Below are 239598 nucleotides of genomic sequence, written 5' to 3'. Positions count from 1 at the left end.
AGTGCACAAATATTTACTCCCAGCGAAAACAATTACAGAAATATTTGTACTCGATATTGAATAACCACACAACCTCGATGTTAAAATCCTTATGGTTAATTAGAATTCTTAAGAGCATTTAACAATTTTTTGTTTAAGCCGAGCCTTATAGTGGTTGGTATTTTGGATTCAAATAGTCATTTCTTACTTGGTTTATTGTAGGTTATAAATTGGTTATACATTTACTTGGTTTATTGTAGTAGTAAGCTATCTACTTCTTATTAAAAATTCTCTGTGTTTAGTATTATGTTTACTCTATTTTGTCTAGTTTTATTTTGTGTAGTATTATTTTATCTGGTTTTTTAGCTTTATTTTTACTATATTTTAGAATACCAATTTCTGTAAATGGAAGACCTGAATTTCCGGGAAAGTACAAGTATTTTATTACACGAGTTACTATGATAAACTTATTTGGCTCTACTTTTGCTCTTGAAGTATTTTGACTTTTAATTGGTTTTTATATTGATTTGATTGGTTCTACTTTTGTTTTTATTTTGTTCTACTTTTGCTCTTGAAGTATTTTGACTTTTAATTGGTTTTTATATTGATTGCCACTCCTCAGTGGCACCAGTTCATGAAAGTGTTAGGGGGGATATTGTTTATGTATTTTTCAGAATCGAGGGGTGGGGGACTTTTTTTTCTAATGAAAATACCAAACGAGTTTTTTACTTATAGGGGCGGGGGTAAGGAAGAAAATTGTGTGGGCAACTGAGATTAAAAAAAAAAAAAAATCTCAGTCTCTATACTGAGGGATTAAAATTTTGCTATAAAAGATTAGATATGAAAAAAAAAAGTTGCTTTAAGCAATGACGATTTTTATTATTATATTTCCTTTTTTCAGGAGTTGAACCAGTTGATAGTACAACTGATACAAGTTCTTCCGAATCAAACACTTCATCAAGACCTAGTTCGAGAGAACCGAAAATATCTCCTGAACCGGGTAATTTTCAAAGTTTACGTTATATCTTTTTTTTACAAGTAATAATCATCTCAAGTGGAGACCCATATTACTCTGTAGAGAATCCCAAAGTTACTGAATCGAATACCTTCATAAACTTTGCCATATAATGTCAGTACGCCATTCCTTCGATTTTTCAATGAACAATCTCAAAAGAAATATCAAATAAGCAGAAGATAAACCCGGTCGGGTAGTTTTTAGAAAACTGAATGCCACCCGGCCAGGGTTGGGTTATTTATTCATTAATCGATAAATGACGATTCTTGACTGAAAGGTCTTTGTGTTTTTCCTTTGTGTTTTTCCAAAAGAAATATCAAATCAGCAGAAGATAAACCCGGTCGGGTAGTTCTTAGAAAACTGAATACCACCCGACCAGGGTTGGGTTATTTATTCATTAATCGATAAATGACGCTTCTTGACTGAAAAGTCTTTGTGTTTCTCCTTTCGTAGCTGGAATCGAACCCTGCATCAAATGTACAATTTCATTTTTTATAAATACTTTTTTCATGCAATGAAAAATATATAATACATCTGAAATCAAAAAATTTTAACCAGATTTATTAATACTGTATTTTAAATTTAGATTATGAAAAGGATAGTTTTAAAGAAAGAACAAGAACTTTAAAAGGAGAAAAGAAACAATAAGCTCCAATCGAGTTTTGAGCCAAAATTTCATTTTATTATAAAACATTTGAAACATTTGTTTTGCTTACTGCACTCCTCTTATCGTTCTCCCATTATTCTCCTATACTTGCATTATCCTAATATGTCTATTTATACTATTTGATTTATTCTATCATTGTTTTCATCCCTCTATCATTCTCTACTTTGTCTTAGTCTTCAAGGATCACAAACCAAAACGACATGTTTTTCAGATATATTTAGTAGCCTAATTTGTAGATGTATGGTAATTTTACTGGTGGTTTAAACCCAAAGAAGTGTTAATTCAGAATTTTGAATTTACTTTTAATTTTTAGTTTAATCAAAACCCAAAGAAAATTTTACTCTAGAAAATGATTAATCTTTTAAAATTTAAATCTATTGTAAAATTGAATTTTACTCTTTGAAAATCAGATTAGATACAACCAAAGCAGATTTGGAAAATTTAAGACGGTTTTCCGCGGTATTCCTTTTTTCAGTCTCCTGGATGATTGGTTGATCAAGAAGAGTACGGAAAAACATAATTTGTTTTTCTTGAGACTACTGGAGACTCGAAAGACAACCGCTGTAAACGGTTTTCTTCAGCCGTTTGACCGTGAAATTCATAAATCAACCTCCTACTTGAGATGTACAACAGATTATGATCCTGTATTCCAAATTTAACAAATGTAGAATCCTGACAATCAATCAGATATACAATATTAGCCTAGTCTGTGAGGTAGCCTCATAGAGTACACTTTGAATATAATTCATGGAGAATACTAGTGGAAGAACACAACTGAATTCTCACCATTTGTAAAAACACAAGAAGCATCGGCTTCAGATGTACCAAAGAAACTACAACATTCAACAATCCCTGTTGTGGACATTTCAATTCACGTCACGTTTTCTATTAAGTTTGAATTTTCTGCCATTTTTGGTTGCCTGGATTCGGTTCCCCATGTCTGATGAAAAAGGACCAATTCCGTCGTCCTTGGAGATTCAAATGGTAATATCTAAAACGGAAAACGGTATTTTGATCCACCAGAAGACGGCGGAAAAGGCGATTTGAGTTTCCTGGAGAATCAATCGGTCAACTGGATGACTACGAAAAACCGCCGTTAATAAAAGAAGAATATTCCAAATTTAATGAGGTCAAAATCCTTGAATACTTAGAAAAAGGTGTATGATACACGCTTCCCTCAAGAGTGTATCAGTGGCAGCTTGAAGAAGACGAGGACGAGGCCGACCAAAGCACAAACTGCTTAGGCAGTATGATCGGGACCTGAAAGAGGCCAACATTTTCCTCGCTCCACTATGGGGAGATATCAGTGTAGCCGCACAGCTTCGTGATGAATGGAGAGACTTGTCGACGTCCTATGCGCCACTGATGGCTCAGGAGGATCTAAGGTCTAAGGTAATGATGATATGTTTAAGCATGTCATTGTTGTCTTGCGATGGGACACCTGCTTAATATGCAGGAGGTTTTGCGTTCGTTGTTAAAAAGGATACAGAAAACTGTAGGATTTTATACTTTTACTTTTTTTTATTCCAGACTTTTGACAAGTCTGGAATAAGCCCTAAATGCCAAAATGACCTCTATGATAGTAAATTATGTCGAAGAGTTTCTAAAATTTAAAAGAAAACCAGCAGTTTTCAGTTTTCCCAAAATCAGTTTTCAAACAGTTTGTGGTTACGAACTGTAAGTAAGGAGCGACTCGGCTCAACAGAAACCGAAACTCTAAAAATCAGAAATTTGATACCATATATCAAAAGAACTGGCTTATTGTACTAATTTCAAATATATAAAGTTTAATAAAGTTTATTTTTACCCATTAAGGGCTACGAGCCTGAGAAAATTTGCCTGATTTTCGATAAACGGGGGAAACACGCCCTAAAATCATAGAATCATAACGAAAATTACACCATCAGATTCAGCATATCAGAAAACCCTACTGTAGGGGTTTGAAGCTCCTGTATGCATAAATGTGGAATTTGGTATTTTTTGTCAGAAGAAAACGTAACGGATGCGTGTTTATTTGTTTTTGTTTTCTTCAGGGATCATCCTATCGACCCAGTGGTACTAGAATATCGTAAGACGGCTCATTTTAACGGAAATTAAAAGTGCTAGCTCCCTCTTTAAGTGACCAAAAAGACTGGGCGGTAATTAGGCCTCCTCCCTCGCTCATTTTCCAAAAATTGTCCGATCAAAATTTTGAGAAAGTTATTTTGTTTATCGTAGTTGAAAGGCCCAATAAATATGCCTTTGGGTATGACATGCCCTCCCCCACAGCCCCAGAGGAAAGGTCTTCGACTTATAGAATTTTGTCCATTGTTTACGCATATTATTTGTTATTGGAAAGTATGTGTACATTTACGGTGGGGGGGGGGGGAATTTTCTGCTGTGGATTTTTCAAGGGGTGAATTTTCCATGGGGAGGGAAGTTTACAGGTGGTGAATTTGTCTGGCGAAATTATACACTGGGGAAATTTTCCAGAATTCCCATACGAAATTCTCATTATATGTCTCTTGCTTTCTCTTTTCCGTCTCAATTTTACTCGTGGAATTGTTAAAGGGTAATTGTCCGGGGTAAATTTTCGCCGGAATTGAATTGTCTAGAGGATATTTCTGTGGGGACGGGAATTTCTCCGTGGAGGTGGGTCCAGATTTCCTGGCATTATTTAAAAAAAAAATCAGAAAAAAATAAAATAAAACAAATGCTTTTCACCAAAAGTAAAGAGCAACATTAAAACTTAAAACGAACAGAAATTATTACGTATATGAAGGGGAATGCCCCCTCCTCAAGACATCGCTCTTTACATTAAATTTTGAACTGTGTCCCAATTCTTTAAGAACGACTCCTGAAGTACCAAGGTCGCATAATTAGATTAATAAGAAGCTTTTTAAAAGTACCCAAAACTTTAGCGTAAAGAGCGATTTGTTGAGGAGGGCCAACCCCCTTCATATACATAATAATGTCTGTTCGTTTTTAAGTTTTAATTGTGCAACTTACTTTCAGTTGAAAAAACTTGCTTTTTTTTATTTATTTAAAATAAAGGTTACCATATCTAGTGATTTGTATTAACGTTGATATGTTTGCTGGTTATTTCAGGGAGTTTGAAATCAATTGGAAAACCTTAAAACCTGATCCGGTCAACTTAAAGCCTGACCTAGATCCAGGAATTTTGTTTTTTTGTGGGGGGGGGGGGTACAACAGAATAAATTTTTAAAAGCATCAAAAAATTGTTTATATGTATTTAGTTACGGTTTTACGAGTCGGACAAAATTTTGGAGGGAGTGGTTGAAACTCCCTAACCCTCCTGGATACGCCCCTGCCCGGCTCTGGCAAGAATAAGGCCTCGACTTTCTTTTTTTTAAATCATTTTAGCAACCTACGCAGATAGGTTAGGTTCTTCGGCGGCCATGGGAGTGGTTAAGATAGTGGCTTTATTTGTTATGTATGTTGTAAATATTGTGTTTACTGTGTTTAAGATAATATGGATAAAATATACTAAAAACAAAAACTAATATTCTTAAAACAATATTTTTTTTATTATTATTATTTACCCTACTTACCGTTCTTACGCAATTCATAGAGACACAACAAGCATTCTACTTATATAAATACACACATTATTGCTATTCTCTTGCAAGGGAAAAATTCCTTTGCTGTAACCTTGGAATTATATCCCATACATAGGAGGCGAGATTTGTGACAAAGAAAACTTTTTTTCAAAGATTTTTTCCATCCTCCTCTAAAACAGGGGTATAGGTTTTGAAAAATAACTCTTCCTGGTATTTTCATAAAAGAAAAATCGGGAAAAAAACAAAATGCCCCCCACCCCTCATATATTTTCAAACACAATTTTTTGTATCCCTGAAGTCGTATTTTTAAATGGATGCACCATATATGACGCTCCTCGTCTATCATGACTATGGATATAAGTATAGATGGGAAAAAAAAGAGCGATTCACATTATTGAGGTATTTGAAAATAGTAACTTGATAATCTCTAGTTTTTGAAATATCCAGAAGTTGGCTCTTATTTGAAATAAATTAATATTATGAGTAATCAAAATTTCAGGTGACAAAAGCTCAACGGCTTTATTTTTGGAATTTGTTTTAAATAATTAATCAACGAAGAGAAAATATTAGAAGCTTTGACAAGCTAAGTAATAGCCTCTCTCGATCTTCGAATGAAAGGCGGTCGGTGTTGTCAAACCTAGTAGTATTAATCAGTTGTTTTTTTATAGTGCGTAAGCCTCTCTCATCAGATACGTTAGATCGTGTGATGCTGCCTTCTACCTTGACTGGAAATCCCTCCGGTCGTGTGAGACGTGTGAGAACTTTATATGCCTGTAGGGGTGATAATCAATCGGAACTGTCATTTGAGCCAAATCAGATTATTACAAATGGTCAGAAACTTTCTTTCATATTTACTTTATATGTAATTCTTTTTTATTTTTATCCTCTTTTTTCTTCTATTTCTTCCTTTTTTTCTTCCGTTTTCTTCCTGTTTTTTCTTCTGCTTTCTTTACTTTGTTTTAAATGTCAAAATGTTGCTAAATTTTGATGTCTCATTTTTGGATTGCTGTTTTCGTAGAAACACTCCTAAATTGATGGTTTCATTATGTGTCATCCTGGAAACTACAAAATGGCACTAAATAATGGAGCTACCCACCTCTCTAGTCTAATAAAACTTCTCCAAGCAGAGTATGTAAACATGATCCTTTTTTAGTACATATTTTTAAATTTATGAGAGCGAGAGGGTATATGCCTGCTGGCATTATAACCATCAAAAACCGCCATTTAAGCGAAATCGGATAATTAGGAATGGTCTGATGGATAATTAGGAATTTTCTTTCATATTCCTTTTATGTCCGAAAAGATTCTAAATGAGGGGCTTTTTGCTCTTTTGGAAATTAGTTGTATGAGGGAGAATGAATTTTCGTTGTAATGAGGTCCTAAATTATGCCTGGAAAGGTGTTTTCATGTGTACATGCCTGATCATATCCCTATTCGTAACTTTTGGTAAAATATATTTTCTCTGATTTTGGTTTGGGTCTGCTCTTCTTTGACTTTAGAATTGAGAAACGCAATTCCAACAGTATGAGTTTGATATTATTCCTTCTCATAATTTTTTTTTTCAAATGTACGACACATTTTCCCAAATTCTTTGCAGCTTTACAGATCATATGTAGCAGGCAGGGCAATAGCAAATTGCCCTGCAATTTGCTATTTGACCTGAAAATGCTCATGATTTTTTGTGAGGTAAGGGCAACAGTAAAAAAAAAAAGTCTTGCGGCATGTACCTTCCCCTTAAATATTCTGTAGGCTTTAGAGTATGTAGTTGTACTGTCCTAGCGGAATGCAACATACATTGACAAATCTTACATCGCACAGTTAACATACATATAAATTAGGTCTTATAGAATTAGTGGTGGGTTCAGTTGACCTTTTAGTTGCTACGTCTATATTACAGGAACAGGCAGTAAGCCTGTCACCCAACCTTATGGCAGCTGAAGCTTAACCCTGGGCTCTATATTGCCAAACATACCGTCGATCTACTGTAATACCATACGTTTAGATGCATTCTTTGGTGGCCCGGGGCCCTATATTGGCAAACAGACCGTCGATTCACTGTGCTACCATAGGTTTAGATTTTGTCTTTAGTGGCCCGGGGCCAGTTATTGCCAAACAGACCGTCGATTCACTGTGCTACCATAGGTTTAGATTTTGTCTTTAGTGGCCCGGGGTCTGTTATTGCCAAACATACCGTCGATCCTCTGTGCTACCATAGGTTTAGATGCTGTCTTTGGTGGCCCAGAGCACTATGTTGCCAAACATACCGTCGATTTACTGTGCTACCATAGGTTTAGATGCTGTCTTTGGTGGCCCAGAGCACTATGTTGCCAATCATACCGTCGATTTACTGTGCTACCATAGGTTTAGATGCTGTCTTTGGTCGCCCGGAACCCGATGTTGCCAAACAGGCCGTCGATTTACTGTGCTACCATAGGTTTAGATTTTGTCTTTAGTGGCCCGGGGCCAGTTATTGCAAACATACCGTCGATCCTCTGTGCTACCATAGGTTTAGATGCTGTCTTTGGTGGCCCAGAGCACTATGTTGCCAAACATGCCGTCGATTTACTGTGCTGCCATAGGTTTAGATGCTGTCTTTGGTCGCCCGGAACCCGATGTTGCCAAACAGGCCGTCGATTTACTCTGCTACCATAGGTTTAGATGCTGTCTTTGGTAGCCCATAGTTTTGAATATCTGATAAATCAGGAAACCTTTTTGAAATAGACAAATTTTTATGTTCTGCCAAGGTTTCTAGCGATAAATAACCCCAGAGAAGCTGTCTTTAGTGTCGTATCTTGGCGAGTTTGCTTTATTGTTTCGTTTATTGTTTTTTTGTTTATATATATATATATATATATATATATATATATATATATATATATATATATATATATATATATATATATATATATATATATCATGTTTTCTGAATTTCATCATATGTCAAATCCAATAAAATATGCGAAATTGGAGAATAAAATATGTGAAAGTGGAGAGAAATATGCGAAAATGGATAAGCACATAAGTAATCTATCTATAATCCTTCTTGTTTTTCTGGAAACAGCTATGTACGCAAGAATTTATGTTAGGGGGGAGGGGGACAGGAGGATTCTAGGAGGGTGGACCCAAAATCCCCTCCTCTCTTCATACTTCAATCTTAATACTTACCTTTTGGGATCTTTATATTACTTTCAGTAGTGCTTTGTTGTTACAGTTGAACACGCAATAGCAGGTATCTGTGCTAGCCATGTCAAGCTTAATGTGCTAAAACATGGTTACTGTAAGCCTGTGCTCGCTAAATTGTATTTTTCCCTTCTATGCCCCACGCTCGATATATTTTGTCACTTTGGGGTTCTCTCTGTAAAACTTAGCAGCTGAAAGTTACATCGTTGTTTCTCATTATTTGAGGTTTTTGTTAAGGTTTCCGTTGATTTGCATGAAAAGGTTTTATTTGCAAAAATACCAAGTTCCTATAAACGTAAAACGAACGAAACTGCGGCCAGTAGACAGAAAAGAGATGAAAGACTAAAATAGCGCGGATATTTCGACTGTATCTAAACAATAATGTATGTGTCTAATAAATAATGTATATAATACATTATTTAAATAATGTATCTAAACTATGAGACAGCTCATAGTAACCAGTCATGTAATGCTAATTTGAAAAAAAATAAGTTTTCAGTTTTTTCTCATTTTCAATATTTATTTTTCAGTTTTTTTTAGTTTATTTTCATTCTCAACTTTTATTTTACATTTTTCCTGATTTTTTGTTTTATTGAAGCATAACTTTGTAGAATAAAACCATTTTATCCTCTTCAAATTAAGATTAAGTGCTATAGTTTGTCTCCAAAAGACTAAAATAAAAATAAAATAAAAGAAAGGAGAGGCGGGGAGCTTCTTTTCTAACTGTTCTCGTAAATTTTTTTGTAGCTTTGTAGCTTCATTTTTTTGTAGCTGAAGAAGCCTGGGTTTGGACGGCAGATTAAAATTAAGAAAAAGAAGCGAGCGGAAAGTTCAGATAAAACAGTTCATAGTAACCAAAAGTGTAAAAATATATTTCTATAAAAAAAAAACAAAAAAACTTTCTCGTGAGAAAAAATGTCATTTGCAGTTGATTCTGGAATAGTAATTATATATATTTCTTTGTCTTAATAGTAAAAAGTTAGCCAAACAAAAAATTACAGAGATTTATTTATGATTAATGAGCCGAAAACCCCTCAAAAATCACGTCAGCGCGTAACTAACGACAAGGCGTTTCTCATTATTTGAAGTTTTTGTTAAGGTTTCCGTTGATTTGCATGAAAAAGTTTTATTTGCAAAAACATTCTTTTTTAAAAAAATCGTATTTATAAATGATCAGGACTTTTCAAAAATATTTTTCGAAATGTCACAAATTATATACAATGAGTTTGACAAAAATATAACTCGCTTGTTTGGTTTTCTCTCATTTAGCTTTATTTACTAATTTTCTTATTATGTATTGATCAAGATTTTTTTTTTCTTTGTGTTTTTTCAGTTTGTTTCTTTTCTGTTTCCTCATCTTGCTTCCTTTTTGAATGTTTCTAAGCAGGCAAGAATAATCTTATCTTCATACCCTCGTCTTGTTCAATGTTGGACGAACTTGATTCTTTTCTTATAATATTACCTACTGTTTTCCTAATTTTTCCGTTATTTTACATGAATAATTTTTCTTTGCGAAAAATATTTTGTTCTCGAGCCTTTACATGTCATGAATTCTGTAGGCTACTGTGTGTTTGATGTGAATAGATATCGTTTGTTTAATTTTCAGCCTTTTAGCATTACTTGCGAATTTTGTTTGAATTAAAATTTGATTTAGATAACTTCGAAGACCATACTGCTTTTCAATGACGAAAATATAACAATTCAAAATAGGGATGCAACCTTATAATCGACAGTGAACGTATATGAAATTTTTAACTGGATATTTCGAACACATATACAGTGTTCATCGTCAGCAGTAAAATTCATTTAAAGTGATCATCATCAGCGATAAAACTTATTGTGAGTTTTACTGCCGATGATGAACATTGTATATGTGTTCGAAATATCCAGTTACAAATTTTATATCTGTTCACTGTCGATTAAAAGGTTTCATCCCTATTTTGAATTGTTGTATTTTCGTAAATTTTGATTCTTTATTATTTAAGGGTAAATTTTCCTTTTTTATTTCTATTTTCATTCATTTCTTTTTCTTTCTTTTTTCTTTTTTTTCCTTTTTCTTTTTTGTTCATTAATTTTTTATTTTTACATTTCCTTTTTCTTTTCGTTTTTCATCGCATTTCTGTTCTCTTTCCTTACTCTGCTTCTATTTGTATGTTTTTAAGTGGGCAAAAGTAGTCTTAATCTTATTATACCCACCTTGTTCAATGTCTGATGAACTTTATTCTTTTGTTCCAGTGTTACCTTCAAAAGAGCCTGGCTGGTTAGAAGGAATGCTGAATGGGAAAGTTGGTCTGATACCTGAAAACTATGTTGAGTATCTTCCATGAAAAAATATTGGTGCTTAAAGTGTCTTATTAGTTGACCAAATAATCAGTGTTGTTATTTAACTGTATAGAATTTTTTTGTATATTTTACTATAACTGTTACACTGTTTTCCCATTGGCAATATTTATAGTAGAAATGGCGTTCATACCCCCCTGTAATACGCGAGTTTCTCCTTCCCCCATGTCTAGCACTAGTTTCGGCAAAAAAAAACCGAACGCAATATAATCTTTGGCGACACTTGGCATCTTGTCAAGCTTTGTAATCTTTTTTTAGGAGCTAAGATAAAGCATTTATTACTATACTAGTTTTCCCAGCTACACAAATTAAATCAATTACTTTACTACAACACTAAAAAAAATACCAAGTGTCGCCAAATGCTAGATACCTTTGAGCGTTTTTTGCAGTAATTAGTGTCAGTTCCCATTCTTATAAGTTACCCTTACTCTTGCCTCTCCTCCCCTTGTGATTTATTTACAACCTTGCTTTTTCTCCCAAAAAAAATTCTGGAGGTGCCTATTTTAGCAACTGTTAAAAGTTGTTGACAATTTTGGTTAGAATTGTTTAAAATAGAGGCAGTTTGAGCATTTATACCCACACACACATCTTTGCTCTCTACATCTATGCTCTACACATCTAAGTTATGGATCTCAGGTCTTGATTTTCTTCAAACGATAATTTTGATTGGACCTGTGACTGTCATCATTATGTTCAAATTTGTTTGAAGAAAATCAAGACCTGACATCCATAGCTTATGTAAGCTTATTACCATCTACCATAATCATGTATAAGAGTCAAGTTGGCTTCAGTGAATACAACAGTAGCTCTAATGGATATGGGCACCTTCAAATGGAAACATGGGTGTGCATTTTCGCTCCCCCTCCCCTCCCTCTGGATCTCTGACTAGTACGTACAAAATGCAATTGTCGTGTTAGGCAAAAATGTGACATTTCTCTGGCAGAAACAAAATTTATTACCTTTGTGCCTCTCGCCTCTTAGAAAAATTATGCGGGGTGCCTTTTTAGTGGATGTCAAAGATTGTTATTAATTTAGGTTTAAATGTCTATTAGGGTTTTAAAGAAATGGAAGTTTGATAGTGTAGTCAACCTGTTGGTTTTGGGCCACAAATACCAGTTTGAAAATGTTCATAGCCATTCTAGGCTATGGAATAAGCACAAGGGTATATAAACCGGTCATAGAAGAATAAAAGATGAAGTTTTAATTTTTGTTTTCCAGTTCAGAAGTTTTCCAGTGCATCTTTTTCTACCTATACATTTTGTTTTTCTTTTAATCTCAATTTTAAGGGTGAGGGGTCTTTGAATCAATCTTGTAGGACCTCTCTTCTCCTAACAGGTTTTAGTTTCTCTGCTTCCTTTTTTGGAAGGTCTGTATATGCACAATAGTTCTTAATGGCCGTGTTCCAAAGTGAAATTTGTTTAAACAATTTTTTTGACTTCAAAATTTTATTTATTATTCATTGATCTAGTTATTCATTATATATCTCCAAATAAAGGAATTAAAGTTGTAGCTGTCATAGGTAGCATATAAGTATCAATGCTTGTCATGTGTCTCGTACAGTTTAAATTTAAATGACTATTATTTGAATGTTCCAGTTATTGGTATTATTAGTATTGGAATGTTACCCGTACCTAAAAAATATAATTTTCCTTTTAAGTGAAGATAGTTTAATTTATTCTATTAAATTACAAAATCATATACTATTGTAAAGTACACCGAAATTTTGAAATTTTTATTTCCATTTAACAATATTTCCATGTAATTTGTACACCAAAGTTGTCGTTTTCATTGAACCACAAGAGTTACACTTGGAAATTTTCTGGCTGGGGGGGACTCTCAAGTAATGCCATGAGTTTTTTGTACCGGGAAGGGGCGTCCATTGGAGGGCAGGGGGTAATCCCTCCCCGCTGAATTTTGAACGATACCTTTTTTGCGTCTTTCATTGAAAAAATGCTGAGTATGAAAAAATATATTCCCCCCTCCCCCCCCCCATACATTTTCGTGAATTGACACCCTTGGTCCGAGAATTTAAATGGAACTATTTGTAATTTTTCTCTTTTGGTGCCTTTTTTAATGCCTTTTTGTTTCCTAGGGGTTCTGGGGACGTAAAGCCCCCTCCCCCTTGTCGCTACCCGGGGTGAACCACCTATCGGTAAAAATTAAGAAAAAAAGAACATGAGTAAAATAAGCTATAACTATAAGTTATAAGTTATAAAAATAAGTTATTGTTCTAACAGGTAGACAAGGCCTTCTTAAATTCAAAGGTATGAGGTCAAAAGTAGCCATTACAATATATATAGAAATATTCCTAAAAATCTTGCCATTTCCTACTTTAAGGTCCTTGAAGAATGAGACTTACCAAAATTTTGGTTTTTCGACAGTGTTGTCTGCTTAAAAATAACAGCTTTTTTAGATAAAGTTGCAGCTGTAAGTCTAGGCCCGCAATCCGCCAGCTGTTAACTACAGATCGCATACGAAATTTTTAAGGAATTTGAAAAGTGCATGAAATTTTTAACGAATCATTAGATTTTTAATTTTTTTAAATCATAAATCAGTGAGACAGCGAATTTAAACCCCTCGATAACTGGATTACTACGCTAATTGATGAGTACTGAAATATTGCAAATGGTAACACTGTTATTTTCCTATATATTACTGATCTGTATATTTAGTCCAAGTTTAATATTGTAAAAGATAAATAAAATTTCTAAATTTCAGTGTACTTTACAATAGTGTATAATAATTTTCAAAAATGAAAATTACATTAAATCTTTAACGAACCATCAGGTTTTTAATCTAGAAAAATCATAAATCAGTGAGACAGCGAATTTAAACCCCTCCGATAATTGGATTACTAGGCTAAATGACGAGTACTGAAGTATTGCAAATGGGAACACTATTATTTTCCTATATATTACTGATCTGTATATTTAGTCCAAGTTGACCATATACTTTTTAAATGTTTCGTTAATAAGAATGCATATGCATATTCAAAGTGTCGAAGTTGACCTTTTGGAATTCATTTTCTCTTAATAAAGTGTTTATGTTAGAAATAAGTATTACTGTTTTCAATATTACGAAAGAATTCAAAATTGCAGCATCATTCCCACTTTCTACTAAAATAAATAGAAAGCTTGCATTGAAAGTTTTGCTTAGCCTATTTTCATGGGTTTTTAGTGGATTTGAAAGAAAGAAATAACGACATGTAGGTCATTTTAGGTATGTTTGCTATGATTGTCTATTTAATTTCTGTTCGTTTTGGGTTTCATTTATTCTTTAATAATAATTTCCGGTCATTTTGAGTTTGAACTATTACAGAAATTCATTTCTGCTGGTCTTAAAGTTTAATATGACATTACTTTCCTTTGAAAAACTTCTTTTTCGAAATTTTTTTTTTTAATTAGTCTCTATTAAAAGCTTGCTAAAATAACGCTTGACACGACTTTTCACTCCATTTTGCAAATTGTCTGCGTTTAGAGGACAAGCGACAATGAGAATCCATATATCAATGCTTGCCGCGTACGAAGTGCCGGGTCCCGGCGGCTGGTAATTGCGAAAAAAATTTTAAATATTTTAACAAGGGATTAAAACAATTCATAAACCTTAAAAAAAAAGATTGAAGGTTAGTAGATATCGTTGTTAGAAATCGGACTTGCTTTAATAATCAAATATCTTTGAAAAGACAAAAAAATTGTCTGCGGTTAGAAGACATGTGACAATGAGAATCCGTATATTCAAAAACCTTAAAAAAGAAAACCAAAAGTTTAAAGCTTAGTAGATATCGTTGTTAGAAATCGGACTTGCTTTAATAATCAAATATCTTTGAAAAGACAAAAAAATTGTCTGCGGTTAGAAGACATGTGACAGTGAAAATCCGTATATTCAAAAACCTTAAAAAAGAAAACCAAAAGTTTAAAGCTTAGTAGATATCGTTGTTAGAAATCGGACTTGCTTTAATAATCAAATATCTTTGAAAAGACAAAAAAATTGTCTGCGGTTAGAAGACATGTGACAGTGAGAATCCGTATATTCAAAAACCTTAAAAAAGAAAACCAAAAGCTTAAAGCTTAGTAGATATCGTTGTTAGAAATCGGACTTGCTTTAATAATCAAATATCTTTGAAAAGACAAAAAAATTGTCTGCGGTTAGAAGACATGTGACAGTGAGAATCCGTATATTCAAAAACCTTAAAAAAGAAAACCAAAAGTTTAAAGCTTAGTAGATATCGTTGTTAGAAATCGGACTTGCTTTAATAATCAAATATCTTTGAAAAGACAAAAAAATTGTCTGCGGTTAGAAGACATGTGACAGTGAGAATCCGTATTTTCAAAAACCTTAAAAAAGAAAACCAAAAGTTTAAAGCTTAGTAGATATCGTTGTTAGAAATCGGACTTGCTTTAATAATCAAATATCTTTGAAAAGACAAAAAAATTGTCTGCGGTTAGAAGACATGTGACAGTGAGAATCCGTATATTCAAAAACCTTAAAAAAGAAAACCAAAAGTTTAAAGCTTAATAGATATCGTTGTTAGAAATCGGACTTGCTTTAATAATCAAATATCTTTGAAAAGACAAAAAAATTGTCTGCGGTTAGAAGACATGTGACAGTGAGAATCCGTATATTCAAAAACCTTAAAAAAGAAAACCAAAAGTTTAAAGCTTAGTAGATATCGTTGTTAGAAATCGGACTTGCTTTAATAATCAAATATCTTTGAAAAGACAAAAAAAATTGTCTGCGATTAGAAGACATGTGACAGTGAGAATCCGTATATTCAAAAACCTTAAAAAAGAAAACCAAAAGTTTAAAGCTTAGTAGATATCGTTGTTAGAAATCGGACTTGCTTTAATAATCAAATATCTTTGAAAAGACAAAAAAATTGTCTGCGGTTAGAAGACATGTGACAGTGAGAATCCGTATTTTCAAAAACCTTAAAAAAGAAAACCAAAATTTTAAAGCTTAGTAGATATCGTTGTTAGAAATCGGACTTGCTTTAATAATCAAATATCTTTGAAAAGACAAAAAAATTGTCTGCGGTTAGAAGACATGTGACAGTGAGAATCCGTATATTCAAAAACCTTAAAAAAGAAAACCAAAAGTTTAAAGCTTAATAGATATCGTTGTTAGAAATCGGACTTGCTTTAATAATCAAATATCTTTGAAAAGACAAAAAAATTGTCTGCGGTTAGAAGACATGTGACAGTGAGAATCCGTATATTCAAAAACCTTAAAAAAGAAAACCAAAAGTTTAAAGCTTAGTAGATATCGTTGTTAGAAATCGGACTTGCTTTAATAATCAAATATCTTTGAAAAGACAAAAAAATTGTCTGCGATTAGAAGACATGTGACAGTGAGAATCCGTATATTCAAAAACCTTAAAAAAGAAAACCAAAAGTTTAAAGCTTAGTAGATATCGTTGTTAGAAATCGGACTTGCTTTAATAATCAAATATCTTTGAAAAGACAAAAAAATTGTCTGCGGTTAGAAGACATGTGACAGTGAGAATCCGTATATTCAAAAACCTTAAAAAAGAAAACCAAAATTTTAAAGCTTAGTAGATATCGTTGTTAGAAATCGGACTTGCTTTAATAATCAAATATCTTTGAAAAGACAAAAAAATTGTCTGCGGTTAGAAGACATGTGACAGTGAGAATCCGTATATTCAAAAACCTTAAAAAGAAAACCAAAATTTTAAAGCTTAGTAGATATCGTTGTTAGAAATCGGACTTGCTTTAATAATCAAATATCTTTGAAAAGACATTATGTACCCCAAGCAAAAAAGCAAAAAATCGATAATTGCAAAAACGTTTGTATATATTTTAACAATGGATTACAACAATTCAAAAGCCTTAAAAAAGAAATCCTTTTTGAACGTAACCAGTTATATAATGTCTGTAGGAACGCGAAAAAAAACAAAATTTACAATTACTACAAATGATGATTCTCTATTTTGACGAGGGATTATAACAATTCGAACCTTAAAAAGAAAACCAAAAGTTTAAAGCTTAGTAGATATTGTTGTTAGAAATCGGACTTGCTTTAATAATCAAATATCTTTGAAAAGATACAGTATGAAAAGACACTAAATTGCATAAAGAGCAAAAAACTGGTAGTTTCAAAAATATTTGTATATATTTTAACAGGGGATTACAACAATTCAAAAACCTTAAAAAAGAAAACCAAAATTTTGAAGCTTAGTAGACACAATTGTTAGAAATCAGACTCACTTTAATAATCAAATATCGTTGAAAAAACCATAATATAAAAAGACAGAAATTTGTCTGCGGTTAGAAGACTATATATTTTAACAGGGGATTACAACAATTCAAAAACCTTAAAAAAGAAAACCAAAATTTTGAAGCTTAGTTGATATAATTGTTAGAAATCAGACTCACTTTAATAATCAAATATCGTTGAAAAAACCATAATATAAAAAGACAGAAATTTGTTTGCGGTTAGAAGACAAGCGACAATGAGAATCTATATATAGAAGATATATAGAGAATGAGAATCTATATATCTATATATAGAAACCTGCTTCTATGAGAATCTATATGTCTATATATAGAAGCCTGCTTCTATGAGAATCTATATATCTATATATAGAAGCCTGCTTCTATGAGAATCTATATATCTATATATAGAAGCCTGCTTGTATTTCGCGAAAATATTTGTAAATATTTTAACAAGGGATTACCACAATCCAAAAACCTTTAAAAAAAATTAAAAGTTTGAAGCTTAGTAGATATCGTTGTTAAAAATCGGGATTGCTTTAATAATCCAATATTTTTGAAAAGGCTTTAGTGTGAAAAGACAGCAAATTGTCTGTGGTAAGCCGCTAGGATCCAGGTGTAGATAATTAAACGTAATAGATACCAACAAATGCAGTTTTTTAAAATCTCATCTTGCTCCAATTCAATCAAAGGGCAATAGAAATTTCATTTCCACTCGAATGAGCCCTCTGTTGATCCTCAAGTACCATTGGCTTGATGCTATCAGCCCCCTAAGAAAACAAATAAACACGCACCCGTGACCTTTCTTCTGCCAAAAAATACAAAATTTCACTTTTTATAGTTAAGAGCTTAAAATCTCTGCAGTAGGGTTCTCTGATATGCTGAAACTGATGATGTGATTTTTATTGAGATTGCTAGACTTTTTGGGGATGAACCCCCTCCCCCCTCTTTTTCGAGAATCAGGCAATTTTTCTCAGGCTCGTAGGTTTGATGGGTAGCACTTAATAAAATAAATTTTACATCTTAGGAATCAGCTTAAAAATCCTTTTGAATTTTGATTGTTATCAAAATTCAGTTTTTTAGAGTTTTGAATACTTTTGGGTCGAGTTACTCCTTATTTAAAATTCGTTACCACGAATCGTTTGATAGATTTTTAGGTGTGAAGTAATTTTTACCATTACTTCGAACAATGTACTTGACACGGCAAAGACTTGTATCATATCAAGCAGTAAGTAACATACCAAGACTGTATCATAAAGACACGGTGAAGACTTGTACCATACCGAGCAGTAAGTGGACCCAGTAGAAAAGCTACCCGTCTGATATGTTTTTGTTTTTTGTTTTGTTTTTTTTTCAGAATTACTTAGCACTTAGCCCATTTAGCCAAAATTGAACTGGAATATTAAATCTGAAATTTTTCAACCTTATTCCTTCTAGTATCTTCTAACTAAACACTTTTCTATCTAACTAGGCTGTTTCGATGAGGAGGGGGTATTTATTTCCTGTCAAAGAGGGAAAATTAGATGAAGGTCGGGATATCCCCTGAACTAGGAAACTTTGAGGCCTGCAAATGCCTGAATAACAAACACACATGGTGCAATTTTCTTTGCCAGAGACTCTTTGAATGTATCTACCTTCCCACATTATTTCAAGCGGACCCCGTACATCAGCGTGGGAGTTAGATGTGTGTCCAAAGTGATATACCCCACCTTTATACCCTTTGTCCAAGGTGCATACCCCAGAGGTTTATAACAGATCTGGTTACTTTTGTGAGAAGCTTCCAAATGTTAAACCTTTCTGCTAAATAAATTCAATCTGATGGACCAGGGAGTTGGGGGTGGGGCATTGGCTGCCTGGACCAAGGGAACACTTTGTAAGTCCAAAATACAGATTGAAAACACGTGCGTCAGTTCCTTACAGATTAATTACAAAACGCAATGGAGAGGGAGGGGTGTTATGGTCCATCTTTGGTTGACCAATAATGGTTACACTTGAAAATTTTCGGATGATTGTGGTTATAAAAAATCTACAGCACATCTAGTTTAGTTTTCAACTAAAAGTAAGACCGTGGCAGGGTTAAGGAGCCGCAAGCAACCTTTGTGCTTCCAGTAATACAGATTGACAATATTTTCATGATCCTGCTTCAAAGAACGTGCTGCATGTCCACATTTCTGCTAGAAAGTTGACAGCCTGCTACAACACGTTGGCGTATTCGTGTCTAAACATACACATATATAGTCCATTCAAAAAAAAGAGTGTTATATAGAAAGTATATAAGGTGTAAAAAAATTTCCCGTCTAGTTAAGGCCTATTACGTGGGAACGAGGGCATTTGTACGAGCAGATTGAGAAGTCTCTAAAGAACTACCAACTGACGAAGGAGTGCGACATGGTTGTGGCCTATCGCCCATTTTATTTATCTTTGTCATCAGCCAGATCATATCTGATCAGCTGATCAGATCAGCTCTGATTTCTTGCTGTTAAGTTATATGTAATAGCCTTAAATTGATTAGTAGGGTCCCACTTTTCAGTTTTTCTGATCATGAATAAAAATACCGGATTGCATTTAAAATTTTAGAAAAAATTTTAATATTTGGTAAAAACGATATTGTTGGGACTCTTGACAGATACTAAGGTGTGGCAATCCGGCCAATACTATCAATAACAGACCCGGATTATGCCGATGATGTAGATATCTTGTCTGAGTCTGTAACAGACGCACAGCCCATGAAAGATGACATTGCTGCTAGATTCCTTGCTACTGGACTAAAGATCGGCTAATTGGATACAAAATCAATGCGCACCTCTGGGCTAGATGAAACCCCTATCACATTAAATGACAACCCAGTCGAGGAGGACTAGAATTTCAAATATCTAGACTCCCGAATAAATCTTAAGGGCGAAGCTCTAAGTGAATTACAAAGCCATATTTCCACAGCCTGGGCAGCGTTCATTCAGCTTCGGAAGTGTCTCTGGCTACGAAATGAAATTTCCCTTCGAACAAAGCTCCGGATATATAAAGCGTTGATCCTCTATGTACTTCTTTATGGTTGCGAAACGTGGCCCCTCAGAGCTGGTGAAGCTAATGACGTGAACGTCTTCCACCACAAGTTTCTGCGCTGTATTATTGGCCTGTGTCTGTCTAAGAGCGTCTCTAATGATGTTATCAGAAGAAGATGTGGTGATATACCACTTGTCTCTGATGTTGTCAAAGCGAGACGTCTACGGTGGATGGAGCATACACTGCGCCGACCAGATTACCCTTTCATCAAACAGTTCTTGAAATACCAACCCCTTACACACTGGAAGAAGAAGTCCGGAGGACAGAAAAAGATATGGTTATCAACAATTAGAGCCGACCTCGAGCCTTTGGGAGATTTCAAAAAGCACGGGCGTTGCTGGAATAGACAATGGATTCAATTCATTGAGCCAGTCGCATTTGAAACAGAACAAAAGAGGGACGCTTGTTGGCAAATTCTGGATGCCACGATGGGCCTGGACAAAGCTCGAAGGTGATCCAAGTACAAGTAAGTATATAAGGTGTATGTAACAGTAAGACCTTTAGTCGTGATTCTGCTTCAAAATAGGTGCTGTGTGCCCAAATATCGGCTAGAAAGCTAACGGGCTGCTATAGATTGGCATATTTATGCCTAAACACATATGTATAAAGTATATGCAAAAAAAAAGTTAGACAGAAAGTATATAAGGTGTTTCTAACAGTTACGCAGCATCGCATAGTTCCAACCAGCTATTAAGGGAGGGGGAGGTCGTTATTTTTTGTGGGGAAGATTGCCTAGGGTTTTAAAAAGTATTCTTTTAGTTTGAAATTTCCCAATATTGTGAAAGGTCCTTCAGATCAAAATAGAATGGATGTTTACATTTCTTTCATTTTTGGAACAATATATTTGAATGAAGCGTACAGCATAGAGATTTAAGGGGAATAGTACCCCTTTCTCAACGAAAGAGCAGTATATCCACTTCGACAGTATATTCCCCCTCTCCGATAGTATCTCCAAGAAAGAGCAGAATTAAAGAAGCATAAAATTATTTGGGATTTTGTGAGTTGTCTTAGAAGGCGCTGACTTTTTTTGTTGGCTCAGAAAGGAAACATCTGTTGGTCTTTTTCCTTGTCATTTAGAACATTTAGACGATTTTTGACGAATCATTATAATCTAAATTATCATTTAGGAAGTGAAAGGATGCATTGGTGTTAAAAGGAATAGTACATTGACTTTTCCTTCCTTTTGTGCTGCAAGGATCAAATCGGATCAAACTTAAAGATAATCATCTATTAAACATTTTACTGACGTAAAATTCAGAAATAAATTTCTATACATTTCTAAATTTAGAACTATAGAAGAAATAAAGTCTATCAGGCCAGATGCACGATTAAAGAGGGAGTATCCCTATATGTGCAGGTTAGATAATACCTGCTGTTCTCAAATGTACTTGGTGTCAAATAGGCCATCTGTACATAAGGAGGCCATTTCTCAGAGGTTTCGCACTAACTTAGGACTTCTACTTTTTTCAGTGGCGTATACCGTCTCTCTGACCTTTCCAAGAAATTTTTAAGGTAGACTTTAAGCCTGTAGAAGAAGTATCGTGGACCAGAGGGGACAAATTGTTTCAGAGGTATAAACCGCTTTAGATCCTTGGTTACCTTTTGAGTAAAGGCATTCGAATTCATGTAAAATTTGGTTGACAAGTGCCTACAGGTAAATGCATGCTCCCGAGATATTTTGAACCACCGACCATGTGGTTCAAGTACTAGCAAGCCCCGAAGTTACATATTTTGGGAATCACAAATTTTAAAACATTGATTTCAACTAGAACAAAGATTGCAATTGCCAAGTGTATAAGTTCCCTTAATCATAACAATGTCTCACCAGTAGTAGTTGTTATGTGTAGGGCTCTAAAGCTCAAGCCCTTCTACTCTCGGCAAAAAGTACTTACTTCTTACACTTTTGGTAAATAAAATCACTGCCGTACAAAGGCTAGAGAAGGAGCTTAAACATCAGTCCTATGTCGTTTCCCTCCGTGAAAAGACACCCCAATGTGTCTTCTGCTCTTTTAGAGTTCAATTCAAAAAGATAGTTTTCCTTTTTTTCAGAACTGAACATGGCTTGGGGAGGTCCTTGTCAAAATTTCTGCTTTTGTCTTTTTTTCTTCTCTTTTGTACACTTGCTGATAGTAACCTCGTTTTCTACTACTACTACTACTACTAATAACTCACTGCAGCACCAAGCCGCCTGAGGCCAACACAGCTACGCACGCTCCTCCTCCAACCTAATCTATTTAAAGCCTCCCTCTTTACACCCTCCCAGGAAGTTCCCATTTCCTTTAAATCCTTATTTATGACATCCTCCCAACCCAGACAAGGACGACCTGCTTTCCGTGTAGCCCCAGACGGTTATGCTTTTTCTTCTTCTTTTGTCCATTATTGCTTTTTTTTTATGTCCAACTTTTCTATAAAATGCGCCTTAGAAGAATGGGCTATTTACATAATTTTTATCCCCTAAAGCTGAACAGGTCATTTCCCCCCTCCGAGTCATATTCTATGGACCATTCACCCATTTTTAGTCAAATACTGTAATTTTTGACCCGATGCCCTGGCGAGCTACAGGAGTCCGTATCTCTATAAAGAGAGACAGGGTCGGGGGGGGGGGGCTTAGTTGCCAGCCGATTGCTTTTATCCTTAAAAATAGCATTATGATTTTCAATCTTATCTAGCGAGTACCCTTTTAATTTTCGGCACTTCTAATCTCCGTACTTATTGTCTAAAGATTCTCTTTAATATTTACTTTTTTTTAAATTAATAATTACGAAAACAAAATATGGATAAGCAAAAAGATGTATTCTCTGTTTACCGTAAGCCTGACAAACCTTTAATACATCTGTGTTTCTCAGGATGATGAGCTTCACTTTATTATATTATTATTATTATAGATTTATTAATGTTATTTTTTAACATTAATATTGATTTATTATATTAAGAATTAATAGCTTTACTGAATACAGTAATTTTAGCAAGAAAACATAAACTGTTCTAAAGGAAAACACCCCTCATGAAATCTTAATTTTGTCAAAGTGACTAATTTTTAATTTCCTCGAATATCATTTAATTGCTATTTAGATGTCGCGATTTACTAGCTAGTATAGCATCTAGCGTGAGCATGTCTTCGTTTTTTAAATATTCTGCCATTAAAGAGAAATCAGCTAGCTACATTGCGGATGCAAGGTTTGTGACGTAGATCTCAAATAGTTCTAAGTTTTGTAATATTATCTATTAGATATTAAATGTTTAAGAATGAAATTTGGCTAGCAATAGCCTAAAAATAATATTTTGTTATAAGTGTTTTAAAGATTGGTATATCTATAGTCATAAATATGTTTTATATTTTAAAACAGGTCAAAGAGTTACTGTTGAATTTCTGTGGAAGTTTGAAATCTTGCAAAAATTAAGTCTTAACAGAAGTTATTTGACGGAAAATTGGTATTTCTTTGTGAGAAAATAAAAAACTAAGTGATAGAGGATAAAAACATTTGTTTTGTGGTAAATTAAAGACTTGTTTGGTTATTGACTTGCCAGGACAAGTCAATCAAAGGTAAAACTAAATTTCTTTGTCCTATGGTAGCTTTTTCTGAATTAAGGCATGTATCATAAATTTAACAACCTGATTGTATTTTAGGTAGGTGATTTTTAGTCCTGCTTCTGGATAGCCCATGAATGTGCCAAGATGATAGGCTAGGCACTAGGACAAAATGTTTTTTGTAGGCTAGTATTGCCTAGGCTTCCTAGTTGGGCCTCATTCTTTGACATTCAGTAGATGCTACTATGATGGCAGAACCCCGCCCCTCATCTTTGTTGCCTAGATAGGTCTATATACCAAGTCTAGCCTATTAACTTTTGCTGATTAAGTTTGCTTTGATGCTAGCCTACTTTAGTGGTTAAACTTTTTAAGGGAACATACTTACCTTAAATTATGTCTACCTTAAATCACATCTTTTAGGACTAAGGTTGAAAAGCCTGTAGATGTTCCAGGCAATGTTGACTTGATAATCATGTCATAGTTCATGACTGGATGATCACTATTTACATAAATAGGAAACAGGACAGTTTGGTCTTATTTTTGGGTATCACTAGATATATTGCTGGCTGGACATGTTTAAGGACTTGCCACTAAAATCATAGTGAAAAGCAAATCTTCAAGCTGTCAAATAAACTGGCAGAAACTGCTGAGTGAATTCCACAGTGGAAGAGCAGGAATGGTGAAGAAGTTGAACTTCTCATGCTTTCTGCTAAATTGTTGATGCAGTTCTATGGGATTTCCTTGTGTTCTGGTGTATTCACTGTGACCAAAACAGGGTTAATGACTAGGTCACTGGTCATCATCTTAAATGCAAGGATGACATCTCCTCTCTTTGTACAGTATAATGAAAAGAGAAATCACCAGTGCAACAGCACAAACACATAAAAAAAATGAAACTTTCAGGGATGGGTCTACAGGCTAAAGTATGTCCCGGGAAGGTATTTTAAAGTACCCACCTCCACTTCTTCTCCCTCTAGAGGTTCCTGAGATTTGCCTGCATGACAGGTCTATACCTATTGATCTTTTGACAAAACAACATTTTACCTTCATTTTCAGTTACTAGTTGCTTTTTCTCTGCCTTTAGTTCTGAAAAATGTAATTCCTGTTATTTGAGTAGAATTTTGAGCCATATCAATGTTTTTTTTTTCAATTTTGTTATACGTTAATTTTTATAACACACATATTTTCAAAGGTCAGGGTGCTCTAGAGGGAGAAGGAGTGGAGGTAGTTGCTTCAAAATACCTTCCCAGGACATACTTTAGTCTTTAGATTCATCCCTGAAAGTTTCATTTTCCTAACCTAACCCTTTCTGAGACAGCAAGAAGTCAATTAACTAGAATTTTACTGGAGATTTGTTGTTTGGCAAAAGAAAGCTTTGTTGCTAACTTAGTATAGGCTACTTGGTAAATATATAGTAGCTGCTCATTTCTGAAGGAAAAATGATAAGCAAATAGAAGTAGCCTATACCATTAGTCTAGCTTTCTTATTTTATCCTTGGCTATAACCTTGAAAAATGTCATGGTTCCTTTTCTGATAGACCCCCCCCACCCTGATACATCTAGATATAAGGTAATACGCCCTGTACTTTGACAGTGCCCTGTCTTGGACAAAAATCTTCATTAGGCTTAAATATTTATTTCATAAATATAGACAAAAAGCTTGTTTTGACATGATGTGCATTGGTTTTGTTACTTGGAATTGGCTGGTAGTAAAAATGGCTAAGGTTTATATTACAGTCTATTCAGGTAGCTAATAAATAAACTTTCCCCCCTCCCTATATATAGGCTACCAATTCAAGGTATATTTTTGCACATTTCTTAATTGAGAGTTAACAAAGAACATATAAATTAATATCCTGACCAATGTGTTGACTGTGATACACTATGTTTGATGATGGTTTATTACAAAAGACTAATGATACAGTATAATAATGTATTACAAAGTGTAGATTTTTAAAAAGTATTACTTTAGAGGAGGACCATATCCATATGGATTAAAAACAATAAACTTAGTTTTGGTCTCATTAGGAGGCCAATATTCTTATGAGCTTAAATTGCTTTAAAATGCTCTTAAAACAGCAAAAAGGACAAATTAAGTTTAAAATACAGCAACACCAATTTACAAAGATATAAGGGGGAGGGGAATGTATTTGAAAATGCAGGAGTAAGGCAATTTTATTATTTTTCCAATTTTTGTCAGTTGGAGTTCCCAAAAATGGTATTTTCCAAAGAAAATAGTCAAAAAACCATATTTTTTTGTAACCAACTCCAGACACTTTCAATTTACCAACTCCAACTCCATTCAGCAAAATTTACTAAAACTACAACTCCAAAACCCTTTTGAAACTTCATTCAAGTGTAAAAAGTTCAGTTTAAAGATAGAACAAAGTTAAAAGCTTTAAAACTTCATTTAACTATATTTTATAAGTTATAGTTGTCTCTAAACATTTTCAATTTACCTACTCCATTCAGCAAAATTTACTAAACTCCAGGTAACAAAAAGCTATAAGCCTCCTATATATTTTCTTTGCCCCTGGATAGAATCTAAGTTTGAACCAAAGATGAATGTATATAAATAAAAAAAGAACACTCTTCTCATTGATAAAACAACCTTAAGTCTTAGATCATAATTTGAAATTCATATTGTTTTCTGATCAGCAGTGCATTACTTTACATCAACCATTTGTATAGATATGTTCAATTTTTAGCAAATGGATTCAAGAGTTTTTTCAAGCTGTAGAGGGTCTGTTGCCTCAAAAACCACATTTACATGTTCTTAGACCTATCTCGATGTGATCCCCTGTACGCATTTATGTGTTTAGCATTCACAATAGCATAATTTGTTAAAATAATGTTTAAGCTGGGAATACTCATGTCCAAATATGATTAGGTTGCCAAAGCCACTCTGAAATTGAGCTTTTTTTCAACTCAATTTTATTAGTATTAAATAATTAATATACATGTATCTCTCCTAACACCTTTACCAAAGGCTCCATCATATCTTGTACTTATACTAGCAAGATCAATTCTATGAGCATAGGGAAAAACATTACACTCATAATTATCAAGATCTGTAATAGAAGAAAAGGGAAATAAACACAGAGGAAAAAAAATAACAAAAAGAAAAACAGAAAAATGCAAATAGTTATATCAAACCTTTTTTTTAATTATTTACACTCAATTGAACTGGCCAACTAATATAAATTAATATTGTTATATATATATATATATATATATATATATATATATATATATATATATATATATATATATATATATATATATATATATATATATATATATATATATATATATATATATATATATATATATATATATATATATATATATATATATAATATATATATATATATATATATATATATATATATATATATATATATATATATATATATATATATATGGATATAAAAGGGAAAATTTAACCCAAATGACTTTTCATTAATTTTTCAAAAACCCCAATGGAGTGACAATCTCTGTTATTCTTTGGCAGGGAGTTCCAAACCCTACTACATGTGTATATAGGGCTAAAATCTGACCTCATGGTTGGAGTTCTAACAACCAATAAAACTTCAGAGGTACGAGTTCTACAAAGATTTACACTAAATCAGGGCTGTAACAAATTCGAAAAACAAGAGAGAAGTTTACCATGAACATATTTATGAATAAAAATAGCACAAGATAGGAAATACTGTGGACAGAACCTAAGGAGAGAATTTGTTGACATACTATTTATATCCAAAACTAACTGATGGGCCTTTTCATGAAGAAGAGAAAGGGTTTTTAATGGGGATGGGAAAGTACTCATCCAAACAATAGAATAGTAATTTGTGTAAAGCTGTATGAGAGAATTATAAAGAAGCTTTAAAATACATTCAGGAAAAAATAACTTAGCTTATGTATCATACCTAAGATTTTTGACATTTTTAATCAAAGAAGGTTAATATGGTTCTTAAATGAAGGATTCTCATTGACAAGGACTCCTAGAAACATAACAAACTTATTTTGTGATCTAGAAATAATACCTCTAGAACTTGGAATAATATTCAAACCAGGAAATTGCAAGCCAATTCTGGAAAAAAACAAAAATTGAGACTTGAGAACATTTAGAGTGAGACAATTCGCTTCAAACCACTCATAAGCCCCTCTGTCCATCAGTATTTGAAGCTTTTATTGCCCGTAATTTTTCCCTGCTGTCTAATCAGCCTGGAGATCCATTACCTCTTCTTGTCCAGGGGCGTAATTTCATCAAAATCCTTGGGTGGGGGCAAAGTTTGAACCAATTTTCCATAATCAAGTGAAAATGACAGTAGAATCTAAGAGAATAAGCCGTTTAGTACCATGAAGGTAATATTTAGTACTTTGAAAGTACTATTAAGGTACTTTATAGTACTATATACAGGTGTCTTAATGTACTATAAAGGTAAATATGTACTAAATAACTGTTCTATTTCTGTCAATGCTTGAATTATGCACGTTTTAGAAGAAACTAAATTTCAGAATGGGGGGGGGGTAAACTGGAGTATGAGGGGTAATCTGTTCGAAGACTTCCTCTTTACACCCTCCCACGAAGTTCCAATTTCCTTCAAACACCTTTATTTATGACATCGTCCCACCCCAGCCATGGACGTCCTGCTTTCCGTTTAGCCCTGGCTGGTTTTTGTAGCTTTTAGGTGAAGCCTGATTTTGGCTACAACCAGACGGTGGTCTTGTTGTGGCTACAAGACGGTGGGTGCATGATGATGTAATCGAGCATCTTCTTCGTTGATCCATCATTGCCATACCTGGTGTACTTGGCTATGTTGGGTCTCTGAAACCATGTGTTAGCAATGGTAAGATTGTGGGCGAGACAGCAGTCTAGCATTCTCTCTCCATTGTCGTTTAGGCTATCTACTGTTATGGGTAACAGCGAAATCCTACAGGCCAGACTCATTTGAAAATGCTAGCATTAATATCTCTTAGAAGGACGAGGTAGTCATGGGGAGGTACTGACGAGAGCTCAGAACTTAAAACGTATAAAAGTCATCCTTATTTTCTTCCTTGGCTTCATTTGTGGTGGCGTAACAGGTGATAATCGTTATTTTTCCATGTTTACTATTGAGCCTTGCTCTTAGGAGCCTGGGTGTTACTGGTGCAAATGACAGGAGGGCCTTGCGTGTGGCATTGTTCAGCACTAGACCAATACCTCCTCGTTTCTGGTGACCACCAGACCAGAGCAGTGTGCGCCCTTCACCAATGTACTCCTCACCATCACCAGATAGATGTGTTTCGGTGATTCTAGCAATTCGAACTTTATATTCTTTGGCTAATAGAAGCTTTGAACCGGGTTGGTTCAGTGTCGGAACATTTCAGGTGGCCACATTGATGCCACCTTGGTCAGCGATATTCAGCGGTAATCGTCCCTGGGCCGTCCGGGGTCGAGAGGTGGTTTGGGATGACATATCCTTTTTCTGCTTCCATTCGTAGCAATAGAAGTTTCCGGAGAAGGGCTGTCAACCCAACCGTCCATAGGTGCATTTAGTTTTCCGATGGCTTGCCAGATATCCAGAGGCACGTGGAGGTCGTTCTTCATGCGCCAATTTGCATGGGAACTAACTCTGGACGAGCATCATTACCTCCATTAGTTTTATTGATATTTGTTATATAGGCTGTGAAGTAATAGTTTTTGTTCGTTTTAAGTTTCAGCTTCGCTCTTTACTTCCCTCGGAAAACTTTTTTTTGATTAAACTATGCTCGTTTTTAATTAAAACTTAATTTAGAAACAACATTGTGTGACCTTTTTTTATTTATACGGAATAATATCTGTTGTTTTTAAGTTTTAATGTTGGTCCTTAGTTTCAGTTGGGAACTTATTTTTTATAATTTATAATCGCCCCCTAATCTATCTAGTGAAAATATGACACCTCAACCCTTATTAAGGAGCTAAGAAGCCGTACAAGAATTGAAGAAAAAACTAAGTTTAGAGTGAAAAAAGAAATCAAAACACAGTGGCGTTTCTTTTTGTAAAGAAAGAAAAGAAATGGATCTTTAATTCTTTGTTTTAAAAACTTAAATTCAGTAAAACTTAAGAAAGTAGCTCCAGGTGAGTAGCTTCGACACAAAAGGTTCACTAAGCGGACAGGTTTGTATATCGACATACTTGCTGAAAATTTTGCTAGCTCAACAGATATGTGTCGTTAGGCTTACGGATTTATTTGACCTGTCCCAAAATATAAAGCCGCTCATTAGTCTGAAATGAATGGAAATTTCAATAAAAGATCATTTCTTGTGTAGGTATGATAAATGGTATTATGAACTAAGTTAGCTTTCATTTCAAAATTTTGGGAAGAATTACCTGAATTCTCCTACAGAACTGTTTCATTTGTCTTTGTTCCTCTTTGGATGCACAATCTTACGTATGGAGAGAATATTTCGGCGGAATTGCCAAGAAAATAATTTGAATAAGTAAGTATAACAATAAGTAATCTGTCTTTTAATATACAACTTACAGTGGTTCCAGAACCACATGCCCACACTTCTCCAACCACTAAGTGGCAAGGGGCTGAGGTCAGGGGCGTACTTTGCCATGGGTCAGAGGGGGTAACTTCTCCTCCCAGACCTCAGTTTTCCTACAGACCCCAGTTTGCCCCCTCCCCCTCCCAGATGAAATGTAGTTTCTCCTAAAATGTTGTCAAAACTAAGATAAGTCTGCATAATTCAAGCATCCAGTGAAATAGGTCAGTGTTTTAGTACATCTTTGTATTTTTTATTACTATGTGACTAGCTTTTCAGTTTACTCTGTCATTTTCACTGGATTTGGGAAAATTGGCTTCAAATTTGACCCCCCCTCCACAGGATTTTGACAAAGTTCCGCCATTCCTTGTGGTATGAATTTAGTGATCTACTCAGAATGTCGTTGTAAACCATGAACTGGATGACCTGTATTCCCCTTTGAATCAAAATGCTTGATCAAATACCTTTCTGGGACGTGCTTTAAAAAATGAGTGCATCAGATTTAGAAAAACGATGAAATTATCTGGAAATGATCGTATAGAAGGGAGAAACCTTGATTGAAAAAAAAATATACCCAAGCAGGAATCGAACGCAAGACAGTGTAATTCGAAGTCGAACGCTATACTAACAGCCGAAGTCGAACGCCCCTAATAATCTAATTTGATATATCAGTGTTTGTACCTTAATTGCGTAGCTTATTAAGGAGGCTTGAAGGAGGAACATTCGAGAGGTATTCTTTCAAACCTCCAGTTAAGGCTTTTGATCATAATTATTACGATGATGGTATCGTTTTATACTTCCAAGCTTTTCTACTCAAGAAGTGACATCAAAAGTGTTGTTTTTAGTGCTATATCACACTTACGGATGGTAGAATTGATAAACATCAAGTAGACATGAGCAATAGCTATCAAATGAGCCATTTAAAGTCGCTAAAAAGTTCTGTTAGCCCTAGTTTTTCCACTTTAGACATGGCACCAAAAGTGCCGTTTTTAGTGCCATTTGGAGCTTGCTGATGGTTGAATGTATTGGAAGGACGTAGATATGACCAATTTATTTTATATGAGATTGCTGTGGGGGATGGGGCCTTTAAGGAGGGGCAGTTGCCCTCCAATTTTTTTGGTCACTTAAAAGGGGTACTAGTAAACTTAATTTCCGTTCGAATGGGCTATTAAACATTTTTCTATGATGTTCTTGTCACCCCCTAGCCTTGCTAGAAAAAAAAAACAAAAAAGCGGGAGACAGATCAGTGCAACCCATGCAAAAAAGTTATTTTCCTGTTCAAGGAGGGGGGTTGTAATTTCCCACAATTAGGTTTTCGACCGTGCTGATTCCAATGGTATTTTTCATTTTGACCCGACGCCTTTTTGAGGGTTTTCAGACTTTTCTTGAAATCACCATAAATTTCTTTCCGCAATAAACTTTTACTTTTAAGACAAATCGAAATAATAATTACCATTCCTTAATCAGTGTCAGATGGCAATTTTTTCACTAGGTAGTTTTTTTCTAAACGCGATTTTTAACTTTTTGTTTCTGTGGGCTGCGGTTCGCTCTTGACTAGGTTGCAGCTGTCGCAGCAACCAGAATTCCAGTAATTCGACGTTTCGTCCCAACGTTTTACAATTATTCATTTGCTGCAATCACCCCTGGTCGAAAGAAAGGACGCCCTTTTGTGGGCGCTCCCCCTTTTTTTCGACACAAGTATTTATATGCTAGTTAAAGGATAACTTAACGCATGATACGAATCTAGAATTAGCCTAAATAGCATTTTTTCTGTGTACTTTTGTTTTGTAATATATTCTTTTAAATTTTTACAAATTATTTTGTATTTATTTTGCTCAAACTTCCATTTGTTAGAGCTTTGGTTACTATTGACAAGTACCATTCTTAATTCACCTTTCATTGCCATGGACAGTTGGACTTGTTTTAAATAGGTCAAGTTTGACGCTACAATTGCAGTAATCTTGTAACGAACTAGTTAGTAACAAGAGTTTTCTGATATATTCAGCGGGTTTGTATTTGTGTTGGATTCCAGGAAGTTGACAAATTTATAGAATCGTGGAAAAAATACTATCTTGCAAGCCTATCTCATTCGCGGTGATATAAACAATCGCATTTTTAATGAGCTTTTGTATTTCCTTAGAAGTTATATACCGTGTAAAGAGTTTTCGTCGGCTAATTTAGAGATCTCCCCTCAGGTGATTTTCATAAAATGTGATGCTTATTGTAAAAGCCTAAATTTCAATAAGACATAGACCTACGCAGAATAGGTACTTTGGGGGAGGGGGCTACATAAAAATTTGAAGGGGGTCGAAGAACAGGAAAAGCGCAACTTTTAGACCAAATCTTTGTAGGGCTTGCCCTTTCTTCATTTTAGGTGCTTCTTTTAAATCTTTAGATGTGTATCATACAAATAGCGGGGGGGGGGGTTTAGGTAAATTGAAAAGAAAGACGAAAATGATCGTTAGCAGGCACATTTGGGAAGAGTTTACATGAATAAATTGAATTTTCGAGTATTCAGCATTTTAAACAAGTTATATGTCGTATCTGTTAACAAGTTCTTGTTAATTTGAGGGGAGGACGGACTCTTCTACTGCGAAAAACTCGAATAATTTTTGCACCATAGGTCTTAAAAACTTATTTTAACTTTTAAGCACAGCAATGTTGTGTTTTCTCAGTTTACTTTACTAATTTTAATAAATTATATATTTTTGCAGAAATCCGATGTGCAGAATGTGGTACCCCTGTCAGCACTGCTAACTTCAAGTAAGTTTTTTCTTTGAGCTTATTTTGCTACGTTCAATTATTATTCTATTAATTGAAAATTGTATTTGTTTAATTAATTTTTAAAGCAAATAATTACAAGCTGCATTTGTTTTTATTCTTGATTGTGTTTTTCCCAGACAACTCTTTACTTGTTGTTGACCTTTTTAAGAAGAGAAAACTTGCAACTAAGTAGGCACTTTGTTTCCATGTTTATACTTTGGCTTGTAAAATCACTAGAAAATATAACTTTCTGAACTTATAAGAATAGCTCAACTTTTAATTACTAGGGTGTGAAATAAAAATTTGTAAAACTTTACAAGTGTCAATATTTAAAACCGTTTTTTTAAGCCAGATGGCGTGGAAGGGGAAGATGGGGGTTTATCCCAAATTCAATTCAGTTTATCCCTGTTAGATTTGTTTTAAAAATCTATCTTTTTTTTATCTAGTATAAGTATCGATATTTGATATAAAAGGGGGTTTATATCCCGATTCAATGTGATAGATTGTTTAATGCATACAGACAATGATATTTGTGTATTATCCTGGACACAATATAGAAGTGAAGTTTGATTAATCACAATGAAATATACCAAAATATGATGCAAATATAAGACTTTAGTAACAAAATTACGAAAACTACAGCTTTTTTTTTATGGAAATCAGGCCGCCCAGGACGTATTATATTAAATACCTAATCTAATCTAACTACATCTATTAAATATTTAATTAAACTGTACCTGCATGGGCGGGTTCCGGAGACATACTCGTAGATGGGACCCTTCATGGCTCGAAATTGTCGCTCAGTTAACCCAATACCATAACCATTGGAATTTAGCGGTCTGCCTGATCCTGTCGCCACGGAGAGCGACATAGCTTGTATCCTAATCCAAGTACAAGTAAGTAAGTACCATCATCGTAGTTTTCAGACAGTTCGTGTTAACAAATTGTAATAAGGATTGACCCGACTCAATAGTAACCGAAACTACAAAACGGAATTTCGATAACAGTAATTACATCAAAAGAATTGTATTTTTATGCTGATTTTAAATATATAAGTTTCATCAAGTTTATTCTTCCCCATCAAAAGTTACGAGCCTGAGAAAATTTATGCCTTAAACTTGAGAAAATCTTGACGAAAATTATCATATTCACATTATCAGATTCAGCGCATCAGAGAATCCTACTGTAGAAGTTTCAAGCTCCTATCTACAAAAATTTGAAATTTTGTAGTTTTTTCCCAGAAGACAGGTTACGGATGCATGTTTATTTGTTTTTTTTTGTTTTTTTGTTTTTTTTTCCGGAGGTGATCGTATCGACCCAGTGGTCCTAGAATGTCGCGAGAGAGCTCATTCTAATGGAAATTAAAATCTCTAATGTTCTTTTGAAGCGACGAAAAAATTAGAGGGCACATAGGCCCCCTCCCTTGTTCATTTTTTCCCAAAGTCATTGGATCAAATTGATGAGATAGCCATTTTGTTCAGCATAGTCGAAAAACCTAATACCTAATGTCTTTGGGGACGAATTAATCCCCCACAGTACCGGGGGAACGGGCTGCAAGTTACAAACTTTGACCACTGTTTACATATAGTAATGGTTATTGGGAAGTTTACAGACGTTTTCAGGGGGACTTTTTTAGCGTTGGGTGGGGGTGTAGGGGGTTACGTAGGAGGTTCTTTCCATGGAGGAATTTATCATGAGGGAAGAGAATTTCCATGAAGGGGTGCAGGATTTTCTAGTATTATTTAAAAAAAAAAAAACATTGAGAACGTAAATAAAAGAAAGTTTTTTTCAACTGGAAGTAAGGAGCAGCATTAAAACTTAAAACGAACAGAAATTATTACGTATATAAGGGGGTTTGTCTCCTCCTCAATACCTCGCTCTTTTTGCGCTAGAGTATTTTTAAGTAATTTCAACTGTTTATTCTACGGCCTTTGTGATTCAGGGGTCGTTCTTAAAGAATTGGGACAAAATTCAAGCTTTAGTGTAAATAGCAAGGTATTGAGGAGGGGGCGAACCCCCTTATGCACTTAATAAAAATATACAAATATAGAAGTTCGTTACGTAAGTTAATTCGTAAGTTACGTATATCTATTACTAATAAAAACGTCCGTAAGAAAATAAAAAGTTCTAGTTGCCTTTTTAAGTAGCCAAAAATTAGAGGGCAACTAAACCTCCTCCCCCACCTCCTTTTTTTATCACAATCTTCCGATAAAAACTATGAGAGCCATTTAGCAAAAAAAAATAATTTGCAAATTTTGTTCTGATTATTCATGTGAGGTGAGCCAAAATTAAACATGTGTTACTTCAAAAAAGTTTTTTATTGCATAAAAAAAGAGCTTCTTAATGTTCTAATTAAACTAACATAATGTTTCAGGAGTTATTCTTGAAGGATTGGGAAAAATTTCACACTTTAAGAGTAAAGAGTGAGGTGTTGTGGAGGAGTAACCCCCTCACAAACCTAGTAATTTAAATTTGTCTTAAACTTTAATATTATTCCTTACTTTCAGTTGAAAAACTTGCTTTTTCATATTTAATTTCTGATCACTTTTTTTTTAAATAATGCCAGGAAATCTGGCTTCTCCTCCACGGAAAAATCCCTCCTGCCCAAGGATTTATCCTCTAGACAATTCAATGCTGGTGAGAATTTACCTCTTGCAATTACCCCTAGCATCTCGACGTGTAAAATTGAGACAGAAAAGAGAAAGCAAGACAGAAGAAGAATTTCGTATATGAATTCTGATAAATTCCCCTAGTATAAAATTTACCCCTTGGAAACTTCCCTCTCCATGGACAATTATCCCCGAGGAAAATTCCACTAGGAGAAAATTTCCTCTGAAAAATGTAGCATATGCATACTTCCCAATAACAAATACTATACGTTAACAATAGGCAAATTTGTAACTCAAAGACCTACCCCCGGGGGCTTTGGGAGGATCATAATATCCCCAAAAGAATAGTTATTCGGTTTTTCAACTATTCTGAACAAAATGGCAATCCCAAACCTTTGATCGGACGATTTTGAGAAAAAAGGCCGTGGAGGGGTCTAGTAGCCCTTTAATTTTTTAGTCACTTAAAAAGGGCACTAGAACTTTTAAGTTCCGTTCGAATGAGCTCTTTTATGATGTTCTAGGACCACTGTGTTGATCCGATCACCCTAAAAAAAAAAACTACACATAACACGCATCCATGATCTTTCCTCTCGCAGAAAACACAAACTTTCACATTTTTTTCTGATAGGAGCTTGAAGCCTCTACAGCAGTGAAACTTCTACGTTAGGGTTATTTGATAGGTTGAATTTGATGGTGTAATTCTGATGAAGATTCTATGACTTTTAGGGGGTGTATCCCCCTACTTTAAAATGTCAGGCAAATTTTCTGAGGGTCGTAACCTTTGATGGGTAAAATTAAACGTATTGACTTATATATTTGAAACCATCATAAATCCTCGATTCTTTTGATTTATCTATTGGTACCAAAATTCCTTTTTTTAGAGTTTTGGTTACTATTGAGCCAGGTCACTCCTTACTTACTGTTTCATAATGACAATATCGAATATATATATATATATATATATATATATATATATATATATATATATATATATATATATATATATATATATATATATATATATATGAATGTTTTACAAGATGAGGTTCCCAAAGATTTTAATGTCCGTTCATTCAAAATATAGTTCTATTATGTCCTTTAGTTGAAAACTAGACAATATGGATTGGAATGCAGTGTTGCCACAAGCTCCTGTCCAGAAGGTGCTATTTTTCTCGAAAACAAGTGTGGTATATGCATGTTACGGAAAATTTCTCCAAATGCTGCTTGGCATTGCTGAATCAGCAATTATGATAAATGCAGCAGTACCACTATAATGTACCAAATGGCACTATAGCTGGCTGGAGGTCACCCCCCCCCCCGGCGTTTTAATGATTTCAATGTTAATAGCATCGTATAAAAATAGTACACCCCTGAGTTAGGGCTCTCGTCTAAGAATCCAGAGGTTGCTCTCTCTACCACCCGATTTGCCATTTTCTCCCACAAGTTGCTACATCATGCATGGTAACCTTCATTCTGTGGTAGTTTCCACCACGTTTGTCGTGTGCTACCTTGTGTACATGACTTTTGAAGTGGGTGTTTCCTTGGGAAGAATTCGTTCCATAAAGAGGATAAATGCGAGTCTGTGTTATCTTTGTTTTTCTCTAACGATTTAAAAGCTAGAAACTGAGATAGTGGCCTAAATAAAATTGCATAAGTTTGAGGTTTGCTTTTCAAGCATATTAAATGGGTGCCTAGACAAGTTATGCGTATCATTACCTAAGAATTAAGATAAACAAATACTATCATTTAGTTCAATGTTTGTTCGATAGTTTTTTTTCTTGTTTTTTTTTCTCAGAAACCGGAACATTATCAGTTCTTCAAAAGTACCTAACAAGCATAAATTTATCAATAATAGATTGAGGAAAAGGCTAACGTGGACCGTTTCAACCCAATTTGACCTTGTCGCAAAAAGTGGAGAAAATTGAAGTGTATATGATGTTAATGTATTAGCTATCTGGTGGAGAAATCATTCTAGAAGTTCTTCATTATACGGGCATACAGTAGGCTATCCAACGACGGATTTCTTTTGTCCCGTCTTGGTATTAATCCTTATTTTTAGCAAATTTCAACGTTAAAAGTGGTGTCAGTTGGAGGGGACATTCGCCCCCCTCCCTTCTTTGTTTTAAAGCATATTTTAGGCATTTTCACTGAAAAGTGCATTATATAGTATTGTTCATTAAAAGAAAAAACAAAATCCCCTAGCTTATGAAAATACCCCCCCCCCTTCATTTTGGTGAATTGAAAGCGCATGTAAATACAAAAATTTAGTTTTCAGTCAAGGGTTAAAAGCGTAAAAACGGTAAAACAATGGGCTTTGTCGTTTCCGGAAGGTTTGTAGAATATTCTTTTTGGTCTCCTCCGCCCCCAATTACGATAAAAGGTTTCGTTTTTATGAAATTTAGTTTAAATTCTTCGAGTGTTGTATTCCAAAAATGAACCTTCTTGCTGTTGTTAGATGAAAAAGGGACTATAAATTGAGTTTCATCAGCTTTTTATCTCGCATGGGTGATCCTCCTGGAAACGTAGCTCACTTCTAATTTAATTGATCTAGTTGTATCATTTGCTTTCTTTTCCCTACTAATAAAGATTATGATACCATCTTTCTTATTATTTATTTTAAAGAGTGAAGAATTTCCATACCTTGTTTATCTTTATCACTTCATTATCTAATTATTATGATTTAGTGAAGCTTTGACAGACATGTAATGCTGAAATTATACGAGGGTGAAGTGATACGAAGCAAATTAAGGTAAAGCTGTGTGATTAACTGCCTAGTTTGTATTTTATGTCTAATTAAAATAAGACAAGAACCGTTTTCCTTCCAGTTTTCTTAACTGAAGATTTTCAACAGCTAGCAATTACTTTGATTTTTACTGTTATTAAGTAGGTTGCAGGTTCTGTTTCTAAATTGTCACTAAAAGAGAATCGCTAAAAATTAGAATTATGATAATACACTTTTCGGTGCTTCCGTTTCAGCCAGTACACACTCGAGAAGTGAAGTTAGGTTAATCCTAATGAAATATACCCAAATGTGATGAAAATATATTACTTTAGCTTATATAATAATATAATTTGAGCTATATATTTGCTCATAGGGGGGAGGGGGTAAATTAACCTAACCTTACCCGCTCCCCCAATGTAGAAGCATATAGCCCAAATTATTTAAGTCCAATGCATTTTGTGATCCGTCATTTGTCTTTGTGGCAATGAAACCGGTTTTCTTAAATCTTGCATTCAGCAAACTTATGGGGTGTGTACCGGCTAATACGGAAGTACCGTCTTTTTGATTATCATTAGATTTTGTAAATAAGGATAAAGTAACTGATACCTTTTCATGGTGGATTTTATTGTCTTTCAAAACCATTTTCTTGCCATAGGCTATCTGCTTCAGTAATGATACCAGCAGGCATCCATGAAGGACTTTTGTTTGGGGGGGGGTGTAATAAACAAAATGGGACATTGATTATGTCAATATATAATAGAAGAAGACTTCATATTAAAGGGAATGATGCTAAATATAATATCATTTACTTGAGGGGTTTCTAACTTTCAGAAATCATGTAGGCTAGGCGGAGTGTGCCAAGCGTGACAAAAGTGTGACACGCATGTTGAAACTCTGCCAAATATTGCGATGACTATGTCACCTGCTGCGGAACCCTGCGGGACATGTGTTGCTCCGAGATCTGCATCAGATGGTGGAAAGTGGACGATCCTAGAATTTACTTAATATTAGTGTATTTATAATTTTTTCGTTTCTGTGTATGACTTTTATAAATTTTTTCAACACAGATTACTATTATCCCATGTTCCAAGGTTTGGACTAATAGCCCGGCACATGTTTAGATTCGCCTGCCATAATTACATACATCAATGGGTGTGAAGAGAATCCCTTCATTCTAATGAAAAATTTTTGTCGTTAGAAGACTGCCCCAGATATGTAGAAATATAGGATGAAACAAACCTTTCGATATTTCACCTGAAATGCTGAAACATCATTCCCCTCCCCCAAGGAAAAACTACTAGATCTCTAGGCGTTTTAGGTCGGAAGTAGCCTATCAACCGATTTTTTCTGAACAGGAATAATTTCGGTTTTGCTACGATCTCAATTATTCCTGGAAACGGAACTTTTGGATCTATTTTTTTTTGGGGGGGAGGGGCTCTTTGTGTGAGTATACCATCGAAGTCGTGGCTGTTTGCCCATACATATATGATATACTTGAGTTAAAAGAGGTATAATCGGTTATAATCAAAATTGAGTCATCCACATAGATCCGGTAAATCTCTTTGTAAATCAGAATTTTAAGTTAACTGTTGTTAAAATGGAACGTCATTAATCTTCTCAATAAAAGTGGTTTAACAGGTAGTTCATCTTGACAAGCTTCTTACTACCTATCAAAGTTATTTATTGTGGTTTACTAAATTGGTGTAGATGAGTTTCATTTCAATAAGAGAAACTATAATTTGCGGACTAGAAGATCCATACCCCTTTCATTCTAGATAAGTTCAATATGAGTTGGAATACATTTGTTTAGAGGGGAATCCAACGCAATATCCCCCTTCTCCCCCTAGATATGACCCTGACAACATGTTACGTCCCATGGAGAATGATGAGAAGTAAATACTTTTTTCCATAGAATTGCTTATTTTTGTTTTCAGCGTTAAATTTACCTTTGTTCGCTAAAATTAATCATAAACGGTGTCCATCGTTATGGATTAATCCACTGACGCTGAACAGGAATAGGATTAATTGGAGTATTGACTCCAGATTGCGCAAAATTTAACTCTAGCCGATTCTAAAGCTCTGAGAAGAAAGAGATTTGAGTTGTCCGTAATGAGAATTGTATTTTATTGATTATTTTCTGAATTATCTTCAGCAAAGTTTAGAATACTAAAAGCCCTGGTTATGACAGTGGCCAAGTATGGCTCTGAAACATGGGCGTGTCGGTTCGAAAGGTAGAGGAAGTTATGCTTATAATAGGAATTGCCTTGGGATACATTTAGACACCATTTGACTGACCATGTGTCAAATAAAAAGCTATCTGAAAAATTCCAAAATATACACACGTTCATCCCTAATGTCAAAGGTACTCTAATGTATTCTTGGCCATATATTCAAATATATGAAAAGCCTCTTTAAATATTTGTAATTTTCCGGCTATTTCGGAAACTTTTTTTCTACATTTTAAGACCATGTGTCAAATAAAAAGCTATCTGAAAAATATGGTACAATCAAAAATTCTATCTTTAAAGACTCGGTTTAAACAGAAAACTGGCACGAATATTGTCACCCTGAATTTTTCTTTACCTTCTCATCGTTTTGATTAAGGGGATTCAATACCTTGAAATATCATTTAGAGATATTCAGCATCGGTCGACCGTCTTAAAGACAAAGAACCCATCAGCAAATTTTCCGAGCGCCACAGATAACTACCAAAATATTTTGTTAGAAATTGATTGTAGAAAGCATAATATAGAAAAGATAGGGTGATCCTTTAACGTATCGAATCCCCTTAGAATGGCTTCTTGAAACTTTGGTACGATGCCATGGGGGCTCTGTAGGTTCCTGGCCGTAATAGGTGGCTGTCCCCTTCCAATTAGACTCGTACCATAAGAAGGCACTAATCTTATATTTTGTAATTGCACGAGCCTTCTAGCATTTTATTACTTTTCTTGCTGACGGGGCCAGCAAGAAACATGCACCAGCGTATGTTATTTAGACTTTTCGTCCTACTAGTAAGGTTTGCATGGGATCAAAAGAGGGCATAAACCTCAGCGTTAAACATTAGTGAATGAATTTTTTAGAGAGAGAGAGAGAGAGAGAGAGAAAACACACTGAGTCAGACACACAAAGACAGGCACAGGAACAGGCAAACAGTTATTTTATGACTAATATATTGAAATATTACCAGAACTAATTGTGTTTTATTACCAGAACACAGTTTGCGCTTTACTGAAAAGAAAATACGATTGAAATGTTTTCATCGTTTTTACTTTCATTAATAAAAATTATAAAAACTTTAAGGAATAGACTCCTCCCTGTCTCCCACAAAATTTTCAGGCCAAATTCTAACAAAATTTTCATTAAAAAAAATTGATCATTTTAAACTTATTATTTAAGTTATTTAATCTTTATTAATTAATAATTTTATTATTTTGATTATTATATTTAATTGTTTTTATTTAATTTTGTTTTCATTTAATGAATTAATCAATAATTTATTAATTATTTTCATTTATTAACTGCGCCTCTATTTTATTTTAATGAAAATACAATTTGAAAAGTTACAAAATGGTTATTATCATTAGATTCCTTATTTCAAATTTTGTGCCACAACAGTTTCTGTGCCCGAGGCGAGTGTCCCCTCTGTCACCCACTCCCCAAAAACCGTATCTGATAGCGATGCTTAAGGTGCCTATTTCCCACAATAAGGGGTAAATATACTAAAAAACTTTCAGTATCTAAAATAATTAGCCTCATTTCTTTTAACATCATGCTTATTATAAGGAAGATACAGCCTAGAAGGGGAGAAAAGCGCATGGTCGCAAAAACTATTATGCCGTTTAGCGAAACCACGCCTGTTAAAATAGGCAGTATAAGTAAAATTTTAGGCACTAGTTTTTTTTTTTAGTGTTTCTTAGGTTTATTGTATTTTGAAAATATTCTCTTATTTTGAAAACTCAAAAACCTGCTTAAATATAATGTACATTGTAAAAGCCGTTAGCAGGTTTTCTGGTAATAAACTTTTAAAGAGCCCATAAATTCTTTTTTTATAACAGGTGTTTAGCATTGCATTAAATTGACAAACCAGAAAGTCTCATTAATTGACACGTTAGATAATTAACCACTGCATGCATATTTAGCCAATTGTACTTCCTATTTTTGCCAATGACACTTTATTATTTTGTTATAGTAAGTGCTTCGATTGAGCTCAAACTAATTTAGGATTACCGTTATTTCAGCATTTGTTAACTTTTATATTGTTTTCTTAGTTCCACCTTCTTATTGTTTCTTTGGACTATGTTGAAATAGTTGAAAATTAACCTTTATTATTAATATTTTCTTAATATAAAAACAAACAACAACACACAGTTGATTTTAAGGTTTTGGACTTTGGGTAGAAATCTAACTGTCAGAAAGCAAATTCTATATAGGCATCTAACCGAAAGAGGGTTTATAAAATGGCTCTTGGACTTGCAATTTTGTCAATAGTATTGAAAAGCGCTGTTTCCTAATGATTATCAGCTATTGTCGCAGCACCTGTGCCGTACTCTTAAAAAAATTGTTTTTAAAAACGAGAAATCATTTTTTTAAATTTTCGTAAAATGAAAAATGAGAAATCATTTTTTTAAAATTTTCATAAAATGAAAAATGAGAAATCAAATGAAAAAAATGATAAAAATTGAAAATGAGAAATCATTTTCATATCGAACAAGATTAAAGTGCTTAAAATTATATAACTTGATTATAGATTTGTCATTAAGCAGATGTACATTTCAATTTATTTAAAAACGGTAGGCCTACTATCATTTTCTAATGCTTTTGTTTCAACGGGTCAATTGTCCTAATGTAGAAAGAAGTAACCCCCGTTAATACAATGGTTGTCTTTGTTTGTGTTTGGTTTCCATGTAACAATGCCTGTATACAAGGAAATGGCAGAATTCCCCCCCCCCCCCCCCCGAGATTAGCTGAGAAGACCGCCCTTCGAATAAAATTATGCTCCAAAATCTATGTTTTGGACCATCCCTCCCCAGGCAAAACCTCTCTCTTCTACTTCCCCTTTTCATTGGTTGATATCTTAAATATTCAGTCATTATAGATAGATAGATGTTTAAAATATTTAGAATATTAAAATACTTATGTAAAATATTGTTCTTAATTAATTCTTGTATATTTCTTACTTTCACTTTACATCGGTTGAAGATATATAGACTTTTAAACATTTTTTAAAGTGGTCCATGTTCTGCATCCTAGCCTAGTCCCAACAATCAGAAAAAAATAGTCTAAAAATTAAAGTCCTTGATTTTCAGGAAATTACAGATTGGATCCAAATAAACTAAGGCCATTTATTGAAGTTCAAATTTTGGTAGATTGAAAGTAAACCTGCTTTTATTTTTTTTTCTGGTGATTAGCGCCGTATTAGTAGTCAAGACCGTATCTAGGGGAATGTTTGAGCCCCCCCCCTGAAATTTTCGTCTACGTATAAACGTTGCAAAAATTCACATAAAACTAATTTTTGATGAGTTTTTAAAGTTTTTTTTGTAACCTCACCCCCCGCCCCTATCAAAAATCCTGGATATACCCATGCTTGTAGTTGTTAATTCCTATTAAACTCACGTTAAAGCTCAAAATTTTCTTTCTTGGCAGTTTCCCATGTACATTGTTTGGGTCAGCCAGTTTTAATAAATGGATTGCAGATATCTGTAATTTTTTACAATTGAACTCGACTCTTTGATATCTGTGGGAGACGTCCGCTGGAGGGTTAGCCCTTGGGTTCCTGTAAACCCCTGAAATGTCAAAATTAAAAAGAGAATGCTAAAAAGAGAATTTGCAAAATACAAATCTGTGTCCGTTAGCATTTTGAAACTTAAGACTCGTTGACATCCTCACCGGATTTCGTTAATTTTTAAAAGTTCAACCTGAGTTTTCCCTTGGAGGAGGGAATATTCCTATATAAAAGCATGCCTGTTCATGCCTACACACAGGGGAAGACTGATGGGATCCTTTTAAACAAGGCTGCCCCAATGATTCGCGCCTCCCGAGACATTCCAAAAATTGTGACCAAAATGAACATTTTCTGATTTTTTTGAAAATGTTCAAAATACGATCTCCTCAATCTCCTCATCTCCTCATACGATTTGGATCCGTAATTTTAACTGGACAAAGTGACAATCTTATTTTTCCTTTGTATTTCAGATAATGTTAAGTATCGCAGATAGACAACGGGAGCGCCAGTTGGCACGGCAAGAGCGCCAGCGTGCTGTTCAAGGAGATGCCGTCAACGAGGAACCTGTTCCATCTTTTCCACCGATAAATAAGGTAGTCTATTTTTCAGCGCTATTTTATGGGCTAGCACAAACAAGCAAATAAGCAGATTTTTTTGTGAAGGAGGGAACAAAAATAATCGGCTTTTATAATTTGAATAACAAGTGCCAACAAATTCAGTAAAAATTGGAATTCTTCAGGGCGTGGTCTGGAGGCTCCTCCACCTGTGTACTTATTGGATGTTCTTAGTCCTGATTCCTTTCGATGAGATGTCAGATCCCAAGCTTGTGGTTTGAGCTCTACTTAAGAAAGTGCTTGGTCTTCATAGTTGCTAGTTTGTTTGATGGTACTAGTCGGGCTATTACACCTGAATTGGGTTGGCTGGAACAAATTTTTTTCTTATTGAGCGCTATTTTTTTGAATATTTTAACCAATTATTAGCAACAATTTTTTTTTATGAATTGATAGCTAAATTTACTTTTTACCATCTTCATGGCGAAATGTAGACCTATCTGGTGGATAAACTTATGTAAAAGACTTATGCAAAGTCTTCTCTTTGCTGGTGTTCCAACTAGCCACATCACTCCTCTTCAACCTGTCAAAAGTTGGGCACGCTTGCGCAGCAACTTGCTGCTACTTTGATGCTAAACCCCTAATAATCGATCCTGGAACATTTGGACGATTCTGATATCAGACTGTCTGTTCGATGTTATATAAACTCGTGGCTGCCCTCTGTAGGAGAAACTACCGAAGGTCAGTTTCGGTAGGGTGAACCTCTTGAGATTAGCTTGGCAAAGTACAGCTCATAAGGACTACCTTGTACAGGGTAGACGGTGATAGGGATACTTGGAAACGTGTTTCACCCGAAGATCTGTCGTCACTTGGAATATCCTCCCAACAGAGGCAATTCCTAAAAATCCTTCTCTTGAGACATTCGGGAGAAATATTTCTAAAAAGTGGGACAATAACCAGATCTTGTGGTATACCGTCACTTCTGATGGAGCAAAAAATAAATGATAAAAAAGCTTAAAATGAAAACAAAAGAATCATTTTGTTTGATGCCTCCGTGATGCGGCGGGTCAAACGGTGTACGTATTAAATTTACAAATAAGAAAATCTCATTAATTGACATGTTAGATAATCAACCACTGCATACATATTTAGCCAATTGTACTTCCTATTTTTGCCAGGCACAATTTGTTATTTTATTATAGTAAGTGCTTCGATTGAGCTCAAACTAATTTAGGGTTATCGTAATTTCAGCATTAGTTAACTTTAAGATAGTTCTCCTAGTTCCAGCTTCTCATTATATCTTGGGATTATGTTGAAATATTTAAGCTTAAAAAGAAAACAGAAGAATCGTTTTGTTTGATGTCTCCGTGACGCGGCGGGTCAAACGGTGTACGGTCGCCATAAAACACCAGGCGCATGACAAAAGTCTCAGATGTCCTCTGTTCCAAGGCGACCTTCTTTTGAAGACTTGTTATAATTTTGACAGAACCTCTGTATTCCATTATAGAATGACTCTTCTTTAGCCTCTTGAAAATATACCCGTTTTTACAGGAAAAAGTGTATATCTGTCATCTGTACACCATCTCCTATTTTGTCTTCCCCTTTCCAATTTTTTTTGCCTACCCTAGTAATGACAGAGATTGTCAGCACATCATTTCATAAGGAATAATTCTGATGTTTACCATAGCCATCAATTTTCACCCTTTGTTAATTAGCAGTTTGTCTGCTATTTACGATCGGGGATTTTTAGCTTTCAATTTTCTTTTGACCAAATGTACTTGTCGACTTTCGACAAAAAACAATATAATTCTCTAATTTGTCAGTAAGTTTAAGCATCTATAAGTCCATAATTGTGGTTTGTCACGGATCTAGTGTCATTACCTATTTTGTTTGGTGAAGGATGAGAACCTTTGTCTCTTTATTTATGTGTGTTTTCCATGTTTTAGAACTAAAAGTGAATAAGACATAGAAAGATAAAATGTAAAAATAAAGTGATTCTTGAGAATAAGATAAAAAAATGATAGAAAAATAGAGATTACTAATCTATGCTTCCGTGTTAAAAAGTGTCTTTTGAATTCATTGATTTACTTTGTGACCTATTTTTGCCGGTCAATCCCAAAGTTTTTCATTTCTGGAGATAAAAATAACCCGACCTCTTCTTAAATCCGGATTAAATAATGTTGAGCGAAAAAAAAAATCTTGATTGAAAAGAAAATGAAACATTTGGAGAGATAAATAACTTCGCCTTTTTAAAACCTGATTGACTCTTCTGTGTGATACAATAAAAAAAACAAAACAAGTTTTTTCAACTGACAGTAGTGAGCAACATTAAAACTTAAAACGAACAGAAATTATTACGTTTATGAAGGGAAATACCCGTCCTGAACACCTCCCTCTTTGCAATAAAGTTTTTCAGTACTTAAAAAAGCAAAAACATCTTATTGTTCAAATTAAACGACCTTTGTGTTTCAGGAGTCGTTCTTAAAGAATTGGGACAAAATTCAAACTTTAGCCTAAAGAGCGAGGTGTTGAAGATGGGCATTCCCCTTCATATATGTAATAATATCTGTTCGTTTTAAGTTTTAATGTTCCTCCTTACTTCTAGTTGAAAAAATTGTTCTTTTTTTATTTGATTTCTGATCGTTTTTCAAATAATGCGAGGAAATATGGCCCTTGGTCAAATTTTGATCAGGTGATTTTGGAAAAAATGGGTGGGGGAGGTGGCCTAGTTGCTCTCCAATCTCCAAACAAATGAACACACATCCGTGATCTTTCTTCTGGCGAAACTAACAAAATTCCACATTTTTGCAGATATGAGCTTGAAACCTCTACAGTAGGGCTTTCTGATACGCTGAATTTGATGGTGTTTGTATGCATTCAGCTTGAATGCAGCCTACAAAGCAAAGGCAGTAGGGAATGTATTTAAGTTAGGTATATTATTGCTGAACTGAACATGATGATATGGCTAGTGTGAGCGGGTCCTAGTCAGAATGGTCTGACTTAAGTCTCCAGCCAAACATGTTTCTTAGTCTTTGGTTGAATCAACATATATGCTTTTAATATTCATACATTAGTGAAACTAACTTAGGAGCTTAAAAAAAGATAATTAAGAAAAGGAAATAAAAACAAAAATGAAAGAAATTTGTAAATTGAGTCCTCTGATTAAATTGATGCGGAACAATATTAGATTCTAAGATGGAATCAGTTTAGATAAGAATCTTTGTTTGGACGTGACAAATTATAGGAATCATTTTTTTGTTTTGAGGACTCGTTTAATATTTTTGTGATTCGATAATTCAGACGTCAGCACTGTCTTTTCTTTATGAAAGTCTAAACAAATGTTGGAAGGATATCAAAATAATGTCGAAATGGACAAGATTTTCTCATAATTTCTTGTATATTCCAGTTAGATAACAAAGTGCAATTCCTTAAATTTGTGTCATGCAATTTTTGTTTTGTATAAAAGACGGGCTTGGGTCTCCGGCCCTCGTAAATATTGCCCAACATCACCTCCCTCCACAAGCCCCCTTAGTAATAGGCAATTGTATTTCAAAACCAATTAAACCATAGGCCAGAATAATATCGACAAAATGATGTCGAAATGTACAAGATTTTCTCCTAATTTCTTGTATATTCCAGTTAGATAACAAAGTGCAATTCCTTAAATTTATTTCATGCTATTTTTTTTGTATAAAAACGGGCTTGGGTCTCCGGCCATCGTAAATATAGCCCATCTTCACCTCCCTCCTCAAGCCCCCTTAGTAATTGACAATTGTATTTCAAAGCCAATAAAGCAATAGGCCACAATATATCCAATAGAACTTAATTTAAGGTTCTATGTTTCAGTTCATCGTTACCATTAGTAAATAAATTTCCTCTCAAATTTGTGAATTCATCATACATTTAAATAAAGTTTTCCACCTCATCCCCCAAAATACCGCATAGGTGGTAAGTTTGCAGTCTGTTTAGAAAATTAAGATAACTCCAATTTTCCTTCAGTAATATATAGTTAACACGCTCCTTAAACAAAATTCTAATATGCTTATAGAAACCGTACTTGCTAATTAAATCTAGAAAATGTAGTTTTGGGTTGTTCCTGCAACCACCCTTTAGTTAGGGATGCGTTTTTAGGGATATCCTTGTGTAAATGACAAAACAGGATATTTTCAATGTATGCCCCCTCCCCCTCCCCTCATAATCTAAAAAGACTCTTGTTGTTTATTTAGATGAAAGGTTGGATTTTGGTTAGAAAATTAAATAAAAAAAACAAGTTTTTTCAACTGAAAGTAAGGAGTGACATCAAAACTTAAAACGCACAGAAATTACTTCGTATATGAAAGAGGCTGCTTCCTCATCAACGCCCCGCTCTTTACGCTAAAGTTTGACTCTTTCTCTCAATTCTTCTTTCTAAAACAGTAAAAAACTTTAGCGTAAAGAGCGGGGCGTTGATGAGGAAGCAGCCTCTTTCATATACGAAGTAATTTCTGTGCGTTTTAAGTTTTGATGTCACTCCTTACTTTCAGTTGAAAAAACTTGTTTTTTTTATTTAATTTCTGAACGTTTTTGAATCAATGCATGTTTTGATTTTGGCTCTCCGCAGAGGAATGATCAAAACGAAATTTGCATATTTTTTTTTTGGCTCAATGGCTTTCTCATAATTTTGATCGAATGATTTTGAGAAAAAAAGAGCGGGGGACGAAGCCTAGTTGCCCCCCGATTTTTTGGTTAATTAAAAAGGCAACTAGAACTTTTAATTTTTTACGAATCTTTTTATTGGTAAAAGATTTACGTAACTTATAAATTAGCTTACGTAAAGAACTTTTGTATTCTCATGTTTTTATTACATATATGAGGGGATTCGCCCCATCGTCAGTACCTCGCTCTTTAGACTAAAGCTTAAATTTTATCCCAATTCATTAAGAATGACCCCCTGAATCACAAAAGCCGTAGAATAAGTAGTTGAAATTACCGAAAATACTTTAGCGTAAAGAGCGAGGTATTAGAAGCAGGTGAGCCCCTCATATGGGTAAAAATTTCTGTTTGTTTTGAGTTTTATTGCTGTTCCTTACTTCCAGCTGAAAAAGCTTTTTCACTTTTATTTTTTAATTGTTTTTTTTTTAATAATGCTAGTAAATCCTGCTCCCCCTTCATGGAAATTTTCTTCTCCCATTACAAATTCTCGAAGGAAAGTTCCCCCAGCATATCCCCCTCTTCTCAACCCCTCCCCCAAACCAAAAAAATCCTCCTGAAAACGCCTGTATACTTCCCAATAACCATTACTATATGTAAGCACAGGTCAAAGTTTGTAACTTGTTGCCCCTCCCACGGGGACTGTGGGGGAGTAAGTCGTCCCCAAAGACATAGTTATAAGGTTTTTCGACTACGCTGAATAAAATGGCTATCTCAGAATTTTGATCCGTTGACTTTGGGAAAATAATTAGCGTGGGAGGGGGCCTAGGTGCTCTCCAATTTTTTTGGTCACTTAAAAAGGGCACTAGAACTTTTCATTTCCGTTAGAATGAGCCCTCTTGCAACATTCTAGGACAACTGGGTCGATACGATCACCCCTGGGGGAAAAAAAAACAAAAAAACAAAAAAACAAATAAACACGCATCCGTGATCTGCCTTCTGGCAAAAAATGCAAAATTCCACATTTTTGTAGATAGGAGCTCGAAACTTCTACAGTAGGGTTCTCTGATACGCTGAATCTGATGGTGTGATTTTCGTTAAGATTCTATGACTTTTAGGGGGCGTTTCCCCCTATTTTCTAAAATAACGCAAATTTTCTCAGGCTCGTAACTTTTGGTGGGTAAGACTAAACTTGATGAAACTTATATATTTAAAACCAGCATTAAAATGCGATTCTTTTGATGTAGCTATTGGTATCAAAATTCCATTTTTTAGAGTTTGCGTTACTATTGAGCCGGGTCGCTCCTTACTACAGTTCGTTACCACGAACTGTTTGATTAAAATAAATCAAATTTTAGCTCAGTAATATATAGCTGACAAGTCCCTGAAAATAAAAGTATGATATCCTAAGTTAATTTTAACTTAACATAAACATTCCTCGCTAAAACATTAAACTCATTAGAAAAAGTTATAGAAACCGTACTTGCTAAATAAACCTAGAAAATAGATTTGAGTTGTTCATGCAACAAGCCTTGAGTTGGAGATGCAACCTTAGGGATATCCTTGTGTAAATGTCAAATCCAGCTATTTTCAATGTCATTTCCCCCTCCCCTCTCAGTGTCCAAAAAGATTCTTGCAGTCCATTTAGATGAAAACCTTAGATTTTGTTTAGAAAACTAAAATAAATCTAATTTTCACGCAGTAATATATAGTTTACCCACAGCTAAAGGTAAATTATAATATAAGTTATAATATATAAAATTAAACTGTCACACCCAGGCTAATTTTTCAAAAGTACTATTTCAAGATGATAAAAATATATGAAAATATGAATGGCACATAGTTATCTAAATTAAACGATTGAATCAAATTTTATTTATGCCTTCTGATTTCTTAAAAACCTTAGTTTTTAGTTCCTTTTTATTTTAAACGGCCCCTCTTGACGCGACAAAATATATTTTGGTCATGATATGGTTTATAAAGCCAGTAATGCTCAAGGGGAATTTCATAGTTTTATATGTATAAAAAAGATATTGCCTTTTTTATTATATAACAAAATATTCTGTGAAATGTTTTTTTCTGTTATATGCTATATAAAACTAGAAAATGTTGAGCTGTTCCTGCAACAAACCTCGAGTTAGACATGAACTTTTAGGGTCATCCTTGTGCAAATAATAAAACGAGTTATTTTTGTCACAACAGCCTCTAAGTGTTTTATTTCATCAATTAAATTTTGGCTTTCTGTACCTGTATTCACAAACAGAAATAGTAGCCTAATCATTGCTTAATTAGAAACAACTCATCTGGCTTGTTAACCTTATCTCTTAGAAATAAAGTCAAGCAGTTTGTTCCGATTGGTGTTTCTAATACAGGATCGTTGGAAAGTTGCGAAACTTATGTCTCTCTCCCTCAGATATTCAAGGAGTATTTCGATCAATGTTTTGCTTAGGAAATAGACTTTCTTTGGAGGATTTGTAAAATGTTTAAACTAGAATTTCCGTCATTGTTGTATGCAAGTTATATCTGGGGGCGGGGATGGTGGATTCTCTAGGGGTTTTAGAGAGTCACTACACGAAAAATTACATTGCTCAAAGCTTTTTAAACGGACATTCAAAAGTTCGATTGCAGACAGGGGGAGACATGACAATTCTGCAAACGTCATGTGCTTATTCTGCAAAAGTAATTGCAACATATGAGGGCGTCTTCTGATTCAGTTAGAAGAAGAGGGCGTCTTCTGATTCAGTTCATCTTCCCCCCTCAAATTTCTTGAAAATTTTGCCTTAATACCCATATGCATAGTTGTAACAGCAGTCAGAGTAGTAGTATTGATATTGCTTGTAATAATATTGAATAGCGGTAGTACTAGTAGCAGCACTAGTATTAACCTATTACCTTTTGGTAAGTTGAACATCCCTCTCATCAAGTCATGGAAGTTTCAACTTAATACTCCCGATCGTTCTCGATATATAGCTGAGGTGTCTTGTGATTTATTTGAGAGCAACATTTAGTTTTAAAGCATAATAGGCCAGTTGCATAACTTTGGGGGGCTACCATGCCCAATATCCCTAGAGACATAGTTGCTAGATCGTTCTACTATGCTGAACAAAATAGTTGTCTTAAAATTTTGACTGAATTTGTTTGAAAAAAAAAAAAAACGACATAGAAATAAATATAAAGACGACAAACGGGCCTATGGTCAGTAAATGAAAACGAAGAGAAACAAAACATAATCACACGTATTTCGCCCGTATACAACAAAGCGTCTTCAGTATTGAGAGAAAAAACCAACTAGAAACTAAAACTAAAAAATATTACTAAAGAATACGCATAAGACCAAAATCGTACGTGCAGAATAAGCACGTCATGTGCTTATTTTGCAAAAGTAATTGCAACATATGGTGGAGTTCCTAAATTGAAAATTTTCAGTTGGAAATATGTTTTGATTATAGGCGTTTGATATGTTAGAATATTGTAAATATCGGTATTAATAAAAATTCGAATAGGGATAAATCCTTTTATTAGACTGTCACAATAACAATAAAAAAATATACTGGATATTTCAGTCACATGTACAGTGACCATCATAAGCAAAAATACAGAAATGCAGATAATGTCCAAAATATGTTTTTTTATTTTTTTTTTATTTAGTAGCCTATGTTTTTATTTTTATTTTCACTGACAAATAAAAGGATTTATCCCTATTCGAACTTTTATTTGTCGTCATGGAAAGGCAGTGTGGTCTTCGAAATCACCTACATCATCGGTATTAATATTACCAATATCTCAAAAATGATAGTTTGGCGATTTTGTTGATGATTTTTTAATTTGACATCGCCCAAAAATTCTTCGGAAATAATTCTTTGTCTAGGTTATAAAACGCGTCCAGGTTAAAGGGCAAAAGTGAACTTCTTATTTTGAAACTAAGAATCGCAATAACATTTTAGTCTTAAATGCTCACACATTCAAATATATATATATTAAATATATATATAAATATATATATATTTATACTTTATATATATATATTTATAATATATTTATATATTATATATACATATTTAAAATATATATATATATTCAAATATATATATATATATATATATATATATATATATATATATATATATATATATATATATATATATATATATATATATATATATATATATATATATATATATATATATATATATATATATATATATATATATATATATATAAATATATATATATATATATATATATATATATATATATATATTCAAATATATATATATATATATATATATATATATATATATATATATATATATATATATATATATATATATCTGTCAATTCCTTTTTAGATTACTCTCTTTGTAGAAGTTTCGTTTAATATGAATATTCTGTTCAGCATAGTTGTTCCTCTTTCTTGTGTAAAACTTTCCGATGATTTCCAATAATTGTTCTGCTTCTTCTTGAAGGTCACCGTAAATTTAATTATCTGTTGGAATTTGTGGAAAGGTTTATGCCCGAGCCACAGTGTATTCACACCTGTTGCTACAAAGTCAAAATTTATGAATGACCCATGCTGCTCGTTGATTTTATACATTTGCTATAGAAGCGGAAAATTGTAGTGACGGGAACTTGGTTTAAAAAGACTATCTTAACACTAATTTGTTCTCAATGACTATCGTGTTGTTCGGGCATTATTCTCAAAGGCTAATTAAATTCTTAAATTATCAGTTAGCTCGAATCGTCCTTGTTAAGTAGTTGGCGCGCTGGTTTGAGAATTCTTTGTCCAAGTGGCAGGGGTTCGATCCCTGGCATAGCCAATTATTATGTTTGAGACGAGGGTCAGTGACGTGACAGTAAGCTCAGCCAGAGTCGACCCAGCTTTAAATGTGTGCCTGCCGAAATCTGGGGAAGGTAAGCAGGAAGGGTGTATAAAAGCACAGGATGGTCGGCCCCCATACCCCTGTTGCACTTCCTGGCTGAAGGGCCACAAAATAGAGATCAGCATCGTCGGTCTGGACCTCAAGGGTATAGTCGGGTCATGCGTAATTACTACTTACATAGCTCGAGTTTCATTGTTTTATGCTGCCTTGTTGGCTTCGTAATACTATGTTTATGCACTCTCCTGCATCCAATTAGCTTCGTAAATATGTCTTAAGGTGTCTTAAGGACAAGAGTTCTTATTAATTGTATTAATAAGTTATATTAAGTTCTTATTAAGTTCTTATGTCTTAAGGACAAGAGTCGAATATCGCTTTGGTCGCCAGATTTCGAATTGCCTGGGGAAAAGGTGTAACATTGTTCGAAATAGATGGCATTTTCAGTTTCTACGCTGGTTAAAATGTACGATTGGTATTCCATTTTAGAAGGGTATTCAAACGAGTTTCTTTCTAATTTTGTAGTAAGATCTCTAAGAATTTTTCTTTCAGTATATTAAATAAACCTACACACCTGCATACGACAAACCTGATTATCATGGTTGCAGTAGTAGCTTCAACCTAGTAAAGAACAAACCACTGCCAATAGTAGCCAAAAATTAAAATACAAGTTTTAATACAAACTGGATAGCAAGAAAAAAAATGTCATTTATAGTTGATTTAACAGAATAAAATTGTGTTTAAATAGGTTTTGTAAACACTGTCGCTTTCTACAAGTTGTATTAAATGCTTGCAAAAATCAAGGAGCATAAAATAGGAGAATTAGAACATGGTAAAGAAGGTGGTCGTCTTCCTAAGGAGTTTTGTGGGTCAAAGTGAGCAAATATTTCGTTTTCGGTCCTGAGATGTTGGCCTTCTAGAAGGACTAGCAACTCCTGCGATATCATCGATGTGTTCTGGAAGAGAGCGGCTCCAATTTTTACCTAAGAGCCTCTACTGTACGTGAGGCTGCACTACCTATCGTTCGAGTTCTTTCATAGTGTATTTCCTTGTAGAAGTCTTTCTTCCAAACTTTCCGCTGTTGAAGCTGTATACCAAAGAAGCTGTTGAAGCTATATACCAAAGAAGCTGTTGAAGCTATATACCAAAGAAGCTGTTGAAGCTGTATACCAAAGAAGCTGTTGAAGCTGTATACCAAAGAAGCTGTTGAAGCTGTATACCAAAGAAGCTGTTGAAGCTGTATACCAAAGAAGCTGCTGAAGCTGTATACCAAAGAAGCTGTTGAAGCTGTATAACAAAGAAGCTGTTGAAGCTGTATACCAAAGAAGCTGTTGAAGCTGTATACCAAAGAAGCTGTTGAAGCTGTATACCAAAGAAGCTATTGAAGCTGTATACCAAAGAAGCTGTTGAAGCTGTATACCAAAGAAGCTGTTGAAGCTATATACCAAAGAAGCTGTTGAAGCTGTATACCAAAGAAGCTGTTGAAGCTGTTGTAGCACAGTGGATTGATGCTCTGCTTGGCAATACGGGGCACCAGGGTTCGATCCCTGCTGCAGCGAGGTTGGGTGACAAGGTTGCTACTTGTCCAAGTAAAAAACACACCAACTGAATATTTATTCAAGCTGTATACCACATAAAAGTTAGGAAGAGATGTTTAGGAGCCCATAAAATACACATAAGGACCACATTTTAGTTTTCCTCGAAAAGGACATATCACTACATTTTTGTTGAAGGCAACAACTCAACCTTTAGTCGAGTTGTAGTGCTCAGTGAATTCCGGTTTTCGACTTGAGTTGATTAAAGAAGGTCTCTTATGTATTGTTGACAACACAACGATTATTTGTTTCGTTTTTGGACTCATGAAATCAGGGTAAGCTCCTGATCAAAGTAAAGCATTGAACTACATTAAGAACGCCTTTCTTACATAATATTAATCGGAGTCTACTGTTTTCCAAATCTTCCAGGTTTTCCCGATTAGATCATCTTCACAGTCACTAAGAGTTGAGATGTTATCCTCTTCGTCACTTGCATGAAGTAGTTCTTTGGTCTATTTTCCTGTAATCTTTCTAGAAGCTATCTAAAAGGAAAAACAAAGCGAAAAGGAAAAGAGACGAAAAGTGTAGTGTCTGTACCGTTCAGGCTCCTGAGGACACATGTCCGTTCCTACTTAAGCAGATGATGAAATTATAATTTCAATAACGTTTACGATAAGAAAGCTGACACAAATGCAAAAAAAGAACTAAACATACAAACTCTGAATTTTGCAAAAAGAGTTACACTATTACTGTCGCATCGTAAAATTTACTACTTACTCTCGTTATCTCGGAAACGACCAGGAGTTCGTTCAAGTCTGAATTTGCCCGATAAATTCCATATCGAAAAGGAATTTACGTGAGGTCGCGTCTTGCTATGTGACATTGTTAACACGGGAATCTCAAAAAATGGTTTGGCGGTCGTAAAATTTAAGAAGCAGCATTGTTCCAGGGTTAAGAACGCTTTAGCTATGTTTAGACTATACGATCCGTGGCGTCAATTTTTGGGAGCAAGGGGTTTCTTACTTCCCCTACATTTCGTTTGCATTCCCTAGATTTTGAAAAATGCCTTATTTTGGGGGATTTACATTAAAAAATGTATTTTCTTGGTGTTGTCAAAGAAAATAATTGAAAAACGACATATTTGTCCTTCATGGATATTGAAAAATACATTTTGCCCTCCCCCGAAACTTTCGTGAATTGACGCCACAGTATATGATATGGATTACAAGCGATAGTTTTGACGGTAACTGTTCCACGTCCATCCTCAGGCATGTTGCATTTGATAAAAATAAAATAAAAAGAAAGTTTTTTTTTTTAAGTAAGGAGCAAATTAAAACTCAAAACCAGATAGAAGCCAGAAAGGCTAACATTAGAAATTGATGAGTTCGATTTTGCATTTGAACAAAACAAATTTCCAAAAAAACATCTATCATCAGCGTTAGTGTTCAATTACGGTTTTATAAAATATAGGAAAAAGAATTGCATTTAATTTCTTGATCAATCTGGGATTTATTTGGTAGTTTTCATAATAGGGTTGGGTTTAGTAATTATTGGTCTTTAGTTTGGCGGAACAGATCGGTTAAAAACGGCAGGGACTGGAAAATAGCAAAGCCAATACGAAAATCTACAAGATAGTTGTTCTATTGCAAATTTGTTTCGTTGTCGTTTTCTAATTACATTAGTATTTATGCACACTTCTAGCGTAATTACATATTATTATAAAAGCATAATCTTACATAAAACAATAGTCTAAATATGGTTCTAACAAATAAGAAAAAATCTTTAATTTTCCCAATGAATTCATGGTAAACGCGTGTTTTTTTTTTCAGAGTTTCTAACCGGTAGTCGTGATTACTTAACAAATGCTCACTCGAATGATCAAACAGTTCGTGGTAACGAACTGTAGTAAGAAGTGACTTGGCTCAATAGTAACCAAAACTCTAAACAACGGAATTTTGTAACAATAGTTACATCAAAAGAATCGCATTTTAATGCTGATTTTAAATATATAAGTTTCATCAAGTTTTAGACTTACCCATCAAAAGTTACGAGCCTGCGAAAATTTGCCTTATTTTAGAAAATACGCTAAAGTTTTTTTACTGTTTTAAAAAGCAGAGTTAATAGAAAGAGTCAAGCTTTAACGTAAAGAGCGGGGCGTTGATGAGGAAGCAGCCCCTTTCACATACGAAGTAATTTCTGTTCGTTCTAAGTTTTGATGTCGCTCCTTACTTTCCGTTAAAAAAACTTGTTTTTTTTTATTTGTCACTTAAAGATCTAGGGTCTTTTTATAAGTAACAAAAGAAATCACATTAGCCCATAGATAAAGTGGTTTATTTTAGTCCAAATGCAGCGTCGTTAAAAAATAGAGTATCGCTTAGTTGAACACTATCTATTAAGCTGGTGGAATCTATTATAGGAGGGGGAGGGGTACCTAAGCTGTACTTTACATAAGGTAGACAATCGCTTTCCGTAAAAACTGTCATCTGTATTTTACAAATAATTAGCTTTGCTAGGTAAGTGAAACTCAGAAATTTTCAGGCTTTAACACTTTTGCTGCTATCTGAAAATTTTGTTGGAACTTACGTGTTATACCGACCACACTCAAGAAGTTTGATCTGTTTGTTTTGTTTAAAATCAGTTTCTATGCCTGCATTCAGAGATAAATAGCTTAGCCTAAGTGAAATAAACTACTATGTATGTATATTTGAATTAAATATTTAATATATCGATTTGATTAGGTTAATTTAGCTATTTAATATAAATCGTTCTGGGTGGCCTCCTTTTCATAATTCTCTTTTGTAGTTCTCATAATTTAGTTGCTATAGTATTACATTTTTTTTTATATTTCATGATGATTAGCCTAACTTCACTTCTTGAGTGTGGTCGGGAAAACACGTAAGCACCATTCCGTTCACTTAAATCTGCTACTTTCGTTAAAATATTAAAGAAACTTCGCCCAGAAAGCAATTGTTTACTCTAGTGATTCAATGTATTGCTTGTAATGAAAATTTTGGTGGGTGTTGGAAAAGTGTTTTTGTGTGAAAAGGCAACTTGGCAACCCTTGGGTTTGGTAACTTGGACCACACTTACTCTGTTTTGAAATATGTCTGATGGAAGCAGGTTAATCCTGAAGTATCAAGGACAGTGAAAATGGAACTTGATCTTTAGACTTGGTTAAGTGGAAACCTAAGCAACTATATGTATTAAAAAAAAAAAAAAATCTGGGAAAAAATCTGGAATTCCATTTATAGTGAGAAAGACATCTATGTAGTTACGTCATTATGGTAGCAGTTGGTGCCAAATTTAAATTTAAGGAGCTTTATTTTTAAATTTAAGATATTATTAATGTTTTATTATTTTAATTTAAATTAAACTAAAAAAGGAAAAAAAAAAACTAAAAACAGAATGGTATTAAACAGCTTTTGAAGGTTTAGCTTTCTTTGAAGGTTTAGCTTTCTTTGAAGGTGTTGTCCTTGGGAATAAGCAAATTGTTAATATTTGTCTTTTTGATGCATTGTCAATTTCAACTAATTAGTTTCGCTTATTATATCAATGTGATAACACTGTCACAGATTGTACTGCCCTAAAAACTTCAAAATTTTGAAACAATCGATTCTGAGAAACTGCTATTTTCAAGTATGAATATACCAAAGTTATGTTCAGGGGGATTTTTTTTTCATTTTGATGCCCTTGGTATTTGAACCAGAGACTGTTCCTGTCTCTCTTGTGCCCGGGGCAAAATCTTGATTAGTCCCCCTCCTGTCTCTAAAAATTTTCATGCTAAAATTTAACAAAATTTTCATTTATTAACAAGATTTTCTTTTAGTAACAAGATGTGAATTCAAAATATTACAAAAAATTAAAATTAATTAAATTCAGTATTATTACTTTAATTTTCAAGGAATAGTGATAAAGATGTGGAAAAATGAAAATTTCGGATTCAATTTCCTTATAATTAATGCTAACTCTGCCCTCTATTTTATATTAATAGAAATACAATTTCCGTAGTTGTAAAATGATTATAACCGTTGGATTATTTACTTGGAATTTTTCGCCCCTAAAACTCATGCGCCTGGGAGAAGTGCCCCTCCCCACTAAAACTGCGATAGACTTAAACAAAATTGAAGCTATCGAGGATTGAACATATATCTGACCTTCCGGGTCCTACTCAAAAAGCCTTGAAATAGTTTTATCCCTGTTGGTGCGAATCATGTGTTGGTTACATTCAATGATTCGGATACAAGGTCGTTGTAAAGTTGCGACACTCCTCTCTGTCTCCGAAATCTACACTGGATAATGCGGTCGATATTTTTTGCTGAATTTACATTCTCCTGTGAATTTATTTTGGAGATTTTCAAAATTATGTTGCTATTGGAAGATATCACGAATCAGTTTATTTAAGTTACTTTTGTTGATACATCTTACGTGATCTGCGAAGCATTAATAGTTCTTCGTTTGAAGTTTCAACTTCGCTGTTTGCTTCCGTATTTGCTCAATCATGTAATCTTAGCCAATTGCTCTGCTTTGGAAGGCTCTAAGATATCTGAAAAACAAAAAATTTTTGACATCTGGGTTGAGCTCTCTCCCTCCCCCTGAAGAAATAAAAATTAAATCTCAACAGGGAATCTAAGTTTTTTGAGAAAAGAAATAATAAATATTTTAATTGGAAAGTAAGCATGTTTATGACCATTTGTTTAGGAGAGGAGTTAGTATGTCTAAAAATGCAAAAAAAAATGATTTTTTTTCTGGAAATTGCCCTTGATAACCCCCTCCCCCCACCTTTGAATGTATGCATATCTACATGAAATATTAAATTCAAGTTTCAGATATCAATACTTTAGTTTTTCTTTGTTCATTATTTCTATTTGATCACGTGGTAGTAACTGAAAGGTACACCTTTCAATTTTCTATATTTTCCTCTTTCAATGTGACAAATGAGTTCGGAAAGAAAAAAGCTCTTTTTTCGTCTAGAAACAAAGTTGCAAAGAAAGGCACGGGCCTAAGGCTTGTTAGTATTAATTGGCAAAAAGTAGTGAAGAAAAAATTTCAAATTTCACCTTGTTAAAAGAAATTATGAATCTAAATTCATCGGGACTGCCGAGTTTTAAACACTGCTTTTAAATTGGATAGTGACTTGCCTGATAAAATAGAAAATAAGGCTATATTTTTCATTAAGCTTCAAAAAAAACTTTAATTTAATTTAGTAAAAATGATACGTATTCTCAATGAGCTCGTATTATAATTAGCCACTTTATCTATAGCTTTGATAATGAACGCGCTCTTAGAGATAAGAAAAACGCTTCCTCTTGAGCACCGTCTAAAGACCTATTCGTCATTAAAAAAAAAATATTAAAATTATGATAAACTGTGGGAATGAGGACCCCCCCTAAAAACACAAATTTTGTGATCATCAGACAAAGTACCCACAAATTGCAGCAATTCTTCCCCTAACCTGTTCTCTTTCCTTGATAACGACTTGCAGCTAAAAGAATGACATAAAACCAGCGTTCCCTTACAGTGATGGACCTGTAATGTAATGTTGGGGATGGGCTGGCTAGAATTCTGATCACCTTTTTTGTTTGATGGATTCGTAGGCTAGAATTTCGATAACCCTTTCCAGGTTCATATAAACTTGAATAAACACTGCACTCACACTGAAAGGTGGGAGGGGGGGTCATTAAGCAATAGTGTAGGCGACAGTTTCCAACTGATGTTTTCCATCTTTCTTGACATAAATCTGCAGCTAAAAAATAACCTGAAACCAGGTCTTCCCGCTCGTGATTGCGACGAAGTCGACGCATCAGTGTCAGGGTTGCCAACTTTTTAGTCCATGAATAATTCCGCTGAATTTCGGAAATGTGTAATTTTTGGTTAAAATTTGTCCATCGCGAAATCTCAAAAACAAGCGTTTCTTTTACCAGTTGTATTATTGACCAAAAGAGTATTGAAAACCTCTTTCAAAACAAATAGCTAACATCAAATATAATGAAAACGAAAAAAAATTCAAATAAGTAGTCACTCAAAATGGCTTAGCTCGACAGCACGAAACTCATATAAACATATAAATCCCTTATTTTAGAGAAACCCCTTTGCTTACAGCATCTCTGGTAAAACCTGGATGCTAAAATAAAATGAGAAAAAGTACTAATTTGGTGAAAAGTGACATTTTTGTTTTACCAAAATATATATCCAGTCGGGGAATGTTTCGTTTTATGTAATTAATTTATAAAATGTGACCTTTTGATATACAATTTGTCCAGTTCAAACACTGATCAGTGTATCAGCGTTCTGCGGGAGTTTAACTATTGATTTAGAAACGCTTATTTAAAGTTTTACCTGAAGTTCTATGAAGGTGTCTCTTAAAATGTAGCTCTTTAAAACCCCAGAAACATTGCTGACTGATTTCATGATGTAGACGTATTTTGAATTCGATTATTTGCAGATTTGTATTTAGTTAGGTCCGTAACCAAAATGTTCTCAATTTTTGAAGACAGATATCCGGCATTTCTCCAAATGAATGTCTTTCCTATGACTATTCCATGAAAAGAATCGTAAAAGAAACGCTTGGCATATCTCTTGTATTTTTTTTCTGCTAATTTAATTGATTTGGTCTCTTGTTGTCTGAGGCTATTTTTGAAGGCCAGATAAGTTACCATTTTTTGCACTCTGGTTTGATTACCTTTTGAATGATTTTGTGAGACAACACTTTTTAAGCTTGTGTCGTCATCAATTGTTTCGCCAAAAAACGGGTCGTCTATATCTTAAACGAAATAGTAGCGCTGTATTTGAAATTCTAGCGAAGGGAAGTTTAGACAATTCCTTTTTTTATATCTTGATTGTTATTAACACCAGAGTCCAAGTTTCAAATGGGGGATCAACATATTTCTCCCACTTAGGAATATATTTATCCCAGGATATATTAGGGATATATTTATTAGGCATATATACCCTAGTACAAATGAGTTCATGTACTAGCTCCCTTTTAAATATTGACCTGCCTTCAAACTAGGGCGATAAAAAAAATACATGAACGGTAGAGGAAACTGCACTATCTAAAGGACGGGACGGGAAGGGGGGGGGGTCAAATCAGCCTAGCTATTTTATAGCTGACAAATACGAGAAAAGGGTTAGCATGTCTTGGAAGTTGATATTTAGTCTGTCTAAGGCTAGGTCTGTCAAAATAGCTTGTAATACAGGATGAATAAAAAGGGTATTGCGCAGACTTTATAATGTCTCGTATATTCGGTCACATTTTAGCTTTGTTTAACAGGATGTGGGAGTTTTAATGTCCGTGAACGTATCTAGACTTTCTTTGGATCTCTAAAAAATACACTGTGACAAAAAAAAGTAATGGTGCAAGGCATGGTCCTCGAAGCAAATAGAGAACGATCAATCTTCCAAGAGCAGAATGTACAAATGGATAAGGACTTGAGGGGTGTGAGGCTGAAGGGAATCTTAATGCAACTGTGGATGCAGTTCAATCCATTTTGAACACTCCAACAGGCGTACAACCGAGCTCTTTGAGCGGGTCAGAGATTCAATACAGCCTTGTCCAAGTTGTTTTATACTCATGCGAAGTTTGTCCTCGAAGCAAATCGAGAACGATCAAATGCATCAGTTTGAATGTGAGAACTTCCAAGAGCAGAATGTACAAATGGATAAAGACTTAGAGGAGTTTGAGGCTGAAGGGAATCTTAATGCAACTGTGGATGCAGTTCAATCCATTTTGAACACTCCAACAGGCGTACAACCGAGCTCTTTGAGTGGGTCAGAGATTCAATACAGCCTTGTCCAAGTTGTTTTATACTCATGCGAAGTTTGTCCTTCGACAAGCTCTTTGAAAATGGCCGCTTATACTGAGGTTCCAGCCTTATCAAGACGGGATGAGCTCTTTAGCAGCTGAAAGCTGCTCTGAGATTGGCTAACTGGAAATTCTAGAGAAGATGCACTGACTCGCAGACCTTAGACCTACGAAATGGGTCATTTGTACACATTTTGAGACCTGTCCCTTATAACGAGTTTCCTATCCATCAAAACATACTTAGCAAGCTCTTTCAGTTCCCATATATTGGGCTTCTAGATTTTTTTTCCCTTGGGGATATGAGTATCATCAGACAATATAAGGCCTATAGTCTTACTATAGGAAGCCATTGTGAATTGAAATCAGGGTTATTTCTCAGTCGTTGTGTAAGAATGTCATGAACAACTTTGTACTATGCCTCAAGAAATGTGCAGATCTAAATTGGGGTCATTTGGAACATCTGCTGTAAAATAAAATAAGAAAAGATCTAAGAGTCTCGAGTTTGACTATGATGATCAAAACACAATGAACTACTTATAACTGAACTGTATTTACCTATCATTCGAAACTAAAAAACGAATCTAGTCGAAAGTTGTTTTCCTGTTTTTTATTGGTGGGGGGGGGAGGTTAATCCTGTATTATCGGTTAGAATATTTTTGACATTAAATTACCAGGGGCACCGATTGGCGGACAGGAGGAATTTTCATCCCCCCCCCCCGGATGGGGATAGTAGCCCCTTGTAATTCTTCTAACGACTTTCCCGAGAAGTGTTAGGTGACATATATGCCCACATGGAATAGATGGAGGGATTGATTCCTCCATTTCGAATAGTGGGCCTAAAAGGTACCCCTGTCTAAATATTCTAATAAATGGAAAAAAGCTAAAATTTGGATTCTTAGACTAAAATCTTGCATCTAAAAATCACAGACACGCTACTTTCCCCGCCAGGTTAACCTCCAGACCCTGAATACTCGGGATTATGTCACTCTTTCAATGTGTTTTTTATTCTTTTTTATCTTGAAATTGAAATATCTTTGACTGTGGTCCTCAGATAAATCTTTTCCCCGGTGAATATTGTGTCTTAGAGATCACTAAGTTCTTTTTGTAGCCATGGAAACATCTAAAACACGGTATTTTCTAAAGACTGGAAATCCTTTCTGATAATTGTTTCAGGAAAGGGTTCTCCTATTTGCCTAATGATATTAAGGTGGATTGATAAATTATCTGCTGAACATTCCCAGGGAATAGAATCTCAATAATGCTAATGCAAAATTTTATTGTTGTTTCCAGTTTTCAACACTAAGTCGTGAAAGAAAATAAAAGGTACCAGTGTTTGGTCACGTTCGCAGTGATGCAATGACAGAAGTGATAATAAATTCGCTCTGTCGGAATTACGAAGTAGAAGCACAAAATAAAAGCTTTGGTGGAGGCTATAGGAAACTTTCAATTACACATTGGGGGGCGGGGGTAAAATATAGCGGGTCTTCATGTTAAATATGTTAGGTACAATGATTCTGCACATTGTGAAGAAAGAATTGTTTTCTAACTTCAAACCCTCCAAATAATTTACCACCAGTCCCATCCCCCCAATGTGCAAATATATAGCTTGAATTATATATTTCCCCTTCTATTCTGTCACTTCTCTTTATTTTGTCTCACGCTAAGCTGGAAGAAAAACGAAGAAACTGGTTTGTTCTTGAGTTTTGCATTGCGTAAACTTGAGTGAGTGGCGTATAATACACAAGTACTGATCTGACTAGTCAAATTGAATGGTCCTCCACTTTTTGTCACAGTTGACACCCCCCGAGTCATATAAACCATGTTTTAGCCTCAATAATCTAGATGTTTGTATGCTTTGTATGAATTTCACTATCATATTCTGGGAGATTTTTGAGGTAGTAGTAATTTTCCCAACAATTTTAAGGGGCGAACATGCAGAAGCAGCTCCTCCTTAGGTCCACTATGAAAAAAAGTTTTTCCATATGAGCACTGTTTCAGCATTTTTTAATTAAGAAAATACAACAAGAGCTAAGAGCTCATATGGCACTTGTGACGAGGCGAGAAGAGCTAAGAGCCAAGAGATCATATGGTATGAGCTCTAACAAAATTCTATGAATCAATAGATTGATTTAAAAAGGAAAATAAGAGGCTTGATGCCGGTCAAGATTTAAAATAAGAGCTCTGAGTCACAACGTCCTTCTAAATATCAAAATTCATTAAGATCTGATCACCCACTCGTAAATTATAAATACCTAATTTTTTCTAATTTTTCCTCTCCCTTTTGCCCCCCCCCCCAGATGGTCGAATCTGGGAAAACGACTTTATCAAGTCAAATTGTGCTTCTCCCTGACACGCCTACCAATTTTCATAGCCCTAGCACGTCCAGAAGCACCGAAATCACCAAATCACTGAACCCCTCCCCCCAACTCCCCCAAATAGAGCGAATCCAGTACGATTCTTTCAATCACGTATCAAGGACATATGTTTATTCTATCCACCAAGCTTCATCCCGACTCCTCCACTCCAAGTGTTTTTCCAAGATTTCCCCCTCCAACTCCCCCGAATGTCAAAAGGTCTGGTCGGGATTTGAAATAAGAGCTCTGAGACATGAATTCCTTCTAAAAATCAAATTTCATTACGGTCCGATCATCTATTCGTAAGATAAAAATACCCCAATTTTCATGTTTTCCAAGAATTCCGGTTTCCCCCTCCAACTCCCCCGAATGTCACAGGATCTGGTCGGAATTTGAAATTACAACGTTAAAGCACAAGCTCCTTCTAAATATCAAATTTCATTAAGATCTGGTCACCCTTTCGTAAGTTGCAAATACCTCAATTTTCAAAATTACCCCCTCCCCCCCAATTCCACCAAAGAGAGCAGATCCGGTCCAGTTATGTCAGTCACGTATCTTAGACAGGTTTCTATTCTTCCCATCCAGTTTCATCCTGATCTCACAGCTTTAAGTATTTTCTAAGATTTCCGGTCCCCCCAACTGCCCCCCCCCCAATTACGCTTGATCCGGTTGAGATTTAAAATAAGATATCTGAGTTACGAGGTCCTTCTAAATATGAAGTTTCATGAAGATCCGATCACTCCTTCGTAAGTTAAAAATACGTCATTTTATTCTTATTTTTCAGAATTACCCCCCCCCCAATTGAGCGGATCCGTTCCAATTATGTATATCACGTATGCAAGACTTCTGCTTATTTTTCCATCTAAGTTTCATCCCAATCCCTCCAATCTAAGCGTTTTTCATCATTTTAGGTTTCCCCACCCCAAACTTCCCCCAATGTCACCAGATCCGGTCAGGATTTAAAATAAGAGCTTTGAGACACGATATCCTTCTAAATATCAAATTTCATGGAGATCCAATCACCCGTTCGTAAGTTAAAAATACCTCATTTTTTCTAATTTTTCAGAATTAACCCCCCCCCCCCCCAACTACCCAAAGAGAGTGGATCCGTTCTGGTTATGTCAATCATGTATCTAGGACTCGTGTTTTTTTCCCACCAAGTTTCATCCCGATCCCTCCACTCTAAGTGTTTTCCAAGTTTTAGGTTTCCCCCTCCCAACTCCTCCCCAATGTCACCAGATCCGGTTGGGTTTAAAATAAGAGCTCTAAGACACGATATCCTTCTAAACATCAAATTTAATTGAGATCCGATCACCCGTTCGTAAGTTGAAAATACCTCATTTTTTCTAATTTTTAAGAATTACCCCCCCCCCCCCAATTACCCCAAAGAGAGTGAATCAGTTCCGATTATGTCAATCATGTATCTGGGACTTGAGCTTATTTTTCCCATCAAGTTTCATCCCGATCCCTCCACTCTAAGTGTTTTCCAAGATTTTAGGTTTCCCCCCCTCCAACCTTCCCCAATGTCATCAGATCTGGTCGGGATTTAAAATAAGAGCTCTGAGACACAATATCATTCCGAACATCAAATTTCATTAAGATCCAATCACCCGCTCATAAGTTAAAAATACTTCATTTTTTCTATCTTTTCCGAATTAACCGGCCCCCCCACTCCTTGCCTTCAGATGGTCAAATCGGGAAAACGGCTATTCCTAATTTAATCTGGTCCGGTCCCTGATACGCTTGCCAAATTTCATCGTCCTAGCTTACCTGGAAGTGCCTAAAGTAGCAAAACCGGGACTTTAGGTTCCCCCCCTCCAACTCCCCCCAATGTCATCAGATCCGGTCGGGATTTAAAATAAGAGCTCTGAGACACACTATCATTCCAAACATCAAATTTCATTAAGATCCAATCACCCGCTCATAAGTTAAAAATACTTCATTTTTTCTATTTTTTGCGAATTAACCGGCCCCCTCCCCCCAGATGGTCAAATTGGGAAAACGACTATTTATAATTTAATCTGGTCTGGTCCCTGATACGCTTGCCAAATTTCATCGTCCTAGCTTACCTGGAAGTGCCTAAAGTAGCAAAACCGGGACCGACAGACAGACAGACCGACAGAATTGGCGATTGCTATATGTCACTTGGTTAATACCAAGTGCCATAAAAACGGAAAGTTTGCAAATACAAACAATGTATTGCTTTGAATAGACTGTTAACCTTTTTGCCAGAGAACAATGAACCTTACAAACAGCTCTAACAAGAGACTCCGTCTTTATATTCGAGTCTCAGACTAACAATTTATAAAAAAAAGTTATAAAAAAAGTTATAAATAATTATATAATTATTTAAATAAATAATATTATTTATAAATAAACATATAATTATATTATAATTATGATATAATTATAATTATACTATAAATTATAATTTATAATTATGATTATTTATATTTATAATAATTTTATTTATATTTAGTGCTTCTAGCTTCCTAACTCCACCTCCCATAAAACCTTTGTAGCACCCACAGAGGAGAGTCCCTTCAAGAGCGGAACTCCCCCTTCATACATTATATTGAACCTGTTTTCAAACAATTTGGAGTAAAGAGCTTTTTCCAAAAGAAATTACGAGTCCTAGTGCCTTTTTCAACAGCTAACACCTTCATTGCCCGTCATGGCCAAAGAGTGTCGAGCAACTATTTAAGTGTTATTTTTTTAAATTTTGATTAAATTGAATAATTTTTGATTAAATTGAATAAGAAGCTGATGAAGAGTGATAATTTCAAGTGTTATTTTTTTATTTTGATTAAATTGAATAAATTTTGATTAAATTGAATAATTTTTGATTAAATTGAATAAGAAGCCGATGAAGAGTGATAATTTCAAGTGTTATTTTTTATTTTGATTAAATTGAATAATTTTTGATTAAATTGAATAAGAAGCCGATGAAGGGTGATAATTTTGAGGTAGAAGTGACGCCAAAGATGTGAACCGCAAGCGGTTTGAGTGCATCGGAACTTGGACTTAGTTGTCTATCGTTGGTATACTCCCAACTTCAGGTGTTAACCCTCCAAAATCACAGCTACTCCTCTTAAGTCGCCCAACGATTCAACTGTAGTCTGCCACCGTAGTTCAGGTTTCGAATGTACTTGTATTTTCAGAATGGTCTGTATGAGGCAAAATTTTCAACTATGGGGTGGGGGTTTATGGCCAAATATTTATCCCCAATCTTCCATATGACAAATGTGCTTGCTTTCAATTTTAAGGACGTAGCCTACTTGTCCACCTTTTCTACTAAAATATATCTGGGAAGAAAGGGTCCCTTTTCCTTGAGGCTGCATTGGCTATGGACATTTTTGACGTCCAAGTTTAAATTTTGACGATTTTCCGCAGTTTACTTGAGTCCTTTCTTCTATTGCAATGTCAAAAGATCACATTTAAGGCTTCATCATCTATTGCGTAATATCTCCGGAACACTCGAAGAATGAACTGTGTTCTCATGTTAATCGATAAGAAAATTAATAGTAGGAATTACTACTGACAGGAGAAACTTTCTTTTCTCAACATCTGCTCAATAATGCTGTTCAATTTTGAAAAATTAATGGAAAAAATACTATCTAGTAACTTTTGTTCGTGAAAGTTGCTGTTATGGGATTAAAAGTTTAGCTATATAAAAATTCTCGAATCCTAATGGGTTTAAAACTTCAAAGAAATAGTTAACCCATAATTTATCCACTCGCCATCTCTTAGGTGACAAGATTGACGGGGATTAATCCTGGATCATCTGCCATGGAATTAAAAATGGAGGTATATGATTGTTCCATGTGCGCAAAAACGAACGAATGTAGCCTATTTTAGTACAGTTTCGTGTGATCCAGATGTGAAAGGACTTGTTATCCAATGAGTTATCCACCCGCAATCTCTGGCAAGTTGTCCACTCTGGCAAGATAGATCTGGATGGATTTTCACAAATGCCCAATTTCTATCAAGTTAGAGATTTATTCTTTTACCTTTTCCCCGCTAGCATTGGCGTACTTAGAACAAAATTTTGCGGTATATAGACATGAGGACCGGGGTTCGGCTTAAAACGGTCAGCTAACAATGATTAAGTAGTTAATCAGAGTTATGCAACAGTACGTCTGATCGAAAATGTATTTTCCCTGTAAGTCATATTTACTTTTGCAATTTCTCAGCCAACATAATCGATCCAGTTAATCTTCGTAATTAAAGGACTAATTCACTGCCATTCTTTGTAAACAGAGAATTAAAAACAAAGAAAGAAAATGATATATTTTTTTCCCAAGGCGTTGGGAGACCATAAGGGGGAGGGAACATGGTGTCAGTCCCCCATGGGTATAAAATTAATTAGGGTTGCAAAGTTTAGGGTACCGACTTTTAAGCTTTTTTACGGCACTTTGTGTTTACCAAGTGACATATAGCGATCGCAATTTATGTAATAGCGGTCTGTCTGTCGGTCCTGGTTTTGTTAGTTCGGGCACTTCCAGATACGCTAGGACGATGAAATTTGGCAGACGTATCAGAGACCAGACAGATTAAATTAGGAGTAGTCGTTTCCCCAATTCAACCATCTTGGGGGGAGTGGAGAGACGGTTAATTCGGAAAATAAAAAAATGAGGTATTTTTAACTTACGATTGGGTGATCAGATCTTAATGAAATTTTGATGTTTAGAAGGATCTCGTGTCTCAGAGCTCTTATTCTAAACTCTGACTGGATCCGGTGAGATTGGGGGAGTTGGAGGGGGAAACAGGAAATCTTGGAAACGCTTAGAGTGGAGACATCGGGATGAAACTTGGTGAGAAGAATAAGCACAAGTCATAGATATGTGATTGACACCGCTCTCTTTGGGGGAGTTGGGGGGGATTAATTTGGAAAAATTAGAAAAAATGAGGTATTTTTAACTTATGAACGGTGATCGGATCTTAATGGAACTTAATATTTAGAGGGATCTCGTGTCTCAGAGCTCTTATTTTAAATCATGACTGAATCTTGTGACATTGGGGGAAGTTGGAGGGGGAGACTGGAAATCTTGGAAAACATTTAAAGTCGAGATATCGAGATGAACCTTGGTGGAAAGAATAAGCACAAGTCCTAGATACGTAATTGATATAACCAGACTAGATCCGCTCTCTTTGGGGGAGTTGGAGGTGGGGGGTAATTCGGTTAATTCGGAAAAAATAGAAAAAAGAGGTATTTTTAACATACGAACGAGTGATCGGATCTTAATGAAATTTTATATTTTGAACAATCTCGTGTCTCAGGGCTCTTATTTTAAATCCCGACTGTATCCGGTGATTCTAGGGGTAGTTGGAGGGGGAAACCGGAAATCTGGGAAAACGCTTAGAGTGGAGAAATCGGGCTGACACTTGGTGGGAAGAATAAGCACAAGTCCTAGATACGTCATTGACATACCCGGACCGGATTCGATATCTTTGGGGGAGTTGGGGGGATTTCTAGTGCTTTGACGAGTTTGAGAATAACAACAAGTTATAGATACGTGATTGACATAAGTGGAATGGACCCGATCCCTTTGGGGGAGTTGGAAAGATTTCTAGTGCTTTGGCGAGACGGTGCTTCTTGACGTGCTAGGACGATGAAATCGATGATTCTAGTACCGAATCTGATTTTAGGTTCCAACATCGTCAGAAGTGCCACATGAGCTTTTGGCTCCTGTTTCTTTATGTATATGTTGTTTGTTTGTTTGAAATTCGGTCTTTCTCTTTTGTTTCTTTAAATATAGTTTATATGTTGCATATTATATGTTTCAATAAGTTTCTATGTTTAGTGTCATTGCTGTTTAATGTATTGGTCGCGTGCACTCTTGTATGCCAGGAAATTAGCCTTGAGAGGCGCTATTTGTTATATGTTTTAGTTTTACCAATAATTTCTTTTTGCGACTATTTTGTTAACATGTTTTTTTCTTAGTTTAAGCTGTTTGGATCAACTAGATGAAAATCAAATTTATAATGCTGAAAAATTATAAATATGCATCAATATGTGGGTCAGGTAGATGAACGCTGTAGATATTCGTTTCTGTTATTGTTGTTTGTTTACTGGTCAAGCCTGGCAGTGTAACGATCCAGATAACTCTGAATGATCTTAAAATGAACTTAAAATTAATTATAAGCTCTTTAAACTTTTGATGGGCTACTGCCGTGCGTGTATAAGGCACATCTAGAAAAAAGAAAACACAATCTTTGCAAAGATTCTGGTCTTCTGATGTGTTTTTTTTTTTTTTTAATCTGGTTTTTATTTACGACTGCTCTTCTAAGCCGGAAACGTGTATCTCAAGAAACTAACTTGTCCAAGAAGATTTTGAAGCCATGTATTGCTTTAGATAGTGTATTATTCTTTAATATTTTAGGATGATTTCTATAAATGGTCTATAAATTTCTTGTTAAGAGATAAAATTGAACTGACACCTTGGTATTTCATGGGTGCAAAAAGGTTATTACAGCTATGAAGAAGAGAAGCGACTTTGTTTTTCTCGTTTAGTGTAATATGTTTAGTGCTTAAATATACCACCAGAGATGTATCTAGGAATCCATTAGAGGGACGGGGAGAGATAGTTGATAAAGTAAAGGAGAAGAAAACAATGCCAAATAGATAACAAGATTAGGAAATTATAATGGAAAAATCTCTAGCAATCTCGTTACGGTTATCTGTCAGTACTTTTTTGCCCGAGCTGTAAAGATAGTCGCCAATTTCTTCGACTTTCCATTTATAAAAAAAGTATGTCAAAATTGATTAAACGAGTGTTAGAGAGAGAAAAAAAGAGAAGAAAATCTAGGAATTTTAGGAGAAAAGAAAATCTTCATCTCTTGCTTTTTGCGGATAATTAATCGCTCGTAGTGAGGAACGAATCCCAAGCTTAAGCTTCCTTCCAGTAAATAGTAAGAAAAAAAAGAATATACTCTTTAAACGATTGAACAATTCCAGGTGAGACTTGAGAATGATCCGACGAGTCGCATGATTGCCAATGCTCTTGGTGAATTTGATGTTGTCAAGTCGTCTATACTTAAGGGAGAGGCAGGCCTTATCGGAGTTGATAAAATGCCTGGTACTCCTGCTCCATCCAGATTCCAAGATGAGGATATTGACACAGCGTTGCCAAGATTCGTACAAACTCCCGAAAAAGCGGTAAGAATACGTATGCTAGTGTCTTTAGTATATCTTTTTATTCGCGAACATTATTGCAAGCCTCTTATACTGATATTTAGCTTCTTCATTAAAAAAAGATTAATGTTTAACGATCATTTCCTCAATTTTTCGTACTACTACTGCTACTACTAACATCTCACCGCAGCACCAAGTCACCTGATACCAAGACAGATACACACGCTCCTCCTCCAGCCCCATCTATTCAAAGCCTCACTCTTTATACCCTCCCAGGATGTTCCCATTTCCTTTAAATCTTTCTTTATGACATCCTCCCACCCCAACGGTGGACGACCTGCTTTCCGTTTAACCATAGACAGCTGGCCGAAAAGGACACTCTTGGGCCATCCGTCATCCGCAGAACTTGCCCTATCCATCTCAACCTTTCTCTGGTTATAGCCCTAGAAAGTAGGATTGAACCACACTTTTCGTACAGCCTGCTGTTTGAAATAAGGTCAGTCAGCCGGGTATCCAGAACAATCCGTACGTAATTTCTCCGGGAAACATCTAACAAAGCTTCCTCTGTTTTTTTTTTTTTTTTTTTTTTTTGGACGCCCACGCTTCAGAACGGTACTTGGTCACTGTCATCACTGTTTCTTCCAATATTCTTATCTTGGTTCACAGACTTGTCTTCCTATTCTTTCAACCTTTTTTAACTGTGAAAAAAAGGTGGCCGGCGTTTACCCTCCCCCCACGCGGAAAATACCCCAAAGCAAACCCCCGGAAAAAAAACTCCCCATGAACCCCCGGAAAATACCCCTCCGGAGAATCCCCCCGCCAGAAAATACCCCTAGAAAATATTCTCCGATGGAAAATCCCCCCTCACAGAAAACAGCCCTCTGGTAAATACCCCAGCCCCCATGGAAAATAAAACTTTCCAAATATGAAAATTTTTTTCCGTAGGGGAAGGAATTTTGGCACTCGTGTATTATATGTCACTCATTCAAGTTCACGCTGTGTAAAACTCGAGAGAGAACTGGTTTCTTCGATAGTTTCTTTCAGCTTAGCGTGATACAAGACAAAGACAAATGACAGAATAGATGGGAAATATATAATTTGGGCTATATGTTTGCACATAGGGGAGGGGGGTGAAGTATTTGGACGGTTTGAAGTCAGAGAATAATTCTTACTTATTAATATGCAGAATAATTGTACTTAACACATTTTGCATGCATACCCTCTATACTTTACCCCACCCCCAATGTGTAAATATATAGCCTAGATTTATTTCTAAAATAAAAATGGAGCTAAGAAAGAAACCAGTTTGTTCTCGAGTTTTACACATCGTAAACTGGAGTGAGCGGCGTATAATACACAAGTACCGGAAATGTCGATGGAGAGAGTCGGATATCTCAGTATTGCTTAAAAACGATCAGAAATTAAATAAAAAAAACAAGTTTTTTTCAACTTAAAGTAAGGAGCAAAATAAAAACTTGAAACAAACAGAAATTATTACGTATATGAAAGGAGTTGCCCATTCCACAAGACATTGCTCTTTACTCTAGAATTTTAACTTCTTGTCCTAATTCTTTAAGAACGATTCTTGAAACACAATGACCGTTTAGTTAGAATAACAAGCTTTGTTTTAAATTCAAAACCTAAAATTACGTCCCCTCTAATTCTTTAAGAACGATTTTTGAAACACAATGGCCGTTTAATTAGAACAAAATGTTGAAACTTAAGAGTAAAGATCAAGGTCTTGTGGAAGGGGCAACTCCTTTCATATATGTAATTATTTCTGTTCATTTCAAGTTTTGTTGTTGCTTTTTACTTCCAAAACAGAGTTTCTTGTCTATGGACTGGAGATCGTCTCCAATGATACAATCCAAATTGGGCCCGCCACAATCTCAACTTTCAGGTCTCTGAGATATCTGGGCCTTCCTGTTGGCACTTCAATTAGATCAACTAGGCAGCTTATAATTGAGTCTTTGAAAAAAAAACTACAAAAATCTTTCGGTCTTCTCGCCAGGGTAAAGGGCCAATTGGATAAGAGAATCCTTGGTCAGCTATATAATGCATTTTTTGCACCACATGTGTTGTTGTTGACACCTATCTGGAAATTTTTCTCTGTAAAAGCCAATCCGTTAAAGCCAATCCGGCTTGTTAAAAAGCCAATCCGGTCGCTATTCTTTTGGTTATTCAAGTATTTTCTTAGTATCCCCATTTGGATTCGTAATAGTTACATTTCACGAGGTATGATGTTTTCGAGATTTGTCAAAAAATGGACGCAACAGAATTGTCGACTTTTCCAGTGGCTTGCCTTTTATCAAGTGCCTAGCATCGCCAGTTGTGAAATCTTATAATGTTTGACCCATGTACTAGAGCAAGAAGAAGACAATGGAAAAAGTGTTGATTCAATAGTATTTATAAGATGTGAAGAAAAGAGCGGTAGTGAGTGGGAAGAGCCGTGTAGGTACCGGCCGTCCTATAGGCCTTAAACTGCTGGAGACAGTCAGCTCAAGTACCCGCACTTCCCACAACACATGATTAAAGTTAAGACATTTCATAAGGAGAACCCGTTGTTAGCTGATTGGAGGATGTTTTTATTTTTATATGGAGATACTTTTGTGGAGTAAAAGGAGTGAATGGACTAATCAGGCAGCTCATATGCCCTTGTCCAAATTTTAGAAACGGAACTAGAAGCTGAATGATTGGTTTAAAATTTGAAAGTTGAGAAACTGCGTTATTTTTGTCTGAGCCCTTTTTCTTTTTCTTTTCATTTTCTTATACTCATCTTTAATGCATTTTGTTGCGCACAGAGGGTAAAAATAAATTATTAAATTTTAAATTTTCGACTGTCCATTCGTTATTTGTGAGCGTCCTTGTAATTGGTTCGTGTCATAGACGTAGCTAGAGGAGGGGTGGGTCAGGGCGGCCAGTGCCCTCAAAGATTTTATGACTATTTCCTTGTGTTTTCTTTCCAATGAATAATGTTTAATGTGGGGTTATTGACCTTTGAACATTTGTTTTTTTTTCAATGAGACAAAAACGGTTTAAACTCTGACAGCTAGTGCTGGCGTGAAAATCAACATGTTGAGCGAGGTACAAAACCCTCTTAAAATCTTTTTTTGCATGACCTGCAATATGAGGCGAAAAATTGTAAATCTTTACAGTACATGATTACCTTTATTTGCAAGTCATTCAATTATTTCTCTGTGTGTTCACTGGTTGTCTCAGCTCATTTTTGTATAATCCTTTTAGTGGTCTGTATTTTTTCAGTGCCATTGTTAATTATTTATGGTTTCTGTCTACCCATTTGACTGACCATACCCATTGATACCCGTCTGACTGACTGTATCCTATGTTACCCGTCTGACTGACCGTAGTTCAAACAGTCAGCTCTAAAAAATGTGGTTTTACCCCGCTTTCTAGAGCCATATTGTAGGGAAGTTGTGATCGTTGGGACACATTCTGCAGATAAGGCTGACAGATTACCAAAGTTCACATTTTTAGGCCAACCATCTAGGGACAAAGGAAGAGCAGGTTGTCCCCGAATTGGATGAATGGAGGTCGTAAGGAAGAATTTAAGGGGAATAGGAAGGAAGGAAATAAGGGAATGGCTTGGTGCTGCAGTAAGTTGTTAGCAGTAGTAGCTGTAGTATTGTTGATTGTTCAAATTTCTCTTAACTATATTCGCTGTTGGATTTTTTTCGGAACATCTTTCATGACGCCAGGTCACTAGATATTTATGGCCGTATGCGCTACTAACCACGTTTTACCTAGGCTTTCCCTCTAGAGAAGTGTTTAAAGAAATTCATTATAAGAGAACTCACATGGAGGTCATTCCATACTGAACAACTGGACACATACAACTGCAGTTGGTGAAATGTTTAAGCTATCTTTAAAGTTTATTCGAAAGTTTTAACCCGGTGTAATTTTGAATATATTCACCTATGTTATCATCGCTTTTGATGAGTTGAGCGCTTTTAGCGCATTAACTCTCACCCTGCCATTTTACCACTGTTGTCAGGAATTTCCGAATATTTGTAGTATCTTTTTTTCTTTAAAAGAAGAAATTAAATTACATATCGGCAAGTTTAAATATTGGAAAAAAAACCGACAAAACGGGGTATTTTTTAATTTGACATTGAAGAAGCAATAGTGAAGCTTGTTTTGGGTAGTCGTTTGCAAAGTTGTCTCAAAACAAAGAAATGAATCTGAAAATGACAAACGTGTCTAAGGCCGGTAAAGGAAACGAAGAGAACAATAAACGAACGAATAGAGATAACGAACGATAAACGAACGAACAATAGAGATAAAGACAAAAAAATAGAGAAATAAAGAAAGAAATAAATAGAAATAATAGAGATAGAGATAAAGAGATAAACGAAGAACAATAAGAGAACGAAGAGAGAAATAAACGAATATTTTGCCCGTATAGGATAAGGAGAAAATATAAAAAAGAAGAAAAGTATAAAAAAACAACTGCATTCTAAAACTAAAATAATATAATTAAAAATAACTACAAAACTAAAAAAGACTTGTCTCAGACGGAGGGAGAATATGACAAAGTAGACAAGGAGTCTCAAAGCGTTATTTAACATATACTGCCCTGCTATTTCTCCCTTTGAGGACAGCTTAGTAAACGGTTTGTGCTAATCATCTCAAGTGTGAAGATGTCAGGTATGACTTTTAAGCTTAATGGTAACTTTATGAAAATCCCGGTGGCACATATACGGTGCTTTATCCTATAAAATAAGCCTCTTTGAATTTCATAGCTTAAGGAACAAGGCCCTTGTGAATATGACGGTGAGATGTCTGGACCATCAACCCCTCTCTTGTTTTTATAAAAGTCCCTGATAAAGAATAGTATACTAGACGAATCGCTAAAATCTAGTCTGTCTGTTATTTCGAAATTCTCGTATTATTTTTGTAATTATTTTACATTTATGGTTACTGGTAACCTTGACATGCAAAGTGAGAACATTCTATCTTTCGTGGTTTTGAATGACTACCCGCTCCTTGTTTTCAGTGGTCAAATCAGCAGTAAAATTGAAACTCATTCTTATTTTCTCAGTATATCTTACCTTAGTTGGTAACTACAATTGATTTTTACTTTAGATTTCTTTAATTTTTTTTTTAGATTTTTCGAATTGTTTTCATTTTGTCCAAAATTAAAACCCATTCATCATTTTTTTCAGAATTTCAACTTAGAATTATTAGTCCATTTAGAACCTTGTAGTACTGTCTTAGAACCGATTCAAGACTGATAGATTAGGGTTTCTTTTAAAAGAAGAGTATCATATATATATAAATATATGTATATATATATATATATATATATATATATATATATATATATATATATATATATATATATATATATATATATATATATATATATATTATGAAATAGCATTCGAAAAATAAATGAGATGCATTTTCATTTCAATGTCATTGGATTGTTAGAAATTGTCTCTTAATAGAAAAATGCGAGGGCTAATGGGCTGAGCTTTTACATTGTACCGTGACATTGATACCCTACCATATTGCCTATATTCAATGCATTCTGTAATGTCAATGGAAAAGAAAGCACAATGGTAATAATAAACTTGTACCTATATTAAAAAATTAATATGAAAAAATACTACTTGAAAAATATTCATTAAGCTTTCTAACTTAGGATCCCCGTGGTGAAACCCCGGGGGTTTGAGTTGTTCTTTTACTTATTTTTTTATTTTTATTTTTCAGCCTTCTGAATTGTTTGCAACTCCCCAGAAAAGACCACCGCCTCGTTATCCTGTTGCATCAAGTCAAAAGATTAGCATTCAACAGCAACCCCCGGTGAGACCAACTCCTGCGAAACCACCACTTCCAACGTCTCGTCAGTTTCAGCCACCTCCGAATGCTCACCCGGTTCGGGGACTGCCGGCAGAAACACCCAGTCGGGATTTAGACGAAATTTTTAGGGTATAGCCTTTCTTGACGGATTTAGACTTTTTCTTTCCTAGTTTTTACTAATGAAAAACTAGAGTGTTAAATCAAAATTTGAGGCTGTTGCAATCTGTAAAAGTGTATTTTCGAAATTTTTGCGCATGTGCTCCGAAATCTTGCGTAGAATGAGTATCTCTCCATCCAGCTGTGATTAGAGTTGAAAATTTTCAGCTTAAATCGAAAAATTTTAATGAAAACTTTGCATTACTTTTGCATTTAATGAAAATTTTTGTTCACGCGGTTCGGGGACTGCCGGCAGAAACACCCAGTTGGGATTTAGACAAAATTTTTGGGGTATAGCCTTTCTTGACGGATTTAGACTTTTTCTGTCCTAGTTTTTGCTAATGAAAAACTAGTGTGTTAAATCAAAATTTGACGCCGTTGCAATCCGTAAAAGTGAATTTTCAAAATTTGCGGGCATGGGCTACGAATTCTTGCGTAGAATAGGTATCTCTACATCCAGCTGTGATTAGAGTTGAAAATTTTCAACTTTAATCGTATGCGATAGTTTGCAACGCTTGCGATGGAATTTTACATAGATAGCGTTGTTTGAGTAACTGGTCCGAAAGTTGCATTGTCACTGCGAATTTGCATTTAGTGTGAACTAAGCATAACCATTTTTGAGCAAGCACACTATCCACAAGATGTCATGCTGAATTTAGTGCAAAATTTGCAGCTTCGATTAAAGTCGAAAATTTAGAAATTTTTAAAAGTAGAATAAAAAATAATAAAAAAGAGAAAAGAAAAAAAGGATAGAAAAAATTTGCAGCTTCGATTAAAGTCGAAGATTTAGAAAAATAGAAAAAAAGCAGAATAAAAAAAGAACAGAATTTTTTTTAGCTTCGATTAAAGTCAAAATTTAGAAAAAATAGAAAAAAAAAGTAGAATAAAAAAAAGAATAGAAAAAAATTGCAACTTGAATTAAAGTCGATAAAATTCAGAAAAAAATTGAAAAAAAGTAGAATAAAAAAAAGAAAAGAAAAAAATAGAATAGAAAAATTTGCTGCTTCGATTAAAGCCGAAAATTTAGAAAAATAGAAAAAAAGTAGAATAAAAAAAGGATAAAAGTCGTGCTGTATTGATTGCTAAAATTGACGGTAAAGGCTTGCTGGAACCTTATGCAAATTGTATAACATTCTTTCGAAAATAAGCTTAAGTCTGTAAATCTAAGGAAGAAATTTTATACCCTCGTAACTAGTTAAAAGCTCAAATGAAAATGTTCCTTTTGAGATACTTATTGACATAATTTCTCGAGACTTTATTCTTAAATCTGCGTTTCTGTGATAGTACAGATGATAAAACCTCAACTAGCAAATACGACTCATGCCTCCCTTCATGACGGGAAGCCTTTGTCAACAGAGAAAAAAACAAGAAACAGATTAAACTGAAATTTAAAAAAAAGGTAAACAAATTTGAAATCAAATTAAAAAATATTCGGGATTTTTGTTATTTATAGTTTTTTTTTCCACTTGTTTTAAAATAGTGCCAAGGCCGTTTCCAGGGGAGGGGGGATTATTGATTTGACCCACCCACCCACCAAAATGTTTGCCCGACTAGTAAAAACGTAACAAAATTGAATATAAAACAAATTTTTGATGTGTTTTTAAGTTTTTTGACACCCCCCCCATTCCAAAAAGAAAGCCTGGATGCAGCCCTGAATAGACTAAAAGCCCGATTTTTAACCATTTATCTCCCTGCAATAAAATAGTTTCGGGCAGCAACCCTTTCAAGCTACGGAGATGCATGGGAAATGATATTAGATACTTGTGTCTGGGAGTTCCGCTGACTTAATTCACCAATTCAGTTGGGAGGCTAACTCTGGATTAACAGGTTAGCAAAAAGTTTGTATCCATTATAATCTTGTCCGCCGGCCAGCTCATTGAGATATATAGTTTTGAGTTTCTTCTGTAAAATTATTTTCTTATTTATTCTTCATTATTCTTCATTTTCTTTCTTTATTTTTTATTCTTCATAATTCTTTATTTTATTCATTATTTTCTTCTGCAAAACTCTGCCGTAACTGAGACTTGGCAAAACATTCCCTTTTTTTTAAACGGTTTGGTCATGCGTAGTAACACAAACATTGACAAAAGAGTTACTTTCGAACTTAGCGAATACATATTATCTAGCGTAAGATAAAAAAAATACATTATGGCATAATTTGAGGAAAATAACGTAAAAAGAATTAAAGACATGCATCAGCAAAATGAATCTGATTGTAAAATACTTAAGTTGTCTGAATTCAGGCGCGTACACATCTATTCGTTTCTTCAAGGAGAGGCTATAAGGTGTAAGAGGGGGGAAGTAATAACTTTAAAAATGAAAACGTCAAGATAAGTTAATTATATAGAAAAATAAAATATTTACAATCTTGTACATGTATTCCATATAATATAATATAATATAATATATATATATATATATATATATATATATATATATATATAACAAAAAAGATATTTACGAATCTTAAGATTTTGAGGAAACGGGCTTTGGTCCAAAGCTGTGCTTGTGTTCATGCTTCCTAAGGTTCATAAGTAAAAAATTGGAGTTTATGTATTTTGTAAATTTGAGCAACAAAACTAACCGAAAGGGCTCAATTATGAGGACAATTTTCTGTTGGAGTTTCGGAGCTTTATCTCCTTTATATAAATATTATAAAACAATATCACACTTATTTGATACTTCATGTCATAGCCTACAAATAGAATGTCTATAAATCACAATAGGCTTATGAATTATAAACTTACAATAGTATAGCCTATTAATTATAACTGGGCCAACCAAATGTTATTAAAGTTTACAAGGAAAAATTTGACCATATGGCGAAAATAAAATGATAACAGAAGGATTATGGTAATAACTATGCCTCCAAACATGGGGATTCTTCTCAGAGACTGGTCTGAGGACCTCTTTGAAAAAGTTCAAAAGTAGTTGCCTAGAAATATACTTTTTTCCGTTTTAGGTTCTCCCTCTCTCCTCTATTGAGAGTAATTACTTCTGACTCCTTTCCCAAGGATTGGACATATATGTACCTATTGTAATATCTGTGCAATTTTGGGGATTTAAAAAACGAACCTAGTAAAGGCTGCTAGATCATTTCTTGATGCTTATATCTAAATATATAAGAGGAAAAGTAAAAGATTGGAGAAGGTGAATGTATAATTAGAGGAGATAAAAAGGAGACGAAAACAAAAGAAAATAGGGCGAGGGAAAAAGAATAAGAAATTTGGAAAAAGATGTAATGTATCACCGGCTAGTAGCATATGCATATTGACAGGAAACTTTGAAATGTCTGCATTATGGCCGTGAACTATGTTCAGTTGTCGACTTATTAGGGGAAAATTGTTTTGTTTATATATAGACTAACTTTATTTTAATATTGAGGGTATTTTTAATCTGGGGATAATAGCCAGCTTTGATATTTTAGGACATGTCGGCTCCCATTCCGATTGCTTCACTGGCCCCTACTCCTGCTCGGTCTGAGCCAACTCCATATTTACAGGAGGCACCTAGGTAAGCATCAAACTGTATCAGTTGTTTCTTTTGTTATTGTAAATATAGACATTGCAGAGATATACACAAATTATGGGTATAAAGAAGAAGAGGGAGTATCGGTGATCATTCTGGGGGGGGGGGGGGTTATCGTTTGGACCAATCTCAAGGATCGTTCAGTTTCTGTCTGCTAGTATGGTAATTTTTTCTACTTCTATTTGTTTTTCCAGTGCCCGTGGGCAGCGGCAGTTTTTACGACCCCTCCCCAACATCACCACAACATAAATCGATCGTATTATTGACAAAAACGCTCAGTTTGGTGCCCTCTCAGAGGCTGCACACGGGGAGAGTAATCCCCCTTGCCCGTATATACGCCACTACACACTGCCCATCCCACCCAAAAATTCAGTTAGGGTGAGGAGGAACCAATGTTAAGTTTCCCATTCTTGCCTCATATTGTGCCAGCTGTCAGACATTGCCTTCCCTGACTATGTCCCCAGGCTTAACATCTAACTTATGAAATACCCTCAACTGGTATATCATCCCAATTTAACATTCTTATATTAGATCCCTTCTTGTTAGCATGTCCATCTCACGTTTTTGGCAGAATGGGGAATTAGCTCGTCTAGTCACCTGATTCTGATTCCGAAAATTCCCAATACTACCCGTTGTAGCTTCCCTCACCATTCATATTTTAGACCTATGAAGACCTCATAATGACACGAAGACTGATATAACAAATAACGCCAACGACCGCAATGCCTTTCTACTAAACGAATAGCAAAAGGTATTACAACGGGAAATTATTTTAAGATAGTGAAATTTAGACGAAACTAAATGAATATTTCTTCTCCATATCTAAGAGCCATCTTCAGTAAAGTAAATAAACCCCATTGAGTACATATGATTCAGCCCTATGAAATCTTAAATGATGTATTGTCAGCAACTTTGGAATCATCTCTTTTGTTTTCTTTCCATCCCACCTTTCTGTTCAATTTAGCTCCGCCCTCTCACGGCTTCATTCCTTATTACCGCTTTCCAGAAGCTTTCAGAGATTCCATAGGATGTAAATAATTTCGTAGCCGGTGCTATGGCCTAGACCTAACTGCTTCAACTGCCAATTTATGGCCTTTGACCCCAGAGTCTTGTGAAGCCCGTATTAGGGTAATTCTATTTCCCTTGGAGGGTAGTCTAACGATTCAATGAATTCTACCTCAGTTTTTTCTTGCTTTTAATATTCTCAAGAGCCGCAAGGGATTCTTGCTGGTCAAGAGTATAGCTTTCCCCTTATATGATTTCCATTCTGAGCTTCTATTCTATTTTAAACATCGTGGACTGGATAACTAGCAAATTCTTCTAGGTGATAACTTGTTATCTTATCATTCAAACTGGGTGCATTCTGGTAAATATAATAGATATTCTTATATTTCAGTCCCTGATTTTTCATGAGTTCGTAAACCATTTGTTAAATGGATTATTTCAATATTTTGGTGAAGCAGGGCTATCTCCTGCTCCTCTTCATTTCTATCCTTTATGACAGTTTGAAATTGCCTTAGAGGCTTTATCAATGGGACTATGTTTTTTTGAACATCTGCACCTCACCACTCATATGCAGTAATAAGTTACTGGTGTCCGCATGGCTTTTGATCTTCCATTTCATGGGTGCTGTCGTAGCTGAGTCTTTTGATCAGGAATCTGCAGCCTGAAATAACTTTTTGTTCCTTCTTCCACTGTTATTTATAGACTGAATCTGAAGCCTTTTATAGGCTAATTTTTTTTTAGCCTATTTGTTCGTTCCCGAATAGTCTGGGAAGAGGTCCTAAAAATTGAAACTTGGGAGGGAATAAAGAAATAAGCTTTGGATCGATTGGGATGGAGGAGTGGACGCAGCTGTGTTGGTATCAGGTGCCTTGATGCTGCTGTGAGTTTTTGGTTGTTGAAGTAGTAGAGGTATATATATATATATATACTTATATACATTATAACGCAATACAAATGCTCAGTAATTTAATACAAAGAAATTTACCTGTAATTCAATGAGTAGGGGGGGGGGGGGGCAGGGATCAAGAGGGTGCATTGATGCTCAGCGGCTATTTTCTTCTTTTAATGATATGTACCTGATTCCTTGTGTAATATCTAATCAAAGCTTATGTTGCAGGAATGCGGTGGAGCATGAACCAGTTGTATCAGATGCGGATGTAGAAATTGATCTCAATCCGAGAAGGGCACTTGGGCTACCGATTCGTCCCTTATCACCGGTCAGGAGTATACGTATACCAAGTCCTGTTAGACCCAGACCGGAATCACCAGACCCAAGGAGATCCTTAGGGCTGAATATCCTACCGCCTCGACCTCTTTCGCCAATTAGAAGCGTGAGGCAGCCAAGTCCTGTTAGGGAGCACGTACGCCATGGGATTGTTCCTTATCAAGAATCTTTACCTAGGGGATCCACAAATACATCAGCTCAGGTAACTTCTTATTTAAATAACTTGGTATTATTTCTATTGTATATTCTTACCAGGGTCGTTACTAGCCAAAATGTTTAGAGGGGGGGGGGGTGGGAGACAAAGATTTTACTGACTGACTGGTCATTTTTATCGAATGTTTTTGTCAAAAATTAGCATAATGTCCGTTTCGAATACAACACGTAAAATTACTGCACGAGTCGGTAAAACCGCTGCATCTACCAACCGAGATTCAGATTTTGGTACACATCATGTCACTATTTTAATGCTGCTTATTTTATCAAATTAAAAATTGTGGCACCGTCTGTGAAATCACGGCAGGAGTCGGTAAAACTGCTGCGTTTACCGACCAAGTTCAAAATTTCAGTAGATGATAATGTCAGTATTTTCGTGGTCTTTATTGAACCGAACAAAGAATTTTAGTGGCGGTAAGCGCCACGATTTTATCTACTTCTTTTTTTAAAGAGGGACCAAAGACATTGCCCCCCCCCCTTCCCCCATACGTGACGGCCCTGTTTCTTACTCCCTTATTTTCTACTTATTATTCTAAATAAGGTAAGTTCTTAAATAGGTAACTTATTATGCTTATATAGTTAACTTATTAATTTAACTCACATAGATAACCATATTAGGTAACGGTATATAGGCTAAATATATAAGGTAAACGGTATAAGATGAATGCATAGTTAACTACATTTAATAAATTCTATATGTAAAGTAACTTCTTATTCTACATTAGATAATATGTTTCCTAAACAGATCTTTGATTTAAAGCTTTGTATACAGTATACCGCTAACAACTCGCTGCAGCACTAAGCCGCCTAAGGAAACACAGCTACGCACGCTCCTCATCCATCCCAAGCTTTTCAGTACCTCAGTCTTTACACAATGCCAAGAAGTTGTCATTTACTCTCCTTGCGATATCCTCGCACACCACTTTACGTGAAATAAACTAAGTTATTTACTTCGTTCAAAAGAATAAGGTTTCGACTCAAATTCTTTCTTTTTACGACTCATTGTGAATAATTTAACTGTCTGTATTAACTATTGATTAACTGCTATACCACTTATAGCTTATGTAATATAAATATTATATTAATATAAATTAATGATTGAAAATAACACTTCCTTATTAAGAGTCTTTATTGAAAGGATTGACTAATAAATCAGCCGAGGTACCTTTTATTAATTCAATCTAGCTAAGCCCTTTTTATAAAATTCTATTTACAAGTACAAATCACATATCATTAAAAAATAATTAGAGTATTGTCTCTAAATTTCTGCCAAGGAAAAAAAGCACTCGTGCCATCTATGACTTTTTGGCAGAATTACTGATTTAACACAGGGCTTCTTAAACTATGAGTCGCGACCCCATTTGGGGTCGCGTAGCAAAATTATGGGGTCGCGAGTGATAAAAATACAATATAACAAAAAAATGTTTTTAACTTGTAAAATTAATGTTATAAAGAAAAATAACAATCATCGTAGATAAAAATATAATAAAATCTTCTGGTTCGGAAAGACTGTTTATACCAGCATTTCTATTCCGATCATTATAATATCTTGTATAAGTTTACAATGAATCAGAAGATGTTATAGAAATTTATAAAAAATGTAGATTTATTTTTGTCAATCTCTTAAAACCGAAATAATCCTTATAAATATTATCAACAAAATTTCTAAGTGTTATTTCGAAGAAACTATATAAAAATTACGTGTTATTTTCATTTAGCCACTGTATGATTGTGAACGAAGTGCATGTTATTCCGAATTAGCCAGTTTAACCCTTGCGCGACCAACAGGACCTTACAGTCCCAGCATGTAAAAATCCTTTGGGCGTTTCTTAGTTGATTGATAGAACCAGAATTGAACGATATGCTTCAGGATGTTGTTAAGGTTATAATTTTTATTAAGAGCCATGCCCTTAACAGTCGCTTATTTTCAAATCTCCGTAAGGATACGGATTCCAACTACACAACTTTGTAATTATACGCAGAAGTAAGATGGTTGTCAAGGGGTCAAAGTTTAAAAAGATTATTGTTATTAAAGGACGAGATCGAAATATTTCTAACTAAACGAAAATGTGAGTTTGCTGCTTTTTTCCAAAATTACTTGTGGCTATCCAAGCTATGTTATTTGTCAGATATTTTTGCGAAGTTAAACGATCTTAACTTGTCTCTCGAAGGAAAAAATTGCGATATATTTTCTTCAAACGGTAAACTTGGAAGTTTTATTAAAAAGATCAGCATTTGGAAAATTAGGGTTGAAAAAAATTCGTTCAAAATGTTTTCCAGTGTCGACAATTTTGTAATTGAGAAAATTCATCGTAAAACTTTTATTGCAAAAACTATTGTAGATCACTTAAAAGCGCTAGAAATACAGTTCCAGACATATTTTATATTAGATATTGATTTACAAAAAAATAGTTTGACTCAAAAGCCGTTTTGGATTGGCTTAAGGGAGATTGATCATCTGCCACTTAAAGCTCAAGAGGAATTTGCTGAGCTTTCGTGTGACTCAAACTTAAAACTACAATTCCAAAAAAAACCCTTGACCAAATTCTGGATCGGAACTAGAACTGAATTTCCCACAATCGCCGATATGGCGTTAAATGTACTTCTGCCATTCAACACCACATATTTATGTGAAGTTACTTTCTCAGCTTTAACATACATTAAATCCCAATATCGTTCGGCGATAAAAAATGTTGAAGAGGTCTTGTGTCCATCAGTTTCTAACATTACACCACGATTTGATCTGTTATGCAATAAAAAACAGGCACATCCATCTCATTAAATTTTTAACGTAAACTTTAATCTAATGTTTAGTACTGAATAGCTAATATTTAGCTATTTCAGTACTGAAATAGCTTTCATGGTGTCAACATCTAAACTAATCGGATTATTTTTCATTTTCACAGACCTGATAGTCTGAGGTATGAATTTTAATCCCACTTGCTAGATCTCGCAGTATTTGGCAAAATACCAGTTTTAATTAAAACTTGTGTGACGGTTTATCAAGGTGTCAACATCTATTGATTTTACATATTTGATATTCTGTGGACTTAAATTGAATGTAAGGAGAGAGGGAGAGGAAAGAAAAAGAAACGAGAGGAAGGAGGAGTGAGTTAAGTTAGCCAGTTCTGAAGTTTGAAATGAGCAAGTTCAAGAAAGGGGACTTGGCGTTGGCAAAATTTAGAAATTACCCGCTTTGGCCAGTAAGAATTGTAGACGTTAACACCCAATCAGAAAAAGCATCAAAGTTTCTAGTTTTCTGTTATGGATCCCATGATCTTCAGACAGTCTTAGAAGTAAATTTAGTTCTCTATGCGGAAAAGTCTAAAGAAGCATCACATAAAACTGAACGGAGCGTGAATAAGGCATTTCAGGAGCTGGAGATTTTCCCGGATATCTACTTACAGTATTTAAAAAAAGCTCCCTCCGCTCAAACTGGCTCAAATTCTGAAAAATCATCGGTAGCTGTTCTTGTTGAAAAGTTAGTTTCTACGGAACAAGAGTTAGCACAAACAAAGCAAAATATGCTCAAGGATATCGGGAAATTGGTCACAGAAAAGGTAGCACAAAAAAATAGTATCAACCCAGTTACTGCTGAACAGATAATATCCCAAGTTTATGATGGATTATCAGTCGAATATAATGGTAAATTTGATAAAATTGGCAAAGTACTTAAGGGGTTAAGAGCTCAAATAGAGTTGCTGGAAAATCGTATTGCAAAAATGGAAGATAGACTTGACGAGTATCAACAAGAAGCTCAGCTTGATTCCCTTGTATTCGTAGGGGTCAAACAGGCCCCTGGTGTTGACCTAAAAGTAACAATGCACAATATAATAAAGGACAAAATGGGCTTGAGTGCTCTTATGAGTGATCAAATTCTTTCTATGCAACGTTTTCGCTTACCCAACCCTACAGCTCAGATTAGTGATGAAAGTCGAGTTGCCCCTGTGATTGTCAAATTTTCTAATAAAGATGTTGCGCATACTGTCTTTAAAGCGAAGTCTAAGCTAGCGAAATCTGGTGTTTTTGTGAATGAATATCTCACGAAGCAGCGCAAGATTATCCTGGACAGTGCTAGAGATAAGTTCGGAGCAAAGAACGTTTGGTCGGACCAAGGCCGTATTTTTGCTCGCCTACCAGGTGAAGCTTCTTCTAGGAGGCTTAGGAAGGTTGAAGACACCTTCTAGATTAATATCTTATTTTATTTCTCGTTTGTAGTATTTATTTGTTTATTGTTTTGTCTTCGTTTGTTTGATCTTTTCTTTTTTGTGCGTTATCTTGCTTATCTTCTTTTACCATTGTTTTGCTTATGATTCGTCTTGTTGGCCACTCTCCCCCCCCCCCCCCTATGGAGAACCCATTTTTTTTTTTTTTTTTTTTTTTTTTTTTTTTTTTTTTTTTTTTTTTCATTATTATTCCACCTGTCCCCGTATTGCAAAAAAAAAAATTATTCATATAGGTTAACTATGCGTTTATAATGATTCGCAAACTGATTATTTACGTACTATATGTCTGATCAGTTGAATGGCATGAATCGGTTGCGAAAATTTGAATCTGACCCTTTTCGACTGAATGATATACTTCGCGATGGAATAGCAAATGATAATTTTGCAATTGATTTTGATTGCCAAAGATTGAGTAAATATATTCCAGTTACGTCGTCGTCATGGGAAAAAAGTGAGAATTTTCTTAGTGTATGCCATTGGAATTGTCATCTAACTACAAGTTATAATGATATCTTGCATTTGCTAGATCTGTCTAATAGCTATTTTGATGTTATTGGTTTTTGCGAGACTTTTTTGACTTCTGAGCATTTTCTGCCTTCATTTCAATTTCCAGGTTACCAATTATTTGTGAAAAACCGTGAGCTGATGGCAAGGGGAGGTCTAGCATTCCTTGTAAAAAATGGGATATTTTGCCGTCAAAGGGGGGATGTCGATGTTTGGATAGAGGGTAAGGTTGAATCGTTTACTCTTGAACTGGCTATTGATTCAAAAAAACTTATTGTAAGTGAGGTTTATAAACCACCAAGTGCTCGTTTGGAGGATTTCACGGAAGGATTTGAGATATTAATGAGAGCTGCGGTATCTAGCAAGTTAGATTTTATTTGTATGGGAGATTTTAATTTTGATTTGTATGATTTACATGCTATTAATCTTGATTTTTTAAATTTGATGGTTTCAAATGATTTATTTCCCCTTGTTGGGGTCCCGACACGTATAACTAGTCATTCAGCAACTATAATAGATAACATTTTTGTTAGTTCGAAGTACCTGAAATCTAGTGCTGCTGATGTTCTGGTATTCCCATGTTCGGATCATCTCCCAGTTGTAGCTTCTGTGCCACTAGTAATTGCCAAAGAGAAAAAGGCAGAAAAAAAGCAAATGCGGCAATTAAGGAAGCAGAATATGGAAAACCTTGCTGAGGAACTTAGTAAGGTTTCATGGAAACCAGTTTTTGATGAGACAGAAGATGCATCCCATGCATTTGATATTTTTATGAATATTCTCCAGCCGATATATGATAAAACATGTCCACTAAAAGTGTTGAGAAATACAAGGGAATCACCGAGAAAGCCGTGGGTTACATCAGAACTTATTCAGATGATTAAGAAGAGGAATCTACTGTATCAGTCATTTTTAGATTGCCAAAGTGCTGATATGTTTGAAGAGTTCAAAAAAATAAGAAATCAAGTGAATACATTACGAAGATCTTGTGTCAAGAGTTATTATGAATTGAAACTTGGGGAAACAAAGGGGGACTCAAGGGGAACATGGAAGGTTTTGAGAGAAGTGTTGGGTAGTGACAAGAAGAAAAATACACCAACTTCACTAATTGTGGATGGAAAAGTCTATGAAGGCAAGCAGAGCATTGTGAATCACTTTGGTGCCTACTTCTCGACGATTGGTGAAGTGGTTCAAAAGCAAGACCAGCCACTGAGTCAAGGAACAAGTGAGGAAGCTTTCATTGATGATAGAGGCCTGGGACTAATAATGGAGGCTGAAGAAACGAATATGCAGGAGTTGAAAGAAATTGTAAATAGTATTAAGTCCAACTCTTCAGGTAGTGACGGTATAAGCCTTAAGACATTCAAGCTTATTATGGTTTATCTCCTACCATGCCTTGTTTACATGATTAATTTATCACTGAAATCGGGAGAATTCCCGCAAAAGCTTAAAGAGGCGCGAGTGATTCCTCTTCACAAAAGTGGCTCAAAGACTGATCTGACTAACTGGAGACCGATTTCTCTACTGTCGGTGTTCTCGAAAATGTATGAAAAAGTTATGCATAAAAAGCTTTATGCACATTTAACAAAACATGGTTTTTTAAGTGATAGTCAGTTCGGATTCAGGAAAGGACATTCTACTGTTCATGCTATGCAGCATTTTCTTGATTTTCTGAATACATCAATGGAGAATGGTGAAATGACTTTATCGGTTTTTATAGATTTTAAAAAAGCGTTTGACACGGTTGATTTTAAAATTTTAATTGATAGGCTAAGGTCACTTGGAGTCACAGGTAGTATTTTAAAGTGGTTTGAATCTTATTTGATAGGGAGGTCGATACGTGTATGTTTTGATGATGTTATATCTAATAAATTTTTTATAAGTTGTGGTGTTCCGCAAGGTTCTGTTTTGGGTCCCTTACTATATCTTGTATATGTAGATACTATGCGGTTTTATGTTCCGGGTGTTGTTAATACTTCTTTCGCTGATGACACGGTATTTTCAGCTGCTGCAAGAAATGCTGATGATCTTGTGGAGAAAATTAATCAAGCTTTAAGTCATCTTTTAATTTTTACAAAGATTAGCCGTTTATCAGTGAATGTTTTAAAAACTCATTTTATATTATTTAGTAGGAAAGGAAGTCCAGTTGATTTAAATGGAAAAATATTTCTTTGTAATAGGCCATTGAAACAAGTAGCTGTGGTGAGATACCTTGGTTTCCAGCTTGATCAAAATCTGAATTGGAAAGCACATGGTGATCAGGTGGCAGCTAGGGTATCTAGAGGGCTTGGATTGATTCGGCGTCTGAGAAATCAGTTACCTCATTCTGCCCTTTTAACTCTTTATCATTCTATTGTCATGCCTTATATTTCTTATGGTTGTGTGATATGGGCTGGTGGATTTTATACAAATTTTAAACGTGTTCAGGTTTTACAAAATAAAGTTATTAGACTACTAGGAAATTATGTCCATGGTGAAAATGATACAGTTAATTGCTATAGGAAACTTATGATCTTTAATGTTAGCCAACTTCATGATTATCAACTTGCTATATTTGTATTTCAGAGTATTTATGGTTTGTCCCCTGAAATTTTTCGTCAAATGTTTATAAGGAATTCTTCATACCACAGTTATGAGACTAGAAATATGGATGATTTGGTATATGAGTGTCGCAGCTCTCAGAGGGGAAGTTTTGGTCCCAAGTTTGCTGGACCAGTAGTGTGGAATTCTTTACCAATGAGTATAAGGTTATCTGAAAATATTAGCCAGTTTAAGAGTAGACTGAAGAATCACCTTCTGAGTAGAAAATAAATAAATAATTTAAATTGGATGGCTTATTGATTTTTTTTTTTTTTTTTTTTTTTTTTTTTTTTTTTTTTTTTTTTTTTTTTTTTTTTTTTTTTTTTTTTTTTTTCTTATTCTTTGTTTTCCTGTTGTTTTCTTGTTCCCAATTTTTTTGTTTCATTTTGTTTATTTTTTTTTTTTTTTTTTTTTTGTTAATGTTGTTGGTATTGGTGCTCATTAATGTTTATCAGCCACTACTAACAAGTCTCTGACTTTCTAAAGTGGCTGATGTGGTTTGTTTTGTATATTGATGATATGTATAATAAAAGTGTCTCTCTCTCTCTCTCTCACGAAACGACTTGGATATATTCGAGAGAATTAAGACGGTCAGAATCCACTTTTGTTTTTGAAACTATAATAAAAACATTTCTATAACATTTTGTGCAAATTTCAATTTTAGATTTTTATATGTTTCAAAACGAATTCTAAATTTATGTATTTTCATATGCATATATATATTATTACCTAATAAATATATCATCAAAAAATATTAATTTATTTTTCTTTTATATTTGTTGGGATCGTTAAGAATCTCGCAATCATAAATGGGGTCGGGAATTACAAAAGTTTAAGAAGCCCTGATTTAACATGAAGAAGGAGCTTATTTTAAATGTCTGAAATAAGGAGAACTCATTTCTTATTGTTTGACATGACTGATCAGCTATACTGCATTAGATGGCGCTGTGTGCACTGTGGTATAGCTATAAGTAACATATTCTTTACTACAACAGCTTGTATCCGTAAAACGATTCAGATTTTGGTATAAACTATTAGACAAAGAATCGAAATATTTAAGCATATGCTGTTGTGGAAGAATGTCTAGACAAGAGCGCTTTTTTTTTTTTTTTTTTTTATTATTAGGGGTAAATTGAAGTTGTTACTGCTATATTTTAAACAGCAGATCTAACATCAGCCTTTGGAAGTTCCCTGGAATTAGTAAAAAAATGTATTGAGGTATGATTTCATATATAAATGCATAGCCCCGACCCTTGAATAGAGGAATCAGATGATGCAGGGGGGGGGGGGGCTGTATAATGTGTTTTGAGCTATATTTTTTTTTTCTGGCCCTGGGTATTCAGACATGGAGGTTTCATGATTCGGATTCTTATGGGGGGGGGGGGCTAAAATGTCCTGGTTTTCCTGTGGGGTCCTAAAGACCAATCCTAAGGGGGTGGGCTTTCCTCTCCCTATTTTGCCTGTGCAGGTATAGATACAGCCAACACAAGATTAATAAAAAATAAGGGGAGATGGAGTGTGATGGCTTTGGAGAAGGAGAGGGTGAGACAGAAGCAGTGTATTAATTACTTAATTGTGAAATATTTTTGTTAATCAGGTTGTGCCATTAATCCAAAATTACTAATTATGTTTATGGTGGATAAGAAGGAGCAATTCAAGTAGCTTTTTATAGACCATTCCATCCATGACCATCAGAAACCAAATTATTGAATTCCGATAAGTGAGGGATTTATGTATATGCCTCAAATTTTAACTGAATTGAAAAAAAAAACATGAAATAAAAGGAAACTTATTTATTTTAGCCAATGGAAATAAGCAGTGAAGATGATGAAAGTGGTGATTCGAGTAGTGAATCTGAAGAGGATGTCCCTGCCAAGAGGGGACATGAGTCTCCCAAAAATATATCGACGATGTCACCTGCTCATACGCCTAGTTGGAACCTAGGAAGCTTTATAAAAACTACTCCTCTAAATCATAGTATCAACGGGGATATGAGCGACAATGGACCACCCAGTGAACCGGGGGTAGGTCCTTACGCGCTTATTTTCTTTGTTTGTAGAGCTAAGTGAAAATTGACTTTCGAATTTCGAAACATTTTTCGAATTTGAAAAGTATGCGTTTTTTTAAATGTTCAAATATGATCTTCAATGTGAATCTTAAAATAAACTCTATAATGAGCGGGGTCTTATCCGTAAAATGATTAAGATTTTGGTATAAAGTATTAGACAAAGAATCGAAATATTTAAGCATATGGTTTTGTGGAAGAATCTCTAAACCTGAGTTTTTTTTTTTTTTTTTTTTTTTTTTTTTTTTTTTTTTTTTTTTTTTTTTTTTTTTTTTTTTTTTACCGGGGGTAGGTCCTTACGCGCTTATTTTCTTTGTTTTTGGAGCTAAGTGAAAATTGACTTTCGAATTTCGAAACCATTTTTCGAATTTGAAAGGTATGTGTTTTTTAAATGTTCAAATATGATCTTCAATGTGACTTAAAATAAACTCTATAATATGAGTAATATTTTATGAAAACTATTTCTGAAAAATGAAGAAAATATAGATTTAGTCTGTCATTATTCAGTTTCAAAGAATCAGACATTCCTTTGTATATTGATGTTTTTTTTTTTTCAAAAGGCGTTTGCTTCTATTCCAATTGGATCTTAGGACGGCGTAATTAAAATCACTCAAAAGGGGCACTAGAACTTTGAATCTGCATTTGAATAAATGTTTTCTGATTTTTAGGTCCAATGGTTCGATACGATAGAACAAATGGACACAAAAGCTTATTTTAGACTTTTTCCTAGCAAGAACTAGTAAAGAAAGAACCATGCTATCATCACCTTTACCGAAGCTTAGTAGCGATTTTAGGTCTTGTAATAAGGGGGGGGGGTAAACCACAAGACTGTGAAAATATAAAATAAGGAATTTAATGTCAGAAAAACCAGGCCTAGAATCGTCACTGCTCGTGCTGCTGTCTAAAGCCTAACCATACAGTTTTTTGAAGTACAATCAAATAAAAGTAATAAACGACATCAAACCTATAATAAAAAACATTTGAGAGGCTGCTATTATATTTGGGATTGGTATTAATATCATACACAGGAAGGTCTTCGGCTTTCTCTTAGTTGTTGGTCTAGTAAAGAACGAACCCCGGTAAATTAGACAGCAGAGTTTTTCAAACATCATCCTCCAGAGAAGCAACTTTTCAAAAGATACGTGTATTATATCATGTACAGTCCAAAGATGCACGCGTTAGATTAAATTTTGTATGAAAATGCAATTTTGTCGAAAATTGTATTCTATTTTAAAAATTGTGTTCTGTTTTTACAAAAACCACTAGATATAACACTTCTCTTATAAATGAGCCCTTGAACATCCCTCAGTGATGTTTCAGCGCCCCATTATCGATGATGAAAAAGAAGAAAAAATAAGGAAGTAGATAGAGCAAAACTTATAAATAAATTATATTAATAACCATCAATGCCTGTAATATTATTAGGCTTAACCCCGTCTACCCTAAATCATATATTGCCTTGAATAACTGGACGCTTCATATTAAAATTATCTATAAATATAAGGAAGTAGAAAAAAGTAAGAAGTAGAAAAAATAAGGAAGAAGATAGACCAAAATTTATAGATAAATTATTTTAATAATCATTAATGCCTTTAATATTTTTAGGCTTAATCCCGTCTAACCTAAATCATATATTCCCTTGAATAACTGGACGCTTCATATTAAAATTATCTATAATTATAAGGACAAGGAAGTAGAAAAAAGTAAGAAGTAGAAAAAATAAGGAAGTAGATGGACCAAAATTTATAGATAAATTATCTTAATAATCATTAATGCATTTAATATTTTTAGGCTTAACCTCGTCTACCCTAAATCATATATTCCCTTGAATAACTGGACGCTTCGTATTAAAATTATTTATAAATATAAGGATAAGGAAGTAGAAAAAAGTAAGAAGTAGAAAAAATAAGGAAGTAGATAGACCAAAATTTATAGATAAATTATCTTAATAATCATCAATGCCTTGAATATTATTGGGCTTAACCCTGTCTACCCTAAATCATATATTCCCTTGAAGGACTGGACGCTTCATATTAAAATTATCTATAAATAGAAGGATAAAGAAGTAGAAAAAAGTAAGAAGTAGAAAAAATAAGGAAGTAGATAGACCAAAATTTATAGATAAATTATCTTAATAACCATCAATGCCTTTAATATTATTAGGCTTAACCCCGTCTGCCTTAAATCATATATTCTCTTGAATGACTGGACGCTTCGTATTACAATTATCTATAAATATAAGGATAAGGAAGTAGAAAGAATAAGGAAGTAGATAGACCAAAGGAAGGAGACACATCAGTAAATTCAATCTGGGCTACCACAAACCCCTGCCCAGAAGCTGGTATTTTTAGGATAAGGTATTTTATGTATATTTAGGATAAGGAAGTAGAAAAAAGTAAGAAGTAGAAAAAATAAGGAAGTAGATAGACCAAAGGAAGGAGACACATCAGTAAATTCAATCTGGGCTACCACAAGCCCCTGCCCAGAAGCTGGTATTTTTCTTGATAACAAAGTGCCACATGAGTGCTACACAAAATTATCGCTCAATATACAAGTTTCACCCAATGCTGCTTGGAATTGCTCAATTAGCTATTATGCTAAGTGCAGTTCCAGCGCTATACTGTGCCACATGTAACACTATAGTAAGTGTGGCTACCCTAGTCCCATGTGAACTCATCAGCTCTGGGTGTTTTACATCTAGTCTAGAAGAAATAACTTTCCATGGGAAAATTCAAGGGAAATTACTGGTTTATATCTAGTCCAGAAGAAATACATATAAATCGCAAAAAAATAAAATAAAAAAGGGATCCAACAGAACGAATAAATTATTCTTATATTAATTATGAAAAGACAGACTTGAAAATCCACTTATATGATTACTGCAGAGTGACTCGAATAACAATCTTCCTTCTCAGGAAATACCATTTTTGTTTGGTTTAAGAATTTTCCCTCTGCTTTTGGCTATCAAACAGTTCGTGGTAACGAACTGTAGTAAGGAGCGACCCGGCTCAATAGTAACCAAAAGTCTAAAAAATGGAATTTTGGTACCAATAGCTACATCAAAAGAATCGCATTTTAATGCTGATTTTAAAGATATAAGTTTCATCAAGTTTAGTCTTACCCATCAAAAGTTACGAGCCTGAGAAAATTTGCGTTATTTTAGAAAATAGGGGGAAACACCCCCTAAAAGTCATAGAATCTTAACGAAAATCACACCATCAAATTCAGGTTTCCTTCTCAACGCCCCGCTCTTTACGCTAAAGTTTTTTTACTGTTTTAAAATTAGAGTTAAGAGAAAGAGTCAAACTTTAGCGTAAAGAGCGGGGCGTTGAGAAGGAAAAGCCCCTTTCATATACGGAGTAATTTCTGTTCGTTTTAAGTTTTAATGTCGCTCCTTACTTTCATTTCAAAAACTTGTTTTTTTTTTCATTTAATAAAAATAAGAGTCCAAATCCCAGCGATGATAATGACATCATCAAAGTTGATTTGGTAGCGCTGTCGGATTTGCTGTTGCATTCACAGACAGGTATTGTAATTTATATATTGCAATGTCTCGTAATGAATGCTATAGAAAAGCATATAGTTTTAACTACCCTTTTGCAAAATTTTGTTGTTCCAGGGTTTTATGGCTATATTATATCTATATAAACATTTCCGGGGGCAGGGTAGGGGCAAATCTCCCTAAAAGCAGCCCTGTAACGTGAATTTTACAAAAGTGTGAGAATCAGCGCTCTTGAATGTATGAAAATTTATTCGATTTGACTAGAAAACATCACTACATAAATATAGATCCTGGTGAGCCCTTGTGTTGAGTGGTTGCCTTTGAACTATTTGTTTTAATTATAGTTTTAAATATTCGGTATATGACGACTTATACTTACTTACGACACGATTGAATGTCCAAGGATTATTCTTTGCGTATTTCTTCATTGTATTTTGTATGTTCATTGTTCATTGTATTTTGCGTATTATTCATTGTAATTTGTCTTTGCTGTTTTTATTGTTTGGTAAATGACGACTTATACTTATTGACGACACGACTGCCTGTCCATGGATTATTCTTTATGGTTGATTGTGTATGGCTATGCTGTTTGACCTATGTGATTGTATGGAGGAGTAGGGTTAAGGCCTCGTTCAAGTACTGATCTATTTTAATTACTAAAGTGGGAAAACAGTCTTTCTTTCTCCTTCTGTCTTTCTTTTTTGTGACCTGTATTTTCTTTTTTATGACCTATGTAACAGGATGGATGAGTAGAGTTAAGGCCTCGTTCAAGTACTTATCTATTTTAATTACTAAAGTAGGAAAACAGTCTTTCTTTCTCCTTCTGTCTTTCTTTTTTATTTTTATATTGTTTTATATATTATTCATTATTTATTATATTTTATATATTAATTATTATATATTATTTTATTATTTATTATTTTTTATAGTTTATATTTGCCTTGGAAGCTCACTCCAAAGGTTTACACCTTGCTGTGGTAGATTTGTAGCAAGTGCCCTCGTAAGTTCGACAAAAATATTTAAATATCACATTTTCTCCCTCGTTCACCTCTCTCTCTATCTGTGTCTATCATTGTCTCTCCTCCCTCACACGAATTTCTCAGAAAATCAGTAAGGCTTAACTTTTTGTTGCAGCCATTGGATCAGCGCGAAGGGCCCAGATCAGCGGCTTCAATTGCACTCTCTCACAGTGATGAGGGACAACCATTGACTCCTGCGGCACTACCCCTTGGTGATCATCTCGAACCTTCGTCTCAAATAATGGCTCAGCTTACTGACGGTGAAATGATTGATATCTCTCAGGTTGTCAATCAATTTAAGTCGCGCAAAGCTGTTTCTCCCCTCGAGTAAGTCTGACTTGATTTTTCCATGGAAATCGTGAAAATAACGTGGGAAATTCTGTGTAAAACTCCGTAATTAGCACTTAGTACTTTATTGGTACATAGTACGTAATTGGTACTAGTTATTGGTACTAGTACTTATTACGTAATTAGTACTTTATTGGCTGAAGTTGAAATCATTTTTTTTTCTTCATTCGTAGTTTGTGTTTAATCTTTATTAAAACCTTCTTTGGGGGAAATTTGGGAATTTCACTAGAAAAAGAAATTCTTTTAGGGAATTTTTTCATGCTGAATTCAAAAATGCTAGCTTCTTTCTAGTGCTTCGGCGCAGTGGCCTTAAACTGCTGGGGACAGGTAGCTTAGGTACCCCCACTTCCCACAATCAATAAGAGTTTATTATTGTTCATAATTGCATATATTTATTGTTTGCTGACTGGAGGAGAATAGTGCATCCAATGGCTAATTTTTCTGAAGAAGAAGTCAAAGAAGTGAAAGGACTTGTTGTTAGTCCATATACGTCCTTACAATTGATATCTATTTATGATATCTATTTATATATAGAGAGAGATATTTATTAAGCAAAAAAAAAAAAAAACAAAAAAAACAAAAAACAAAAAAAACAAAAAACAAAAAAAAACAGAACATCAGTGTTAACAGCCAGCCCAAGAATGAGAAAAATTTGTCCGAGGGGGATGGCAAAGATACACTAAAAATAATAGACTATAATACAAACTGCACATCCTAATCGGCACTACAAACCTTACAACAAAACAAATTCAACTTAACTGTGAAAGTCATACCCCAAGAGGCCATAATTTTATTATATCGTTATTTATTATTATTGTTATAATATTATTATTTAAACTATTATTATTAATGATAATAAAATCAATAATATACTTGTATATTATTAAGAATATATTTGATTAATTAATAATATAAAAACATTGTTATTACATATTATTATGATTAATATTATTGTTGTTATTATTATTATTATATGATTTTTATGATATTAATAATATTAATATTACTGCTACTACTATTACTGACAACTCATTGCAGCACAAAGCTGAATGGGGCCCACATAGCTGCGCACACTTCTTCTTCATCCCAATCTATTTCAAAGCATCCCTCTTAACACCGTCCGAAGAAGTTCCAATTTCTCTGAAATCTTCCCTTACGACATCCCCCCCCCCCTTTTGGGACGATCTACTTTTCGTTTGGCCCTAGGCGGTTGGCTGGTACCCTCCCTACACCCTTACGACATCCTCCCACACCCATTCGGGGATGATCCAGTTTTCGTTTTGCTCATTATGGTTATTATAATAACATTATTAATTATTAATATTTAATAATATATAAACAATATGAAGTACTGACAGTTGTGTTTTGTAAGCTTATTGCGGTTTTCTTCTATGCCACCAATGATGCTTTTCATTAACTAAAGTCTTTTGTGAAGAATTTCTAATTTCATTGTTTAATGGTGGACTACTTGTGGCGCTAGTTTTATAGGATTTTATTTCTATTCTACTTCTTGTTGGGGTGGCTGGCTGGTCGGTTCCTTCTCTTTTTAGAAGAGCCTTCATTGGTAGCGTAAAGGTATCCACCCTTGTTTTCCTCGATCCTTAGAGCCCCGCCACCAGCTTGGGCAGGCACCACTCTTTACTTAAAAGAGAGGAGAGAGTCACCCGCCACTTGCCAGTCGTTAATGGCATGTGGCATTTGATTCTCAAAACCGGTACTTGCAATACACCTTTTTTCTCTCACCTATAATACTCCTTAAGAGATCTTTTTTCACCATGGTAGGTACTTCATATGTACAGGGAGATAACGCCCCCCCCCCCCCTCGGTATGATTTTGCAAGCCATTATTGGTCAAACACTGGGGAGGACGGCCATTGGATGGATAGATGCTGAAATTAGCAGTAGTAGGCCACTACTTGTGTTCACTGCTCTCAGGTGTACACAAGAAGGGTGTCACCACTACCCCCTTGTTCTTATTCTAGGTTAACAATTTTGAAACATTGTTAACCCGTCTTCAAGCGAGGTTGAAGACCGTCAAAAGAGGGGATTTGCCGACTGGCTGTAGTTTTAGAAATTGACGCAATAACGAATAAACTAAATTTATCAGCTGAAAATGCTTACTTTACCATGAATAGTATAAACCCAGACCTGGGAAAAGTGCGTCTTAGCAACAAGTAGGAGATAAACCTCAATACCGGTTGAAGTATGGTCGCTTGCTGATCGAGAGGAGATACAAACAAGGCATTAACACTCTCTGGAATTCTCCCCCCTCTCTTCAGGATTTAGCCTCCCCTTCCCTCTAAATCTGGTAAAAATTTCTGCGAGTGCTAATGCATAAAGAAAAATTATATGGCTGTAGGACTGGTATATCCATTTCTAGGGATCGTAAAAACTACCGAGGGGTATCCCTTATCCCTATTGCTGCCAAGCTGTTGGCAACCATGCTTCTATACAGATTTAGACAGGTCAGAAACAGCCGAACGTTACCCAACTAAGCAGGATTCAGGCCGGGCATGGGCTGCCGTTACCAGATCTTTAATCTGCGACAGATCCTTGAACACCGGTTTAAACACCAGCAGCAGTCTTCATAGATTTCATTGATGCTTTTGATTCGGTCCACTGTCATGCATAAGAAGCAACGAGAGAGGATAGTGGAGAAGATCATCGGTCCGCTCAGGGCATGCTAAGCTGGAACAAGGCTCGATTTAGAGTTTATGGCAAGCTTTCAGACCTGGTCTCGACTGAGGAAGGTGTACGTCAAGGCTACATACTCTCACGTTCAACTTTGTCATCAATTGAATCCTCAGGGTCCAGGACAAGTACTAAGGTTCTGCAATGAGCCTGGCCTTCTCCGTCGCCGATCTTGACTATGCTGACGACGTGGACATACTTGCTGAATCTTTTACGGGAGCCCAAGCTATAATCATTGACGTGGCAGACAAGGTACTCTTGACTGGTCTCCAAATAAGTCTAGTGAAAACAAAACCATGCGAACGGATCCCTTTGATTCTAAACGGTAGTCAGACCAAAGACGTCCAGTTGTTCAAATACCTCGGCTCAATGGCAAACCCTGCTGATGAAACTTTAGGAGAGATCCGGAGCCGCATATCGTCAGCCTGGAATGTCTTCTGTAAACTATGGAAGGCTCTCTGGAAGTGGAGCGAAATTTCAACATAGACGTACGCTCCGAGTGTAAGAAGCTATGGGTCTTTCTGTTCTCCTCTACGGATGTGAGACATGGTCACTGAAAGCAGCTGAAGTGTTGATCTTGGATACCTTCCACCACAAATCCCTGTGTTATATCCTGGGCATCCATCTTCCAGATAGAATCTCGAACAACAAAGTCAGAAGAAGACGTGGGGATCACCCACATGTCTCTGATATTGTTAAGCAGAGGAGACTGAGATCGTTTGGCCTCACAATGCACAGACCAGATGACCAAATAAACAAAAGATGCCGCAAATGTCAACCACTACCGGCATGAAAGAAGGACACATGAGGCCAAAAGAAAACGTGGCTCGCGGCAGTAAATTTTGATTTTGAGCCAATTGGAGGGTTCAGAAAACACGGCCATCGTTGGTATCGCCAGTTGCTGGAGCCTGCCACCCTTAAGCAAAACCTCTGGAATACATATCGTCGTCTGCTGGTACATACAATGCCTGGATGCGGCTTGAACCTGTAATAAGTACAAGTAAGTAAGTAAGTAATATAACAAGGTACTATTTTCTTCTTATACCCACACTATTAATAAGATGCTCTAGCTGCTTTAGCCTGTGTCAGATGAATTAAACCGTAGCAAATTTTAAGATTTTCTATAATATTTCTGGTTTTAATCCAACCCTCTAACTCAACTCTCCATCAGCCAACTCTACAAAACTCGAACCCTCAGTGCTCAACCCGTCAAACTTCAGCTCTTCGACCCGTGGTAATTCAAAAGACGTTCTATGTTTTATTTTTTGAAGCATAGACGTCCATCCTATTCCTTCCGATTAAGCAAGCTCTATATTCCGTTTTATTCTGTCTTATTTGGCTCTTTAGATGTTTCTATCTTTTCGATAATTTCTCCCCTCATTTTAACCTCTAGCCTCTAAATTTTTATCCTCTTTTCCCTCGTAAGCAATTGGGAAATGGACCCTTTTGTTATCAAAATGGTTTTTGACGCATCTCAGATATTTATTAAATTAGGCTATACAACGTCATGTCTTAGGAGTTAACACAGCTTAATGGAATAGAAAAATATAGCCAATTGTTATTTTTGAACGAATCCAATTATTTATTGTTTTTTTTTTTAACAGCATTGTTTAGAAAATCAAAAATTATATCACCAGTGAGCGTTATTCATAACAAATAAAAAAAAATATGGGCCACTATTACGCTAGTAAAATATTTAACAAGAATCCCAAAAAAATTTCAATCTTTGTTTTAGAAAAACATTTTGTGCGATTTGACCTTCGATTTTTTTATATATTTTTTTTTTTGGCAATAACAGTAATTGAGAATTCATAATTTACGAAACTGGTAATGTTTATGGTAGGTGAATTTGTTTGTTTATTTGGAAATTTTTCGTTGAAGTTTTCGTATATCACAGCACACGAATTGTGTTTTTTTTTCTTTGAAGTATATAACATAAACAATATGTAAAATTTATCTATAATACATATGTAGTAAAATGTAATAAATTATATTCATTTCATTTATATTATATATGTTTTTATGTTACCTATGCATCTCGTACAATCATCGTCTAAACAGAGTTGTGGCCAGGTCCTGGTGTGACGGTAATTGTGATGTTTTGTAGATATAATAATCGCTACCGTCGCAATTGCATCTACTTACAGAGAAAGACTAAACAGGATCTGTGATTTAGTTATTTCCATGGAAATACTTAAATCTAGTTTTAAGTCCCCCAGAAATGCATAAATATTATATTACCTATGCAATTTAGAAAATGCATGTACTTTTCAACAGGTAGATCATGGGAATATTACTGGAGGACTTTACTGGAGACTTTAAGGAGATATTACTGGGAGGACCCATTTTGAAGACAAAAAAGTAGAAGTTGAAAAAAGTGGATTTAAATGAAGTAGGCCTACAGTTAGCTTTGGGGAAATCCTTAAAGCTTAGGTAGATTAAAAAGCAGATTTAAAAAATAGAAGATGAAACAAGTAGATTTAAATGGAATACAGTTAACTGTGGGAAATTGTGAAAGCCTAGGTAGATTTAAAAGAAAATTGAAAGTAGGTTGAAAAATTAGAAGATGAAAAAAGTAGATTTAAATGGAATACAGTTACCTGTGGGGGAATCGTGAAAGCTTTGTGTTGGGGGCAATGTCTGAAGACCCCCTCCCCCGTTTGTACTTGCTTCTAACTACATTAAGAACCAAATATGATATAGGAAAAGGCATTGGAGCAATTGTCCGAGACAACTGAGTCTAGTCTGGGGACTTCTAAGTTCTGTTTGAAAAAAAAACAAAAAAAACAAAACATATTTTGAATTACGGCAGCTACAGTTTTCGATGCTGCAAAAGCAGCAAGGTTTCAGCACGAGTCGTCATATCCTTGAAACATATTTTCAAGGATTTTTCGCCTTGTTAGAGGGGTGGTGAACTTAATTAGAGGGGGGCATACAGGATGGCTTGCCCCCAGCCCCTCATTGCACTTCCTGGCTGAAAGGCCACGAAACGGAGATCAGTACCGCTGGTTTGGACCTAAAGGGTCTAGTACCGTCATACTTATTTTTACTTACTTTTGCTTAGGTCTTATCCTTAGGGGGAGGAGTGACTGTGCAAATTTTTCTTAGAAGGTGAGGGGGTTAAAAATGCAAAAAAAGAACATTTAAAAGCTACTGTTTTTTTTTTTTTTTTTTATTGAGAAAGCTTCTTTTTTGCTAATTCTTGTTTGTCCTATCGTACTAATCCCACCTTATTCCTAGTGAACAAGCATGTATGTGAGTTGTAAGCACTAATTAATAACTTTTTTCTGTAGTGATTCAGACTCAGATGGAAGTGAAACAAAAAAGCCATTTGCCAACTTATTGCGAGCTGTAGGTGATAAAAATAGTGAAAAGAAAACAATTCCAAAGCTAAATCTCGACTCGGGTAGTGACTTAGAATCCAGAAGCAGAACTTTAACTCAACACTCGGCACCTGTTGCTACCCTAACATCAAAAAGTAACGAAAAGACAATAAAAACGGAAGTGATTCGACCACTCAACACGAATGAACCAAAAATGGACCAAAACAAATCAAAATCAATTTGTCAAGTGTTCCGACAGAAGGGTAAACAGACTCCTAAGCAAGAATTGATACAAACAAATGGCAAAGAAAACCAACAAGCGGCGAAGTTTACTGACGAGTGGCACCAACAGAGTGTACTTACAAGTGGCAAAGAGAATATACCCACTCAAGTCCCTGTGATCAAGTGTAGTTTGAAGTTATTTTTGATACGTAGACTACCCACTAGCTATAGTACTGTTGATAAAGTTATTGATCAAGTGGCCAGAGGTAGTGAAAGAACTTTGTTAGACAAAAAAACATCTGAATCTAGTGCCTGTGCCAAAAAAAGGACAAGGGACTTAAGTGCAGATGCAGTGACCAGTGATAGTGAGGGTGAATCCCCTATTCACAGAAAGGAAGAGAAACGAAAACGAGTTGATGTAAAGGATGCTGTAAATGAAAAGAAAAGTCCTAACTTGCCTAGTCAGGTACTACTTTCTCTTAGTAATCTTCTTCAATCATATTGTATGTTATTTATATTGAGATACGTTAATCTGGAGAGGGGATGTCAAGTCTTTTTGTATGGGTCACATGGTCGTGCTCATAGGTGCATACAGGTCTGACCTTTGAAGGGTGGGCAGATTTTTTAGACTGTCATTTCTTTTGAAAAGCAGGTTCATAGGGCTGACACTGGTTCATTCATACCTGAGAAAAGAAGGGGTGCGAATTCTCTCCTCTATCTTTCATCCAGTATTCATATTTTTAATAATTGATATTATTTTTAAATTATCGCTAATGTATTTTCTGTAAAATATTTTGTTTTAGTACACAGGAATTTCCATTGCTTCAACAATTTGAGTCATGATTTTTTAAATTTTTTTCTTTTATATTTGCTAATGTAATTGAACAAATTCTCTCCAGTTCTCTCCTATAACTTTCCTCCGATGTTCAGGTATGTTCATAAGGATTTTTTTTTTAATTTCATGTGCTTTATCTTTTAAAAAAATAATTTTTCAGATGTTTAAATATAGCTTATATATCTTATATAAATAATTTTTAAATACAACCCTTATTTTTTAAATATTTGCTAATAGATTCTTTTTAAAGGATTTTATTTTAATGCACGGGAATTTCTATAGCATCAACAATTTGAGTGATAATTTTTTTTTAAATAATTTTATTTTTCAAATTTTTGTGTATATATTTTTTAAAGGATCTTATTTTTAATACGCAAGGATTTCTGTTATATCAACAATTGGAGTGATATTATTTAAACGTAACAATAATTTTTATACATATATTAATATAATTTTTTCTGTTTTTTTTGAATTCACAGGAATTTCCATTGCATCAACAATTTGATGTTTAGGACGTTTTTTTTAGTTAATGATACTGGTTATTGATGCTGCTTATCACGTCTTTGTGACTCATGGGTTGCAATCAATTCCTAATGGGATGTGATGGGAAGAGTGTGCTTTTTTTTTTTTACTTCTTGGCTTATTATTTCGCTTAATTGTTTAAAAAGTCTTGGCTATTGTTAGAAGTAAAATTAAACTTAAAAAAAAAAAATTAAAAAGTTATGAAGTTGATCTATTTATTTAGATAAGTTTGGGTTGGCCTTGAGATTGATTGTAACAAGTGTTTCCCAGGGGAAGAGAAGCTAAAATGTTTTATAGGAGTAAATAGAATTTTTTTTTGTTAACTATGCTGCGCACTTTTATGAAAATCTTTAAAGTAATTATTAGTTTTAAGTGAATATAGTTGTAACTACACAACTGTTTTTGCTTCTACATAATTATTCACAGAAATGGTGAATCTCGAGTTTTGCATTTGGTTACAACATGTCAACCCCCCGTTTTCCCCTCTATTTTGTCGAAGAGAAGGCTTTGGTGTAAAAGGGAGCCAAGTCCATTTCTGGCAAGAAATATTAGAATCATCATGCATAAGAATAGAACTAGATTTGTTTATAAACTAGAACTGCACCTGTTACTAGTACTGCTACTACTTCTACTAACATCTCAGTACAGTACCCAGCCGCCTGAGGCCAACACAGATACGCACACTCCTCGTCCATTCTAATCTATTCAAAGCCTTCCTCTTCAAATCTTCCCGGAAAGTTCTTATTTCCCTTAAATCTTCCTTAACGGCATCCTCCCACCCTAACCGAGGAAGACCTGCTTTTCGTTTGGCCCCAGAATATTGCCTGACATGAACAATCTTTGGCAATCTGTCACCCTTTATCTGCAGAACGTGCCCTAGACATCTCAACCTTTTTCTGATTATAGCCTTAGAAAGCCTATTTGAACCACACTATTTACACATTCAGCTGTTTGAAATACGGTCAGTCAGCTGGGTACCCAGAACAATTTATAGACGATTTCTCTGGAAAACATCTAACAAAGCTTCCTCTGTTTTTTTAAGCGCCCACGCCTTAGAACTATACCTGCTCACTATTATCACTGTAGCTACCAGTATTCTAATCTTAGTTTGAAGCCTTGTTTTCCTATTCTTCCAACCTTTTTTTTTACTCTGAAAAAACACCCTGGGTCATTCTACTTTTAACATCTTCACTGTGCCCACCGTCCTTACTAATAATGCTACCTAGGTAAGTGAAGCTGTCCACTCGATCAATCTTCCAGTTATCCAATATCAACTTTTCATCTTTACTTATTCCTAGCCTTAGCAACATCGACTTCTTAATATAAATTTTGAAACTTATTCTTGTATCCTGAACTCGCAAAACACAGAATGGAAAGAACAGATCAAACCATAGAAATAGACTATATTACAATTGAGGCTTGTAGAAGGGCTCAGTTGTTCTTTGTTTTTATGCTTATATTTAATAATAAACAAATTATAATAAGATAAATAAAATCATAGACAATATAACAGCAATACAAGTGCTTTAGTCTTATTAATTTTATATTTATTAATAAATAAATTGAATAATAAATAAATAAAATAAGTCAATGAATATTTATTAATGAATTGTTGTTATTATTGTCTTATTTTCCCAACGCTGAGGACGCTTTATTTTGTACAGACGAAATGTTGCTTTTGAATGTTCTTCTTGTTCTTCTGGTCTTGAACCCGTTGTATTTTCGAGATTTTCTTTTTTGGTTCTGTTATCGTTGTCCACTTAAACTTAAGATTTTTATTCCATTTCTTTTTATAGACAGAAAAAAAATGTTTGAGTGTTTTTAGCCTTAAATTTTTAGTCTTTTTAGTCTTTTTTTTTTTTTATCTTTTGACGCCTTTCTTCTTTGCTTAAATTGGCAAATGCAAATTACGCTTGGAAGTCGAATGTAGCCAAGTCGCCAAATCGTGCATATGCTGTGACCCTGTATGATTGACCTCTTTTCAAAGCAATGTCCAGTGGTGTTTAGGACATATTTGAGTTCAATGTTTGATGAAATTAACCTTTGAAAATTTTCTGTATCATTACTTTGTTCAATACAGGAAAACTAACAATTTTTCAGAAAGCACAAGGGAAATTACCCTGAGAATTCATACTGCAATTGTGAATGTATATAAAAAAGAATGAAGAAAAAAGGAAATATCGATAAAAGAGACGTTATTAAGAGAGACAAGCGGAAACAAAACTTATAAACAGATTTGTCATTGACTCAAGCATGGGGAGTTTTAAGTTCTTGTTAGATGTATGGATAGTTAAGAGAATAAAAGATAAAAAACCTCTAACATTGCTAAATCATTTCATATTATGAATGTGTATATATACTCATTAAAAAAGAAAATGAAAGGCGAGTCATAATAAGAGAGATGAAAAGATAAGAATTATAAAAAGTGCATATATGTAGAAAAGTTGGCTACTATATAGAAAAAAAAGTAAAAAAGAAAATAATGAAAAACGAGTCAGAATGAGAAAGATGAAAAGATAAGAAAAAACGTATTTACGTAAATTAATTTGGCATTGACTAAGATATAAAGCACTGATGCCTAGTAAGACATAATAGATAAATAGTAAATATAATAGATAAATAGATAAATAATAAATAGTAAATAGATTAGACATAAGAAAAAACGCTAACAAATAAATTCATTGGCTAAGGCACTTCAGTCATCAAAATGAAGGATGTTCATTTTATTAAAGCATTCTCAAATTTCTATTTAGTATTCTTAAAGAGAGAGAAGGAGAAGACTAAAAAAACTAATTAAAAATATCAATTAAAAGGAACAATATCAAATGCATTAATGTGTCAATGGCTTGAGCATAAGCCACAAATGCCTACAAAATCATAGTACCATTTTATTTAAGAAGTTTTAAGTCGGTACTAGACACATACATAGGTAAAAGGAGAAAAAACAATAAATTTGTCAATAAATTGAATGATATTCTTTTAATTTAAGAAATTCTAAATTCCAGCCAATCACTCACCCAAGTCCATCAGTCCAAAATGTCCATGAGACAAATCACGAACGAACGGAAAAGGGCGCTCCTTCTCCATACGTTGATGCTGACCAGCCGCCAGGCCGTCTAGAGCCGGGCTTTCCCCAATCAGGCGCAACAGTCGAAAGTGGCTATGAAAGCCTACCTGGTGTTGGCTACGACCAAGAAGAATATCGGGACTGGCAAAATCCATCTAGGGTGTATTCTAGCTACTACGAAACAATGAAAATGGAAGCTGAAGCCGAACCGGATGAAAGGTACAAATAATTGAGGAAAATCTTTGTTCAAAATTAAGCGTTTTTTTTAGTTGAAATCAGGGTTGCCAACTGCCGACATTTAAAAAGTGTGCAAATCAAGGCCAAAAAAGGATGATTTTTGTTCAAAAAGAGTGCAAATCAAAAAATTTGCACCTCTCCTTTTCTATATCTTCTCTGAGGTGAAAAAGAGTGCATTTAGCAGGAAAAGTGTGCAAGTTGTCAACCCTGTGCCATAGGTTAATGACATACTTGACGAATATGCCAACTACTGACGTATGCCAACTACCAACTACTGAATAAATTCGAGAAAATCTTTGTTCAAAATTAGGCGTTTTTTTGGGGGTTGAAATCAGGGTTGTTAACTGCCGACATTTAAAAAGTGTGCAAATCAAGGCCAAAAAAGGATGATTTCTGTTCAAAAATAGTGCAAATCAAAAAATTTGCACCTCTTCTTTTCTATATCTTCTCTGAGGTGAAAAAGAGTGCATTTAGCAGGAAAAGTGTGCAAGTTGTCAACCCTGTGCCTTAGATTAATGACATACTTAACGAATATGCCAACTACTGACGTATGCCAACTACCAACTACTGAATAAATTCGGGAAAATCTTTGTTCAAAATTAAGCGTTGGATAAGAATATTCAGCACTGGGGGGGAGGGGGGTAGGGAGTTGAACGTCAAATGATGTAAGGTACTTCTCACAACATCAACTTATGAGAAGAAAGCTGTGTTAACGCTTGATGCAAGTTTTAATTTTTTTTAAAAGGAAAACATCGAATCGATATTATTGCAGATGACCTTGAGTCTGGGGAGTTTACGGTTTAACAAATTCCCAAGTTACATCTGAAATTCAGATGCCAGGTCAGGTTGAAAGTGTTTTTTCCTGCTACAAGGACAAGAGATTTAATGTCAGTGCTGTTCGAATGAGGAGCGGAAAGACCGGAGCAAGTCGCCACGGGTGCTGGGGCAGGGGGAGGCGTCGTGGCTGGGGCTTTTTAAAATTTATGTTTGAGTTGGAGGGGGTATTAATTTTGCCCGGGCGCCATCAACCTTAGTAAAGGCTATGTAAGGCAAAAATAACTCTGAAACAAGTTTTAAATGATACGTATTGGTTTGAGAAAAGCGAGTTAATAATATAACGAAGAAGATAACAAGGCTCCCCTAAGCTGGTGGGGAGGTTTATTGTAAAAATAAGTTATTATAGTCAAAAATAAGTGATAAAAGGTAATAATTAACCTGAACAAAGTAAGATTAAAATTTAGTGTGGGGAGTAAGAAGCATATTCTTGGCTGAAGGGGGTGGGGACATAAGACGAGTAAAAGAAAAATATGAAAAAGCAATGTCAAATTTAGTGATAGGGATAAAAGAATCCAGTCATTGGGGGGGGGGGGGTCAGGGCAGATGCTGTTTGAAAAGGAGTGACTATCAATTCAAAATGTTCAGATCTTTCGTATATTTTAAGTATTTTGTCAAACGTTTCGGGGAGGTTGGGGATTCTCTTTTGGAGATAACTCATTAGAAAAAACGAAAAACCTTTCAGGGTATTTGAGCTTTACACTAAGCCAAAGGGAAATTGAAACCAAAGTTTTTGAAAGATAAAAAAAAGAGGTCTGGTCTGTAAATATAGCAAGTATAGGAGGGTAGGGGCTGGAATTTGACTGTCGAGGAATAAACGGGTGCCTCACTGTTTGAGGCTGTGTGTATCAATTTAGGCATTTGGCTTTTCAGTTCTTGGGTCTTTGTTGTTTTTTTTTTGGATTTATGTTTTGGCTCTGCTATTGTTTTTATTTTTGGGTTGAAATTAGGGTTGCCAACTGCCGACTTGTTAAACGAGTGCAAATTGAGGCTAAAAAGGAGTGATCTTGCTTAAAAAGAATACAAGTCAAAAATTTGCACCTCCCCTTTTCTATATCTCCTCTGAGATAAAAAAAGGTGCATTTAGCACAAAAGTGTGGAAATTGGCAACCGTGTTTCTTAGATTAAATACACACTTGACGAATATGCCAACTACTAACCTTTAAAGCGGAAGAAAATTGACACCCAAAAAGAGTGATTTTCACTCTTCCGCATCCCCTCTGAGGTAAAAAAGAATGAATTTCACACGAAAATCGTGCAAGTTGGCAACCCTGGTTATGATTTGACTATCCTAAAAGGGTTATATTGTCTTAATGTGAATTGGAATACAACCTTATTATCATTTTGCTGCAGTCAAGTTATACCAGACAGTGGAACAATTATTTGTTTTCCAAGTTCATGGATTTTAATTAAGGAAGAGACATCTTTTTGATATCATAACCTAAGCTTGTTTAATTATTATACTGTTTAATTTTATTAATTGTTCAATTTAGTGCTAAATATTTGTTTAATTACCTCTATTGAGTTGTTGATGGATGTGTACGATGAAATTAACTTTGAAAGGAAACTTGGATTAAAAATCCCCACTCCCCCCAAGGAAAAAATATCGAAAAATTATGACCACTGGGGTCATATAACCACAGGGGTACAAAAGACTTTACTAACCGTATGAAAAAAATTGTTCACATGTATTTCTGGCAACCCCATAGCCAGGGGCGGATATAAGGGGTGGTTTTAGGGGCAAGTATCCCCTCTGAAAACTCCAAAATTGTTTTTACATGGTCAAGAGGGCAAGAAAACGGTGGAGGACCCACATTTGCATCGGTACCCCCTCCCTGAACATTAATTCTGATGGACATGCTTCTTCGACATGCTTGGCTAAAGCAAAGCATAGCATACATTAAATACGTAGACTAACCATTGCTTTATTTAATATATGCTATGCTTTACCCCCATCCTCCCCTAATGTGCAAATATATAGACCAAATTTGTACTTTGTACCCAACAAATTGTACTTCTTTTCAAGCAATTCAGTTGATTATAATTTCTATGCTTTTCATATAATCCACCTTTTCCTCGTATTTTCTATTTCAAATTTAAACCTGATATATTTATTCTCCAAGTTTACATCTATTTAAAGTTTACTTACTTCTGAAAGAATTTTCAAAAGATAGGAAAGGAGATATAGCGGCATAGGCTTTCTCTGAGAAATTGGAAAAGTTGGAAAAGTTTCAGCTTAGTGAAACCGGGAAGAACTTTTGCTAAAATCGTAAAACTGTATATTATTTATTCATTTTTTCCGTTCGCCTAATCTAGTATACTAGTTTTTTCACGCCGCTATACTTTTTATCTTCAAAGGTAAATATTTTAAATATCTACCTTTAATTATTTAAATATTTTAAATATTTAAATATTTTAAACATTTAAATATTTTATATATTTAATATTTATTTAAAATTTTTAAATGTTTTAAATAAACATTTTAGGTAAATATTTTCACATTGCCTTTCCATTTATTTTACTTCTTTTTTTTCATATGGCAATTCCAATGGGCGTTCCCCCAGACGTTCAATAGGCGCATAGAAAGGAGAAGTTAGAACACTGGATTTTCTTACAGTTTTCAACTTACTCCCGTAAAATTGTTGTTACTCTGCGAAAATGTCCAATAGAGTATTATACTTGCACTTATTCAATAAGTAATTGCAATAGATTATTTTAATCTATATTCAACGTGAAGTAAATCCTACTAAAATCTTAAAATAATATATGTTTGCTTATTGTATTTTTCGTACTACATTATCATTTAAAAATGATTTACTTTGGTTTTTTAATGATTTTTTTTTAATCATAGGTTTTTTTGCTGTTGTGATAATGTCATGTTGTTTCAGAAACGATCCACTTTTGATGACAAAATGCTGTACAAATTTAATTGAACCAGGGTTTAAGGACATCTAGGTCTAAAATATATGCATTCCTTTCGATGTGGCATTTCCAATTTGTCATTATGAAAATTTTTATCTGTTGCCTTTTTATCTATACATTTTTGATATCATTCATAGGCAATTTGGGTCTCAATATATTGTGAAAAAAGTGCATTTTTCCTGGGGAAACTAGCGGCTCATTTACGTAAATTACGGTATACTGTGCTGTGTACTATATATATATATATATATATTGATCAGTGTATTCCAAAAGCTCAGAGACCATATACACGAAGAACTATATGCAAAAAAAAAAGAGTCACCAACAGAACAAATTGAACAACGTACAGAAATAGAGTACAAAGTGACAAATACTTAATCTAGAAACAAAATAGTTTAATCATGTTAACTTTTCCTTCTTTCCAAGCATTTGCCTATATATATATATTATATATATATATATATATATATATATATATATATATATATATATATATATATATATATATATATATATATATATATATTATATATATATATATATATATATATATATATATATATATATATATATTATATATATTATATATATATATATATATATATATATATATATATATATATATATATGTATATATATATATATGTATATATATATACATACATATATATATATATATATATACATATATATATATATATATATATATATATATATATACATATATATATATATATATATATATATATACATATATATATATATATATATACATATATATATATATATATACATATATATATATATATATATATATATATATATATATATATATATATATATATATATATATATATATATATATATATATATATATATATATATATGTATGTATGTATATATATCAACTTGAATTATAGTTATTGGGTTTCTATTTTAAAACCGTTTGAAAGCAGCCCATCAATCCAAAGTAAATAATATCCCCCAAAATCCCAAAATATCCCTCCAAATGTTCTGCGTGGTGAATTTCTATGGTGACAATTTTCTGTGAGAAGTTAGTTCTAAGGAGAATTTTTTAAGGAAAATTTACAAGGGGGGGGGGATTTCCTGGTATCATAAGAAAAATGGCCAGAAATTAAAATTTAAAAGGTAAGTTCTTCCAACTGAAATTAAGGAGTAACATCAAAACTTAAAACACACAAAAATATTCTGTACAGGGGAGGGGGCTGCCCCTTGCTCAACACTTGCTCTTTACGCCGAAGTTTGACTTTTTGTCACCTTATAGTCATTATTTTATATATAATCATTATCATATATAATCATTTAGTCATTATAATGTCATTAATTTTTTTAAGACCGACTCGTGAAACATAATATTGAAACATATATTTGCGTAAAGAAGGAGGGTTGATGAAGAGGTAGCTCCTCTCATATACGGAATAATTTTATTTTTTGTTTTAAGTTTTTATGTTGATTCTTGCTTTCAGCTGAAAGTAACTTATTTTTTAAAATAACTTTATTTGATCAAACAGTTCGTGGTAATGAACTGTAGTAAGGAGCAACACGGCTCAATAGTAACCAAAACTAAAAAAAATTGAATTTTGATAGCAATAGTTACATCAAAAGAATCGCATTTTAATGCTGATTTTAAATATATAAGTTTAATCAAGTTTAGTCGTACCCATCAAAAGTTACGAGCCTGAGAAAATTTGCCTTATTTAAGAAAATAGGGGGAAACACCCCCTAAAAGTCGTAGAATCTTAACGAAAATGATACCATCAGATTCAGCGTATCAGAGAATCCTACTGTAGAAGTTTCAAGCTCCTATCTACAAAAATGTGGAATTTCGTATTTTTTGCCAGAAGACAAATCACGGGTGCGTGTTTATTTGTTTGTTTGTTTTTTTTTTCTTTTTTCTTTTTCCCAGGGGTCATCGTATCGACCAAGTGGTCCTAGAATGTTGCAAGAGGGCTCATTCTAACGGAAAGGAAAAGTTCTAGTGCCCTTTTTAAGTGACCAAAAAATTGGAGGGCATCTAGGCCCCCTCCCACGCTCATTTTTTTCCCTAAGTCAACGAATCAAAATTTTGAGATAGCCATGTTGTTCAGCATAGTCGAAAACCACAATAACTATGTCTTTGGAGATGACTTACTCCCCCACAATCCCTGGGGGAGGGGCTGCAAGTTATAAACTTTGACCAGTGATTACATATAGTAATGGTTATTGGGAAGTGTACAGACGTTTTCAGGAGGATTTTATTTTGTTTGGGGGTGGGGCTGAGGGGAGGGGACTATGTTGGAGGATCTTTCCTTGGAGGACTCTGTCATGGGGGAAGAAAAATTCAATGAAAAGGGCGCAGGATTTTCTAGCATTACTATAAGAAAACAATGAAAAATAAATATGAAAACGTTTTTTCAAATGAAAGGAAGGGGTAGCATTGAAACTTAAAACGACAGAGATTATTACACAAATGAGGGATTCTAAAAATACTTTAGCATAAAGAGCGAGGTATTTAGGAGGAGATAAATACCTCGCTCTTTATGCTAAAGTGTTTTTAGTAATTTAAACTATTTATACTACGGCCTTTCTGATTAGGGGTCATTCTTAAAGAATTGGGACAAAACTTACGATTTAGTGTAAAGAGCGAGGTATTAACGAGGGTACAAACCCCCTCGTATACATAATAAAAATATAAGATTATGAAAGTTTGTTACGTAAGTTAATTCTTAAGTTACTTATATTTTTTACTAATAAAAACATTCGTTAAAAATTAAAAATTCTAGTTGCATTCTTAAGTAACCGAAAAATTGAAGGGCAACTAGACCTCCTTCTCCACCCTTTATTTCTCAAAATCGTCTGATCGAAACTAAGAGAAAGCCATTTAGCCAAAAAAAGAATTAATATACAAATTTCATTTTAATAATTTATGTGAGGAGAGCCAAAACCAAACATGCATTAATTCAAAACGTTCAGAAATTAAATAAAAAAAAATCTTTTAGCTGAAAGTAAGGAGCGACATTAAAACTTAAAACGAACAGAAATTACTCCGTATATGAAATGGGTTGTCCCCTCCGCAATCCCTCGCTCTTTACGCTAAAGTTTGACTCTTTGCCACAATTCTACTTTTTAAAACAATTAAAAGCTTTAGCGTAAAAAGCGAGGGATTGCGGAGGGGACAACCCATTTCATATACGGAGTAATTTCTGTTCGTTTTAAGTTTTAATGTCGCTCCTTACTTTCAGCTAAAAAAATTTGTTTTTTTTTATTTAATTGTGATAAGACCCGAAATAATTTCAATGAGTAATATTTTTTTTTTATTCAATCAAATTTGGATTCAATACAGTTTGTCAGAAAGAATACGGGTTTTTGGCAAGGGTTAAAAGGGTACTGCTCAGAACACAGAACATTTTTCTTTCAGAACAGGAAATATTCTTAGAAATTAGAAAATGAAAAAATGGGTTAAGCTAAAAGTAGAGCATAGTTTATTGTTTATTCAACTTTTTGGCCGTATCAGACTGGCCACCAAGGGTCTATCCATTATTTTTACTCGTGAGGGGGGGAGGGTGTGCTTTTTTTTGGGGGGGGGGGTACAAAAAACTTCACAAGTGCATCAAAATGTGTTTATGTACATTTTTGTTGCGTTTTTATGACTCGGATTTGCTGACCATTGACCGGAAACATGTCCTATAAGAAAGAATGTTTCCGGATTTCTATAATTAAAACCGACATTTCTGTCAGCATTGAACTATCATTCTGAAGTAATTGCACTTTTTAATTACAGGGATCAGACGGACTATCTGAGTGAAGCCAAAAGACTGAAGCATCTAGCGGATCGAGAAAGTGATAAAGTGCTCCAGTTTATACTTTATATGGAAGCAGCCATGTTTTTTATTCTCACAGGGGTTTCTATGGATTCAGATGGCACGCCCCCCAATAAAGGAACTCAGAATATGTACAAAGAAACAAATAACTTAATTAAGTAAGTTGTTTTTGACTAAATTATTCTTTTTACTCCTATTCTTATTTTAAAAGATAAGAAAGCGACAATTTATTGAATGTAAATAACTATTATTGAACTAATTATTGTTATAGTATTATAATACTACGTTATGTGTTTGATACTCTTTTTTGGGGAGGGGGCAGTTACCTCTACCTAAGTTGCTTAGTTGCCTCTTTATTTTTCCCCTCGAAGTCCAAGACCATCAGTAATAAAATAAAATTGCTTCTTCTGTAAACCATTCAATTACCTTTCACAGTAATGCAGTAGTTAGCCCTGGTCAAGGGGACTAATTTACAAAAACGTACGGGGGGGAGGGGTAGCCCTGGTCAAGGGCACTTATTTACAAAAACGTACCGGGGTGGGGGTTGAATTTTTTTTTGCTGAAGATCCCGTAAAGGTACCTTCAAAATCTGGAGATAGAAACATTTTGTTTTTGTTTTATATGAAAATACTAAAAACAGGTACTTTTGAAAATCACCGCCGCCCCTTTTCTCCCTATTGGAGCTCCCTGACTTGCCTAGCCACGCAGGGTTTCGAGGCCATGATACGTGCCACTCTACTGTTGTAGGTGTTGAAAGGTTGATGGTTATCAACAACTTTGCTGAGGGTAAGTATATCTAAGAGATTTACTTCTTCAAAAAAAAAAAAAAAAAAAAAAAAAAAAAAAAAAAAAAAAAAAAAAAAAAAAAAAAAAAAAAAAAAAAAAAAAAAAAACGGGGAACAAGGGCTGAAAAACCAAGATTTTCTTCGCTGAACTTCTGATTTTCCAAGATTTCGCTGAAATTCTTTGCGGGCTGTCTGTATTTATTTTATTTTCTATTTAGTACTAAAAATATTGCACTCTGAATTCTTTCTTTTATGCCCAGAATTGTTTTAGTAGTTTTAATTTTTCAAGGTGATCAATTACAGTCTTTTTGTTAAAGGGGTTCTTGCTGGTTTTTCCTTAGTTTGAAATGTTTTATTTTTTGTTCCAGACACATTTCTCAGAAGTTTCGGCACCAAGACTGTAGTACACCTCAGGGAAAAGTTCTCTCTAGACTAATGGTTCTAAGGTATGTTTTATTGTATAGTAAAAGTGTAATTTCTAGAGACTGAATTTCATCAATAATCTGATAAACAATTCTATACCCGCATGTCTCAAAGATGATTTTAACCTATAAGGCCACATGATAAAATCATTTTGCAAGCTTTAGTGTCGACTGAAAGAATTCTTCTAGAAGCCTAGCTATCATCGGAAGCTCTCGAGAATTTGTGGTTCAACTGTGAAACTTGACAAAAAGGATTGTGAAGTTTGCTTCTCTTTTGTTGACAAGTTTGTCAATCAAAGCAGATGACACAACAGAGAACTCCCAAAGTATATATATATATATATATATATATATATATATATATATATATATATATATATATATATATATATATACTAGCTGTTGGGGTGGCGCTTCGCGCCACCCCAACACCTAGTTGGTGGGGCGCTTCGCGCCCCCCAAGCCCCCCCGCGCGCGTAAGTCGTTACGCGCCATATTAGTTACGCGCCATTGTAGTTGTTTCCCTGTGTCCCACCTGTGAATATAGATAGATTTATATATGTGTTTCAAACTACGTAAAAATTGCGAATATACAACATTCTTGGCTTTCCCATTGTCTGTCCATATACAAAGCCGTATGTACTAATAATGACGTCATATGCAAACGCTCTTTTTACAAACAAACAAACATGCATACACACAACTCGTTTTTATATAGATAGATAGATAGATAGATACAATACAAATTAACTACGTAAAACTTGTGAATATACAACAGTCTTCGCTGTCCCATTGTCTGTGCGTATAAATAGATTGTCAGGTTTACCGACCCTCAAAGATGCAACATACAATTGTACATTGGTAAAGCAATCTGTATTAAGATCTATACCGCATTTTTCTAGTGATTGCCCTTGAGCTTTGTTGATGGTGGTTGCAAATGCTAATCGAATTGGGAATTGCAATCTTTTAAATTGAAAAAGCAGATCTGTTGGAATCATGGGAATGCGAGGAATAAGAACAGCCTCACCCTCATAAGGCCCTGTCAAGATTGTGGCCTCTATTAGGTTTTCCATTGTTTTTTTACGGCAAGTCGCGTGCCATTGCAAAGCTTTGTTGGGTTGATATTTCTTAAAAGTATTATTGGTACGCCTATTTTTAGTTGTAGCACGTGTGGTGGAAACCCTGAAGGATCTATGGAATTTAAAAATTCAGATGGATAATTAACCGCTTCATTTGGTTCCAAAATACAAATTAACTGCGTAAAACTTGCGAATATACAACATTCTTCGCTGTCCAATTGTCGCTGCATATAAATAGATTGTCAGGTTTACCGACCCTCGAACATGCAACGTACAATTGTCCATGGGAAAAACAATCAGTATTAAGATCTATACCACATTTTTCTAATGATTGACCTTGAGCTTTATTAATGGTGATTGCAAATGCTAATCGAATTGGGAATTGCAATCTTTTAAATTGAAAAGGCAGATCCGTTGGAATCATGGGAATGCGAGGAATAAGAACAGCCTCACCCTCAAAAGGCCCTGTCAAGATTGTGGCCTCTATTAGGTTTTCCATTGTTTTTTTTTTACGGCAAGTCGAGTGCCATTGCAAAGCTTTGGTGGGTTTATATTTCTTAAAAGTATTATTGGTACGCCTATTTTTAGTTGTAGCACGTGTGGTGGAAACCCTGAAAGATCTATGGAATTTAAAAATTCAGATGGATAATTAACCGCTTCATTTGGTTCCAAAACTGTGTCGACTGACTTGTAAAGGACTGCCTGGTCTCGAATCTTGGTCAAAACAATATTGTTGATTTCGTGGACGTCTATATTTTTGGGTGCGAGAATCGCTCTTTCACTTAGCCATTTATTATTTTTATAATTTTTTAGAATATTCGGAAATACTTTTTCAATCAATTCATTTTTGGACGTCACTAAATTACAGAAATCAGCAGGTAGTTGTATACGTCCTGAAATTGAGTCTACTGGGAGCTTTCCGTTTCCCATTGCCAGCAATTGATCTGAAAATGTTTGACCAGAGTCATCGTTTTGCAATCGGACACGCATATTTGTAGTTAATTTTAATGTTTTTACGTGTGCCCATAAATTAGAATTTTTCAGGCAAGCATTCATTTCGTCTGCAGGAGTTGATCTAGGTATTATAGGTAATGTTTGCCTGAAATCTCCCGCAAGCAATATTAAGGTGCTGCCAAAGGGTTTCGACTTCCCTCGCAAATCTTTCAAGCATTGATCCAGAGCCTCGAGCGATTTTTTGTGTGCCATTGTGCACTCATCCCAAATAATAAGTTTGCATTGCTGCAATACTTTACCCATCCCAGATGATTTGGAAATATTGCACGTGGGAGTTTCTGTAGAATGCAAGTTCAGAGGCAATTTCAAAGCGGAATGAGCAGTTCTTCCACCAGGCAGCAATGTTGCGGCTATTCCGGACGACGCAATTGCCAACGCTATATCATTTTTTGATCGAATTGATGCCAGAATCAGTTTTATCACAAACGTTTTACCAGTACCTCCTGGCGCATCCAAAAAGAAAATTTCTCCAACGTTGTTATCGACACAGTGCATTATCGTATCATAAATGTCTTTTTGTTCCGACGTTAACTTGGAAATGTTATTTTGTACATACGACAATAGATCACTCGTACTGTAACTTTGTTCACGATCCAATTCTACACATGTCGAAACAGCAGCGATACGGTTAGGTGAAGGCATTCCCAAATCCTGAAGAGGTTTGTTTGCCATACTTACGCACAAATCTTCTATAACAACTAAAGTGTAGTTATAAATTTCTGATGTAAAATCAAAAGTCATATCTGACGTCTCTAACTGTTTTCGATGGAGTATATCTTCGGACATTTTTGACTTATATTTTTCCCATAACTCTGTAGGAGCTGATGGAGAGCAATTTGTTAAAATGATGCCAAACAATGCACGAATTTGACTTGGGGTTGACGTTTCGCACGCGTCATTGATGCAGTTATCCCAGTGTTGGTCATTCTCCAATAAATTCAGAGCTTGGCATGCACTACGGTAAGTGTCATGTATAGTACCATTTACAGTCCTCAAATACTCAAAGGATGTCGGACCGGGTACATTCATCCGACACAGAAACATGACGTCACCTGACAACTAATTTCATGACGTCAGCCGACACAGAAACATGACGTCACCTGATCCACAGACAGACAGACAACTTATTTTTATATATATAGATATATATGCACTATCTATAAAAATTTTGTGCAAGACATTTTCATTAGCTTTCTTTCTCCATTGCTTCGATTTTCTTTCTCTTCTAATAGAGTACAATGGCTCCTGACAGTACTTGAAGAAATTGTTCGGAGTAGCAAAAAAGTCGTTGTTTTTTCGCTATTTACGACCTTTTATTGCATCACCATGAAATTTGTCCAAAATGACGATTTTAATACAAAACAGGGGCTAAAATTCAGTTTGAACCTTGTATTCTTACAGAATATTGCTCAAAAGCAGTTGTTGAAAATGTTTTTCCATTTAATAGGCTCCACACAAATCTCCCTTTTCTCTTTGATAAAGATCTCGATGGAGGGACGGATCGCTCCTGTAGCTCTTCCCTAATATACGCTTATGCGTACAATCAATACAGAAAAAAATTAATTTAAATTGAGATTGATCAAAGAAGTAACTTTGGGAGTAATGGTCTAACTAGTTCTTCAAGATTTTCATGTATCCTTTCTTTGTTTTTATCCGTAACAACAGCTTTAGGTCATCCAGAACGTGGCAGATAACTTACAGCTGCTTTATCTTCAAATCTTTTAACCATGCTCTTAATTGCAATCCTACTAGGAGCATCTCTCACATTGAAATGCCTTCGATATGCTCTGGGTTTGAATTATTGAGCCTTGATTTTGATAGTAATATGTTACAATTTGTGTACGTTATATGGTAATGAATTTCTCCATAATTTCCAGGATCTGAAAAAATATTAAGAAAATAAAAAATATTAAGAAATAACAAGGATATTGAAAAATTAAAAGGGTCAGTGACTTTTGGCCACTGATTATATACTTTGTGCCTACATTTTTGCTAAAAACTGGGTATGGGGGGATATTGGAAGTAATCATATTATATATAATCAGTTTCAACAGTAATAATATAAAAGCGGTTTTTTTTTATCTCGAAAATTTAGCAAAACAGTGAATTGGGGAATTAATGATTTGTTTTTTAATTTTGTAACTTTTAATTCATTTTTAATTGGTCAATTGGAATAATTTTCAATCACAATAAGCTGGCTGATTGTTCAACTGAGACTTCCAAAACGTCTAGGTGTGAAAAAACACGTAGATAAGTGTCATTTCGCTTACTATCAGTGAAATAAACCAAGTTACGAATTTAAAATATCGTTGTACTTTTTGCGAGGAAGTATATTTAAATCCTTCCATTAAAATTTTCTTATCTTACACAGCCCAAATCTCTATTCAACCTTCTTCCTTTTAATTTTCAGGTTAATTTTTGCCAACAATTTCTTCTAAGGTCGTGGAAACAGAATTGTTAGTTACAAGGGCATATCCAGGATTTGGTTCGGGGAAGGGGGCTACAAATAAAAAACACATCAAAAATTTGCTATTTCTCTGGTTTGCCAATCTCTGAGTGTATTTAATGGAAAATGACAAACGAATTTGCTAATTGTAAGAAATATTGGCACTTACGATTGTCAAATAAAATAAAACAAAAAAATCCACTTCAAACTTTAAAGTCAAAACTGGGTACAGAAACAAAGACAAAGAAAATAGAACACCTACCCTTACATCCCAGAAAATTTTGCTAAAATTCTACATTCCCTTCTGGCAGGAGTGCTGATGACAAAAATCTATAGACCAGCTTCCTTTTAAGGAAAATTTCATCGGCGCATAAAAAGTCACATGATCAAGACTCTGTTTTATTTGTAAACTTTTTGTACATTACAAAAACCTAACCTAAAATCTAAGGTTGAGTATCTGTAAACCCAGATATTTTCTGAAATGCTGCTTCTTCAATAAATAAATTGGATACCAGTTTAGTGATTCCATTCTCTATATGGAAACAATTCAAAATACTAAAAACTGCTTTAAAACATTCCAAAATGATTTCTTGTATTTCCTAAATATAATTCCTATATATTTCTGTCAATAAAAAATCCACTTCAAACTTTTTAGTCAAAAATGCATATTGTTAAAATCGTTAAAGCACCAGTGACATAAAAATGAAAACAATTTTAGCCCCCAGAACTCTTTTTAGGCCTATTCATCACACATGGAAACTTCAATTTTCTTTTAATTGTTTTGAATTGTGGAATTTTTAGGGCAGTAGCACATTTTCATCACTCCCACCACGTTAAACCATGAAAATAAATGAACAGCAATAATCAGTTAAATTTGACAACACTTTTTGTCCTAAAAAAAAAATATAGAAACATCAAAATCATTGAAGAAATGATTTAGCAGATTCATGGTGGTTAGAATTGCGGCCACAGTCAGGACTCTTTTGTCTTAAGAGTGGCCGTCAATGGTAAATTGTTTGTTTAATTTACATGTTTTGGATGAAAATAAAAAAATGTCTATGTCTATGTCAAAAGTTTTTTGACATACCCGTTTTTTAATAATCAAGATTTGCAAGGTATAAGAGTTCTGTATTTTCGTTATTGTAAATATCTATTGTATCTGCCGCGTTCTTATAGAAATCAGAAGATTATCAGACAGTTTTGTGCCACTGATATTATTTTTGTTTATGAAAAACTCTATGCTAGATTAGGTGCTGAGGCCTGTCAACGCTTGGGTCCTTACCACCCTTTGATTAGACTGTATTAATTGTATTGTTTGTGTTATCTTGTTTTTCTTTCCTTAATGTTTTTACTCCGCTTAAATTGTCAAAACAAGTGGGTAACAAATAAATTATTATTATTATTAATTATTAAAGTCTGCTCATTTAAAAAAGGTAAAAACACCTTAAAATGAAAGCTAAGGTTTCTCAAGCTGTTTGGTATTGCATGCTTTTAGCGCATTTCTGTTGATTTTTTACCCACCCATCCTTTTTTTTCTTTCAGTTTAGTGATTCCACTCTCTATATTGAAAACAATACAAAATACTAAAAACTGCTTTAAAAATTCCAAAATTATTTCTTATATTTCCTAAATATAATTCCTATATTTTTCTGTCAATAAAAAATCCACTTCAAACTTTTGAGTCAGAATCTACTTCAAACTTAAATGCAAACCTTTTGAAATAAAAATTAGACTCGTTACACCTATGTAGCTTTTGAAGCAGCTCACTGAACAGATTGGGGTGCAACCGGTCTCGTCTTCGATGCCACAGTTCTTGTGTATCCTCATCGGTAGGGATTCCTCTTTTTTGGACTAAAAACGTTTGTTGATCGATAAAACTTCTGATTGGTATCGATTTCCGAAATCCTTTTCTGTTAGAGAAGACATATCCCTTAAGATCCTGTTCAATTTGACTTCGATGACTTGGTACGATTGATTGAATTCTATTAATTCCGCTATGAATTTGAAGAGGGAAAGAATTAAAACACAATTGATTGATATACGATGTACACTGAACAAAGTCACTAAAGGAAAAGTTTTTTACAGTTTACAATTATTTTTTTATGTCAATTGGTTTTTGTTTCAATTGGTTTCAGTTTCTGTTTCATTTCATTTTTGTTTCAATTAATTATTTTAATTTTACTTATTTCAGTATGAAAGCCCAGGCAATACTGCAATTGAAGTTGTACAAATCAAAGCGTTCAGAGATCAAGGAACACACTAGAACGCTAAACGAATATTTTGCAAAAGTAAGATCCAAGTGTCTTACTTCTTATTATTTCTTACTTACTATGTCTTACTTTATCCCTCTGTTTCTCTGCCCCTCCCTTCTCTCTTACTCTTTCACACTCCCTCTCTTCACTTCTCTCTCTCTCTCTCTCTCTCTCTCTCCCTCTCTCTCTCTCTCTCTCCTCTCTCTCTCTCCCTCTCTCTCTCTCTCTCCCACTCCTCTCTCTCTCCACTCTCTCCTCTTCCCTCCCCCTCTCTCTCCCTCTCTCTCTCTCTCTCTCTCTCTCTCTCTCTCCTCTCTCTCTCTCCTCTCCTCTCTCTCTCTCTCTCCTCTCTCCTCTCTCTCTCTCTCCACTCTCTCTCTCTCTCCTCTCTCCTCCTCTCTCCTCTCTCTCTCTCTCTCTCTCTCTCTCTCCTCTCTCTCCTCTCTCTCCTCTCTCTCTCTCTCTCTCTCTCCTCTCTCTCTCTCTCTCTCTCTCTCTCTCTCTCTCTCTCTCTCTCTCTCTCTCTCTCTCTCTCTCTCTCTCTCTCTCTCTCTCTCTCCCTCTCTCTCTCTCCCTCTTCTTTCCCTCTCTCCCATACTTGCATTTTTTCATCTATATGTCGTTATCTATATGGTTGCTCTCTTCATTTTGTCATTCTGTATTTCTTTCTGTTGTTTTATGTACATTATTGTGATTTCCTTGTGTTTTTAAAGAGATTTTTGTTGCATTTTGTCCCTTGTTCAGCTCCTTTGTCTCCTTGCTACTTTTTGGTCTTTCCCCATTTCTTATAGTATTTCTTAAATTTATTATTTCTTTGATTTTGCTTCTATAAGTTTTATTATGCTTTAAAATAATTTAATTATTTTACGCATAACAAAAAACCTTTCCAAAGAGTAACATTACTCCTTTAGTCTTCCACGTGGGCCCGTCTTTTCATTTAGCAAAACACTCATATATCCCCTCTGACTAGTCTTATCTCTTCTTCGAAACTGGTCAAAATTTGTTGACATCTTATTTAATAACTATAGTTTTCAATAACTGTAGCTATTTTATAAAATAAAAAAAGGGCTTTTTATTTCTAAAAAAGTTTTTGTAGACTTTGAATTATGATAATCTGTATCACACCCCATATATTCCAAATCATTGAGAATAATGGAAGATTTCCAGCTGTGTGTGGTGGGAGTCTGTTATTTAAAAGAAAACGTCCCAAATATACACTTTTTGAGGTATTTGATGTCTGTTTTTTCCGTTAAGACTCTAGTAGGAGCGGGGTCTTTAGGGCTTTAGCGGGGTTAAGACTCTAGTAGGAGCGGGGTCATTCACTTAAGTGATGGAGGGTACATTGGACCCATACTTTCCCTGAAATAGTGAAGTCTTTACTATAGCGTCTTCTATTATCCATATAATTCGCCTACTTTTAGCATCTTTTAAAGTTATGCGGTCCCCTTTACCAAGCCACGAAATAAAATTTTTCTAGTGAGCTATGGTACGCCTTAGAAGCAGATTCATTTTGTACAAAGAGCTACTTATATTAATTCAGATATAATTAACAGATTCTTTTCTTTAATAGCAAGATACTTATATCATTGGATTCATTAGTATCAAATCTATCCATTCACCGAGCTAGAGTTATTATATTTCATGCACTTTGTCTTGGGGGAAGACCTAAGCTTGCTTGAAAAATATGACAATTTGTCCTTTTTTCAGCTATTTTTAACCAATTTTCAACATACTTTCGATTTAAAAACCATGTACACCAAATTTTATAAATGTAATTCGGCAAGAGCTGAATTTCTGCCATTATATGGAATGATAATAAGAATGATTTTTATCTATCAAAAGGAACACCCTGACATTACACAGGGAACATGAGTCTTAAATATGTGTAATGCTGCAACATAGCCCATTCGTTACACAGGGAACATGAGTCTTAAAAATGTGTAATGCTGCAACATAGCCCATTCGTTACACAGGGAACATGAGTCTTAAATATGTGTAATGCTGCAACATAGCCCATTCGTTACACAGGGAACATGAGTCTTAAATATGTGTAATGCTGCAACATAGCCCATTCGTTCCTGAAAAGCAAACAGTCCTCATAAGATAAATGGTTATCTCAATAAGATAAATGGTAATCTCCATGATCCTTTTGGCATAAAAAGAAAGTGGGTATACAGGGGCAGGGGGGGGGGATGTATAAGCGTTAATCTCTCTTCTTTTTTCATTAAGACAAAGACTGAACAAGAGAGCTGGAGAATAAAGGAAACCGACATCCTGACATTACACTGGGAACATAAGCCTTAAACATGTATGATGCTTATGTTTGTATTTCTTCATGTTGTATAAGTATAAGCATTGTATATGTGCTGTATAAGTGAGGTATAAGTGTTTTTTTTTCTCAGGATATAGTTCCTCTTCCTGCAGCGGAGATACCCCGTGTTGGGACAAATCTAATATCCCCTACTCCATCACCGAGCGGCAGCGTCAATAGTGTTGGTTCTCAATCAAGTGGAGGTTTTCACCCTGGAAGTCGGAATAACGACTCCGGAAGACTTCTAGATGAACCTGGACACGTGAGTTGGGCTATTGATTTATTAGAGCTGTCTCCAGCAATGCTATTAATTATCGCTTGCTGAGGAAAGGAGGCATTAAATATATATATATATATATATATATATATATATATATATATATATATATATATATATATATATATATATATATATATATATATATACATATATATATATATATATATATATATATATATATATATATAATATATATATTCTTGTTGTCGCTTTTCTTCTAACCTCAGAATATTTCAGCCAATTTGCTGTCTTTTCAAAGATGTTTGTTGATTAAAGCAATTTTGATTTCTAACAACAATATCTACTGAGATTCAAACTTTTAGTTTTCTTTTTTGAGGTTTCTGAATTGTTGTAATCCCTTACTCCCTGTACTCCTTGTTAAAATATATAAAAAAAACTTTTACAATTACCAGTTTTTTGCTCTTTACGCAGTTTAATGTCTTTTCATAGAACACCTTTTCAAAGGTGGCTGCTTCTTCATCAAAGCCCCGCTCTTTACACTAAACTTTTTTACTATTTTAAAAAGTAGAGTTAAGAGAAAGAGTCAAACTTTAGCTTAAAGAGCGGGGCGTTGATGAGGAAGAAGCCCCTTCCATATACGAAGTAATTTCTGTTCGTTTTAAGTTTTAATGTCGCTCCTTACTTTCCGTTAAAAAAAAAACTTTTTTTTTAAATTTAATTTCTGAACGTTTTTGAATCAATGCATGTTTTGATTTTGGCTCTCTGCAGATGAATAATTAAAACGAAATTTGCATTTTTTTTTTTTTTTTGGCTACATGGCTTTCTCTTAGTTTTGATCGAATGATTTTGAGAAAAAAGGAGCGAGGGAGGAGGCCTAGTTGCCCTCCGATTTTTTGGTTACTTAAAATGACAACTAGAACTTTTACGAATGTTTTTATTAGTAAAAGATATATGTAACTTACAAATTAGCTTACGTAACGAAGTTCTGTATTCGCATGTTTTTATTACGTATATGAGGGGGATCACCCCCTCGTCAGTACCTCGCTCTTTACACGAAAGTTTAAATTTTGTCCCAATTTCTTGAGAATGACCCCTGAATCACAAAAGCCGTAGAATAAATAGTTGAAATTACTAAAAATACTTTAGCGTGAAGAGCGGGGTATTGGGAAGAGGTAAGCCCATCATATGCGTAATAATTTCTGTTCGTTTCAAGTTTTAATGCTTCTTCTTACTCTCAGTTGAAAAAAAATTTTCATATTTATTTTTTCATTGTTTTTTTAAATAATGCTAGAAAATCCTGCGCTCCCTTCATGAAAATTTTCTTCCTCCATGACAAATTCCTCCAAGGAAAGTTCCCCCAACATATCCCCCTCTTCTCAACCCCCTCCAACCTAAAAATTCCCGTGAAAACGTCTGTACACTTCCAAATAATCATTACTGTATGTAAGCACTGGTCAAAGTTTGTAACTTGTAGCCCCTCCCACGGGGACTGTGGGGGAGTAAGTCGTCCCCAAAGACATAGTTATAAGGTTTTTCGACTACGCTATCTCAGAATTTTGATCTGGTGACTTTGGGAAACTAATTAGCGTGGGAGGGGGCCTAGGTGCCCTTCAATTCTTTTGGTCACTTAAAAAAGGCATTAGAACTTTTCGTTTCCGTTAGAATGAGCCCTCTCGCAAGATTCTAGGATCACTGGGTCGATACGGTCACCCCTGGAAAAAAATAAATAAAAAAACGAACAAATAAACACGCATCCGTGATCTGCCTTCTGGCAAAAAATACAAAATTGCACATTTTTGTAGATAGGAGCTTGAAACTTTTACAATTTGGCTCTCTGATACGCTGAATCTGATGGTGTGATTTTCGTTAAGATTCTATGACTTTTAGGGGTTGTTTCCCCCTATTTTCTACAATGAGGCAAATTTTCTCAGGCTCGTAACTTTTGATGGGTGAGACTAAACTTGATGAAACTTATATATTTAAAATCAGCAATAAAATGCGATTCTTTTGATGTAGCTATTAGTATAAAAAAATTTAAGTTTTGTTTACTATTGAGTCGGGTCGCTCCTTACTACAGTTCGTTACCACAAACTGTTTGATATATACAGATTTTTGCAGTTGCTAGTTATTTGCTCTTTAAGCAATTTAATGTCTTTTCATACTGAACTTTCCGAAGATCTTTGATTTTTGAAGCTAGTCCGATTTCTAATAAAAACATGTACTAAGCTTTCCTTTTTAAACTTTTGGTTTCTTTTTTAAGGTTTTTGAATTGTTGTATCCCTTGTCAAAATATCAAATCATTATTTAGAATAATTGCAAATTTTCCTTTGTTGAGCCTTCTTAGATGTAAGTTATCTTCTTAATAATAATAAAAATATTTTTTTGAAAACATGGGTTGAAAATGGACTAAAAAGTGGAATTTTTTCTCGAGAATTTATGAAAATAAGCAAAAATAAGGGACGCAAAACGGTTTGGACAAGAGTTTTAAAATATTTCATATATCGCCGATTTTTCAAGGGTTGATTTATGTATTCTATATATACATATTATGTTGATACATATATATACACTCAAAATATAAATGGACATATATACATAACAAATATATACATAAAAATTTACATTTATTACACTTTTAGAGTGCCCAATCGTCCGTTTATTATTTATACAAGGGGAGGGTACAAAGGAGGAATTTTGATGTTTTATTATTGCAGTGTCATTTGAAGTGCATAAACCTATAAAATTTTAGAAGTTTTTGAACATTCGAAAGTGGTTGAAAAATCACTCACAAATTTAGTAATTACTGTGAAAAAAAAGTACAAACAAGTCAGTGAGTTGAGAACAAGGGTTAATAATAAAATAAATCGCCTAAAAGGTAATCCAAGGATATCTTCATGATTGAATTACCGAGATTGGAAAAGGCTGTTTTGAAGGTCCGAGCCCTTTATTGGGGAGGGATGAAGGCCCGAGAGAGTGGAGAGGGGTGACAGACATCCTGCCAAGTCAGTATATCCATAGATTTCAACTCTTAATCGTGATATGTTCATAATTTAGAACGTAGTTTCTTCTTTTTTCCATAGTTTCTTCTTCTATATCTTTTGCTGTGCTTATTTTTTTGGCATTTTGTGTACTATTTAGTATGGCTGTTCTATCTGCTATAGATATTTTTAATTAGTGTTTATTATTTACTGTAGTTATTTACCATATGCTGTTCTATTGAATATAGTTGCGAATGGCTTGATTTTCGGTTCCGTCACAAGTAGAGTATCTATCCAGTCTGAAGCATGGCCAGGCGTTGAATTAAGTTCCCCAAGAGTCATATAATAATTTATTCCTCGCGCCTCTCAATACAAAATTTCCACATAACTGACACCTTATTAAAAGAAAAATGTTATGGCAGGGCAAAGAGCGGATCGACTGCGGCACGATTGCCATTTAAAGTCGTCCTACGTTTAAAATCTAGAGATATGGTATGTTTATGTTTAGGCTATTGGAGAGGGCTTCCGGTGATTTCATCTTTTCGACTGAGAATGTCAGTTTGTCCCAGATCCTGATGATTCGGGGTATGAACGAATGATGGTAAGAATTATATCTTGTAATCTTCATCTTCACAGGCTCCAATTGCAGACTGCGCGATCTTGTGTTGCTTTGGGGATTTATTTGAACCAGCTTGTCTTTTACGTTCCCAAAAATCTCGTGAACTATCTTAAAGAGGGTTTCAAACAGTTCGTGGTAACGAACTGTAGTAAGGAGTGACCCGGCTCAATAGTAACCAAAACTCTAAAAAATGGAATTTTGATACCAATAGCTACATCATAAGAATCGCATTTTAATGCTGGTTTTAAATATATAAATTTCATCAAGTTTAGTCTTACCCATCAAAAGTTACGAGCCTGGGAAAATTTGCGTTATTTTGGAAAATAGGGGGAAACACCCCCTAAAAGTCATAGAATCTTAACGAAAATCACACCATCAGATTCAGCGTATCAGAGAACCCTACTGTAGAAGTTTCGAGCTCCTATCTACAAAAATGTGGAATTTTGCATTTTTTGCCAGAAGGCAGATCACGGATGCGTGTTTATTTGTTTTTTGTTTTTTTTCCCAGGGGTGATCGTATCGACCCAGTTGTCCTAGAATGTTGCAAGAGGGCTCATTCTAACGGAAATGAAAAGTTCTAGTGCCCTTTTTAAGTGACCAAAAAAATTGGCGGGCACCTAGGCCCCCTCCCACGCTAATTATTTTCCCAAAGTCAACGGATCAAAATTCTGAGATAGCCATTTTATTCAGCGTAGTCGAAAAACCTTATAACTATGTCTTTGGGGACGACTTACTCCCCCAAAGTCCCCATGGGAGGGGCAACAAGTTACAAACTTTGACCTGTGCTTACATATAGTAATGGTTATTGGAAAGTATACAGGCGTTTTCAGGAGGATTTTTTTTGGTTGGGGGGAAAGGTTGAGAAGAGGGGGATATGCTGGAGGAATTTTCCATCGAGAATTTGTCATGGGAGAAGTTAATTTCTATGAAGGGAGAGCAGGATTTACTAGCATTATTTAAAAAAAATAATTAAAAAATAATTGTGAAAAAGGTTTTTAAGCTGGAAGTAAGGAACAGCAATAAAACTTAAAACAAACAGAAATTATTACCCATATGAGGGGCTCATCTCCTTCTAATACCTCGCTCTTTACGCTAAAGTATTTTTAGTAATTTCAACTATTTATTCTACGGCTTTTGTGATTCAGGGGTCATTCTTAATAAATTGGGATAAAATTTAAGCTTTAGTGTAAAGAGCGAGGTACTGACGAAGGGGCGAATCCCCTCATATATGTAATAAAAACATGAGAATACAAAAGTTCTATACGTAAGCTAATTTATAAGTTACGTAAATCTTTTACCAATAAAAAGATTCGTAAAAAATTAAAAGTTCTAGTTGCCTTTTTAATTAACCAAAAAATCGGAGGGTAACTAGGCTTCGTCCCCCGCTCTTTTTTTCTCAAAATCATTCGATCAAAATTATGAGAAAGCCATTTAGCCCAAAAAAAAATAATATGCAAATTTCGTTTTGATTATTCCTCTGCGGAGAGCCAAAATCAAAACATGCATTGATTCAAAAACGTTCAGAAATTAAATAAAAAAAACAAGTTTTTTTAACTGAAAGTAAGGAGCGACATTAAAACTTAAAACGCACAGAAATTACTTCGTATATGAAAGAGGCTGCTTCCTCATCAACGCCCCGCTCTTTACGCTAAAGTTGTTTACTGTTTTAAAAAGAACAATTGAGAGAAAGAGTCAATCTTTAGCGTAAAGAACGGGGCGTTGATGAGGAAGCAGCCTCTTTCATATACGAAGTAATTTCTGTGCGTTTTAAGTTTTAATGTCGCTCCTTACTTTCAGTTAAAAAAACTTGTTTTTTTTTATTTAATTTTAAGTCTAAGATCGCTCTTCTTCTTTCAAGTTTATGGAGAGTGAGCCTTTATTTATCTATGGATGTTCAAAATCAGAGTGTTATACGCAGCTTTGGCGATTCTTAGTTAGATTCAAAGTTCTCATGAATTAATTTTTTCAGAACAAACCTTTACCTTTAATATCAAGGAAATAACTGTTACTATTGTCTGAATCAGCTTCAAATGGTCTTTCTATCTCACTTGACAAATTTTTTTCAAAATGCGTTTTCACATCTTATTTACTGTGGGCCGGAGTTCATTTACTAAGTTGCGACGGATACTTCAACCCTCTTCACCAAATACACCCATTGGTTCTGATTTAGGGACTGTTTGCCGATAGGTCCAATGCACGTATTCTTTACCTTCTACGGGATTGCCTTGTAAGCTGCTAAATGTCGTGTAAATTCTTAAGATTCCAAATGCAATTGAGTCACGAGCAAGCAAATTCCTGTGCTGATGCCTGATGCCCAAAACATGCATGTTCTTAGGCGACAATTTACCCCTTTTCATGAGTGGTCTTTCAGATCCATAAGGAGAGGTGATCTACCCCCATAACCCACCCTTAATCTTAAAAAAGTTTTTGGACTGAGCTTGCAGTATGGTTACTGAGGACTTTCGCCCCCGTCTTATTGCAGAAATATCTTGATTTTAAAATTGAAGGTTATATTCATATGCTCACCAGCACAAAGTTAGAAGGGGAAATGATTATATTAGTGTGATAAAATTCTCCCCCCTACCTAAAATTTAAATACAAGATCATACCGAAATTTGATATCCAATCAGATCGATTTGACATTTACAAAAATTTATAGATAAAATAGATATTATTTTTTAGTCATCTCTTATGGTTATACCGGTTCCAGTACCCACTCATTCAACTCTAATGAGGAACCATCATAATGTAGGATTGTTGCAAGCATCTCTTGATCTTTGGGACCAGGCAGACCAAATGGTTTTCAGAACTCACTCTGAAGGTAAGTAAATAATTTTGTTTTACTATTTTTTTTACGCTGTCAGTAAGTAACGATAACTTACCACCGTTCTACTTTGCATTTTGTTTGTCTTTTTAACCATTTATTTCATTGCTTGTCTTTTTTCCTTATATCTCGCTGTGTAAATCTTGAGATATTAGCCTACTTTCTATATTAGGTTTCATTTTTATTGAAATTTTATTTGTTGTTCTCCTGATGTGTATTCTCCTGATGAGCCTTTTGTTGGGTTGTTGCCTCTGAATTATTTGTCTTTAGGATTTTTATTGTTTGGTAAATGATGACTTATACTTATTGACGACATGACTGCCTGTCCAAGGATTATTCTTTATGGTTGATTGTGTACGGCTATGCTGTTTGACCTATGTGGTTGTATGGATGAGTAGGGTTAAGGTCTTGTTCAAGTGCTGGTCTATATTAGCCACTAATTTAGGAAAACAGTTTTCCCTTTCTCCTTCTATCTCCTTTCTTTCTTTTTTTCTTTTTTCTTTTTTTTTGTGTTTGTGCTGTTACATTGATGATTTCTCTTTTCATTATATTCTCATTTTAGCTTAAAGCTATTAAAGTGAATAAATGTATTTTAATCTACACACTTGGCCTATATCCTGTTAGAGAAAAGCCTATATTATTTTAAATTCATTACAGGAGAGAAGGTTTGCCCGGTTTCTCTCTGTTTTAGTCTTTTCTATTTACACTGCCAATCCAAGCGGGAAAGAAAAATACATCAACGAATTATTGTTTCCGGCAATTAATATTTTGAAATTTGGCCATACGTAGGGTGGGGGGGGGGGCTTGTTTTTCTCTAATATTTTGTCTCCAACGGGTATTGTAGACATCTTAGAAACAGACGTAAAGGGAAATACTTTCCGCTATTTTCGTTTGATCGGTACAAATCCTTATGACACCACACTGTAAAGCTAAGTCAGTTCCTTGGTTATCTTAGCTCAAACAAAATTATATTAGATAAAACTGCGCTGACTGGACTCTTTTGAGAAGGGATTGTAAATAACCTCAAAAATGGGTAATAACAAAATAGTCTCACAAGAAATTCAGTAAAACTTCTTGCTTGATTTTTTTTTTTTTTTTTGCTCTTGAAAAATATTATTTGTCAAAAAATGGCCCATATTTCTGGATTTTAGTAGTATTAATGTCAATAATAATTTAGTATCAATTAACATCCAAAATATAATTAGCAACAAACCAGAACTAATATGTTTAAACAATAATAGTAAATAAATAAAAATTTTCTGCAATTTAGTGTTCCATCTCTCAATTTTAATCTTTGAGAACAGTATTACGTTTTATGCCAGCCAAAAAGAGTTCTTATTTTAGTTTTTTTTAAAGTTTTCATTCTCTTCTTCTTGGAATGATGCTGGTGTATAAGGAACGCACTTAGTCTTTTTTTTCATTAGTTAATAATAATGATGATGATGATTTAGTCCTTCTTACTGGACTTGAGAAACAGGCACTTATAATAAACTGATAAACTTTGAATATGCTGATAAAAAAGTACCAAAGAAACAATACACGACCTACGAATTAATAAAATAATAAAACTAATACATAAATAAAATAAACCAAAAAAATAATTAAAACAAAATAATAGTAAACAAAAGCTGAAAAATAATAGTAAATAAATTAAAATTTTCTGGAATTTAATGTTCCGTCTTTCAATCTTCGGTGTTTGAGAACAATACTACATTGTCGATGCAACCCATAACAGTTATTATTTTAGGTTTTTTTTGTATAAATTTTCAGTCTCTTCTTCTTTTCTTCATAATAGTAATGATGATGATGATGGTTCATTCCTCCTTCTTCTCCTCACTGGCCTCATTTGAGAGACAGGCACTTAGAACAAACATATAAACTTTGAATATGCTTTTTGTAAAAAAAAGATCTGAAATAATTGTACACTACCTACGAATTTCTAATATAAAGATTTGAGGAATTATATATTCACATTATTTTATGCCGTAATATATATCATATAATTATAATTTTGTTTTACAGACTTTTTTATCCAACTTGACCACGAATTCGGATCGCTGACTCTTCACAGCACTCTAAGAGAGTTAGTTCGTATAGTGCGTGCTGCAGTAGAAAGACTTGGCAACTATAATAGAGATTGTGCTATTGGCCGCGATGTGAACTGGCCTTAATATGAAACAAGTGATCCGAAATCTGTGCAGCCTAGCGGCCTTACGAACAGTTCACTCAATAGTTGCTAATTGATATGAGATTCCATAGTGGAAACGAAGTGTGAACTTGCCTTAATACCGTATTTTCATATTTCTTAGATATAGATAACGTATATGAAGAGGGGTTCTTTTTTAAAATAACTTTTTCGTGACTTTTTGCGAGCGAGCTTGTTGTTACCCAAATGCATAAACAATTCGTTTTTCTGTTCTGGTTTACATGATGTCTGTTTCTTCCTCAAATTGCTCGCGTTGAATACTGACAAGAAATACTGAAAATATATATATATATATATATATATATATATATATATATATATATATATATATATATATATATATATATATATATATATATATATATATATATATATATATATATATATGAATGCTACATTTGAGCCTTGGTTTATGTGCAAGCCTATTGGTCTAAGACCAATGCCAGTTAACTAAGTTAATTTTCAGATAACGTTAAATACGACAAATATCATTTAATTATCATTAATTATCAAATTTATCATTTAATGTTAGTTACACGACAGTAGTTTTTGCTAATTATTAAAATTGTTTTTTATTAAGTCCCGTTGTTGATGCTGATTGTGAAAAAGTACAGTAGAAGCGGCATACAACCTACAAATTTCTAATGTAAACATTTTAGGAATTATTTATGAACGTTTTTTTATGTTATAATATAATATTACAATATTATATATTATAATATAATATGTAATTGTATCTACTATGAATATTTGAGGAATTCTTTGCAGTATCCCGACGTTTAAATAACTTATTAGATGAAAATATACAAATAAAATAAAACACACTACCAATTTGCTTTTCTGAAATATTTTTTCTTGCTGATAAAGGAGATTTAAGCTTCTTATCATGTTTAAGCTTAGCATCACAATCCGGAATTTTTTTTTTGGAAAGTAGTTTTTTTTAGAAAGCTACAAGTTTGGGAAAGTAAGAAACAATTTTTAATAAGTTATATCAATAACAAGTGAGTAAATGAAATCAATTTGTAAAAAACAATAGAATTAATAATTTGACGAATGGAATTTTGATTGATTAACCAAATTTACTTCTCTTTGAGTGATTTGAGGGGAGACTGTTGCAATTCAGGGCGAAAATGTGTGCGTCTTTATCCTAGGCAAAAAATGATTAACCATTAATTCTTGTCAGTATATGTTTTATATATGATGTAGAAAAGTTAAGTTAGAAACCGATAATAATTTATCGACAATAATAAAATGTGTCAAATGCATTCCATTGGCAACATTTCACGTTCAATGTGTGTCGTGCCATGCCTAATTCTAATTAGTCAATTTCTTACTGGATTGTTTAGCACAAAAATTAACACTCTGCCATCGCAGCTTTCGCTCTACAACTAGTCTTAACCTGTTCCCTATTTTAAGATTTTTTAGTTTTTAGGGAGTATTTTTTCTTCTTTTTTCTTCTTTTGAAATATTGACTGTATCTTTTTAGCAAATATGTTTTAAGTAGGTAAATAATACCTAACTCGATTGTCTTTTAAACTAATCGGAATTGCGCATTAAACTATGGAAAATTTATAATTTGGCTTATATGTTCACTCATGGATAAAATAATAGATAAGCAAATATAGTTCATAAATATTTGCGTTGCCGAATACAGATGTAAGTGATAGTCCACTTAAAACTCTCTGAAAACAGATTTCCGTCCACTCAACATTATTTCGGGAAAATACCCACAAATCTGAATATTTGGAACGAACACCCAGATATTGTTAGTTTTCTTACCACTGCTTAGCCCACCAAGGTCGTATTCTGGGGGGTGGGGTGGGGTCAGGGTTTGAGCCCTTGCCCCCCCAAATTTTTTTCCTACTCTTAAAACGTAACGAAAATGTAGATAAAAAAAAATTCCGATGCATTTTTAAAAGTTTTATTTTGTAACACTGAGCTGAAATCCCGAAAAGCCTTCTTGTCCCCCTTCGTTGTCCTCGTAAAAACCTGAGTCATTTTGATTTTTATTTCAAGTCTGACGCAGCTAAACCCTGAAAATTCGTGTTTTGTTAATTTCAGATTTTTTTTTCCTTAGGTAAACTAAACTTTAAGATATAGGCATCATAAATAATTTTTTTTTTGCATTTGATCATTTACTCAAAACAGTATTTGGTGGTGGAATTAAACTTGGTCCTACTAGGCTCTGATTTACTTGATCCTACTAGGCTCTGATTTAAAGTTTATTTTATTTTTTAGTTCTATTGCAACTGCATTGCATTTCCTGGTGCTTTTGAAGGAATTTCTCCTTACTCAAAAATACTTTGTGTGTGCACGGTTCAAAGCATTGTCAAATTTTATTTTCGTCCATAGTTAAGAGAGTAATTTAGTGTTTCTAGCATTTTTTATTCGAATTTCAATGAAGTCGCCTAAAAAAAATCGAAAAATACATAGTAGCGCCATGGCAAACGGACTAATATTTGTAGAAACTTGAGCAAAATAGCGTTAAGCCACCTTGAGGTTGTGACCAAAGTCAAATTGCACTAGTTGAGCCATCCTTACGCCAAGCCAATTAAACTAGACGAAGGGAATTAATTAGCTCCACAGATGCCAAATCTATTAAGGTGATGCGACGCCTAAAAAATCATTTTACAAGCTTCAGCGGTGGTTGATCGTCTCAAAGATCAAGGGTCCGTTCGTGGATTCTCCCTGGGCAAAATTAAAGCGGTTGGCACCATTGAGAACTCCCCAAGCGACCGAATTATTCAATGACAATTCCTTTGAGCTAAATGTTAACGTTATCCTAATAGGCAAGCTAGAACTTTTTAAGAGACTGCCTTTTTCTGAACTTAAAAAAAGAATCTGCTCCTTCTAATAAAAAATACGAAATTCCCACTTTCTAATGATGCAAGATTTCGAAAACTGAATATCGCTATCTCGGGCCCAAAACGGGGGAGGTTGTATGGTTTTTCGAAGATTTCTGGAAAGTACGAGTTGGTTTTTAGCATTCTGTTATTTGTTCGGATCTCTTAGCCAAGCTCTACGAGGTTCGGCAAGACTGCCCAGTCCATTCTAAATAGTTTGGCCATGCAAACTCAAACAAAGTTTGTAACGGACGAGCTAGGATGGTTCAAGTATCTGAGAGGTTAGCAGAACAAAATTCTCTTGGCAGATGTGGCTTAACTGCTGCAATCAAAAATGGATGACTTACCTCTGTCATGACTTACCTTTATTTGAGGGAACGAATTGGAGGGGTTTGAATGTTTATTGTGCATTTCTTTTGTAGTTTTTTTTGTGTCTTTCAGAAAAACAGGAGCAGAAATAATTGCCATAGTACTGGATGCATTACTTGTATGGTTGTGTGAAGAGATTTTAGTTTTCAGTTCTAGCGGTTAGTTTAGACTCCTTATTTCTCTTTTGTGTGAATTTTTTAAATAAATATCTGTATACGCGTATCTGCACACGTCCGGTTATTAATGTATAATTTGTCGAAAAATAACCCTTTTCTAAGAAATTGTCTTATTGCTGATTATTTCGGCGAGTTATTCCTCTATAATTTGTCGAAAAATAACCCTCTTTTAGGGAATTGTCTTATTGCTCAATATTTTGACCACGAGTTATTACTCTATAATTTGCGAAAAATGACCCCTTTTAAGAAATTGTCTTACTGCTAAATATTTCGACCACGAATTTTCCCTCTGTAATTTGTCGAAGAATAACCCTCTTCTAACAAATCGTCTTATGCTTAATATTCTGACCACGAGTTATTCCTCTATAATTTGTCGAAAAACAACCCTCTTTTAAGAAATCGTCTTATTGCTAAATATTTTGACCTACAATTTTCAGTATCGGCACCCCTTCTCCGAAGTTGCTTCTTCTCATCTCCGTAGAAATGCTTGTGGACACATGGGAAATACACCCCCCCCCCTCGCGTCCTAATATGAATTCACAAGGCTTGCAAGAAAATTAGAAATATGAATGAATAAGAATGACGTTTTTGGTGACGGAAACCCATGAAAAGGAAATCCTCCGTTATCAAAAAATTATCCCTAAATTCTGAGCTTGGAGGAAGTATCACATTACTTGAAGGATAAGGAGAACTTGGCCATAGGAACAACTCTTCTGAGATCCCTCTTTGAATTAAATAGACCTTACATTTTGTACTTGAAGATAAACTTAACCCTAAGAACCTCTTCCTTCAAGAACCGTCCTTAAATTCATTACTTGAAGGATAAGGAGAACTTGGCCATAGGAACAACTCTTCTGAAATTCCTCTTTGAATTAAATAGACCTTACATTTTGTACTTGAAGATAAACTTAACCCTAAGAGCCTCTTCCTTCAAGAACCGTCCTTAAATTCGAACCTCTTAATCAAAGAATAAGGTTTAAATTACTTGAATAATATAGAATTATATACTTATTTTAGTCTTCTTTTAGGAAGAAGAATGAGTTTTCTATGACACAAGATTTTGTCCAAAGAAGAAACAAAACCAAAAAGAAATCACTTTTAGAATAGGAAATGTTTTTAAAGTAAAACAAACATACAATATTTTGTGTGTGTGTGTGTTTTTTTTTGTTTTTTTTTACTATTTACGGATAATACTCCCTTTTAATTTTAGAGCTTAAACGATCAATTTGGACTTCAAACCTCATAATCCGTTGGGTAAATTTCAAATTTAGCAGGAAATAATTGGCAATAAATAAATAATTGGCAATAAACTTTGCTGTTTATTGCCAATTATTTTTGAATGATTAATTGCTGGCAATTGGCAAAATACAGCTCAATCTGCTATAAAAGTTTATATTCAGCCCAACGTTAGGGGGTAAACACTTTGTTGACCAAGAAGAAGAAAAGCAAACGTTTAGATTTCAAAATAGTGCTAGATTTAATTATTTTCCTATTTGCAGATAATACTCCCTCATGATTTCAGACTGAATTATTGCATATTTTGACCTTTTAATGTTATGAAACGATAGTCACTTTTTTTAGTCTTATTTTTTCCATTGTGTCTGATTCTGGCTTTATTTTGTCAATTATGAAGACTTAGTTACCAAAAGTGATATTGCTCTCATGAATATTTTGACTAGGCAAAGTAGTTACTCTTCAACATTTGTCCTCTACAGTGGATAGTCTCAACCTTCTTATTGCAAGAAAATACAAAGGGAATAAATCAATACATGGGGGTGGTGGGATGGGGACTTCCCGCTTATAGGGCATGTTGGACATTGATACAAGCCTCGTATTTCCACGCTCAAGCTGCGCATGAAATACCTGTATGAAGTCGACCAAACCCAATGCATTTTCGGAAATTTTTAGGTTTTACCGTTGATGTATTTGTTTTTAAACTATATGTTTAGACATCAAACTGGACGCCATCAGTAATGAGCGAATGAAGTTTTTAATCTTTTTTAGTTTACCAGAACCTCAATAAATATTCAAAATATGAACCTATCTAAGGCCAAATTGACCAAGTGTAAAAAAAAGGAAATGCACTGAATTTTTCGTGCTTTTTAGTACAATAAAAGCTATTGAATTTTTCATGCTGGCTTAAATATGAAATATTTTTTAAATGGTCCTTTTTGAAATGGGCTTCTTTAATTAAGCACCTAAAATATTTTTTGCCAACAAATCATATTCTACAAAGAAATAATTTTCAGGTCCTAACTTTTATTTGTCATAGGTACAAGAAGATAGCTTTTTGGAAATTAAGCCAGTTTCTGTAAAATTTCCCTTTTTTAATTAGCCTCTAATGATTTATATGAACCCTAACCGATAAAGTTTTCAATGGCGAATATAAAATATTATAAGGGGCCCGATAAACTGTTAAAACGCATACATTTTGGATGCAAAAAAGGATAGGCGAGGTTTGTCGTAAAAACCATGAAATACATTTTCACGTGAAGACTCGGCTGCACGAACCAAAAATAATTCTAGGATTATAAAAAATTCACATTGGCTATACGTGAAGATGCTGCTTGCCACAGTAAGTTGCCACATGGCTTGATGCCCACAACTATTCGATTTTAATTCAAATGCCTCTCAAACTTTTGAGTTAAAATGCAATAGTTGTGGGCATAAAATCATGGCTAATTGTAGAAAAAGCCAAGATAGATAGTCCAATTGAGTGAGAGGCAAATCTGGCTTTAACCCCTTTATTAGGATTGTATAAAAATGATGTTAGTTCATTTGTTAATAGATAAGTCTATTTATTATCCTTCCATGCGTCATTCCTAGGGCAGAAGAACTAAGGTAGATTGTCATAGAGCTAATGAATGTCATGTATTGTCATGACAAGAACACGCGTCCATGCGAGGAGTCTGTTCTGTTAGATTCCTTCTTTTTCATTTTTTTTTCAAGCCAACTAAACATATTATAAAAAATGATAATTCAAAATGCTTTGGGAAGTCTCGTTGGAAAATATTGAAATCTCATGTTATCTTGTGTGTGTAACATTGTGGATTGAAATGGTTGTGCTTGGAAGCCAATATTAAGTAATTAGTTAGTGCAAGTAATTTCACCAGGTGCCAGGTGATATTTGTGAATTAAGTTGGTTCCGTAAATGTATTTGATTTGAAAAGTAATTCCCGAAGGAGTGCAGTAGCAAATTAATTTTGGCTCATTATGCTAATGATTGGATTGACCTGTATGAAGTGATGCAGACGGGGTTGGGTTATCGACAGTGACGATTTTATAATAGATTTTGTTAAAGTGGCAGTTTAAGATCAAAACACATCATGTATAATTTACATTATTTAAAATTAGATACAACATGTATCAATTGTCAATATCCTTATGTATCTTTACTAACTATAAACTAGAATTTCTCGAAATTTATGTATCTGCTTTGATTTAATAAGCCGAGCATTAATATATGATGAATAACATGTATGCATATATTAAAAACTATTCCACTCGTGATATTAGTCATAATCTAGCAAATAATAAAGGGTGTTAGTTTACGTCTTATTAAAAGAATACAAAGATGTTATTTTGTTTATTTGTTATGAAGTTACTGCTCAAAGGGCTGAGGAAAGGGCAAATAGTGAATCTTTTTAGTGTGCCTCCTTGCAGCCCTTTAATTAGAGAGATTTGGGTGCATGGAAAAGTATTTTTCTATATCAAAATACCATCTATCAACATTATATATAAGCTCTCATGCTTTGCATTGGTGGAAGTTTTTTATTTCTTGTCTTATATTTCATGTTTGTACAGTGCGAAAAAAAAGTAATATTAAACTACCGTGTTATATTTATTTTGTCGCCTTTTGTGTTTGAGTAGATTTCCTTATGCGACAGAAATGCCCCAGTAAGCGTTTCACTAGACGTTTGGATCGTTTACGTGCCAACTTAGCTCAGTCCATCAAACAACTAGTGGGGAGAACGCAAAACGAAGATTAATTGCCCCAATAATCATATTGTATAAAATGATATTGTAATAAAGGTTAATGGTAGAACAATGTCAAGAATTTGTTGAGTTTGGAAAATCCTCAGTTGTATTTTAGAATGGACTTGGTCAAATTGGCTACAAAACAAGTTTTAATATTCGGAAGCTAAGTATTCTCTTTACTCTTTTGAGATAACCATTTTGTTCAGTATAGTTGAAAGATCAAAAAATTATGTCCTTTGGCTTAAAATGACGCCCCACAGCACATGGGGAGAGACCTGTAAGCAATGAAATTCGCCCGTTGTTTACGTGTAGTATTTGTTATTGGGAAGTATACTGACATTTTTTTTTGGGGGGGGGGATTTGGCTCGGAGCGGATTTCTATAGGGAGAATCTTCCTTGGGGAGGAAAATTTTTGGAGGTGAATATTCTAGGGGAAATGTTACACTAGGGGATTTGACAGAATTACTATAAGAAATTCTTTTTGATGGTCTTACGTTCTGTTCCAGGGGAACCATCCAGGGCCTTTTTTACGCGTGTTTTGGTTTCCGGGAAATAATTTCTACGGAAGGATGCATTTCCAGACTGATCGAGAAACCGATTGGAGATTAAAGTCTTATTCAAATTAAAGAATGCTAAGGAGAATTTTTCAGGCTGAATCGTCCTCAAGCAATTTTACAGGGAGGGAGGATTCTCAGCGAGGACGGAATTGTCTGAAGGGAATTTGCTGGTGGGGGGGGGTGCACTTTACGTTGGATGAAATTTCCACGGAGGCGTCTTCCATGAGGGGGATGGGTGAATTTCATAGAGGGTGATCCAGATTTACCGGCTTTATTTGAAAAGCGAACAGAAATCATTAGTTATATGAAGGCTTGCTCCTCCTCAACACCTTGCTCTTTACCCTAAAGTTTGTCTGTTTGTCCAACTTTTTTAAGAGCGTCTACTGAAACACGGGGACCTTTTAATTAGAATAGGAAGCTTTTTTTTAAAGTGCTAAGAGCTTTAACGTAAAGAGTAAGGTATTGAGATGGGGAGCACCCTTCATATACAGAATAAACCTGCCAACATTGATATGTTAATTTTTTTTTTTTTTATGTACGGTCAGCCAAATTTGAGCCTGTAATAGTTGAAAAATGTTCAGAAATTAAGTAAAAAAAACTAGTATTTTAAAACTAAAAGTGAGGAGCGACATTAAAACTTAAAACGAACAGAAGTTATTTTGTATGTGAAAGGGACGGTTCCCTCTTCAACGCCTCACTCTTTACGCTAAAGTCTTTACTGTTTTAAGAAGCAGAGTTTTGACAAAGAGTCAAACTTTAACGTAAATAGTTATGCGTTGAGGAGGCTTTTCAACTATGCTGAACAAAATGACTATCTTAGAATTTTTTATCAGGTAAAAATTAGAGAAAAGGTGGGTAGGAGGGGGCCAGTTTCCCTCTAATCTTTTGGATCACTTTAAAGGGCAGTAGAACTTTTAATTGCGTTTGTTTCACATACAGAAATTATTCAGTATGTGAAAGGGGCTGTTCGCTCTTCAACGCCTTACTCTTTAAGCTTAAGTTTTTACTGTTTTAAGAAGTAGAGTTGTGACAAGGAGTCAAACTTTTGCGTAAATAATTATGCGTTGAGGAGGGGACAGCTGCGTTGAGGAGGCTTTTCAACTATGCTGAACAAAATGGCTATCTCAGAATTTTTATCAGGTAACCTTTAGAGAAAAGGTGGGTAGGAGGGGGGCCAGTTGCCCTCTAATATTTTGGGTCACTTTAAAGGGCACTAGAACTTTTAAGTTGCGTTAGTGTCCCCCTTTTTTGAAAATAAGGCCAATTTTTGCAGCCTCGTAACCTTTGATGGGTAAGACTAATCTTGATGAAACTTATATATTTAAAATTTCGATTCTGTTGATGTATATATTGGTATCAAAATTCCGTTTTTTAGAGTTTCGGTTACTGCTGAGTCGGATCGCTCCTTACTACGAATTGTTTGAAAACTATGTCTTGATAAAAAGCACTGACTGACTCCTTTGAGAAGGAGTCATATTGTACATAACCGTAAAATGGGCAGTTACGAAATACTCTGACGAGAAACTTCATAAAACTCTTCCCGCTTGATTTTTATTTTAAATTTCATTTTTGATCTTTGTCAAAAAATTTTTGATTTTTGAAAAATCTGATTTGTCAAAACTATGTCTAGGTTTTTTGATCCTAGTAGTAGTAAATGTACAATAATTTAGTATCAATTAGCTTTCAAACATAATAAGAAACAAACCAATACTTTATTTGAAAAAAATAATAGTAAACAAAAAACTGAAAAATAATAGTAAATAAATTAAAATTATCTGGAATTTGGAATCCATACCTCAATCTTATTAATTTGGAATTCATACCTCAATCTTTGATGTTTGAGATTCTATGTTTTCGATGCAACCCAAAAGAGTTATTATTTTAGGTGTTTTTTTTTTGTAAATTTTCAGTCTCTTCTTCTATAAATGAGGCTGAAATGTACGCACTTTACGGTCTTCTCTTCATAATAATAATGGTAATGATGATTCTGTCTTCCTCCTCCTCCTCACTGGCCCCATTTGAGGAACAGGTTCTTAGAACAAACAAATAAACTTTGAATATGCTGATTGTAAAAAAGATCTGAAAAAATGGTACGCTACCTAAGAATTTCTAATAAAAAATTTGAGGAGTTATTTATTAACATTATGTTATGTCACGATATACTATATATAGTTATAATTCCGTTTTAAAGACTTTTTTTATCCTTCTTGACTATGAATTTGGATCGCTGACTCTTCACAGCACTTTAAGAGTGTTAGATCGTATGGTCCGTGCTGCAGTAGCTGGACTTGGCAGCAACAATAGAGATTGTGCTATTGGCCATGACGTGAACTGGCCTTAATATGATAAAAGGGATCCAAATCTGTGCAGCCTTAAGAACAGTTCACCCAATAGTTGATAATTTATCTGAGACTCCATTGTGAAAACGAAGTGTGAACTTGCTTTAATACTGTATTTTCGTGTTTTCTTCTTTTTCTTCTTTTTTGAGACCACTATCTACATTATATCATAATGTACATTATATCAACGATCGTAAACAAGTAACGGATTCGTAATTTCATCTTCCATTTTTCTATCCAAATCAAAATCAATTAGGGTTACGTTGAAATTGACGTCTATAAGCATATTATTTGCCCTTAGATCTTTATGAGCAATTCCACACTCTTCTAATTTTGCAACTATAGACACTATTTGTTGGAATATTTTAAGGACTAGACATTCAGTGAACCAGTTTTCCCTTATTCCATGTTTCTGCAGTTGTTCTTTAAAATCGATCATGATGTTGATAAAAACATTCCAACTAAGCCAATTTTCTTGGAATTCGGTAACAATAATGGCATTTTTTTCGTCAACATAAAAGTCAATATATTTTAGGCAACCAGGTATGTCTTTGACTTTTTTCAGCCAATAAATTTCCGCTGGGATAATAATTCCGGATATATCATCTCGGATCAGATCTTCTAATTTTACAATTTTTACGGCGACTTTTCTTCCGTTGTATTTACTTTTGGCAAGAAAGACACCTCCATTTCGTCCATCTCCTAGTTTAATCTGGCTCAAGCAGTATTCATCATTAAACATGTCCATACTTGTCCTTAATCTCTTTACCGGGTTACAGGTTCCAATGGAAGCATAGCTAATGTTTGAAGGCACACCATCACATACAGCTCGAGAAATCACAGCTTTAGCAAGGCTCATACTTTTTTTCACTCCTAACCCTGCCATTTCCTGAATTCGCCTTAAGTCCAAGTGTATTTTGCTTTTCAGTTTACTGAACAGATTTTTATTAGGATTGTGATACTGTTCTTCGTCGCCAAAATGTGATATTGTTTCCACATATAAACTATCTTTACAACCAAGAATAAATTCATACCGATCTCAACTTGCGTCTCTTTGTTGAAATTGGTTGAAATTCAAGTGTCTTTTCACATGTGGTTTTACAGCATACAAAGCATCAACAGGTTGGAGAGGCTTCAAGAAAAAGCTACTATTCCGCATGCTAACAGCAAACATAAATTTGTATACGCTATTAAATTCCCCCAAAACAACTACTTTTTGCAGATACTTTAGCATTACATTGTCAAAAATTCTCTTTACCTTACTCATGTAGTAATGCATTATAGGTGAAGTGCGGTAAATTGCAGTGTTAATTCCGACCATCACTTTTTGTATAATCGGTGTCAAGTTTTCAAGCTGCTTGTATTCCACTTCACTGACCGCCTTCTTTATATAAACAGGATTTTTCATTCTGGCAGAGATACACATTTCTGTTCTGTTGTTCAAGTGATCATCATATTGACAAGTAGTTTGGTTCCACCCAATACTTTCTTGAGTCTTTCGAAAAGGTAAGGAGTCAGCACACGAAAGTTTCTTGTAGTTCTGCCAATTAGTATTTGATTTTGCTCCATTCCCAAGATCCAAATCACCGTCCTTAGGTATAACATCTACAGGGATAGACTTGATGGATTTACTCTCTAATTTTACAGAACATAATAAATCAGTATTAAAATTTGATACGCTCATTAATTTTTGAAATGATTTAGCAGTTTATGGTCAAAAATTCTCTTTACCTCACTCATGAAGTAATGTAGTATACCCGAAGCACGGTAAACTGCAGTTTTAATTCCGACTATCACTTTTTGTATAATCGGTGTCATGTTTTCAAGATTTTTGTATTCCACTTCACTGACCGCCTTGTTTATATAAACACGATTTTTCATATTGGCAGAGATACACATTTCAGTTCTTTTATTCAAGTAATTATCATAGTGACGAGTAGTTTGGAACCAGCCATTACTTCCTTCAGTCTTTTGAAAGGGCAAAAAGTTGAAACACAGCTTAGACAACCATCTATGGCTTTGACTTTTTTCTGCCAAAAAATGTCCACTGGGATACTTTTTGGCAGAAAAAGTATATTATTTACGAATTTTTTATGATTGTATATATATATGCAACATATATATATATATATATATATATATATATATATATATATATATATATATATATATATATATATATATATATATATATATATATATATATGTTGCATATAAATAGATTGTCAGGTTTACTGACTCTTGAACATGCAACATATAATTGTCCATGGGAAAAACAATCCGCATTCAGATCTATACCACATTATTCTAATGATATGTCCCTGTGTCCCGGTCGTTATTTATATTCCCTGTGTCCCGGTCGTCATTTGTGTCCTGGTGTCCCAGTTTGTAATTTCTCTTTGAGTGTCCCGGTCGTCATTTATGTTCCCTGTGTCCCAGTGTCATGGTCATCATTTGTGTCCCGGTCTGTAATTTCTATTCGCACAATCCCTGTGTCCCGGTCGTCATTTATATATCCCGCCTGTGCCCCTGGCGTCCCCGCTGTAGTTGTGTCCCTGTGTCCCTGTCGTCATTTATATTCCCTGTGTCCCGGTCGTGATTTGTGTCCGGGTGTCCCAGTCTGTAATTTCTCTTTGAGGTTCCCGGTCGTCATTTATATTCCCTGTGTCCCGGTCGTCATTTGTGTCCCGGTATGTAATTTCATCAGTTGACAAACATGACGTCAGTCGACAAACAACTTCATGACGCATACAGCTCAATCCTTATAATGACGTCAGTCGACAAACATGACGTCAGTCGACACACAAACATGACGTCACTCGACATACACACACACAGACAACTTATTTTTATATATATAGATAACCTTACCTGAGTCAGCTCAAGATTGTCACTCGTTTGGTATTTTCAAAAGAATTTTCTGACATTTTTTAACATCTTGATTTTTAAATTTATATTATTATTTTTTGGATGAGGGAGGGGGACAGGTGATCTTAGGCTTGTTAGAAATGTTTGTTGTGAGGAGTGTTGAGTTCAGTTTATTATTCGTTGTGGCTTGGTTTCAAATAGACATTTGGAATTTTATTCAGTTTATTAGATAGTCCTATATTATTTTTTTTGGGGTGAGGGATCTCTTAAAATCTCTTAATGTTTGGTTTTTTTTTTTTTTTGTGCATATGTCTTGAATTTCTAAGAATATTTCAAAAGAATTTCTAAGAATATAAGAATGCGCAACTTTGGTAAAGGGGTGTTGACATTAAAAATCGTTGGTCAAAATATGCAACTTTAAGACAGTTTCGACTTTAAGTCAGTGTATTTTCATCTAGACATAGTTTTCAAACAATTTGTGGTAACGAACTGTAGTAAGGAGCGATCCGGCTCAACAGTAACCGAAACTCTAAAAAACAGAATTTTTATACCAATATATACATCAACAGAATCAGAATTTTATGTAAATTTAAATATGTAAGTTTCATCAAGATTAATCTTATCCATCAAAGGTTACGAGGCTGCGAAAATTGGCCTTATTTTCAAAAAAGAGGGAAACAAATGTTGATTAAAAGTTCTAGTTCCCTTTTTTCGTGACCAAAACATTTAAGTGCAACTGGCCCCCCTCCTACCCACCTTTTTCCTAAAGGTTACCTGATCAAAATTCTGAAATAGCAATTTTGTTCTGCATGGTTGAAAAGCCTCCTCAACACAGCTGTCCCCTCCTCAGCACATAATTATTTACAGTAAAGTTTGATTCTTTGTCACAACTCTACTTCTTAAAACAATAAAAACTTTAGCGTAAAGAGTGAGGCGTTAAAGAGTAAACAGCCTCTTTCACATACAGAATAATTTCTGTATGTGGAAAAAAATGCAAATTAAAAGTTCTAGTGCTATTTTTAAGTGACCCAACAGATTTGAGGGCTATTTGCCCCCCTCCTATCCACCTTTTCCTTAAAGGTTACTTGATCGAAATTCTGAAATAGCCATTTTGTTCTGCATTATTGAAAAGCCTCCTCAACGCAGCTGTCCCCTCCTCTGTACATAATTATTTACAGTAAAGTTTGACTCTTTGTCACAACTCTACTTCTTAAAACAGTAAAAAATGTAGCGTAAAGAGTGAGGCGTTGAAGAGTAAACAGCCTCTTTCACATACAGAATAATTTCTGTATGTGAAAAAAAAAATGCAAATTAAAAGTTCTAGTGTCATTTTTAAGTGACCCAACAGATTTGACGGCTACTTGCCCCCCTCCTACCCACCTTTTCCTTAAAGGTTACCTGATCATAATTCTGAGATAGCGATTTTGTTCAGCATAGTTGAAAGCCTCTTCAACGCAGCTGTCCCCTCCTCTGCACTTGATTATTTACGGTAAAGTTTGACTCTTTGTCACAACTCTACTTCTTAAAACAATAAAAAAATTTAGCGTAATGAGTGAGGCGTTGAAGAGTAAACAGCCTCTTTCACATACAGAATAATTTCCAAATACCTATTTGAAACCAAGCCACAACAAAAATTAAACAAAACTCAACACCCCTCACAACGAACATTTCTAACCCAGGCTAGGGCCCCTGTCCCCCTCCCTCATCCAAAAAATAATAATTTATATACATAAAAATCAAGACAATAAAAAATGTCTGAACATTCTTTTGAATATTCCAAACAAGTGACAATCTTGAGCTGACTCAGGTAGGTTATCATATTTACAATATGACAAGCAATGAGTGGATTAAAGTCAGACCTCACCGACGGAGTAAATAAAATATTCATATTCCTTGAATTGCGAAGATGATGCATAGACACCTATCAGTGATGAAAGAAGGAGTATATTGAAGGACTGTGTGAATATCACCAAAATGTTGATGAAAAGTGAATGACGCGCACGAAAAAATGTAGAGACAGCAAATCAAGTAATAGGCTAGTTGGATTAGTTGTAGAACAATTTGTTTCCTGAATAAGCCTTCTTACTTTATGATATATTGTAGATAGTGGTCTCAAAAAAGAAGAAAAAGAAGAAGGGCAAAAAGAGACGCAGGATTGAACTAGGAAATGGAACAGAATTTTTAAACTGATCCAGGAAACATGTGTTTTGGCTTCCTCAAAATTCCAACACTCCTTGAGATCTTCATATTAATTAGTCCAACATGATCCTTGAATGAAAGGTTTCTTCAAGAAGAATACCAAGAAAATTGGATATACCGATCCTTAGGTCTACAGAGAGAGCCTCTTGAAAGCCGCATATAAGTTAAATCTGGGCAAGCCGAAGAAATACGGGAAAAATTAATAAACTTGACTTGGCAACATTTAGGCCGAGGCAATTAGCATCGAACCAAAGAACGACTCTTGCAAAAAGATCCACTATTTTGGGAAGTATCTCAAACTCAGTTCCTACTGCAGTACAAATGGTACTGTCATCAGCAAAATCAACGAGATTGTCCTCATCCAACGAAAGCGATGGTTTCTTTTTTTAGTATTGACAGATTCAGGATGACAAAGGCGACAGCAGACTGTAGGTTTCTGTTTCTTAACCATAGCTATAGGGTTATTAACATAAATAAAAAATAGAAACGGTCCAAGAACAGAGCCTTGAGGAAAATCAAACTGAATTTCAGACAAAAAGCGGGAAAGGAAATCTAAGGAGATAGTTCTACCTGACATATAGGAATCAAACCAAGCATGAGCCTGTCCTCTTACACCATTGTGTGATAACTTATAGAGCAGAGTCACAGGCTTTAAAGAATTAAAACCCTTAGGGACATCCAGGAAAATAGCAGCAGGGATCTAGCCAGAGTCAAGTGCGCTGTGGAGAAAATTTAAAAGAGTTACACATGCATGCTCCATAGAACGTTTAGCTCGGAAGCCAAACTAAAAATCATGAAAAAATCTTTTACCCTCTTGAAAAGGAAATTGACGGGAAAGCGTGGTCTTTTTGAAAATTTTACTAAAAACAAACAGCAAAGATATAGCGCGATAATTAGCTGGATCGTTTCGTGGTCCACCTTTATATAAAACAATCACTATAGCTTGCTTAAGGCAAGTGGGAAAAATCCCATTTTGAAAAAAAGACCTATAAGCTTCGTCAATGGAGAAATAATTGAAGGAAGAATGAACTTAACTACTCTAGTTGGAAAGCAATCAGGGCCAGGCGACGACAAACCTTTCAAGCTATTTACAATCCTGGCTACTTCAACATCAGAAGCAGGGTACAACACCATCAATTTGAGACAAATCGGCATAAGGTAAGATTTGTAATCTGGTTTAGATTGCTAAGACCTGAATGTGGAAGCGGTAGATTTCCCAATATTGGCAAAACCTGAAGTAAATGCTTCTTGAGTAGATTGAACACCCTCAACAACTACATCGCCAACTGCAATACTTGGAGGGATAGAAGGAGCCGCAGAAGAAAGTTTGAGGACGGAATTGATCACTTCCCAAGTTTTTAGAATATCCTTCCCACAATCCGAGAATTTTTTGGAATGACAATATAATTTGGTCTTACGGCACAAAGAGTTTGTATAAACATTTGGTGCAAAGATTCTTGTAGAGTCTTTTAAGATCTTTTTTACCTCGAAGTAGAGGGGTACAGAGCACATACATCAAAAATAGACTTTTTCGCTGACTTATAAAAGGAATCAAACTTTGAACAAAAATCATTATCCTCTCCAAAAATATTCCATGTCAGCTCAGCTAAACGGAATCTGAGTTGGATCAACTGATTCAAACCAAACCTGAAAGAAGCTGAATCAGATGCTGGAGAAATCCTACTCAGTGTTTTTTCAAGGTTGAAGTACAGGAAAATGGTCGGAAATATCACTCACGACAACAGAATTATGAACTAAATTAAGAGACGAAAAAATATTAGTTAAAGACACTTGCGTATCAGTTAAACATGTCGGAATAAAGGTTGTTCGTAGAACACCAGCAACGAGCATATTTGAAAGAAAACCCACCGTGGTAGAGGAAGCCATATCAATTAGATTTTAGTTAAATTACCCATTATTACAAGTTAACACGAACGTCTGCCTATTATATCAAAGACCTCAGCAAGGAAATAAAAAAAATAAGCGACGGATGCATTCGGAGGTCTATAAACATTACCAATTATCAAAACCTTATTTTGTAATTTGATTTCAATAAACGGGGATCCAAAAACCCCTTCATCATTCCTTGACAGATCGCTTCGAACAAAATAGAGAAGAACATCAGAAATATACATTTCTAGACCACCATTATATCCTTCTACGATTTAGTCGCTCCATTTTGTAATCAGGTATATCTAAAAGCATTTCACAGCTAGAATTAAAAAAAAATCTCGCATAATCCGATAGCATTGGGTCCCTCATCAAAAACTAACTTCCTCAATTGATCAATCGATGAACATAGACCCTGAATATTATTGAAGGACCAAAAAATGATCATCCCATCTAGCAACTCACTTTAAATCGGAAACATACTTACTAGTAATTGATTGGGTGGTTTATCAAATACCATGGCGGTTTATTAAAAAATAAACCACCATGTTGTCATTGGACCTATTTCATAGAATCTGTTCATTTCTTCCATGAATTTCTTGTTACTTTCTGAAAGGAATGTATAGCTAAGAGTATTTTATTTTTCTTTCATTCTTTGGTATTTGGCCGTTAATTTCAGTATGAGAAAACAAAGGACCGTAAACAAGTAAAGGCTTCGCAATTTCATCTTCCATTTTTCTGGAGTAATCAAAATCAATTACGGTTATCTTGAAATTGACGTCTATAAACATATAATTTGCCATTTGATCTCTATGAGCAGCTCCATACTCCTCTAATTTTGCAATTATAGACACTATTTGTCGGAATTTTTTAAGGAATATGTATTCACTCAACCAGTGTTAGCTTATTCCACATTGTTGTGTCTGTTCTTTATTTGGATTATCTGGTCGGTAAAAACATCCAAACCAAGCTATTTTCTTGGAATAGAAACAATAATAGCATTTTTTTTTCGTTAACAAAAAAGTCAATATTAATTATTAATTAGGCATCAATTAGTCATTATTAATTAGGCAACCACCTATATCTTAATTTTTTCAGCCTTTTTTCAGACTTTATTCTGACTTTTTTCAGACATTTCTTTTCTTTGGGATAATACTTCCAGATGTTTCATCTCGGATCATCATATTATCTTCTAATTTTACAATTTTTACGGGAACTTTTCTTCCGTTGTCTTTCCGGCAAGAAAGACATCTCCATTTCGTCCGTGTCCAAGCTTAATCTGGTTCAAGCAGTATTCATCATTAAGCCCCCATGCTTGTCCTTAATCTCTTTACCGGGTAGCAGTTGCCCCTGCTGTTTCCTGAATTCACCTTAAGTCCAAGCATAATTTTGCTTTTGAGTTGACTGAACAGCTTTTTTTATGATTATGATATTGTTCTTCGTTGCAAACATGATTGTACATAAATTTGTACCAATCCGAACTTGTGTCTCTTTGTTGAAATTGGTAGAAATCCAAGTGTCTTTTAACATTTGGTTTACAGGATACAAAGCATGAGCAGGTCGGAAAGGCTCATAAAAAGAATAAAAAAGAAAAAATAACACTATTTGGTATACTACCCAAAAAGGTAGATTTTTATACACTTTTAAAGTTCCCAATAGCAATTACTTTTTGCAGATAATCTAGTAGCCCATTGTGAAAAATTCTCTTTATCTCATTCATGTAGTAATGCATTCAGCCAAAGCACGGTAAACTAACGTATTAATTCCAACCATCACTTATTGTATAATCGGTGTCATCTTTTCAAGCTGTTTGTATTCCACTTAACTGACCGCCTTGTTTATATAAACAGGATTTTTCATTCTGGCAGAGATACACATTTCTGTTCTCTTATTCAAATGATCATCATAGCAACGAGTAGTTTGATATCAGCCACTCCTTGAGTCTTTTGAAAAGGTTCGAAGTCAGAACATAGCACTTTTAATTATTTTTGCTTAATATGATTTCTGTTAACTTATTCAAACGATCATCATTGCAACGGTAGTTTGGCACCAGTTATTACTTCCTTGAGTCTTTCAAAAGCGGCACCCAGCTTATTCTTGTAAATGTGACTAGGTATAACATCTAAAGGGAAAGAATCGGTGGATTTCCTCTTTGATTTTATAGAGCTTAGTAAATCAGTATTAATGGTTGTTACGCTTACTAGATTTTGTAGTCCATTGTCAAACATTCTCTTTACCTCACTCTTGTAGTAATGCAATATAGCTGAGCCACGATAAACTACATAGTTAATACCAAACATCCATTTTTCATACTTAGTGTCATGTATGCTGAAAGTGATCATCATTTTGACGAGTAGTTTGTTGCCAGCCATTATTTAGTTTGTAACGGTATGAAGTTAGCATATATTGTACAATCATAATCATTCGTAAATAATATATCGGGACAAAATCATTCTTTACATTTGCAGGTCATCTCCAAACTATTGGGTCATCTCCAAACACAGGTTCAATATCAGATCCAATCCTCTTAAAGGAAAATCTTTTGTTCTCCTTTATTTGATTATTTATGATGTATGGTAGATTTAAATTTAAATAATCCAAAATTTCTTTGGTACTTGGCCGTTTGTTTGGATCTTGGTTCAGACACATAAACAATAACTTTCTGACCAGTGGCGAAACTGAGCATTCATTGCTCAGTATTCTGCTTTCCACAGCTTCGGAAATTGAGTCTGCACTCTCCCAAAATGTGTCCGGTTCAACAAGTAAAAGTTGTGCCAAGATTACTCCTAAGGACCATGTTGTCATTGGACCTATTGCATAGAGTCTTTTCATTTCTTCCATGATTTCTTTGTCACTTTCTGAAAGGAATTCATAGCTAGGAGTATTATATTTTTCTTTCATTGTTCGGTGATAGCTGTTAATTTCAGAAGGAGGAAACCAACGATCGTAAATAAGTTCCGGATTCGTAATTTCATCTTCCATTTTTCCAGCCACATCAAAATCAATTAGGGTTGCGTTGAAATTGACGTCTATAAGCATATTATTTGCCCTTAGATCTTTATGAGCAATTCCACACTCTTCTAATTTTGCAACTATAGACACTAGTTGTTGGAATATTTTAAGGACTAGACATTCTGTCAACCAGTTTTCCCTTATTCCATGTTTCTGCAGTTGTTCTTTAAAATCGATCATTTTTTTGATAAAAACATTCAAACTAAGCCAATTTTCTTGGAATTCGGTAACAATAATGGCATTTTTTTCGTCAAAATAATAGTCAATATATTTTAGGCAACCAGGTATGTCTTTGACTTTTATCAGCCAATAAACTTCCGCTGGGAAAATAATTCCGGATATTTCATCTCGGATCCGATCTTCTAATTTTACAATTTTTACGGCGACTTTTCTTCCGCTCTTCTTCCCTATGGCAAGAAAGACATCTCCATTTCGTCCGTGTCCAAGCTTAATCTGGGTCAAGGAGTAATTATCATTAAACATATCCATACTTGTCCTTAATCTCTTTACCGGGTTACAGGTTCCAATGGAAGCATAGCTAATGTTTGAAGGCACACCATCACATACAGCTCGAGAAATCACAGCTTTAGCAAGGCTCATACTTTTTTTCACTCCTAATCCTGCCATTTCCTGAATTCGCCTTAAGTCCAAGTATATTTTGCTTTTCAGTTTACTGAACAGATTTTTATTAGGATTCGGATACTGTTCTTCGTCGCCAAAATGTGATATTGTTTCCACATATAAACTATCTTTACAACCAGGAATAAATTCATACCGATCTGAACTTGCGTCTCTTTGTTGAAATTGGTTGAAATTCAAGTGTCTTTTCACATGTGGTTTTACAACATACAAAGCATCAACAGGTTGGAGAGGCTTAAAGAAAAAGGTACGATTCCGTATACTAACTGCAAACATAGATTTGTATACACTACTAAATTCCCCCAAAACAGCTACTTTTTGCAGATACTTTAGCATTACATTGTCAAAAATTCTCTTTACCTTACTCATGTAGTAATGCATTATAGGTGAAGTGCGGTAAATTACAGTGTTAATTCCGACCATCACTTTTTGTATAATCGGTGTCAAGTTTTCAAGCTGCTTGTATTCCACTTCACTGACCGCCTTCTTTATATAAACAGGATTTTTCATTCTAGCAGAGATACACATTTCTGTTCTGTTATTCAAGTGATCATCATATTGATAAGTAGTTTGGTTCCAGCCAATACTTTCTTGAGTCTTTCGAAAAGGTAAGGAGTCAGCACACGAAAGTTTCTTGTAGTTTTGCCAATTAGTATTTGATTTTGCTCCATTCCCAAGATCCAAATCACCGTCTTTAGGTATAACATCTATAGGGATAGACTTGATGGATTTACTCTCTAATTTTACAGAACATAGTAAATCAGTATAAGCATTTGATATGCTCATTAATTTTTAAATGTAATTTTACATTTTAAGTCTTTTTTCTTCTCTTTTCATATTTTCGCGTTTTTGACAGGAACAATTATTAACTTTTACTTGAAAAGTACCCATTATGTGATGAGTCCATGTCACTTCAATTTGGCTACTTCTGTCTGAAACAATTTTCGTTTGTTCAGCTGAATTCATGTCGGGGGCTAGACTTGTCAAGTCCTCTTCTGAATAGATTTCTTTGTTTTCTTGCATTTTTGGTTTAAATAATTTTTTTAAGAAATAACTACTTTCTAGAAAGAAATTTTTCAGAGCTTTGCAACTAAGTATGAATATTAAAATTAGTTTCTATTTAAAGGCTTGCAGTTCTAGTATATTATTGACTTTAATGCTATAGATTCAAAATATTATTTTGCATTTTTTAGTTTGCGGAGAAATCAACTATTTTTTCATAAGATTGGCAATTTCCTCTGAAAATTAATTGACACTTTGAAGTAATGACGTTTTACACAGATTTAGATGATCATCCTTATAAACAGTTGTAATAAGTAATTATTACAGTTGTTACTTATTACAGTTGTAATAAGTAATTATTATTTTTATATATATATAGATTTAGATGATCTGTCTGATCTTTTGCTATTATGAATAATGGCGTGCCTCATATATTTTTTTTTTTAATAAGTTAAGGATCAGCAAACCAATATTGATTGTCCGTATTGCTGACAATAAAAAATTGTTGGCGTCAGTAGACTACGGTTTTATTGAGCAAAACATGTTTACAAAATAGAGAGTGTTTTTCTTTGATAACTAAAAACCTTCAAGAACCAAGAAAAATCATTCAGGGCCCGCTAGTGGGGAGTCTTCAAGACGCCAGACTCTAGTATCAAATTCCAACGGAGGACTCCTAGCGAACAAATCCAACGAAGGCCCTATCAACCAGTTTAAAGGCAGGCTCTAGCACCAAATTCTATGGGGGGTCCATAGTGGGTAATTCCATTGGGGAACCTATCATTCAATCCCACTGGTGGCCTTATCGAGCAATTTCAGCCAGCAGGTGCCCGTTAACCAATAGCTTTTGTCTATTTTTGGCTGTTATGAAATGGAACTTGCTAGAGTCTGCTAGTCAAGCGGGGAATCCTTGGTTGTAAAAATCTCCAGTTGTAACTTTTTACAACCGTTCTAAACGGGAAATCCCGGCTTGTAACTTTTCACCTAAATTACTATTCAAAAGGAATAGAGCTGCCAAGGAATGGAGAACTAGACAAGTGGACTGTGAAAACCTTTTTAGTTTCATGATTTGGGGAATACGTTCTACATGATAATCTATTGAACTCAATAAAAATCACCTATCCCGCTTACTAGAACGATTAAATTGTTTGTATGTTTCTAGCCCTTTTCACATGAGAGGTCACAGGCATCCGGGTGCTATTGATTTTTGCTTTATTAGATGCAAATGGCTGTTACTGCGTTATTAATTTTCTAACGTGACCTAGACACGTTAAGTTAGCTATTGAATGAGCAGGACGTTACAGAGCATAACATTTAGATACTTCATTGCGTAAATAATTTCGTATTGAAATCTTATCTTGGAACAAGAAATTTAAAGGATGATGGCTTTTGTTCATACAAACTTTATTAATAAGAAAATCGCTATTAACCGTGAAATCACAGAAAAAGAAGTTAAAACATTAATAAAAAACGGGGAAAATCTATAAAGTATAAAATATAATCAGAAATAACCATGAAATAAAGAAAGGCGGAAACCCTAGCAACCAATTCCAGGGAGGGGAGGGTTCATATCAGAGATACATTTTAAACCATATCAAGAGGTATTTGTGATATGTCTAAATGAAAATGCATCGTTTCGAAAGCTGTATTTGAAGCATTACAAAAAAGACAGATTTTTTTTGCATTCGGTTACTTGAGAGTGATTTGAATGGACATGCCGTTTTTTTTAGTCAAGACTATGCATATTTCACGCACTGTGATAATATGTGATTGGTCTATCCCTTAGCAACCAATTGTGGAAGGTAGGAGTCGCTATTATAGATAAATTAAAAACATATTAAGAGTTTCTTCTGAGAGCCCATAATGGAAATGCCCCATTACTTTAACTGGGTACTGGATTGCCCCCCCCTACCAGCCGAAAAATTCTTTTAACACCCCCCACCCTAACTTTAATCTGTAGAACATGTTAGTCAAAGCGATTGACGGCACCCTGGCAATATGTAACAGGCCCATAGCATCCCAGTTATGTATATTAGGAAGGAAGAAAAAAAGGTCTTCAGTAAACAGAAAAACAAAATATATTTGGACTTAAAGCGGATTCAGGAAACGGCAGGGGCAGGAATGAAAAATAGTATTAACCGTGCTAAAGCTATGATTTCTCAAGCTGGATGTGATGGTGTGCCTTCCAACATTAGCCACGTTTCCAGGAAAAACTGTTACCCGGTAAAGAGATTAAGGACAAGCATGGAGATGCTTAATGATGAATACTGCTTGAGCCAGATTAAGCTTGGACACGGACGAAATGGAGATGTCTTTCTCGCCGGAAAGACAACGGAAGAAAAGTTCCCGTAAAAATTGTAAAATTAGAAGATAATATGATGATCCGAGATGAAACATCTGGAAGTATTATCCCAAAGAAAAGAAAAGTCAGAATAAAGTCTGAAAAAAGGCTGAAAAAATTCAGATATAGGCGGTTGCCTAATTAATAATGAATAATTAATGCCTAATTAATAATTAATATTGATTTTTTTGTTAACGAAAAAAAATGCTATTATTGTTACTATTCCAAGAAAATAGCTTGGTTTGGATGTTTTTACCGACCAGATAATCCAAATAAAGAACAGACACAACAATGTGGAATAAGCTAACACTGGTTGACTGAATACATATTCCTTAAAAAATTCTAACAAATAGTGTCCATAATTGCAAAATTAGAGGAGTATGGAGCTGCTCATAGAGATCTAATGGCAAATGATATGTTTATAGACGTCAATTTCAAGATAACCGTAATTGATTTTGATTACTCCAGAAAAATGGAAGATGAAATTGCGAAGCCTTTACTTGTTTACGGTCCTTTGTTTTATCCTTCTGAAATTAACTGCCAAATACCAAAGAATGAAAGAAAAATAAAATACTCTTAGCTATACATTCCTTTCAGAAAGTGACAAGAAATTCATGGAAGAAATGAACAAACTCTATGAAACAGGTCCAATGACAACATGGTGGTTTATTTTTTAATTAACCGCCATGGTGTTTAATAAACCACCCAATCAATTACTAGTAAGTATGTTTCCGATTTAAAGTGAGTTGCTAGATGGGGTGATCATTTTTTGGTCCTTCAATAATATTCAGGGTCTATGTTCATCGATTGATCAATTGAGGAAGTTAGTTTTTGATGGGTGACCCAATGCTATCGGATTATTCGAGATTTTTCTTAATTCTAGCTGTGAAATGCTTTTAGATATACCTGATTACAAAATGGAGCGACTAAATCGTAGAAGGATGTAAGGGTGGTCTAGAAATGTATATTTCTGATGTTCTTCTCTATTTTGTTCGAAGCGATCTGTCAAGGAGGGGACAACCCGTTTCATATACGGAGTAATTTCTGTTCGTTTTAAGTTTTAATGTCGCTCCTTACTTTCAGTTTAAAAAACTAGTTTTTTTATTTAATTCTTTAAAGCATGTGATTCTGCTCTATAAGTCATCACACAATGGTGTAAGAGGACAGGCTCATGCTTGGTTTGATTCTTATTTGTCAGGTAGAACTGTCTCCTTAAATTTCCTTTCCCGCTTTTCGTCTGAAATTCAGTTTGATTTTCCTCAAGGCTCTGTTCTCGGACCGTTTCTATTTTTTTTATGTTAATAACCCTATAGCTATGGTTAAGAAACAGAAACCTACAGTCTGCTGTCGCCTTTGTCATCCTGAATCTGTCAATACTAAAAAAAAAACATTGCTTTCGCTGGATGAGGACAATCTCGTTGATTTTGCTGATGACAGTACCATTTGTGCTGCAGTAGGAAATGAGTTTGAGATACTTCCCAAAATAGTGGATCTTTTTGCAAGAGTCGTTCTTTGGTTCGATGCTAATTGTCTCGGCCTAAATGTTGCCAAGTCACGTTTATTCATTTTTCCCGTATTTCTCCGGCTTGCCCTGATTTAACTGATATGCGGCTTTCAAGAGGCTCTCTCTGTAGACCTAAGTATCAGTATATCCAGTTCTTCTTGAAGAAAACCTTTCATTCAAGGATCATGTTGGACTAATTAATATGAAGATCTCAAGGAGTGTTGGAATTTTGAGGAAGCCGAAACACATGTTTCCTGGATCAGTTTAAAAATTCTGTTCCATTTCCTAGTTCAGTCCTGCGTCTCTTTTTGCCCTTCTTCTTTTTCTTCTTTTTTGAGACCACTATCTACATTATATCATAAAGTAAGAAGGCTTATTCAGGAAACAAATTGTTCTATAACCAATCCAACTAGCCTATTACTTGATTTGCTGTCTACATTTTTTCGTGCGCGTCATTCACTTTTCATCAACTTTTTGGTGATTTTCACACAGTCCTTCAATATACTCCTTCTTTCATCACTGATAGGTCTATGCATCATCTTCGCAATTCAAGGAATACGAATATTTTATTTACTCCGTCGGTGAGGTCTGACTAATCCACTCATTGCTTGTCATATCGTAAATATGATAACCTACCTGAGTCAGCTCAAGATTGTCACTTGTTTGGAATATTCAAAAGAATGTTCAGACATTTTTTAATGTCTTGATTTTTATTTATATAAATTATTATTTTTTGGATGAGGGAGGGGGAGAGGGGACCCTAGCCTGTGTTAGAAATGTTCGTTGTGAGGGGTGTTGAGTTTTGTTTAATATTTGTTGTGGCTTGGTTAAGGGGCGTCGACATTAAAAATCATTGGTCAAAATATTCATCTTTAAGACAGTTTCTCAAAAAAGGGGGTTATTCTTCGACAAACTATACGTTTGGCCAGTTTTCAACTTTTTGGATAGTTATTTCATTGCGCAACGATTGCCTTTGGATATATTTGGATTTATCTGGTTTTTGTCGGCCACTAAAGACAAAATTTTTGAGAAAAGCTCGAAGGCCGGTACGAGGGTAAATAAGAAAGGTATATCGAAGGTAAGATTTTGGCATAATATTTAATACACTAAGATGAGCGATGAAGGTATAAAACAACTGATAAAGGAGATGCAAAGTCTAAGACCCTCAGTAAATAAAATAGAGGTTTTGGCTGAGGGAATTGAAGGCCTAAAGACGATTTTTTCGGAATTTTCTTGCAAGGTAGAGGAAACCAACAGAGCAATTAAATCGGAGATAGCTGGACTGGCATTAAGCTGCTCGACTGTTAATAAAGATTTGCGGAAAACCCAGTCCAAGATAGATTTTCTTGAAAAAGAATTGAAGAACATGAATTTGATTATATACAATTTTGACCCAAAACATCGAGGACCCAGTCTAGCGTCAGATATTTTGTCATGCTTAAATGAAATTGTCCCGAATTTGGATCTAGAGAGGCGAGACATAAAGGATATTTTCCGCCTTCGTTCTAAAAATAATGTCGTGCCCCCGGTTGTCATTAAATTTATTAGCAATCCTCTAAGAGATTTGGTGTTGAGATCCTCTGGGCTATTTAGTTGTCATAAGTTGAGTATATCCCCTGATTACACGGAAAGAGAGCGTATGGCTCGAGATAAGCTAAAACCACTGCTAGCGGAGGCTAGGTACAAAAAATATGCCTGCTAAATTAAGGGGGGTGAGGCTAATTTTACAGGACAAGATCTTGACGTATGATTTTGAGGATGAGAAAATAATTGAAGTAAGAGGTCCGAGTGTTAGAGATATGGTCCCGATAGCTTTGGGAAAGCTTCAAGGTCAGAGCCGTCAGTCCCTTGACCATGAGACTTCAACGCGTAGCAGGTCAGAATCTACAGGTAGCTTGCAAGGATATTTTTCAGCCAATGAAAATGAATTGGACGATCTAAACACGGATATTCGAACCACAACGACATTTATTACACCAAAAAATACGGTTGCTTTGAAGATGCCCGGGAGGCCTGAACCACGGGCCAAACGCAACCATGCTAGGATAATAAGTCCAAGTGACGATCAAAATCAGCCTATCAGAAAGTCACGATTAGTGGGAGTGCTCAACCAGGAAGAACCAATTGAGGGCAGTGGTCTTGAGGTGAGGGCAAGTAATGGTGAAAGCGTGTCAAGAGAACAGCCGAGTCAAGGGACTATAGTAAATGCTGGTAATGAATAGGAAACGGGGGGCCATAGTGAAAATTCTAGTGAAAGGGTAGTACGCATGGTGCATTGGAATATACAAGGGTTTTCAGCGACAAAACTAAGTAATCTGTTGAAGGAAGCGTGTATTGATAAGGACAAGAAAGATATAGTTGGACTAGTTGAGACATGGAGTGACGGGAAAAACCCATTAAGTGTTGAAGGGTACAATGTTTTTTAAAGAGTGAGAAATAAATCGAGTAATGGTCGACATTATGGGGGGATAGCGGTATTGATCCGGGATGATATATTTGATAGCATCCATAGGCTATTAAGTGCGTCAGAAAATATAGTGTGGTTACAAATGTCCATGTGGGATAAGAGGTATGTTATATGCTGTGTATATATACCCCCTGAAAATAGTTCTTATATGAATGAATATACATGGGACATATTAATTGAGGAGTATGTTAATTATGTTGAGCTGTTCAGTGACCATTTTTTTGTATTACTAGGTGATTTCAACGCCTACACGGGTACGAGTACGGAGGTTGAAGACATACAGGTGGATCTTGGCAACCCTTGTTTATCAGGAATGGAGAGTATGGTTGAATGGTATGGAAGAAATAGATGCCCGAAAGGTAGGACAAGCAAAGATGAAACTAGGAGGAAAAATAGGTGGGGCCATAAGTTGATAAATTTTTGTAGTGAGGGTCGGTTGATAATTTTGAATGGAAGGATGGGTAAAGATCATGAAAGGGGAGATTTTACGTGCTTTGGTTCGGGGAAGCCTAGCGTGATTGATTATATTATGGTTGATAGGAGGTTATGGGAAAATTGTTTGGATTTTTATGTTATGGATGTTGTAGGATCAGACCACCAGCCAATAGAGGTAGTCATGAAGGCAGGACATGCGAAGAAATGGAGGAATGAGATAGAGGGTAAGAGATATAGTTGGAGGAATGAGGGAAAGATGGAAGATAAGGGTAGGAAGGTAATGAAGCAGCAGATTAGGGTAGATTGTATGGAGGAAAACCGTTTGAAAAAATTGTTGGAAAGTGAACAAATGCAGAAAAGGGCGGAGGAATGCATATATATACTGGGAGAAGGGAAGTCAGAAGAAGCCGTGCAAGAAATATCAGAGGAAGTATATCAGAAATGCAGTGGAATATCAAATAACAAGGAGATGGTGAGAAATACAAACGAATTCTTTGATGAGGATTGTCGGAGGCTGAAAGTAAACCTTATTCAACTTCTCAGGAAAGTGAAAGGAGCATTAAATGACCAGGAAATGAATAAACACTTATGGGAGTACCGAACAGAGAGAAAAATCTACAAGAGGTTAATAAAAATGAGAAAAAAAAACAAGTAGAAGAGATTATGGCTATAAAGATCAGAGAGGAATACTTGTCAAAAGACCAAAAACAGTTTTGGAGTGAAGTAAGGCGGGAATTCAAGGCCAACGACAAACACATACCTCCAGCTGAGTCGTGGAAAACATACCTGGAGCAGGACACTAGCAAAAGGGAGCAATATGGAGACGGTATAGGGAGTTTAGCAGAGGAGCTACGAGAGCAGAATGGTTTCCCCTTAAGATAAGAGGATTATAGTCTATTAGAACCGATCAAGGTAGAGGAAGTTTGTGCAAGCCTAAAAGGAATGAAGGGATCTTCGGCGCCGGGGTGGATGAAATACCAGCAAAGATTTGGAAAATGGGGAAAACAGTTCTAGTACCAGTTTTAGCAGCAGTTTTGTGACTGAAAAAAGGAAATGGCCTGATCAGTGGAATGTGTCAGTAGGAATACCAATTTTCAAAAAAGGTAACAGACAGGATCATAGTAATTATAGAATAATTAGCTTAGGAAATGTGATGAGTAAGATTTTCTGCAAGGTTATAGACTCAAGATTAGGGAAGTGGTTGGAGGTAAAGGAACTGCTATCCCCTTTTCAGGTAGGGTTTCCCCCTTCCCTCCCCCTTGCGAATGCAAGGGGGAGGTATATAAGCGGTGAAATAGCGAGGAGTAGTCTTAGACGGGTGAGAGATATTAGAGTACATAAGAGGATTTGGACAAGTAAGATAGTACCAGCGATGCATTATGGAGCAGAGATCTGGGGCTATCGGAAAGGTCCAAAACTTGAGGTGGTTATGATGAGATATCATAAGAGGATGTTAGGACTATGGGATTCGTTTAGTAATTTGGTAATCCAGGGGGATTTAGGGCTAGTATCGCTGCGATCTATGAGGCTAGTGGCCATGGTGAGATATTGGGTTAGGATACTGGGTATGCAGAGATTTACGGTAGCAAAGGCAGCATACTTAGAGGCGTTGAGACAGAATAGTAAAACAGGGTGGCCGGCGGAGATTAAGGATATCTTAGATAAGTGTGGATTAGGGGAATGGTGGAATGAACGAAAGGGGATTATGGGTATGGAAAAAATAGTAATAAGGGAGGTACAAGAGAGGTTGAAGAACCAAGAAATACAGATATGGCGGGCAAGTCTGGATCGTTCAGGGTCGTTAAAATTGTATAGACAGATAAAGGGTAGTTGGGGGGAGGAGGTATTTTGGAAGGTTGGGTTAAGTAGAGAGGATTTGAAGGCTTATTTGGATTGGAGGGGAAATGGATTTTTGATTGGGGAGAAAAGAAAGTATCAAGAGAGAAAAGGGGAGAAGGTAGAATCTATTGCTTGTCCTATGTGCGGATCTCAGGATGAAAGTTTAATACATTTTGTGTCTGAATGTGTCGAATTGAATGATTGGAGGCGTGAGATGTATGGTGAAGAAAAATTGAATGAGATATGGATCCTAGATAGAATGAAAGAGACAAATTTCCTGAGTATTAAAAGGATAGCAATATTTGTAAGGATTGCAGCGGCACATCGGGAGCGTTTTCTTTAAATAGTATTAATTTAATGTAGTTAATTTGTTGTTTGTTTGTTATGTAATTTTCCTATGGCCCACGGGCTTTTTCTGGAATAAATTATATATACAGTAATAGCAGACACACGTCTACAGATATTCGCTGACACACGTGTACAGATATTTATTTTAAAAATTCACACAAAAGAGAAACACGAATCGATGCTAAAAATCAGCCAATTCTGAAAACCAAAAATCAGCTAAAATTGAAAACTAAAATTTCTTTAAGTGACCATAAAAGTAATACATTCGGCACTGATTTGTGTTGAATCCCATCTGATGGAACCCCATCAATTTCGTCCCCTCAAACAAAGGTGGCATGACAGAGGTACAGGCGCTCCGAAAAGCGGAGGAAGATTTGTTAGATGTTTTCCATTGAAATTGCCTACCGATTGTTTTTGGTACCCCGCTGACTAACCGTATTTCAAACAGTAGGCTTTACGAAAAATGATTGGTAGTATTAGTGTTGAAAACTAAATTTCACTTGATGTTACGAGTTCGACGATATTATGGTACAAGCACAGTACGTACAAAGGGTACGCACAAACACAGCACTTGGTCAATTATAGCCCTATCTTTTGAATGATTCTGCTCTATCTACTCAACCCTTAATCTAGAACAAGAACCCCTGACGCTTTGAATTAGACGCAACAATTGTATTCAAATACGATGAAAATTTTCTGCTATTTTTTGTAATTGAAACTTGCAAAATCAAAGTGAATATTTTTTGTTATATTTCAAACACACTTACAACCATTAGTTCATTTCAAAATGTCTGAAAACTTTTTGCCAGTTTATTTGGTGTGGTTTTTGCTATGGTGCTGGCAATATTTGTATCGCAAATAAACTCTCAAAATATTCGTTATTTGTCAATAAACATACCTAAGGGACGCTCCGATACCCCTCTGTATAATGCAGAAAATTGTCCTTTTATTTAAAAGGTACGAAAAGCTTGTTTTTCTACCAGGATAATCGCAAAAATGAAGCCTTGGATCGGTCATGACATAAACGTTGTCTTTGAATAATTATATAATGGTCGTGTCACGACCATCCAAATTTCCGTGGAAGCCAAAAAAATATATTTAGTTTTTAATTGATTTGGGATAAAAGTCTGTTTATTTGTATACTTTTATTTTGATCTTTTTAAAATTTTGTCCCAGCTCTTAAAAAACGACTCCTGAAACACAAAGTTCATTTAATTAGAATAATCAGTAACTTTTTTTTAAATACCAGAACATTTTAGCGTGAACAGTGAGGTATTGAGAAGGGGGCAACCCCCTCATGTACGTAAATATTTCTGATCGTTTTAAGTTTTAATGTTGCTCCTTACTTTGAATTGAAAAAACTTCTATTTTTTTATTTAATATTCTACTAGCATAGCTCTTGTTTACTAATGAAGAGAAACTGGAGGCAGGCCTAGCCCTACGGTGAAACTGAAGAACAAGTACATACAGTGCTAAGAAAATAGTTAACTTGTTTAATCATGACATGATAAGGAGGTATTTAGGGAGGAGGAGGAGAGGGCAAGATGGTCCTTACGTTTATCCGATGTGTGGAAGTATTAATGAAAGTGTGGCTTATGTGATGTATAAGTGTGTAGAATAGAGTGAGTTGAGACATGAGGCGTACAGAAAGTGGTAATTCTTTGAGAGATGGCTGGTGAATATAATGAGGGATGAATTGTTTTGTAAGTAGTAGAAATTTAGGACGATTTCTCAGGTTGGCAATGGAGCACAGAAGTAGACTTTTGTGATTTATGTTTCTCTTTGTTTTGTGATTTATGTTTCTCTTTGTTTTGTGATTTATGTTTCTCTTTGTTTTGTGATTTGTGTCTCTCTTTGCGTTATGTAGTGTTTATGTTATATTTATGTAATGACAATTTTTTAAAAGTAATTTTTTACTTTTTGTTTTGTATTGCCATGTCCCTAGGGCTTTTAGTGCAATAAAACTTACTTACATACCAAGCATAAAAACTTCTATTTAATAATAGACGTTCTGTATAGTTCCAAAAGTGCTAATATGTGTATCAAAATATGAACGTATTGACCACCCCTCTAACTATTTAATCTTCATGTTTTATTCTTAATATTTTGTATTTACTATTTTTCTTCAAAAATTTTAAAATATTTTTAATTAATTATTATTTAAGTATTAGTACTCTCTATCTACACTAGGTATTTTTTATCTTGACTAGCCATCCCACATTAACTAAGTAATTAAAATAGACTTCTGAAACAGAAAGAGTTTTTAAAAAAAAGTATTACAACTTATACTTTAAAACCGAAAAACTTACTTTTTTTGTTGTAACCTCTGCAACAAGTGTGTCTATAAAAATATTTATGATGGGAGGGGACAAGTCTACAATGATTTGATAATGGGTAAAGGGCAAAGTTACATTCTGTCTTGAATGATTATATTTGAATGACCATCTTGATCCGTATTAATTTAACAATTAAGATAACTTCTGAAACAGAGATAGTCAAATTGAAAATTACATATTTTACTTTAAAACCGCAAACAAACCACTTTTTGTTGGTTTAACCTCTGCAACAAGGGTTTTTATAAAGATATTTATGATGGAAGGGAAGGGGAACAAATCTGTAATTTTTTTCTAATGGGTAAAGGGCAAAGTTATATTCTTCCTGGAATGGTCATCTTAACCATTCACCCCGCATTAACTTAACAATTGAGATAACTTCTGAAGCAGAAACTGTTAAGTCGAAAATTATATGTTTTACTTTAAAACCATACAAAAATGCTTTCTTGTATTTGTACCTCTGCAAATAGGGTATGTATAGCAATTTTTAGAAGGGGGGGGGGGGTACCAGCTTGCAACGCTTTACTAGTGAGTAAAGAGTAGTGATTTGTTAAAGTTATTCTCTGATTAGAACGGTCATATCTTTGTCAATGAAGCAATAAGTCTTAGGCAAAGATACAAAACTCCATTGACCATTCCTTATTTGGTGCCAACACGTGCCCATTTTGTTTGATATTCGATTGTGCGATATGAGACATTTCTTCAATCTTTGTAATAATAGGCATACGCTCCTGGTGGAAGCTTGGTGAGACCAAATCACCTAGTTACTTTTGACAACCTTCATCGACTGTTATCCCTAAAAATTTAATGTTAAAATGGTTTTTGTAATCTTTTTAGGTCCACCTTGATCTTCAACATTCTAAAAATGTCCGAGAGTGTGTTGAAGTTGTAAGGAGTTAAAGGCAGGAGAGCCTAAAGCCTGAGCAGTATTTTTTTTACGGGCCATCTCGTATTTCGATTGCTTTCACAGAACTACCACATACCCTAATATCCTTTAATTTGGGTGATGATTGAAACCAGAATAAGCTTAAGCACTGTTTTCTCTAGTTTGGGCCTAAGAGAAAGGGAGACTTATTAAGGTTGGATGTTTGGCGATTCAACGTGAGAAAATAGGCAGTGAAAATTACTAGTAACAATTATCATGTAATGTCTGGTAACTTTATTTAAAAAGCAGAAATCTGAAAGGAAATTGGATATTTGATAAGATTAGTCCCGGAGTCAGTAGGATTAAAGGTGAAATTTCTACGTAAGTGGTAACTGACTTTTTTATTTTTAAGAATCATTTAAAGTCAAAACCCAGTCTGCACAAAGCAGGCCCATGTCAGCTTTGGAAAATCTGGGTAAGCTAAGCAGGTTGGTTGACTTCAAGATGGTAGGCCTTCTGAGGACAACCTGATTGTTTACCCTTTCCAGTACCTGAAGACGCGAGTATGGAGTAGTTATGTGTCAAAATTGCCAAATTCTAGATGACCTTCGTGATTTTTCTGTTCGCTTCTAGGGTTAGTTTGTACGGTTACTATCTCCACTTTTCCCTACTCTTTGGGGTGAGCTCCATTCGCCCCTTGTGTTTGAACTGCCAGTCCAAGGTGCATATAGTCAGCAGACAAAGCCTGCCTCTTTTTAAATATGGCTTTGATTATATTAATTGCCATTACTTAAATGTTTTCCTGTTTTTAGGTATTTAGCCGGCTGCTTACAAACCCGATAGATGGTCTTTCAGGACCTTTGACTCCTGTTGAACTTATGGTGAATCTTCATACAGTTGATGCTAGCAAGTGCGATGTGAAATCTCTTATGAAATGTAAGTCAATTGTAAGGTTGTGGGGTTATGTCTTTATGATTAAGAAAAAAATAACATCTGACGATAGGGAGATATTTGTTTAATATGCTAAACATTAGGACAAAGCTTGGTCAGTAGGCATTCCAATGAGTAAAAAACTTATCAAAGGGAGCGAGAAAACAGACTAATATAATAAGTCCATTTCTTTTGAGGTGAAGGGGTGGGGGTGTTTAAGAAAAACATTGTATAATGCCAAAAACTGACAATATCCTTGTGCTTTTATATTTAGATAACTTCAAAGACAACACTGCCTTTTCATGACGAAAATATAACAGTTAAAAATAGGGATGGAACCTTTTAATTGACAGTGAAGCAAATATAAAAATTTTAACTGGATATTTCGGATATATATACAGTTTACTGATGATGGACCCTGTATGTGTCCGAAATATCCAGTTAAAAATGTTACATTTGTTTCACTGTCAATTAAAAGGTTTCATCCTTATTTTGAACTGTTATATTTTTGATTTTATATTTCCATGGGGATGAGGGTGTTAGGCTCGTTACTTCTTTTCTGACTACTTTGTGATAGTAAACATCAGCTATAGATATGAATTTTTATTTATAACTACGAAAGAATTGAAGCTAGTTGAGGCAGAAAGAGAATAAAAGGGAAATTAAGGTGAAAAATAACAAATTAATAACCTGACAGTGAGTTGACCGTTGCAACCAAATTAACTGCCATAACAGCGGGTATCAGACAGGGGCAGTTTTAGGGGGACAGAGGGCAATGGCCCCAGGCACAGAAATCTTAAGAGCGCAAACTTTCAAATAAATGATCTAACAGTTATAATGATTCTAAAATTTTTGAAATTTTACTTTTATTAAAATAGAATAGAGGGCACAGTTGGCAGTAAGTATAAGCAAATTGAATTCGAAAATTTTATTTTTCCTATATTTTCACTACCATTCCTTGAAATAAAAGCAAGTAAACTGAATTTAACTAACTTTGTGAAAATTTGACCTGAAAATTTTTGGTAGACAGAAAAGGGGGGAGGCTAATCAAGATTTTGTTTCCGAGAGCAAGAGAGGCTAGAACCGTCACTGGTATCAGAGGCAAGTTTGCGGTAATGATGACATAAAATAGGCATAATATCAGTAGCACCACACTAGTCGGTTATTCTTCTATTCTGAGAAGAGGGTGGCAAATAAAGAAGAAATGTGTACTACTAGAAACAGCAAAAATTAATAAAATTAAGATCACTTCTTATATAATATTCTTATCATATTCTCTGTAAGATTCTTCCAGTCTTACCTTTCTTACTGTCCAATAGTATGGATGTCAACCTTTCCTTCACTGTTGAAATCACTTTATAAGGTTCATGATAAAGCTAGAAACCTCGTTCAGAAAACTAATCGTTCAGGAGTTATCCCATTACTTGATAGTGAGTCACTGTATATTCTTTCGTGTGTATGTTTCACCTTTTCTCGGCTTCATAGAGTCTTCCCTGGCCCCTGTGTCTACCCCCAACTTTTACTTCTTATAATAAAGATGCTAATATAGTTAATTAGTAAAATCTGAAAGAAAAAAACAAGTTATAATAAATAAGAGCTAATAAAGATACTGGTTGGCTGCCCCATTACACCAAGCTTCTTTTCCCAAAAACTATAGTTTTATCAAGTCGTTTTGAGAGCAAATAAGACAGAACTAGTGCTCTAAATATAACACTTAAAATCAGCTTTAGATTTAACTTATGTTTCGTCTGTTTAGTTCAACAGTATTCTTTTTTGTTATTTTCTGTCTTTCGTTTTTTAATGGATAAGTTTTCTTTTCTCCGAAACCTTAACCTGTTTACAATTGCTCAATTGATCAAATTGATCAATAACCCTGCCATTTTAGCTATAACGTTATGTGTTGAAGATACGAACACAGTTACGTCTGAAGTCATTGCTATTGTCATCAACCAACTAGCGGAGCAGCCTATAATGCCGACACTGTTGATGAGGACGATTTTACAAGCCCTCAGTCTTCATCCCAAGCTAACAGGTTTTGTTCTTAATATTCTACAGAAGCTGCTTGTCAAACAGGTAAGAATTTAATCTCCTTTAATTTAAAAACCCTGTCAACTGTGGACAGCGCTCTAACCTGTTCCATTTACATTGTTGCTTTAGAAAGATTAACCCAAGGCTTTAAGTCAATTTGAAATTTGAAAACCCCGTCGGTAATGGACAGCTTTCTAACCTCTTTCCTTTTCATCGTTGTTTTAGGAAGTTTAGCCCAAGTCTTAAAGTTTCAAGTTTTTATAGTTCTACTTTACTCTTTTTAAAACTAGTAAGTCACACGCTCAAAACTCCAGATATTTTTGTAAAGTAACCATCTAAAAATTCGAAAATATTGGCCCAAAACACACTTTTCTTACCTCCTCCTCCCCTCCCTTTACCGCTTCTTGATGATAAGGCCTGTACCTATCGATGGTGCTGCATCTGACTTGTATAATTTGTAACTCCAATACCACTACTACTTCTAACAACTCACCATAGGATCAAGCCACCAAAGTTTGACATTGCTGAGCGCGCTCGTTCTCCACCTTTATTGGCTCATAGTTTCACTCGTAGACTGTTATCTTCAATTTCTACTTCTCTTACCTCCTCCCCCCTTTACCGCTTTCCAAATGTGGAAAAATGATGTTCTATGGAATGGTTTTATAAAATGCTGTGATAAAACTTAGCCACAATCGTTTTCTATGTTACTAAGAGTATCTCCATCTGAAATTGGTCGCGTTTGAATATTTGTGGTACTTGTCTATTATATAAAACACACTCGAGAAGTGAAGTTTGGTGACAATAAAGTACGATGAAGATAGAATACTTTATTAGCAAAATTGTGAACGTCATTTGTGAATTATTAAATAGGGAGCTTCGGCGTCGGCTGAACGTCTCAAAGACAAAGAAAATTCTTCACCTGGTTCATTTTAGTTCATTATAAACGCGGTTCTTGAGGACACCAGTTAGTTTGCTTTGACTAATGATAGAATATAGTGTCATCATGGATGTTCAAATTAAGATTTGGGATTTGCCTAGGACCGGAGAGCAGACAATTATATATTTCCAGGATAAGGGGTAACAAGCAGGTTTCACTTATTTGAAAGTGAACCACAAAAATAATGTTGTCAACCCAGAAACTGGCACCTCTACCCAAAAGGTAGAGAGAATGTGGGGTTCCGCAAAGTGGAGGAGCAAACGGCACCGAGATGCATCCTGTCATCATTTACATTCATACGCAGTAGAGTAGATGTGGCGGGCGGCAGTAAAGGCAGAAGGCCGAATTCATTTTAACGCGATTCTTGAGGACATTTCTGCGTTCTACGTGAACGCAGAAATTTCTAAATTGTATTTATCAACATTTTGCTAATATAGCATTCTATTTTCATCATATTTTTTTTCATTAGCATTAACCAAACCTCACTTATCGAGTTTTATATAATAATTGACAAGTTTTAGTACACCTGAACCAACGGATTTGTACGTAATGCAGCTCCTTGATTCACGTAGAGGTCAAAGCTTCTCCTGTAAATATTTATTATAAACATCCTAAATTAATTAACGTTTTAATTGACTTAATGTTGACTAAATATACTATCATCAAAATTAATTCAATTAATTAATTTAAACTTAATATTGGTAGAATCTAACCATACTAACATTTTAACAATGTATCTTGGCATTCGTGAACCAGTGTCGTCACGTATAATGCAATCCCTGACATAACTTTTTAATACCTATCCTAAATTTCTTTGTTTCGACTGTGGAAAGATCAATTTTTATGGAGAAGCTTTTATCAAACATCACGAAGAAGATCAATCGCAATATTTTTCTAATTTGTCCCCGTTATCTCCTTCTTAAACTGATCACACTTGAATAATTTGTCTTAACACACGGGAATCGATAAATTTACCCGAGTAATTATTCACAAAGAGCTCAAAGGCTCACTCGTAGACATTTACCGTATTTTTCTTAAATTAACTAAAGTTATAACTGATATCACATTAATATCGAACATTATTAAAACTAGTTCATGTAATTAACTAGTTTAAGAAAATTTTTGAACAATATAATCTAACTAAATTAACATTTTGACAGTGTGTCCCAGCATGTGTGAGCCGTTGAATTTAGTACACGTAATGCCGTTTCCAGCTAATAACTTCATTCGCAAATATTTATCCTAAATATCTTTATTTCAGGTGTGGAAAAATAAAGTTTTATGGGAAGGTTTTATCAAATGCTGTGAGAAAACTCAGCCACAATCATTCTCTATCTTACTCCAGTTATCTCCATCTCAAATCGGTCATGTTTTAACAATGTGTCCTAGCATACGCGAACCAATGTATTCACATGTAATGCAGTTCCCCGATTCACAAAGAGCTCATATACCCAATTCAGTGGTGATGATGTTATATGGAGCACCAGTTGACGAAGCTCTTCAAATGAAGGACGAGCAGTACAGCTATGAAGTCAAAACAGAAGCTCATGTGGGTCTTGTTTTGTTTTTGCTTTAGTTTTTTGTTTTTTGTTTTTTTGTTGTTTTTTTTTTTGCTAAAAATATTTTCTTTTATTTTTCTTTCCTTGCTTTCCTTAGTCTTTAGGTTCTTCTTTTACTATAAAATCTTTGTCTACTATTAGATTAATCTTTTTCTTTTGCTTTACTTCTTTTCCCTTTTCCCCTGTTTGTTGTTATTTTTGTTGACAATAGGATTCATATAGCTCTGGATCTTTTTTTTTTTCGGATTCTTTTGAACAATAAAAATATTGTACTCTACTATTGGATTTTTTTTCTCTTTTTGGTTTTTACTGTTTTCTTCAATGAAGACGATTTTACTGTTTACTTTTTACTTTTACTGTTTAATTTTAAATTTTTTACTGTTTACTTTTTAATTTTACTGTTTTCAAATGAAGGATGAGCAGTACAGCTATGAAGTCAAAACAGAAGCTCATGTGGGTCTTGTTTTTTTTTTATAGTTATTTTTTTGCTGAAAATATTTTCTTCTATTTTTCTATTAGATTTTTCCTTCGTTTTTTCGCTGTTTTACCCTCTTTTGTCAGTAATGCTGGTAGTTGGGTTTTCCTCAAACATGGCAATCTTGGCAATGCACCTCATTTAAATCTTGCTTTTTTTTTCTTTTCTTTGGATTCCTCCTTTACCTAACAATATAGTTTGTTCAATCTCATTACTAATTTTATCCTTTTTTCTCCTCTTTTTCCTTTTTTTATTCTTAACAATTTAGGTCATACACAACTTGCTTTCCTTAGTCTTTAGATTCTTCTTTTACTATAAAATCTTTGTCTACTATTAGATTATCTTTTTCTTTTGATTTACTTCTTTTCCCTTTTCCCCTGTTATTTGTTATTTTTGTTGACGATAGGATTCATGTAGCTCTGGATCTTTTTTTTCTTTTTCGGATTCTTTTAAACAATAAAAATATTCTACTCTACTATTGGATTTTTATTTATTTTTGTTTTTACTGTTTTCTTCTCTTCTACTCTTGATTTTTTTTTTTTTTTTTCAAATCTTGACAAGACCGGTCATGGAGTCCTTGTTTTTTTTTTCTGTTTGGATTCTTCGTTCAAACAAAACACCAAATATTTGGTTCTGCTGTTTGGTTTTTATTTTCAATATTTTCCCTTTCCCATTCTTACTGTTAATATTTTTTTTATTTATTTTGACAATAGGATTCTTATAATTCTTGATCATTTTGTTCTTTCTTTGGATTTTAATGAACAATAAAAATATTCTACTCTGCTATTAGAAATTTTTTCTTTTTTCTTTTTGTTTTTGCTTTTTTTGTCTCTTTTACTCTTGATTAATTTGATTTAACTGTACAATATAGGTCAGGAAGCTCTTGATTTTCATTCTGTTGAGATTTTACTTTAAACAAAAAATAATGTTCAATTCTACTGTTGGTTTTTTTTTGCTTTCCCTTTTTTTCCTTTCCCCTTCTTACTGATTTGTCATGTTGAAAACCGGATCCATTTAGTTCATGATTTTGCTTTCTTTGTTCAGATTATTTATAGCAATCAAAGAGTTGTACTCTACTATCAGAAACCTTTCTGTTTTTTTTCCTTTTTTGCTTTTTTCGTCCGTTTTATTCTTGATTTAAATTTTTTTTTTCACATCTTGACAGGGTAAGTCATAAACCTCTTGATTTTCTTTTTGTTTGGATTTTTCTTTTAAACAAAAAAACTCATGCTCTGTTCTATTGTTAGGTTTTATTTCTTTTGCCTTTTAGAATATTAACTCTTGTTTTTTTTTGTTTTTTTGTTTTTTTTTTGTGTGTTTTTTTTTTTAGATATTTTACCTTTTCTTTTTCCCTCTTCTATTATTAATTTTGTTATCAGATCTTGGACATGACTTTCATGATAACTGTCACTTAAGAGAAGTATTTAATGTTAGTAGCAAGTTTTCTTACATAAATAGTGTACGTTAAAATAACGCTAAACGTTTAAAATAATCCTCACAAAAAATAACTAAGAAAAATGTTTCTTGCAAAAGTTAAGAATTTCGTGTCATTCTTCATCTGTATCATCAAAACGCGTAAGCTTTGGTGCACCCTTGTGAGTCATATGGAGGAATATTATTTGGTGATTATAGACAAAGCCAGACAAAAAACCTTCCATGTACAAGCAACTGTTCGTCAATAGTAATAGGAAACCTCAAAGTTTGTTTTTCAATCTTTTCACTATGTAAAATTAAATAATATTAACCCTTCATTAAATATGTAGTTTAAATGTATAATATATTATTGAATGTATATGTAACAATTTATAAGATACGTAATTAAAATTAAATATGTAAACTAATAACTATGTTAATATTGTTGCGAATTGTCTTTTGAATTACGAGAGCTGATTTGGTACTATAAGTAGAGAGTGTGTGTCAACATACTATAAGTGTGTGTCAACATAAAGTGTGTGTCAACATATAGTAAACATACTATAAGTAGAGAGTGTGCCCATTATTCCTAAACAAGGAGATCTTGCAAATTTTAATGGATTTTTGGTTTTGATTGTTTATTTTGATGTGCTCGTCCTGATTTCAGTAGGAAGGATTGTCCATGGCATATTTACCCTGGATTTCCTTTGCCATCTCTGGATTTTTCAGTTACTCAGCCGTGGTCAAATATTCAAGATACTCAAATGTATAGATGTTTGACGACGCTTAAGGTTTTTATTTTCTGTGTAAATATTTCGTAAATTGTTTTTCTGTATTCAACCTAAGACGACAATTTGCTTATAATTGGATAGCTGAAATTCAACCTTCCTCAACTATTCAACTATTTGGTTTTTTGAAATTTCCTTCGGATTTTTTTTTTTTTTTTTTTTTTTTTTTTTTTTTTTTTTTTTTTTTTTTTTTTTTTTTTTTTTTTGACTGAAAAATACGTCAGTAATATGTGAAAATAGAAAAATTATCCTATTGTTTTTGCAAGTTAGACATTTGCTAATCAAAAAGCCTATGTAATGTCACAATTATGGCTCGATGAATCTATAGATTAAAACTAATGAATATGATGCAATATGTGTCTTGGCCTTTCGGATGAAGTTGCATTTTGTAGGCCTACCGCAAAATTGCATGTTACACGGGGAATATGAACCTTAAATTGTTTCACTCAAAAACTTTCTATTTATCACTTGGGAGTAGGAAGGGAGTAATTACGCAATGGTAATTATGAATTACCATTGCGTAAATCTTTTTGGTCACTTAAAAAGGGCACTAGAACTTTTAATTTGCGTTTGTTTCACATATACAAATATTTCTATATGTGAAAGGGGCTGTTCACTCTTCAACGCCTCACTCTTTACGCTAAAGTTTTTATTGTTTTAAGAAGTTGAGTTGTGACAAAGAGTCAAACTTCACCGTAAATAATTATGCGCTGAGGAGGGGAAAGCTGCGTTAAGGAGGCTTTTCAACTATGCTGAACAAAATGGCCATCTCAGAATTTTGATCAGGTAACCTTTAAGGAAAAGGTGGACAGGAGGGGGGCCAGTTGCCGTCAAATCTTTGGGTCAATTAAAAAGGGTACTAGAACTTTTAATTTACGTTTGTTTCACATATAGAAATTATTCTGTAAGTGAAAGGGGCTGTTCACTCTTCAAAGCCTCATTCTTTACGTTAAATTTTTTATTGTTTTAAGAAGTAGAGTTGTGACAAAGAGTCAAACTTTACCGTAAACTATTATGCGCTGAGGAGGGGACAGCTGCGTTGAGGAGGCTTTCAACTATACAGAACAAAATCGCTATATCAAAATTATGATCAGGTAACCTTTAAGGAAAAGGTGAGTAGGAGGGGGGCAAGTAGCCCTCAAATCTGTTGGGTCACTTAAAAATGACACTAGAACTTTTAATTTGCTTTTTTTTTCACATACAGAAATTATTCTGTATGTGAAAAAGGCTGTTTACTCTTCAACGCCTCACTCTTTACGCTAAAGTTTTTGTTGTTTTAATAAGTAGAGTTGTGACAAAGAATCAAACTTTACTGTAAATAATTATGTGCTGAGGAGGGGACAGCTGCGTTGAGGAGTCTTTTCAACTATGCAGAACAAAATGGCTATTTCAGAATTTTGATCAGGTAACCTTTAGGAAAAAGGTGGGTAGGAGGGGGCCAGTTGCACTTAATTGTTTTGGTCCCAAAAAAAGGGAACTAGAACTTTTAATTAACGTTTGTTTCCCTCTTTTTTGAAAATAAGGCCAATTTTCGCAGCCTCGTAACCTTTGATGGATAAGATTAATCTTGATGAAACTTACATATTTTAATTTACATAAAATTCTGATTCTGTTGATGTATATATTGGTATAAAAATTCCGTTTTTTAGAGTTTCGGTTACTGTTGAGCCGGATCGCTCCTTACTACAGTTTGTTACTACGAATTGTTTGAAAACTATGTCTAGATAAAAATACACTGACTTAAAGTCGAAACTGTCTTAAAGTTGCATATATTGACCAACGATTTTTAATGTCAACACCCCTTTACCAAAGTTGCGCATTCTTATATTCTTAGAAATTCTTTTGAAATATTCTTAGAAATTCAAGACACATGCACAAAAAAAACCGAAACATTAAGAGATTTTGATAGACACCCCCCCCCAGAAAAAAAAAATAGGACTATCCAATAAACTGAATAAAATTCCAAATGCCTATTTGAAACCAAGCCACAACAAATAATAAACTGAACTCAACACTCCTCACAACAAACATTTCTAACAAGCCTAGGATCACCTGTCCCCCTCCCTCATCCAAAAAATAATAATATAAATATAAAAATCAAGATGTTAAAAATGTCAGAAAATTCTTTTGAAAATACCAAACGAGTGACAATCTTGAGCTGACTCAGGTAGGTTATCTATATATATAAAAATAAGTTGTCTGTGTGTGTATGTCGAGTGACGTCATGTTTGTGTCTCGACTGACGTCATGTTTGTCGACTGACGTCATTATAAGGATTGAGCTGTATGCGTCATGAAGTTGTTTGTCGACTGACCCAATGTTTGTCAACTGATGAAATTACATACCAGGACACCGGGACACAAATGACGACCGGGAAACAGGGAATATAAATGACGACCGGGAACCTCAAAGAGAAATTACAGACTGGGACACCCGGACACAAATCATGACCGGGACACAGGGAATATAAATGACGACCGGGACACAGGGTCACAACTACAACGGGGTCGCCGGGGGCACAGGTGGGATATATAAATGACGACTGGGACACAGGGATTGTTCGAATAGAAATTACAGACCGGGACACCGGGACACAAATCACGACCAGGACCCTGGGACAAAGGGAATATAAATGACGACCGGGACACAGGGAATATAAATGACGACCGGGACATAGGGACACATCATTAGAATAATGAGGTATAAATCGGAATACGGATTGTTTTTCCCATGGACAATTATATGTTGCATGTTCAAGAGTCAGTAAACCTGACAATCTATTTATATGCAACATATATATATATATATATATATATATATATATATATATATATATATATATATATATATATATATATATATATATATATCACAGGTGGGACACAGGGACACAACTACAATGGTTCGTAACTAATATGGCGTGTAACGACTTACGTACGTGGGGGGGCTTGGGGGGGGGGCGCGAAGCGCCCCACCAACTAGGTGTCGGGGTGGCGCGAAGCGCCACCCCAACAGCTAGTTATATATACAATATGACAAGCAAAGAGTGGATTACAGTTAGACCTCACTGACGGAGTAAGTAAAATATTCATATTCCTTGAATTGCGAAGATGATGCATAGACCTATCAGTGATGAAAGAAGGAGTATATTGAAGGGCTGTGTGAACATCACCGAAAAGTTGATAAAAAGTGAATGATGTGCACAAAAAATGTAGAGATAGCAAATCAAGTAATAGGCTAGTTGTATTAGTTGTAGAACAATTTGCTTCCTGAATAAGCCTTCTTACTTTATGATATAATGTAGATAGTGGTCTCATAAAAGAAGAAAAAGAAGAAGGGCAAAAAGAAACGCAGGACTGAACTAGGTAATGGAACAGAATTTTTAAACTGATCCAGGACGCATATGTTTAGTCTTCCTCAAAATTCCAACACTCCTTGAGATCTGCATATTTTTTAGTCCAATATGTTGCTGGAATGAAAGGTTTTCTTCAAGATGAATACCAAGAAATCGGACATACCGATCCTTAGGTCTACAGAGAGAGCCTCTTGAAAGGTGTATATTAGTTAAATCAGGCAAGCCAGAGAAATACGGGAAAAATTAATAAGCTTGACTCTGCAACATTTAGGCCGAGGCAATTTGAATCAAACCAAAGAACGTCTCTAGAAAAAAGATAAACTAATTTGGGAAGTATCTCAAACTCAGTACAAATGGTACTGTCATCAGAAAAATCAACGAGAGTGTCCTCGTCCAGTGAAAGCGATGGTTTCTTTTTTTAGCATTGACAGATTCAGAATGACAAAGGCAACATCAGACTGTAGGTTTCTGTTTCTTAACCGTAGCTATAGGGTTATTAACATTAATCAAAATAGAAACGGTCCGAGAACAGAGCCTTGAGGAAAATCAAACTGAATTTCAGACGAAAAGCGGGAAAGGAAATCTAAGGAGATAGTTCTACCTGACAAATAGGAATGAAACCAAGCATGAGCCTGTCCTCTTACACCATTGTATGATAACTTAAAGAGCAGAATCTTATGTGTTAAAGAATTAAAACCCTTAGGGACATCCTGGAATATAGCACCAGGAATCAAACCAGAATAAGATAAGATAAGATTTATTCATCGCGAAACACACATACAATATTACATTTTACTATTTCCCCAAAGGCTCTTTGGCCTGTAAAGAAGGGGAAAATGAACGAGCCACTTACTCAGAGAAGAAAAAAAAAATAATCACTTACTCACAGAGAGAAGAGAGGAAAATATAAATAAAATGAAAAACTATAGAAAACAAAACTAAATAGACTAATAGATTGAATAGACTAAATTAATTATGTAGATCTGTAGATAAAATAGACTCCAATGAAATAATAAGGAAATATATACGCGTACAACACGCATATACACATATAAAAAGAGATAAAATAATTTCTAAGAAGCCAATGAATTTTTAATAATTTTTTTTAACAAACCGAATGACTGGCACCTTCGAGCTGATTCGGGCAACTTATTCCATACAATATAACTCGCAATTAAAGGATTAAAGTCTGACCTTACACAAGGAGTAAAAGGAACTTGAATATGATTTTCGGTATTGCGAAGATTATAATTATTCTGATCAAAGGTGAAAGATGGCTGAACACTTAGGGGACGGGGGAGGTCACCATGAAGCCGAGAAAAAGTAAAACATGCACACGAAAGAATATACAGTGACTGAAATTTAAAAGAGTTACACACGCATGCTCCGTAGAATGTGTAGCTCGGAGGCCAAACCAAAAATCATGAAAAAACCTTTAACACTCTTGAAAAGGAAATAGACGGGAAAGCGTGGTCTTTTTGAAAATTTTACTAAAAATAAACAGCAAAGATGTAGGGCGATAATTGACTGAATCGTTTCGTGGTCCACCTTTATGTAAAACAATCACTTTAGCTTGCTTAAGGCAACTGGGGAAAATCCCATTTTGAAAAAAAAAAGATTTATAAGCTTCTTCAATGGAGAAATAATTGAAGAAAGAATGAACTTAACTACCCTAGTTGAAATGTAATCAGGGCCAGACGATAACAAACTTTTCAAACTATTTACAATCCTGGCTACTTCAATATCAGAAGTAGGGTACAACACCATCAATTTGAGACAAATCAGCCGAAAATAAGATCTGTAATCTGGTTGAGACTGCTAAGGCTCGAATGAATAAGCAGTAGTTGTCCCAATATTAGCAAAACCTGATATAAATGCTTCTTGAGCAGATTGAACACCCTCAACAACCACAACACCATCTAAAAGACATGGAGGGATGGATCGGACTGGAAAAGAAAGTTTGAAGAAAGTAACTGATCACTTCCCAATTTTTCAAATATCCTTCCCACAATCCGAGAATTTATTGGAATGATAAAGGAATTTGACCTTACGGCTCAAAGAGTTAAAAATATTCTCATGGAGTTCGAATGGCTGAAGACATGCATGCTTTCCAGAGATTATTTTTTCTCCAACTCGTTAGAAGGCGAAGGATCGTCCATGGCTTAACAGTAATAGATCATTTTACGGTGAAGTAAAGGGGTACAGAGCAAAAACATCAAAATAGACTCTTTCACTGACTCATAAAAGGAATCAAACTTTGAACAAAAATCATAATCCTCTCCAAAAATATTCAATGTCTTCTCAGCTAAATGGGATCGGAGTTGGATCAATTCATTCAAACCAAACCTAAAAGAAGCTGAAGCAGATGCTGGAGAATTCTTATTCAGCGTTTTTTCAAGGTTGAAACTGGAAAGTACAGGAAAATGGGCTGAAATATCACTCGCTATAAAAGAATTCCGAACCAAATGAAGAGACGAAAAATATCAGTTAAAGACACTGAAGTATCAGTTAAACGTGTCGGAATACAGGTTGTTGGTAGAAAACCGGCAACAAGCATATTTGAAAGAAAAACCACCGTGGTAGAGGACGCCGTATCAATTAGATTTAAGTTAAACCACCCATTATTACAAGTTCAGACGAACGTCTGCCTATTAAATCCAAGACCGTAGCAATGACACAAAAAAAAGAAAGGACAGATCCATTCGGAAATCTATAAACATTACCAATTATCAAAACCTGATTTTGTAATTCGATTTCAATAAATTCGGATCAAAAAACCCCTTTATCATTCCTTGACAGATCGCTTCGAAAAAAATAGGGGAGAACATCAGAAAGATACAGTTCTGTATCTTTGTGATCTCTGTGACTATTTTAAGGACTATGTATTTACTCAGCCAATGTTCACTTATTCCACATGTGTCTCTGTTCTTTATTTGGATCATCTGGTCGATAAAAACATCCAAGCCAAGCCAATTTTCTTTGGATTCAGTAACAATAAAAGCATCCTTTTTTATGGCACTTGGTATTAACCAAGTGACATAGCAATCGCCAATTATGTCGGTCCCGGTTTTGCTACTTTAGGCACTTCCAGGTAAGCTAGGACGATGAAATTTAGCAGGCGTATCAGGGACGAGACCAGCTTAAATTAGAAACAGTTGTTTTCCCAATTTGACCATCTGAGGGGGGGGGGGAATAATTCTGAAAAAATAGAAAAAATGAAGTATTTTAACTTATGAATGGGTGATGGGATTTTAATGAAATTTGATGTTTAGAATCATATTGTGTCAGAGCTCTTATTTTAAATCCCGACCGGATCTGATGACATTGGGGGGAGTTGTAGGGGGGAAACCTAAAATCTTGGAAAACACTGAGAGTGGAGGGATCAGGATGGAGCTTGATGGGAAAAATAAGCACCCAGATACATGATTGACATAATCGGAACGGATCCGCTAGTAGGGGGGGGGGGGTTAATTCTGAAAAATTAGAAAAAATGAGGTATTTTTAACTTACGAACGGGTGATCGGATCTCAATGAAATTTGATGTTTAGAAGGATATCGTGTCTTAGAGCTCTTATTTTAAATCCCCACCGGATCTGGTGACGTTGGGGGGGAGTTGGGAGGGGGAAACCTAAAACTTGGAAAACACTTAGAGTGGAGGGATCGGGATGAAACTTGGTGGAAAAAATAATCACGAGTCTTAGATACATGATTGACATAAACAGAACGGATCCGCTTTCTTTGGGGTAGTTAGGGGAGGGGTTAATTCTGAAAAATTAGAAAAAATGAGGTATTTTTAACTTACGAACGGGTTATTGAATCTCAATGAAATTCGATATTTAGATGGATATCGTGTCTCAAAGCTCTGATTTTAAATCCTGACTGGATCTGGTGACGTTGGGGGAAGTTTGGGGTGGGGAACCTAAAATCATGGAAAACGCTTAGATTGGAGGGATCGGGATGAAACTTGGTGGGAAAAATAAGCAGAAGTCTTACATATGGGATTTACATAATTGGAACGGATCCGATCTATTGGGGGGGGGGTTAATTCTGAAAAATAAGAAAAAATGACGTATTTTTAACTTACGAAGGAGTGATCGGATCTTCATGAAACATCATATTTAGAAGGACCTCGTAACTCAGAACTCTTATTTTAAATCTCAACCGGATCAAGCGTAATGGGGGGGGGGCGGAAATCTTAGAAAATACTTAAAGCGGTGAGATCAGGATGAAACTGGATGGGAAGAATAAAAACCTGTCTAAGATACGTGACTGACATAACAGGACCGGATCTGCTCTCTTTGGTGGAATTGGAGGGGGGGGTAATTTTGAAAATATAGGTATTTGTAACTTACGACAGGGTGACCAGATCTTAATGAAATTTGATATTTACAAGGATCTTGTGCTTTAAAGTTCTTATTTTAAATTCTGACCAGATCCTGTGACGTCGGGGGGAGTTGGAGGGGGAAACTGGAATTCTTGGAAAACGTGAAAATTGGGGTGTTTTTATCTTACGAATAGATGATTGGATCTTAATGAAATTTAATTTTTAGAAAGAATTCATGTCTAAGAGCTCTTATTTCAAATCCCGACCAGATCGTTTGACATTGGGGGGAGTTGGAGGGAGAAATCTTGGAAAAACACTGGGATGAAGCTTGGTGGATAGAATAAACAAATGTCCTTGATACATGATTGACAGAATCGTACTGGATTCGCTCTCTTTGGGGGAGTGGGGGGAGGGGTTCAGTGATTTGGCGAGTTTGGTGCTTCTGGATGTGCTAGGACGATGAAAATTGATAGGTGTGTCAGCGAGCTGCATAATTTGACTTGATAAAGTCGTTTTCCCAGATTCGACCATCTGGGGGGCTAAAGGGAGAGGAAAAATTAGAAAAAAATTAGGTATTTATAACTTACGAGTGGGTGATCGGATCTTAATGAATTTTGATATTTAGAAGGACATCGTGACTCAGAGCTCTTATTTTAAATCCTGACCGGCATTAAGTCTCTTATTTTCCTTTTTAAATCAATCTATTGATTCATAGAATTTTGTTAGAGCTCATACCATATGATCTCTTATCTCTTAGCTCTTCCCGCCTCGTCACAAGTGCCATATGAGCTCTTAGCTCTTGTTTGTTAGCAAAAAAGTCAATATATTTTAGGCAACCACCTATGTCTTTGACTTTTTTCAGCCAATAAATTTTCTTTGGGATAATACTTCCAGATGTTTCATCTCGGATCATCATATTATCTTCTAATTTTACAATTTTTATGGGAACTTTTCTTCCGTTGTCTTTCCGGCATGAAAGACATCTCCATTTCGTCTGGGTTCTTACCTTAATCTGGCTCAAGCAGTATTCATCATTAAGCATATTCATGCTTGTCCTTAATCTCTTTACCGGGTAACAGTTTCCCAGCTTGAGAAATCATAGCTTTAGTACGGTTAATACTATTATTCATTCCTGCCCCTGCCGTTTCCTGAATCCGCTTTAAGTCCAAATATATTTTGTTTTTCTGTTTACTGAACAGCTTTTTTCCTTCCTTCCTAATATACATTACTGGGATGCTATGGGCCCGTTATATATTGCCAGGGTGCCGTCAATCGCTTTGACTAACATGTTCTACAGATTAAAGTTAGGGTGGGGGGTGTTAAAAGAATTTTTCGGCTGGTAGGGGGGGGGGGTAATCCAGTACCCAGTTACAGTAATGGGGCATTTTCATTAAGGGCTCTCAGAAGAAACTCTTAATATGGTTTTAATTTATCTATAAAGCGACTCCTACCTTCCACAATTGGTTGCTAAGGGATAGACCAATCACATATTATCACAGTGCGTGAAATATCCATAGTCTTGTCTAAAAAAACGGCATGTCCATTCAAATCACTCTCAAGTAACCGAATGCAAAAAAATCTGTCTTTTTTGTAATGCTTCAAATACAGCTTTTGAAACGATGCATTTTCATTTAGACATCTCAAAAATACCTCGTGATATGGTTTAAAATGTATCTCTGATATGAACCCTCAAACCCTCCCCTCCCTGGAATTGGTTGCTAGGGTTTCCGCCTTTCTTTATTTCATGGTTCTTTCTGATTATATTTTATACTTTATAGATTTTCTCCGTTTTTTATTTATGTTTAAACTTCTTTTTCTGTGATTTCACGGTTAATAGGGATTTTCTTATTAATAAAATTTGTATGAACAAAAGCCATCATCCTTTAAATTTCTCGTTCCAAGATAAGATTTCAATACGAAATCCAACAAATAGTGTCCTTAGTTGCAAAACTAGAGAAGTGTGGAATTGCTCATAGAGATCTAAGGTCAAATAATATATATATAGACTTATAGACTTCAATTCTAAAGTAACCTTAATTGATTTTGATTGCTCCAGGAAAAAGGAAGATGAAATTGCCAAGCCTGCACATAAAATCCTTTGTTTCCTCCTTCTGAAATTAGTGGCTATCAACAAAGAATGAATGAAAAATACAATACTCTTAGTTACAGATTACTTTCAGAAAGTGACAAAAAAAAATCATGGAAGAAATGAATAGACTCTACGCAATAGGTCCAATGACAACATGGTCCTTAGGAGTAATCTTGGCACAACTTTTACTAGTTGAGCCAGGTACATTTTGGGAAAGCGCACACTCAATTTCAAAAGCTGTGGAAAGCAGAACATATGCTTAAAGAAAGGTGGCTTGAATTAAGAAAGTCGATCATGTTCAGGATGGCTTGTAAGGACACGAGCCAAAGGGTTTAAATCATGATCTATAACAAGAAAATATATGAAAAATGTCTTAGATATGATGAGGGAGTGCCAGAGGGCCAAAAATAGTGTGAGAAAGTGGTGTGAATTGGCATGGTGTATCACAGGGAATGGCTTGCAAAAATATGAACCCATAGATTTAATGCATAATTTTTAACAAAAAAATATATTGAAAATATTTTAGAAATAATGAGGAATGCTAGAGGGTGCCAGATAACCAGACATAGTGCGGTACAATGGATTTAATGCATGATTTTTAATAACAAAAATCCCTGAAAATGTCTTAAGAATGATGAGGGGCTCCCAGAAGGCCAATAATCGTGTGATGCGGTGGTCTTAATGGACTTGGTGTATCACATTGAGGGTGGCTGGCGAAAACATGAACCATTGGATTTAACACAATTCACATGAACCATTGGACCCTCTAGGAGTGCTAGAGGGTGCCAAAGGGGCAGTCATTATTTCGTATGACGAGGATTGACATGAAGTATCACGGAGGGTTGGGATGAGAAAGCCTTGAAGTATTGGATTTAAATCATTTTTTATCATAAAAATATCTGAAAAGTGTCTTAGGAATGATGAGTGGGTGCTATAGGGTACCAGAGGGCCAGCATAGTGTGACACAGTGGCGTGAATTCAGATGGTGTATCATGGAGGGTTGGCTTGTGAGAACATAAACTCATAGATTTAATACGTGATTTTTAACAAGAAAATACTTGGAAAATGTCTTCCTTCCTAATATACATTACTGGGATGCTATGGGCCTGTCACATATTGCCAGGGTGCCGTGAATTGCTCAGACAAAAATGTTCTACAGAATAAAGTTAGGGTGGGAGGTGTTAAGAGAATTTTTTGGCTGCTAGGGGGGCTACAATCCAGTACCCAGTTAAAGAAATGGGGCATTTTCATTAAGAACTCTCAGAAGAAACTCTTAATAGGGTTTTAATTTATGTATAATAGCGACTCCTACCTTTCACGATTAGTTGCTAAGGGATAGACCAATCACATATTATCAAAGTGCGTGAAATATGCATAGTCTTGGCTAAAAAAAACCGGCATGTCCATTCAAATCACTCTCCAGTAACCGAACGCAAAAAAAAAACGTGTCTTGTTTGTAATGCTTCAAATACAGCATTCGAAACGATGCATTTTCATTTAGACATCTCAAAAATACCTCGTGATATGGTTTAAAATGTATCTCTGATATGAATCCTCAAACCCTCCCCTCCCTGGAATTGGTTGCTAGGGTTTCCAATTTTCTTTATTTCATGGTTCTTTTTGCTTACATTTTATACTTTATAGATTTTCCCCGTTTTTTATTTATGTTTTAACTTCTTTTTCTGTGATTTCACGGTTTATAGCGATTTTCTTATTAATAAAATTTGTATGAACAAAAGCTTTCATTCTTTAAATTTCTTATTCCGACGTAAGATTTCAGTATGTAATTATTTACGCAACGAAGTATTTAAATTTGATGCTTTGTAACGTCCTGCTCATTCAAATCAAAAGGGGCTTTTGTAAACATAACCATAAAAATGAAATTGTATCAGAAGTAGCTTTCGATGCATGACAATTCAAGAAACTTTTTCAAAGTAATACTTGCTTTTGGTTTTTATTGGAAGCCAATGTTAAATAATTAATTGGTGAAAGTGATTTAATTTAAAAATAATTTAATTACAATAATTTACAAATTTAGTTACAAGTAATTCGTCAGGTGATATTCGTTTAGAAAGTTGATTCCGTAAATGTATTTTATATGAAAAGTAAATCCTGAAGGAGTATGGTACTAAAGTAATTTTGGTTCATTATCCTAATAGACAAATTGATCTGTGCGAAGTGATATATTTGGGGTGGGATTATCTGCAGTCTAAAATATAGTTTTTTTATTTCTTCTTTTTTTAGTTTTTTGGTTTGATTTGTGGAGCATTCAGTTTAAAAAGAAAGCTAAGAGCATGCTATGAGTGTGTAGTTTGCGGAAACCTCTCCTTTACTTTTAAAATAAAGATACAAAAATGTATTTTTTCTCAAAATCAAGGTGGGTGGGGGTGATTTTTTCCATGAAAATACAAAGGAGTATAGTCAGTGCTATATCTGGACCTCAAGCAAGGACATGTCCCCAATTGTTTTTCACCCAATATTTTCATACTAAAAAAATCCAAGGGTGTAGCGGAAAACCTTCAGGGTTCACTAGTGGGGAGCCTTCAAGACACCAGACCCTAGAGTTCAATTCGAATAGGGGACTCCTAGCGAGCGATTCTAACGAAGGCCGTAGCGACCAGTTCTAAAGCAGGCTCTAGCATCCAATTCCATCGGGGTTCCTTTGCGAGCAACTCCACTGGGGACCCTAGCATTCAATCCTACTAGGGGCCCTAGCAAGTAATTCCGCCAAACAGGTGCTTGTTAACCAATGGCTTTTGTTTACATTTGGCTGCTACGTAATGGGACTTGTTAGAGTCCGCTAATCAAGTGGGGAATCCTTGGTTGTAAAAATCTCCAGTTGTAACTTTCAACAACCAAGGAATTCCTGGTTGTAACTCTTTGCCTGTATTAGGATTCAAAAGCGACAAAACTGCCATAGAATTAAGTGCAAGACAGGTGGATTGTGAAAGCCTTTTTAATGTAATGATCTGGGGGATATTTTCTACATGATAACCTATTACAGGCGAGAAGAATCATCTGTCCCTCTCACTAGACCGATTAAATTTTTCGCGTGTTTCCAAACGTTTCCACAAGAGGGCAAACAAGCATCCCGATGCTTTTGATTTTTGCTTTATTAGATACATCTGGCTGCTAATGCGCTATTGATTTTCTAATGTGAGCTAGACAGGTTAAGTTAGCTATTGAATGAGCGAGATGTTACATAGAATCAGCTTTAGATACTTCATTGCTTGTTCGATAGCTTTAGATACTTCAAGGTTTTTGTTCATACAAATTTTATTAATAAGAAAAACGTTATAAACCATGATATCAGAGAATACCTCCTAATGAAAAAGCCCCATTTCTTTGACTGGGTCTTAGATTGCAGCCCCTTTTCTTAATGGCGAGACTTTCTTAATGACGCTTATTGTTGGTTGATTTTTCTCTTCGTCAAGCTTGTACATTAATTTTTATCCTTGTTAAACTAGTATTGTTCTTGGAAGTTGTTGCGTGCTGATTTTTGTTCCTGAAAATCAATTTATCTTGATATTTTTCTACGTGAAACTTCTACCATGTTTGTTTTTCTTGGCAAAACATAATTCACACTAATTTTTATGCGTATAACTTCTTGCATGTGGATTATTTCTTCAAAAAACTTAATTTACCTTGACTTTTTTGATCGAAAAATTTTCATATTTTAATTTCCTCTTCATGAAACTTGTTGCATGTTGATTTTTCTCTTCGTGAAGCCTTTAAATTGATTTATCTCCCCATGAAACCAGTTTTCTTCGTGAAAGTTGCTGCGTGCTAATTTCTGTTCCTAAGACTTAATTTATCTTGTTATTTTTCTTCATGAAACTTTTGTATGCTAGCTTGTTCTTTCGTAAAACTTAATTGATCAAGATATCTTTCTTCAGGAAATTTGTTGCATGTTGAGTTTTCCTTCGTGAAGCATGATGCATGCAGATTTTTGCCCGTGAAATATGTTACATGTAGATAATTCCTTCAAAAACTTAGTATAACTTGATTTATGTCTTTGAGAAACTTGCCATATTTTTATTTCTTCTTCGTGAAATTTGTTGCTGTGGATTTTGCTCTTCGTGTAACTTCTATATAACTTTTCTCCTCGTTAAACTTATTTAGTTAGTGGAACTCGCGAAATGTTGGTGAAATCGAACACGATTGTGAAATCCTGAAACAGGTTGGATGTTGAATTTTCCTTCGTAAAACATAATGCCTGCTGACTTTTATTCGCGAAAACTTTTGCACCTACGCGTTTACTATTGATTTTTGTATTCATAAAACTTGTACTCCTTTTTCTTACGTGCTACTAGGGTTGGCTAACCTAACCTAACCAACCGAATCTAGTTAGGTTAGATGGTATTCCATTTACCCTAACCTAGTGACATGAAATAAAAAGGTGTAAATATATCAAAAAGACAAATATAAACATGCAACAAGTGGCAAGAAGAAGAAGTAAAAATATAACACGTTTGTCAAAGACGTAAATTAAAATTTATTAATTTTCTAAGTTTCTTTATTAAGTTTTGCGAACGAAAATCAGCATGCAACAAATTTCACGAACTAAACCTGTTTTGCGAGGAAAAAAAATGCACGAGTTTCACGAAGAGGAAAATCAACATGCAACAAGTCTCGTGAAAAAGAAAAAAAAATATAACAGGTTTCTTGAAGACATAAATCAATATACATTACGTTTCTCGAAGAAATAATCCACATGTAGCTAGTTTTAAAAAAAAATCAGCATGCATCACGAAGAAAAAACCAACATACAAAAGTTTCCACAATGAAAAATATCATGGTAAATTAAGTTTTACGAACACAAATAAGCACGCAACAAGTTCCACGAAAAAAATCAGTATAATCAGGAGAAAAGCTATGTAAAAGTTGCACGAAGAGAAAAATGAACATGCAAAAAGTTTCACGAAAAAGAAATAAAAATATAGAAAGTTTCCCGAAGACCTAAATCAATTTATGTTAAATATTTGGAAAAAATAATCCACATAAAACATGTTTCATGAACAAAAATTCATATTCATTAGTTTTCAAACACAAAAAACCAACATGCAACCAATTTCACGATGAAAAATATCATGATAAATTAAGATTTACGAAAGAATAAGTCAGCATACAGTATTTCACCAAGAAAAATAACAGCAAAAATTAAGACGAACAGAAACTAGCACGCAACAAGTTTTACGAACAAAACGCTTTCACGAGGAGAAAAATCAACATACAAGTTTCACGAATTAAAATGTAACAATTTTCTTGATGAAGAAATAAAAATATAAAGTTTCTCGAAGGAATAACACAATATACATCAAGCTTCTTGAAGAAATAATCCACGTGCAACAAGCTTAACCAACAAAAATTAGCACGTATCATGTTTCACGAAGAAAAAAACATGTTACAAGTTTCACGAAGGATAATATCGTGATAAATTAAGTTTCACAAAAGAATGAATCAACATAGAACAACTTTCATGATAAATTAAGCTTTACGAAATAATGAGTTCACCACCCAACAAGTTTCACAAAGAAAAGTTTCAAGATAAATTAAATGTTACAAACGAAAATCCGCACACAAAAATTAAACGGACAAAACTGGTTTTACGAGGAGAAAAATCAATACACAAGTTTCATGAAGAGAAAATTCAACATGCAGCAAGTTGATGTAAAAATTAAAAATGTAAAATTATATTGCCATGGTGGCGTGAATTGCTTTGAGTAACATGTTCTACAGCTTAAATTTAAGGTAAAAGTATATTATGTTTGGGGAGGGGCTTAGATCCAACACCCAGTCAAAGAAATTATGCATTTTCATTTTATAACTCTCAAAAATGACTATTAATATCGTTCAAACTTATTTCTAATAACCCCCACCTTTAAAATTGGTTGCTAGGAGATGGGGCATCCACATATTGTCACGATGGCATGAAATATACATAGTTATGGATCAAGGAAACGCGGAATTTTTATTAAAACCTCTTAGAAATGACTGAATGCAAAAAATGCTCTTTTTTAAATGCAGTGCTCTTAATAGAGCAATAGAAAGAATACAGAGTCATTAAAACCTCTTAGAAATAACTCATAATATGGCTTAAATTTATCTCTAATATTAACCCTCCACCTCTCTTCTTCCTGGAATTGGTTGCGGGGGTTTCCACCTTTCTGTAATTCGTGATTGGTTTTGCTTATGTTTTATTCTTTATATTTATTTTCACGTTTAGTTTTTCATTGTTGTGTCTTAACTGTTCTTTCTGTGGTTTCATGACTTATAACGTTTTCCTTAATAATAAAATTTGTATAAACAAATCTCTTCATTATTTAGATTTCTGGATCCAGGATAACACTTCAGTACACAACCATTTACGCAATGAAATATCAAAAGCCGTTGCTATATAATATCTCCTTGATTCAATAGCTATCTTAACGTGTCTAGATTACGTTGAAAAATTAATAACACTGCAACAAAACATGTGACCGACGTAATCAGCCTAGTTAGCGGGACAGAGGATTCTGCTTTCGTGCTATAGGTTATCATGATATTAGAATAAATAAATTCATTTATTGAATTTATTTATAAGTTCAAATCATGATATTAGAATGGCTTTCATAGTCCACCTGTCTAGTGCTCCATTCCATGGCAGCCTTATTCATTTTGAATTCTAATACAGACAAAAAATATTTAGATTATAAAGGTTCCTTGAGAAAAGAGTCTTGAAAGAAAATAGAATTTCTTAAAGTATTATGCATTAATACAAGTGTCTGTCCTCCTCAGTTACAACCAGGGGTTACCCACTTGACTCGTGGACTCTAACAAGTCCTATTACATAATATTCAAAAATAAACAAAACCCATTACGTAACAAGCACCTTCTTGGTGGAATTAATTGCTAGGGCCCTGGGGGGATTGAATACCAAGAGCTTGTAGGGATTGAATGTTAGGGGCCCGGTAGAACTGCCTGCTAGGGTGCCCAATCGATGTTGAAGCCAGGCCTCTCCTTGGAATTGGTTGCTAGGGCCTTCATTTGAATTGTTCGCTAGGGGGTTCCGTTGGAATTGGATGCTTGGGTCTGGCGTCTTGAAGGTTCCTCACGAGTGGGTTCTGACGGTTTTTTCCTGTTCCTTGTAGATTTTAAATTGATCAAAGAAAAAAACACTCTATTATTTATCGCCCGAAGAAAGCATGCCATATTACATAAGATCAAAACCCCATTATGTAACAACCAAATAAATCTTGAATTGTGTAGGTCCTGAAGGTTTTTCCCTTCAGCCTTATATTTATTAGGACTAAAATACCTGATGATGAAGAATTGGGTTATACCCTTACTTAAAAGGGCCCTTAAGGTTTTTCCTAGCCCTTGTGGGTTTTTAAACAATCAAATAAACTGTTATCTGGTGGGGGAGGCATAAAGGTTTTTTACTGGCTCTCGCGAGGTTTTTGAACAATCGACGAAACTGTCATGTAATGAATACGTTTATACCTAGATTAGAGACCTCGGAAAGTTTTTTTCCTGATCCTCGTACGTTTTTAAGAACAAATAACTCTATTATATAAGAAGAAAACCCTGTTACGTAACAACCAAACCCTATAACGTAAAAACCAAGGAAATTCTTCAGTTAGTAAGCTCTAGCCCTCGTAGGATTTTAAACATAACGACTAATACAAGTCATGACTTGGTTGGGTCCTGAAGATTTTTCCCCCTACACACTTAGGTTTTTAATCATAGCATCCAAAAAAATTCTGATTTGGAAGGCCCCTGAAGACTTTTGAGTAATTAACACATGCATCATTTTGAAAACATTTCCTATTCTTTAACATACATCTGAATCTCTTAGAAAACATTCCTCACGACGTAACAAGCATAAGTAAATATTCCCTATGAGGAACCATGCAACAGTTAACATTTCCTAATGCGCAACATACACCTGTATCTTCCCCTAAGGAAACCGTCGTTAAACCTTCTTCGTCGTCTTAAATCAATTAAGGAAGGAAAGAGTAGTGATTATGGACCTCGTGGAATCAACAATTTCTGTCACTACTCATGGCTCAAAGTAAGATACAGTATTTATTGATTATCAAAGTACGATGAACCCTTATGCATGTTTTTCTATTTATTCTGACTCAAAACTCAACATAGTCATTTTTGAAAATGAATTACTAACTATAAACTAGAATTTTCCAAATTCGTACGTATGCTTTGATTTAAATGCCGATAATGGTTATATGTTGAATAATATATATGTGTAAATTAAAAACTGTTCCGTTTGTGATATTAGTCATACATTTAGAAAGTAATAAATGATTTTTGTTTACCTCATATCAGAAGAATACAAAGATGTTATTTTCTTATCCGTTATGACGTTGCTGCTCAAAGACCTGAGAAAAGGTCAAATAGTGAATCTATTGAGTATCCCCCCTTGCAGCCCTTTAATTAAATAGATGGTGGTGCATGGAAAAGTATTTTTATGTGTCAAGGTGCCAACATAGCTCATTCCATAAAACAAATAGTATGGAGAACGTAAAACGAAGATTAATTGTCCCAATTATCATATTGTACAAAATTGTATCATAATAAACGTTAATGGTAAAAAAATGTGTAGCATTTTTCGAAGTTGATTGATTTTTAAAAATGCTCTGAATTGTATTTTATAGTAGACTTGGTCAAATCGGCCAGAAAAACTATTTTAATATTCAAGGACAAAGTAGTTGGCATCTTTTAATACTCGGATGTTCTTAGAATGAATAATGTAAAATTTAATTTTCCATGGCAAAATACTCCCAGGTTTTTGAGCGTTATCGAGTTTTGAAGAAAAAAAGAAAACTAGCACCATTTCAATCCAATGTTTTAATTTCATCCGCTTTAAAGTCAATAATATGATTTTTGTTCTTCTACAAAGAAAAGGTATTCTTTGTATGTGTCTGAACTAGAGTCAATTATTTAAGAGCTATTATCAAGCGCCAACAATCTATTACTTTTAGCTACACTTTAGGACGAGATCAGATTGGGTTCCGAAAAATATGAAGGACACTAAAACGATTCCCGATTCTTTTAACTGTTTGAGTGTAAACCTGTCCTGATGTTGAGTCATTGAGTCACTGAGTTACCATGATGTTGTTGAGTCACCATGTTAACACTACCCGATGTTCAGTCTTCACGAGATGCGCATTTACCTAGCAAAAAAAAATCGTAGATTAACGTAATACCAATAAATAGCATTTTGGGTTCCAGGGGGGATGGGGGGATAGTCAAACCGGTTGTACAATGGGTTCTAGTTACATGATTTTTATTTCAAGTCGTCGGTGTAAAAGAATCGCGTACCTCTTTTCAAACACAAAAGCACAAGAATAGCAAGCAATGCTCACAAAAAAAAACTTCTTTTTCACAACTAAATAAGCGACACCTTGCCAAATTTTCAGAGTAGCATCAAATCTTGGCAAATACATGGCTCCGATTGTTTTTTCATGGCGTAGTGGTAGTGAACTTCAACGTCTTACATTTTTTTTGGCAGGTGTGAGCTCTTCTATACCTGTCAAAATAGAGATATGAGCCCTCTTTCACCTTCTCTGAAAGGTGAAGAACGGCCTTATTTCCTATTCCCTTGCGTAACAGGTCTGGGGGGAGATTTTTTTCCCTAGTCTATATATATAAAAATAAGTTGTCTGTCTGTGTGTCTGTCTGTCTGGTTACGTCATGTTTCTGTGTCGACTGACGTCATGAAGTTAGTTGTCGTCATTTTTGCTATGACGGTGACATCATTAAAGATATTTAATCATGAAGTTAGTTGTCGTCATTTTTGCTATGACGGTGACGTCATTAAAGATATTTAAGACATATATGTTCACGTAGAAATCTATTAATGTTTAAGTTTAAAATGACTGATGAACTTACAATGGCAAAAGCCGATGAAGATGCTCAAAGAGTCTATGCCAAAAAACTTGCTGCTGATAGAGAAAGTCAGAAAAGAAAGAGTGCCGAGGAATCAAAAGAACAGCAAGGAAACAGGCTTGATGCTGATAGAGAAAGAAAGAACAGAAAGCGTGCCGAGGAATCAAAAGAACAGCAAGGAAACAGGCTTGAGGCTGATAGAGAAAGAAAGAACAGAAAGCGTGCCGAGGAACTACCAGAGCAACGCGAAAGCAGACTTGCTGCTAAAAGAGAAAACTTTAAAACTTGAAGTGTTTGGGTCAGTGCGATGTTGGATGTACTCAGTGGAATGGCAAAAACGAGGTTTGCCACACGCACATATACTAATCTGGCTACATAAAAAAATTACTTCGAACGAAATTGATGATGTGATTTCCGCTGAAATACCTGATAAAAATGTCGATAAGGGGTTACATGATATTATTGTAAAAAATATGATACATGGACCTTGCGGTGCACTGAACGAAAATTCGCCATGCATGGCCAAAGGAAGGTGCACAAAGCAATATCCTCGACTTTTAGTATCAAACACAATTACTGGCAATGATGGTTACCCACAATATAGAAGAAGATCTACTGAAGATGGCGGTAAAACAGCAATAATAAAGAAGCGTAACGGTACCACCATCGAAGTAGATAACCAATGGGTTGTTCCATATTCCCCATTATTATCAAAAACATTTAATGCACACATAAACGTTGAATACTGTAACTCCGTAAAGGCAATCAAATACATATGTAAATACGTCAACAAAGGCAGTGACATGGCAGTTTTTGGCTTGCAGCCCGAAATCAAAGATTTCGACGAAATCGTACAATATCAGGCTGGAAGATACATAAGCAGTAATGAAGCTGTTTGGCGAATTCTTTCATTTCCGATACATGAACGTAGTCCAGCTGTTGTTCACTTAGCGGTACATTTACAGAATGGTCAACGTGTTTATTTCACGGAAACCAACGTGCAACAAAGAGCCCTGAATCCACCGGATACAACATTAACAGCTTTTTTTTCGCTTTGCAAAAATGATTCTTTTGGAAAAAAAACTGCTGTATACTGAAGTGCCTTCGTATTACACGTGGAATACTAAAAATAAAGTATTTGAACGTCGAAAACAGGGTAAGTCAGTCGACGGCCAACCTACCATCTTCAAAGATACCACGATAGGAAGACTCTACACCGGTCACCCCAATCAACATGAATGCTTCTTTCTACGCCTGCTTTTGGTGAATGTACCCGGTCCGACATCCTTTGAATATTTGAGAACTGTAAACGGTACTATACATGACACTTACCGTAGTGCATGCCAAGCTCTGAATTTATTGGAGAATGACCAACACTGGGATAACTGCATCAATGACGCGTGCGAAACGTCAACCCCAAGTCAAATTCGTGCATTTTTTGGCATCATTTTAACAACTTGCTCTCCATCAGCTCCTACAGAGTTATGGGAAAAATATAAGTCAAAAATGTCCGAAGATATACTCCATCGAAAACAGTTAGAGACGTCAGATATGACTTTTGATTTTACATCAGAAATTTATAACTACACTTTAGTTATTATAGAAGATTTGTGCGTACGTATGGCAAACAAACCTCTTCAGGATTTGGGAATGCCTTCACCTAACCGTATCGCTGCTGTTTCGACATGTGCAGAATTGGATTGTGAACAAAGTTACAGTACGAGTGATCTATTGTCGTATGTACAAAATAACATTTCCAAGTTAACGTCGGAACAAAAAGACATTTATGATACGATAATGCATTGTGTCAATAACAACGTTGGAGAAATTTTCTTTTTGGATGCGCCAGGAGGTACTGGTAAAACGTTTGTGATAAAACTGATTCTGGCATCAATTCGATCAAAAAATGATATAGCGTTGGCAATTGCGTCGTCCGAAATAGCCGCAACATTGCTGCCTGGTGGAAGAACTGCTCATTCCGCTTTGAAATTGCCTCTGAATTTGCATTCTACAGAAACTCCCACTTGCAATATTTCCAAATCATCTGGGATGGGTAAGGTATTGCAGCAATGCAAACTTATTATTTGGGATGAGAGCACAATGGCACACAAAAAATCGCTCGAGGCGCTGGATCAATGCTTGAAAGATTTGAGAGGGAAGTCGAAACCCTTTGGCAGCACATTAATATTGCTTGCGGGAGATTTCAGGCAAACATTACCTATAATACCTAGATCAACTCCTGCAGACGAAATGAATGCTTGCCTGAAAAATTCTAATTTATGGGCACACGTAAAAATATTAAAATTAACTACAAATATGCGTGTCCGATTGCAAAACGATGACTCTGGTCAAACATTTTCAGATCAATTGCTGGCAATTTGAAACGGAAAGCTCCCAGTAGACTCAATTTCAGGACGTATACAACTACCTGCTGATTTCTGTAATTTAGTGACGTCCAAAAATGAATTGATTGAAAAAGTATTTCCGAATATTCTAAAAAATTATAAAAATAATAAATGGCTAAGTGAAAGAGCGATTCTCGCACCCAAAAATATAGACGTCCACGAAATCAACAATATTGTTTTGACCAAGATTCGAGACCAGGCAGTCCTTTACAAGTCAGTCGACACAGTTTTGGAACCAAATGAAGCGGTTAATTATCCATCTGAATTTTTAAATTCCATAGATCTTTCAGGGTTTCCACCACACGTGCTACAACTAAAAATAGGCGTACCAATAATACTTTTAAGAAATATCAACCCACCAAAGCTTTGCAATGGCACGCGACTTGCCGCAAAAAAAAACAATGGAAAACCTAATAGAGGCCACAATCTTGACAGGGCCTTTTGAGGGTGAGGCTGTTCTTTTTCCTTGCATTCCCATGATTCCAACGGATCTCCCTTTTCAATTTAAAAGATTGCAATTCCCAATTCGATTAGCATTTGCAATCACCATTAACAAAGCTTAAGGTCAATCATTAGAAAAATGTGGCATAGATCTTAATACTGATTGTTTTTCCCATGGACAATTGTACGTTGCATGTTCGAGGGTCGGTAAACCTGACAATCTATTTATATGCAGCGACAATTGGACAGCGAAGAATGTTGTATATTCGCAAGTTTTACGCAGTTAATTTGTATTGTATCTATCTATCTATCTATCTATATAAAAACGAGTTGTGTGTATGCATGTTTGTTTGTTTGTAAAAAGAGCGTTTGCATATGACGTCATTATTAGTACATACGGCTTTGTATATTCACAGACAATGGGAAAGCCAATAATGTTGTATATTCACAATTTTTACGTAGTTTGAAACACATATATAAATATATCTATATTCACAGGTGGGACACAGGGACACAACTACAATGGCGCGTAACTAATATGGCGCGTAACGACTTACGCGCGCGGGGGGGGTTTGGGGCTGAAAGATCTTCCCCTTCGTCATCAAAAAGAATATCATAGTTCCTGATGCTCAAAGTTTCAAGAACTGGACCTTCTTCAGTATCTGATAGTTATTCAGCCTCTCTAGCAGTGAACGGGACATTCCAGGTAGGATTAGATGCATCATATTCGCTGTCTTCAATGTTTCTGAGGTCACTGTCATTTGGTAATGACTGTACATCTTTATCCGAAACCGCAAAAAAGGTGAATTTAGGCGAAAAAAAATGGATTCAGATTACTCATCAGCCATTTCAAAAACAACAAAACCTGGTCCAGTTAAGTTATCTGGTCCAGGGTATCCACCCTGTCAACATACAAAAGCCATCAAAAATAGATATCTCAAAGTGGCCTTTCAATTGAAACTACTTTCGTGCATCCGCCCACCCATGCTTTGAGTAAATACGTCATCCGGTTCTGTCGACTTTGATTGGCTGCTGTTGGAAATTTACTTGAAGGTTTCGGGCTGTAACGCGGTTATTAGTAAGCTAAAAAGGACTACTGCAATTCTAAGAGGGTGCCTATGGGTTAAGAGCCCTGGCTTGGTCTTTTAGCTCTTCATTTCGGTCAGCAAAAGAGTCACTTTTGTTAATTAACTTGTATCACATAAAGTAAAGATGTTAAATTCATAGTTTAACTTCAGAAAGTTTTTCATAGTTTTTCTTAACTGCAAGTAAGTTGTTTTTTTAAAGTAAGTTGTTTTTAAAAATTGTTTTAAAATGTAGGGTTGTGAAAACGAGTAAAACTTTAGCGTAAAGAGTGAGGCGTTTTAGAGTTTCGGTTACTATTGAACCGGGTCGCTCCTTACTACAGTTTGTTACTACGAAGTGTTTGAAACATTATATTGTGTGTTAGAAAACTCAAAACCTTCTTAGATAATTTTTTTTACGTTTCTGCAATATCTCTTAATTTTAAGTTTGAAAAGTAGTAATCTTTAAACCAAATTTTCTGAATTGGTTTCCGCGTATTGTTTTTCAGGTTTGGGTTTGGAGACACTGTGAAACTTTGCGCCCAAATTCTTACCACAAGCATCTTGTAACAGCCGAAATATAAATTATCGAAAATCCTTGTTTTCAGGTATGGATATACTTAAGATGGAGCCTGTGAGCCAAAATATTTTCTTTTGATTGTCTTCGTACTTTAAAGTCTCATGGCAAGTCAATTATTATTTTTTGGCACTGGGATGTGTTAGAGTGTAATTATTTATTCTTAGATATTTTTAGCTAGTTGAAAGTATGGGCCAAAGTATATTAGTTACCAGCAGAACAAGTTTCAAGAGGGCGGCTGTGTCGGCAGCCCAGAGTGAGACAGCTGGGGATGCGCCCTGGATTAGGGATAGTCAACTTCGATTCGGCCTATTTTGCTTATAATTGAGTTAGAAAAGGGGTGTTATAATTATATTTATCCCAGGTAAGAGTGCCAGCACTATATCACAAAGCTGAAGCAATGGGGCTTATATGCTAGAAACCATAGCAACTGCACAAAAAATAAACGCTTCCCTCCTTAGTGGCCATCGTACTACCCCAGGTTAATAATTTGGGGTAATGCAAAAACACCTTTAGCAAATTACCACACATATCGATTATAAGAAGTCCTTCAAACCTACACAAATTGGGGTTCCAGGGAGGATAATTTCTATTCTGATCAGTCAAAAGGACTTTTTTTTTTAATTGTTAGCCTAACAAAGCACTGTTTTGATTTAATATTACTCAGTGAGAACCCTTCAGTCTCTCCAGTGGCTACGTAAACTTGCCAGAAATAGGGTAGAATAATAATTACTATGAGAAAAGGCGTGCGTAAGAATTTAATAAACAGTAGTAAACAAAAGAGAAAGAAACACACAAAAATTAAGTAAACAAAATAGGAAACAAAAGAAAGAAACACACAAAAATTAAGTAAACAAAATAGGAAACAAAAGGAAGATACGATAAACGCCATGTTGAAAGGAATGTTGTAGAAGAAAAAATAGCCAAAAGATTCAACTATGATTTATACATTTTACATTGACGAGTATCAGCAGAAGGCAATTCGGTGCAAAAATAAAGGAATTTTTTAAGAAGACAAGCCGTTGTAAACATGTTAAAACTCTGCAAAAGACTTATAGTATAAAAACCCAGAAGTTATGGTCAGTTTACTGTGATGAATCCCTTAGATTGAGTTCATTTTTTAGATGTTTGACTTTACATTTACTATTTTTACAGTTAGATCATTGTGATGGTTAAAACTGCCGTCTTTTCTACATACAATAAAATGCCAGAAATGAAACATTTTATATGAAATTAGCTAAGATTAAAAGTATAAATAAAGAATATACATATATATATGTATATACATATATATATATATATATATATATATATATATATATATATATATATATATATATATATATATATATATATATATATATATATATATATATATATATATATATATATATATATATATATATAATATATATATATATATGTATATATATATATATTTATATATATATATATATATATACATATATATATATATATATTCTTGATTTTAATTAATTTAAAAGCCGAACAGTGAAATTGTTTTTTTTTTATATGCCCCTCATTCATTTTCTAGCAACTTAACCAGGATTTGTCCTGATTATTCAGAGGAATAGTCCTCGGACTCTGAAACGCTCAGCTCCATTGCGTATGACGTCATAGAAAGAGGTCAATTTTTTTTAGTTATAGCAAAACGTCATTACAAATTTCATGTAATGGCGTCATTCGTCCTATATAAAGGATTAATTTTGTCAAGTTATTGTCATTCTAAAAAGTTTATCGTAAAAGCAACATGAGAAAAATCTTCAACAAATGGTTGCTAACCCATCTGAAAAAATTAATAGGCGTTTCAGACTTTAACACTGATTTACTATGTTCTGAAAACTCAAATGAAAAACCCACCAAGTCTTTCCTTGTAGGTGTGATGCCTAAGGACAGTGATCTTGGTCATGGGAATGAAGCAAAATCAACTGACAGTAGGCAAATTTACAAGAAAAGGCTGTGTTTCGACTTTATGCCCTCTCGAAAGACTGAAGGAAGTAATGGCTGGTTCCAAACTATTCGTCCCTATGATAATCACTTTAATAAGAGAACAAAAATGTGTATCTCTGCCAATATGAAAAATCCTGTTTATATAAACAAGGCGGTCAGTGAAGTGGAATACAAAAATCTTGAAAACATGACACTGTTTATACAAAAAGTGATGGTTGGAATTAAAACTGCAGTTTACCGTGCTTCGGGTATACTACATTACTTCATGAGTGAGGTAAAGAGAATTTTTGACAATGAACTGCTAAATCATTTGCAAAAATTAGAGAGTAAATCCATCAAGTCTATCCCTATAGATGTTGTACCTAAGGACGGTGATTTGGATCTGGGGAATGGAGCAAAATCAAATACTAATTGGAAGAACTACAAGAAACTTTCGTGTGCTGACTCCTTACCTTTTCGAAAGACTCAAGAAAGTATTGGCTGGAACCAAACTACTTATCAATATGATGATCACTTGAATAACAGAACAGAAATGTGTATCTCTGCTAGAATGAAAAATCCTGTTTATATAAAGAAGGCGGTCAGTGAAGTGGAATACAAGCAGCTTGAAAACTTGACACCGATTATACAAAAAGTGATGGTCGGAATTAACACTGTAGTTTACCGCACTACACCTATAATGCATTACTACATGAGTAAGGTAAAGAGAATTTTTGACAATGTAATGCTAAAGTATCTGCAAAAAGTAGCTGTTTTGGGGGAATTTAGTAGTGTATACAAATCTATGTTTGCAGTTAGTATACGGAATCGTACCTTTTTCTTTAAGCCTCTCCAACCTGTTGATGCTTTGTATGTTGTAAAACCACATGTGAAAAGACACTTGAATTTCAACCAATTTCAACAAAGAGACGCAAGTTCAGATCGGTATGAATTTATTCCTGGTTGTAAAGATAGTTTATATGTGGAAACAATATCACATTTTGGCGACGAAGAACAGTATCCGAATCCTAATAAAAATCTGTTCAGTAAACTGAAAAGCAAAATATACTTGGACTTAAGGCGAATTCAGGAAATGGCAGGATTAGGAGTGAAAAAAAGTATGAGCCTTGCTAAAGCTGTGATTTCTCGAGCCGTATGTGATGGTGTGCCTTCAAACATTAGTTATGCTTCCATTGGAACCTGTAACCCGGTAAAGAGATTGAGGACAAGTATGGATATGTTTAATGATAATTACTCCTTGACCCAGATTAAGCTTGGACACGGACGAAATGGAGATGTCTTTCTTGCCAAAGGGAAGAAGAACGGAAGAAAAGTCGCCGTAAAAATTGTAAAATTAGAAGATCGGATCCGAGATGAAATATCCGGAATTATTTTCCCAGCGGAAATTTATTGGCTGATAAGAGTCAAAGACATACCTGGTTGCCTAAAATATATTGACTATTATTTTGACGAAACAAATGCCATTATTGTTACCGAATTCCAAGAAAATTGGATTAGTTTGGATGTTTTTATCAAAAAAATGATCGATTTTAAAGAACAACAGCAGAAACATGGAATAAGGGAAAACTGGTTGACAGAATGTCTAGTCCTTAAAATATTCCAACAACTAGTGTCTATAGTTGCAAAATTAGAAGAGTGTGGAATTGCTCATAAAGATCTAAGGGCAAATAATATGCTTATAGACGTCAATTTCAACGTAACCCTAATTGATTTTGATGTGGCTGGAAAAATGGAAGATGAACTTACGAATCCGGTACTTATTTACGATCGTTGGTTTCCTCCTTCTGAAATTAACAGCTATCACCGAACAATGAAAGAAAAATATAATACTCTTAACTATGATTTTTCAGAAAGTGACAAAGAAATCATGGAAGAAATGATAAGAGTCTATGCAATAGGTCCAATGACAACATGGTCCTTAGGAGTAATCTTGGCACAACTTTTACTTGTTGAACCGGACACATTTTGGGAGAGTGCAGACTCAATTTCCGAAGCTGTGGAAAGCAGAATACTGAGCAATGAATGCTCAGTTTCGCCACTGGTCAGAAAGTTATTGTTTATGTGTCTGAACCAAGATCCAAACAAACGGCCAAGTACCAAAGAAATTTTGGATTATTTAAATTTAAATCTACCATACATCATAAATAATCAAATAAAGGAGAACAAAAGATTTTCCTTTAAGAGGATTGGATCTGATATTGAACCTGTGTTTGGAGATGACCCAATAGTTTGGAGATGACCTGCAAATGTAAAGAATGATTTTGTCCCGATATATTATTTACGAATGATTATGATTGTACAATATATGCTAACTTCATACCGTTACAAACTAAATAATGGCTGGCAACAAACTACTCGTCAAAATGATGATCTCTTTCAGCATACATGACACTAAGTATGAAAAATGGATGTTTGGTATTAACTATGTAGTTTATCGTGGCTCAGCTATATTGCATTACTACAAGAGTGAGGTAAAGAGAATTTTTGACAATGGACTACAAAATCCAGTAAGCGTAACAACCATTAATACTGATTTACTAAGCTCTATAAAATCAAAGAGGAAATCCACCGATTCTTTCCCTTTAGATGTTATACCTAGTCACATTTACAAGAATAAGCTGGGTACCGCTTTTGAAAGACTCAAGGAAGTAATAACTGGTGCCAAACTACCGTTGCAATGATGATCGTTTGAATAAGTTAACAGAAATCATATTAGGCAAAAATAATTAAAAGTGCTGTGTTCTGACTTCAAACCTTTTCAAAAGACTCAAGGAGTGGCTGATATCAAACTACTCGTCGCTATGATGATCATTTGAATAAGAGAACAGAAATGTGTATCTCTGCCAGAATGAAAAATCCTGTTTATATAAACAAGGCGGTCAGTTAAGTGGAATACAAACAGCTTGAAAAGATGACACCGATTATACAATAAGTGATGGTTGGAATTAATACGTTAGTTTACCGTGCTTTGGCTGAATGCATTACTACATGAATAAGATAAAGAGAATTTTTCACAATGGGCTACTAGATTATCTGCAAAAAGTAATTGCTATTGGGAACTTTAAAAGTGTATAAAAATCTACCTTTTCGGGTAGTATACCAAATAGTGTTATTTTTTCTTTTTTATTCTTTTTTTTAGCCTTTCCGACCTGCTCATGCTTTGTATGCTGTAAACCAAATGTTAAAAGACACTTGGATTTCTACCAATTTCAACAAAGAGACACAAGTTCGGATTGGTACAAATTTATGTATAATCATGTTTGCAACGAAGAACAATATCATAATCCTAAAAAAAGCTGTTCAGTCAACTCAAAAGCAAAATTATGCTTGGACTTAAGGCGAATTCAGGAAACAGCAGGGGCAACTGCTACCCGGTAAAGAGATTAAGGACAAGCATGGAAGCTTAATGATAAATACTGCTTGAACCAGATTAAGCTTGGACACGGACGAAATGGAGATGTCTTTCTTGCCGGAAAGACAACGGAAGAAAAGTTCCCGTAAAAATTGTAAAATTAGAAGATAATATGATGATCCGAGATGAAACATCTGGAAGTATTATCCCAAAGAAAAGAAATGTCTGAAAAAAGTCAGAATAAAGTCTGAAAAAAGGCTGAAAAAATTCAGATATAGGTGGTTGCCTAATTAATAATGACTAATTGATGCCTAATTAATAATTAATATTAATTTTTTTGTTAACGAAAAAAAAATGCTATTATTGTTTCTATTCCAAGAAAATAGCTTGGTTTGGATGTTTTTACCGACCAGATAATCCAAATAAAGAACAGACACAACAATGTGGAATAAGCTAACACTGGTTGAGTGAATACATATTCCTTAAAAAATTCCGACAAATAGTGTCTATAATTGCAAAATTAGAGGAGTATGGAGCTGCTCATAGAGATCTAATGGCAAATTATATGTTTATAGACGTCAATTTCAAGATGACCGTAATTGATTTTGATTACTCCAGAAAAATGGAAGATGAAATTGCGAAGCCTTTACTTGTTTACGGTCCTTTGTTTTCTCATTCTGAAATTAACGGCCAAATACCAAAGAATGAAAGAAAAATAAAATACTCTTAGCTATACATTCCTTTCAGAAAGTGACAAGAAATTCATGGAAGAAATGAACAGACTCTATGAAACAGGTCCAATGACAACATGGTGGTTTATTTTTTAATAAACCGCCAATGTGTTTAATAAACCACCCAATCAATTACTAGTAAGTATGTTTCCGATTTAAAGTGAGTTGCTAGATGGGATGATCATTTTTTGGTCCTTCAATAATATTCAGGGTCTATGTTCATCGATTGATCAATTGAGGAAGTTAGTTTTTGATGGGTGACCTAATGCTATCGGATTATGCGAGATTTTTTTTTAATTCTAGCTGTGAAATGCTTTTAGATATACCTGATTACAAATGGAGCGACTAAATCGTAGAAGGATATAAGGGTGGTCTAGAAATGTATATTTCTGATGTTCTTCTCTATTTTGTTCGAAGCGATCTGTCAAGGAATGATGAAGGGGTTTTTGGATCCCCGTTTATTGAAATCAAATTACAAAATAAGGTTTTGATAATTGGAAATGTTTATAGACCTCCGAATGCATCCGTCGCTTATTTTTTTATTTCCTTGCTGAGGTCTTTGATATAATAGGCAGACGTTCGTGTTAACTTGTAATAATGGGTAATTTAACTAAAATCTAATTGATATGGCTTCCTCTACCACGGTGGGTTTTCTTTCAAATATGCTCATTGCTGGTGTTCTACGAACAACCTTTATTCCGACATGTTTAACTGATACGCAAGTGTCTTTAACTAATATTTTTTCGTCTCTTAATTTAGTTCAGAATTCTGTTGTAGTGAGTGATATTTCTGACCATTTTCCTGTACTTCAACCTTGAAAAAACACTGAGTAGGATTTCTCCAGCATCTGATTCAGCTTCTTTCAGGTTTGGTTTGAATCAATTGATCCAACTCAGATTCCGTTTAGCTGAGCTGACATGGAATATTTTTGGAGAGGATAATGATTTTTGTTCAAAGTTTGATTCCTTTTATGAGTCAGCGAAAAAGTCTATTTTTGATGTATGTGCTCTGTACTCCTCTACTTCGAGGTAAAAAAGATCTATTACCGTTAACCCATGGATGACCTTTCGCCTTCTAAAGAGTTGGAGAAGAAAATATAATCTTTGGAAAGCCTTTAATTCAGCAAAGTCATTTTTGAATACTGCACGTCTTCAGAAATTCACACTCTACAAGAATCTTTGCGCCAAATTTTTGTACAAACTCCTTGTGCCGTAAGACCAAATTATATTGTCATTCCAAAAAATGCTCGGATTGTGGGAAGGATATTCGAAAAACTTGGGAAGTGATTAATTCCGTCCTCAAACTTTCTTCTGCGGCTCCTTCTATCCCTCCAAGAATTGCAGTTGGCGATGTAGTTGTTGAGGGTGTTCAATCTGCTCAAGAAGCATTTACTTCAGGTTTTGCCGATATTGGGAAAACTACCGCTTCCACATTCAGGTCTTAGCAATCTAAACCAGATTACAAATCTTACCTTAGGCCGATTTGTCTCAAATTGATGGTGTTGTACCCTGCTTCTGATGTTGAAGTAGCCAGGATTGTAAATAGCTTGAAAGGTTTGTTGTCGCCCGGCCCTGATTGCTTTCCAGCTAGGGTAGTTAAGTTCATTCTTCCTTCAATTATTTCTCCATTGACGAAGCTTATAGGTCTTTTTTTTTCAGAATGGGATTTTCCCCACTTGCCTTAAGCAAGCTAGAGTGATTGTTTTATATTGTTTTATATTCGGAATCAGCATTATAAGCCCATTGTTTGATATATTTGTTGGCGTCGAAATTCTGTTTTTTTAGAGTTTCAATTACTATTTAGCCGCATTGCTCCTTACTTACAATTCGTTACCACGGACTGTTTGATATTATACAATTTTCCTGTAGAATTTTCTTGATGTTTGAAGAAGAGAGAAGTGCCTTTGAGAAAAGAATGAAAATTGAAAAATTACCTCACGGGGACAACCAACGTATTCAGCTGACAAAATTCAAAAAAAAAAAAAATCAACAGTCTCAAATTGATGGTGTTGTACCCTGCTTCTGATGTTGAAGTAGCCAGGATTGTAAATAGCTTGAAAGGTTTGTCGTCGCCTGGCCCTGATTGCTTGGTACAACCCCCCCCCTGGTGTGGGGGGGGGGGGTTGGTATGATGATCCGAGATGAAACTTCTTGAATTATTATCCCAAAGAAAATTTATTGGCTGAAAAAAGTCAAAGACATAGGTGGTTGCCTAAAATATGTTGACTTTTTTGCTAACAAAAAAAGGATGCTTTTATTGTTACTGAATCCAAAGAAAATTGGCTTGGCTTGGATGTTTTTATCGACCAGATGATCCAAATAAAGAACAGAGACAACAATGTGGAATAAGTGAACATTGGCTGAGTGATTGCATAGTCCTTAAGGAGTGCCCATGCTTCAGAGCCATATTTGACCACTGTCATCACTGTAGCTTCTAATGTTCTAGTCTTGGTTTGCAGACTTATCTTCCTATCTTTCCAAACCTTTGTCAGCTGTGAAACAAACACCTTGAGCCATCGCTATTCTACTTTTAATATCTTCATTCCGCCCATCATCTGCACTAATAATACTACCTAGGTAAGTGAAGCTGTCCACTTGATCAATCTTTTCGTAACCCAGCGTTACCTTGTCATCTTCACTAATTCCTAGCCTTAGCGACTTAGTCCTCAGAACATTAATTTTTAAACTTGGTTTAGCACCCTGAAGTTGCAAAACCTCTAAAAAGTTCATTCATTTTGCTCATCTAGGATACTTAAATCATCAGAACAATCAAAGTCCTGGAAATTTTTTCTTTCTTAATTTGATTCCGTGGTCTTTCATTGCCTTTTCTGTGGTCCTTAAGATAAAGTCCATCAAAATTATATATATAAATGGGGACAGAACAGAACCCTGCTGATTGGAGAGGAGTCCTTTTTCTTGCGACAAAATGGTTGTTGATGATCTGACTAATTTGAAGGGTTTGCGATATTGCCAATTATTGCATTGGTTTTGGTATGGCAAATTATACTTATTTTCAGTATTGAACGTGGCAACACTAGTGATAATCTGACTAGTTTGGGTGGTGAAGTGCGCCTGTCCTGGCCTGTAAATTTGAATCTATGGATGTATTACAGTTGTGAGACAAATCTATAATTTATGTTATCCATTAATTTATTTAACATTTAATGTATAATCATTGACACATAAAGTTAATTTTTAAAACTTTCATTTAGGTGTTTTTTTTATTAATCTAATAATTCATAGTAGTAAATTAATAGCGTATTCCTTAAATTACATAAAAAAGTCTATTAAAGTACCTGTGTAAGCATGTTCTTACAAATATAAAATAAAAATATTAAAAATCATATATTCCTTCAAGACTACCATAAACAACTGTAAAAATCAAGATCTAGATCTATTTTCTTTCAGCTTAGGGTTTAAAGTAAGGGTGCGCGGCAAAACTTAGTTTTGAGATTTGAATAGAAATGATTAAATATTTATAGAATGGATTAGTTGTTTATCGCTTACTAGCTTACCTGTCGCGTGTGGCTGTGAATAGAGCTTTAAACTTAAAAGTATTTGAAAAATTTGATTAAGATTGTTACCTACGGGTGTTGTTGCGCGAAAATATTTGAAAGATTAACAGTGGCTTTGGGAGGGGGGTTAAATTTTATATATAGAATCTTAGAAACGATTAACTGCTCCTCAGAGTCCTGTAGTATGTTCTTCCACTATTGCCAAATTTCCATGCATTTCTCCGTATCCAGTGGGGCTTATGGGGTTTGAACACACTCCTTTCTCCCCTGAAATTTTTGTCTGACTCGTAAAAAAGTAAAAAACATGAATAAAAACAAATTTTTGATGCGTTTTTAAAGTTTTTCTTTTTAACCCCCCCCCCTTCCGAAAAAATTATTTTGTCGATCTAGTTAAGTCACGACTTTGAGAAAGTTTTTTTAGGGCCTTAATTTTTGAAAAGCATTTTTCTTATGAATGACGTCACAAATACTTGGAATAGTTATAATGGATTTTGCTGAGTGTGTGCTAAATGTTTAAAATTCAATTAAATTTCATTGATTATTTAATTAAATTTTTAAATTAATTTCATTAGATTGTCGATAGCAAGTAGTAATTTGTAGGTATAAATATGCAGCAAGGTTTGCCAAGTAAAATAAAATGAATTTTGTGAAAGAGATTTGAAAAATTGTCTTTCTTTTTACCAAGCAAAGCTCAACATCCTCGTATTTATTGTTTATTTGCGTGCTATTTACTGATATATCTCTATAGTTGTTGGTCTGGACATCCAAGATGATTCGGGTCGTCATGAAGTTGGTTTTATTGAAAACACGAATAAGCGACCCATCAATAAAGGAGAAGGATGCAATTTCGAATCTACCTTCTATGTTAACAAAGTGCCAGGTATGTCTTGCCTTTCTACAATAATCCAGTAAGAGTTGGCACCGGTTTTCATAGCCATGGGGTATGATTGAAGGGTTGGGTTTGTTGGTAATATGAGTTATTCTGATCTATGCGCCTTATAACACAAAGCCTTAATATGTGTGAAACCATATCCAGAATTCTTCTTTTTAAGAAGCACGGAAATTAACAGTTGATGGTAAAGATGCTGAAGAACATCAACGTCTTGCATCAGGGGCAGATTTTGAGCTAACTCTTGGGGGGGGGGATGAGACAAAAGTTCCAATAATTGACTTAAGCTTTGGGGGGGGGTCCCTTAGGCCCTTATAGATCCGCCAGTGTCTTGCATCGATCACCAGCATGGGAGATAACTTAAAAATAGAGAATTTTAATTAGGTGCGATCGTCGGTTAAAATCGTTTGACCATCTGTTAAATCTTCGTGTCAGAGCAAAATCTTAAAAATAATCAAAATGTATTACGGACGTTGCTGACGCTAACGTTGTTAAACGTTTGTCGGACAAGAAGAAGCACCACGTGACGATTTCTGAAGAAGCAGACAAGACGAAATGGCACCATTGTGACATTATGGCAACTACCCTACAGTCCAGATCTGGCTTTCGTCGACCTGTCCAGATCCTGTCAATATTTGTTCCTATGGATCAAAGAAACCTAAAAAAACGCTATTTAAGGCCAATTGACGCACTTCGAGTGGTTTCGATGGAAATATCTGTTTTTCAGTTGCCGATTTCCTAGGCTTAAAAGCCGGGAAAGCGCTGGCAGTGTAATTGCAAAAGGAGCGTGTTTTGAAAGTGATTGACTCACTGTGCATATCTTAAATCAGTTGCTGTTTATTGCTTCAGTCTTACTATTTATTGGACCAATTCCCCCCCCCCCAAAAAAAATACGGTAAAATATTCAGAATGTTTTATACGATTTTGCAGTTTCGTTGAGGTGCTTAGGTTACCTTATTATTTCCTTTTTTTATCGTTTTATTCAATAATGTTTTAAATGTTTCCAGGGAATTTTCAGTTTGCATCCACTAGCTCAATTGCTTTTAGTTTTTTAAGCTTCGTTGCCACTATGTTTTTGAATATATACTTAAATTCGGGTTGTCCTTTATAACGTAGATAACTTCGAAGACCACACTTCGAAGACCGCTTCGAAGTTTTACTGCTGATGATGAACACTGTATATGTGTTCGAAATATCCAGTTAAATAATTTTATATCTATTCACTGTCAATAAAAAGGTATCATCCCTATTTTGAACTGTTTTACTTTCGTCCTTTATAACCCTTTGGGAATGGCCAAAGTAATACCTTTGAAAAGAGTATGATGGAAAGGTAGTATTTATATTTGCCTTATAGGTTATTCTCACAGGATCTGGAATTCGCCAGCATAGGCATTTTTTTTTTACTTGTACTGAATTCTTGATGATTCACTTGCAAAAATCGAAACAAAAAATCAAATAAGATAGAATTTGAGTCTTGTTTATCTTTCATTTGAGTCTTGAATCTTTGATTCTTGTTTTTCTTTTGATTTTGCATTCGAGATATTTGGTCAGAGTATTGGTGAACTCAACGCTGAAATGAATTTAAGCATTTAAGAAAAAATTAGAAATGTGAGAGATTATCAGAAATTTGAGGTTTGGTGAGTAAGAGTCTGAGTTTTAGGGATAATTCTGTGAAAGAAAGAGTTTGAAATGCGAGAGATTATTAGAAACTTGAGTTTTGGTGAGTTAGAGTCTGAGTTTTAGGGATGATTCTGTGAAAGAAAAATTAGAAATGTGAGCGATTATCAGAAATTTGAGCTATTGTGAGTAAGGGCCTGAGTTTTAGGGATAATTCTGTGAAAGAAAATATTAGAAATGTGAGAGATTATCAGAAATTTGAGTTTTGGTGAGTAAGAGTACGAGTTTTAGGGATAATTCTTCGAAAGAAAAAATTAGAAATGTGAAAGATTATCAGAAATTTGAGTTTTGTGAGTAAGAGTACGAGTTTTAGGGATAATTAAGTGAAAGAAAAAAATAGAAATGTGAGAGATAATCAGAAATTTGAGTTTTGTTGAGTAAGAGTCTGAGTTTTAGGGATAATCCTGTGAAAGAAAAAAATTAGAAGGGTGAGAGACCATCAGAAATTTGAGTTTCGGTGAGTGAGAGTCTGAGTTTTAGGGATAATTCTGTGAAAGAACCGTGGAAATTTTTTTTTCAATATTTGGTCAGAATGTAGGCAGTTTTAATCTTGAACAGATTTAATGATTAAAAAAAAAACAGAGTTGTGAAAAATTAACCGAAATTGGATTTTGGGTGAGTGAGTGTGAGTTCTAGGGACAGCTCTCTGAAAGATTCTGATCGGAGGTTCGATAAAAAAAAACGGAAGGCATCATTTTTCATTTGCAAAAACAACCACAATTAAAGTTTTGAATAAATGTATTAACAGTTTTTGTTTTGGATTAAATAAAAAAAAACAAGTTTTTTTAACTGAAAGTAAGGAGATACATCAAAACTTAAAACGAATAGAAATTATGACGTATGTGAAGGGAGGCTACTCTTCCTCAACACCTCGCTCTTTACCCTAAGGTTTGAATTCTGTCCCAATTCTTTAAGAACGACTCCTGAAACACTATGTTCGTTTAATTATAACAATCATAACAAACAAGTTTTTTTTTAAGTACTAACAAACTTTGGCGTAAAGAGCAATTTGTTTACAAGGGGGCAAACCCCCTCATGTACGTTAAAATTTCTGTTCGTTTTAAGTTTTACTATTGTTTCTTACTTTCAGTTGAAGAAACCTGTTTTTTCATTTAATTTTTGATCGTTTTTAAATAATGCCAGGAAATCTGGCTCCACCTCCAAAGAAAAATCCCTTTCCCTACGGAAATATTCTGTGGACAATTCAGACTCGGTTATCATTTACCCCACAAAATTAACCATTTTATGTCCACGCGTAAAATTGAGTCGACAAAATGAAAGCAAGACATAAGAAGAATTTTGTATTGGATTTCTGGCAAATCCCCCCCCCGTGTAAAATTTCTACTAAAAAGTTCACCCCCTAAAAACTTTCCTCCCCATGGTTAATTGTCTCTTTGGAACCCCTTCCCCCAGTAGAAACCCCCCCCCCTAAAAAAAACTGTACTCCTAATAACAAATACTAAACGTAAACAATAGGCACATTTTATAACTAAAAACCTTTCTCCAGGGGTCTTGTTTTTTTTTTATCTTCAAAAGTATAGCTATTGGGTATTTCTACCATGGTGAACAGAATGGCTGTCTCAAAATTTTTATCGGATGATTTTGGAGAAAAGGGGGCGTGAGAGGGGGCCTTGTTGCTTCCAATGTTTTCGGTCACTTTAAAAGGGCACTATAATTTTTAATTTCCATTCGAATAAGCCCTCTCTCAATGTTCTAGGACCACTGGGTTGGTGCGATCACTCCAGAAAAAGAAAACCAATTAAACACTCATTCGTGATCTTTCTTCTGGCAAAAAATACAAAATTGCACATTTTTGCTGATAGGAGCTTGAAAACTCTATAACAGGGTTATTCTGAATCTGACGGTGTGATTTTCATTCCTTTTTTTTCACTTTTATTGGGGGGGGTGCTCCCCTTTTTAAAAAATGAGGTAAATTTTCTAAGGCTCGTAGCCTTTGATGAATAACATTAACTTAATGAAATATATAATATATATATATATATATATATATATTTATATATATATATATATATATATATATATATATATATATATATATATATATATATATATATATATATATATATATATATATATATATATTTATATTCGGAATCAGCATTGTAAGCCCATTATTTGATATATTTGTTGGCGTCGAAATTCTGTTTTTTATATTTGTTGTAGCTTGGTTAAGGGGTGTCGACATTAAAAATCACTGGTCAAAATATTCATCTTTAAGACAGTTTCACAAAAAAAGGGGTTATTCTTCGACAAACTATACAGTAATAGCAGACACACGTCTACAGATATTCGCTGACACACGTGTACAGATATTTATTTTAAAAATTCACACAAAAGAGAAACAAGAATCTACGCTAAAAATCAGCCAATTCTGAAAACTAAAAATCAGCTAAAATTGAAAACTAAAATTTCTTTACGTGACCATAAAAGTACTACATTCGGCACTGATTCGTGTTGAATCCCATCTGATGGAACCCCATCAATTTCGTCCCCTCAAACAAAGGTGGCATGATAGAGGTAAATCATCCATCTTTGATTGCAGCAATTGAGCCACGTCCGCCTCGCTCTGCTAGCCTCTCAAGTACTTTAAAGAGCCACCCTATCTCGTCCATAATAAACTTTTTTTTGTTTGTGTGGCCAAACTATTTAGAATTGACTGGGCGGTCTTGCCATAACTTGTAGAGCTTGGATAAAAACTCCAAACGAACAACAGAAAACTAAAAGCATATACCTACTTTCCCATAAAAACTTTTGAAAAAACATAAAACTTCCCCTGTTTTGTACCAGAGATAGAAATGTTCAGTTTTCAGAAAACTTATTTCAATAGAAAAAGAGGATTTTAATTCTCCGAGTAAAGGGAACAAAACTTTGTTTATTTCAGGAAAGAGTAGTCCCTTAAAATGCTATAGCATTCCTATTAGTACAACATTAAAAATTTAGTTCAAAGGAATTACCATTGCGTAAATCTTTTTGGTTACTTAAAAAGGGCACTAGAACTTTTAATTTGCGTTTGTTTCACCTATACAAATATTTCTATATGTGAAAGGGGCTGTTCACTCTTCAACGCCTCACTCTTTACGCTAAAGTTTTCATTGTTTTAAGAAGTTGAGTTATGAAAAAGAGTCAAACTTCACCGTAAATAATTATGCGCTGAGGAGGGGAAAGCTGCGTTAAGGAGGCTTTTCAACTATGCTGAACAAAATGGCCATCTCAGAATTTTGATCAGGTAACCTTTAAGGAAAAGGTGGACAGGAGGGGGGCCAGTTGCCGTCAAATTTTTGGGTCAATTAAAAAGGGTACTAGAACTTTTAATTTACGTTTGTTTCACATATAGAAATGATTCTGTATGTGAAAGGGGCTGTTCACTCTTCAACGCCTCTCTCTTTACGCTAAATTTTTTATTGTTTTAAGAAGTAGAGTTGTGACAAAGAGTCAAACTTTACCGTAAATTATTATGCGCTGAGGAGGGGACAGCTGCGTTGAGGAGGCTTTCAACTATGCTGGACAAAATCGCTATATCAGAATTATGATCAGGTAACCTTTAATGAAAAGGAGGGTAGGAGGGGGGCAAGTAGCCCTCAAATCTGTTGGGTCACTTAAAAATGACACTAGAACTTTTAATTTGCATTTTTTTTTCACATACAGAAATTATTCTGTATGTGAAAGAGGCTGTTTACTCTTCAACGCCTCACTCTTTGCGCTAAATTTTTTATTGTTTTAAGAAGTAGAATTGTGACAAAGAGTCAAACTTTACTGTAAATAATTATGTGCAGAGGAGGGGACAGCTGCGTTGAGGAGGCTTTTCAACTATGCAGAGCAAAATGGCTATTTCAGAATTTTGATCAGGTAACCTTTAAGGAAAAGGTGGGTAGGAGGGGGGCAAGTAGCCCTCAAATCTGTTGGGTCACTTAAAATAGCACTAGAACTTTTAATTTGTATTTTTTTTTCACATACGGAAATTATTCTGTATGTAAAAGAGGCTGTTTACTCTTCAACGCCTCACTCTTTACGCTAAAGTTTTTATTGTTTTAATAAGTAGAGTTGTGACAAAGAATGAAACTTTACTGTAAATAATTATGTGCAGAGGAGGGGACAGCTGCGTTGAGGAGGCTTTTCAACTATGCAGAGCAAAATGGCTATTTCAGAATTTTGATCAGGTAACCTTTAAGGAAAAGGTGGGTAGGAGGGGGGCAAGTAGCCCTCAAATCTGTTGGGTCACTTAAAATAGCACTAGAACTTTTAATTTGTATTTTTTTTTCACATACGGAAATTATTCTGTATGTAAAAGAGGCTGTTTACTCTTCAACGCCTCACTCTTTACGCTAAAGTTTTTATTGTTTTAATAAGTAGAGTTGTGACAAAGAATGAAACTTTACTGTAAATAATTATGTGCAGAGGAGGGGACAGCTGCGTTGAGGAGGCTTTTCAACTATGCATAGCAAAATGGCTATTTCAGAATTTTGATCAGGTAACCTTTAAGGAAAAGGTGGGTAGGAGGGGGGCAAGTAGCCCTCAATTTTCAACTATGCAGAGCAAAATGGCTATTTCAGAATTTTGATCAGGTAACCTTTAAGGAAAAGGTGGGTAGGAGGGGGGCAAGTAGCCCTCAAATCTGTTGGGTCACTTAAAAATAGCACTAGAACTTTTAATATTCATTTTTTTTCACATACAGAAATTATTCTGTATGTCAAAGAGGCTGTTTACTCTTCATCACCTCACTCTTTACGCTAAAGTTTTTATTGTTTTAAGAAGTAGAGTTGTGACAAAGAATAAAACTTCACTGTAAATAATTATGTGCTGAGCAGGGGACAGCTGCGTTGAGGAGGCTTTTCAACTATACAGAACAAAATTGCTATTTCAGAATTTTGATCAGGTAACCTTTAGGAAAAAGGTGGATAGGAGGGGGCCAGTTGCACTTAAATGTTTTGGTCACGAAAAAAGGAAACTAGAACTTTTAATTAACGTTTGTTTCCCTCTTTTTTGAAAATAAGGCCAATTTTTGCAGCCTCGTAACCTTTGATGGATAAGATTAATCTTGATGAATCTTACATATTTAAATTTACATAAAATTCTGATTCTGTTGATGTATATATTGGTATAAAAATTCCGTTTTTTAGAGTTTCGGTTACTGTTGAGCCGGATCGCTCCTTACTACAGTTCGTTACCACGAATTGTTTTCGTGGAAAATAAAGCAGTTATGTAGCTTTGGGACTTTTTGCGAAGATACGTTTTTGAGTAAAATCTTGAAAGCGAACGTTTTGGTTCAATATCCAACAGCCCTAATCAGAAAAAGTAAGGCATAAAAAGAGCATAATTTATAGGCGTTATTCAAATTTGGGCTCTCTCATTTGAATTTCTCGTCCCTCCACTTTAATACTCAATGCAAGTTTTAACACTGTGTTTTACATAAAAGGTCTTCAACAGTTGTTCAATTTGAATGGACTGAATACATATTTCGGCGCTTATACACCACCCCTTTGAAGAATGGCCCCTTAAAATCAGAGGTTGCATAAACATTCTCTTGAGAGATTAAAATGATTTTCCATGCTATAATTTATGCTCAACCACATATTGGCCCTATTTTAGCCGATATTGTTGTTTGCTGCCAAAAAATGACAGATATCGGCGCTTAAACTCGGGTGATTCTGTTGTTGCTTGATTAGTCGTAAAAACTTTAAATTTTCCGCTCAAGTGAGCCCTCTCTAATTATTCTACGATCACTGATTCGATTCAATCAGCCCTATGAATAAAAAAAACAAAAGAAATAAACACAACCGTGACCACCCTGGGGAAAAGACTCAATGTTATTTTTGTAAATATTTATGTAGAATTTATCACCAATCAAGTTACGTTACTGTAGTGACGTATACCATTACATTCTGTTTTGACCTTTCCTTTCTGATTGAAAAATAAGTTTGATCAGCTGTTTTTTTAGCCATCAGCCATTTTTGTTGCTTTGAATAGAAAATCAAAACAGTGTTGCATTTACCGAAAAGAAGTAAACTACATTACCATTCTGTTTTTGTCATTTTGTTTAAATACTTCGTCTTGAAAGTCAATTCGTAAAAACATGAAACGTCTGTTATATGGACTGCCTGTCCATGGATTATTCTTTATGGTTGATTGCGTATGGCTATGCTGTTTGACCTATGTAATTTGATGGATGAGTAGGGTTAAGGCCTCATTCAAGTATTGATCTATATTAATCTCCAATGTAGGAAAACAGCCTTCCCTTTCTCCTTTTGTCTTTTTTTTTTGCATTTGCTTTTGCATTGGTGATTTTTTTTTCATTATATCCATAAAATATACATATTCTAGGGTAAGTATTGGTACAGGTATACCTGTACATCATAGTCTGTAGCGTTCTGTTTTTTCTAATTATGCCTAGAAATAATAAATTAAGTTCTTCTATTTTTACATTAGGTTTTAGTATTATCAGGTTAGTGTTAATAAGTTTAACATTTTCAGGCTAAGTTTTAGTATATCATATTTTGTGCCATTCTAGACTCTCTAAGTATGCCTAGAAATGATATATAAATTTATAGTTGAAAAAATTGATAACAGAGGCTGAAAAACCACTTATTGACAAAGTGTTTGAAATTGCAAAAACAAGTGATAAACCATGGTATTTAGCCTAGTGGAATACAAACAAATTGCATTTAGCTAAGGCAATAAAAGTCACTAATCCGGCTGTTAACTAAAACATTTACCTTGTTAACTGCATCTGGTATTTCAAAAGGCATTATGTGACATTTTTCATAAAGGTCAGATTTGCAGTTAAACATCTCAAGCAAGGCAAGCTCTGTCATTTGGTTAAATCCATTTGGTATATTTCATAAATATATTTATATTTCTTAAGATATTAAAAAAACATGCTTAGAAGTTCGCTATATCTTCTTTTTTTCACTTGGAGAAATATTTGGGATTGTAAAATTTTGATATTATAGTTCTGTGCATCTTGTCTTGGGTGCATTAAAGTAATTTTTTTTTGTATAGTATTATAATTTTCCTATATTATTGTAATTTATAATGTATATATATATATATATATATATATATATATATATATATATATATATATATATATATATATATATATATATATAACATCCATTATTGTTAACATCCATTCTATATATATATATATATATATATATATATATATATATATATATATATATATATATATATAAGAATGAGCAGGCTATATATAATAAGCTATATATATAATAAATATATTATATATAATAAGCATGAGCAGGTCGGAAAGGCTAAAAAAAAAAGAAAAAATAACACTATTTGGTATACTACCCGAAAAGGTAGATTTTTATACACTTTTAAAGTTCCCAATAGCAATTACTTTTTGCAGATAATCTAGTAGCCCATTGTGAAAAATTATCTTTATCTTATTCATGTAGTAATGCATTCAGCCAAAGCACGGTAAACTAACGTATTAATTCCAACCATCACTTATTGTATAATCGGTGTCATCTTTTCAAGCTGTTTGTATTCTTCCACTTAACTGACCGCCTTGTTTATATAAACAGGATTTTTCATTCTGGCAGAGATACACATTTCTGTTCTCTTATTCAAATGATCATCATAGCAACGAGTAGTTTGGTATCAGCCACTCCTTGAGTCTTTTGAAAAGGTTCGAAGTCAGAACACAGCACTTTTAATTATTTTTGCCTAATATGATTTCTGTTAACTTATTCAAACGATCATCATTGCAACGGTAGTTTGGCACCAGTTATTACTTCCTTGAGTCTTTCAAAAGCGGTACCCAGCTTATTCTTGTAAATGTGACTAGGTATAACATCTAAAGGGAAAGAATCGGTGGATTTCCTCTTTGATTTTATAGAGCTTAGTAAATCAGTATTAAAGGTTGTTACTCTTGTAGTAATGCAATATAGCTGAGCCACGATAAACTACATAGTTAATACCAAACATCCATTTTTCATACTTAGTGTCATGTATGCTGAAAGTGATCATCATTTTGACGAGTAGTTTGTTGCCAGCCATTATTTCTTTTGTAACGGTATGAAGTTAGCATATATTGTGCAATCATAATCATACGTAAATAATATATCGGTACAAAATCATTCTTTACATTTGCAGCCCTATTGGGCCATCTTCAAACACAAATTCAATATCAGATTCAATCCTCTTAAAGGAAAACCTTTTGTTCTCCTTTATTTGATTATTTATGATGTATGGTAGATTTAAATTTAAATAATCCAAAATTTCTTTGGTACTTGGCCGTTTGTTTGGATCTTGGTTCAGACACATAAACAATAACTTTCTGAACAGTGGCGAAACTGAGCATTCATTGCTCAGTACTCTGCTTTCCACAGCTTCGGAAATTGAGTCTGCACTCTCCCAAAATGTGTCCGGTTCAACAAGTAAAAGTTGTGCCAAGATTACTCCTAAGGACCATGTTGTCATTGGACCTATTGCATAGAGTCTTTTCATTTCTTCCATGATTTCTTTGTCACTTTCTGAAAGGAATTCATAGCTAGGAGTATTATATTTTTCTTTCATTGTTCGGTGATAGCTGTTAATTTCAGAAGGAGGAAACCAACGATCGTAAATAAGTTCCGGATTCGTAATTTCATCTTCCATTTTTCCAGCCACATCAAAATCAATTAGGGTTACGTTGAAATTGACGTCTATAAGCATATTATTTGCCCTTAGATCTTTATGAGCAATTCCACACTCTTCTAATTTTGCAACTATAGACACTAGTTGTTGGAATATTTTAAGGACTAGACATTCTGTCAACCAGTTTTCCCTTATTCCATGTTTCTGCTGTTTTGTTCTTTAAAATCGATCATTTTTTTGATAAAAACATTCAAACTAAGCCAATTTTCTTGGAATTCGGTAACAATAATGGCATTTTTTTCGTCAAAATAATAGTCAATATATTTTAGGCAACCAGGTATGTCTTTGACTTTTATCAGCCAATAAATTTCCGCTGGGAAAATAATTCCGGATATTTCATCTCGGATCCGATCTTCTAATTTTACAATTTTTACGGCGACTTTTCTTCCGTTGTTCTTCCCTTCGGCAAGAAAGACATCTCCATTTCGTCCGTGTCCAAGCTTAATCTGGGTCAAGGAGTAATTATCATTAAACATATCCATACTTGTCCTTAATCTCTTTACCGGGTTACAGGTTCCAATGGAAGCATAGCTAATGTTTGAAGGCACACCATCACATACAGCTCGAGAAATCACAGCTTTAGCAAGGCTCATACTTTTTTTCACTCCTAATCCTGCCATTTCCTGAATTCGCCTTAAGTCCAAGTATATTTTGCTTTTCAGTTTACTGAACAGATTTTTATTAGGATTCGGATACTGTTCTTCGTCGCCAAAATGTGATATTGTTTCCACATATAAACTATCTTTACAACCAGGAATAAATTCATACCGATCTGAACTTGCGTCTCTTTGTTGAAATTGGTTGAAATTCAAGTGTCTTTTCACATGTGGTTTTACAACATACAAAGCATCAACAGGTTGGAGAGGCTTAAAGAAAAAGGTACGATTCCGTATACTAACTGCAAACATAGATTTGTATACACTACTAAATTCCTCCAAAACAGCTACTTTTTGCAGATACTTTAGCATTACATTGTCAAAAATTCTCTTTACCTTACTCATGTAGTAATGCATTATAGGTGAAGTGCGGTAAATTGCAGTGTTAATTCCGACCATCACTTTTTGTATAATCGGTGTCAAGTTTTCAAGCTGCTTGTATTCCACTTCACTGACCGCCTTCTTTATATAAACAGGATTTTTCATTCTAGCAGAGATACACATTTCTGTTCTGTTATTCAAGTGATCATCATATTGATAAGTAGTTTGGTTCCAGCCAATACTTTCTTGAGTCTTTCGAAAAGGTAAGGAGTCAGCACACGAAAGTTTCTTGTAGTTCTGCCAATTAGTATTTGATTTTGCTCCATTCCCCAGATCCAAATCACCGTCCTTAGGTACAACATCTATGTGTGAATTAAATGTTTTTGATAATAATGGGGAATATGGAACAACCCACTGGTTATCTACTTCGATGGTGGTACCGTTGCCATTGTAGGTTCTTCAGTCATTTTACAATTAGAAATTTCTCTTTCAACGGTCTTCTTACAATTAAAAATTTGTCTTTGAACGATATTCTTAAATACCTGTGTCCTGGTCGTCATTTATATTCCCTGTGTCCCGGTCGTCATTTGTGTCCCGGTATCCCAGTCTGTAATTTCTCTTTGAGTGTCCCGGTCGTTATTTATATTCCCTCTGTCCCGGTCGTCATTTGTGTCCCGGTCTGTAATTTCTCTTTGAGTGTTTTTCTTTTTAGTATTTTTTAGTTTTTTACATTTTTTCTTTTTTCAGTTTTCTTTTTCTTCTTTATTTTTCAGCTTCACTATGAAATACATATCGCCGAACCTTTGTTTTTTTAACTAAAATCTGGTAGGCATTGATGACCTTATCCAAGTCAAAATCCCAAACCCAATCATCATCGCTATCATTTTCAGTTTTGATATGTTTTGACTCTCGCTGTCCAGGTGGATCTTCATCTAACTGCGCGGTTTTGCGTTCTTTAGCCTCAAGCCTGTTTCCTTGCTGTTCTTTTGATTCCTCGGCACGCTTTCTTTTCTGACTTTCTCTATCAGCAGCAAGTTTTTTGGCATAGACTCTTTGAGCATCTTCATCGGCTTTTGCCATGGTAAGTTCATCAGTCATTGTAAACTTAAACATTAATAGATTTCTACGTGAACATATGTCTTAAATATCTTGAATGACGTCACCGTCAAAGCAAAAATGACGACAACTAATTTCATGACGTCAGTCAACACTGAAACATGACGTCACCTGATCCACAGACAGACAGACAACTTATTTTTATAAATATAGATATATATATATATATATATATATATATATATATATATATATATATATATATATATATATATATATATATATATATATATATATGTATATACATATATATGTATATTCTTTATTTATACTTTTAATCTTAGCTAATTTCATATAAAATGTTTCATTTCTGGCATTTTATTGTATGTAGAAAAGACGGCAGTTTTAACCATCACAATGATCTAACTGTAAAAATAGTAAATGTAAAGTCAAACATCTAAAAAATGAACTCAATCTAAGGGATTCATCACAGTAAACTGACCATAACTTCTGGGTTTTTATACTATAAGTCTTTTGCAGAGTTTTAACATGTTTACAACGGCTTGTCTTCTTAAAAAATTCCTTTATTTTTGCACCGAATTGCCTTCTGCTGATACTCGTCAATGTAAAATGTATAAATCATAGTTGAATCTTTTGGCTATTTTTTCTTCTACAACATTCCTTTCAACATGGCGTTTATCGTATCTTCCTTTTGTTTCCTATTTTGTTTACTTAATTTTTGTGTGTTTCTTTCTTTTGTTTCCTATTTTGTTTACTTAATTTTTGTGTGTTTCTTTCTCTTTTGTTTACTACTGTTTATTAAATTCTTACGCACGCCTTTTCTCATAGTAATTATTATTCTACCCTATTTCTGGCAAGTTTACGTAGCCACTGGAGAGACTGAAGGGTTCTCACTGAGTAATATTAAATCAAAACAGTGCTTTGTTAGGCTAACAATTAAAAAAAAAAAGTCCTTTTGACTGATCAGAATAGAAATTATCCTCCCTGGAACCCCAATTTGTGTAGGTTTGAAGGACTTCTTATAATCGATATGTGTGGTAATTTGCTAAAGGTGTTTTTGCATTACCCCAAATTATTAACCTGGGGTAGTACGATGGCCACTAAGGAGGGAAGAGTTTATTTTTTGTGCAGTTGCTATGGTTTCTAGCATATAAGCCCCATTGCTTCAGCCTTGTGATATAGTGCTGGCACTCTTACCTGGGATAAATATAATTATAACACCCATTTTCTAACTCAATTATAAGCAAAATAGGCCGAATCGAAGTTGACTATCCCTAATCCAGGGCGCATCCCCAGCTGTCTCACTCTGGGCTGCCGACACAGCCGCCCTCTTGAAACTTGTTCTGCTGGTAACTAATATACTTTGGCCCATACTTTCAACTAGCTAAAAATATCTAAGAATAAATAATTACACTCTAACACATCCCAGTGCCAAAAAATAATAATTGACTTGCCATGAGACTTTAAAGTACGAAGACAATCAAAAGAAAATATTTTGGCTCACAGGCTCCATCTTAAGTATATCCATACCTGAAAACAAGGATTTTCGATAATTTATATTTCGGTTGTTACAAGATGCTTGTGGTCAGAATTTGGGCGCAAAGTTTCACAGTGTCTCCAAACCCAAACCTGAAAAACAATACGCGGGAACCAATTCAGAAAATTTGGTTTAAAGATTGCTACTTTTCAAACTTAAAATTAAGAGATATTGCAGAAACGTAAAAAAAATTATCTAAGAAGGTTTTGAGTTTTCTAACACACAATATAATGTTTCAAACACTTCGTAGTAACAAACTGTAGTAAGGAGCGACCCGGTTCAATAGTAACCGAAACTCTAAAACGCCTCACTCTTTACGCTAAAGTTTTACTCGGTTTTCACAACCCTACATTTTAAAACAATTTTTAAAAACAACTTACTTTAAAAAAACAACTTACTTGCAGTTAAGAAAAACTATGAAAAACTTTCTGAAGTTAAACTATGAATTTAACATCTTTACTTTATGTGATACAAGTTAATTAACAAAAGTGACTCTTTTGCTGACCGAAATGAAGAGCTAAAAGACCAAGCCAGGGCTCTTAACCCATAGGCACCCTCTTAGAATTGCAGTAGTCCTTTTTAGCTTACTAATAACCGCGTTACAGCCCGAAACCTTCAAGTAAATTTCTAACAGCAGCCAATCAAAGTCGACAGAACCGGATGACGTATTTACTCAAAGCATGGGTGGGCGGATGCACGAAAGTGGTTTCAATTGAAAGGCCACTTTGAGATATCTATTTTTGATGGCTTTTGTATGTTGACAGGGTGGATACCCTGGACCAGATAACTTAACTGGACCAGGTTTTGTTGTTTTTGAAATGGCTGATGAGTAATCTGAATCCATTTTTTTTTCGCCTAAATTCACCTTTTTTGCGGTTTCGGATAAAGATGTACTGTCATTACCAAATGACAGTGACCTCAGAAACATTGAAGACAGCGAATATGATGCATCTAATCCTATCTGGAATGTCCCGTTCACTGCTAGAGAGGCTGAATAACTATCAGATACTGAAGAAGGTCCAGTTCTTGAAACTTTGAGCATCAGGAACTATGATATTCTTTTTGATGACGAAGGGGAAGATCTTTCAGCCCCAAGCCCCCCCGCGCGCGTAAGTTGTTACGCGCCATTGTAGTTGTGTCCCTGTGTCCCACCTGTGAATATAGATAGATTTATATATGTGTTTCAAACTACGTAAAAATTGCGAATATACAACATTCTTGGCTTTCCCATTGTCTGTGCATATACAAAGCCGTATGTACTAATAATGACGTCATATGCAAACGCTCTTTTTACAAACAAACAAACATGCATACACACAACTCGTTTTTATATAGATAGATAGATAGATAGATACAATACAAATTAACTGCGTAAAACTTGCGAATATACAACATTCTTCGCTGTCCAATTGTCGCTGCATATAAAAGATTGTCAGGTTTACCGACCCTCGAACATGCAACGTACAATTGTCCATGGGAAAAACAATCAGTATTATGATCTATACCACATTTTTCTAATGATTGACCTTAAGCTTTGTTAATGGTGATTGCAAATGCTAATGGAATTGGGAATTGCAATCTTTTAAATTGAAAAGGGATATCCGTTGGAATCATGGGATTGCGAGGAATAAGAACAGCCTCACCCTCAAAAGGCCCTGTCAAGATTGTAGCCTCTATTAGGTTTTCTATTGTTTTTTTTTGCGGCAAGTCGCGTGCCATTGCAAAGCTTTAGTGGGTTGATATTTCTTAAAAGTATTATTGGTACGCCTATTTTTAGTTGTAGCACGTGTGGTGGAAACCCTGAAAGATCTATGGAATTTAAAAATTCAGATGGATAATTAACCGCTTCATTTGGTTCCAAAACTGTGTCGACTGACTTGTAAAGGACTGCCTGGTCTCGAATCTTGGTCAAAACAATATTGTTGATTTCCTGGACGTCTATATTTTTGGGTGCGAGAATCGCTCTTTCACTTAGCCATTTATTATTTTTATAATTTTTTAGAATATTCGGAAATACTTTTTCAATCAATTCATTTTTGGACGTCACTAAATTACAGAAATCAGCAGGTAGTTGTATACGTCCTGAAATTGAGTCTACTGGGAGCTTTCCGTTTCAAATTGCCAGCAATTGATCTGAAAATGTTTGACCAGAGTCATCGTTTTACAATCGGACACGCATATTTGTAGTTAATTTTAATATTTTTACGTGTGCCCATAAATTAGAATTTTTCAGGCAAGCATTCATTTCGTCTGCAGGAGTTGATCTAGGTATTATAGGTAATGTTTGCCTGAAATCTCCCGCAAGCAATATTAATGTGCTGCCAAAGGGTTTCGACTTCCCTCTCAAATCTTTCAAGCATTGATCCAGCGCCTCGAGCGATTTTTTGTGTGCCATTGTGCACTCATCCCAAATAATAAGTTTGCATTGCTGCAAAACCTTACCCATCCCAGATGATTTGGAAATATTGCAAGTGGGAGTTTCTGTAGAATGCAAATTCAGAGGCAATTTCAAAGCGGAATGAGCAGTTCTTCCACCAGGCAGCAATGTTGCGGCTATTTCGGACGACGCAATTGCCAACGCTATATCATTTTTTGATCGAATTGATGCCAGAATCAGTTTTATCACAAACGTTTTACCAGTACCTCCTGGCGCATCCAAAAAGAAAATTTCTCCAACGTTGTTATCGACACAATGCATTATCGTATCATAAATGTCTTTTTGTTCCGACGTTAACTTGGAAATGTTATTTTGTACATACGACAATAGATCACTCGTACTGTAACTTTGTTCACAATCCAATTCTACACATGTCGAAACAGCAGCGATACGGTTAGGTGAAGGCATTCCCAAATCCTGAAGAGGTTTGTTTGCCATACGTACGCACAAATCTTCTATAATAACTAAAGTGTAGTTATAAATTTCTGATGTAAAATCAAAAGTCATATCTGACGTCTCTAACTGTTTTCGATGGAGTATATCTTCGGACATTTTTGACTTATATTTTTCCCATAACTCTGTAGGAGCTGATGGAGAGCAAGTTGTTAAAATGATGCCAAAAAATCTACGAATTTGACTTGGGGTTGACGTTTCGCACGCGTCATTGATGCAGTTATCCCAGTGTTGGTCATTCTCCAATAAATTCAGAGCTTGGCATGCACTACGGTAAGTGTCATGTATAGTACCGTTTACAGTTCTCAAATACTCAAGGGATGTCGGACCGGGTACATTCACCAAAAGCAGGCGTAGAAAGAAGCATTCATGTTGATTGGGGTTAACGGTGTAGAGTCTTCCTATCGTGGTATCTTTGAAGATGGTAGGTTGGCCGTCGACTGACTTACCCTGTTTTCGACGTTCAAATACTTTATTTTTAGTATTCCACGTGTAATACGAAGGCACTTCAGTATACCGCAGTTTTTTTTCCAAAAGAATCATTTTTGCAAAGCGAAAAAAAAGCTGTTAATGTTGTATCCGGTGGATTCAGGGCTCTTTGTTGCACGTTGGTTTCCGTGAAATAAACACGTTGACCATTCTGTAAATGTACCGCTAAGTGAACAACAGCTGGACTACGTTCATGTATCGGAAATGAAAGAATTCGCCAAACAGCTTCATTACTGCTTATGTATCTTCCAGCCTGATATTGTACGATTTCGTCGAAATCTTTGATTTCGGGCTGCAAGCCAAAAACTGCCATGTCACTGCCTTTGTTGACGTATTTACATATGTATTTGATTGCCTTTACGGAGTTACAGTATTCAACGTTTATGTGTGCATTAAATGTTTTTGATAATAATGGGGAATATGGAACAACCCACTGGTTATCTACTTCGATGGTGGTACCGTTACGCTTCTTTATTATTGCTGTTTTACCGCCATCTTCAGTAGATCTTCTTCTATATTGTGGGTAACCATCATTGCCAGTAATTGTGTTTGATACTAAAAGTCGAGGATATTGCTTTGTGCACCTTCCTTTGGCCATGCATGGCGAATTTTCGTTCAGTGCACCGCAAGGTCCATGTATCATATTTTTTACAATAATATCATGTAACCCCTTATCGACATTTTTATCAGGTATTTCAGCGGAAATCACATCATCAATTTCGTTCGAAGTAATTTTTTTATGTAGCCAGATTAGTATATGTGCGTGTGGCAAACCTCGTTTTTGTCATTCCACTGAGTACATCCAGCATCGCACTGACCCAAACACTTCAAGTTTTAAAGTTTTCTCTTTTAGCAGCAAGTCTGCTTTCGCGTTGCTCTGGTAGTTCCTCGGCACGCTTTCTGTTCTTTCTTTCTCTATCAGCCGCAAGCCTGTTTCCTTGCTGTTCTTTTGATTCCTCGGCACGCTTTCTGTTCTTTCTTTCTCTATCAGCCTCAAGCCTGTTTCCTTGCTGTTCTTTTGATTCCTCGGCACTCTTTCTTTTCTGACTTTCTCTATCAGCAGCAAGTTTTTTGGCATAGACTCTTTGAGCATCTTCATCGGCTTTTGCCATTGTAAGTTCATCAGTCATTTTAAACTTAAGCATTAATAGATTTCTACGTGAACATATATGTCTTAAATATCTTTAATGACGTCACCGTCAAAGCAAAAATGACGACAACTAACTTCATGATTAAATATCTTTAATGATGTCACCGTCATAGCAAAAATGACGACAACTAACTTTATGACATCAGTCGACACAGAAACATGACGTCACCTGACAGACAGACACACAGACAGACAACTTATTTTTATATATATAGACTAGGGAAAAAAATCTCCCCCCAGACCTGTTACGCAAGGGATTAGGAAATAAGGCCGTTCTTCACCTTTCAGAGAAGGTGAAAGAGGGCTCATATCTCTATTTTGACAGGTATAGAAGAGCTCACACCTGCCAAAAAAAATGTAAGACGTTGAAGTTCACTACCACTACGCCATGAAAAAACAATTGGAGCCATGTATTTGCCAAGATTTGATGCTACTCTGAAAATTTGGCAAGGTGTCGCTTATTTAGTTGTGAAAAAGAAGTTTTTTTGTGAGCATTGCTTGCTATTCTTGTGCTTTTGTGTTTGAAAAGAGGTACGCGATTCTTTTACACCGACGACTTGAAATAAAAATCATGTAACTAGAACCCATTGTACAACCGGTTTGACTATCCCCCCATCCCCCCTGGAACCCAAAATGCTATTTATTGGTATTACGTTAATCTACGATTTTTTTTTTGCTAGGTAAATGCGCATCTCGTGAAGACTGAACATCGGGTAGTGTTAACATGGTGACTCAACAACATCATGGTAACTCAGTGACTCAATGACTCAACATCAGGACAGGTTTACACTCAAACAGTTAAAAGAATCGGGAATCGTTTTAGTGTCCTTCATATTTTTCGGAACCCAATCTGATCTCGTCCTAAAGTGTAGCTAAAAGTAATAGATTGTTGGCGCTTGATAATAGCTCTTAAATAATTGACTCTAGTTCAGACACATACAAAGAATACCTTTTCTTTGTAGAAGAACAAAAATTATATTATTGACTTTAAAGTGGATGAAATTAAAACATTGGATTGAAATGGTGCTAGTTTTCTTTTTTTCTTCAAAACTCGATAACGCTCAAAAACCTGGGAGTATTTTGCCATGGAAAATTAAATTTTACATTATTCATTCTAAGAACATCCGAGTATTAAAAGATGCCAACTACTTTGTCCTTGAATATTAAAATAGTTTTTCTGGCCGATTTGACCAAGTCTACTATAAAATACAATTCAGAGCATTTTTAAAAATCAATCAACTTCGAAAAATGCTACACATTTTTTTACCATTAACGTTTATTATATTACAATTTTGTACAATATGATAATTGTGACAATTAATCTTCGTTTTACGTTCTCCATACTATTTTTTTTATGGAATGAGCTATGTTGGCACCTTGACACATGAAAATACTTTTCCATGCACCACCATCTATTTAATTAAAGGGCTGCAAGGGGGGATACTCAATAGATTCACTATTTGACCTTTTCTCAGGTCTTTGAGCAGCAACGTCATAACGGATAAGAAAATAACATCTTTGTATTCTTCTGATATGAGGTAAACAAAAATCATTTATTACTTTCTAAATGTATGACTAATATCACAAATGGAACAGTTTTTAATTTACACATATATATTATTCAACATATAACCATTATCGGCATTTAAATCAAAGCATACGTACGAATTTGGAGAATTCTAGTTTATAGTTAGTAATTCATTTTCGAAAATGACTGTGTTGAGTTTTGAGTCAGAATAAATAGAAAAACATGCATAAGGGTTCATCGTACTTTGATAATCAATAAATACTGTATCTTACTTTGAGCCATGAGTAGTGACAGAAATTGTTGATTCCACGAGGTCAATAATCACTACTCCTTCCTTCCTTAATTGATTTAACACGACGAAGAACGTTTAACGACGGTTTCCTTAGGGGAAGATACAGGTGTATGTTGCGCATTAGGGAATGTTAACTGTTGCATGGTTCCTCATAGGGAATATTTACTTATGCTTGTTACGTAGTGAGGAATGTTTTCTAAGAGATTCAGATGTATGTTAAAGAATAGGGAATGTTTTCAAAATGATGCATGTGTTAATTACTCAAAAGTCTTCAGGGGCCTTCCAAATCAGAATTTTTTTGGATGCTATGATTAAAAACCTAAGTGTGTAGGGGGAAAAATCTTCAGGACCCAACCAAGTCATGACTTGTATTAGTCGTTATGTTTAAAATCCTACGAGGGCTAGAGCTTACTAACTGAAGAATTTCCTTGGTTTTTACGTTATAGGGTTTGGTTGTTACGTAACAGGGTTTTCTTCTTATATAATAGAGTTATTTGTTCTTAAAAACGTACGAGGATCAGGAAAAAAACTTTCCGAGGTCTCTAATCTAGGTATAAACGTATTCATTACATGACAGTTTTGTCGATTGTTCAAAAACCTCGCGAGAGCCAGTAAAAAACCTTTATGCCTCCCCCACCAGATAACAGTTTATTTGATTGTTTAAAAACCCACAAGGGCTAGGAAAAACCTTAAGGGCCATTTTAAGTAAGGGTATAACCCAATTCTTCATCATCCGGTATTTTAGTCCTAATAAATGTAAGGCTGAAGGGAAAAACCTTCAGGACCTACACAATTCAAGATTTATTTGGTTGTTACATAATGGGGTTTTGATCTTATGTAATATGGCATGCTTTCTTTGGGCGATAAATAATAGAGTGTTTTTTTCTTTGATCAATTTAAAATCTACAAGGAACAGGAAAAAACCGTCAGAACCCACTCGTGAGGAACCTTCAAGACGCCAGACCCTAGCATCCAATTCCAACGGAACCCCCTAGCGAACAATTCAAATGAAGGCCCTAGCAACCAATTCCAAGGAGAGGCCTGGCTTCAACATCGATTGGGCACCCTAGCAGGCAGTTCTACCGGGCCCCTAACATTCAATCCCTACAAGCTCTTGGTATTCAATCCCCCCAGGGCCCTAGCAATTAATTCCACCAAGAAGGTGCTTGTTACGTAATGGGTTTTGTTTATTTTTGAATATTATGTAATAGGACTTGTTAGAGTCCACGAGTCAAGTGGGTAACCCCTGGTTATAACTGAGGAGGACAGACACTTGTATTAATGCATAATACTTTAAGAAATTCTATTTTCTTTCAAGACTCTTTTCTCAAGGAACCTTTATAATCTAAATATTTTTTGTCTGTATTAGAATTCAAAATGAATAAGGCTGCCATGGAATGGAGTACTAGACAGGTGGACTATGAAAACCATTCTAATATCATAATTTGAACTTATAAATAAATTCAATAAATGAATTTATTTATTCTAATATCATGATAACCTATAGCACGAAAGCAGAATCCTCTGTCCCGCTAACTAGGCTGATTACGTCGGTCACATGTTTTGTTGCAGTGTTATTGATTTTTCAACGTAATCTAGACACGTTAAGATAGCTATTGAATCAAGGAGATATTATATAGCAACGGCTTTTGATATTTCATTGCGTAAATGGTTGTGTACTGAAGTGTTATCCTGGAACCAGAAATCTAAATAATGAAGATATTTGTTTATACAAATTTTATTATTAAGGAAAACGTTATAAGTCATGAAACCACAGAAAGAACAGTTAAGACACAACAATGAAAAACTAAACGTGAAAATAAATATAAAGAATAAAACATAAGCAAAACCAATCACGAATTACGGAAATGTGGAAACCCTCGCAACCAATTCCAGGAAGAAGAGAGGTGGAGGGTTAATATTAGAGATAAATTTAAGCCATATTAAGAGTTATTTCTAAGAGGTTTTAATGACTCTGTATTCTTTCTATTGCTCTATTAAGAGCAATGCATTTAAAAAAGAGCATTTTTTGCATTCAGTCATTTCTAAGAGGTTTTAATAAGAATTCCGCGTTTCCTTGATCCATAACTATGTATATTTCATGCCATCGTGACAATATGTGGTTGCCCCATCTCCTAGCAACCAATTTTAAAGGTGGGGGTTATTAGAAATAAGTTTGAACGATATTAATAGTCATTTTTGAGAGTTATAAAATGAAAATGCATAATTTCTTTGACTGGGTGTTGGATTTAACCCCCTCCCCAAACATAATATACTTTTACCTTAAATTTAAGCTGTAGAACATGTTACTCAAAGCAATTTACCCAATTTTTACATCAACTTGCTACATGTTGAATTTTCTCTTCATGAAACTTGTGTATTGATTTTTCTCCTCGTAAAACCAGTTTTGTCCGTTTAATTTTTGTGTGCGGATTTTTGTTTGTAACATTTAATTTATCTTGAAACTTTTCTTTGTGAAACTTGTTGGGTGGTGAACTCATTATTCCGTGAAGCTTAATTTATCATGAAAGTTGTTCTATGTTGATTCATTCTTTTGTGAAACTTAATTTATCACGATATTATCCTTCGTGAAACTTGTAACATGTTTTTTTCTTCGTGAAACATGATACGTGCTAATTTTTGTTGGTTAAGCTTGTTGCACGTGGATTATTTCTTCAAGAAGCTTGATGTATATTGTGTTATTCCTTCGAGAAACTTTATATTTTATTTCTTCATCAAGAAAATTGTTACATTTTAATTCGTGAAACTTGTAGGTTGATTTTTCTCCTCATGAAAGCGTTTTGTTCGTAAAACTTGTTGCGTGCTAGTTTCTGTTCGTCTTAATTTTTGCTGTTATATTTCTTGGTGAAATGCTGTATGCTGACTTATTCTTTCGTAAATCTTAATTTATCATGATATTTTTCATCGTGAAATTAGTTGCATGTTGGTTTTTTCTGTTTGAAAACTAATGAATATGAATTTTTGTTCATGAAACATGTTTTATGTGGATTATTTTTTCCAAATATTTAACATAAGTTGATTTAGGTCTTCGGGAAACTTTCTATATTTTTATTTCTTTTTCGTGAAACTTTTTGCATGTTCATTTTCCTCTTCGTGCAACTTTTACATAGCTTTTCTCCTGGTTATACTGATTTTTTCGTGGAACTTGTTGCGTGCTTATTTGTGTTCGTAAAACTTAATTTACCATGATATTTTTCATTGTGGAAACTTTTGTAGTTTTAATTTTTTAAAACTAGCTACATGTGGATTATTTCTTCGACAAACGTAATGTATATTGATTTATGTCTTCAAGAAACTTGTTATATTTTTATTTCTTTTTCACGAGACTTGTTGCATGTTGATTTTCCTCTTCGTGAAACTCGTGCATGGTTTTTTCCTCGCAAAACAGGTTTAGTTCGTGAAATTTGTTGCATGCTGATTTTCGTTCGCAAAACTTAATAAAGAAACTTAGAAAATTAATAAATTTTAATTTACGTCTTTGACAAACGTGTTATATTTTTACTTCTTCTTCGTGCCACTTGTTGCATGTTTATATTTGTCTTTGTGAAATATTTACACCTTTTTATTTCATGCCACTAGGTTAGGGTAAATGGAATACCATCTAACCTAACTAGATTCGGTTGGTTAGGTTAGGTTAGCCAACCCTAGTAGCATGTAAGAAAAAGGAGTACAAGTTTTATGAATACAAAAATCAATAGTAAACGCTTAGGTGCAAAAGTTTTCGCGAATAAAAGTCAGCAGGCATTATGTTTTACGAAGGAAAATTCAACATCCAACCTGTTTCAGGATTTCACAATCGTGTTCGATTTCACCAACATTTCGCGAATTCCACTAACTAAATAAGTTTAACGAGGAGAAAAGTTATATAGAAGTTACACGAAGAGCAAAATCCACAGCAATAAATTTCACGAAGAAGGAATAAAAATATAGCAAGTTTCTCAAAGACATAAATCTAGTTATACTAAGTTTTTGAAGGAATTATCCACATGTAACATGTTTCACGGGCAAAAATTTGCATGCATCATGCTTCACGAAGGAAAACTCAACATGCAACAAATTTCCTGATGAAAGATATCTTGATCAATTAAGTTTTACGAAAGAATAAGCTAGCATACAAAAGTTTCATGAAGAAAAATAACAAGATAAATTAAGTCTTAGGAATAGAAATTAGCACGCAGCAACTTTCACGAAGAAAACTGGTTTCATGGGGAGATAAATCAATTTAAAGGCTTCACGAAGAGAAAAATCAACATGCAACAAGTTTCATGAAGAAGAAATAAAAATATGAAAATTTTTCGATTGAAAAAGTCAAGGTAAATTAAGTTTTTTGAAAAAATAATCCACATGCAAGAAGTTATACGAATAAAAATTAGTATGAATTATGTTTTGCTAAGAAAAACAAACATGTTAGAAGTTTCACGTAGAAAAATATCATGATAAATGAAGTTTCACGAAAGAATAAATCAACATAGAACATGTTTCAAAAAGAAAAATATCAAGATAAATTGATTTTCAGGAACAAAATTCAGCACGCAACAACTTCCAAGAACAATACTAGAACAAGGATAAAAATTAATGTACAAGCTTGACGAAGAGAAAAATCAACCAACAATACGCGTCATTAAGAAAGTCTCGTCATTAAGAAAGGGGGCTGCAATCTAAGACCCAGTCAAAGAAATGGGGCTTTTTCATTAGGAGGTATTCTCTGATATCATGGTTTATAACGTTTTTCTTATTAATAAAATTTGTATGAACAATAACCTTGAAGTATCTAAAGCTATCGAACAAGCAATGAAGTATCTAAAGCTGATTCTATGTAACATCTCGCTCATTCAATAGCTAACTTAACCTGTCTAGGTCACATTAGAAAATCAATAGCGCATTAGCAGCCAGATGTATCTAATAAAGCAAAAATCAAAAGCATCGGGATGCTTGTGTGCCCTCTTGTGGAAACGTTTGGAAACACGCGAAAAATTTAATCGGTCTAGTGAGCGGGACAGATGATTCTTCTCGCCTGTAATAGGTTATCATGTAGAAAGTATCCCCCAGATCATTACATTAAAAAGGCTTTCACAATCCACCTGTCTTGCACTTCATTCTATGGCAGTTTTGTCGCTTTTGAATCCCAATACAGGCAAAGAGTTACAACCAGGAATTCTTTGGTTGTTGAAAGTTTCAACTGGAGATTTTTACAACCAAGGATTCCCCACTTGATTAGCGGACTCTAACAAGTCCCATTACGTAGCAGCCAAATGTAAACAAAAGCCATTGGTTAACAAGCACCTGTTGGGCGGAATTACTTGCTAGGGCCCCTAGTAGGATTGAATGCTAGGGTCCCCAGTGGAGTTGGTCGCAAAGGAAACCCGATGGAATTGGATGGTAGAGCCTGCTTTGGAACTGGTTGCTACGGCCTTCGTTAGAATTGCTCGCTAGGAGTCCCCTATTCGAATTGAACTCTAGGGTCTGGCGTCTTGAAGGCTCCCCACTAGTGAACCCTAAAGGTTTTCCGCTACACTCTTGGGTTTTTTAGTATGAAAATATTGGGTGAAACACAATTGGGGACATGTCCTTGCTTGAGGTCCAGATATAGCACTGACTATACTCCTTTCTATTTTCATGGAAAAAATCAGCCCCACCCACCTTGATTTTGAGAAAAAATATATTTTTGTATCTTTATTTTAAAAGAAAGGAGAGGTTTCCGAAAACTACACACTCATAACATGCTCTTAGTTTTCTTTTTAAACTGAATCCTCCACATATCAAACCAAAAAATTAAAAAAAGAAGAAATAAAAAAAACTATATTTTAGACTGCAGATAATCCCACCCCAAATACATCACTTCGCACAGATCAATTTGTCTATTAGGATAATGAACCAAAATTACTTTAGTACCATACTCCTTCAGGATTTACTTTTCATATAAAATACATTTACGGAAT

General features: G+C 34.7%; 4 protein-coding genes across 4 annotated transcripts in view; 3 read left to right on the top strand and 1 right to left on the bottom strand.

Annotated features, from left to right (window-relative positions):
* The window catches only part of LOC136024716 (rho GTPase-activating protein 26-like), a gene marked incomplete in the record, with an annotated part of 88451 nt that extends 74654 nt beyond the window's left edge, over positions 1–13797 (top strand). The window contains 3 exon segments of the mRNA XM_065700132.1: positions 881–979; positions 5890–6051; positions 10637–13797. Coding sequence (XP_065556204.1) covers positions 881–979; positions 5890–6051; positions 10637–10728 — 353 coding nt within the window.
* A 9566-nt stretch (positions 13798–23363) lies between these two features.
* On the top strand, positions 23364–143840 carry LOC136024715 (AF4/FMR2 family member lilli-like). The gene is made up of 17 exons (XM_065700131.1): positions 23364–23575; positions 32787–32835; positions 44359–44481; positions 72591–72791; positions 78501–78719; positions 82174–82259; positions 84397–84706; positions 93827–94048; positions 98726–98937; positions 104942–105659; positions 109556–109836; positions 117392–117589; positions 118585–118662; positions 125369–125465; positions 127832–128002; positions 134261–134399; positions 136425–143840. The coding sequence occupies exons 3-17, from the start codon at positions 44362–44364 to the stop codon at positions 136571–136573; spliced, it is 3201 nt and encodes a 1066-aa protein (XP_065556203.1). The 5' UTR covers positions 23364–23575; positions 32787–32835; positions 44359–44361; the 3' UTR covers positions 136574–143840.
* A 3214-nt stretch (positions 143841–147054) lies between these two features.
* On the bottom strand, positions 147055–147756 carry LOC136024685 (uncharacterized). The gene has a single exon (XM_065700103.1). The coding sequence runs from the start codon at positions 147754–147756 to the stop codon at positions 147055–147057; it is 702 nt and encodes a 233-aa protein (XP_065556175.1).
* Positions 147757–167936: 20180 nt separating this feature from the next.
* Positions 167937–176523, top strand: LOC136024684 (symplekin-like). Its single transcript, XM_065700101.1, has 5 exons — positions 167937–167963; positions 170582–170632; positions 171422–171545; positions 173425–173612; positions 175766–176523. The coding sequence occupies exons 1-5, from the start codon at positions 167937–167939 to the stop codon at positions 176078–176080; spliced, it is 705 nt and encodes a 234-aa protein (XP_065556173.1). The 3' UTR covers positions 176081–176523.
* Positions 176524–239598: the final 63075 nt, after the last annotated feature.

The sequence above is a fragment of the Artemia franciscana genome, chromosome 3 (genome assembly GCF_032884065.1).
Source record: "Artemia franciscana chromosome 3, ASM3288406v1, whole genome shotgun sequence".
Classification (NCBI taxonomy): domain Eukaryota; kingdom Metazoa; phylum Arthropoda; class Branchiopoda; order Anostraca; family Artemiidae; genus Artemia; species Artemia franciscana.
Note: the sequence above shows the minus strand (reverse complement) of the source record. Positions and strands in the feature narration are given on the sequence as shown.

What these genes read in the sequence shown, in the direction of transcription:
- LOC136024715 (XM_065700131.1), top strand. Translation starts at nt 44,362, where the DNA reads ATGTTAAGTATCGCAGATAGACAACGGGAGCGCCAGTTGGCACGGCAA. An exon ending in GAAGCCGAACCGGATGAAAG is followed by an intron (nt 109,837 to 117,391) that starts GTACAAATAATT and finishes TTTTAATTACAG; the next exon opens with GGATCAGACGGACTATCTGA. An exon ending in TCTAGACTAATGGTTCTAAG is followed by an intron (nt 118,663 to 125,368) that starts GTATGTTTTATT and finishes TACTTATTTCAG; the next exon opens with TATGAAAGCCCAGGCAATAC.
- LOC136024685 (XM_065700103.1), bottom strand. Translation starts at nt 147,756, where the DNA reads ATGGCAGGGTTAGGAGTGAAAAAAAGTATGAGCCTTGCTAAAGCTGTG.
- LOC136024684 (XM_065700101.1), top strand. Translation starts at nt 167,937, where the DNA reads ATGGTACAAGCACAGTACGTACAAAGG. An exon ending in TCCGAGAGTGTGTTGAAGTT is followed by an intron (nt 170,633 to 171,421) that starts GTAAGGAGTTAA and finishes TCCTGTTTTTAG; the next exon opens with GTATTTAGCCGGCTGCTTAC. An exon ending in AGAAGCTGCTTGTCAAACAG is followed by an intron (nt 173,613 to 175,765) that starts GTAAGAATTTAA and finishes TCTTTATTTCAG; the next exon opens with GTGTGGAAAAATAAAGTTTT.